The sequence below is a fragment of the Nyctereutes procyonoides genome, unplaced genomic scaffold (assembly GCF_905146905.1).
Source record: "Nyctereutes procyonoides isolate TBG_1078 unplaced genomic scaffold, NYPRO_anot_genome, whole genome shotgun sequence".
Taxonomy (NCBI): Eukaryota; Metazoa; Chordata; class Mammalia; order Carnivora; family Canidae; genus Nyctereutes; species Nyctereutes procyonoides.
This window is the reverse complement of record NW_026575043.1, coordinates 1,782,562-2,062,585: the sequence shown is the minus strand read 5'-3', so window position 1 is coordinate 2,062,585 and position 280,024 is coordinate 1,782,562. Positions and strand designations below refer to the sequence as shown.

The 280,024-nt window shown below is 44.1% G+C and overlaps 24 protein-coding genes, 1 long non-coding RNA gene, 17 other non-coding genes and 2 pseudogenes across 52 annotated transcripts; 28 read left to right on the top strand and 16 right to left on the bottom strand.

Annotated features, from left to right (window-relative positions):
- Nucleotides 1-12,453: 12,453 nt before the first annotated feature.
- Nucleotides 12,454-13,212, top strand: LOC129507582 (histone H1.4). The gene has a single exon (XM_055322092.1). The coding sequence runs from the start codon at nt 12,490-12,492 to the stop codon at nt 13,147-13,149; it is 660 nt and encodes a 219-aa protein (XP_055178067.1). The 5' UTR covers nt 12,454-12,489; the 3' UTR covers nt 13,150-13,212.
- A 680-nt stretch (nt 13,213-13,892) lies between these two features.
- Nucleotides 13,893-20,127, top strand: LOC129507609 (histone H2B type 1-C/E/F/G/I). 2 transcript variants are annotated; one of them, XM_055322126.1, is made up of 2 exons: nt 13,893-14,346; nt 19,708-20,127. In XM_055322126.1, exon 1 carries the CDS (start codon nt 13,957-13,959, stop codon nt 14,335-14,337), a length of 381 nt encoding a protein of 126 aa, XP_055178101.1. In that variant the 5' UTR covers nt 13,893-13,956; the 3' UTR covers nt 14,338-14,346; nt 19,708-20,127. The 2 variants fall into 2 exon arrangements, with proteins under 2 accessions (XP_055178101.1, XP_055178100.1); XM_055322125.1 differs by lacking the exon at nt 19,708-20,127 and adding an exon at nt 15,461-17,002.
- Nucleotides 20,128-35,812: 15,685 nt separating this feature from the next.
- On the top strand, nt 35,813-36,681 carry LOC129507615 (histone H2B type 1-K). The gene has a single exon (XM_055322134.1). It carries the CDS (start codon nt 35,816-35,818, stop codon nt 36,194-36,196), a length of 381 nt encoding a protein of 126 aa, XP_055178109.1. The 5' UTR covers nt 35,813-35,815; the 3' UTR covers nt 36,197-36,681.
- A 4,832-nt stretch (nt 36,682-41,513) lies between these two features.
- On the bottom strand, nt 41,514-42,479 carry LOC129507618 (histone H4). Its single transcript, XM_055322138.1, has one exon. It carries the CDS (start codon nt 42,464-42,466, stop codon nt 42,155-42,157), a length of 312 nt encoding a protein of 103 aa, XP_055178113.1. The 5' UTR covers nt 42,467-42,479; the 3' UTR covers nt 41,514-42,154.
- Nucleotides 42,480-46,365: 3,886 nt separating this feature from the next.
- Nucleotides 46,366-47,074, top strand: LOC129507585 (histone H1.4-like). Its single transcript, XM_055322094.1, has one exon. It carries the CDS (start codon nt 46,378-46,380, stop codon nt 47,017-47,019), a length of 642 nt encoding a protein of 213 aa, XP_055178069.1. The 5' UTR covers nt 46,366-46,377; the 3' UTR covers nt 47,020-47,074.
- A 270-nt stretch (nt 47,075-47,344) lies between these two features.
- Nucleotides 47,345-54,061, top strand: LOC129507610 (histone H2B type 1-M). 2 transcript variants are annotated; one of them, XM_055322128.1, is made up of 2 exons: nt 47,345-48,276; nt 53,642-54,061. In XM_055322128.1, the coding sequence occupies exon 1, from the start codon at nt 47,887-47,889 to the stop codon at nt 48,265-48,267; it is 381 nt and encodes a 126-aa protein (XP_055178103.1). In that variant the 5' UTR covers nt 47,345-47,886; the 3' UTR covers nt 48,268-48,276; nt 53,642-54,061. The 2 variants fall into 2 exon arrangements, with proteins under 2 accessions (XP_055178103.1, XP_055178102.1); XM_055322127.1 differs by lacking the exon at nt 53,642-54,061 and adding an exon at nt 49,391-50,932.
- A 15,668-nt stretch (nt 54,062-69,729) lies between these two features.
- On the top strand, nt 69,730-71,120 carry LOC129507587 (histone H2B type 1-C/E/F/G/I-like). The gene is made up of 2 exons (XM_055322097.1): nt 69,730-70,109; nt 70,932-71,120. The coding sequence occupies exons 1-2, from the start codon at nt 69,733-69,735 to the stop codon at nt 71,047-71,049; spliced, it is 495 nt and encodes a 164-aa protein (XP_055178072.1). The 5' UTR covers nt 69,730-69,732; the 3' UTR covers nt 71,050-71,120.
- A 4,306-nt stretch (nt 71,121-75,426) lies between these two features.
- On the bottom strand, nt 75,427-80,498 carry LOC129507627 (uncharacterized). The gene is made up of 2 exons (XM_055322149.1): nt 79,458-80,498; nt 75,427-76,393 (listed from the first exon to the last, which is right to left on the bottom strand). Exons 1-2 carry the CDS (start codon nt 79,753-79,755, stop codon nt 76,068-76,070), a joined length of 624 nt encoding a protein of 207 aa, XP_055178124.1. The 5' UTR covers nt 79,756-80,498; the 3' UTR covers nt 75,427-76,067.
- Nucleotides 77,465-79,368, top strand: LOC129507584 (histone H1.4-like). Its single transcript, XM_055322093.1, has one exon. The coding sequence runs from the start codon at nt 78,530-78,532 to the stop codon at nt 79,169-79,171; it is 642 nt and encodes a 213-aa protein (XP_055178068.1). The 5' UTR covers nt 77,465-78,529; the 3' UTR covers nt 79,172-79,368.
- Nucleotides 80,499-81,572: 1,074 nt separating the features above from the next.
- LOC129507601 (histone H2A type 1-B) lies at nt 81,573-82,049 on the bottom strand. Its single transcript, XM_055322114.1, has one exon. The coding sequence runs from the start codon at nt 82,047-82,049 to the stop codon at nt 81,657-81,659; it is 393 nt and encodes a 130-aa protein (XP_055178089.1). The 3' UTR covers nt 81,573-81,656.
- Nucleotides 82,050-82,136: 87 nt separating this feature from the next.
- On the top strand, nt 82,137-84,966 carry LOC129507590 (histone H2B type 1-J-like). Its single transcript, XM_055322102.1, has one exon. It carries the CDS (start codon nt 82,362-82,364, stop codon nt 82,785-82,787), a length of 426 nt encoding a protein of 141 aa, XP_055178077.1. The 5' UTR covers nt 82,137-82,361; the 3' UTR covers nt 82,788-84,966.
- A 78-nt stretch (nt 84,967-85,044) lies between these two features.
- On the bottom strand, nt 85,045-86,533 carry LOC129507607 (histone H2B type 1-C/E/F/G/I). The gene is made up of 2 exons (XM_055322119.1): nt 86,097-86,533; nt 85,045-85,416 (listed from the first exon to the last, which is right to left on the bottom strand). Exon 1 carries the CDS (start codon nt 86,484-86,486, stop codon nt 86,106-86,108), a length of 381 nt encoding a protein of 126 aa, XP_055178094.1. The 5' UTR covers nt 86,487-86,533; the 3' UTR covers nt 85,045-85,416; nt 86,097-86,105.
- Nucleotides 86,534-86,697: 164 nt separating this feature from the next.
- LOC129507599 (histone H2A type 1) lies at nt 86,698-87,426 on the top strand. Its single transcript, XM_055322112.1, has one exon. It carries the CDS (start codon nt 86,813-86,815, stop codon nt 87,203-87,205), a length of 393 nt encoding a protein of 130 aa, XP_055178087.1. The 5' UTR covers nt 86,698-86,812; the 3' UTR covers nt 87,206-87,426.
- A 374-nt stretch (nt 87,427-87,800) lies between these two features.
- LOC129507595 (histone H3.1-like) lies at nt 87,801-90,848 on the top strand (annotated as a pseudogene).
- A 6,076-nt stretch (nt 90,849-96,924) lies between these two features.
- On the top strand, nt 96,925-102,903 carry LOC129507857 (uncharacterized). Its single transcript, XM_055322602.1, has 3 exons — nt 96,925-97,241; nt 100,310-100,588; nt 101,913-102,903. Exons 1-3 carry the CDS (start codon nt 96,935-96,937, stop codon nt 102,323-102,325), a joined length of 999 nt encoding a protein of 332 aa, XP_055178577.1. The 5' UTR covers nt 96,925-96,934; the 3' UTR covers nt 102,326-102,903.
- Nucleotides 99,845-100,701, bottom strand: LOC129507589 (late histone H2B.L4-like). The gene has a single exon (XM_055322101.1). The coding sequence runs from the start codon at nt 100,618-100,620 to the stop codon at nt 100,192-100,194; it is 429 nt and encodes a 142-aa protein (XP_055178076.1). The 5' UTR covers nt 100,621-100,701; the 3' UTR covers nt 99,845-100,191.
- An 876-nt stretch (nt 102,904-103,779) lies between the features above and the next one.
- LOC129507597 (histone H2A type 1-E-like) lies at nt 103,780-110,966 on the top strand. Its single transcript, XM_055322109.1, has one exon. It carries the CDS (start codon nt 110,371-110,373, stop codon nt 110,761-110,763), a length of 393 nt encoding a protein of 130 aa, XP_055178084.1. The 5' UTR covers nt 103,780-110,370; the 3' UTR covers nt 110,764-110,966.
- Nucleotides 110,967-110,988: 22 nt separating this feature from the next.
- LOC129507581 (histone H1.3) lies at nt 110,989-111,876 on the bottom strand. Its single transcript, XM_055322091.1, has one exon. It carries the CDS (start codon nt 111,699-111,701, stop codon nt 111,042-111,044), a length of 660 nt encoding a protein of 219 aa, XP_055178066.1. The 5' UTR covers nt 111,702-111,876; the 3' UTR covers nt 110,989-111,041.
- A 4,574-nt stretch (nt 111,877-116,450) lies between these two features.
- Nucleotides 116,451-117,674, top strand: LOC129507856 (histone H4-like). The gene is made up of 4 exons (XM_055322601.1): nt 116,451-116,519; nt 116,577-116,797; nt 117,287-117,321; nt 117,407-117,674. The coding sequence occupies exons 1-3, from the start codon at nt 116,451-116,453 to the stop codon at nt 117,309-117,311; spliced, it is 315 nt and encodes a 104-aa protein (XP_055178576.1). The 3' UTR covers nt 117,312-117,321; nt 117,407-117,674.
- Nucleotides 117,675-131,849: 14,175 nt separating this feature from the next.
- LOC129507626 (uncharacterized) lies at nt 131,850-149,279 on the bottom strand. The gene is made up of 5 exons (XM_055322147.1): nt 148,994-149,279; nt 143,089-143,123; nt 141,698-142,048; nt 140,722-140,725; nt 131,850-132,295 (listed from the first exon to the last, which is right to left on the bottom strand). The coding sequence occupies exons 1-5, from the start codon at nt 149,277-149,279 to the stop codon at nt 131,994-131,996; spliced, it is 978 nt and encodes a 325-aa protein (XP_055178122.1). The 3' UTR covers nt 131,850-131,993.
- On the top strand, nt 134,788-136,787 carry LOC129507606 (histone H2B type 1-C/E/F/G/I-like). The gene is made up of 2 exons (XM_055322118.1): nt 134,788-134,889; nt 136,362-136,787. The coding sequence occupies exon 2, from the start codon at nt 136,374-136,376 to the stop codon at nt 136,755-136,757; it is 384 nt and encodes a 127-aa protein (XP_055178093.1). The 5' UTR covers nt 134,788-134,889; nt 136,362-136,373; the 3' UTR covers nt 136,758-136,787.
- LOC129507591 (histone H2B type 1-C/E/F/G/I-like) lies at nt 142,236-144,842 on the top strand. The gene is made up of 2 exons (XM_055322103.1): nt 142,236-142,488; nt 143,837-144,842. Exons 1-2 carry the CDS (start codon nt 142,422-142,424, stop codon nt 144,190-144,192), a joined length of 423 nt encoding a protein of 140 aa, XP_055178078.1. The 5' UTR covers nt 142,236-142,421; the 3' UTR covers nt 144,193-144,842.
- A 762-nt stretch (nt 149,280-150,041) lies between the features above and the next one.
- TRNAM-CAU (transfer RNA methionine (anticodon CAU)) lies at nt 150,042-150,113 on the top strand. The gene has a single exon. It is a non-coding gene; the product is annotated as a tRNA-Met (tRNA).
- A 3,327-nt stretch (nt 150,114-153,440) lies between these two features.
- On the top strand, nt 153,441-153,513 carry TRNAR-UCG (transfer RNA arginine (anticodon UCG)). Its single transcript has one exon. It is a non-coding gene; the product is annotated as a tRNA-Arg (tRNA).
- Nucleotides 153,514-157,926: 4,413 nt separating this feature from the next.
- On the bottom strand, nt 157,927-158,008 carry TRNAS-GCU (transfer RNA serine (anticodon GCU)). The gene has a single exon. It is a non-coding gene; the product is annotated as a tRNA-Ser (tRNA).
- Nucleotides 158,009-164,384: 6,376 nt separating this feature from the next.
- On the bottom strand, nt 164,385-164,456 carry TRNAQ-UUG (transfer RNA glutamine (anticodon UUG)). Its single transcript has one exon. It is a non-coding gene; the product is annotated as a tRNA-Gln (tRNA).
- A 443-nt stretch (nt 164,457-164,899) lies between these two features.
- On the bottom strand, nt 164,900-164,971 carry TRNAQ-UUG (transfer RNA glutamine (anticodon UUG)). The gene has a single exon. It is a non-coding gene; the product is annotated as a tRNA-Gln (tRNA).
- Nucleotides 164,972-166,010: 1,039 nt separating this feature from the next.
- Nucleotides 166,011-166,092, bottom strand: TRNAS-UGA (transfer RNA serine (anticodon UGA)). The gene has a single exon. It is a non-coding gene; the product is annotated as a tRNA-Ser (tRNA).
- Nucleotides 166,093-166,487: 395 nt separating this feature from the next.
- Nucleotides 166,488-166,559, bottom strand: TRNAM-CAU (transfer RNA methionine (anticodon CAU)). The gene has a single exon. It is a non-coding gene; the product is annotated as a tRNA-Met (tRNA).
- Nucleotides 166,560-172,911: 6,352 nt separating this feature from the next.
- TRNAR-UCG (transfer RNA arginine (anticodon UCG)) lies at nt 172,912-172,984 on the top strand. Its single transcript has one exon. It is a non-coding gene; the product is annotated as a tRNA-Arg (tRNA).
- A 6,942-nt stretch (nt 172,985-179,926) lies between these two features.
- TRNAW-CCA (transfer RNA tryptophan (anticodon CCA)) lies at nt 179,927-179,999 on the bottom strand. The gene has a single exon. It is a non-coding gene; the product is annotated as a tRNA-Trp (tRNA).
- A 22,888-nt stretch (nt 180,000-202,887) lies between these two features.
- On the top strand, nt 202,888-213,635 carry LOC129507855 (butyrophilin subfamily 2 member A2-like). The gene is made up of 7 exons (XM_055322600.1): nt 202,888-202,972; nt 203,901-204,248; nt 209,130-209,411; nt 210,755-210,955; nt 211,356-211,376; nt 211,472-211,498; nt 213,016-213,635. The coding sequence occupies exons 1-7, from the start codon at nt 202,888-202,890 to the stop codon at nt 213,633-213,635; spliced, it is 1,584 nt and encodes a 527-aa protein (XP_055178575.1).
- Nucleotides 213,636-217,672: 4,037 nt separating this feature from the next.
- LOC129507628 (uncharacterized) lies at nt 217,673-224,938 on the bottom strand. Its single transcript, XR_008664040.1, has 3 exons — nt 224,823-224,938; nt 222,112-224,790; nt 217,673-221,866 (listed from the first exon to the last, which is right to left on the bottom strand). It is a non-coding gene; the product is annotated as an uncharacterized LOC129507628 (long non-coding RNA).
- Nucleotides 224,939-225,561: 623 nt separating this feature from the next.
- On the top strand, nt 225,562-242,413 carry BTN1A1 (butyrophilin subfamily 1 member A1). Of its 4 annotated transcripts, none has more exons than XM_055322070.1 (8): nt 225,562-225,637; nt 234,171-234,298; nt 234,442-234,789; nt 236,932-237,213; nt 239,381-239,530; nt 240,044-240,064; nt 240,166-240,192; nt 240,629-242,413. In XM_055322070.1, the coding sequence occupies exons 2-8, from the start codon at nt 234,232-234,234 to the stop codon at nt 241,300-241,302; spliced, it is 1,569 nt and encodes a 522-aa protein (XP_055178045.1). In that variant the 5' UTR covers nt 225,562-225,637; nt 234,171-234,231; the 3' UTR covers nt 241,303-242,413. The 4 variants fall into 4 exon arrangements, with proteins under 4 accessions (XP_055178045.1, XP_055178048.1, XP_055178047.1 ...); XM_055322072.1 differs by lacking the exon at nt 225,562-225,637 and adding an exon at nt 228,200-229,550 and having other exon boundaries at nt 230,854-234,298; XM_055322073.1 differs by lacking the exon at nt 240,044-240,064.
- Nucleotides 242,414-245,484: 3,071 nt separating this feature from the next.
- On the top strand, nt 245,485-245,942 carry LOC129507621 (guanine nucleotide-binding protein G(I)/G(S)/G(O) subunit gamma-5-like; annotated as a pseudogene).
- Nucleotides 245,943-246,965: 1,023 nt separating this feature from the next.
- TRNAL-CAG (transfer RNA leucine (anticodon CAG)) lies at nt 246,966-247,048 on the top strand. The gene has a single exon. It is a non-coding gene; the product is annotated as a tRNA-Leu (tRNA).
- A 3,873-nt stretch (nt 247,049-250,921) lies between these two features.
- Nucleotides 250,922-250,995, bottom strand: TRNAT-AGU (transfer RNA threonine (anticodon AGU)). The gene has a single exon. It is a non-coding gene; the product is annotated as a tRNA-Thr (tRNA).
- A 3,865-nt stretch (nt 250,996-254,860) lies between these two features.
- Nucleotides 254,861-254,933, top strand: TRNAR-ACG (transfer RNA arginine (anticodon ACG)). The gene has a single exon. It is a non-coding gene; the product is annotated as a tRNA-Arg (tRNA).
- Nucleotides 254,934-255,177: 244 nt separating this feature from the next.
- Nucleotides 255,178-263,961, top strand: HMGN4 (high mobility group nucleosomal binding domain 4). 6 transcript variants are annotated; one of them, XR_008664039.1, is made up of 3 exons: nt 255,178-255,882; nt 259,762-259,806; nt 259,959-260,061. XR_008664039.1 is itself a non-coding variant. In XM_055322139.1 (3 exons), exon 3 carries the CDS (start codon nt 262,549-262,551, stop codon nt 262,819-262,821), a length of 273 nt encoding a protein of 90 aa, XP_055178114.1. In that variant the 5' UTR covers nt 255,663-255,882; nt 259,762-260,063; nt 262,464-262,548; the 3' UTR covers nt 262,822-263,961. The 6 variants fall into 6 exon arrangements, 5 of the variants coding, with proteins under 5 accessions (XP_055178114.1, XP_055178118.1, XP_055178115.1 ...); XM_055322139.1 differs by adding an exon at nt 262,464-263,961 and having other exon boundaries at nt 255,663-255,882; nt 259,762-260,063; XM_055322140.1 differs by lacking the exon at nt 259,959-260,061 and adding an exon at nt 262,464-263,961 and having other exon boundaries at nt 255,664-255,882.
- On the top strand, nt 255,405-255,477 carry TRNAV-CAC (transfer RNA valine (anticodon CAC)). Its single transcript has one exon. It is a non-coding gene; the product is annotated as a tRNA-Val (tRNA).
- A 7,694-nt stretch (nt 263,962-271,655) lies between the features above and the next one.
- TRNAK-UUU (transfer RNA lysine (anticodon UUU)) lies at nt 271,656-271,728 on the bottom strand. The gene has a single exon. It is a non-coding gene; the product is annotated as a tRNA-Lys (tRNA).
- Nucleotides 271,729-273,929: 2,201 nt separating this feature from the next.
- TRNAA-CGC (transfer RNA alanine (anticodon CGC)) lies at nt 273,930-274,001 on the top strand. Its single transcript has one exon. It is a non-coding gene; the product is annotated as a tRNA-Ala (tRNA).
- A 523-nt stretch (nt 274,002-274,524) lies between these two features.
- TRNAI-AAU (transfer RNA isoleucine (anticodon AAU)) lies at nt 274,525-274,598 on the top strand. The gene has a single exon. It is a non-coding gene; the product is annotated as a tRNA-Ile (tRNA).
- A 979-nt stretch (nt 274,599-275,577) lies between these two features.
- On the top strand, nt 275,578-275,649 carry TRNAP-AGG (transfer RNA proline (anticodon AGG)). Its single transcript has one exon. It is a non-coding gene; the product is annotated as a tRNA-Pro (tRNA).
- The last annotated feature ends 4,375 nt before the right edge of the window (nt 275,650-280,024 follow it).

The window sequence follows — 280,024 nt, the reverse complement described above, 5'->3', positions numbered from 1 at the left end:
TTATTTTCATACGGAGTTTATGATAGAGGTGCTATCTTTAACCCATTTTGTACGAGACCGAGACACAGAGACATAAATAACTTGCCCAAGTCATATTATTTTATGACACAATGATACCAGTGGTCTAATATTGCAAGGAGCTAAGAACTGTCTGTCTCTTTGGAGGTTTGTTTGATTTCCCTCAGTCATTACACCAATTTCATAATGTCTTCCATGGCTTTGTCTTTAACTAAGGCATGCCAGAAATAAAACTCTACTAATTTTTTTATTTTTTGGTGATTTATGCCATTCTAAGAGAGAGAATTTCTGAGAGAAATGTTCAATTTTAAGAAAGCAAGAAGATATTTGATTTTATTTTTTTAAAGATTTATTTATTCATTCATACAGATACAGAGAGACACAGACAGAGAAAGAGGTAGAGACATAGGCAGAGGGAGAAGCAGGCTCTTCGCAGGAGCCTGATGTGGAACTCGATCCCAGATCCTGAGATCACGACCTGAGATAACCCAGGAGTATGAACCTTCAGGGGCAAGGATCTTTGAGGGTCAACTTAGAGAAGACCTATCACAAGGAATATATCACCACCTGTTTAAAACAAGGGGAAACTGTCTTCGTGGCTCAGCATCTTGAAAAATGGAAGTGCATCTCTGTTTTCAAACACAGGGGACCTGGTTGGGTGCAGATTGGGTCATATGTTCAGGCATCAAAAATTGCAGAACTATTTGTTTGCATTTCTGCCTGTGTACTCTGCTGCAGCTGAGTGTCACTGGAAACTGCATTTCCCAGGTTCCTTTGCTCTCTGGTTTCCAGTAGATTTGAGTAATGGGAGACACTGGTGCTACACAATGATGGGACAGGGCACTTTCCCCCTCCTTCCCTCTTCAATTCCTGGGGTTTCTCCAGCCTCATTGGTACACTGGCTCAGTCTCATCAGATGGCCCTTCTTTTGGTGGTCTCAGCTCCTGCCACCCCAGCCTGTGCTGTTCCAGCCCCAATTCCCACCCAGGTGATAGTTATCCCCTCTTCTTCCTTTTGACCCTGGAAGCCCTTGGAGAGGTGGCAACTTCCTGCCGCTGCTTATCTTTGGGTTACTCCTCACCCTTCTTTTGGTTTCTCGACTCTTTCATCATATGTATATACTTATCTCAAGTAAATCCCTTCTATATGAAATCCCTAGAGTGGTTTTTCTCTTTTTTAACTGAACTGATCAAACACAGCTGATGAACATTGCTCTTTCTTGAACGACCGATGTACAGAGCAGTGTTTACAGCATTTTCTAGTGCTAAATACCTGCCCTGGTCCTCATGCTGCTGGAAGTCCAGAGGATGGATGCTTCTTCAGGATAGAGTTTTACTACTCAGGGCTCATGTTTTCTATTTGAGAACATGGTAGGCTTTGTGACATCTGTGATCTCTTACATCTCTGAATATTGGAGGCTCCAGAATTTCACCATAGAGAAAGCTTAGGAACCATATTCTAATCGGGAAATGAATTGGGAGCACTTTATATGAAACCAAAGTGTGTATTTTGTTGTGGGGGGAGGGAGGAGAAGAAAATAAACAAAATTGAAAACCCTGAGTTGTCCATGTCAGAGAAGGGAATGTTACTGGTGGTGACCATGGGTGAAGCTGACAAGGATTATGCTAGGGCTTCATAAACTAAGTATATAGTCCTACAAATTGCTTTCCATTTCCTACTGCACCCCCTGCTTTCTTCCTTACCCCTAAATCAAAGAAGAAGGCTTAAGAATAAAGTTTAAAAAATATAAAAATAACATTTCACTGTACTAGGAATAATAATAAATTACAAATGGTCAAGGAGCTGATCATTGGAATAATTTTACCAGGAAGAGAGAAAGGACAAGTAACTCTTGTAGCTTAACACCTTGGGTTACTATAAGTTATATAAGTTACTTATGTGATTACTAGAAGTCCAGAAAGTTCATGTGAGAGAAAATATGAGAAAAGGAAAGTTTGTGGTCAGCTAGAAAAAGAAGAGTTCAAGAATGATGAGTTGTTCAACACATCTTTCCCACAAATGAGAACACAGTACAGAAGTGTCCCTGGACTGGAGATGCTGATTGATTAAGAGACCATTGTATGATAAAAACATCCCTTATTATAATTTGATGCTCAAAAAATATCCTCTAATCTGTATCTTGGCCTTCTGACCAGAAAGTAAGCACACGTCTGATATTTATTTTTAATATCAAGTGTATCTCATTATAAATTAATTAATGGCATGATAACCTACAGCCCATAACCCTCAAATACTTGAGAAAGGCAGAGTGTAAGTAAGGACATTTAATCTTATTTACATTTCCTTCTGCCTTTGTTTCCTCAATTATCATGGCTTATAAACTCAGTTCATGTGAATTAAGGATTGTATAATCATAGTCATAAGTAACACCTATGGCTACTTACTATGTGTGAAACAGTGTTAAAGCACTTCAAAAAAAATGACCTCATCTAATCCTAGCATTACTCCTACTGAGTAGATAATAGTTATATCAATTAGATTTTTGCCATATTATACAACAAATAATGAATCTTAGTTCATAACAATAACAAAGGTTATTTCAAACTCACATTGTGTTTCTTTGTGGATCAGTCATGGCTCCATTCCGCGTTTTCTTCATACAGGGACCCAGGTTGAACATGACATAAAGGGATCTTATCACTGTTAATGATTGTGCTGGAAAGTGGGCACATGTCACTTTTCATAGTTTATCAAGCAAAGCAACTCATGTGGTAATGACCGATGTTGATGCGGTGGGGAAGTATACTCTTCACATGGGGAGGTGTATTATAAATCCATATTGATGGGCAGAGATGTATAATTCTCCAAAATGTGCAACAAAAATTTGGGAATAATAGTACAATCTACCATACTACTGTCATCCCAAATTTAAACCTGAGAAAATTGAGAAATAGAGTTTAATAAATTTCTTTAAGTCATAAACCTAGTAAGTGATAGGATTGGGATTTGAAATGGATTCATCTGTCTCCAGAACTATGATAGCCAGATTCTAAGATGGCCCTCATAATCTCACCGTCTGGTTTGCACACACTTGGATAGTTCCCTTCCCAAACTGGAAAGACTGACCTATGTAACTAATATTGTGACTACTAAAGTTAGGTCATAAAAGATATTGTGATTTCAGTTTTTCTCCCTTGGATCACTCATTCTTGGGGAGATCGGAGCAATATAGCCTTACAGAGAGGCCAAGGAACTGAGGACTTTGCACTGACTTGACACCCATGGGAACTATATGAACCATCTGGGAATTGAGTCTTCCAGCCCCAGTCAAGTCTTCAGATGACTCCACTCCCCAGTAATATCTTGACTCCCATCTCACCAGATATCCCAAATCTAAACTATCTAGTTAAGTCACTCCCAAATTCCTGACTCATGGAAACTATGTGAGATAATAAATGCTTATTATTATTTTAAGCCACTAAATGTTGGGGTAATTTGTTATGCAGCAGGAGACAGCTATATAAGATTCTGTTTAACCGTTATGCCAAACTGCTACCATGTAGGAATTAACCATCTGCATAAATGCATAGATCTCACATTTACAAACAGCCAATGCATATAATTCAGGGGGAGTGAAAAAGGGAAGTAAAGGGATGCCGAGAAAATAGTAATCAGAAGTATCATGGATAAAGACTTTAGGGAAAGTGAGGAAATGCAATCTATTCTTGTTCATTGAGCCATCCATTCTGAAGACACCAGTAACATAATGGAATAAAGAGATGCTGAAGAGATTGATTAGGAAAATGATCATGAGTTCAATATCAAGGTTAATGAAGAGGTAGTTAATATTTCTGAAGTCATTGTTTCTCTAGGATCTTTCTTTCCAGACAGAAGAGAGTATTTGCTGGGATCTTGCCAGGATTAAAGAATCTGTGTTTTGCCTCTTAAGAGCATATATATATATATAGATATAGATATATAGATATTTATGTTTTATATTCTTAAGCTCTTCTAGGCCAAGAAAGGACATTTCAATCCTTCATCTTATCCCCAGATCCAAAATGCTCTCTACCTGTACCTTTTACAAGGATCCTTCTCTCACTCAGATACCATAGGTTTTCCTTGCTGGCAACCCAGAGGGCAAATCATTAACCTCTCTCAGGCTTTCATCTTGAAACAAGTGGATTCTTAAAGTCTCAATATGCTTCCAAATCCAAATTAAGTTTAGATTAATTAGATTTACTCTTTCCCTATTTTTTGTTTTTATTTTATTGATTTATTTAGCCTTGAGCCAATGTAGGACAATTTGAGTTTAGAACTTATTAATGTAAATACATAATATAGAGAAATATATACATGATATATAAATACTTTATAAGGTATAAAAATAGTTTAAGGTCACCTCTTAAACTGAAGGCTTCCTTCAGTCTGTTGAATGAGACATATTCATGATAAAATCAGTTCAGCTGGTTGTGGTCAGCCTTGTTGAAATTGAATAGAGAAGATAAAGGAAACGGAAGGGCCTGGAAGGGAAGAAGAGAAGGTAGCAGAGCAAATTTCATCAAAAAGGCATACCTACTACTCTGTTTTGCTTTGCAATTAGGGCATGCATGCATGCAGTTAAGTGAGTGTGAGCATAATGATATAAAATGTATTTCTTAATGCAGATTATGGCCAAAAATAGTTTTTTTTACAAAACCTGATCCACTAATAAACATATGAACATAAACCGAAACCTAATTACTATTTAAGTTATCAAGAACCTCAAACTTACTTTATTTTTATTTTTTAAGATTTTATTTATTTATTTATTCATGAGAGAGAGAGAGGCAGAGACACAGGCAGAAGGATAAGCAGGCTCCGTGCAGGGAGCCTGACATGGGACTCGATCCCAGACCTCCAGATCACACTCTGGGCTGAATGTGGCACTAAACCACTGAGCCACCCGGGCTGCCCAAACTTAATTTGCTAAAAACAACCACCATTGTATTATATCCCCAGATTTTTTGGATCAGGATTTTAGGTAGAGCAGAATGGAGTTGGCCTGTTGCCATGATGTTTGGGACTTCAGCTGAAAAGATTTGACCACTGCCAGTTGAAATCACTGGGACTGGGACTCCTCTCATATTTCTGGCTCTTGAACTAGGATGTTTCCAATATTAGGACAGCAGACCAAAGCACCCAGACACGGTCTCCAACACAACTGGGCTTTCTCATGGCCCGGCAGCTCCAAAATCACCAACATTCTCACGGAGGTAGCTCGAGATGGAAGTCTGAGGGTTCCAGAAAATAAGGCACAACCAGTGTTGCTCAAGAGCAAGGCCTTACTTTCTCCACACTCTCTTGATGCAAGCTGTCACAAGCTCAGATTCAATGGACCAAGAATTAGATTTGATAAGAGCACAAGAGGCAAGACATGCTGGAGAAGGGAATGTGTGGTCAGGAGAAACTGTTGCAATCATCTTTGGAATATTAAATTTGCCTCATCTTACAACCATGAAAATGTTCATGAGCAACAAGCTACATAAGTAAATAGATTGGGCCACATTTATCAATATATATATCAATATATAAAACAGTGCAAATCAACAAACTCAAGCTCTCTGTCCCAATGTAATTCAGATGGATGGTTCCTATCAAGGGGGGAAAAAAGACACAAGAGTAAATACACTATGATTTCACATATATACTTTTCAAAACCAGAACAAACTAAACCATAAAGTTCATGGATACACACACACACACACACACACATATATAATCTATGCATATTATCTATTATCATATGATTAATCTTAGATAAAAAAGAAATAATTTCAATGAAAGTCCAGATAAAGTGTAGAAAGAGGGTACAGACTATATCACTTGGATGTCTGGGAAACTTAGCACACATTAAAAAGAAAAATTTATTATATTTTTGAGAGAAACATGTAGTTTGCTAATAATAAAGTAATCTATGCTTATGGTAGAAACTTTGAAAAAACATAAAATCTTGAGCACAAGAATAAAAATCATCTACATTTCCAATGCTATAGATAATCTCTGTCATATTTAGCCATATTTTCCCTTTCTATGAAAAAAATGTTATATCATGATGAAATGTGAAGAGAAACTTGTTTAGAAAACTTTTTATTTTGAATTTTAGATTTACAAGAAAGTTGCAAAACTAGTACAAAAATTCCCTTATATGCCTCAACTGACTTCCCCTAGGGTTAATAACTTCCATAACCATTGTACAAAAAATTCAGGAAATGCAAGAAAACAAAATAAAACAAAAGAACAGGAAGTAGACATTGGAACAATATTATTTACTAAAATTTAGACTTTTTTTCAAATTGACAAATTTTTCCATCCCAGTCCTTCTTCTGTTCCAGGATCTTATTCAGCATCCTACACTGAATTAAATTACTGCTTTCCTCGGTATTTGCAAACCTAATAACAGTTCTGTAGTCTGTCCTTGTCTTTCATGGCCTTCACACTGGAGGAGGATTTATAGTTATTTTAAAGAATGCCATTCGATTTGAGTTTGTCTGATGTTTTATCACTGGAGTGAGTTTGTGCATTTCTGCCAGGAACTATCACAAAAATGAGGAAGTGTCTTCTCAACGCAAGGATTTCACAATGTCAATATGTCCTAGTACTTGTCGTGTTTACCTGGCTCACTTCGTGAAGGTGATGCCTGCTGAGGTTAGCCACTGTACACTTTCTACCTTTGCTTCGTAGCTGAAAGGTGTCTTAGGGAAGACACTCTTGAGACTGAAGATCCTATTGCTCCTTAAATGCTCACCAAGTGATGTTAGAATCTACTTGCGGACTGTATCTGCAACAGGGCAGAGTTATCCCCTCTCTTTATGTCTGTATTTATTGATGGATATATATTTTATTTGAGGAATTAAAAAGTTCAATATTATCCATTTTTATTTTGTTGCTCAAATGGCACCAGTTTTGGCCATTGATTGCTCCTTAAGAGTGGCTGCCATGACGTTTCCATCTTTTAAAAACATTTCCTTGTCTTCTGGTACCATAAAGATGTTCCAGGCCCATCCTGTATTTTCCCTGCTCCATCCTTGGAATCAGTTATCCAAGAAGCCCTGGTTCTATTGGAGAATAATGCTTAAAAGTCAAAGATTGTGTATCAGGTGTGTTGATTGCTGCAAGGTTGTCACTACTTATGGGCCCTGTCAGCTGAAAGAGCAAGGAAATACATGTGTATATTAATCCAGCACACACACTATGTCTCTGTACCTATATAGCTGTAGATACGCCTCTGGTTCTAATCAAGGCCCATAAGATTCATTTCTACCAAATATTTGTCTTTCCAACAGTAAGAACACTACATGTCATTTTCTACAATATACTTACTTTGTTGGTCAATTCTAGTAGACACATCGGTAGTTTCAGAATGGTTAATCCATATCCCTGAAACACTTTTATTAGATTACACCCTTTCAGTGTTATTATGTTATTGAGTTAATACAGCTTGGCTTATTTGTAAGTGCTTACATTCCGTGTTGGGTTCCTTTCCCAATCCTATCACTTTTAATAGTTTATTTTGCTAGTATGTGAAACCTTACTATAGTTGTAAGAGTCAGAGTCGCACAAACAGACATACTCAATAAACCGTTCTTCCCTCCTCATCCTTGCTACTCTGTTTGCCATTCTCCCTTCTTTTACTCCTTTCTAACTCTCCCCCCATAAATAACCCATCTCCTTTGTTTTTGGTTTATCCTTCCTGTCTATCTTCTGCATAACTAAGCAGAAAATGTGAACTCTTATATCCTCTTCTTTCTCTTATGGAGGGTATCATACTGTGGATACTCGTGCACTTGGCTTCTTCATTTAGTCATACATCCTGGAATTTACTCCTTATTACTTCATAGGGATCTTTCTCACTCATTTTTGTAGCTGCATATTCCTCAATTCTGCAAGTATGCCCTAGTTCATTCAACTGCCCTCTTGTATGTGGATATTAAAGTTCTTCCAAATATTTCATAGTTGCCAAGCTGGCAACCAATAGCATAGGATATGCAACCACACTTTTGATGGCTGAATAAGATAAAAGAATAACAAGTTTTATTTTATTTATTTATTTATTTATTTATTTATTTATTTATTTATTCATGAGAGACACAGAGAAAGAGGCAGAGACATAGAGGGAGAAGCAGGCTCCTCACAGGGAGCCCAATGTGGGATTCAATATCTGGACCTGGGATCATTCCCTGAGCCAAAGGCAGACCACTGAGCCACCCAGGCATCCCAAGAATAACAAGTTTAAAAGTAACATATCACTCCTTTAAAGAAAAATCCTCCAGAAATGTTCTACACCAAAAGCTGAGATAGAGGACTTGTTAAAAGTCCACAAAGGGGAAGTCTGTCCCAACACACAGAGTTCTACAGGTGGTCTTCATATGGTACACATAACACACCTCCTATGAGAAAGCCAGGGAGGGGAGACAACACACTCATTTGTTGTACAAAAAAAAAAAAAAAAAAACTGTTGGGGTACCTTGATGGCTCAGTGGTTGAGCATCTCTGCCTTTGGCTCAGGTCATGATCCCAGGGTTCTGGGATCGAGTGCTGCAGTGGGCTCCCCATGCTGAGCCTGCTTCTCTCTCTGCCTCTGTTTCTGACTCTGTGTGTGTGTGTCTCATGAATAAATAAAATCTTTAAAGAAAAAAAAAAAAACTCTTTCTCAAACTGTCTTCAATAAAGTGATTGTGATAACATTAGAATAGCCAAGTCCAGAATCAAGTGCTTGGAACCCAGAATTGTGGAGTAAAGGGAACTAAGTAGAAGCCTCCCTTTCCTTTCAACTTTTCTGCAAATCATATTGCTGTTCCTCTTAGCACAATTGCTATCGTGTCCAAAATGGAAATGTTCGATGAGTACATCCCACTTTCCCTCACTGAAGGTTTTTCTTAGAGGCTTAAAAAAGTCAATATTAGGAAATTACTTTTTTTTAGCTCATTAGAGATTAATACTTGAGAATATGTCATGAGTTCAAGAAGTTGCATGAGGAAGACTCCTCCCAATCTCATCGTATGGTCATGCACAGAAGAGCCACATTTCACACGGAGGGCGTCACCGCACAAAGAGCTAAGTGGATAACTGAAACCATATGAATGGGGCTCTAGTGTTTGATATCTTATCCTAGCTCATTAAAAAAAGAAACATTTGGCCTGTGCTACTAAATTGATTTCACAACCTCTAATGATTATTCAGATCTGCAGTCTGGAGCACACTTTCAGAACACATACTTTGGAGCCAGAGAGGTGAGAGCTGGAATCCTTGATGTACCTCACAGTCGATTCAGAAGCCCTTAGCCTGTGTAAGCCCATATCTCCCTATCTAAAATAGTGACAATATCCAAACCTAGGGATTTTTGCACTAAGTAAGAATGTAGGTAGCACAGTGTATAATAACCAGTAAACAGAAAAGGGTAGTTTTTATTAAGAATGATAAAATGGAATGAGAAGTGGAGATACTGTACTAGGTGATTCTGCGAGTCCACCCTAGGTGGATGGAAACTCATGAAGCACAGGAGCCTTTGTCATCACTGTCCTTTCTCCTTCTAGAGCCCACTCTAGTGCTCAGTCAGGTGAGAATCCAGGGAAGTCAGGACTGGACTGCTGCTGGTTCCATCCTCTCAACATGGGGTCACATCCAGCATGGACTTGAAGTCCAGAAATCCATAGGAACTCTCGCATGTGGGAAAACACCTTTGTCCTGTGGCTCATGTCCACTAAAAGTGGTAGTTGCCAAACTCAGCTGGGCATCAAAGGGAACAGAGGATTTCTTAAATATTCAGATTTTGAGACTCATTGGAGTTATCAATTCAGAATCATCTGGAGCAAGGCTTTGGAATCTATATTTGAAATACAGGCACACATGCTAACACACTAGGTGGTTGAAATTCAGCCAGTCAAGTGGACAAATCAATAGTAAAGTAGAGCATTTTGGTGTTACTTACTTCTATTTCATTGCAGAAGAGTATCAAATAAATATTTGCTTTAATAGTGGGAGATCCTCTACATATCCTTTGAATCCATCACTTAACTTTATTTATTTATAGGAAAACACACCATACCATAGGACACAAGCATAGGTGAGTTGAAAGATCACCTATGATTTGGAGAGTTTGTGTCCCTCCAAGTCAGAAATAGGAAGGGATACATAGAATCAAGTTAGACATTTAAGAGAAAACTTCAATGAGTTGTGTAAATTTCAGCCATTTACAGGAGATATTGACATTGAAAATGAGTATAACACACTGTTCTGGGACTGAGTCCCTGTGAATCAGTTTCCCTAGTTATTACAACTGGTCTGTTTTGGAACCTTATCCTCTCCCTTTTTATTTTAATATATACCAAAGGGCATTTTTTTTTATTTATGATAGTCACAGAGAGAGAAAGAGAGAGAGGCAGAGACATAGGCAGAGGGAGAAGCAGGCTCCATGCACCGGGAGCCCGATGTGGGATTCGATCCCGGGTCTCCAGGATCGCGCCCTGGGCCAAAGGCAGGCGCCAAACCACTGCGCCACCCAGGGATCCCAGGGCATATTTTTTTACTAACACACACTAATTACATTGAAATGTTTATACATTAAGGCTTTAAATAATGATAATATAAATGTAATAATTTACAAGACCTTTATATCAGCAATAATTTAAATAACACTAATTTGAAACATTTAATTAATGCTGTATCAAAGATATGTATCCTTTTTTACTTCAGTAGCAGGATCTGTTGTGTGTGGAGAAGATTTGCGGCAACAAAACTAAAATTTTTTTTTAATTTTATTTATTTATTCATGATAGTCACAGAGAGAGAGACAGAGAGGCAGAGACACAGATAGAGGGAGAAGCAGGCTCCATGCACCGGGAGCCCGATGTGGGATTCGATCCCGGGTCTCCAGGATCGCGCCCAGGGCCAAAAGCAGGCGCCAAACTGCTGCGCCACCCAGGGATCCCAACAAAACTAAAAATTAATGTGATGTCCAGGGCTGTGTTACAACCAGCTGCACCCAAGGGATAGTGTCACATCACTTTATAGCACTGGCCAAAATTGTACTTTGTCTCTCACGGCTCGCAAATTTTTAAAGACAATTCCATCTAGACCATTTTCTAGGAATAATTCCTTTAATTAGGTGTCCATTGCCAATGTGTACTCTTTGCTGATTGGGCAGCTAACTAAATAAATCATCTTTCAGAGACCTTGCAAAGGAGTCCTCAGAGGGTAATGACATAACTTGCATCATCCCTCAAAGATCTGCCTCCGAGATGGGAATCTAAACTTCTAATTCAATCCTACATGTAACTTGTTTTCTTTGTTATGGAACTCTGGGAAGCACAGGGTTATGATCTTCATGACTAAAGCCATATTTGGTGGGTGGACTAGCCATTCATCAACTATTAAGTAATAACAGGGTCTGCGTTTCTCTAATAATGAGAGTAAATATGTTATAATTTACACTTCTCGTTTCTTTCTCCTTATGATCAAGACTTATATTTCAGTCCTAACCCGTTTATTAGTTTAATCCTGAGGAATGTGCCAAAAGAACTCAACAACACTGCAAATACTTCAAAGTCCCCCTCCATTTCCCATGATTTTAGGGACATCGTCTCTGGGTCATGTGAAAATTAATCCTTTTCCATCTGTATACCCTGTGTTTTGGGATCCCCTTACCCTCTCAAATATCCTGAATTCAAGGTATCTAAACTCATGGAGCAGTTGTCCAGGGAAAAGAGAAGCAACAGCCCCGCCCCCAACCATTGGGAGCAGAAAGGAAAAGAATTATCCTAAAGAATTATTTTAAAACCCAGGTACAGCAGATAGAAATAAAACCATGACTGCATAGATTGATGTACCAAGGGTTCAAAATCTAACCCCAAATGGGTAGCAATTTGTTTGGCATTAAACTAAACCAGGTTGATGAACTCAAATGCCCTCGGCTCAATAGGCAGGACTCTCCTAGGAGCCTGTGTTACTTCCCTCACTTAAGCGCAGATTTATAATAAAAATCTTAGTGCCAGTGGCATAGTTTTTGGACATATAAGAAGCTAACCACTTGGAGAATCCTATTTGAGAGGTCAGAAAACTCCACAGTTAAAGATCGGTTTATAATTTACGAAGAAAATAGAAAGTTTTGTTGCTCTGAGTTGAAATTTGAAGAGCACGGCGGGAAATATGGCAAGTTTTTGGCATAAAGCTTGGTGCTTTCTTCATCATTTGAGACCAGCGTGAAGCCCGAGGCTTCGGGGATCATTTTCGGAGAAAAACCGGTCGATTCGATGCAGAGGATTTTGATATTTTTGGCATTTTTTGAGGTGTAACAAACACAACTCCGGATCCGAGAGGACACTCTGAGGCTGCCAGCGAGGCGGGCTGGACAGCGCACCAATCACGGCGCAGCTCCGCCCTATATAAACGGGAGGGCGCAGCGGCGCGGCCCGAGTCCCGGCCAGTGCCTCCGCTTCCGGCTCGAGTTCTCTCCCCGCGCCCGCTTTCGACATGTCTGAAACCGCGCCCGCCGCGCCCGCCGCCCCGGCCCCCGCGGAGAAGACGCCGGTGAAGAAGAAGGCCCGCAAGTCCGCCGGCGCAGCCAAGCGCAAGGCGTCCGGGCCCCCGGTGTCCGAGCTCATCACCAAGGCGGTGGCCGCGTCCAAGGAGCGCAGCGGCGTGTCCCTGGCCGCGCTCAAGAAGGCGCTGGCGGCCGCCGGCTACGACGTGGAGAAGAACAACAGCCGCATCAAGCTGGGCCTCAAGAGCCTGGTGAGCAAGGGGACCCTGGTGCAGACCAAGGGCACCGGCGCCTCGGGCTCCTTCAAGCTCAACAAGAAGGCGGCCTCCGGGGAGGCCAAGCCCAAGGCCAAGAAGGCGGGCGCGGCCAAGCCCAAGCGGGCGGCGGGGACGGCCAAGAAGCCCAAGAAGGCGGGGGGGGCCGGCACCCCCAAGAAGAGCGCTAAGAAGACCCCGAAGAAGGCCAAAAAGCCCGCCGCGGCCGCAGGAGCCAAAAAGGCCAAAAGCCCCAAGAAGGCGAAAGCGGCCAAGCCCAAGAAGGCGCCTAAGAGCCCTGCGAAGGCCAAAGCTGTGAAACCCAAGGCGGCCAAACCAAAGACCGCCAAGCCCAAGGCAGCCAAGCCAAAGAAGGCAGCCGCTAAGAAGAAATAAGTTTCTTCGGCCAACTACTTAGCTCAACACAACCCAAAGGCTCTTTTCAGAGCCACCCCCAGACCTCAGTAAAAGAGCTGTTGCACTGTGCGTGCGCAGGGGGCGTGACGGGAAGGACGCCGCGACAGCGAATGGGCGGGACTTGGGCGAAAGGACGGGTTTCTCGTGGCGACGCCAGTCACGCACACAATGCTTTAGCAACTTTAGGTTCCGGGGTTTAATGGTGCATAAAACCGAGCAGATAATGTGGTTTCCCCAATCGTCCTCTGCGACACAACATTCCCTTAAAGTGCTTAAGGCTAACAATTACACACGTCCTGCTATTCTACGTCGATTAGGCTACCTGGCAAGGAATATAACGTGAGTATAATTACACTTGCTCCAGAACTCAACATCTAGGACGTCCCCACGGCCACCAGGTGTCCCCCGTGCAAGCCTCAGACTCAACGCAGGAAACTCTACTAGCCAGCAGAGAGCAATCTATATCAAAAATCCCAAAGCTAACCTATTAGCAAAACTTCATTAGCTCTCACTGAAACAAGCGCAATTGCTTTAAAGGCTTATTTATAGTAGCTTTCGGCACCCTACTCTGAACCTTCTGATTGGAAGGAAGCAAAGAAACGAGGCAGCCAATGAAAAGCTAGATTTGCAAGTATCTTTTACAATTCGCATTTGTGACGACACAGTAAAATTAATCCAATCACAAGCGAAATGTTACTAACCACATTTGAATACCGCATCTATAAATAAACGAGGCTTAGGGACTTAACCCAAGTTTAAGTTCGAGTGTTCTAACTAAACGCTACGATGCCAGAACCAGCCAAATCCGCGCCAGCCCCAAAGAAGGGCTCCAAGAAGGCGGTGACCAAGGCGCAGAAGAAGGACGGCAAGAAGCGCAAGCGCAGCCGCAAGGAGAGCTACTCGGTGTACGTGTACAAGGTGCTGAAGCAGGTGCACCCCGACACGGGCATCTCGTCCAAGGCCATGGGCATCATGAACTCGTTCGTCAACGACATCTTCGAGCGCATCGCGGGCGAGGCGTCGCGCCTGGCGCATTACAACAAGCGCTCGACCATCACGTCCAGGGAGATCCAGACGGCCGTGCGCCTGCTGCTGCCCGGGGAGCTGGCCAAGCACGCCGTGTCCGAGGGCACCAAGGCCGTCACCAAGTACACCAGCTCCAAGTAAACGTGCCAAGTAAGCGTCTCCTTCCCTAAACCCAAAGGCTCTTTTCAGAGCCACGCATGCTTTCAACAAATGAGCTATAATGCTTTCTAAAAACTATTCTCAAATGCATCCTAATCAAGTTTACTCTAAGATCGATACATAGCTACGACTCTATGATTTTCTCTTAGGATTGCGTAGCAAGGATGCCACATTTCCCAGTCGATAACCATACCCATCATAAATTGAGTGCTCGCTATGCCCAAAACCGGTTCTGTACAACCATTATCCCTTAGTTTCACAACACTAAACCTCAATTTTAAATGAAAATGCCATTTCAAGTGTACAGCTCTCCTTCTGTGCGCAGGCTCCAAATTCATCGTGACATTCAAGGACTGGGGTAAGAACGGTTTCCCCAGAGCACAAAGCACGCTGTAAAAACTTTGTTTTGCTCAGAGCTTTTCTTTTCAGCATATAGATATGCAATAATGAAAAAAAAGACAACATGAGTTTTCATGGAAATCTTACACAGGCTTTTCTGGCTTGCTAGCTTTGCAATAGCGCCCATTTCTGCTGGTGGGGGAGGTAGGGTGGGGATCAGAGAGGAGTCTGTGCTGTATCCTAAAGGCGCAGACAGACAGGAAAAGGAACCTGTCCTGACTTTGAAGGGCTTTCAGATCCTGTCATCTACTACAGCTTCTCTCCTACAAAGTCCTATTTCATTGCCGGTCTTCTTCCAGCAGCCTTAGCTGGGAAGACCCCAGGGTCACAAGAGAAAAGCCCACTACTCAATCCCATAAAGTGTCTGACTGGATAGGCAATAGTTACCCCGGGACTGAGGCCCCCTTTCCTCCCCTGGCCCCTTGCCCCGTGTCCCTGAGAGGCAAGGACTGAGAGGAGGTAGAAAGGGAAAGAAAGCCCTTCCCGGGAGGATGTGGCTTCTGCTGCACAAGGTCAGATGGCATAAAGGGTTTCTGCTGCTGGTGGGAATGGATTATTGTGGGGAAAAGAAATCTGGGGGAAAAAGCTGGGGAGCTGGGAGGAACTGGCCAGGGGGTAAGCAGTCAACAGCTGAGAGTTCCCCCAAGAAAACGGATGAGATTATCTTTCCGGGTGTAGCTGACACACTCACCGGTTCCATCCTCAGGGTAGAAGGATGAACTAGAAATGAGCACAGGACCAGACAGCACATGGGCACCCCCACACTCCCACTCGCCCAGAAGATGGCAACAGTGTGTGCTCACCCTCCGTGCCGAGCAAGGTAGATTGTGCCACCCACAATTCCCACCACCACTCACTTGCTTCTGGCACTGACATCACAGGGATTCGGAACACCCGGGCTGAGGATTAACTCCGAGATCTCCCAAGCTGGCTTTGTACCCCTGAGCACCTGCTCAAGGCAAATACAAATCCTCTCTGAAGGAATAAGCTTCATTTTTGGTCTCAGCAAATCCTCCACACATAAGATAGCAAAGAAAATGAAAGGGCAGCTTCACAACCAAAATCAACACAGGATTCAACAAGACAATGTAACCAACAAGAAGAGAAGCCCACAGGCACAGTGGAAACAAAAGGAGTAAAAAGAAAATGAACAGATACAAACTTCAAGTTGCTAACTTGAATATCTTTTAAAAGGAAAAGGAAAACACTAAGTGAAATATGCTGAGGGATTAAGAATACAAGGAATTTTCCAAAAAGAGTCGAAAGAACCAAATATGACTTCCAGAAATGAAGGTGTGGATATACACGTTAATATATATATATGAAAATTAAAATTAAAGGCTTGCTAAATGGGCCCAAAAAAATCAATAGGCTCCAGATGAAGAATTTTCATGAATTCTGTAAGCAGACCTTATTTATCCAAAATGCGGGGAGAGAAATGTAAAAGTGAGTTTAAGAGATCTGGAATTAGTAGTGAAATTGTCTGCCATGTGTCTAATCATGGCACCACAAGGACAACCAGAGAGATTGATGCTGGTGTGAGCTTCCAATGATCATGGCTGAGAATTTTTCAGAGTTAATGGATTACTCATGTAACTCAAAATCAATAAAATAGGGTGAAACTCGTACACCAAAACGGGGGTCACTCTGTCACACTGTGAACCAAACCCCATAAATTCTCCCAACAAACGTAAAGCTAGTTTTCTAATCTGTTCTGCTAGATGGCAATAGACTGAAGCACTGTTATAAATTCTTGAGGGTGGGAGGATAATTGACAGATTATTTACATGCACTTGATATCTATCCGATTACCAAATTTTGCAAAACCTAATCAATATTTAATGATTTAATGGACTGTCCTGAGTTCATCACAAATAGTACTATCATTAGCAGACCAGAAACTTTGATATTTTTTCCAATAACTATTTCTGTAACTATTTTTATCATGGTATTGTGTTAGTTAATGTCACACGCTATATGCCATGTTAAGGCATCACCGTCATTTTCTTCCTTTTCACTAAAGTGGTTTTAGTAGTTCCTGACGTGTTAAAAACCTGTTTGCTTGCATGCATGGATATGTATATAATCTGTGTGTGTTGGTTAGTTTCCTTCTAAATATACTTTTAAAGGTTTTATTATGAATGATGTGTGAATTTTCGGTATTTGATGAAATCAAGGGCTTTTCCTCCTCTAGCCTGCTACAATAAATTACGAGTAGATTCCCTAATGCTACCCTATACTTGTATTCCAAGGCCAAATCTTCTTTGGTCATTTTCTATTAGTATCTTAAATACTGGCTGCACACATTTTAGATTTCCGGGGGATTTTTCCTCCGCTCTACACACGTAAAATCATTCTGTGATTTTCCCTTTTCGGTTAACCTGTATCAGATTTGGTCAATAAGACTATGGTAACTTTGAACGCTTAATTGTGAGCCTCTCCTCCATTATCTGCTGCTAGGTAACAAACTACCCCAAAACTCAACAGCTTAAATCAATGAACATTTATTATCTATTTTTTGGCGGGGGGCGGGGAGAGATCAGGAACCTAGAAGTGATTTCCTGGGAGGTTCTGGCCAGGATCTCTCCTGAGGCTGAAGTCAAGATGCAAACACGCACAGCAGTCACCTGAAGCTTAACTGTGGGTTCCCTTCCAAGGTGGCTCACCCTCGTGCCACCCAAGTTCCTGTGGGCTCTCAGCAGGAGGACCTCCGATTCTAGCCGCATAGACCTGTCAGGACGGCCAACTGGCTCTCTTCCACAAAGACAAATCATAGAGAGAAGGGAGGAGGAATTTGTCACAGAGTCTCTACGACCTAGTTCCAAATGTCACACGCTGTGACTTCTGCCACTTTCTATTAATTAGAAACAAGTCACTTAAAAAAATGGCGTACACCCAGAAGGGCAACTAGGCTCCACCTTTCAAGGGAAGGTAGCACATTTGTGAACATAATGCGAAACCAACACATCGTCTTTTTTGTTTAAATACTTGATTGTATAAAAGTATTTGTGCTTTAGACAGTAGACAGAAGTCAGCTGTATAATCACTTGGACCTAATACTTTTCTAAGTGGTAGCTCTTTAAGAATTCCAGGAAATTGGGGGCATCTGGATTGCTCAGTTAAGCGTCTGCCTTCAGCTCATGGAGCCCTACATTGGGCTCCCTGCTCAGTGGGGGAGTCTGCTTCTCCCTCTGCCACTTCCCACTGCTGGTGCTCTCTCTGTCTCTGGTAAATAAATAAGTAAAATCTTAAAAAAAAAAAAAAAAAAGGATTCTAGGAAATTAGACCATAATTGACCGCTATCCATAAACACAAAATCCAATGAAACTCCCACATGATGCCGGTCGACTTTTCCCTAAGATTGTAAGGGACCAAACAGTGGTCTCTGCATTACATATAGCAGCACATTGCAGGTACTTAGAGAAAATATTGAATGAATTCATCTGAAAACTCCTAAACAGCCATCTGTACAACAAGACTCTGGTTCATGAGGGTTATAAGAATGTCCAACAAAACTAATGGGTGTGGAGAAAACAAGTTAAAAGAGAAAACAAAATAAAAAGATAAAACCCCAGAAAATACTTTAACTTATGAAAATATAAGAAATTAACAATATGGAAGGACCAATTAATAAATTTTGCAATTGGACAAGTTAAAGCTACATTAATAGACTTCAAAGGCAAAATTTGAGTTAATGATTGAGTCAGACTTAAAAAATGACCTACAATGCTTCAAGTGTAAAGTAACAGATTAGGAGGTAGCAGAAGGACATGAAAGAAGAAACTAAAAGCATAGTTTCGTCATGAAGGCTTATAAGGAGACCCTTGACATGTGTCAAAATTCCCTACTAAATTGTACCATGGCAGTCATTCCAAGTATTTCTTATAAGTCCAGAGATAGTCATGGAAGATCTTTGGGCACTAGAGATACAAAGAGAGATGAGGTTGTTCTTGTCCTTCTGGAGCGCTCAGGTTTGTAGGCCATCAAGGAAACCCACAGCTCATTGCTTGCTTCTTATTTATTTATTTTAATAATCATTTACTGACACCTAAAATGTTTATCACTCTTTAGAAATCTGCTGGCCGGTTTATGGGAACTACAGAACTCATTAAATTGATGCAAAATATTCATCCAAATACTTTAGTCATATTTAGAATAGAGTAATACTAGTATCTTTGTGCTATAGTCCGAAGTCAAGGTATAGTCCCATAAGATTGCCCTCATGTCTGACATCAGCTGCAAAGTTGATGGGTTTACATAACCATCCTCAGATTTAGTTATTCTTTAGATGATACACAGAATTCACTAAAAGTTATTTTACTCAAAGTTGGGGTTTATTATAACAAAAGAATAGGTTAAGCCAATGTAAGAAGCAGAAGAGCAGGGTCTCTGAGGGTTCCTAACTCGGAGCTTCTGTAGTCCTTGCCCTTTGGGGGAATAGGGAGAGTTATTGCCTCCCTGCAACACAACAATATTTTAACAACACAATACACATTGCCAACCAAGGGGCTTCATCACATACACATGGTTTACTGTCCACGTGGCTGATCTCTTACTCAGCAGTCCCTCTGGAGGTAGTCCAGACACCACACGGCCCAAAGCCCCCAACATAAAGGACATTAGTACAGTGTCCTGAACAGCCCAAAGCCTCTTTGTAAACAAAGGTATTCTTATCCTGCAGGGCATTCCAAGGGCCTACACATCACCTCTCAGCAAAGGGCAAAGGCCACACCTCCCTTCGCATAATATTAGCTCTTTACTATGCACATCGTCTTAAGAAAAACTATGTTTTTACAGTTTTGATCAGATATCTGTCATTGACCAGAACTTGAATTCTCCAACTATTTACCTTTTGAAGGTTCTGTCAAATAGTTTGGATTATTCAGGTCGAGTGTGGACTCAAAAGTTATAAGGAGACTTCTTACTGAAGGCTATTTTTTGTACTTTGTTCAGATGAACAACTTCAGCTGTCTCCCGCCTGATTTATACTCCCAGTGGTCCTCCAAACCCTGGCCCTGGAAGGAAGACTGGGGAGCGGTGGAGATCACCCAGGGGATGCCCACAGTTCTCAAGTTTCATTTTGGTGTCGTGGACATGCAATGCTGCACAGAACAGAAGGCTCCCTTTGCTTTACATGAACAGCAGCATTTGAATGGCTTTTCCTTCCACAACCATGACATTTGCTACCATGGATAGGGACTGGGAATTGTGGAAGAAGTGAAGGACTAAAGTTTTAGAATTGTGTCTAAAAGTTTAACCATGAAGGTTAGGCTGTATTTCATAGTACAATACAATAATGAGTATCACAGCCAAATTATGATGATTTTTTAAGGAGAAACATGGAGCATAGGGAAAGAAGGTGAGAGATATTGAGAGGGACTCAGAAAAAGAATGGAAGCAGCAAATGGCTAAAGAGACTGAAGACCGAAGAGAAGCCACAGAGCACACTAGCCAGAGAGAGCAGAAAGGGAAAGGAGGCGAGATGAGGGGATAGACCTTGTCATCTTTTGGGCACTTCACCTGGGCATAGCACATGTTACATATTGAAATACTCCCCACATTTCGTGGGTCTTGGGGCGAGTGGATGGGTTACAATGTTACCATGTCTGGGAGGTACTCTCTGACCTGCAAAAGTAAAATGGCACCCTTCTATCTCCTTCATAACTTGCTCTGTTTATTCTTCTTCATTACACTTAGCACTAACTGACATGAATCTGTGTATTATTCGTTTCATCTTCCCATTCTCCAGACTGTAAGCTCCACTGGGTTGGGTTAGGTTTCTTTTTGCAGCTGACCTCCAAATGCCCAAAGCTGTTCTACCCATACAGTAGGCTGTCAATGCACATCAATCTATAACAATAAGGAGAGAGGTCAGAGCTGAGTTATTGCAATGGTCCCATTGATTTAGTGACTCAGCGTTTTGATACTTATTTCCACATCTGTACAACAACAATAATAATTCTAGGAAGTAGTGTACTTTGAAGGATTAAATGAGATATATCATGTAAAGGTTTAACAACACTGATGGACATCTAGTAAGCAACAATCGCTAGCAAGTCCATTTTCTTTAGTCACTGAATTAAAAGTCCAATCGGAGTAGCCAATTCTTCTCAGAAGAAAAACTAACAAGAAAATAGGAGCCTTTGGACGACTAGAATCCCACCTCAAGGAGTATATTTGGGGGATTTGGAAGAAAGATAATATTATTCAAGAATATCTCGACTAAGCATGGTCTGACTCATTAACTGTTTGTGCTCACAATGACTAAAACACACGTAACACGGGAGTAAAGATATCTCATAGCACATTATACAAACACATTAAAAGAACTCTCTTCCTTGTATAACAAATATTAGTACTGATGGCAAAATGGGACTGAAGAAGAACCCTTTTTTCTTCTTCAGACATAGGAGGGGTATGAATGCAGAGAAGAAATGAATGCAAACAGTAACTGAAAATGTGGATGACCTCATGGAATTTATGAAGTATGAAAGTCTGATCTGCCTGAGAATAATTAGTGTGTATATCCCGCTCAAATCTAACCTGTCCTGGTTTGCTGTACACTGATTCATTAGAGTGAGAGCATTACCTCAGTAAGAGCCTACATAAAGTGTCTTAGCATTTTCATTGTAGTTTTTGCTCTAATCATAAAGCAGAATTTACTTCTGTTACAGGCCCAGTGACTGGGAATTCATTATTTACCACGGACTACCTTAGCTGGGAAGTCTAAATGACTGCAAAACGTCTGTAAATGAAAAGGGATGATTAATAAAATCTGGAGAAATGGAATTCTGCATTGATTGTAGATAACAATCCTTCTAGATCTCGCCTTTCCAGACATACAATTTGTTTTTCACTTTATAGCCTGGCATGGATGTCTGAGTGGGTAAGACCTAAGCACTGGTTTGGCTTTGGTGATGATCTTGAAGGTCAACAGCTTGGTTCAGCTCAGCTGACATTTGAGGGGTCACCTCCAGCATCTGAATTAAGGGAATCACAATACTTGGAAGCAGTCTCAAACTTCAGCGTGCACCAAAATCACCTGCACTGTTTTTGTAAAACAGATGGCTGGGCCCACCTCACAGATCCTGATTCCCTGGATCTCTAGCAGGATCCCATTATTTGCATTTCCATGTTATCCAAGTGCTGCTGCGATGCTCCTGGTGCAGGACTCACACCACAGGACTGTGCTTTCAACCAGAAGAGGGGATTTCCTCGCAATACTAATACGAAACAGCCACACAACAATCACACTCCCCTTTCAACGGGAACTGGAAAGTCCTAAGAAGTGGCAGCGGCGGTCCTCCGCCCCCTGCGTCCACTCGGGAGCGGAAATGACCACGAGGCCCGACAAGCCCCGCCCCCACGTCCCCGGGCGCCTAGCCACGCCCCCACGCCGGCTCCCTCAGTGGCCCCTCCTTCCACGCCTTCCACGCCGCCCTCTCATTGGTCCGCTTCCGCGCACACGGCCCGCCCAGGCCCCAAGGAGCCTCCAGTTCCGCGTGCGTCACGCTACGTTCTTCCGGGTCTCCCCCTCCCCTGCCCCCGTGGGGTCGCGCGTCGCCTTCGCCTTGGCGGTTTCCCGCGGCGCCCCCTGCTGGACCCGGCCTCGCACAGCTGCCTCTGGACCTTCGCAGCAACGCTGGGCGGTGCGCAGAGAAGGACGCAGAGCCTAGCAGTGTGCAGCCTGAGCAGCCGGACCGCGGTGTCCCTTGGTGGCCTCCTGTGCGGCTGCGTGAGCTGGCCCTGCTCCTCGTCTGCAGTGGCCGAGGGACCCTCACGGAGCTTGCGCAGGACAGCTGGCTTTCACAGCCCCAAGGACTGTCCCAAATTTATAGGACCCTTCCTGCAAATATTCGAATATTAGTTTCTTTCATGATAGTCATTCTCATCCATGTATCTAGAACTGCTTTTACTTGGCAAGCATGTGAGAAGATTTTTTTTCTTTTCTATCCTAGAAAAGTCCTTTCGATTACAGTTTAGTTAAATGATGAAAATGAGTTCAGTATATGTGAAACTGTTTTTTTTTTTGGGGGGGGTATCTATTCTTATTTTTCTGAAGCCGGAGTTGAAGTTTGAAATTATTAAATGTATACCTTGTAGGGATCCCTGGGTGGCGCAGCGGTTTGGCGCCTGCCTTTGGCCCAGGGCGCGATCCTGGAGACCCGGGATCGAATTCCACGTCGGGCTCCCGGTGCATGGAGCCTGCTTCTCCCTGTGCCTGTGTCTCTGCCTCTCTCTCTCTCTCAGTCTGTGACTATCATTAAACAAACAAACTAAAAAAAATAATACTAATAATAATAAATGTATACCTTGTAATAAATCAGATATTTGTATGCGTTAGGTGCAGGAATCACAGATGAAGTATGTTCATTGTTTGTTCAGTCTTCTAGAACCGTAAGCGTTTTCCTTGGTTATATGAGATTCCAAGAGTACCATGCTGAAAACTTGCCCTACAGTTATAAACACGAAGTTCTAATTCTGGCAGTTCCCGCCATACATCGTGGCTGTGTGGTCAGGTGCATCAAGACCCTGAATGTTGCATCTTACCAGGGGATTTTTATTTTGTCATTAGGGAGTATAGTTCTTTCTCATGACCGGAGGTTCTATGTCATTAGTTTTAAAAACGGGCCTTGTTTTGAATGTCCCTTGCTTCTTACCTACATTATTGCATTTGTACTTCGTTAAGCTTTAAGTATAATTTCAATATCTGAAATTATTTGTCTGAGGGAGAGGAAGTGATCTCTTTATTTGGAAGCCTAACTTGTCACAGTGAGGTTTCTTCCTGGATTAGGTCACATTAATTTGAGTTTATATTTGTACACCCCCCAGACTGCTCGGAGAGGGCTTGGTGTTTAACATGCGCTCAGCAAATAATACGTGAATACTTAGATAGATGATTGATAGATAAATAGGTAGGTAGGTGGATGGATGGATAGAGAGACGGATGGATGGATTGAAAGGTAGGTAGATAGATAGGTAGATAGATAGATAGATAGATAGATAGATAGATAGATAGATAGATAGATAGATGATAGATAGATAGATGATAGATAGTAAATAATGCATACCTACCTAGACAACTTGGGTTAAAGATGCTTCCTTCCTGGAAAAGGTTTAAGGTTGAGTCCCTGAGACACTAGAGGGCGCCCACCACTCCTTAATTTCAGGTAACTTTCTCTGAAAGTCTAGACTCTAGGCCTTTGGAGAAATCCTTATGGTAAAATTCCTCCGCCTTTCTCCACAGTGCCACTTCTGAGACAAACAGGTTTCCTTCTTAGAAATCTTTGATAGATATTGTTTCCTCAAGCCTAAGCTTTCTCAAGAGCCGTGGCCACATGCTAGCTGTCTCCAGTTCAGTTGAAACGCCTAGAATCCTCTTTTTCTGAAGAGGCTGGCATTAATTGACAAAGTGCAGAATCTGATCATGGTATTTGCCCCGGGGAACCCAATCAGCTGTGTTTATGAGGCTTCAGCTCCTAGACGTGTATTGTTCTTGGAGATTTGGGGAGTTTTCCTTGGTTTCTTCTTCTCTGGGCCATGATGTGTTACAGTGTTTTTGCAGTTTATCTAGTCCTGCAGGGTGGCTTTCCAGAATATTTTCTTTCCACACTGGAACCAAAAGTCCTTACAGTGTACCTCTCTATCGAATACTTTGAGCCTTCAAATTTGTTTAATATTATTATTGCTGTACTTGCTGTCTCTTGGTAACATTTTCCAGGCATATTTTCCCCCATCCTTATTTTTTCTTTATTAGTATTTTACAAATCCATGCATGATTTGTTTTCAGACTCAAGAGGAGCACGTTTTTATGCATTTTGTATCATACATACTTTCTTGGTTTATAGAAAAATATAAGCAGCATAAAAAGATAAAATATTGTGCACATTCCAGAACTCTAATGTTGGGGAGGAAGAATTTCTCTGCAATTCAACGTCCTTTTAGCTGGACTAAGAATCAAATTGATATGGGAAGATGAAGACTTGAAAATAAAATTTAATACTGTCTGTATGGGGAAGCCACATAGATATGGGAATTTCAAAGACAGGCAAAATAAGGTATATTTGTTGTTCTGAACGAAGGAGACAGGGTGGGGTCTGGGTCTTCATAGAGAGGGAAGGTAATTCACAGAAGGATAAGAAGAGCAGATGTTTGGTAATTAGATGTTTGCCCTACTGTACAAATGGGTCACTCAGAGGAATGCCTGGGTGGCTCAGTGGTTGAGCGTCGGCCTTCAGCTCAGATCCTGATCTCAAGGTCCTGGGATCAAGTCCTTCATCAGTCTCTCCAGAGGGAGCCTGCTTCTGCCTATGTCTCTGCCTCTCTCTCTCTCTCTCTCTCTCTCTCTCTCTGTGTGTGTGTGTCTCTCGTGAATAAATAAATAATCTTTTAAAAAATGAAAAATGAGTCACTCAGATAAAATTTATCTCTGTTAATAACTCTTTTTCTAGGAAAGACCACCAATTTAGAATCTTCTGTTTGGTTAAGAGAGGGACAAAAGTTCTCCTGAGACTGTGGGGTATCAAGTGCCTTTAACTCAAAATAATCGACATGCCAAAGTGGCACATTTGGAGTGGAGTGGTCGTGACTGTTCTTCAGTTTCCCCATCTAAAAATTCCTTGGGAGTTTTACATATTAAAAGTTGAGCTGGTAGGTTGTTTCATCTCATTGATCTAGTCTCCTAGTCCTGACAATGGGGCAGTTTAGTCAAACTCATTTCAGGAGGCAGTGATCCAGTTGTATTCTCCAGTTTAGGCCTAATCAGGCACTAAATAAGAGAAATTTCTATGGAAACAAAAGAGAAGCAATGGTTAATGTTTGGATCAAAAGTTAACCCTGTTTTTTTGTTTTGTTTTTCTTAATTTATGATGGACAGAGAGAGAGAGGTAGAGACACAGGAGGAGGGAGAAGCAGGCTCCATGCCAGGAGCCAGACACGGGACTCGATCCGGGAACTCCAGGATCATGCCCTGGGCCAAAGGCAGGCGCTAAACCGCTGAGCCACCCAGGGTTCCCCTTGACCCAGTTTTTGAGTCTCAGGATAGCCAGTTGAGAAAACTTCTGAAGTCAAACTTGAAGCATCTTCAATTAGAATGAGGTCACGTATTGGCAATCTGACGGATCTTCCTAGATTATACTTCAGATGTCTCTGGGGATCTCTTGAGTGGCCCATAGAGCAACAGGACAAAGACTGTCTATGCATGAGCTATTATGGCACTTTCTTCACATCAAGTCATTTATACTTACTTTGCCAGGGCTCCAGGAGAAAGGGAAGTCTTAGATCTCAAAGGATTTGAAGTCAGAGAGATGGGAGAAGAATCAAATGTTAGTTTGGAGACTTGAAGCCACGCGTTGGAGGACACTAAGAAGAAATTACGATCTAGTTCAGTTTGTAATGGATAGTATTAAAATAGTGTATCTACAAAGCTATGTTATTGAAACATATTTTCTCTCTATACTCCCCCTCATTTTTACCAAAGATAGCCACATTAACAGTATTTTGTTTCCAAAATGAGTCTAGTATCAAAAAACTCTTGGCCTGATTATATAAGTGCAGCAAGAACAGTGGTTCTTTAACCCTATAGACTTTTTAAAATCTGTAATGCTGGAGGTTTCACAAAGAGTCTCCGGATCAAACCTTTTTTAAAATATTCTTTTAGATTTTTAAAATTTAAATTCAGTTAATTAACATATATTATTACTGGTTTCAGGAGTAGTGGTCAGTATTTTATCAATGGCATATAACACCCAGTGCCCATTACATCATGTGTCTTCCCTTTTTTTTAAGATTTTATTTATTTATTTGAGAGAGAGTACAAGGATGAGCAGGGGGAGGGGTAGAGGGACAAGCAGACCCCTGCTGAGCAGGGAGCCTGGGATCACCAGGCTGAGTGGTGAGCCAAAGGGAAACACTTACCCAACTGAACCACCTAGATGCCCCAATCATATGCCCTCCTTAATGGCCATCACCAAGTTAGCCCGTCCCCTCACACCCGTTCCCTCCAGCAACCCTCCGTTTGTTTCCTATGATTAAGTCTCTTACAGTTTGTCTCCCTCCCTGATTTCATCTTATTTTTTTTCCTCTGTTCCCCTATGACCCTCTGTTTTGATTCTTAAATTCCACAATGAGTGAGGTTATATGATATTTGTCTTTCTCTGATTGACTCATTACACTTAGCATAATACCCTCACTTCCATCCATGTCATTGCAAATGGCCCGATTTCATTTTTCAAAGGCTGAGTAATATTCCATTGGAATATTCCATAATATTCCACATCTTCTTTATCCGTTCATCTGTTGATGGACATCTGGGCTCTTTCCATAATTTGGTTATTGTGGACATTGCTGCTATAAGCATTGGGGTACAGGTGCCCCTTTGGATTACTACATTTCTATCTTCGGAGTAAATATCCAAGACTGCAATTGCTAGGTCATAGGGCAGCTCTATTTTCAACTTTTGGGGGAACCTCTAAATCGAACTTTAAATTCTCTTAAGGCCAGAAGCCAAGCCAAATCCTTGCCATCAGACCTAACCTGCAATACCCATATGTTTGGGTGAATTCCACTCTTCTCGAGGTCCCCAATATATCCTGGGGTTCCTGCACATGCCAGGAAGTGACCTCTACTCACCTAGTAAGGTTGTTTGCAATTCGGAAAGCAACGTATCAGGGTGACATTTCCAAGGGTCTTTATTGGCTCCAGAAAATCAGCTTTAGTTCCTTAAAGCTGCCTAATTATATCTGAGTCTATGCCATTCTCTCAAATATGACATCCAGTCAAAGCCTCTGTAATATAACTACTGTTTCCAATTATGTCTTGTCATAAGGAGAACACATGTTTATTGCACTTATGCAAATAAATATATTGCCATAAAAATATAAGAATTCTCACTGAGATTTTCCAGAGCATTCAGGTAAGGCGAGAAGATAAATTTTTCAATTGGTTCACAAAGGCGTATTTTGTCAAATTGTTGTAAGTTAGGTAACCTGAGAGATTCTTAAATCTGGGGTGGGGGTGGGGAAGAGGCATTTTTTTAAAAATCAGTAATGTTTTGAGGCACCTGAGTGGCTCAGTTGTTGAGCATCTGCCTTTGGCTCAGGTCCTGATCCCAGAGTCCCAGGACCTAATCCTGCATGAGGCCCTGGGTGGGGAGCCTGCCTCTCCCTCTGCCTCTGTCTCTGCCTCTCTCCGTGTGTCTCTCATGAATAAATAAAGTCTTAAAAAAAAAAAAAAAGCCAGTAATGTTTGAAACAAAAAGTCATAAAAAGTATAATTATTTTCCTCAAATCATTCAATCCCATGTTATTAATTCTTGTTCTGTTTGAATACAATCTTTCCACTAGTCCTGGAAATCTTTACATAGTTCGGTGTTTTGGTTTTGGTTTGGGTTTTTTAGAGAGAGCGACTAAGGGAGAGGAGCAGAAGAAGAGAGAGAATCTTAAGCAGGCTCCAAGCCCAGTGCAGAGCCCAAAGTGGGGCTCCTCTCATGACCCCAAGATCATGAACCGAAGTCAAGAGTTGGACGCTTAGCCAATTAAGCCACCCTGGCTCCCCAACGTAATTCAGTTTTATGATCTTAAGGTTACCAGACACCTATACGTGGAATTTTTTCCATAACTGTCACTAAAGATGTAGCACGTTTGCAGGAAACTTTTATAGTGGCATCTAAGTAAAAGTATAACTGTCTGTAAATGATAAAGACTTAAAAATGGCCATACTTAAGGATCTGATTAGAGTTCATTACAATGTGATTGACAAGGAAATTTGATTTTTTTTTGTGACATACAATACTTTAAATTAATAACATACCAAGACATCATATTTCTAGGAGTTTCAGATAATTTTAGATAACAGGTCTATATAAATATAACCTAACAGGGTTTAATATCACCTTGTTGGCAATGCTTCTCATTTATTTTCACATACTAAATAAGCCTAATTAGTTTTATTTCTAAAAAAAGAAAAAAAATTTTTTTTTAAATCTACCTGGGGTCTGGTGGGAAATTGCACTTAGATTCTGCTCAAAAGACTTCGTTTTAGAATTTGATTGTGGAAAGTATGTCCAAAAAAAGTAACACAAAGTTTGAGCATTTGATTAAATTGGATCACAATCATTATGAAACAATATGTAATTGTTCCATTTAATGAAACCAACAAGAAAAGGTAGCAGAGGCAAATACAGACGGTTACATAGTTGTGAGTAAAATTTAGTTCTTTCGATATTAAGACTGTTTTCTTAAGTAATAAAAGACCCGATAAGCATAGACATTACTTTGGGAAACTTAGAATCATTGGTTTTTTTAGGCAGATAATTTAAAAAGTAAAGAACATCTATTGTTTACAATTTCTCATAAAGGGCAAAGCAACAGTTTAAGAAAACTTTGTTCTTCCAACAAAGAGAAAACAGAAACTTTGCACCCTTGTACTTTTGATATTAAACTTGTTTACTGGGATGCCTGGGTGGCTCAGCGGTTGAGCACCTGCCCTCGGCCCAGGGTATGATCCTGGAGTCCCACATCTGGCTCCCTGCGAGGAGCCTGCTTCTCCCTCTGCCTATGTCTCTGCCTCTCTCTGTCTCTCTCTGTCTCTCTCTGTCTCTCTCTCTGTCTCTCTCTCTGGGTCTTTCATGAATAAATTCATAAATACATAAATACATAGATAAACCTTATTTACTTATTTAAATTTATCCTAATCTTAGCCACTACTGACCACACATAAAGTTTCTTCCCAAAGAGTTTTTCCCCCTAAATGTACAACTTTCTTTATTTAACACTCAAATTTCGACCTAAATTTTCCCTCTATAATAACCAGTCTTGCTGTAATACTTCCTTTTCAGTCTCAACAATTATGTACTTTTATTTTTCATGCTGCTTCTTAGCAGAAACACTGTCTTACTTTCCTCACATAGAATTGTCATTTCCAGTAGCCTTAATTACATTTCTTAATATTCTTAATGCTTAATGAAACCTTAATTTCTAGTGAAAACTAGTAGTAAGTAGTTGTGAACCGTTATATCAGAACTCTTCAGGTTGCCAAATTTATGAATGTTTCATTATTTTTAGAAACATGTATTTTTTATAATATAATCTTTCAATAAAGCATAAAATGTGTTTATTAACAGACCCAAATTTATCTTTAGTTTCTCTATAATAAGACAGAAGTAGATAGACATGTTCAGTACTTAACGGTTCATTACTTTCTCTTACTCGGAAGAGATCTAGATTACTAAAAAACCTCGCTTTACTCATCATTTAACTTAGCAAAACTTTGAAATTTTTAGCTTTCCAAAGATTTTGGAAGCTAGTTGGAAGTTACCTACAAAGCTTTTTATTTTATTTTTAAAATTAAAATTTATTTTAAAATTAAATTTATTTTATTTCATTTACTTCTTTTAACAATTATGCATAGACTACCTGATGTAGGAAAGAGTGAGGGCTCGAAGCCGATGGCCAAGAAAGAATTCTTGAGACATCTTTGGTGCAAAAAAAGGTGATTTTACTAAAGCCCAGGGACAGTACCCAAGGGCAGGAAGAGCTGCCCTGAGCTCATGAGAAATGGCCTATTACATGCACTCAAGTTGGAAGGGGGTTAGGGAGAGCACAGTCTAAGGAATTTTCAAACAAGGTTGCCAGGACCTTGAGGGGCTAGCTGTTGTTGAGAAAGGTCAAAACCCGAGTCATGAGATGCTTCAGACTTCTATCGGTGGGCCATATGCTTAGAGGATGCTTGCTAATAGATACCTTGGTGGTTAGAGATAAAGGAAATTTCTAAAGAAGTTTTTATATGTTAATGTAGACTTATAGGGCAGCGCCGGTGGCTCAGCGGTTTAGCGCCCCCTTCAGCCCAGGGCCTGATCCTGGACACCCCAAATTGAGTCCCATGTCAGGCTCCCTGCATGGAGCCTGCTTCTCCCTATGCCTGTGTCTCTACCTCCCTCTCTCTGTGTGTCTCTCATGAATAAATAAATAAAATCTTAAAAATAAATAAATAAATAAATAAATAAATAAATAAATAAATAAATAAATAAATTAGACTTACAGGATCCTGGGGTTGGGCTAAGATTGCCTTCTGCCCTTAGCAAAGTATGAACACCAGGCAGCTGAGTCCCTAGAGGAAGGTCACTCTGCCTGCTTCAAGGACGTGTCAGTGGGCTATAAGTTGTAAGGAAATTTAGATATTTTTCTTCTTCCTTTCTTTCCCACATCACTGTCCACAAAAACTTCATGAGGCATTAGACAGACTCAACATTAGTCTAAGCTTTTTCTTTCAGACAAATTTTGCAACAGAAATACCATGAACTTATTTGACTTTTACTAAACACAAGCAGAATAAAAATTTTATATTTAATGGTGATAACTCTAAAAACATAACTATTTTAATTAAGCCAACAAACTTAATTTAGCTTAATACCAAATATTTTCTCAGATTACATGAGTTTAAATTTATTTCTAACTTTCTGAATGTTGGAATGCCCAATCTCTACAAACATGTACCTTCAAACTAAATAGAGTTCTTGTATGTGTTAACTATACCAATACCATCCAGGGATAGAGCAAATATCTCACATTAAAACATACATGGACACACACACACACACACACACACACCACAAAATACAGACAAGATACAAACAAAATTTTGATATTTGTGGAGAGGATATTGTAGGCCCAATTTAAAAAAAAAATCTATTTATTTGAGGAGGGGGGGGAGAGAGAGAGAGAGAGAGAGAGAGAGAAAGAAAGCAGGGGGAGGGGCAGAGGGACAGAGAAGGAGAGAATCTCAGACTCCACACCAAGCACAGAGCCCAAAGCAGGACTTGAATTCACCACTCTGAGATCATGACTTGAGCTGAAATAAAGAGTCAGATATGTAACCAACTGAGCAATCCAGGTGCTACTAGGCCTAATTTTTAAATAGTTCCATCTATCTATCTATCTATCTATCTATCTATCTATCTATCTATCATCTATCTATCTATCTATCTATCTATCTATTTTTATGAAAAACTTCTCCCTAAAGTTTGCATGTCAAAAAGACTGGCTCTGGGTCTTAGAGAAAATGGAGGTAGAAAATGTATATCAAAAGCAGAGAGAGAGTATATAAGTTTTCTTGAAGGTGGATATTTGGAGCATCTCTGCCTGTTATCATAGGTACTGTATACTCTGGCCATAAGAGTGCTTTTCAGAAGTTTGCATTTAATTTTATTTATTTTCTCTTAAAGATTTTATTTATTTATTTCTGTGAGACACACAGAGAGAGAGAGAGAGGCAGAGGGAGAAGCAGGCTCCATGCAGGGAGCCGGATGTGGGACTCGATCCCGGGGTTGTGGGATCAGGACATGAGCTAAAGGCCGGTGCTCAACCGCAGAGCCACTCAGGCATCCCCTGCATTTTAAAAAGGCCTCTTTCCCTCCACCCTACCCTCTCTTCTTTTTAAATTCAGTCTCAAATTAAATAAATAAATAAATAAATAAATAAATAAATAAATAAATAAATAAAAATAAATTCAGTCTCAGGAAATTGTGGAATGTGTTTATATTTCAAAGACATGGTAAGATTTATAATCTCAAGGGACTGAGAATGCAAAAGAAATTTTTGTCTAGAGTTTCAGGGTAATTCCTATTAAAAACTTACTCCTCTTTTTAAAGTACAGAACAATTTTGTTCCAATATGCTGATTTTTAAAATATATCCACAAACATTTTGAAAGGAATATGCAAGGTTTGGAGATTCGTAAAGACAGGTGGGCTTTAACTTGTTTCTAGAGTTGTAGAGATTCTGTAGAGATTTGTAAAATAAGGAGAGTTATTCCTAATTCCCAAAAGACTGGATTATATCGAAGGATTGGCCCATCTTTTTAAATGAATTTACTTCTTCATATTACAGAGAATGTTAACCGAATTAGGAGCCCAAAATGTATGCCTTTGTAAAGTCTATCTAAAGCATTTAAACAACAGCCTTGTTTTTCTGGATACACAATTTAAACTGGGCTTCTATTAGCCCCTGAATATTAGCCTTTTGTAAATCATTTCTGGGAGGGCCTAAGGGATATTTTGGTTTTATATTTCCTCAGAAGCCAAAGTTGTGAATACAGTCAAGTAATCTTTCAAATCACTCCCAAAATGTGGTAGAATCTTTTCAGAGTAGAAGTAAAGGGGCTTTATAATTGAAAAGCTCTGCTGTGATCCAGGGGAACGGGATTTTGCTGTTGTGTAGTTGTGGGGCTGGGTGGAGACAGGAGGGCAGTCAATCTAGCATACTCCTGCAAAGGGCATTGATTGTATAGGCATGCCTTGAGGCTTGCAGAACTTGATTACAGAGCTAAGGCAGGTAGGACCAAAGCAACCTTTATTGCTAATCTCCTGCTGCTTTTGTGAAACTCATTTTCTGGCTTTCAGCATTTACCTGAGCAACATGTATATTTTGAACCTAGAGATTAAGCCAGAGTGATCTCCGTAAATCTGGTAGGAAAGGGGAATTAAAACAGGCACTTGCAGCCAAACTTTAAGAAGGAGAATTTACATTGCCTGTGGACATTTCTTTTTGTCTTGCGTCTGATTTCTGGTCTTTTATCTTGTCAATGGAGTCCCTAAGGTGAGCCACTATAAGACAATTGAGGGCTCCTTAATATATATATTTTAATACAGTCAATTTAAAGGATCCATTGTAAAAATAAATGAATGATACATTGTGTGGCCACTGATGCGTAGGATCTATTAATAGTGACTTCTCTTGCTTTTTTTTTAAGACTTTATTTATTTCTTCATGAAAGACACAGAGAGAGAAGCAGAGACATAGGCAGGGGGAGAAGCAGGCTCCTCTCAGGGAGCCTGATGTGGGACTCGATCCCAGACCCTGGGATCAGGCCCAGAGCCAAAGGCAGATGCTCAACCGCTGAGCCACCCAGGCGTCCCCTGTTAATAGTCACTTAAACCAATGAGCTTTCTAATGGCTTAACCAAAGACACAATAGGTGTCTAGAGAGGATGCAGACGATGCAGCCCCCCTGATCCAAAAGTGTACTTATGAAATTAGTCTAAGACAGCAAAGACCTTCATTGCGCAGGCAGTAAGGATGGTATAATGAATAAGATGTGCCTGGTCTCTCATGACAATGTGATACATCTCCAGTCTCAGATCCACTAATTCATGGTATCAGGTAGGCGCTTCTGGAAAGAGACTTTCCAGCACTAACGAGGAAGGAATGCTGAGATGACAAAGATGCCTATGAACTGGAACCTCTCATGACACAGCTGAACAGAGAAATTCTGATCCCCAGTGGATTCGATTGCCCACCAAGGTGCACCCTGGTAAGTGCACCCTCCCGATGGTGACAGGGGAGACCAAAAGAGAATTTTCGCGCTGGGCAAAAGCCAAGCTCTTAGGACATAGAACAAGACAAAAGGAAAATAGTAACAGATCAAAGCCTTCGGTCTCCTGGAGCCACACTAATACCTGGGAAGTATGTGCTGTGGAGTTGGGACTCCATGTTCTTTTCCAGTGTACTTACTTCACAAAGTTTACTTGAGTTTGGGGGTGACCTAGTGTCAACATAACCCTTTCCAGACCAACTTATCCTATCATGAGTGTCTTCTTCTTGCGCTAGTCAGCATTCAAATAGCTTTAGAGTGGTCAATCCATACCCTTGGCTCCCAAGAAGTCCCTTAGCAAGAGACCACAAACAGCATAAAAGACACAGACAAAAAAAAAAAAAAAAAAAAAAAAAAGCAAAGACCATCTCTGGGAGGAAAAGGATCAGTTAGTTACCAAAGAGTACTCTGTCAAATTAAGCAGAGTCATTTAGTCCAAGACACTAGTTCCACAAATATTCTCTGTTCCTAATCTAAACGTAGAAAGAGAGAAAAAGAATTCTTACCATTCTTGCCCCATCACTACCCTTGCACTCCACAGAGACTAAAAGAGGCAGACATGATAAATCTTACCTGATGCCAGCAATGTGGCAGATCTCCTAAGTTTCTAAGCTGCAGCAGAGTCTGGGGCAAGAAGTATCCAAGGAGTTAAAGTATCCTGGCATTTGGGACAGCTCTAGGGGAGCAAATAATCCTGTCCCTTCAAAGCTCCCTGAGGCTAGACTCAAATTGGTATGAACAGACTTAAAAAGAGAAAACCAACCATACACTGTACATATGGGGAATTCACAAAGACACGGATATTCCAAAAACAGGGAAAATGAAGCAGATATATATAGTATATGTACAGTATATATAGATATATATTTATATGTATATATATATCTCACAGTAAACTAAGGAAACTAGTATATATATATATATATACACCATACACACATATACTATACAGCACGTGAGATACATATATATATTGGAGCCCTTCTTCGGGGCCGGCGCGGACTTGGCTGCCTCGGGCACATCGACCCGGCTTTCTCCTGAGAGAAGAGAAAATGGAGTCCACTTCGCCGAAGGAGTTTGAGAGGACCCAACGCACTTCCTAGAGCAGATGTTTGATAGATGTTTGACCTACCATAGGTGTGTGTCACTGATATAAAATTTATCTCTGTTAATAATACTTATTCGAGAAAGGTACCCTTTATCCAATTTAGAGTCTCCTCTATCGTTAAGAGAAGAAGAAAAATATCTCAAGTATGCGGGGCCTCAAGTGCCTTCAACTCAAAATAACCCACACTCCAAAGACTCACAACTGCAGGGCAGTGGCCTCTCCTGAACAACTACACTATAAAAAATCTGAATATGTTATACACTAGATTGCCTACCTGGCATTCGAAAATACAAGAGTGTGATTTCTAATATTGAATATTAATCCATAAGTTAATCGGCATTCCTATTAATAATCAGATCTTACGATAATAAAACACCTTGAACTAAAGCAGCCAGGCTGACCCGCTGCATCAAGATCTGACCAATGGGAGAGCAGAACTCCAGCCAATCACTAGACGGCAGGCCGTACCACAAGCCGACGAATCAGCGGGGGCAAAGCCTATCCTTCATTTGCATAAGGTTGGCTATAAATACACAGGATCCCGAGGCGGACTCCATTTTCTCTTCTCAGGAGAAAGCCGAGTCGGTATGCCCGAGCCCGCCAAGTCCGCGCCGGCCCCGAAGAAGGGCTCCAAGAAGGCGGTGACCAAGGCGCAGAAGAAGGACGGCAAGAAGCGCAAGCGCAGCCGCAAGGAGAGCTACTCGGTGTACGTGTACAAGGTGCTGAAGCAGGTGCACCCCGACACGGGCATCTCGTCCAAGGCCATGGGCATCATGAACTCGTTCGTCAACGACATCTTCGAGCGCATCGCGGGCGAGGCGTCGCGCCTGGCGCATTACAACAAGCGCTCGACCATCACGTCCAGGGAGATCCAGACGGCCGTGCGCCTGCTGCTGCCCGGGGAGCTGGCCAAGCACGCCGTGTCCGAGGGCACCAAGGCCGTCACCAAGTACACCAGCGCCAAGTGAGCGTTCTCCGAGGCACCATCCAACCCAAAGGCTCTTTTCAGAGCCACACGGTTTCACCAGCAGAGCTGCGCAACTGGCACTCGCTGTACTCGTAGCTTGGCGTTTGGTCAGGTTAGCAGGGACCTCCGGGACGCCACCGCCCATAGCCGGTGTCGGGTGGCGGGCTCCCTGCCCGTGACTCTTGACAGCCGTGGTGTGTACACGCGTCCCCAGCAGTGTGAACGAACGCGCACTGGAATGGTCCCCACTCGCAGCCCTCGCCCTTGGAGCCCCGGATCGCCTTCCTGACAGGTGTTCGGGCGCGGGCAGTGCTGGGGGGGTCTCTAAGCTCCGAGGACTGACCTGGAGGCACCGGGCTCCCTCCTTCGGTTCAGTGTCCCCCCACAGGGTGGGGACGGCCACAGGGACCTTTGAAGAGCGCGCCTTCTACAGGCGAAGTTTCCTCTTTGGTGCCACAGGACTCGCGACCCCGGGTTCTTTGTGTGGCTCGGATTCCTCCCCGCCTCCCCCCTCCCACCCCCGCCTCCCTCTGCCCCACTCGCCTGCTCCGGGCTATCAGGGACCTGGCTGGACACCTGCTGCGGGTCTGTAAGTGTGTTGGGCGGCTGAACGCTCCAGTGAGGACACAGGTCCGTAGAGTTAGCAGGCGTGGCTGTACCCTTTCCTTCCTCAGCTGCTCTGAAAAGGCGTTCGTTACATTTGATGCTTAGGGGTTATGGGGAAGACTGCGTTTCTCTCCCGCTCTCCTCCCTGACTCCCACATGACCTGCGAAGACCTTTCTGGGCCTTCAGCCGCCTCCGTCTCCTCCCTAGCGCAGCCACAGGAGGAGAAGAAGGCTGGCTCAGCACCCCGAGTCCAACCTTCTCTGTCACGGGCGAGTCCCCTCCGAGCCGTCCACCTGTCCTGTCTCCAGCCCCGGCCCCCCAGCTCAGTGATCCCGGAGAGAAGACCCGACACCCGGGCTCAGAGAGCGGAGAAGAGCAGGACGTGCGTTTTAACATTGTGATGCTGGACACCAAGGTCTGGAAGGTTTGTGGTTTGTGAGCACCTGATGCCCAAGAGCCTACACCCCGACAGTTAAAAGTAGAATCTGTCTCCTTGCCTCATTTCTCCGCACGCTGCCATGTGGAGGCTTCCTTTTCGAAGTTAGGTGAGAAAGACTGGGTCCAGAACACCTCACCTGTAAACGGAAAGACCTAATGCACCCAGGAATAGCTAACTCTGTCCTCCTCTATCCCTTATTCTCCCAAAAAGGCAAACAATCACAAGGAAACAAGTATTTTCAGGTTGCCACATTAAAACTGCACTTCAAATTCTGATCCTCTTGTTCCAGTCTGAGATAATACCAAAACTCTCCTGTGCGTGGAGAATCTACTTTCCATACCAGAGGGAGCCCAGTTCTGGAATAAAGCACCTGCTCATGTATTATTCCTCTCAGGGCCTTTCAGGGACCCCTCCCCTACTGCACAAAATCAGAAATCGAGCCCATAGCCTGCCCCTCACCTAAAACTCAAACCAAACCTCAGAGGATTCTTTCCCTCTTGCTATTTCCCTATTTTTTTTATTATTATTATTATCAGTATTCTTTTTTTTCTTGGTTTGCTTTTTTTCACTGTCAGGAATTCCCTGTGACGTCTCCAGCCTCCAGGATTTTAAAATGTTCTCTGCCTGAAATGTCCTTAATTCCACTGCATCCCTAACAAACACACACACGCACAGTTTTTTAATCAACAACTCACCTTTCTGCTCAATCAAAACGCTATTGGAGAAGCTGAGCCACACTAATAAAGTCTCTCACAGCCAGCCACAAAGGACTGGCTGTATTCCCAGCCCCAGACTAATCATTACTAAGTGGCTGGGACCCTCAGGACTACTGCGGTTGAATCAGGACCTGATCCCTGAGACTAGTGAGAAACTCTGCCTTCCTGGAGCACAGGACAACCAGCAAGGGGAGACCCAGACAACACTGAAAAACGTTAGAGAAGGGGGGGGGGGGGTCATGGCACTGCCTGATACAAAGCCTTCTAGGCAGAAAGAAAGAGCATCCATTTGGTCATTCCTACCCAGGTGCCAAGCACTTAATTATGTCCTGAGGATTCAGAGCAGGGCTTCTAACCTTATGAGTGCATCAAAATCACCTGGAGGCTTGCTGGAGGACAGATTACTGGCCCCACTCCCAGAGATTCTGTTCCTTGGCTCTGGGCAAAATCTGGGAACTTGGCTTCCTAACAAGTTTCCACAGATACAAATGTTGCTTGTAGCTACTCTGCTTTGAGAACATCTGATACATGGAGAACAAGCCAAACAAAAGCCCTTCCTGGGGGGGGGGGGGGGGGTTCTGATGGTAAAGTTGAGCTTATGACATATGAGGAAAGGAAAATCAGGATTGCCTGGGTGGCTCTGTCAGTTCAGCATCTGCCTTTACCTCAGGTTATGATCCCAGGGACCTGTGTTCAAGCCCCACATTTGGGCTCCCTGCTCTGAGGGGAATCTGCTTCTCCCTCTACACCCACCCCACTCTTGTGCTCTCGATCTCTCTCAAATAAAATCTTGTTTAAAAATGAGGAAAGAAAAATCAGAGGAGAGTTGAAGCAATTCCTTTATTTGGTCAGATATTGATTTCCTCTGTGTGAGGTATTAAGCTACAGCAGGAAGTGTTGGACAAGAGACCCCTCTCTGGGCCTGAGATCCCGGTGGGAGAGGAGAGATCATCACACTGATGCCTCAGCTCAATCGTTTCAAATAGCAGTTCTCACCGCTATGAAATCATTTGAAATAAAACAGGTGCCCTGATACTGATGAGATGATGCTTCTAATGAGGAAACCAATGACCTAGGGGGTAGTCCAGGGCAAGGGACTGTTGGTACAATAAAGTCCTAGGGCAGGGATGACTTTGTGCTCAGGGGTGGAAGGGATCCAGGGTGGCTCAGAGGCTGGGAGACTTGTAAGCAAAGGTCAGGTGTTAGGACATAAGGCCGAGGGCTAAATGGGTGCCTGAAAATGTTGGGCTTTTTGGGCCAAAGAAGGCACCCAGATAATTATTGTGTCAAGAGAAACTATTAGAATTTGAAAGCACTCAGGGTGCTGTGTGGAAAATGGTACTTGTGGGTTTAGAGGTAGAAACAAGCAGAAGAAAGAATGGAAGAGTTATTGCAATAACCCTGGTGAAATTATTACAGGTGCTATGGACGAGAAAGTCCCAAGAATTCATTGATGAACACAGTTTCATGGGTAAAGAAAAGTGTGCATGACATTGATGGAGCACTTTCCAGGTGTTGAAGACACTGTGCCAGACTCTCTCCTTAAAGGGCAGCTCACATCATCCTTCTCGACATCCACAGTATCCACATACAACCATTCTCTCTGTCTAGTTGACTAGGGATGAGCCAGGTGTGGGGATGGAGTTGGAACCAGATGGTACACCTCCAGGTTGTGCGCTTGCCCACAGCCTACGATGAGGCTGAAGTTCTTGGATGAATGATCACCAACCATGGGACAGGCTGAGGTTTCAGAAACTGGGACAGGACCATTTTTAAATCCCCATCAACATTCCATTGGAGGGTCAAGTAAGTAGCTGTAGATATGAGCCTGATATTCAGAGGCAACTTTGGGACTGTACAAAGAAATGTTTAAATATTTGGAGTGGCAATTTTACTGTGCTTGGCACACATTAACACTGGTATTTACCCATGGAGAAAGAATAAGGAATGACTCAAAGTTCAGAGAAAAAGAAGGGAGCCAAAGATTCTAAATGCCGAGGAAGAGAATGAGGAGAATAGACTCACAAAAGTCAAGAAAAGACTATGTCAGGAAAGAGGACATGGCCAACCTATGGTGATGTGTATGAGATGAGGAAAATGACCTTTGCATATGATAAATGGATCTCACTGGAAATTCGGATTATAGGTAGCAAAGAGTTACCCAGATTTGGGGGGGACAGCTTCAGGAGTATTCCCTCTTACCTAGGCTTTAAGTGTCCGCACTATGTTGTTCCTCTCTGTCTTGGGTGGATCATGGATGACTGATGCTGGCACCTCTCCAGCTGGATCAGTTAGATTTGCTTTCCTAGAAACTAGAAAACAGGACAGAACAGAAAGTCCTGCCTGCTCAGCAAATTTGTCAGGGTGGTAGGAGAACATCTCCTTCAGAAGTTTTTTACATTGCTCAGATAAACTGGAATTGAGTTTTTATGGTTGCATCCACAAATCGTTCATCATTTCACTCACAACTTCTCAGGAAAACATGTAAAGTCAAATATGGTCATGTTAATCATCCTCCACTATCCTGCTCAGTGTCACAGAAGTATTAACTTACCCTCACGTTACCTATGATGGAGAGTGGTTAGTGATTTGCTGCAGACCACAAAGACAGAAAGAGACAGGTCAGGACTTTAAGAGCATGTATTCATAATTTATAGGTCCCCTCTTTTTCTCTGGGCCTAATTTCATGAGCAATAATGATAATAGTAATAGCAATAATAATCAAAGAGAAAACATAGAGCACTTACCGTGCACCATGCACTGGACAAAATGGTTTGGTTTTATTCACCCCAAACCTATAAGGTCGATACTACTGTTTTCCCCATTTTACAGATGGGGCAACAGAGACACAGAGGTTAAGTGACTCAACCAAAGACAACACAAGCACAAATCTCTCTCTGTACAAGGCTTCCAGTTTCATAGATTTTATATATACCTGAGATGATATTGGGAACTTGTAAACTTAACCTATGATTTGCTCAAACATGTAGACTACTACATACTGAGGCCTTGTTAGTGTTATTTACCCAGATGGGTGAATGGAAGACATTTCAGTGGGCCTTAGGAAAAATTCATGACTTCTTCCTGAATCAGGGTGAAAATAAGTTCCTCACTGCTTGTATTTACTCCCAGATCATGTGAGATTCAGTTTGTACTTTCAAGCTTTAACTTTAAGGAGTTATTCATGTCACACAGGACAGATCCACAGTGATCAGTTCACCTCTGAAGGGCAACTCTGCTCCTCCTGATAAATCCAGGATCTTTTCCCTTCAAGTCATTGCTCTGCTATCCCCTGGGACCTGATGTCCCTGCCAAGGGACTGCTGGATCACCTTCTTACCTGGTGGGAAAGGGGAAAGCCCAGACCTGGGAGTGACTTAGCCCAGACCTGGGAGTGACTTCTGACTTTCGGAGCTCTTAGCCACATTCTTACCTGTGTTCCAGGGAAGCGGGGACATGTTGCCTAAGGCTACAAGCCCAGCTATGTAGTTTATTCTGTTCAAGTGAACAACCTTAATGGGGGGGGGGGGGGGGAGCCAGGCTACACAGCAAGGAACCTCTAAGACTCTCCACAAAACCAAACACACTGGGATCACACCAAGGATACAGGGGTAAGGTGGCAGTCTGTGGCATGCTTAAAGAACCTAAGAACAAGAAAGCAAGCGGGAACTCACTAGAAAACCAACGCAATTTTTCCCTAGTCTGCTGATACTACTAGGCAAGGTGGGATTTAAACCCTAAAAACCTGGGCTCGCACAGTCAGGACAGGTTGCATGCAGACCATAGAACCATCACCTGTTAACTGAAGGGACCTCGGAAGTCTAAGATTATGTCCTATAATAAACTAAGGCACTTGATTAAAGCACCTTTTAAGTGGACCTATAGCACGTGTACATTAGGTGGTCTTGGAGGAAGATCAGAACCTCTGGATGGAATTCAGTGGAAGCGAGGCGGACAGGTCCTTCCCCCTCGCCCCCGCCCCCCCAGGATGCCTCACGACTGACAGGCATTAAGGGGTCAAATTTAGAACGGGAGCAGTAGCCTGGGCACATGGAGAGACCCAACTAGGTGTAATCTGCCGAAGTAAGAAATTCACAGCGACAGTACAAAGTGAGCACCTCTTTCTGTAGACTAGATAGGTGGCCCTGAAAAGGGCCTTTGGTTGCAAACTGGGATTTCCTGGTGTTGAGGTCAGAACTCAGCCGCCGAAGCCGTAGAGGGTGCGGCCCTGGCGCTTGAGCGCGTAGACCACGTCCATGGCCGTGACCGTCTTGCGCTTGGCGTGCTCCGTGTAGGTGACGGCGTCCCGGATCACGTTCTCCAGGAACACCTTGAGCACCCCGCGGGTCTCCTCGTAGATGAGGCCCGAGATGCGCTTGACGCCGCCGCGCCGGGCCAGCCGCCGGATGGCGGGTTTGGTGATGCCCTGGATGTTGTCGCGCAGCACCTTGCGGTGGCGCTTGGCGCCGCCCTTGCCCAGCCCCTTCCCGCCCTTGCCGCGACCAGACATGACGAGACCAGAACCTCTGGAGCCTGCACGACACTACCAGCGCCCGCCACGCCGCATTTTTATAACAATGTGACGGACCTGTTTGAAAACCGCAAGCGCAGGGGCGGATCCACACTCCGTTCCCGCCCATCGCCCTTCTAGCCTTTGCTCAGACTGTGCAGACCCGGAAGGCCGGGCGCCCCAAGCAGGAGTCTGTGCCGGGGGAAGGGGATTCCGTAAATCCTCTCGAGTTTCTGATCCGTGCAATGGCCTTGCAGCACTTGCAGCCGCTATGCGGGCACCCGCTATGCCGGGCACCAATGCATACGCTTTCCACAAAGACCTCGTCCTTCACATTTCCCAATCAAGGGCAAAATATGTAGATCCTCCTCGCTGTCGTCCCTCGGAGAGGTTTTCAATAAAATTTGAAGCTAATCCTATCTGTATTGCTAAGATTCTGTTCGTGTTATCGATCGATGGGTGTCCGGTCCCTACGGAGGGCTGGCTGGCTGGCATGCAGGCTGTCCGCTCCCTGCGGAGGGAACAGACAGAGTCGCCTTAAACATTTCAAAGTCAAGTCAGGTTCCACACTGAAGCCTGCGCTGACCATTTGTAAACGCGTGTATGCCAAAGTGAGGAGAGCCTGGTTCTGCTGTGAGTCTCCGCTCTGCGACTTCAGTGTATACTTAGTTACGCACAGCTTAGAGGTAGCGCGGTGTCCGCCTCCACGTTCTGGTGCTCCGGCCTTTGGCATAACCTAGAACGCGGCTCTGGACACAGCCTGCCGCCGTGCTACCTACAGGACCTCGGGCGGGCTATACTCGCTTCTTTTCCTTTCCAAATGTATAAGAAAGTCTAAGTCCTGGAGCATTGAATTTTCAAAGGGAAAACCCACGTAAAGCGTTTACTATCCGCAAATAAGCACTCACAAAATGATTATGATATATTATTGTGGATGTTTCTCTGCTCCTTCACTCACTAATCACTCCTTGGAATAATGAGCCTAACAGAGCATCCTAGTTTCCTACAACTTTCTTTCCAGAACTCCTTAAAAATAATAAGCACCGAAAGATTGAATTCAGCACTAATCCGTTTGTGGAGTTCTAGTTGACTTTGTGGGGATTTGGCTTCTCCCCAAGGGTCTGTGAGGAGGACATAGTTCATTAAAGCTGATTTCTGAGTTTGTGGGCGGTGCATGGGAAAAATGCCAGACTTGTGTTCTTACTCTCTGATACAATGACAGGATTAAAGACATCTAGGAACTTGTATAGAACATAAGTCCATCTTTATCTGTACTATCCCTCAGTTGAAGCTTAGCCCTTCTTCCATTTACGAATACAGGCAGCAAACTGCGATGGGCGGGACCTGTCCTGTGTGCATGTCACCTAAACTGAAGCTCTCAGTGTTTTCAAGACCATTTAGACACTTTATTCCTTCTACACTGTGTTCATTCTTGCTCACAAGAGCTATCTTGTGACTCTAATGGATTAATAAAAAAACACATCTGTTAGGATGCCTAAGTGGTTGAGCATCTGCCTTTGGCTCATGGCGTGATGCCTGGGTCCTGGGATCTAGTCCCACATTGGGTTCCCGACAGGGAGCCTGCTTCTCCCTCTGAATATGTATCTGCCTCTCTCTGTGTGTCTTTCACAAATAAATAAATAAAATCTTTAAAAAGAAACCACACATATCTGTTAACACTTTACAGTTTGGGGATTTGATAAAGGTATTTTAATATTAATTCTTTCCCATTATAATCCAATGTATATTCTCTTAAACTCTTAAAAATATTGTCCTGGGAAGGGGCCCATAAGCCTTATCAGATATATAAAGAAGCCCTTGACATGAACAAAGAAGGGTCAAAGGGATCTTCAGAGCCTTGAAAGACTCTGGGTTTTGAAAATGTGCAGAGAGAAGCATTAGGAAATGACATGAATGTTGGCATGAAATTAATACGTAATAGTAACCTGATGGAGGTGTGTAAGGGTAAATGGCAATAATTTTCTCCTCTTAGCAACAGGAAAGAGATTATAGGGAGAGTGTAGTACAGTGGAGACAGGTGCAAAGGCAAATACCCACCAAGTGCCCAGAAATACAAGTTTGATATTTAGGCAAAAGGACCGATTTGAAGAGACAGACTTAGAAGTTACTCACATTGAGGTGACTCATAAGCCCACCATGAAGGTGATAGGGGTAGTACCTTGGAGAGACTCTCTACACTGACATGTCCAAGAAACAGCTCTTCCTTGGTGGCACTGTGTCTCTTTGGGTAGAATCTTGACTCTCCTATTTCTTGTATGGACTAAATACTGTCACAGCCTTATGACTCAATGTCTCTGCAATTCCTGGAGTATTAATTATCAAAGAATAATTATCAAATTATCAAAGAAGATTATCAAAGAATAATCTTCAAATGAGTTTCAAAACCAACCATAATGAATCAAAACCACTTTTTTTTCAAAACCACTTTAAAAGAATTAAGAATATGTAAGCTCTATAAAAAGTGAATACACAAAGTAAAAATTATTTATACTAAGCTGATATCTCATCTCACCCCTCTTCATCATGTTAATATTTAATATAGTGACATTAATTTTCATGTTTCACTTGGATTGACTGAAAGAAATAATCAGTCATTTCTTGATTTTGAGGGGATAATAAAGGAAATTGAAACCTTCCCCCTCTTGAGCTTTGCTGTGTTTCCTTCTTTCACTGTCATAGTGGAACACAGATTGGTTCATGTTTCAAAATAAATATAATATGTTAAAGAGAAAAAAGGAATTTGTGAAGAAAATCACATTAAATCACTTCCTACCATAAACCTATTTCCCATTCAACAGTAAGCATAAGTTGTAATGTGATGCCTTCCATAAATGAAAAATATACTAGTGAATATAAAACATACTTTTAAAAAAGGTCCCCCTCTCAAGGGAATGCTGTAAGTGTGTGCATGTCTGTGTGTGTTGTGCATGTATATAATCTTTGTTACTTTAATACCTTCCAAATTTCTCTTTCTCAAGAATGGCAGATTTCTATACCCAAACTTGTACACATTGTAGTAACTGATCTCTACCAATAAAATCAATATAAGATAATATTTTCAACTAATAAAGGTACCCAACTGCTCTTATGCCACTTCCAAATCTCCTATCATCATCTAAAACAAACATAAGCCAAACAACCGGGTCAGGAGGATCGCACTTGCTGCATTTCCCATTTTTCTAGACAAATACTGAATGCAGAAACCCCAAACTAACTAACTCTGCAAATCGTTACTAGAAGCCATGATAAAGGTTTTACAGACAAAATAATGACCGTTCTTGTCAAAATTAGCAGTTCTTCCAAGAATCCTTTACTATCATTCTTGTAGAGAAATAGGGAGAGAGCCTGTGTTATTTCCCTTCATATGAAACAGATTTTCTGGCTAAATCTCGATGAGAACTAAGCAGCTGTTGAACATATGAGAAGCCAAGAATGTATAGAATAACCCTAGAAAGCAAGTTATTGAAAGCACAAAGCGAAGAATTTATATTTTAAAGGAAAATCAAGAAGTTGTCTCTCTGACCTGTGAATCTCTCAGGGTGTCAGGGGCTTTTGAAAAGAGCTGAAACCCAGATGATGAAAACTGGAAGAAGAAAACACGAAGATGTCAAAGCATGAGGGGTCTCGCTTCGCTATAGAGTGTAATCAGCGTGATTCCTCCCCAGGAAATTTTAATTTTTTTGCTTTCCCCAACTGTAACAAACACAATTCCGAGACAGAGCTGACACCAGGCTGCTGTCAAGTTGGAGGACTGAGCTCGGAGCCAATCAGCGCGCGGCGTCCTTGTTGTATATATACACACGCACACACGCACGCCGAACCAAGCAGCTCAACTCCGAGACTCGATTAATATTATTTTTTCCTTTCATCTTCAGGAACCAAAACCCACTATGTCCGAGACCGCTCCTGCCGCGCCTCCGGCCCCGGCCCCCGCGGAGAAGACGCCGGTGAAGAAGAAGGCCCGCAAGTCCGCCGGCGCAGCCAAGCGCAAGGCGTCCGGGCCCCCGGTGTCCGAGCTCATCACCAAGGCGGTGGCCGCGTCCAAGGAGCGCAGCGGCGTGTCCCTGGCCGCGCTCAAGAAGGCGCTGGCGGCCGCCGGCTACGACGTGGAGAAGAACAACAGCCGCATCAAGCTGGGCCTCAAGAGCCTGGTGAGCAAGGGGACCCTGGTGCAGACCAAGGGCACCGGCGCCTCGGGCTCCTTCAAGCTCAACAAGAAGGCGGCCTCCGGGGAGGCCAAGGCCAAGAAAGCGGGCGCGGCTAAGCCCAAGCGGGCGGCGGGGACGGCCAAGAAGCCCAAGAAGGCAGCGGGGACCGGCACCCCCAAGAAGAGCACCAAGAAGACCCCGAAGAAGGCCAAGAAGCCCGCCGCGGCCGCAGTCGCCAAGAAGGTGGCCAAGAGCCCCAAGAAGGCGAAGGCGGCCAAGACCAAGAAGGCGGCCAAGAGTCCGGCCAAGACCAAAGCCCCGAAGCCCAAGGCAGCCAAGCCCAAGGCGGCCAAACCCAAGAAAGTGGCCGCCAAGAAGAAATAAGAATACAGAGTAGTTTAGGATCTTTTTAAAGGCTCTTTTCAGAGCCACCCCAAGCTTCCGAAAAGAGCTGCGGCACTCTGCAGGGAAGGGGGCGTGGCGGGAGGGGAGACTGGCGAGCGGGAGCGGCACCTACAGGGGCGCCTGTTAAGTGCGTACGGGCCTGGGGAAATTTCAAATGGGACAATGATTTCTCCTCTAGTCTGGTAAGTGCGCTGGTTCAACCTAAATTGGCCCGTAGTTCACACGGCGCAATAGGGCTAATATACATAGGGGAGAAGTCCTTTGCAAAACGAACTTTGAAACCGATTTGCCACTTAATAGAAAGTACTCCAGTCACCGTGGATCTTTATACTGTATTGGTAGAAAACTATGAAGTATTTCGGTGGTCTTTCCATTATCTTAATCATGGAATTGCGCCATCTCCTAAACAAGCATTTGCCCACCAGCTACAATAACTAGGACGTCAGTTTGGCCACCAGTGACCACCAGGCTTCTGCTGTGCGACACCCATCCTAGTGCAGGAAGTTGTTCTAACCAACAAAAACTGTCCACACACAATTCTCCCTTACACTACCTCAAAGTTAAAATACATATTGGCGTTGAAGAAGACTATTTATAGTAACCTTTGGTAGCGAAGTTTAGACCGACCTTCTGATTGGGTCGAAGCACAGTAACGAGGCAGCCAATGAAACGCTAGAATTGCAAGTACCTTTTACAATTCGCATTTGTGACGACACAGTAAAATTAATCCAATCGTAAATGATCTTACTAACCTCATTCGAATGCCTCCTCTATAAATAAACCGGGTCTTACAGTGGCTGATATTTTTCCTCCGGCTTTACGGAACGTGTGATATTCAAGGTCACTATGCCAGAACCCACCAAGTCCGCGCCAGCCCCAAAGAAGGGCTCCAAGAAGGCGGTGACCAAGGCGCAGAAGAAGGACGGCAAGAAGCGCAAGCGCAGCCGCAAGGAGAGCTACTCGGTGTACGTGTACAAGGTGCTGAAGCAGGTGCACCCCGACACGGGCATCTCGTCCAAGGCCATGGGCATCATGAACTCGTTCGTCAACGACATCTTCGAGCGCATCGCGGGCGAGGCGTCGCGCCTGGCGCATTACAACAAGCGCTCGACCATCACGTCCAGGGAGATCCAGACGGCCGTGCGCCTGCTGCTGCCCGGGGAGCTGGCCAAGCACGCCGTGTCCGAGGGCACCAAGGCCGTCACCAAGTACACCAGCTCCAAGTAAACGTGCCAAGTAAGCGTCTCCTTCCCTAAACCCAAAGGCTCTTTTCAGAGCCACGCATGCTTTCAACAAATGAGCTATAATGCTTTCTAAAAACTATTCTCAAATGCATCCTAATCAAGTTTACTCTAAGATCGATACATAGCTACGACTCTATGATTTTCTCTTAGGATTGCGTAGCAAGGATGCCACATTTCCCAGTCGATAACCATACCCATCATAAATTGAGTGCTCGCTATGCCCAAAACCGGTTCTGTACAACCATTATCCCTTAGTTTCACAACACTAAACCTCAATTTTAAATGAAAATGCCATTTCAAGTGTACAGCTCTCCTTCTGTGCGCAGGCTCCAAATTCATCGTGACATTCAAGGACTGGGGTAAGAACGGTTTCCCCAGAGCACAAAGCACGCTGTAAAAACTTTGTTTTGCTCAGAGCTTTTCTTTTCAGCATATAGATATGCAATAATGAAAAAAAAGACAACATGAGTTTTCATGGAAATCTTACACAGGCTTTTCTGGCTTGCTAGCTTTGCAATAGCGCCCATTTCTGCTGGTGGGGGAGGTAGGGTGGGGATCAGAGAGGAGTCTGTGCTGTATCCTAAAGGCGCAGACAGACAGGAAAAGGAACCTGTCCTGACTTTGAAGGGCTTTCAGATCCTGTCATCTACTACAGCTTCTCTCCTACAAAGTCCTATTTCATTGCCGGTCTTCTTCCAGCAGCCTTAGCTGGGAAGACCCCAGGGTCACAAGAGAAAAGCCCACTACTCAATCCCATAAAGTGTCTGACTGGATAGGCAATAGTTACCCCGGGACTGAGGCCCCCTTTCCTCCCCTGGCCCCTTGCCCCGTGTCCCTGAGAGGCAAGGACTGAGAGGAGGTAGAAAGGGAAAGAAAGCCCTTCCCGGGAGGATGTGGCTTCTGCTGCACAAGGTCAGATGGCATAAAGGGTTTCTGCTGCTGGTGGGAATGGATTATTGTGGGGAAAAGAAATCTGGGGGAAAAAGCTGGGGAGCTGGGAGGAACTGGCCAGGGGGTAAGCAGTCAACAGCTGAGAGTTCCCCCAAGAAAACGGATGAGATTATCTTTCCGGGTGTAGCTGACACACTCACCGGTTCCATCCTCAGGGTAGAAGGATGAACTAGAAATGAGCACAGGACCAGACAGCACATGGGCACCCCCACACTCCCACTCGCCCAGAAGATGGCAACAGTGTGTGCTCACCCTCCGTGCCGAGCAAGGTAGATTGTGCCACCCACAATTCCCACCACCACTCACTTGCTTCTGGCACTGACATCACAGGGATTCGGAACACCCGGGCTGAGGATTAACTCCGAGATCTCCCAAGCTGGCTTTGTACCCCTGAGCACCTGCTCAAGGCAAATACAAATCCTCTCTGAAGGAATAAGCTTCATTTTTGGTCTCAGCAAATCCTCCACACATAAGATAGCAAAGAAAATGAAAGGGCAGCTTCACAACCAAAATCAACACAGGATTCAACAAGACAATGTAACCAACAAGAAGAGAAGCCCACAGGCACAGTGGAAACAAAAGGAGTAAAAAGAAAATGAACAGATACAAACTTCAAGTTGCTAACTTGAATATCTTTTAAAAGGAAAAGGAAAACACTAAGTGAAATATGCTGAGGGATTAAGAATACAAGGAATTTTCCAAAAAGAGTCGAAAGAACCAAATATGACTTCCAGAAATGAAGGTGTGGATATACACGTTAATATATATATATGAAAATTAAAATTAAAGGCTTGCTAAATGGGCCCAAAAAAATCAATAGGCTCCAGATGAAGAATTTTCATGAATTCTGTAAGCAGACCTTATTTATCCAAAATGCGGGGAGAGAAATGTAAAAGTGAGTTTAAGAGATCTGGAATTAGTAGTGAAATTGTCTGCCATGTGTCTAATCATGGCACCACAAGGACAACCAGAGAGATTGATGCTGGTGTGAGCTTCCAATGATCATGGCTGAGAATTTTTCAGAGTTAATGGATTACTCATGTAACTCAAAATCAATAAAATAGGGTGAAACTCGTACACCAAAACGGGGGTCACTCTGTCACACTGTGAACCAAACCCCATAAATTCTCCCAACAAACGTAAAGCTAGTTTTCTAATCTGTTCTGCTAGATGGCAATAGACTGAAGCACTGTTATAAATTCTTGAGGGTGGGAGGATAATTGACAGATTATTTACATGCACTTGATATCTATCCGATTACCAAATTTTGCAAAACCTAATCAATATTTAATGATTTAATGGACTGTCCTGAGTTCATCACAAATAGTACTATCATTAGCAGACCAGAAACTTTGATATTTTTTCCAATAACTATTTCTGTAACTATTTTTATCATGGTATTGTGTTAGTTAATGTCACACGCTATATGCCATGTTAAGGCATCACCGTCATTTTCTTCCTTTTCACTAAAGTGGTTTTAGTAGTTCCTGACGTGTTAAAAACCTGTTTGCTTGCATGCATGGATATGTATATAATCTGTGTGTGTTGGTTAGTTTCCTTCTAAATATACTTTTAAAGGTTTTATTATGAATGATGTGTGAATTTTCGGTATTTGATGAAATCAAGGGCTTTTCCTCCTCTAGCCTGCTACAATAAATTACGAGTAGATTCCCTAATGCTACCCTATACTTGTATTCCAAGGCCAAATCTTCTTTGGTCATTTTCTATTAGTATCTTAAATACTGGCTGCACACATTTTAGATTTCCGGGGGATTTTTCCTCCGCTCTACACACGTAAAATCATTCTGTGATTTTCCCTTTTCGGTTAACCTGTATCAGATTTGGTCAATAAGACTATGGTAACTTTGAACGCTTAATTGTGAGCCTCTCCTCCATTATCTGCTGCTAGGTAACAAACTACCCCAAAACTCAACAGCTTAAATCAATGAACATTTATTATCTATTTTTTGGCGGGGGGCGGGGAGAGATCAGGAACCTAGACGTGATTTCCTGGGAGGTTCTGGCCAGGATCTCTCCTGAGGCTGAAGTCAAGATGCAAACACGCACAGCAGTCACCTGAAGCTTAACTGTGGGTTCCCTTCCAAGGTGGCTCACCCTCGTGCCACCCAAGTTCCTGTGGGCTCTCAGCAGGAGGACCTCCGATTCTAGCCACATAGACCTGTCAGGACGGCCAACTGGCTCTCTTCCACAAAGACAAATCATAGAGAGAAGGGAGGAGGAATTTGTCACAGAGTCTCTACGACCTAGTTCCAAATGTCACACGCTGTGACTTCTGCCACTTTCTATTAATTAGAAACAAGTCACTTAAAAAAATGGCGTACACCCAGAAGGGCAACTAGGCTCCACCTTTCAAGGGAAGGTAGCACATTTGTGAACATAATGCGAAACCAACACATCGTCTTTTTTGTTTAAATACTTGATTGTATAAAAGTATTTGTGCTTTAGACAGTAGACAGAAGTCAGCTGTATAATCACTTGGACCTAATACTTTTCTAAGTGGTAGCTCTTTAAGAATTCCAGGAAATTGGGGGCATCTGGATTGCTCAGTTAAGCGTCTGCCTTCAGCTCATGGAGCCCTACATTGGGCTCCCTGCTCAGTGGGGGAGTCTGCTTCTCCCTCTGCCACTTCCCACTGCTGGTGCTCTCTCTGTCTCTGGTAAATAAATAAGTAAAATCTTAAAAAAAAAAAAAAAAAAAAAAGGATTCTAGGAAATTAGACCATAATTGACCGCTATCCATAAACACAAAATCCAATGAAACTCCCACATGATGCCGGTCGACTTTTCCCTAAGATTGTAAGGGACCAAACAGTGGTCTCTGCATTACATATAGCAGCACATTGCAGGTACTTAGAGAAAATATTGAATGAATTCATCTGAAAACTCCTAAACAGCCATCTGTACAACAAGACTCTGGTTCATGAGGGTTATAAGAATGTCCAACAAAACTAATGGGTGTGGAGAAAACAAGTTAAAAGAGAAAACAAAATAAAAAGATAAAACCCCAGAAAATACTTTAACTTATGAAAATATAAGAAATTAACAATATGGAAGGACCAATTAATAAATTTTGCAATTGGACAAGTTAAAGCTACATTAATAGACTTCAAAGGCAAAATTTGAGTTAATGATTGAGTCAGACTTAAAAAATGACCTACAATGCTTCAAGTGTAAAGTAACAGATTAGGAGGTAGCAGAAGGACATGAAAGAAGAAACTAAAAGCATAGTTACATCATGAAGGCTTATAAGGAGACCCTTGACATGTGTCAAAATTCCCTACTAAATTGTACCATGGCAGTCATTCCAAGTATTTCTTATAAGTCCAGAGATAGTCATGGAAGATCTTTGGGCACTAGAGATACAAAGAGAGATGAGGTTGTTCTTGTCCTTCTGGAGCGCTCAGGTTTGTAGGCCATCAAGGAAACCCACAGCTCATTGCTTGCTTCTTATTTATTTATTTTAATAATCATTTACTGACACCTAAAATGTTTATCACTCTTTAGAAATCTGCTGGCCGGTTTATGGGAACTACAGAACTCATTAAATTGATGCAAAATATTCATCCAAATACTTTAGTCATATTTAGAATAGAGTAATACTAGTATCTTTGTGCTATAGTCCGAAGTCAAGGTATAGTCCCATAAGATTGCCCTCATGTCTGACATCAGCTGCAAAGTTGATGGGTTTACATAACCATCCTCAGATTTAGTTATTCTTTAGATGATACACAGAATTCACTAAAAGTTATTTTACTCAAAGTTGGGGTTTATTATAACAAAAGAATAGGTTAAGCCAATGTAAGAAGCAGAAGAGCAGGGTCTCTGAGGGTTCCTAACTCGGAGCTTCTGTAGTCCTTGCCCTTTGGGGGAATAGGGAGAGTTATTGCCTCCCTGCAACACAACAATATTTTAACAACACAATACACATTGCCAACCAAGGGGCTTCATCACATACACATGGTTTACTGTCCACGTGGCTGATCTCTTACTCAGCAGTCCCTCTGGAGGTAGTCCAGACACCACACGGCCCAAAGCCCCCAACATAAAGGACATTAGTACAGTGTCCTGAACAGCCCAAAGCCTCTTTGTAAACAAAGGTATTCTTATCCTGCAGGGCATTCCAAGGGCCTACACATCACCTCTCAGCAAAGGGCAAAGGCCACACCTCCCTTCGCATAATATTAGCTCTTTACTATGCACATCGTCTTAAGAAAAACTATGTTTTTACAGTTTTGATCAGATATCTGTCATTGACCAGAACTTGAATTCTCCAACTATTTACCTTTTGAAGGTTCTGTCAAATAGTTTGGATTATTCAGGTCGAGTGTGGACTCAAAAGTTATAAGGAGACTTCTTACTGAAGGCTATTTTTTGTACTTTGTTCAGATGAACAACTTCAGCTGTCTCCCGCCTGATTTATACTCCCAGTGGTCCTCCAAACCCTGGCCCTGGAAGGAAGACTGGGGAGCGGTGGAGATCACCCAGGGGATGCCCACAGTTCTCAAGTTTCATTTTGGTGTCGTGGACATGCAATGCTGCACAGAACAGAAGGCTCCCTTTGCTTTACATGAACAGCAGCATTTGAATGGCTTTTCCTTCCACAACCATGACATTTGCTACCATGGATAGGGACTGGGAATTGTGGAAGAAGTGAAGGACTAAAGTTTTAGAATTGTGTCTAAAAGTTTAACCATGAAGGTTAGGCTGTATTTCATAGTACAATACAATAATGAGTATCACAGCCAAATTATGATGATTTTTTAAGGAGAAACATGGAGCATAGGGAAAGAAGGTGAGAGATATTGAGAGGGACTCAGAAAAAGAATGGAAGCAGCAAATGGCTAAAGAGACTGAAGACCGAAGAGAAGCCACAGAGCACACTAGCCAGAGAGAGCAGAAAGGGAAAGGAGGCGAGATGAGGGGATAGACCTTGTCATCTTTTGGGCACTTCACCTGGGCATAGCACATGTTACATATTGAAATACTCCCCACATTTCGTGGGTCTTGGGGCGAGTGGATGGGTTACAATGTTACCATGTCTGGGAGGTACTCTCTGACCTGCAAAAGTAAAATGGCACCCTTCTATCTCCTTCATAACTTGCTCTGTTTATTCTTCTTCATTACACTTAGCACTAACTGACATGAATCTGTGTATTATTCGTTTCATCTTCCCATTCTCCAGACTGTAAGCTCCACTGGGTTGGGTTAGGTTTCTTTTTGCAGCTGACCTCCAAATGCCCAAAGCTGTTCTACCCATACAGTAGGCTGTCAATGCACATCAATCTATAACAATAAGGAGAGAGGTCAGAGCTGAGTTATTGCAATGGTCCCATTGATTTAGTGACTCAGCGTTTTGATACTTATTTCCACATCTGTACAACAACAATAATAATTCTAGGAAGTAGTGTACTTTGAAGGATTAAATGAGATATATCATGTAAAGGTTTAACAACACTGATGGACATCTAGTAAGCAACAATCGCTAGCAAGTCCATTTTCTTTAGTCACTGAATTAAAAGTCCAATCGGAGTAGCCAATTCTTCTCAGAAGAAAAACTAACAAGAAAATAGGAGCCTTTGGACGACTAGAATCCCACCTCAAGGAGTATATTTGGGGGATTTGGAAGAAAGATAATATTATTCAAGAATATCTCGACTAAGCATGGTCTGACTCATTAACTGTTTGTGCTCACAATGACTAAAACACACGTAACACGGGAGTAAAGATATCTCATAGCACATTATACAAACACATTAAAAGAACTCTCTTCCTTGTATAACAAATATTAGTACTGATGGCAAAATGGGACTGAAGAAGAACCCTTTTTTCTTCTTCAGACATAGGAGGGGTATGAATGCAGAGAAGAAATGAATGCAAACAGTAACTGAAAATGTGGATGACCTCATGGAATTTATGAAGTATGAAAGTCTGATCTGCCTGAGAATAATTAGTGTGTATATCCCGCTCAAATCTAACCTGTCCTGGTTTGCTGTACACTGATTCATTAGAGTGAGAGCATTACCTCAGTAAGAGCCTACATAAAGTGTCTTAGCATTTTCATTGTAGTTTTTGCTCTAATCATAAAGCAGAATTTACTTCTGTTACAGGCCCAGTGACTGGGAATTCATTATTTACCACGGACTACCTTAGCTGGGAAGTCTAAATGACTGCAAAACGTCTGTAAATGAAAAGGGATGATTAATAAAATCTGGAGAAATGGAATTCTGCATTGATTGTAGATAACAATCCTTCTAGATCTCGCCTTTCCAGGCATACAATTTGTTTTTCACTTTATAGCCTGGCATGGATGTCTGAGTGGGTAAGACCTAAGCACTGGTTTGGCTTTGGTGATGATCTTGAAGGTCAACAGCTTGGTTCAGCTCAGCTGACATTTGAGGGGTCACCTCCAGCATCTGAATTAAGGGAATCACAATACTTGGAAGCAGTCTCAAACTTCAGCGTGCACCAAAATCACCTGCACTGTTTTTGTAAAACAGATGGCTGGGCCCACCTCACAGATCCTGATTCCCTGGATCTCTAGCAGGATCCCATTATTTGCATTTCCATGTTATCCAAGTGCTGCTGCGATGCTCCTGGTGCAGGACTCACACCACAGAACTGTGCTTTCAACCAGAAGAGGGGATTTCCTCGCAATACTAATACGAAACAGCCACACAACAATCACACTCCCCTTTCAACGGGAACTGGAAAGTCCTAAGAAGTGGCAGCGGCGGTCCTCCGCCCCCTGCGTCCACTCGGGAGCGGAAATGACCACGAGGCCCGACAAGCCCCGCCCCCACGTCCCCGGGCGCCTAGCCACGCCCCCACGCCGGCTCCCTCAGTGGCCCCTCCTTCCACGCCTTCCACGCCGCCCTCTCATTGGTCCGCTTCCGCGCACACGGCCCGCCCAGGCCCCAAGGAGCCTCCAGTTCCGCGTGCGTCACGCTACGTTCTTCCGGGTCTCCCCCTCCCCTGCCCCCGTGGGGTCGCGCGTCGCCTTCGCCTTGGCGGTTTCCCGCGGCGCCCCCTGCTGGACCCGGCCTCGCACAGCTGCCTCTGGACCTTCGCAGCAACGCTGGGCGGTGCGCAGAGAAGGACGCAGAGCCTAGCAGTGTGCAGCCTGAGCAGCCGGACCGCGGTGTCCCTTGGTGGCCTCCTGTGCGGCTGCGTGAGCTGGCCCTGCTCCTCGTCTGCAGTGGCCGAGGGACCCTCACGGAGCTTGCGCAGGACAGCTGGCTTTCACAGCCCCAAGGACTGTCCCAAATTTATAGGACCCTTCCTGCAAATATTCGAATATTAGTTTCTTTCATGATAGTCATTCTCATCCATGTATCTAGAACTGCTTTTACTTGGCAAGCATGTGAGAAGATTTTTTTTCTTTTCTATCCTAGAAAAGTCCTTTCGATTACAGTTTAGTTAAATGATGAAAATGAGTTCAGTATATGTGAAACTGTTTTTTTTTTTGGGGGGGGTATCTATTCTTATTTTTCTGAAGCCGGAGTTGAAGTTTGAAATTATTAAATGTATACCTTGTAGGGATCCCTGGGTGGCGCAGCGGTTTGGCGCCTGCCTTTGGCCCAGGGCGCGATCCTGGAGACCCGGGATCGAATTCCACGTCGGGCTCCCGGTGCATGGAGCCTGCTTCTCCCTGTGCCTGTGTCTCTGCCTCTCTCTCTCTCTTAGTCTGTGACTATCATTAAACAAACAAACTAAAAAAAATAATACTAATAATAATAAATGTATACCTTGTAATAAATCAGATATTTGTATGCGTTAGGTGCAGGAATCACAGATGAAGTATGTTCATTGTTTGTTCAGTCTTCTAGAACCGTAAGCGTTTTCCTTGGTTATATGAGATTCCAAGAGTACCATGCTGAAAACTTGCCCTACAGTTATAAACACGAAGTTCTAATTCTGGCAGTTCCCGCCATACATCGTGGCTGTGTGGTCAGGTGCATCAAGACCCTGAATGTTGCATCTTACCAGGGGATTTTTATTTTGTCATTAGGGAGTATAGTTCTTTCTCATGACCGGAGGTTCTATGTCATTAGTTTTAAAAACGGGCCTTGTTTTGAATGTCCCTTGCTTCTTACCTACATTATTGCATTTGTACTTCGTTAAGCTTTAAGTATAATTTCAATATCTGAAATTATTTGTCTGAGGGAGAGGAAGTGATCTCTTTATTTGGAAGCCTAACTTGTCACAGTGAGGTTTCTTCCTGGATTAGGTCACATTAATTTGAGTTTATATTTGTACACCCCCCAGACTGCTCGGAGAGGGCTTGGTGTTTAACATGCGCTCAGCAAATAATACGTGAATACTTAGATAGATGATTGATAGATAAATAGGTAGGTAGGTGGATGGATGGATAGAGAGACGGATGGATGGATTGATAGGTAGGTAGATAGATAGGTAGATAGATAGATAGATAGATAGATAGATAGATAGATAGATAGATAGATAGACAGACAGATAGATGATAGATAGATAGATGATAGATAGTAAATAATGCATACCTACCTAGACAACTTGGGTTAAAGATGCTTCCTTCCTGGAAAAGGTTTAAGGTTGAGTCCCTGAGACACTAGAGGGCGCCCACCACTCCTTAATTTCAGGTAACTTTCTCTGAAAGTCTAGACTCTAGGCCTTTGGAGACTTATGGTAAAATTCCTCCGCCTTTCTCCACAGTGCCACTTCTGAGACAAACAGGTTTCCTTCTTAGAAATCTTTGATAGATATTGTTTCCTCAAGCCTAAGCTTTCTCAAGAGCCGTGGCCACATGCTAGCTGTCTCCAGTTCAGTTGAAACGCCTAGAATCCTCTTTTTCTGAAGAGGCTGGCATTAATTGACAAAGTGCAGAATCTGATCATGGTATTTGCCCCGGGGAACCCAATCAGCTGTGTTTATGAGGCTTCAGCTCCTAGACGTGTATTGTTCTTGGAGATTTGGGGAGTTTTCCTTGGTTTCTTCTTCTCTGGGCCATGATGTGTTACAGTGTTTTTGCAGTTTATCTAGTCCTGCAGGGTGGCTTTCCAGAATATTTTCTTTCCACACTGGAACCAAAAGTCCTTACAGTGTACCTCTCTATCGAATACTTTGAGCCTTCAAATTTGTTTAATATTATTATTGCTGTACTTGCTGTCTCTTGGTAACATTTTCCAGGCATATTTTCCCCCATCCTTATTTTTTCTTTATTAGTATTTTACAAATCCATGCATGATTTGTTTTCAGACTCAAGAGGAGCACGTTTTTATGCATTTTGTATCATACATACTTTCTTGGTTTATAGAAAAATATAAGCAGCATAAAAAGATAAAATATTGTGCACATTCCAGAACTCTAATGTTGGGGAGGAAGAATTTCTCTGCAATTCAACGTCCTTTTAGCTGGACTAAGAATCAAATTGATATGGGAAGATGAAGACTTGAAAATAAAATTTAATACTGTCTGTATGGGGAAGCCACATAGATATGGGAATTTCAAAGACAGGCAAAATAAGGTATATTTGTTGTTCTGAACGAAGGAGACAGGGTGGGGTCTGGGTCTTCATAGAGAGGGAAGGTAATTCACAGAAGGATAAGAAGAGCAGATGTTTGGTAATTAGATGTTTGCCCTACTGTACAAATGGGTCACTCAGAGGAATGCCTGGGTGGCTCAGTGGTTGAGCGTCGGCCTTCAGCTCAGATCCTGATCTCAAGGTCCTGGGATCAAGTCCTTCATCAGTCTCTCCAGAGGGAGCCTGCTTCTGCCTATGTCTCTGCCTCTCTCTCTCTCTCTCTCTCTCTCTCTCTCTCTGTGTGTGTGTGTCTCTCGTGAATAAATAAATAATCTTTTAAAAAATGAAAAATGAGTCACTCAGATAAAATTTATCTCTGTTAATAACTCTTTTTCTAGGAAAGACCACCAATTTAGAATCTTCTGTTTGGTTAAGAGAGGGACAAAAGTTCTCCTGAGACTGTGGGGTATCAAGTGCCTTTAACTCAAAATAATCGACATGCCAAAGTGGCACATTTGGAGTGGAGTGGTCGTGACTGTTCTTCAGTTTCCCCATCTAAAAATTCCTTGGGAGTTTTACATATTAAAAGTTGAGCTGGTAGGTTGTTTCATCTCATTGATCTAGTCTCCTAGTCCTGACAATGGGGCAGTTTAGTCAAACTCATTTCAGGAGGCAGTGATCCAGTTGTATTCTCCAGTTTAGGCCTAATCAGGCACTAAATAAGAGAAATTTCTATGGAAACAAAAGAGAAGCAATGGTTAATGTTTGGATCAAAAGTTAACCCTGTTTTTTTGTTTTGTTTTTCTTAATTTATGATGGACAGAGAGAGAGAGGTAGAGACACAGGAGGAGGGAGAAGCAGGCTCCATGCCAGGAGCCAGACACGGGACTCGATCCGGGAACTCCAGGATCATGCCCTGGGCCAAAGGCAGGCGCTAAACCGCTGAGCCACCCAGGGTTCCCCTTGACCCAGTTTTTGAGTCTCAGGATAGCCAGTTGAGAAAACTTCTGAAGTCAAACTTGAAGCATCTTCAATTAGAATGAGGTCACGTATTGGCAATCTGACGGATCTTCCTAGATTATACTTCAGATGTCTCTGGGGATCTCTTGAGTGGCCCATAGAGCAACAGGACAAAGACTGTCTATGCATGAGCTATTATGGCACTTTCTTCACATCAAGTCATTTATACTTACTTTGCCAGGGCTCCAGGAGAAAGGGAAGTCTTAGATCTCAAAGGATTTGAAGTCAGAGAGATGGGAGAAGAATCAAATGTTAGTTTGGAGACTTGAAGCCACGCGTTGGAGGACACTAAGAAGAAATTACGATCTAGTTCAGTTTGTAATGGATAGTATTAAAATAGTGTATCTACAAAGCTATGTTATTGAAACATATTTTCTCTCTATACTCCCCCTCATTTTTACCAAAGATAGCCACATTAACAGTATTTTGTTTCCAAAATGAGTCTAGTATCAAAAAACTCTTGGCCTGATTATATAAGTGCAGCAAGAACAGTGGTTCTTTAACCCTATAGACTTTTTAAAATCTGTAATGCTGGAGGTTTCACAAAGAGTCTCCGGATCAAACCTTTTTTAAAATATTCTTTTAGATTTTTAAAATTTAAATTCAGTTAATTAACATATATTATTACTGGTTTCAGGAGTAGTGGTCAGTATTTTATCAATGGCATATAACACCCAGTGCCCATTACATCATGTGTCTTCCCTTTTTTTTAAGATTTTATTTATTTATTTGAGAGAGAGAGTACAAGGATGAGCAGGGGGAGGGGTAGAGGGACAAGCAGACCCCTGCTGAGCAGGGAGCCTGGGATCACCAGGCTGAGTGGTGAGCCAAAGGGAAACACTTACCCAACTGAACCACCTAGATGCCCCAATCATATGCCCTCCTTAATGGCCATCACCAAGTTAGCCCGTCCCCTCACACCCGTTCCCTCCAGCAACCCTCCGTTTGTTTCCTATGATTAAGTCTCTTACAGTTTGTCTCCCTCCCTGATTTCATCTTATTTTTTTTCCTCTGTTCCCCTATGACCCTCTGTTTTGATTCTTAAATTCCACAATGAGTGAGGTTATATGATATTTGTCTTTCTCTGATTGACTCATTACACTTAGCATAATACCCTCACTTCCATCCATGTCATTGCAAATGGCCCGATTTCATTTTTCAAAGGCTGAGTAATATTCCATTGGAATATTCCATAATATTCCACATCTTCTTTATCCGTTCATCTGTTGATGGACATCTGGGCTCTTTCCATAATTTGGTTATTGTGGACATTGCTGCTATAAGCATTGGGGTACAGGTGCCCCTTTGGATTACTACATTTCTATCTTCGGAGTAAATATCCAAGACTGCAATTGCTAGGTCATAGGGCAGCTCTATTTTCAACTTTTGGGGGAACCTCTAAATCGAACTTTAAATTCTCTTAAGGCCAGAAGCCAAGCCAAATCCTTGCCATCAGACCTAACCTGCAATACCCATATGTTTGGGTGAATTCCACTCTTCTCGAGGTCCCCAATATATCCTGGGGTTCCTGCACATGCCAGGAAGTGACCTCTACTCACCTAGTAAGGTTGTTTGCAATTCGGAAAGCAACGTATCAGGGTGACATTTCCAAGGGTCTTTATTGGCTCCAGAAAATCAGCTTTAGTTCCTTAAAGCTGCCTAATTATATCTGAGTCTATGCCATTCTCTCAAATATGACATCCAGTCAAAGCCTCTGTAATATAACTACTGTTTCCAATTATGTCTTGTCATAAGGAGAACACATGTTTATTGCACTTATGCAAATAAATATATTGCCATAAAAATATAAGAATTCTCACTGAGATTTTCCAGAGCATTCAGGTAAGGCGAGAAGATAAATTTTTCAATTGGTTCACAAAGGCGTATTTTGTCAAATTGTTGTAAGTTAGGTAACCTGAGAGATTCTTAAATCTGGGGTGGGGGTGGGGAAGAGGCATTTTTTTAAAAATCAGTAATGTTTTGAGGCACCTGAGTGGCTCAGTTGTTGAGCATCTGCCTTTGGCTCAGGTCCTGATCCCAGAGTCCCAGGACCTAATCCTGCATGAGGCCCTGGGTGGGGAGCCTGCCTCTCCCTCTGCCTCTGTCTCTGCCTCTCTCCGTGTGTCTCTCATGAATAAATAAAGTCTTAAAAAAAAAAAAAAAAGCCAGTAATGTTTGAAACAAAAAGTCATAAAAAGTATAATTATTTTCCTCAAATCATTCAATCCCATGTTATTAATTCTTGTTCTGTTTGAATACAATCTTTCCACTAGTCCTGGAAATCTTTACATAGTTCGGTGTTTTGGTTTTGGTTTGGGTTTTTTAGAGAGAGCGACTAAGGGAGAGGAGCAGAAGAAGAGAGAGAATCTTAAGCAGGCTCCAAGCCCAGTGCAGAGCCCAAAGTGGGGCTCCTCTCATGACCCCAAGATCATGAACCGAAGTCAAGAGTTGGACGCTTAGCCAATTAAGCCACCCTGGCTCCCCAACGTAATTCAGTTTTATGATCTTAAGGTTACCAGACACCTATACGTGGAATTTTTTCCATAACTGTCACTAAAGATGTAGCACGTTTGCAGGAAACTTTTATAGTGGCATCTAAGTAAAAGTATAACTGTCTGTAAATGATAAAGACTTAAAAATGGCCATACTTAAGGATCTGATTAGAGTTCATTACAATGTGATTGACAAGGAAATTTGATTTTTTTTTGTGACATACAATACTTTAAATTAATAACATACCAAGACATCATATTTCTAGGAGTTTCAGATAATTTTAGATAACAGGTCTATATAAATATAACCTAACAGGGTTTAATATCACCTTGTTGGCAATGCTTCTCATTTATTTTCACATACTAAATAAGCCTAATTAGTTTTATTTCTAAAAAAAGAAAAAAAATTTTTTTTTAAATCTACCTGGGGTCTGGTGGGAAATTGCACTTAGATTCTGCTCAAAAGACTTCGTTTTAGAATTTGATTGTGGAAAGTATGTCCAAAAAAAGTAACACAAAGTTTGAGCATTTGATTAAATTGGATCACAATCATTATGAAACAATATGTAATTGTTCCATTTAATGAAACCAACAAGAAAAGGTAGCAGAGGCAAATACAGACGGTTACATAGTTGTGAGTAAAATTTAGTTCTTTCGATATTAAGACTGTTTTCTTAAGTAATAAAAGACCCGATAAGCATAGACATTACTTTGGGAAACTTAGAATCATTGGTTTTTTTAGGCAGATAATTTAAAAAGTAAAGAACATCTATTGTTTACAATTTCTCATAAAGGGCAAAGCAACAGTTTAAGAAAACTTTGTTCTTCCAACAAAGAGAAAACAGAAACTTTGCACCCTTGTACTTTTGATATTAAACTTGTTTACTGGGATGCCTGGGTGGCTCAGCGGTTGAGCACCTGCCCTCGGCCCAGGGTATGATCCTGGAGTCCCACATCTGGCTCCCTGCGAGGAGCCTGCTTCTCCCTCTGCCTATGTCTCTGCCTCTCTCTGTCTCTCTCTGTCTCTCTCTGTCTCTCTCTCTGTCTCTCTCTCTGGGTCTTTCATGAATAAATTCATAAATACATAAATACATAGATAAACCTTATTTACTTATTTAAATTTATCCTAATCTTAGCCACTACTGACCACACATAAAGTTTCTTCCCAAAGAGTTTTTCCCCCTAAATGTACAACTTTCTTTATTTAACACTCAAATTTCGACCTAAATTTTCCCTCTATAATAACCAGTCTTGCTGTAATACTTCCTTTTCAGTCTCAACAATTATGTACTTTTATTTTTCATGCTGCTTCTTAGCAGAAACACTGTCTTACTTTCCTCACATAGAATTGTCATTTCCAGTAGCCTTAATTACATTTCTTAATATTCTTAATGCTTAATGAAACCTTAATTTCTAGTGAAAACTAGTAGTAAGTAGTTGTGAACCGTTATATCAGAACTCTTCAGGTTGCCAAATTTATGAATGTTTCATTATTTTTAGAAACATGTATTTTTTATAATATAATCTTTCAATAAAGCATAAAATGTGTTTATTAACAGACCCAAATTTATCTTTAGTTTCTCTATAATAAGACAGAAGTAGATAGACATGTTCAGTACTTAACGGTTCATTACTTTCTCTTACTCGGAAGAGATCTAGATTACTAAAAAACCTCGCTTTACTCATCATTTAACTTAGCAAAACTTTGAAATTTTTAGCTTTCCAAAGATTTTGGAAGCTAGTTGGAAGTTACCTACAAAGCTTTTTATTTTATTTTTAAAATTAAAATTTATTTTAAAATTAAATTTATTTTATTTCATTTACTTCTTTTAACAATTATGCATAGACTACCTGATGTAGGAAAGAGTGAGGGCTCGAAGCCGATGGCCAAGAAAGAATTCTTGAGACATCTTTGGTGCAAAAAAAGGTGATTTTACTAAAGCCCAGGGACAGTACCCAAGGGCAGGAAGAGCTGCCCTGAGCTCATGAGAAATGGCCTATTACATGCACTCAAGTTGGAAGGGGGTTAGGGAGAGCACAGTCTAAGGAATTTTCAAACAAGGTTGCCAGGACCTTGAGGGGCTAGCTGTTGTTGAGAAAGGTCAAAACCCGAGTCATGAGATGCTTCAGACTTCTATCGGTGGGCCATATGCTTAGAGGATGCTTGCTAATAGATACCTTGGTGGTTAGAGATAAAGGAAATTTCTAAAGAAGTTTTTATATGTTAATGTAGACTTATAGGGCAGCGCCGGTGGCTCAGCGGTTTAGCGCCCCCTTCAGCCCAGGGCCTGATCCTGGACACCCCAAATTGAGTCCCATGTCAGGCTCCCTGCATGGAGCCTGCTTCTCCCTATGCCTGTGTCTCTACCTCCCTCTCTCTGTGTGTCTCTCATGAATAAATAAATAAAATCTTAAAAATAAATAAATAAATAAATAAATAAATAAATAAATAAATAAATAAATAAATTAGACTTACAGGATCCTGGGGTTGGGCTAAGATTGCCTTCTGCCCTTAGCAAAGTATGAACACCAGGCAGCTGAGTCCCTAGAGGAAGGTCACTCTGCCTGCTTCAAGGACGTGTCAGTGGGCTATAAGTTGTAAGGAAATTTAGATATTTTTCTTCTTCCTTTCTTTCCCACATCACTGTCCACAAAAACTTCATGAGGCATTAGACAGACTCAACATTAGTCTAAGCTTTTTCTTTCAGACAAATTTTGCAACAGAAATACCATGAACTTATTTGACTTTTACTAAACACAAGCAGAATAAAAATTTTATATTTAATGGTGATAACTCTAAAAACATAACTATTTTAATTAAGCCAACAAACTTAATTTAGCTTAATACCAAATATTTTCTCAGATTACATGAGTTTAAATTTATTTCTAACTTTCTGAATGTTGGAATGCCCAATCTCTACAAACATGTACCTTCAAACTAAATAGAGTTCTTGTATGTGTTAACTATACCAATACCATCCAGGGATAGAGCAAATATCTCACATTAAAACATACATGGACACACACACACACACACACACACACCACAAAATACAGACAAGATACAAACAAAATTTTGATATTTGTGGAGAGGATATTGTAGGCCCAATTTAAAAAAAAAATCTATTTATTTGAGGAGGGGGGGAGAGAGAGAGAGAGAGAGAGAGAGAAAGAAAGCAGGGGGAGGGGCAGAGGGACAGAGAAGGAGAGAATCTCAGACTCCACACCAAGCACAGAGCCCAAAGCAGGACTTGAATTCACCACTCTGAGATCATGACTTGAGCTGAAATAAAGAGTCAGACATGTAACCAACTGAGCAATCCAGGTGCTACTAGGCCTAATTTTTAAATAGTTCCATCTATCTATCTATCTATCTATCTATCTATCTATCTATCTATCTATCTATTTTTATGAAAAACTTCTCCCTAAAGTTTGCATGTCAAAAAGACTGGCTCTGGGTCTTAGAGAAAATGGAGGTAGAAAATGTATATCAAAAGCAGAGAGAGAGTATATAAGTTTTCTTGAAGGTGGATATTTGGAGCATCTCTGCCTGTTATCATAGGTACTGTATACTCTGGCCATAAGAGTGCTTTTCAGAAGTTTGCATTTAATTTTATTTATTTTCTCTTAAAGATTTTATTTATTTATTTCTGTGAGACACACAGAGAGAGAGAGAGAGGCAGAGGGAGAAGCAGGCTCCATGCAGGGAGCCGGATGTGGGACTCGATCCCGGGGTTGTGGGATCAGGACATGAGCTAAAGGCCGGTGCTCAACCGCAGAGCCACTCAGGCATCCCCTGCATTTTAAAAAGGCCTCTTTCCCTCCACCCTACCCTCTCTTCTTTTTAAATTCAGTCTCAAATTAAATAAATAAATAAATAAATAAATAAATAAATAAATAAATAAAAATAAATTCAGTCTCAGGAAATTGTGGAATGTGTTTATATTTCAAAGACATGGTAAGATTTATAATCTCAAGGGACTGAGAATGCAAAAGAAATTTTTGTCTAGAGTTTCAGGGTAATTCCTATTAAAAACTTACTCCTCTTTTTAAAGTACAGAACAATTTTGTTCCAATATGCTGATTTTTAAAATATATCCACAAACATTTTGAAAGGAATATGCAAGGTTTGGAGATTCGTAAAGACAGGTGGGCTTTAACTTGTTTCTAGAGTTGTAGAGATTCTGTAGAGATTTGTAAAATAAGGAGAGTTATTCCTAATTCCCAAAAGACTGGATTATATCGAAGGATTGGCCCATCTTTTTAAATGAATTTACTTCTTCATATTACAGAGAATGTTAACCGAATTAGGAGCCCAAAATGTATGCCTTTGTAAAGTCTATCTAAAGCATTTAAACAACAGCCTTGTTTTTCTGGATACACAATTTAAACTGGGCTTCTATTAGCCCCTGAATATTAGCCTTTTGTAAATCATTTCTGGGAGGGCCTAAGGGATATTTTGGTTTTATATTTCCTCAGAAGCCAAAGTTGTGAATACAGTCAAGTAATCTTTCAAATCACTCCCAAAATGTGGTAGAATCTTTTCAGAGTAGAAGTAAAGGGGCTTTATAATTGAAAAGCTCTGCTGTGATCCAGGGGAACGGGATTTTGCTGTTGTGTAGTTGTGGGGCTGGGTGGAGACAGGAGGGCAGTCAATCTAGCATACTCCTGCAAAGGGCATTGATTGTATAGGCATGCCTTGAGGCTTGCAGAACTTGATTACAGAGCTAAGGCAGGTAGGACCAAAGCAACCTTTATTGCTAATCTCCTGCTGCTTTTGTGAAACTCATTTTCTGGCTTTCAGCATTTACCTGAGCAACATGTATATTTTGAACCTAGAGATTAAGCCAGAGTGATCTCCGTAAATCTGGTAGGAAAGGGGAATTAAAACAGGCACTTGCAGCCAAACTTTAAGAAGGAGAATTTACATTGCCTGTGGACATTTCTTTTTGTCTTGCGTCTGATTTCTGGTCTTTTATCTTGTCAATGGAGTCCCTAAGGTGAGCCACTATAAGACAATTGAGGGCTCCTTAATATATATATTTTAATACAGTCAATTTAAAGGATCCATTGTAAAAATAAATGAATGATACATTGTGTGGCCACTGATGCGTAGGATCTATTAATAGTGACTTCTCTTGCTTTTTTTTTAAGACTTTATTTATTTCTTCATGAAAGACACAGAGAGAGAAGCAGAGACATAGGCAGGGGGAGAAGCAGGCTCCTCTCAGGGAGCCTGATGTGGGACTCGATCCCAGACCCTGGGATCAGGCCCAGAGCCAAAGGCAGATGCTCAACCGCTGAGCCACCCAGGCGTCCCCTGTTAATAGTCACTTAAACCAATGAGCTTTCTAATGGCTTAACCAAAGACACAATAGGTGTCTAGAGAGGATGCAGACGATGCAGCCCCCCTGATCCAAAAGTGTACTTATGAAATTAGTCTAAGACAGCAAAGACCTTCATTGCGCAGGCAGTAAGGATGGTATAATGAATAAGATGTGCCTGGTCTCTCATGACAATGTGATACATCTCCAGTCTCAGATCCACTAATTCATGGTATCAGGTAGGCGCTTCTGGAAAGAGACTTTCCAGCACTAACGAGGAAGGAATGCTGAGATGACAAAGATGCCTATGAACTGGAACCTCTCATGACACAGCTGAACAGAGAAATTCTGATCCCCAGTGGATTCGATTGCCCACCAAGGTGCACCCTGGTAAGTGCACCCTCCCGATGGTGACAGGGGAGACCAAAAGAGAATTTTCGCGCTGGGCAAAAGCCAAGCTCTTAGGACATAGAACAAGACAAAAGGAAAATAGTAACAGATCAAAGCCTTCGGTCTCCTGGAGCCACACTAATACCTGGGAAGTATGTGCTGTGGAGTTGGGACTCCATGTTCTTTTCCAGTGTACTTACTTCACAAAGTTTACTTGAGTTTGGGGGTGACCTAGTGTCAACATAACCCTTTCCAGACCAACTTATCCTATCATGAGTGTCTTCTTCTTGCGCTAGTCAGCATTCAAATAGCTTTAGAGTGGTCAATCCATACCCTTGGCTCCCAAGAAGTCCCTTAGCAAGAGACCACAAACAGCATAAAAGACACAGACAAAAAAAAAAAAAAAAAAAAAAAAAAGCAAAGACCATCTCTGGGAGGAAAAGGATCAGTTAGTTACCAAAGAGTACTCTGTCAAATTAAGCAGAGTCATTTAGTCCAAGACACTAGTTCCACAAATATTCTCTGTTCCTAATCTAAACGTAGAAAGAGAGAAAAAGAATTCTTACCATTCTTGCCCCATCACTACCCTTGCACTCCACAGAGACTAAAAGAGGCAGACATGATAAATCTTACCTGATGCCAGCAATGTGGCAGATCTCCTAAGTTTCTAAGCTGCAGCAGAGTCTGGGGCAAGAAGTATCCAAGGAGTTAAAGTATCCTGGCATTTGGGACAGCTCTAGGGGAGCAAATAATCCTGTCCCTTCAAAGCTCCCTGAGGCTAGACTCAAATTGGTATGAACAGACTTAAAAAGAGAAAACCAACCATACACTGTACATATGGGGAATTCACAAAGACACGGATATTCCAAAAACAGGGAAAATGAAGCAGATATATATAGTATATGTACAGTATATATAGATATATATTTATATGTATATATATATCTCACAGTAAACTAAGGAAACTAGTATATATATATATATATACACCATACACACATATACTATACAGCACGTGAGATACATATATATATTGGAGCCCTTCTTCGGGGCCGGCGCGGACTTGGCTGCCTCGGGCACATCGACCCGGCTTTCTCCTGAGAGAAGAGAAAATGGAGTCCACTTCGCCGAAGGAGTTTGAGAGGACCCAACGCACTTCCTAGAGCAGATGTTTGATAGATGTTTGACCTACCATAGGTGTGTGTCACTGATATAAAATTTATCTCTGTTAATAATACTTATTCGAGAAAGGTACCCTTTATCCAATTTAGAGTCTCCTCTATCGTTAAGAGAAGAAGAAAAATATCTCAAGTATGCGGGGCCTCAAGTGCCTTCAACTCAAAATAACCCACACTCCAAAGACTCACAACTGCAGGGCAGTGGCCTCTCCTGAACAACTACACTATAAAAAATCTGAATATGTTATACACTAGATTGCCTACCTGGCATTCGAAAATACAAGAGTGTGATTTCTAATATTGAATATTAATCCATAAGTTAATCGGCATTCCTATTAATAATCAGATCTTACGATAATAAAACACCTTGAACTAAAGCAGCCAGGCTGACCCGCTGCATCAAGATCTGACCAATGGGAGAGCAGAACTCCAGCCAATCACTAGACGGCAGGCCGTACCACAAGCCGACGAATCAGCGGGGGCAAAGCCTATCCTTCATTTGCATAAGGTTGGCTATAAATACACAGGATCCCGAGGCGGACTCCATTTTCTCTTCTCAGGAGAAAGCCGAGTCGGTATGCCCGAGCCCGCCAAGTCCGCGCCGGCCCCGAAGAAGGGCTCCAAGAAGGCGGTGACCAAGGCGCAGAAGAAGGACGGCAAGAAGCGCAAGCGCAGCCGCAAGGAGAGCTACTCGGTGTACGTGTACAAGGTGCTGAAGCAGGTGCACCCCGACACGGGCATCTCGTCCAAGGCCATGGGCATCATGAACTCGTTCGTCAACGACATCTTCGAGCGCATCGCGGGCGAGGCGTCGCGCCTGGCGCATTACAACAAGCGCTCGACCATCACGTCCAGGGAGATCCAGACGGCCGTGCGCCTGCTGCTGCCCGGGGAGCTGGCCAAGCACGCCGTGTCCGAGGGCACCAAGGCCGTCACCAAGTACACCAGCTCCAAGTGAGCGTTCTCCGAGGCACCATCCAACCCAAAGGCTCTTTTCAGAGCCACACGGTTTCACCAGCAGAGCTGCGCAACTGGCACTCGCTGTACTCGTAGCTTGGCGTTTGGTCAGGTTAGCAGGGACCTCCGGGACGCCACCGCCCATAGCCGGTGTCGGGTGGCGGGCTCCCTGCCCGTGACTCTTGACAGCCGTGGTGTGTACACGCGTCCCCAGCAGTGTGAACGAACGCGCACTGGAATGGTCCCCACTCGCAGCCCTCGCCCTTGGAGCCCCGGATCGCCTTCCTGACAGGTGTTCGGGCGCGGGCAGTGCTGGGGGGGTCTCTAAGCTCCGAGGACTGACCTGGAGGCACCGGGCTCCCTCCTTCGGTTCAGTGTCCCCCCACAGGGTGGGGACGGCCACAGGGACCTTTGAAGAGCGCGCCTTCTACAGGCGAAGTTTCCTCTTTGGTGCCACAGGACTCGCGACCCCGGGTTCTTTGTGTGGCTCGGATTCCTCCCCGCCTCCCCCCTCCCACCCCCGCCTCCCTCTGCCCCACTCGCCTGCTCCGGGCTATCAGGGACCTGGCTGGACACCTGCTGCGGGTCTGTAAGTGTGTTGGGCGGCTGAACGCTCCAGTGAGGACACAGGTCCGTAGAGTTAGCAGGCGTGGCTGTACCCTTTCCTTCCTCAGCTGCTCTGAAAAGGCGTTCGTTACATTTGATGCTTAGGGGTTATGGGGAAGACTGCGTTTCTCTCCCGCTCTCCTCCCTGACTCCCACATGACCTGCGAAGACCTTTCTGGGCCTTCAGCCGCCTCCGTCTCCTCCCTAGCGCAGCCACAGGAGGAGAAGAAGGCTGGCTCAGCACCCCGAGTCCAACCTTCTCTGTCACGGGCGAGTCCCCTCCGAGCCGTCCACCTGTCCTGTCTCCAGCCCCGGCCCCCCAGCTCAGTGATCCCGGAGAGAAGACCCGACACCCGGGCTCAGAGAGCGGAGAAGAGCAGGACGTGCGTTTTAACATTGTGATGCTGGACACCAAGGTCTGGAAGGTTTGTGGTTTGTGAGCACCTGATGCCCAAGAGCCTACACCCCGACAGTTAAAAGTAGAATCTGTCTCCTTGCCTCATTTCTCCGCACGCTGCCATGTGGAGGCTTCCTTTTCGAAGTTAGGTGAGAAAGACTGGGTCCAGAACACCTCACCTGTAAACGGAAAGACCTAATGCACCCAGGAATAGCTAACTCTGTCCTCCTCTATCCCTTATTCTCCCAAAAAGGCAAACAATCACAAGGAAACAAGTATTTTCAGGTTGCCACATTAAAACTGCACTTCAAATTCTGATCCTCTTGTTCCAGTCTGAGATAATACCAAAACTCTCCTGTGCGTGGAGAATCTACTTTCCATACCAGAGGGAGCCCAGTTCTGGAATAAAGCACCTGCTCATGTATTATTCCTCTCAGGGCCTTTCAGGGACCCCTCCCCTACTGCACAAAATCAGAAATCGAGCCCATAGCCTGCCCCTCACCTAAAACTCAAACCAAACCTCAGAGGATTCTTTCCCTCTTGCTATTTCCCTATTTTTTTTATTATTATTATTATCAGTATTCTTTTTTTTCTTGGTTTGCTTTTTTTCACTGTCAGGAATTCCCTGTGACGTCTCCAGCCTCCAGGATTTTAAAATGTTCTCTGCCTGAAATGTCCTTAATTCCACTGCATCCCTAACAAACACACACACGCACAGTTTTTTAATCAACAACTCACCTTTCTGCTCAATCAAAACGCTATTGGAGAAGCTGAGCCACACTAATAAAGTCTCTCACAGCCAGCCACAAAGGACTGGCTGTATTCCCAGCCCCAGACTAATCATTACTAAGTGGCTGGGACCCTCAGGACTACTGCGGTTGAATCAGGACCTGATCCCTGAGACTAGTGAGAAACTCTGCCTTCCTGGAGCACAGGACAACCAGCAAGGGGAGACCCAGACAACACTGAAAAACGTTAGAGAAGGGGGGGGGGGGGTCATGGCACTGCCTGATACAAAGCCTTCTAGGCAGAAAGAAAGAGCATCCATTTGGTCATTCCTACCCAGGTGCCAAGCACTTAATTATGTCCTGAGGATTCAGAGCAGGGCTTCTAACCTTATGAGTGCATCAAAATCACCTGGAGGCTTGCTGGAGGACAGATTACTGGCCCCACTCCCAGAGATTCTGTTCCTTGGCTCTGGGCAAAATCTGGGAACTTGGCTTCCTAACAAGTTTCCACAGATACAAATGTTGCTTGTAGCTACTCTGCTTTGAGAACATCTGATACATGGAGAACAAGCCAAACAAAAGCCCTTCCTGGGGGGGGGGGGGGTTCTGATGGTAAAGTTGAGCTTATGACATATGAGGAAAGGAAAATCAGGATTGCCTGGGTGGCTCTGTCAGTTCAGCATCTGCCTTTACCTCAGGTTATGATCCCAGGGACCTGTGTTCAAGCCCCACATTTGGGCTCCCTGCTCTGAGGGGAATCTGCTTCTCCCTCTACACCCACCCCACTCTTGTGCTCTCGATCTCTCTCAAATAAAATCTTGTTTAAAAATGAGGAAAGAAAAATCAGAGGAGAGTTGAAGCAATTCCTTTATTTGGTCAGATATTGATTTCCTCTGTGTGAGGTATTAAGCTACAGCAGGAAGTGTTGGACAAGAGACCCCTCTCTGGGCCTGAGATCCCGGTGGGAGAGGAGAGATCATCACACTGATGCCTCAGCTCAATCGTTTCAAATAGCAGTTCTCACCGCTATGAAATCATTTGAAATAAAACAGGTGCCCTGATACTGATGAGATGATGCTTCTAATGAGGAAACCAATGACCTAGGGGGTAGTCCAGGGCAAGGGACTGTTGGTACAATAAAGTCCTAGGGCAGGGATGACTTTGTGCTCAGGGGTGGAAGGGATCCAGGGTGGCTCAGAGGCTGGGAGACTTGTAAGCAAAGGTCAGGTGTTAGGACATAAGGCCGAGGGCTAAATGGGTGCCTGAAAATGTTGGGCTTTTTGGGCCAAAGAAGGCACCCAGATAATTATTGTGTCAAGAGAAACTATTAGAATTTGAAAGCACTCAGGGTGCTGTGTGGAAAATGGTACTTGTGGGTTTAGAGGTAGAAACAAGCAGAAGAAAGAATGGAAGAGTTATTGCAATAACCCTGGTGAAATTATTACAGGTGCTATGGACGAGAAAGTCCCAAGAATTCATTGATGAACACAGTTTCATGGGTAAAGAAAAGTGTGCATGACATTGATGGAGCACTTTCCAGGTGTTGAAGACACTGTGCCAGACTCTCTCCTTAAAGGGCAGCTCACATCATCCTTCTCGACATCCACAGTATCCACATACAACCATTCTCTCTGTCTAGTTGACTAGGGATGAGCCAGGTGTGGGGATGGAGTTGGAACCAGATGGTACACCTCCAGGTTGTGCGCTTGCCCACAGCCTACGATGAGGCTGAAGTTCTTGGATGAATGATCACCAACCATGGGACAGGCTGAGGTTTCAGAAACTGGGACAGGACCATTTTTAAATCCCCATCAACATTCCATTGGAGGGTCAAGTAAGTAGCTGTAGATATGAGCCTGATATTCAGAGGCAACTTTGGGACTGTACAAAGAAATGTTTAAATATTTGGAGTGGCAATTTTACTGTGCTTGGCACACATTAACACTGGTATTTACCCATGGAGAAAGAATAAGGAATGACTCAAAGTTCAGAGAAAAAGAAGGGAGCCAAAGATTCTAAATGCCGAGGAAGAGAATGAGGAGAATAGACTCACAAAAGTCAAGAAAAGACTATGTCAGGAAAGAGGACATGGCCAACCTATGGTGATGTGTATGAGATGAGGAAAATGACCTTTGCATATGATAAATGGATCTCACTGGAAATTCGGATTATAGGTAGCAAAGAGTTACCCAGATTTGGGGGGGACAGCTTCAGGAGTATTCCCTCTTACCTAGGCTTTAAGTGTCCGCACTATGTTGTTCCTCTCTGTCTTGGGTGGATCATGGATGACTGATGCTGGCACCTCTCCAGCTGGATCAGTTAGATTTGCTTTCCTAGAAACTAGAAAACAGGACAGAACAGAAAGTCCTGCCTGCTCAGCAAATTTGTCAGGGTGGTAGGAGAACATCTCCTTCAGAAGTTTTTTACATTGCTCAGATAAACTGGAATTGAGTTTTTATGGTTGCATCCACAAATCGTTCATCATTTCACTCACAACTTCTCAGGAAAACATGTAAAGTCAAATATGGTCATGTTAATCATCCTCCACTATCCTGCTCAGTGTCACAGAAGTATTAACTTACCCTCACGTTACCTATGATGGAGAGTGGTTAGTGATTTGCTGCAGACCACAAAGACAGAAAGAGACAGGTCAGGACTTTAAGAGCATGTATTCATAATTTATAGGTCCCCTCTTTTTCTCTGGGCCTAATTTCATGAGCAATAATGATAATAGTAATAGCAATAATAATCAAAGAGAAAACATAGAGCACTTACCGTGCACCATGCACTGGACAAAATGGTTTGGTTTTATTCACCCCAAACCTATAAGGTCGATACTACTGTTTTCCCCATTTTACAGATGGGGCAACAGAGACACAGAGGTTAAGTGACTCAACCAAAGACAACACAAGCACAAATCTCTCTCTGTACAAGGCTTCCAGTTTCATAGATTTTATATATACCTGAGATGATATTGGGAACTTGTAAACTTAACCTATGATTTGCTCAAACATGTAGACTACTACATACTGAGGCCTTGTTAGTGTTATTTACCCAGATGGGTGAATGGAAGACATTTCAGTGGGCCTTAGGAAAAATTCATGACTTCTTCCTGAATCAGGGTGAAAATAAGTTCCTCACTGCTTGTATTTACTCCCAGATCATGTGAGATTCAGTTTGTACTTTCAAGCTTTAACTTTAAGGAGTTATTCATGTCACACAGGACAGATCCACAGTGATCAGTTCACCTCTGAAGGGCAACTCTGCTCCTCCTGATAAATCCAGGATCTTTTCCCTTCAAGTCATTGCTCTGCTATCCCCTGGGACCTGATGTCCCTGCCAAGGGACTGCTGGATCACCTTCTTACCTGGTGGGAAAGGGGAAAGCCCAGACCTGGGAGTGACTTAGCCCAGACCTGGGAGTGACTTCTGACTTTCGGAGCTCTTAGCCACATTCTTACCTGTGTTCCAGGGAAGCGGGGACATGTTGCCTAAGGCTACAAGCCCAGCTATGTAGTTTATTCTGTTCAAGTGAACAACCTTAATGGGGGGGGGGGGGGGAGCCAGGCTACACAGCAAGGAACCTCTAAGACTCTCCACAAAACCAAACACACTGGGATCACACCAAGGATACAGGGGTAAGGTGGCAGTCTGTGGCATGCTTAAAGAACCTAAGAACAAGAAAGCAAGCGGGAACTCACTAGAAAACCAACGCAATTTTTCCCTAGTCTGCTGATACTACTAGGCAAGGTGGGATTTAAACCCTAAAAACCTGGGCTCGCACAGTCAGGACAGGTTGCATGCAGACCATAGAACCATCACCTGTTAACTGAAGGGACCTCGGAAGTCTAAGATTATGTCCTATAATAAACTAAGGCACTTGATTAAAGCACCTTTTAAGTGGACCTATAGCACGTGTACATTAGGTGGTCTTGGAGGAAGATCAGAACCTCTGGATGGAATTCAGTGGAAGCGAGGCGGACAGGTCCTTCCCCCTCGCCCCCGCCCCCCCAGGATGCCTCACGACTGACAGGCATTAAGGGGTCAAATTTAGAACGGGAGCAGTAGCCTGGGCACATGGAGAGACCCAACTAGGTGTAATCTGCCGAAGTAAGAAATTCACAGCGACAGTACAAAGTGAGCACCTCTTTCTGTAGACTAGATAGGTGGCCCTGAAAAGGGCCTTTGGTTGCAAACTGGGATTTCCTGGTGTTGAGGTCAGAACTCAGCCGCCGAAGCCGTAGAGGGTGCGGCCCTGGCGCTTGAGCGCGTAGACCACGTCCATGGCCGTGACCGTCTTGCGCTTGGCGTGCTCCGTGTAGGTGACGGCGTCCCGGATCACGTTCTCCAGGAACACCTTGAGCACCCCGCGGGTCTCCTCGTAGATGAGGCCCGAGATGCGCTTGACGCCGCCGCGCCGGGCCAGCCGCCGGATGGCGGGTTTGGTGATGCCCTGGATGTTGTCGCGCAGCACCTTGCGGTGGCGCTTGGCGCCGCCCTTGCCCAGCCCCTTCCCGCCCTTGCCGCGACCAGACATGACGAGACCAGAACCTCTGGAGCCTGCACGACACTACCAGCGCCCGCCACGCCGCATTTTTATAACAATGTGACGGACCTGTTTGAAAACCGCAAGCGCAGGGGCGGATCCACACTCCGTTCCCGCCCATCGCCCTTCTAGCCTTTGCTCAGACTGTGCAGACCCGGAAGGCCGGGCGCCCCAAGCAGGAGTCTGTGCCGGGGGAAGGGGATTCCGTAAATCCTCTCGAGTTTCTGATCCGTGCAATGGCCTTGCAGCACTTGCAGCCGCTATGCGGGCACCCGCTATGCCGGGCACCAATGCATACGCTTTCCACAAAGACCTCGTCCTTCACATTTCCCAATCAAGGGCAAAATATGTAGATCCTCCTCGCTGTCGTCCCTCGGAGAGGTTTTCAATAAAATTTGAAGCTAATCCTATCTGTATTGCTAAGATTCTGTTCGTGTTATCGATCGATGGGTGTCCGGTCCCTACGGAGGGCTGGCTGGCTGGCATGCAGGCTGTCCGCTCCCTGCGGAGGGAACAGACAGAGTCGCCTTAAACATTTCAAAGTCAAGTCAGGTTCCACACTGAAGCCTGCGCTGACCATTTGTAAACGCGTGTATGCCAAAGTGAGGAGAGCCTGGTTCTGCTGTGAGTCTCCGCTCTGCGACTTCAGTGTATACTTAGTTACGCACAGCTTAGAGGTAGCGCGGTGTCCGCCTCCACGTTCTGGTGCTCCGGCCTTTGGCATAACCTAGAACGCGGCTCTGGACACAGCCTGCCGCCGTGCTACCTACAGGACCTCGGGCGGGCTATACTCGCTTCTTTTCCTTTCCAAATGTATAAGAAAGTCTAAGTCATGGAGCTTTGAATTTTCTTTTTTTTTTTAATTTTTATTTATTTATGATAGTCACACAGTGAGAGAGAGAGAGGCAGAGACACAAGCAGGCTCCATGCACCGGGAGCCCGACGTGGGATTCGATCCCTGGTCTCCAGGTCGCGCCCTGGGCCAAAGGCAAGCGCCAAACCGCTGCGCCACCCAGGGATCCCTTTTTTTTTTTTTTTTTTTTTTTTTTTTTTTTTTTTTTAGCATTGAATTTTCAAAGGGAAAACCCATGTAAAGCGTTTACTATCCGCAAATAAGCACTCCCAAAATGATTATATTATTGTGGATGTTTCTCTGCTCCTTCACTCACTAATCACTCCTTGGAATAATGAGCCTAACAGAGCATCCTAGTTTCCTACAACTTCCTTTCCAGAACTCCTTAAAAATAATAAGCACTGAAAGATTGAATTCAGCACTAATCCGTTTGTGGAGTTCTAGTTGACTTTGTGGGGATTTGGCTTCTCCTCCAGGGAGAAGCTGAATTACAGGAGTATAAATTTGTTAATGCTTATTTAGTACTCTGTTTAGGTTTTTCTCTCTCCTTCCTAGAGATAGATCATTTTTTTGACTGGGTTCTTTTGCTCACCACCCTTTAAAGGGACCAAAACCCCATAATTTTCACAATAATTTACCATATTAAATAGGAATATGGTTGCTGAAACCTGCATCCTGTGTATTGATATAAGGATCAACTCTCTCTAAGGAGAGACATAGTTGGACTACTCAGAACCCACTGGTGTTCATTGGAGCTGGCTACATTGATAGTTCCTTTGAACCCTTACTAAGCAGCTGTTGAACGTATGAGAAGCCAAGAATGTATAGAATAACTCTAGAGAGCAAGTTATCAAAAGCACAAAGCGAAGAATTTGTCTTTTAAATGAAAATCAAGAAGTTGTCTCTCTAACCTGTGAATCTCTCAGAGTGTCAGGGACTTTTGAAAAAAGCTGAAACCCAGATGATGAAAACCGGAAAATGTCAAAGCTTAAGGGGTCCTGCTTCACTATAGAATGTAATCAGCGTGATTCCTCCCCAGGAAATTTTTGTTATTTTTGCTTTCCCCAACTGTAACAAACAATTCCAGGACAGAGCTGACACCAGGCTGCTGTCATGTTGGAGGACTGAGCTCGAAGCCAATCAGCGCGCAGCGTCTTTGTTGTATATATACTCACACACGTGCACACACGCGCACACGGAAACACGCACGCACACTGGGCCAGGAGCTCAACTCCTAGACTCGATTAATATTATTTTCTCCTTTCAGCTTTAGGTCCCCATACCCACCATGTCCAAGACAGCTCCTGCCGTGCCTCCCCCCTCCAACCCCGCCCAGAAAACGCAGGTGAAGAAGGCCCACAAGTCCGCAGGCGCAGCCAAGCGCAAGGCGTCCGGGCCCCCGGTGTCCGAGCTCATCACCAAGGCGGTGGCCGCGTCCAAGGAGCGCAGCGGCGTGTCCCTGGCCGCGCTCAAGAAGGCGCTGGCGGCCGCCGGCTACGACATGGAGAAGAACAACAGCCGCATCAAGCTGGGCCTCAAGAGCCTGGTGAGCAAGGGGACCCTGGTGCAGACCAAGGGCACCGGCGCCTCAGGCTCCTTCAAGCTCAACAAGAAGGTGGCCTCTGGGGAGGCCAAGCCCAAGGCCAAGAAGGCAGGGGGGACCGGCACCCCCAAGAAAAGCGCCAAGAAGACCCCGAAGAAGGCCAAGATGCCCGCCGCGGCGACCGTCACCAAGAAGGTGACCAAGAGCCCCAAGAAAGTGAAGGCGGCCAAGTCTAAGCGGGCAGCTGAGACATCCAAGAAGAACCCTAAGAAGGCCAAGAAGCCCGCCACAGCCGCCTTCACCAAGAAGGTGGCCAAGAGCCCAAAGAAGGAGAAGGCGGCCAAGGCCAAAGCAGCCAAACCCAATTCGGTGGCCGCCAAGAAGTAAGAATTCAGGCTACAGAAGAATGCTTTAACGACTCTTTTCAGAGCCACACAACTAATCTTATGAAAGAATTGTATCACTTGCTTCCTCCAGCATCTTTCACAATTCAACCAAGTACACAGCAACCTTTCATTAAAAAAGAGATGGACCTTGGCTCTAAAAACAGCCTTTGAGCTTAAGGCTAGCTGCTATCACCGGCTTAAAAGAATTTACGCCCTCTCCCCGCGTATGCGGCGCGCCAGCTGGATGTCCTTGGGCATGATGGTGACGCGCTTGGCGTGGATGGCGCAGAGGTTGGTGTCCTCGAAGAGCCCCACCAGGTAGGCCTCGCACGCCTCCTGCAGCGCCATGACGGCCGAGCTCTGGAAGCGCAGGTCGGTCTTGAAGTCCTGCGCGATCTCGCGCACCAGGCGCTGGAACGGCAGCTTGCGGATCAGCAGCTCCGTGGACTTCTGGTAGCGCCGGATCTCGCGCAGGGCCACCGTGCCGGGCCGGTAGCGGTGCGGCTTCTTGACGCCGCCCGTGGCCGGCGCGCTCTTGCGGGCCGCCTTGGTGGCCAGCTGCTTGCGCGGGGCCTTGCCGCCCATCCACTTCCATGGTGACAGCTGTTTGCGCAAGGCCTGATGGACAAGCAAGCAGTTGCCTTCCTGCAAGGCATCCTAAAATTAACCACAACACTTCAACACTTACATGAAGGAAAGAGGAAACCATACCACACTCTCTCTCTCTGATTGGACATTTAATTCCCTAAGGCTCCAAGGGAATCAAACCAATATTGGTTAGTAACCTTCACTCCCTGAATCACATGACCTCCAGTACATTTAATCCAAAAATTAATGTCATCAAAGAAAAAAATCAACATCTTCCTCCAATCTATTAACCTAACTACTTATGTTTTCAACTTTCTCATCTCTACCTTATTTATAGTGATCTATTATCTACCTTAACTGTTTATTTACAATGTTCTCTGGCTTTTGAAAGCAGAATTTAATGCAAATTATTACAATGATACTTCTTGTGAGCTGAATAAAAATTTAAAGTATGGCCTCTCAAACTGGCTTTCTTTACATAATTTTGAAAAGACACCCTCTAGATGAGATTGTCCACGTAATTTTTTACCTTCAATCGAGTTTAGGAAGGCTAATTTAAGGTCTATTTCTTGATGCCTCTGTTCAAAGTCAGATTTTTTATTTTTATTTTTTTTAAGATTTTATTTATTTATTCATGAGACACACACAGAGATAGAGAGGCAGAGGGAGACGCAGGGGGGAGTCTGACATGGGACTGGATTCCGGGTCTCCAGGATCAGGCCCTGGGCTAAAGGCTGCGCTAAATCACTGAGCCACCAGGGCTGCCCTCAAAGTCAGATTTTTTTTTTAAAGACTTATTTATTTATTATTATTCATGATAGAGAGAGAGAGTCAGAGACACAGAAGGAGGGAAAAGCAGGCTCCATGCCTGGAGCGCGATGTGGGACTTGATCCCATGACTCCAGGATCACAACCTGGGCCAAAGGTAGGCGCCAAACCACCAAGCCACCCTGGGATCCCCCAAAGTCAGATTTTTAAATATATTTTATACAGCTGAATGTACCATGACCCCTGAGTTATTTCATACTTATTACTATAATTTCATAAAACATACTTGCACTAAGCAAAATTTGTGAAAATGTTGTTAAAAGATACCCAAAGTGGTAAATGGTACAGATATCATTGTCTGTCTTTTTAAAGTCATGTTGAACCCAGAGAAGAAGCTCTGTCTAAAGGACAACTGATTCCAGGGCATATAGCATTGTATTCCAGATTACAACAGAATGGCCATAGCCCAGTAAAGTCGGGTTTATTGGTTTACTTATTGGTTTATTGTTTTTTAAAGTCTGAATTGCAGATGCTTTTGCCTACCAAGGTGCAAAACAACAGCTTTCAATAATGTATCAATAAAGGTATAGTTTTGGGACGCCTGCATAGCTCAGTATTTGAGCATGGGCCTTTGGCTCAGGGCATGATCCGAGGGTCTGGGGATCTGCAGAGAACCTGCTTCTCCCTCTGCCTGTCCCTGCCTCTATCATTTTATTTTATAAATAAATAAAATCCTTAATAAAAAATTAAAATGAAGGCATAGTTTTCTCACTGGATTTGAATCTAAACTTTCAACATAAACCAAGCGTTATGCTTCCCATTATCTGATGGCTTACAATGCCGAGACTGCAGTATATAAGCATGTGTAGCACAACCTCTCTATATCATTTTAATTTGCCAGTGACAACTTTTTTTATGGTAACTCTAAACTGATTAGTTTCATCTTTCTGTGTAGTTGGAAGCACAAACATCTACTCCCCGGTGATGAACTACCCTGCAGGGGTTTTTCAACTAGTTACAATTAATTTTAAAAAAAATGCAAGCCCTTTTCAATGAGTATGGGGGTGGCTCTGAAAAGAGCCTTTGGTTAAAAGTAACACCTCGATGAATTAAGATTGTATTTTACCACTTTACTTCCCCTTGGCCTTGTGGTGGCTCTCGGTCTTCTTGGGCAGCAGCACGGCCTGGATGTTGGGCAGGACGCCGCCCTGCGCGATGGTCACGCGGCCCAGCAGCTTGTTGAGCTCCTCGTCGTTGCGGATGGCCAGCTGCAGGTGGCGCGGGATGATGCGCGTCTTCTTGTTGTCGCGGGCCGCGTTGCCCGCCAGCTCCAGGATCTCGGCCGTCAGGTACTCCAGCACGGCCGCCAGGTACACCGGCGCGCCCGCCCCGACCCGCTCCGAGTAGTTGCCCTTGCGGAGCAGGCGGTGGACGCGGCCCACCGGGAACTGGAGCCCGGCGCGCGACGAGCGCGTCTTGGCCTTGGCGCGAGCCTTGCCGCCCTGCTTCCCACGTCCCGACATTTTAACAATCTCTAAACCCTTGGGTTACAAAGGGAAAAAGAAATGGAAGCACGAGTCCTTTCCGCAAATGAGAAACAATTATACTTGCAAGCCGAATTGTAAATTAGGCGGTTTCATTGGCTAAAACAATTTTGACGTCTGCACCAATTACAAATCAGAATTAAAGACACGTAATTTCCGTACTAACTTGCAGTTTATTTATTCAATCAGTCTGACTCTTAAAACTTCACTCCCATAGGAGTCATACAAATATTATGAGCGTTGTAAGGAGGGCACATATCTGTAATCTCCGAAGCATAGTTCTTCTGCGTCATGCCCGAGCCCGCCAAGTCCGCGCCGGCCTCGAAGAAGGGCTCCAAGAAGGCGGTGACCAAGGCGCAGAAGAAGGACGGCAAGAAGCGCAAGCGCAGCCGCAAGGAGAGCTATTCTATCTACATCTATAAGCTATCTATCTACATCTACCTGCTGAAGCAGGTGCACCCCGACACGGGCATCTCGTCCAAGGCCATGGGCATCATGAACTCGTTCGTCAACGACATCTTCGAGCGCATCGCGGGCGAGGCGTCGCGCCTGGCGCATTACAACAAGCGCTCGACCATCACGTCCAGGGAGATCCAGACGGCCGTGCGCCTGCTGTTTCCCTTGGGAGCTGGACCTCCAAATAATCCTGACAAAATGTCTTCATATATGTCCCCTAAGACACTTAAGAGCCAGCCAGCTTTTCGGCGTAAGTTGTAATGGCTTTAAGAGTTAATGTAACAGCTGAAGGTGTTTTGCTTTGCTTTGCTGAAAATGTTAGGCTTGCGGTTGTGTGGTGCTAGCAGTTCAAAACATACTTTTTCACTGGTTGTAAGAGAAAGGTAGGAATACAGTTAATGGCAGGATGGATTTCTCTTGTCTCTACTTCCCATTTTGACTACACGCCTGGCTCCGGTGGTACAGAGATGTTTCACTGAAGCTCCTTCCATGTAGTGTCCTTTACACATTGGTTCTATGAAAAGCCAAGAGGGCTTAAGAAATTTGCAGTGCTGTTTTTGTTACTGGTATGTTAGGTTAAAAAGAAACTCGTTTATTTCCAGATTCATGGACTTCTATGCTTAAGGCAATACAATTTGCAAATACTAATGGGATCAAGGCAATGCATGAAAATTGAAAAACAAATCTCGCTGACTACAAGATGGGCTTATTTAATTGTAATGAGAATTTTCCCAAGACTTGTTTAATGATCAGGGAGACCATTGGCAAAATCCCACATTGCAGTAATGATGCTGGCAGTGTGGGAAAGAAATACCTTTTAGAGATATTTTGGTGCCTCTCCCTTAAAATTATTTTCCTCCAGAGTGGATTTTAAATCAGCTTCTTTCTATCTTGGTCAACAAAAATTCTTTTTAAACTAAAAAAAAAAAACAAACAACAACAAAAAAAAAAAAAAACCTCATGTTATTCTGGTAACCTACCACTGCCCTGGCATATGCAAACATATATAACAATAAGGGAAACTTAAACTTTTTTCCATGTAATTAGAAACCTACTTAAAGTTATAAACTCCCATGAATGGTATCCCTCCCACTTGAATTAAATGCTAAGAATGTACATATAAGAAATTTGTACAGATTCAACCCAAATAGGAAAATTACTCTATTCTTGTATAATTTCCTTCATGAATAACAAACTGTCTACTCCCTACACGACACAAATGTGCATGCGCACACACACACGACACACACAAATGACACACAAAGAATATATGCATCTTGAAACAAAACAAAAGCAACAAGGAGAGAAATGTAAAAGAATGAAAAACAGTCTAATTGGTTTTCAAATACCAGATTGCCGTATATGAGAGCTTTTATTGTTATAGCCAATTTTTGCTTTATGTAGTCCCAGAAGTAAATAAATATCTAAACAAGGTATATATGACCTTTCCCGGAGTCCATAAACACCCTGAAAGTACCTATGGTAGTTTGTCCATATGTCTTCCCCCTCGTAGAGCAGAAAGTATATCCTTTTCTATCAAATTCTAAAAACACTATGACCCATTGTGCTGGGCAGAAAACTGCCATCCCGATTATATTTAACTCCTAATTTATAAGGGTCTGAATATGTTAGGTTCCATAACAGAGGGCAATAAATGTTGCAGATGGCACTAAGATTCCTGATTACCTGATTTTTTTAAAGGGAGATTATCCTGAATTATCCATGTGAGCCCTATGTAATCACGTGGATACTTAAAATTGGAAGAGGTCAACTGAATACAGAACCAGAGAGGTAACAGCCCGAGGATTTGGCCAGAGGTCACTGGCATTGAAAATTGAGAAAGGCAGCCCTGTGCCAAGGAAAGATGATAGCCTCCAGGAGCTGGAAAAGGCAAGCGAACAAATTTTCTTTGAAAGACCCCTGAAAAGGCCAAATTCCTGACCCCTTGATTTTAGCTCAGTGAAATCCATACCCAAATGCTGATCTACAGAACTATGAAATTATAAATTTGTACTGATTTAAGCCACTAAATCTGTGATAATCTGTCAGACCAACAATAAGAAATTAATACACCCACATAATTTAGGAATTAGTGATTCTGTATTCAGTGACATTAAGATTACAACTACATGTATGTGTAAATATAAATGTATAAATAGTAGAATTATTATACATGCAAATTCTTCCTAAATAGTGTAGGCTCCCATGATGCTGAAGTATCTATAATTTCGAGAACAGCATTTTATATTTCCTTTTTTTCCTTGGTGTTTAAAATGTCTGGATTTAAAAGCAGCAACTCTTATTTCATGGAGTAACATTTGCCCCACTCATTGTAGTATTACTTCTAATTATAATTCTACTTCAAAATGCCTCCATTTATTATATATAAAGTATGGGAGAAATGGAAAATTATACTCAATGTTCATAAAAAAAAGTGTCAAATGTAAATCCCTCTAAATTGTATATTTGTATTACAAACTGTTGCATTTGTGCATTTTTTTCACAAAAGTACCCATAGTTTATTTTAGAACTTTATTATTTAGTAATATTTAAGAATAGTCTTATTTTATAAAGTGAGGCACAGTGAGCATGAGAACCAAAATTCATTTACATGGCAGAACATTCCCACCAGTTTTCTTTCAAAGATGTCTGGATAGAATTCAAAGACACTTCACATCAGATAGATTTCTCAACACTTTGGTAAGTACTTTTACATAAATTATCTGCTCTCCAGCACTAGGCTATATATCTCATCTCTTTTCTTGGTGCATTCTTTGTTCACTTTCCTAAAGGGTCTTGAGTCAGCCACAAAGAAAGGCTTGGTAAGGCTAGAAGAAACTCCATATCCCATAGGACTGCTGCTGCCCTCAAATTCAATCACTTCTGTATTCTGGAATAAACACATATTTTATATGGTTATCAAAGTGCCTGATGGAAAGAGGAGGTGCAATAAGCAAATGCTTTCAAATGTAGTCAAGACCCTTTTTAAAATCAGCGGAGGCTTGGAGCAACGCCTTACTCAGGAAAATGGAGAACTAGATTTTTTCAATATAGTTTAACTAAAAACTATACAGGTTTTCAGACACTTCAAAGACAAAACTGATGCATCCCAGAGTGGAACAATTTTTAAAGATGCCAAGTGGAACTCACGCTTGTTGGTGAGGTGGGGGGGGGGAGGAAGGAGTGAAAAACCTGGGACTGTGTATTTCATAAAGGGTGGAGGGGGCGGTGAGATTGATCGCTAGTACCAGGCAGGACACAAGACGAAGTGAAGGAGGAGAAAGCCAGAACACCTAACTCCTTTCAAGCCTCCTTACCATTCCCTGGAGAGCCAAGTGGAAAAGGAGTGCCTCGGGCAAGGTTATCATGGACAATATAGGAACTGCATATACTCCGAAACCGAGGGCATGCTTCACCAAGGACGTGGAGACCGTTTGCTTTAATCGATAGTCTCCCAGCAATTTCAGTGCCAAAATGACGCCTAAATGTGAATACTTGTGTTACAAGTCCTTGGGTGAGAATGGAGTGGCTCTGAAAAGAGCCTTTGGGTTTAGGGAAGGAGACGCTTACTTGGCACGTTTACTTGGAGCTGGTGTACTTGGTGACGGCCTTGGTGCCCTCGGACACGGCGTGCTTGGCCAGCTCCCCGGGCAGCAGCAGGCGCACGGCCGTCTGGATCTCCCTGGACGTGATGGTCGAGCGCTTGTTGTAATGCGCCAGGCGCGACGCCTCGCCCGCGATGCGCTCGAAGATGTCGTTGACGAACGAGTTCATGATGCCCATGGCCTTGGACGAGATGCCCGTGTCGGGGTGCACCTGCTTCAGCACCTTGTACACGTACACCGAGTAGCTCTCCTTGCGGCTGCGCTTGCGCTTCTTGCCGTCCTTCTTCTGCGCCTTGGTCACCGCCTTCTTGGAGCCCTTCTTCGGGGCCGGTGCGGACTTGGCGGGCTCGGGCATCTCGATGACGAAGAAATCTAGCAAGAGACAAGAAAAAGTCCTAAAATGTCCGCCTACAAACACAGTGTCTTCTTTTATAGGCCATCTATGCAAATAAGGTATGCAAGAATAGCCAGATCTGATTTGACAATGAATTAGTGACGGGAAATATGTAAATTTGAGTGCGTCACATCTCCTTCCTTATTGGTTGGACAGCCAACGGGACTTGAACCAATCCAAACGCGAGGTTTACACTTCCATCCAGCACTATAACTGGTGTCTTTTGGTTGTTTTGAAGACATTTCTTTAATCGCTCAGTGAGCTCGTTTTCTCAGGTGCCAGGAGCTATGTCGGGACGCGGGAAGCAGGGCGGCAAGGCTCGCGCCAAGGCCAAGACGCGCTCGTCGCGCGCCGGGCTCCAGTTCCCGGTGGGCCGCGTCCACCGCCTGCTCCGCAAGGGCAACTACGCGGAGCGGGTCGGGGCGGGCGCGCCGGTGTACCTGGCGGCCGTGCTGGAGTACCTGACGGCCGAGATCCTGGAGCTGGCGGGCAACGCGGCCCGCGACAACAAGAAGACGCGCATCATCCCGCGCCACCTGCAGCTGGCCATCCGCAACGACGAGGAGCTCAACAAGCTGCTGGGTAAAGTCACCATCGCGCAGGGCGGCGTCCTGCCCAACATCCAGGCCGTGCTGCTGCCCAAGAAGACCGAGAGCCACCACAAGGCCAAGGGCAAGTGAAACTTTACTAACCCAGCAGCCCCTATCCCGTAAATGAAAGGCTCTTTTCAGAGCCACCCATATTTTGTGGAAAGCGCTGGGATACTTAAAAACCCTAGGTGACGTGATTTTTAAAATTTCTCTGTTTAAGAAATGATTCAGTTCTTGTTATGTTCTTGATTCAGTTCTTGTTACGTAGTGGTCATTTCAAGTGTTGAAGGACCTAGCGTAGTGGTGTAAGGTAGGTAAATGACAAAGATGGCAATCGAAACCACGTTGAAATCGTTTAGCTTACATATAAAAACGTTCGTAATTGTGTATGTGGTATATTCAAGTTACGGTCCGAAAGTCTAAAACGTAACAACTGAGGAGGAAAAGAACCATTACCTTTCCAATCACATATATAAGGGCGGGCTTTTTGAGTTTTACGGCCGACTGTATTCTTACTAGACTTTTTCTTTAATATTTATTTATGATAGTCCCACATAGAGAGAGAGAGAGGGGCAAAGAGAGAAGCAGGCTCCATGCACCGGGAGCCCGACGTGGGATTCGATCCTGGGTCTCCAGGATCGCGCCCTGGACCAAAGGCAGGCGCTAAACCGCTGCGCCACCCAGGGATCCTCTTACTAGATATTTTGTGTTCGTTTTCTGGCTTTTTACAAAAAGAGCAATTAAGTACATTCAAATCAACTCTTAAGTGAAACCTCGCTTTTATGACCTCAATTTCAAGTAAACTAGGAATAAATGTAACGAAATAATGTTTCTATATTCAATCCTTCATGGCAATCCAATCATGTCTCAGGAAAGCAACCTGAGAACCAATTAGATAACAGCGCGGGACCTACGAACCCGACTGATCTATAAATAAGGTCAGAACCAGCAGCTGACTGCTTCCGTCAGTTTACGTTTCTGTATGGTTGTCTTGGCTCGCACAAAGCAGACGGCGCGCAAGTCGACGGGCGGCAAGGCCCCGCGCAAGCAGCTGGCCACCAAGGCGGCCCGCAAGAGCGCGCCGGCCACCGGCGGCGTCAAGAAGCCGCACCGCTACCGGCCCGGCACGGTGGCCCTGCGCGAGATCCGGCGCTACCAGAAGTCCACGGAGCTGCTGATCCGCAAGCTGCCGTTCCAGCGCCTGGTGCGCGAGATCGCGCAGGACTTCAAGACCGACCTGCGCTTCCAGAGCTCGGCCGTCATGGCGCTGCAGGAGGCGTGCGAGGCCTACCTGGTGGGGCTCTTCGAGGACACCAACCTCTGCGCCATCCACGCCAAGCGCGTCACCACATCCAGCTGGCGCGGCGTATCCGCGGGGAGAGGGCGTAAACCCCCGCACTTTGAATAAGGCTCTGTTGTAGTACTTTTCTTAAAGCTTCCTTGGTGAAAGGAGTTTATCTTTCAAAAATACTCCGGAACCGTTATTAGATGCATGCACTGATTTGGTAACAGTCCTACTTGGGTTCATAGTAATTGTGTGTAAGGTTATATAATCCATTGTTTAATTGTAGGAAAACGCTTTACTACTGCCAAGATGTCTTTCAAACTGCTTGATAACCGCACAGAATGGCTTTTAGGTACTAAAGGCCAAAAAGCACTGTTGTGAACTCCCTGTTTACATGCAGCCTTCTATCCTTTTGGAGTGAAAGAAAAAGATAACAATTACAATTACTATTATCAGTGGAGTAAAACTAGGGGTTTTAAGTAAAACTCTCCAAGTCATACTTTTTTAATGGATCTCCAATCCACTAGGTAGGCCTCAGCCTAAAAAAGCAAATACAGATCTGATCATTTTTCACATGGAGAAATTGGTCTTTGTGCCATTATGTTATGCATTATCAAAGTATAAAATTCAAAATAATAAGCTGAGTCTCATATAGTGAGTTTTTCTAATACATAGCTCATTAATAAGGGACTATCAGGAAGATAAACTTCGTTCAAAGGAAGAATAGGACATTAAGACTGGATAGTTCAAGGAAGTGAGGGAAACCAGAATAATTACCCCACAGTATTCCTCTTTCACAAAGATTGGGGGTTAAAGGCAGTTAAGCAACAACCACAAGAAAAGCTCCATTTTACACTTTCCATTTTCTGCCTTAAGGCAGGATATGAGTTCTATAAGGGAGACCTCTAGTATCAACAACCCAGAGAGACACCAGAGGAATCTGCAAACCCTACTCTGTTTCCTCCCACATATTTACCTTCCCAGGGTTTTCATCCTTTAAAGCCTAGACCTGGGGATCCCTGGGTGGCGCAGCGGTTTGGCGCCTGCCTTTGGCCCAGGGCGCGATCCTGGAGACCCGGGATCGAATCCCACGTCGGGCTCCCGGTGCATGGAGCCTGCTTCTCCCTCTGCCTGTGTCTCTGCCTCTCTCTCTGTGTGTGTGACTATCATAAAAAAAAAAGTAAGGCTTAGACCTGCCTTCCTTTGTGCCTGTCACTTTATGTATTTATTGTCATTTTGAAGATATTGTATGACACCTCTTTGCAGTTCTAAGGCACCTCCCAGGGTTTCTCCCATGTATATATGAAATATACATGTTAATAAACTTGATTGCTTTTCTCCTACTAATCTGTATTTTGTAACAGAGGCCCCAGCCAAGAACCAAAAGGGATGGAGGGAAAATTTCCCTCCCCTCCAAAGATTGGAATAAAACAAAAAGAGCAAATTTAGATCAAAAAGTGTTATGGTGCTATGGCATAATTATAATCTCTAGACAATCTTTTCTACTGACAGAATTTCTATCTGCAATGGACAAAAATCACTGGAATTATCAACATGCTACAAATTATCTAAATTCAGATTTTTCAGATACTAGACCCTAATAAACAGTCAAACAGAAGCACATTCTCGTAAAATAAATTCAAAACACTTGGGCAGGCCCTTTAGGCTTTGCTGTATGTGGCGATGTGTGCAGTCTATCCCTTTAATATGGGTATTTCTTAGCAAGTTTCAGAGCTGCCCTAGTCTGGGACCTTGTCCTCAGTGTCTGCATGCCTGATGGAGACTTGGCTTTCCCATCTGCACTTTCAACCTTCCTGCTCACCAATGATTTGCCATGCCACAGTGGGCCTAATGTTGAATTTCCCAGGCCTACAGAAGTAGAGAGGATCAGCAGCTCTATGACACTCTGTTCATGTCCAATCAAGTCAAAGTCCCATAACATCACTAGTTCATCTTTTCTCAAAAAGGTGAAATTACAATTCAGAAAATATAAAATAAACATGTTGACAAAGAGTTTACTTAAACCATCATTGACAGAAAAAGATAAAATACTCTGATAGTTCAAAGAATATTTAAGAAATTAGGGCACTTATAAATAACTTAACACAGAGATATTGGAATAGGATTGTTGAATGAGGTTAAAACAAAATTAGTAATGTCCAAGAGACCATAAACCTTTAGAGATAGAGCTGTTACACCTGACAAAAATTATTTGCATCTCTACCAAATTAACCCCTGCTAAATTTGCTACATTCATTCAATAGCAAACAGTGAGATGATCAAAGTTCATTGTCCTTTGTGTGGTCTTTAACCTTTTATGATATTAAGCATTATGGCCTATTCTTTTTTCCTTACTTCCAAATCTCAGAAACTGTGTCTCATACTGTGAATCCTGCTGGAAAAAAATTAAAATACAGAACCTGCAAGATAAATTGTTATGAAACTTCATGATGTGCTTCCTTGACATTCTTCCTATACTCATTGACCAAATAGTATACACTGTAACTGAATTGACCTGATTTTCTTATCTGTCTCTTTCGGTCTTTACCTGGACGCCAGAAACAGCAAACCATTCCCTTCCTATCCATGAAATGCTTTTGCACTTCATCAGCGATTAACTTTGCTTAAAAAAAAAAAAAAAAAACAGACTATACATTCTCTGGACAAAAGTTCAAGCAATTTTTGACTATTATTGGGTTATAAACATTTTTGGATGCCCTCTCTTAACAAAATATACTTTCAAGAAAAAAAAAAAGGAATGTTAGCCCAGATCTTCAAGATGTCTCCAGCTCCTGATACCCTGCCCTTGAAGAATTCTAAGGACAATTTTTCTAGCTAGCTATCTTTTCTTGCTTTGATGAGTAATGTTTTCTTTGACAAGCCTCCCTTTGTTCCCTAATGTCATTTCATTTTGTTCTTTTTAAAATTTTTTATACAATGTTTCGTTTTAGTTTGGAGCCAGTCTCTGTCACTGGATTTGTTAGAAATATAGATGGTTCTTGAACAAAGGTCAGGGGCGCTGATTCTCTGCACAGTTGAAAATCTGGGTGTAACTTTTGACTTCCCCAAACCTAACTGCTAATACCCTACGATTGAGCAGAATCCTTACAGATGACATAAACACTTGATAAACACATATTTTGTATATGCTATGTATTACATACTGTATTCTTATAATAAAGGAAGCTTGAGACAAAAAATGTTATTGCACATTGCTGTACACTGTTTATTAAAAAACAATCTATATATAAGTGGGTCCACGCAGTTCAAACTCCTGTTGTTCAAAGGTCAACTTTACATTGAAGGTCCACCATATCCCAAAGCCCATGTCAGCAAAGTTTGGGAAAAAATCAAGTAACAGCGAGAGGAAAGGAAGAACCCTGGAGCAGCACCATCTATAAAAAATAATGCAAAACACATACATCATTTAAAAATTTTCAGTAACCACGTTTTAAAAAGTGAAAAGATGCCATTATTTTAATAATATATTTTATATAATCCAAAGAATCCAAAATATCTTTGTTTCAATATGTAATGCAATATTAAATATTAATGCAATATTTACATTCCTTTTTTCATCCTAAATCCTCTAAATGGGGTGTCTATTTCATTCAATCTGATACTAAATTTTTATTGTAGAAAACTTGATTTGCATTTCAATATCATAAAATGTACTGTGGAAAATTTAGGTTCACATGCACAAGCTCTTCAAACACATCCCAATTTTTCCAATAACTGAACAGAGTAATTGCTTTTAAATATAAGTTGTTTTACAAGAAAATTAAAAATGCAGCCCCTCCCAACATCAACCTCTCTCCCAGTGCTCAAAAGTGGGTCCAGATCACTATCAGACACTGCAATTCTTTTTTTTTTTTTTTTTTTTTTTTTTTTGGAGGAAGGCGCTCTCCAGGTTTATTACTGTTGGGTCAGCACCTTAAGAGTCTACATGGGTGCATACATTACAGACTAGAATCTGTTCCCCAAAAAGGCTATTTATATCAATCCCGTTTTTTACTTAAAAAGGAAAAAAAAAAAAAAAAACCCTAGCAACACATACATTCTAGAAATTAAGCAACGGACAATGAGCTAGCTGGACATGAACTGGATGGGGGCCTTCAAGGAGGTCTGTAGAGACAGAGGGGGCACCCCTCGGTCTACAGGTTCAGGGCCCACAGTGGCCACCAAGCCCAGCACTCAGGTTCACACAGGAGACATGTTTCCCCTCCTCTCCAGACAGAGGCCAGGTCTGGAAGGAGGCATGGGACAGGCATAGGAGCTCAGGCAGCTACCCCACAGATATAAGTGGCCCTGTCTCCTAATGTGGAACCTGCTCCAGGACAAAGGCCAGACCCCAGAGAGGAGTCCAATCTTCCCATCTGGGGGCGAGGATAGTGCAACAAGGCCATCCTTTTTTTTTTTTTTTTTTTTTTTTTTTTTAATTTATGATAGTCACAGAGAGAGAGAGAGAGAGGCATAGGCAGAGAGAGAAGCAGGCTCCATACACCGGGAGCCCAATGTGGGATTCGATCCTAGGTCTCCAGGATCGCGCCCTGGGCCAAAGGCAAGCGCCAAACCGCTGCACCACCCAGGGATCCCAACAAGGCCATCCTTGGCCACTCCCTGAGCTGCAGCCATGACACTGACTCAGGACACTAGCCGGCCTGCCCTGAGGAGACACTGACCCAGGGGACAACATGGGAGGAGGCAACAGTGGGCCACCTCCTGGCCTGGGCCTTGTCCAATGGTAAGGGGTGGCATGACCTGAGTCCTAGTTCCATCTGGTCACCCAGTGGGCTGAGAACCCTTGCTCTGAGGGGGCTGCTTCTGCCTGGGACCCACCTAACTCACACCCCCACGCCATCCTCCACACGCTGGCAGCTGCATCGGCTCAGCCACAGATGGTTTTCAGTCTGTATCATCTTCCTTGGAGGAAGTGCTTTTACATGGATCCTCAGAACAGCTCCATGAGGTAGGCAAGGGAAATGTGCCCGTTCTTGGTTAGCCATTGGGGAAACTGAGGCACGGGGATGAGCTCAGACCAGGTGTCTGAGGGAGTCATGGTGGCTGGGGCTATGTGCATGACCTCATGGGCCTAGGGATGGTGTGGCGGGTGAGCCCTTGTGGCTCTTAGGAACAGGACAGACTGCAGCTGGGGTCTCTGCACATTCTCCCCGCGAAGGTATGAGGACATAGCTATGGAAGTGGATGGGAGGGAAGAGGTGGGATGGTCCCAGGAGACGGGGCACCCACAGCCAGGGTAGACTTGACTGTTCCCCCTTTGGTCTCTTCCTAGAAGTCAGTTCTGCAGCTACAAAGCTACTTTAAGAGCCTCCATCCTGCTGAGTATGACTCTGGAAAGAACCTTGTGGAGTAGTGACCAAGGCCCTGAGGCCCAGTAGTGGTCAGACAATGCAATTCCAGAAGGAATTATGTTTGTGACATGAAGGTGGTGATGGAGATTGCTGGTTAAATTGGGAAAGTGTACAAATTTAAATGTAACCAAGTAAATTTAGAATTGACCCCTAAACTCAAAGATTTTCACTTTCAAAGATATAGAGGTCATAAAAAATAATAAAAATTGAATATAAATCCATATTGCAAAATACAACATTGAGAGATTTAAGGAAGGAAGCCAATTCCTGGGCATGAAGACAGAATTTCCACAGGCAAGGTAGTTGTCACACATTACACACCAGACCAAAGAGTTATCTTTTGATTTTCAAACTGCTTTTCTGATGTCGGGATTCACATTTCCATTCTACAGAAGAACAAACTAAAGCATAAATGAGAGATTCTCAAGGCACAATACAGGTCTACAGGTCGTAGCCCCTAGAAGGTGAAGCGTAGGGAGAGTACAGCGCTCAAGCCCCAGGGCCAGTCCTCCGCAGAAACAGCTCCCATCCGGGTGTCCCTGTGCCGCTGGGGATTTGAGTTCTTTTCTCACTCTAGGAGACCATCATGCCAGCAACCCTATCATACTTTGATTTAAAGTGTACAAACAGGGGCTGTCTCAGTTGATGGTCAGGAATTAAGCTACCACTTACCTGGGTCACTCACAATGGAAGAAATGGAGAAGACTGATATCCAGCTACAGAGACCTATAAAGACAGAGTAGAACACCCAGTGTGTCCTGTTCACCTATTTCCAAGGAGACATGGGCAGCGTAGTGGATGAACATTTCTCCAGAGCTCTGAGCAATGTCAAGAGCCCCCAAGGATTGAGTACCTTGAGCCAGGGCACAGACGTTGATCCTGAGTAATGATAGTGACATGCCTCCAAACCAGTGGTGTTTCTCATCTCAGTGGACAAAGCCAGAGCCAGAGCCAGAAGCTTCTTTTGCATATGGTGCCATCAACTGCAGCTTGAGTGGGCCCAGTTCAAGAGGCCATACTGACTATGGATCAGTACCCAGCGTCCCTGACCGGGACCCCCCCCCCCCCATTTGAATCTGACTAGCCATGGCACTACCCCTCCCTAGCCAGCCCCAGCACTTCAAAGCCTGTCTACTCTCAGGTCTACTCCGGTGGGCACGTGATCTCAGAGCCCCAGCCCAATGGGAATGATAAGCCCTTCCTAAGTCTCCTCCAGCAAGAATAACACCTAGCCCATCCTCAGGAGTCTGCAGTGTGGGAGAATTACAACTCTGCCCAGATAGCCAGAAGCACAGGATTGCATCCCAGCTCAGCCCACTATAAGAAAATATATTTTGCCACAGATGGTGGACCTGCCAGTGCCAACCTTGCAAGTGAAAAAAGTCAGTCTCCAGAGAGAAGAGATGTGTTCTTTTATTGAACCTCAGTCCAAAGAAGAGAATTTTTTTTCCAAACCTGCTCATGATTTTCTGTGAATCTAGAGGGTCTAGAGACTGCACCACCTTTTTCTCTTTCTGGTTCTAAAGAGCATTGCGCCAGGAACAAGTTGCTGTTCTCCCTAAAATTCTACACATTTCTTCCCTGGCACCTGTGCCCTGTGGCAGGAGTTTTTCAAACATCAGTGACCCCTCAGCATATGAAATAGTTAAAAGAGCAGTTCAGTGATGGGAACTCTTAGAGGGCCTCCTGCTTGCTTATCCCGCCTTTCCTGTACCGGCTGCCTCCCTACTTATAAATCAGTCCCCTTACCCCCTACCAGCAGAGTCTTTCAGACCGAAACTGATGATGTGGTGTCCTATGGGCTTGTCCCACTTTGCCAACTGAATGGAGGACATACCAGCAACAGCCTGAAGCTTTCTAGCCTGAACCCAGACTGTGGCAGGCTGCACCCCTGCCTCTACCAAAGGCAAAATGAGAATAGAGGTGGACAAGACCCACTGAGGAAATTGAGGCTGGGCATTTCCTTCCAGCATCCTCGGAGTCTGGAAGGAAGCTGAAAAGGTTCTCATGAAGTACTTTCACTAGGAATGTTTGATTCTTCAGTTCTGAAAAAGAGATTCCAAATAGAGTTGCTGAGAAACCTGAAAACTGACACTGGAAGTTAGGGAACACACTGCCCGGTCCCAAGCTGGGCCTAGACAGTTCTGTGCAAAGAGCATCTCTTAGCTGCGGATCCAACTGCTTTCTGCCCTCCCTATGAGGATGAGGACTCTGGCATCTGACCCCCCCACAGGTGTTTATCTGGACCTTGGTGACATGTTACTGGCTTCTACAGACAATGAAGCCTGACCCTTAGCTCTTTCATTGTTAGTGACATCTGGGAGCCATTAGCTCTCTTTTCGGCACAGAGCCATTGGGGCCACCCGAGTGGGTACCCACAGCATCTTAGACAAACTGAAGGTGAAAGAAAGGCTTAGTCCAAGACGTGGTGGCAGGACCTCCCTACAGATTGTTCCAGATCAAATGACAAATTTCTTCAAACTCCCTCATGTAGTCGATAGCCTTGTGGCCAGCGTGAGCTTGGCACTTAGCCTGTGACAACCAAGAAGCCCCTGCCGGCAGTGTTGTCTGTCCACACAGCACCCCCTACTTGCTCCTGTGAAATAGCTCGGAGAGTGAATAAACAATAAAACTACTTTTTTGGATTTAAATAAATAAATAAATAAATAAATAAATAAATAAATAAATAAATAAATAAATAAAATGTACAAACAGGATTCAGGAGGAGGAGAGAAGCCCAACACTCAACTACATTTCAGGCACGCGTTTAGGATTCAAAGCGAGGTAGAATTTGGTACACGCCGAGTCCACCGTCGAGGCCACGGCGCACTAGGATCCTAACAGTTCAAACCTCAGAAGCAGATGCCAGCTTGAGAGGTGCCATTATTTCAGTCCCGTAATAAACTGGATTTTCCTTACACGCCCTTAGAGAGAGCTTGTTTCGGAGAATTCAGGGGAGAAAAAGGGACTCAAGGCAGGATTCCCTCCGCCCAGAAGGGTGGACCGACTCGCGCGCAATGTGGGCGGAACCAACTCCGGGCCCGCGGTCCGGGCCCCGCCTCCTTGGTAGTTCTCAATTAGGTCCGCCACCGGGCTATAAATGAGAAGGTCGTTCGTCCGCCCGCACATTCTCTCCTTTGGTTCCACTTTGACTTGGCCGGGATGTCAGGCAGAGGCAAGGGCGGGAAGGGTTTGGGCAAAGGCGGCGCCAAGCGCCACCGCAAGGTGCTGCGCGACAACATCCAGGGCATCACCAAGCCCGCCATCCGGCGGCTGGCCCGGCGCGGCGGCGTCAAGCGCATCTCGGGCCTCATCTACGAGGAGACCCGCGGGGTGCTCAAGGTGTTCCTGGAGAACGTGATCCGGGACGCCGTCACCTACACGGAGCACGCCAAGCGCAAGACGGTCACGGCCATGGACGTGGTCTACGCGCTCAAGCGCCAGGGCCGCACCCTCTACGGCTTCGGCGGCTAAGACCTTTCCCACAATCTCGACTTCTGCGAAAATTCTAAAGGCCCTTCTCAGGGCCACACAATCTACTCCTTTGAAAGAGCTGGTGACATTGGTGTATTTGTATTCTGCTTCCTTAACGCCCTCTCCAGAAAGGAATGGAAGGTTTTCTGGTTGTATTCAATGTGTTCTTAAAGTTTTATTTGAGGCAGAACCCTGGGAAGACGGAGAAGGTTCCTCCCTAAACGGAGCGTGATGCGCGACTCTGTCCCAGGACCTCGGGATCACAACAACCCTAAGCCAAAGAAAGGCAAGATGCCCAACCGCTGAGCCATCCCGGTGCCCACAGAAAGTTTGTTTTCAATATAATCTGCCTCCTACTACCGGAATGCATTAAATGTTAATGCAGCAATTCAAATGAGTTTCACACCAATGGGGTAGATTTTTTAAATCCGTTCCTGGTTTTGTAATTCTTTACTAGCCTACACAACTCAAAAAATTTGTTAAATTTGAACTGATCAGCCAGTAGTTGTGTGTAACTAGAGAGGGTTCAATGAAAAGCCGATTGAACTCTTAAAAACTGAACGCACCGATAAGCAGGCCTAGGTGGTACATGGGGGACTTCTCTCCCCGATAAAGTATTTGTTTGGATCATGTAAACTGATTACCAATGACGTATTTTTAAGCCACAAAGATTTGGGGGTTTGCTATACCGTGTTACATATTCCCGATATCCTATAATAAAAGCAACAATGTCTCACAAACCCTCTGGTTTCTCAGCTTTAAAGCCAGAGGGGCATACGACGGCTCCAAGCCTTCAACCACACAATGTTTTCTCATGTGTCAGTATTTGCAAATGAAAGGGGGGAGAAGGATCCTCCAAAGTAATAACCAGGCAAATTATTTTCTGCTTCCTGGCTTCACAGGAACGTCACTGGCAGGAGCTTATTTAAAAGCACTTGAACATGTTTGTAGCCTTTCTCCTTACTTCTAAGAAACAGTTCTTGCCTGAAAGCAAATTGAACCAGAGTAATGTAGCCTGGGGAAGGAGGGAACCGTTATTTTAACTTTTTTCGGGTTCTTAGGTGCCTTTTATTTTTCCTGATGGGTCCCTGTGCTTATGGCCTGAGGGTGACCAGCGTTCCCCCTCCTGGTATTCACCCTTCTGTGAAATAGCTCCCTTGAGCGTGGACATGACCTCTGACTTGTTTCTAGTCTGAGAGTACTCCAGAGGCGACAGGATGTAATTTTCTTTTTTTATTATTATTATTTTTAAGATTTTATTTATTTATTCATAGAGATGCAGAGAGAGAGAGAGAGAGAGAGAGAGAGAGAGAGAGGCAGAGACACAGGCAGAGGGAGAAGCAGGCTCCATGCAGAGAGCCTGACGTGGGACTCGATTCCAGGACTCCAGGATCATGCCCTGGGCTGCAGGCGGCGCTAAACCGCTTCGCCACCGGGGCTGCCCAGGATGTAATTTTCTGCATATGATTAGGTTATCTGACCTGTTAAGTCTATTAAGTAACGTGTCTTCCTCAACTCTTGCATGCGAACTTTGATACACCAAATATCCATGCTGGCAGGCCCAAAGGACAAGAAACTGCGGGGGGACTCTTTAGGAAGTGAGGGAGGCCTCCATCTAACTGCCTACAAGCCTTGAAGCCAACAGCCAGCAAGAAAGTGGAAATGGAAGTTCCAAGAACTGTCTGCCTAGATGCTACAGGACTCAAAATGTCTCCCAACCCAGTGCTCCTCATGTATTACTTTTATAACCAGAAAAATAAACACTAGAAAAAACACCGAAAGAAAGAAAAGTGCAACCCTCAGCGCTACAACCACAAGGAAAATTCAACCACCCAGTGGGTTTGTAAGATATTTCCCCAGTCAAGCATCTAAGAAAACTCTATCCTAGCTAACAGCTCAATAACATCCTTATATAGGATTCAGCAAAACCATGCCCAGATCCACAGAAACTGTCACATAACACTTGCGCTGTTTGAGGCTAGTAAATTCAAGGTAATGTATTAGCAGCAATACATAACTAATACACTTAGCCAACACACTCAACTCAGCATTTTCAGCAAAATGTGTCCCATCTAAATGAACAGATGAAATGAACTGAAAATGCCATCTCTTTCTAATGGAAGACATATATTTGAAAAAAGGAAAAAAGGGGTGAGGGAGAAACCCTATAGTGGCAACATTCCCTTTCACCACTATGTAACCCTTCATGCATACCCCAAACACTGAGCTACAAAATTCATGTGTTACAGTCCTCCGTTACCAAGCCTATAAATCCTTACCTGGACTTTCAGCAACACGAAAACAAACGGTCTACTTTTAAATAACTACCACACGAAACCTCTTGATGTCCTTAAGTTGTGGGATTGGTGCATATCAAGATCTTTTCTTACTCTTATATTTTTGGCTTTGTTTTACTTTTCTTTTTTTCTAAGCGAATACAGAAGTAAATACTGAAGGCAAGAAAAAATATAAAAGTAACTCAAATCAGAGTTTAGTTTACATGTTTAGCAAACATGCTATACAGTTGATTACATCAGTAACAGAAAGGCAAAATAAGGATAAAAACATTTTATTGCAAACTTGCAGAATTATCTTTGAAACAGTCTACATCAGTAGCTAACATTAAATTCTGGGGTCCAGTAATTCCCCAGGCTTAGTTCAGTTTCTACAATAAGACTAAAATTGAAACTTGGTGTCCATTGTAACAACAACAAAAAAAAGGCATTGGACGACTTAATCTTTATGAAACCTATATTGTTATCAAGTAGGAATTGTATTTAAAGCAATAATCCAACATGTAGCTTAAGCATAGGCAACTTTAAAATCCAGGCAGCACTCTACAAAACAATTTAAAATCTCGATTAGATGAAAGAGTACAAATTAAAGACTTAATGAACAGACACCAAAACCAGACTTTTACACCTTTAGCGATGCTTCTACTGTAATCATTTCACCAAACTTACGCATAATACTAAAGTGTGCTGTAAACACCTGTTACTAAAACTCTCAATTTGCAAAATGTGAGTAGCTCTTAAAAGAGCCTTTAAGTAAAGCAAAACGTAGGAAAACATATACTTGGCGCTGGTGTACTTGGTGACGGCCTTGGTGCCCTCGGACACGGCGTGCTTGGCCAGCTCCCCGGGCAGCAGCAGGCGCACGGCCGTCTGGATCTCCCTGGACGTGATGGTCGAGCGCTTGTTGTAATGCGCCAGGCGCGACGCCTCGCCCGCGATGCGCTCGAAGATGTCGTTGACGAACGAGTTCATGATGCCCATGGCCTTGGACGAGATGCCCGTGTCGGGGTGCACCTGCTTCAGCACCTTGTACACGTAGATGGAATCGGTTTTTAAGACGTCGTTTGCGCCTCTTGCCATCTTTCTTCTGCGCCTTAGTCACCGCCTTCCTGGAGCCCTTTTTGGGGACCGGCGCGTACTTGGCGGGGTCGGGGATGATAATGACAAGACTACAAAAATTAGGACCCACAGGAAGAACGGGAGAAGGAAAAAATCCAGAGATTTATAGCAAATACATGCAAAAGAAGGCTCAAAAAATCTGAATTCTCATTGGACAAAAACTGACCAATAGATTAATAGTATGTAAATCGCGAGTTCCAAATCTGCGTTTTTATTGGACAAATCAACGAATGCTTTCAGGACTCCAATAGGTTGATTTGCAATACGGCTACATTACTATAAGTACATTCACTTAAAAAAAAAAAAAAACGCACGCAACTCCCAATAAAACCGTATTTTTAACTTAGAGTAGAAACCTTCAGATTTGAACGCGAAAACCAAGGAAGGAAGTCCTATTATCTAGCCCAGTCCAGTGGTGATTTTAGCTTCTTCGGGCTTATGACAAATTGCCCAGGAATCCTCGGGTCTCTTCCGGCAAGAATCCCGAGAGGCTGGACCATTGCTATTTAAAAAAATCAAGACACTCGATCGTCGCCATCTTTCCCAAGATTCCGCCTCGCAAACCTTTTCCCCAGAACTCTCGCCATTACACCCCGGCTGACTTTTTTAATTGATCAAAACCAAACCGCGTAGTCCGAAAACCAACTTGAGTTAAAACCGATACTGAAGAGCCGGGGGCTCCAGGATATTGCAACTTTAAAACGTGAAGCCTAAAATAAATCTTTTGCGTTTTAACATTATGTCCTAGGAGATCATACTACAGTGCACTAGATACTTGCTCTAAACATAACGAAAGAGAACTCATGAGATGCTTAGATAGTGGAATTTGCAAATAGGTAAGGACCGGAAATACCACGCAGATGAAAAGGAGTTAACTTCAGGAAACGGCGTACATGTGTTAAAGAGAAATCCTAAACCACTTTCTCTTCCGAATAGACTGTCTTATCTATCCACACAGGAGAAAACTCCAAAATTCTTATTAGCTATAATTAACGAGTTGTGAAGCATCACAAATGAAACGGATAACAAGTTTTTTTTTCAAGGGGGGGTGGGGTGGGAAAATATCTGCTAATTGAAATCAACCAATCAGAAACGTGCACGGAAGAGCCGCACCCCTGCAGCATCCCTCCACAGGCTCGGAGTCGAGCAACGGTTTGCTAAGTGGAATTGCCTATTATCCAATCAGAGTGGTTCTTTTCCTGTATAAAGAGAGGGATGAGCCCATTCTGCGGTTTCTTTGCGTTGCAGCTAAGCCATGGCTCGCACAAAGCAGACAGCGCGCAAGTCGACGGGCGGCAAGGCCCCGCGCAAGCAGCTGGCCACCAAGGCGGCCCGCAAGAGCGCGCCGGCCACCGGCGGCGTCAAGAAGCCGCACCGCTACCGGCCCGGCACGGTGGCCCTGCGCGAGATCCGGCGCTACCAGAAGTCCACGGAGCTGCTGATCCGCAAGCTGCCGTTCCAGCGCCTGGTGCGCGAGATCGCGCAGGACTTCAAGACCGACCTGCGCTTCCAGAGCTCGGCCGTCATGGCGCTGCAGGAGGCGTGCGAGGCCTACCTGGTGGGGCTCTTCGAGGACACCAACCTCTGCGCCATCCACGCCAAGCGCGTCACCATCATGCCCAAGGACATCCAGCTGGCGCGCCGCATTCGCGGGGAGAGGGCTTAAAGCCTAATTTCCTAATTCGATTCCAGCTTTGAACCCAAAGGCTCTTTTCAGAGCCAACCACCTTATCTTTGATAGAGGCCGTGACACTCCCCGAAGTCCGGTTCTAGTTTATGATGACAAAGTCTTAGTAACTCGGAGAATTAAGCTCTTAAGACCAAGAATGTTCTAACCTGGGTTTTTGAAACCGTATTACCTGCAGTTTTCTTCCTAAACCTAGTTTTTCAACGCAGGTGAGACATTTAGGTTTTGGATTTCTGCTTTACTTTCTTTATTCTTTTGGAATGGCTGGATGCACCTTTTGAGTTGGGTCGTGCAGCCTACGGGCTCTTCGAATTTCACTTAACGCTGCTCCACGGATTGGCCCATTGTGGCTTCTGGAGGCTAGATAGCCTTCGTTTGAGCCGCCTTCAAGGCTGAATTCTTTCCCAGAGTTAAGACTTTTTCAGCTTGCCACTACCCCAAGGGGCCATCGCTTGGTCTGCACTTTTTCAACAATCCGAGAGCCCAACTCCCTAGGAAGCAGCAGAACCTTGAGGGTGATCAAGGGTATGTTCCTAAACCTCTTACAGGGAGCCACGTCTTCGGTTATGAGCTGAAACACTGAAAGTTTCTCTTTTTTTTTTTTAATTTCTTTATTATTATTTATTTATGATAGTCACAGAGACAGAGAGAGAGGCAGAGACACAGGCAGAGGGAGAAGCAGGCTCCATGCACCGGGAGCCTGACGTGGGACTCGATCCCTGGTCTCCAGGATCGCGCCCTGGGCCAAAGGCAGGCGCTAAACCGCTGCACCACCCAGGGATCCCTGAAACACTGAAAGTTTCTAAGACAACAGCTCTTCCTGCGGACTCCTTTGCGTCTCTACAACAGACTAAGCAACCAACATGAGAAAGTTATCTCTGGGAATGCGGAATGCAGGAATTAGGATCCTTTTTTAAGATGTTACTTGTAGTAATCTGTACACCCAAAGTGGGGCTGGAATTTACTACCTGACATCAAGAGTCCCATCCTCTACCAACTGAGCCAGCCAGCTGCCCCTTAATTAACACTCTTTAAAAAGTCTATTTCAGGTTTCCTAAATTCTCTATCTTAATCTAAATTAAATTTCATGAGAGTACCTTCTATTTGTCAATAAAACATGACAATCCTTTGGAAGCTGGATAGTTTTCTAGCAGAAAATATTTTGTTCTCTTCTATCCCTGTAAGAAAACGGTTTTGGGACGCCTGGGTGGCTCAGCGGTTGAGTGCCTGCCTTCAGCCCAGGGTGTGATCCTGTAGTCCCAGAATCTAGTCCCAAAACAGGCTCCCTGCGTGGAGCCTGCTTCTCCTTCTGCCTGTGTCTTCTGCCTCTCTGTCTCTCATGAATAAATAAGTAAAATATTTTTAAAAAAAGAAAAAAAGACTTTATGTTATTACTTATGAAACATATTCCCTTCTGATGGTAATAACAGGTTCCTTAGTTCCTAAACTGGTAGCCCAATGGAAGAGAAACCAGGAATTCTGTTCTGAAACCATTCAGGCAGTTATTTGGAAATGTAGGAGGATGTTTCCTAATTAGGATACTGTATACTATTTGGAAGGATTTCATCTGTTTGAATGCTTCTGCAGATCTGAGTTTGTAGATGGGAGAAGGTATACTTAACTACGGAATTAAGAGGCTTCTATCAAAAAAAAATTTTAATGGGCTGTTTCCCCTCAAAAGATTAAGGAAAAAGATTAGTCAGGTGGTACATTTAAGAGGGACAAAGCTGTAAATAAAGTACACAAGTCATAGTTAGAAGTCCTGGAGATTTTATAGAAAACATTTTTGTTCTTGCAACTCTATCAGGCATTGGAGACTTGGGGAGTTGGGAATAGGGAACCCTGGGTCCATATGGAGAAAAGTTTCACAATCCATAACTAAAATCACTTGAGTGTTGGATATTTGCCATGCTGGATAAAGGCATTCCTATTAGACTGTGATTTTCTATATCCTGTACCTTCTTTGAGTTTCTAGCACAGTAAGTTTTTTAATATGTATTTCTATCTCACCAGATGTTGGTTGTCAAGACATGACATATTGAGCACAGAAAACATTTTGTCTTATTAAATCCATCAGAATATCTAGAATGGTCCTTTGCCTAAAACAAAGGCTCAGAAAATTTTTTAGTTAAATTAGAATCTAAAATAAAAAATTATTGGACAAACATTATTGATTAGTGCACTCCTGACTACAGAAATAAAAGATTGATAGAGTTTGTGTAATTTTAATAGATCTTTCTCCAAAGGAGAAATAAATTTATTGAGTGGGTCACAATGGGCCAGAAGTCAGGTATAAGACTCCAAAATATAAGGAAAGTTCAATCATGATCTACTAGTATTATCCATTATATACAATTATTATTCTATTAGTGCTTTTACAGGTAAGGAAACTAAAAGTAGGAGAGTTTCAGACAATGAAGAGTTGAGCCACAACTTTCCCACTATGCATTACTACGTTAAACAACAGCATTAACATAATACTCATCACTTATCCCTGAGGGCTTTATTCCTAGGAAAAGCTGTCAGAGAAAGACTGGCATGTTTAGTTCTTTCAAATCTGTTGAGAAAATGGAATGGTTTTGAAAATTTACAGGGTCTTATATGATTGTGACGTTCTATTATACTATTATGCTTACAGCCAGTTGCACATAGATATAACCAATTCACAAGAATAAAAACAACATGACTATGGAAAATTGTTAGCCTTTCTGCCCACTATACAAACAGTACTCTTCATATTTAAACACATACACACAAAAAATATTTTATTTTAATTTTTAAAGGTATACATTAAAATGGTAGCATTTGTTATCAAATGTTTTAAAGTATTTTTTTATTTTGTTGGAGAAGGATCACAAATATGACTCAGGTCACATTTAATAGGCACCTACTGGTATGATAGGTTGTATATCCATTTCTGGCTTACATGATTTCCTTTAACTATGTATCATTTTGTTTAAATGTATAATCTCTGAATGACCAGGAACTTTCTCTTATGGCAATGACAACTAAAAATCAACACAATTCAGAAATTCCATTTCATTCTTCATAGCCTTCCTACCCCATCTGCCCACAGATAGATACCAATATTTTATATCAGACTTTTTTTACCATAAAAGTGTTATAAATATTTTGTTTTCTTTTTGCAGTAGCCCTAACAAGTTAGGCAGCATACTTCAAAAAGTATCGGAGATAATGGATAAGTCTAGCCAAGGGGAAGAGGGTCATACAAGGGGCAGAGAGATTTATTACTCTTGGCTTAACACATAGAAAAACAAAATTACCAAATATGATAATATCTAGGGGTAATATCATCCACTGGACAGGATTAAAAACTCAGTCCATTCTAATATCACCTCACACCTGTCAAAACAGCTAAAAACAAAATCACAGGAAACAACAGGCATTGGCAAGGATGTGCAGAAAAAGGAACCCTTGTGTACTGTTGCAGGGAATACAAACTGGTGCAGCCACTGTGGAAAACACTACAGAGGTTCCCTAAAAAATTAAAAATAGAACCACCCAAAGACCCAAAAAATCACATTACCCAGTATTTATCCAAAGAATGCAAAAACAGTAACTCAGAGGGATGCATGCACCCCTATGTTTATTTCAGCATAATTTTTCTTTTTTTTTTTTAAGATTTTATTTATTTCACAGAGAGAGAAAGAGATAGAGCACAAGTAGGCAGAGAGGCAGGCAGAGCAACAGGGAGAAGCAGATTCCACCACTGAGCAGGTAGCCAGATTCAGAACTCAATCCCAGGGTTTTGGGATCATGACCTGAGCAGAAGGCTGTCTCTTAACCGACTGGACCATCCAGGCACCTTTGCAGCATTATTGACAACAGTCAAATTATGGAAGCAGCACAAGTGTCCATCATCAACTGATGAATGCATAAAGAAGAGGTGGTATATATACACAATGGAATATTATTCAGTCATAAAAAAAGAATGAAATCTTGCCATCCGCAACAACTTGGATGGAGCTAGAGAGTATAATGCCCAGCAAAATAAGTCAGACAAAGAAAAAGAAATACCATATGATTTCACTCATATGTGGAATATAAGAAACAAAACAAATGAGCAAAGGGGGAAAAAGAGAGACAAAGGGAGAGAAAGAGAGAGACAATCCAAGAAACAGATTCTTTCTCTAGAGAACTGATGGTTACCAGACGGGAGGTGGGTGGGGCAAGGAGAGAAACAGGGGATGAGGATTAAAAAGTACGTATTGTGATGGGGGGAGGAGCGGGGGTACCCTCAGTCAATTAAAAACACATACTTAAGGTCAGAGAAAACAAGAGAGATGAATAACACCCCAAAGTATAGTTAGTGAGAAAAAAGAATAGGAGCATTATACATTTGCCAGTGATACTAATTGCACCCAGTTAATAAATATCATCAAAGCACAATATGAGAAGATTTTTAAATCAGGGTAATTTATTCATGGGGCTGGAAGTTGAGATGGAACTGGAAAGACTCTCCCAGGGAAGGAATGGCAGGTGAACCAAGTTGCTTAAAAAACAAAAAGGTGTTGAAAAGGAAATGTGAGTTGTTATTAGTGCTAATTACTGCAAGCAGGAAGTATTATGAAAAAAAGACTACAAATTTCTCACTTGAGCCTCAGGTCATGGGGAGCCAGTGACCCTATTCATAGGACACTTAACAGAATGACCAGAATTGAGGAATTAGGGGCTGGAGACATTGGAATAAAGATGCTGGTTAGGAAGCAATGAGATCATCCCCAAGTATAAATGGAGAAGGAGAACATGTAAGAAAGAAACTGTCAGTAGCTAGACTCTTTAAACATCACTGATTTAGTGACTGACAGGAATAATCAACACCTCAACACTATGCGGTGAATACAATGTGCCTCCTCCAGTTGTAAGAAGTCAGACGATTACTAAGCAGAAAGCAAAATGTAGTTACTTCAGCCTGGTCCTAAAAATTACTTTTGGCTCAGATCTATGCAATGTGCATAAAAACCTTCCTGCCATTAAGAAAATTTGAACTTGCTCTTCATGATTTCCATGTTAAGACTGCTGATTGAGGGAAGCCTGGGTGGCTCAGCGGTTTAGTGCCAACTTCAGCCCAGGATGTGATCCTGGGGACCTAGGATCAAGTCTCATGTCCGGCTCCCTGCATAGAGCCTGCTCCTCCCTCTGCCTGTGTGGCCTTTCTCTGTGTCTCTCATGAATAAATAAATAAAATCTTAAAAAAAAAAAAAAAAAAGACGACTGATTGATATTGATTGGTTGGTCGATTGGGCTGTATGGTTGAGAGAGAACTATTCACACAGGATCCTGTCTGATATTTTACCATCCTGAAGTGTCATTCTGTTCTGTTGGGATTTTTCTAAACCTGGGTTTGGCCACTATAATTGACAGACCCTCTTTGTTCAGCAAAAGAGCATCAGAAACCCAAACATGAGCATTCCAAGAGATCCTCACAGGGAGACCATCCTAGGCATGTGGTTATGGTAAAATATAGTGACTGGGAATGAGCTTCCTGCACTATCACTTCCTGGTGCAGAGAGTACACTAAAATGTCTTTAGTCTTCTTTACTTAGGATTTGACTGTATCAAAAATTGGGGGAGATGAAAAAAAGATTGTAATAAGTTCTGATGCCCTTGAAAAAGAAAAATCAAGGCCTGTCCTAGGGAAAGGAATTTGAAAACTAATTTACAGAGAATACAGACTAAAACTAGGTCATTTATTAAATCATGTTTAATTGTGTCTGAAGCATTACAAAGGGCTTGTGAAATAGATAACTCACAAAGGGCCTACAAGGGAATCATATAAATTCTACTATCATGCTGGCTGAGCCTAAAAATGAAACCAAGAACTCCACTCCTTTTGTAGTTTATAGAATAGATGGGGTGCAGTGTAAAGAAACAGGCCCCAGGAACATAGAAACTTGTGAGACCCAGATTCACCCTTTACTGACAAGGCAATTCTGCCCATTTCATCTTTCTAAGCTACAATTTTCTTCACTGTGAAACAAGTATTTTAACTATACCTAATGCAAATGCTTTCTAGGAATGCAATCAGATTGTTCTGTAAATTGTAAGGAACTACAGAGATATTCTGTAGTCATTTGACCACTCATTGAATGTCACATTCTAGCATAATTCTCATATTCCCCATTCCTCTTCATCAGAAGCCCAGCGATCTCATTCTGAGTATTAAAGAGCTCATGGGTCTCTTGTCCCTTACTCCCCTCCACACAACTTTTGTCTTCAAAAAGGTTCTTTTCAGTAAATATTTCATTCTCCTCATTTATCCAGATCTCATTCTCATACAAACCAATGTCATCAAGGTTTTTTAGACTCTTTCTGGAAAGAAGAAGAAAATATGGGGAGTAGCTGTAATTGGGAAAAACCGAACTACTGCTTAGAAGAACGAGAAAGATACTTACAGGCTCCATCACCCCACCTAGTTGTGAAAAAATTTTAATAGTCAATTTCAATAAGCTATTGAACAATAAGCATAGGAAAGGGAGGCTCCAAGAAAGAAAGTGAAAAGTATTTCAAGTATGAGGTATTGTGCCCACTGGAGATAGATAGGCTCAGAAGTTTAGGACTTCTATCCTACTATGGACGCTATGGATAGTCTGGGGGAACCTGTAGACAACACCTTCTCAATACTTAAGGCATACAGAATAAGAAAGCAAAATTAAAATAGTTATCGGGGTGCCTGGATGGCCCAGTGACTTAAGCATCTCCCTTCATTCAGCTCAGGTCATGATTTCGGGTCCTGGGATGGAGCGCCAAGCCAGGCTTCCCTGTTCAGTGGGGAGTTTGCTTCTCTCTCTGTGGTCTCCCTCTCTCAAATAAATAAAATATTTTAAGTTATCAAAGTGTATTTCTTTTAAGTATGTGCAGGAATAATATCTTTCATTAGGAACTCATCAAATAACTAGGAGTAGCATATAGAATAATGAAGGGGTCATGAGCTCACTATGAGTATAAAGGTTATTTCAAGATATCTGCAAGTACTGGGATGCCTGGGTGGATCACAGCTGAACGCCTGCCTTTGGCTCAGGGCCTGATCCCAGGTCTGGGGATCAAGTCCCACATGAGCCTCCCTCCGAGGAGCCTTCTCCCTATGTATCTGCTGGTCTCTCATGAATAAACTTTTTTTAAAAAATTTTTAAAAATTTTTTAAAAAGATATCTGCAGTACTTTAAGTGATAAGAAAACACATTGTGCTTCCAATTTCTGAAAAAACCACAGGAACTTGCAATATCCATTGTCATTAGCTCCCTACACCCATCATGGAAGGAAAAGAGAAGTTGCCTTTACACTTTGTGGAAATAAAGACAATGTTTCCCCACCAAGTTTACAGCCCCATCATGACCTGTAGGACTTCGATTTTTGCCAAGATTTCCCAGTAAAATTAAGTGGGCTTCCCAGAAATAAATAGGAACATTTCTGCCCTGGGAAAAAAAGTGGACCTGGATCAAACCATCTAGAACCCATTTACTTTCCACTGGTCACCTCAACTCCAGGAACTTTCTAGACAACCACGCAGCCTTCCCAGAGATTTTTCTTTTATTGTTTCACCTTTCCAATTCCTGCTGCCTATTCAGCAGAAAAATCGACAGCCAACCATGGCTCCCCGGTACCTCTCAACAAACTAGGGGAAGGAATCTGGTAGGGAGGATAAACTATAAACCACCAGAGGTGACATTTACACTTTTTACTATTGCTTAGCACCAGAGTGGCAAAAAAATTATGCAGCTTTAGCGAAGAATACCCTGAATAGTCCCTCAAAAGACTCCACCTGATCAAGGGTGAAAAAAATCCAAGATTTCCCATTGTTTGGAAATATATAAAATTTTTTATCTCAAACTCTAATTGGTTAAGTATTTGTTTTAACGGAGGTACTGTAAACCCAGACTACCTTCTGATTGGCTAACTCTCAACAGCTCTGCAAACCAATGGGAAAGGAAATTTCTCGTAACAATCGGAGACTATAGTAACAAATCCTAATTAGTTAAGAGAATTACACACTCTTCTCTAACATGTCCGGACTTGGGAAGCAGGGCGGCAAGGCTCGCGCCAAGGCCAAGACGCGCTCGTCGCGCGCCGGGCTCCAGTTCCCGGTGGGCCGCGTCCACCGCCTGCTCCGCAAGGGCAACTACGCGGAGCGGGTCGGGGCGGGCGCGCCGGTGTACCTGGCGGCCGTGCTGGAGTACCTGACGGCCGAGATCCTGGAGCTGGCGGGCAACGCGGCCCGCGACAACAAGAAGACGCGCATCATCCCGCGCCACCTGCAGCTGGCCATCCGCAACGACGAGGAGCTCAACAAGCTGCTGGGCCGCGTGACCATCGCGCAGGGCGGCGTCCTGCCCAACATCCAGGCCGTGCTGCTGCCCAAGAAGACCGAGAGCCACCACAAGGCCAAGGGGAAGTGAAGAGTTTCACAGCTATTATTTCCCCAAAGCCAGAGGCCCTTTTCAGAGCCAAGTCTCTCCTACGGTAACGGTGACCCGGAATGGCGGTTGCAAAACTGCTTTAAGTGCCAGCGAGCCAATCAGACAGCGGCGGCAAACTGAAAACGCACCGCGGGCTGGGAACGCGCAGAGAGCGGAAAATGCGAAATGCACTAGTTACTAAGCTCTTTTGCCGGATATTAGTGGGTGGCTCTGAAAAGAGCCTTTGATATTTGCAAGACATCCAGGAGCTGCAACTTTTACTTCTTCTTAGGCGCAGCTTTCTTTACCTTTGTTGTCGCCTTGGGTTTGGCCGCTTTGGGCTTAGCCGCCTTGGGCTTCGGGGCTTTGGATTTGGCCGCCTTCTTGGGCTTGGCCGCCTTCGCCTTCTTGGGGCTCTTGGCCACCTTCTTGGTGACGGCGGCCGCGGCGGGCTTCTTGGCCTTCTTCGGGGTCTTCTTAGCGCTCTTCTTGGGGGTGCCGGTCCCCGCCGTTTTCTTGGGTTTCTTAGGAGTGGCCCCGGAGGGCTTCTTGGCTCTGGCCGCGCCCGCCTTCTTGGCCTTGGGCTTGGCCTCCCCGGATGCCGCCTTCTTGTTGAGCTTGAAGGAGCCCGAGGCGCCGGTGCCCTTGGTCTGCACCAGGGTCCCCTTGCTCACCAGGCTCTTGAGGCCCAGCTTGATGCGGCTGTTGTTCTTCTCCACGTCGTAGCCGGCGGCCGCCAGCGCCTTCTTGAGCGCGGCCAGGGACACGCCGCTGCGCTCCTTGGACGCGGCCACCGCCTTGGTGATGAGCTCGGACACCGGGGGCCCGGACGCCTTGCGCTTTCCAGCAGCAACGCCCGCCTTTTTCGCCTTCTTCTTAACAGGTGTCTTCTCTGCAGGTGCGGAAGCAGCAGGAGCAACTGGCGCGGTCTCCGACATTTTCCTGCTTAGCCAAAAAACACAAAAAGCCCGCGAAGACTATCAAGACGACGTGGCGCCAGCCCGGCGGCCGCGGGTTTATATAGAGCACGACTGAGTGATGATTGGCTGCCTGCGCGGTACGCCGCGCTGCTCCGTAGGGCTCCTCCGCTCTGCAGCGTGGCTGTGTTTCTTTCCTCTCAAAAAAGAAGAAAAACATCAGAAATCTAGGCATGAAATAATTAGAGATTTGGAGGAAACGGATCCAAGAGTCTTCAGGCTTCGTTCCTGCCTTATTTGCTTTACCTACTTTCGAAACCAGTACTCTGAAACTTTCCTGATTCTCCAAACTCTCTCGAAAACTTCCGTCAACTTGAGACAACTTTCAGATTTTCCTTAAAAATACCATTTCTCTCTGTTTCCTTTGCACGTCTGTCGTCCAGGGTATTATTCTGCACATTCTTTTCTTTGCGAGCTTACATAAATAAGCTCATTTTTACTCAAACCTACAAGGAAAAACGTTTTTTTCGCGAGAGCAATAGCACAGCTCTCCCACAGTTGTTTGCAGTGAGCACTGGGGATGGGCCCTGGGATTGAAAATTTTACGTTCAAAATAGATAACTATTTTTTTAATAGATTCATTTTTAAGTATTTGAGTGACCAGTACGTAAACTGTTTGATCCCCGTGTTTTGGTGATTTAAACATTTTAGGAAGGATGGGGGGCAATGTTGCTCCATTCATTTTCCAGATAAACAGTTCTAAATGGAAACTTCCCTAAAATAGGAGTAGAATAGATTTTTCAGACCCAGAGTGGGCATTAGAAATCAACCACCAAAACTCTAAGGAGGAATAGTGATATTGTCATAGAAGCAATAGAATGGCAGTTCTATGTCATTTTACCAGTCTGGTGTTGAAGACACAAAGTCACGTGTTTATATCCCATCTCCTTAAAACCAAATTACTTAATGACAGACACCCTGTCCATAAGATATTTTCCCTCCAATACTTAATATAGAATTTTGAACATATTTCCTGTATTTCAAAATGATATTTAAAGTACAAATTTCATTTGACTCTTTTCCAACATTGGAAGTAGGGACATAAGATTAGAAAGCAAAAGTTCTCATTTAAATCACTCTGGATTTTCCTAATGCTTCCTGGACTTTTTACTAACAGAATATGAACTAGGCTGTCACAACCTCAATTATTTGGCTAAATATGTCCACCTAAGAAGTTGAACAAACATTTCACAGACAATAGGACCCACTTTACTGTTTTATCTCTTTTAGTTGTCAACACAACAAAGCTAATGAAATTAGGTAAATATTGGGTAAGTAAGCACAAATTTAATATTCTCTACCAACTAATTGGATACTGAAATTAAACTCCATGCTTCTTAAAACAGATAAACAAGAAGAGTATTTTGGTGTTATGTTTCTTCTAACAAATACCCTTACTATCGAAATTTTGTTATTCTAGGTTACATTCAATAATGATTTAAGAATTTTCTCAAATAAATCCAAGATAGGATAATCAGTTTGGAAGATGTCATCTCTCCACACTTAACTAATTCCATAAAGGGCACTTGGCTTGTTTTTAAATAGTCATTTATTGACGGCACTAACTCAAACCAAGCCTCTGGGATTAGGTCCATGTTATATATCAACCACAAATACTGTGAATAAAGAGGTACATTTATAGGATTGGATCTGCAGCATGCAGTTCTCCCCCCAAAGAGGCATTTTATGAATATCTGGAAGAGGCTATTTGTCATCCTCAATAGCATTGTCAATAGCAATAGTCCCAAACATTATATCAGCCCTGTTTCTTTTCAGATCAGAGGTTATTATTATCTGGACCTAAAGATAGGATTAAAATTAAGATTTTTAAAAGTTTACCATTTCGGTCATCATTGTAGTCAAAACATCAGTTGTTGAATACTCCTTTGGAATCATTCCCTAAATTACATACACTCAATTAAGATAGGTGACAAGTTCCCACAGCAGATGTCACCATTCCATTCTTGTACAGTTCTTGCTGGTTCCCAGGGCTATTTAGGTTCCAAATAAATGAGAAGACCCTGGGGCTATTTCCTTAACTGTAGGTAATCTCTGCCCTTCCCGGAGGGCAATAGTTGAGATTTGATTCCGCCTCAAAAATTCTTCCACAGATGTTTATAGAAGGATGGGGCTTGACTGAATATGATCACTGCTACTGCCTAAGACCCAAGTACTTAACCTCTCTGTAAATGTAACATGGACAACATTCTGGAAAGCTGGCTCATCCCAAGGGACTGTAAACTTGAAATGTTTCCCCTATTACCTTGGTAGCCCACACAAAAAAATTGTGTTCATTATTTTCAAGCCTCAGTCTGTGTATATATATTAAGATGATTGATTTTACACTAGACTGAAACTTTACATTTATTTTATAAATGTAAAAAAAAAAAACTGAGAAAGGAGCACCTGGGTGGCTCAACACTTGAGTGTCTGCCTTTGGCTCAGGTCCTAATCCTAGAGTTCCTGGATCAAGTCCCACATCAGGCTCCTCACAGGGAGCCTGCCTCTCCCTCTGCCTGTCTCTGCCTCTCTCTCTCTCTCTGTATCTCTCATGGATAAAATCTTTAAAAACAATAATAATAATAATAACTGAGAAAAAAACACAGCTGGATGAGTGATCGCTCACTTATTTCACGTTCTCCCAATTTTGGAGAAATTTTGGGAGAAAACCCTCTCATCATAGTAAACCACCGTGAAAGATCTAGGTAGCATTCATCAGGTCAGTCCACCATGGCTGTACTTTCATGTTCCAAAATTCAGTGAATCTCAAAGTTTAAGGAGAAATAGGACTATAAGTAAATACTAAATGAATACCAAAAAGAGTGAAGAAAACATAAGGCCTCGATAGCAGATAGAGCATTGTATTTGGGTCAAATGTATTCAGAAGGGCCATAAGATAGCACATCTTTTTAAATTTCCTATCAGATGCTGTCATCTGAGGACATTCTCCCACTTGAAACATCTCTTCAAGGATAACTATATCTCATTTTATTTCCTAAGAAGGGCACTACTGATGTCAAACTTCCAATTTTCTTTTGTATGTCCCCCTCTGTCTGTACTATCTGGTATACCCAGAAGTTGACTATTCTCCATCATATTTCAAAAATACTCTAATCCTCACTTCCTACAGTAAATCTCACTTTCAAACATCCACCACAGTCCCTTCCCAGTCTGGACTAGAAGTTCCTCAGAAGAAATTTACTGTCACAGCACAGCCCAACAGCATATATGCAACGATAGAATTGTTCCCTATCTGCACTGTCAAATGAACAGCCACCACCTACATGTGGCTATTTAGCAGTTAAATATGGCTGTAGTGACTGGAGAAATTCTTAATTTGATTTAATTTTAAGTAATATAAATTTAAATGAGCACGTGGCTAGTGGCTAACATAGGGCAGCACTGCTTTAAAACAACTCTTCTCAAACTTGAGAAAGCGTACCACCCACTTTGAGATCCTGTTATTTTTAATTGCCATGTCAATTCAGTAGACTTTGGGTTGGATCTAAAATCCTGTGTGTCTAATAAGCTTCCAGGTGATGCTGTTGTTGCTGGGATACAGCTTCTCCACCCTTTACTGCTCAGCAGAAACTGCATTCTGGGCTGATGTCTGACCCCTTACCCTGAGTTTACTTTTCTCTTCCCTCTTCTAAGCTTTTTATTCTTTAAAAAAAGAAAAAGAAATAACATGTATGATCCTCTTTGTAAACCTGGTATTTGTGCACTGATCTTGGCATATACTAGACCCAAACTTGTTGAATGAGTGAACGAATCAGTGATTCTTGTTTGGTGCATAGGAGATCACTGTGTCTTAAGTTTTCAGGTAACTGTAACTGAGTTAAATTTCAGATAGTGAAATGAATAATCTGCTGACTGCCTATACCATAGATACCAGCAGAGAAGGAATTTTTCTTAATTAGCTTTTATAGGACACAGAAGGGACGCACTTACTACGAGTGTGCAGAATGAGTAAATATTGGCATTTCTTTATTAGGTATATCAATGTATCATCTGTGTGTAGAACATTAATTCTCTTTTTTACTTGGACAATATTTTAGTTTCTTAGCGTTGATTTTTATTATTACTTCTGTTGATTTACAAACTTTTACACAGCATGATGCACGTATCTTCAATGTTTTACTGACATAGATCAGTGATAGATGGCAACTTCATAAGACCGGAATTAGAAGGCCTCCGGTCTATCCCCAACAGTATCATTTACGGGAACAGAGTGAGGTCTCCGGGATTCTTCATCTCTACGATGCAAATAGTGCTTTATAAATTTGGGAGTAAAGAGTAGAAATCCAATTAAGGTTTGCTCCCCGTCCTACAGCTCCCTCTTTAATCAGGAATGCTGAAAACCACCTAAGTCTACAAGTTCGGCCAAAGGGAATGTTCCCCTTTGATCTGCCAAATTTAAGTAAGTATTATTAAAATTGTAAGCGTTAGTACTTGCATTTTTAAAAGAATCTTCACATTTAAAAATTAATTTTATTGTCATCCCTCCCTTTTATAGACAACCGTAGAGTCACGGCCTCCTTTTTATAAATGATAAAAGAGCTTAGGGGGCTTAAACAAACATCAAGGATCGGAGGGACCCACAGGCAGACCTGGGCAGGGAAACCCGCGATTCCCGCTCTGCGAGGAAACCGAGAGGGAGAGTCCCAGGCTCCGCCCCTTCCAGGCTTCAGCCGCGAGCCCCGGGCGGAGATGGAAGAGGCGGAGTGGGTGCCGGTCCCGCCTCCACCGTTTCAGTTTCCGCAAGGGTCCGCAGGAGTGGTACTTAAAGGGCCGCAGCCAGGATTTCGGCACTACTGTGACTGTCACTCACTGTAGGTCTTGCCTGGTCGCGGCAAGGGCGGGAAGGGGCTGGGCAAGGGCGGCGCCAAGCGCCACCGCAAGGTGCTGCGCGACAACATCCAGGGCATCACCAAGCCCGCCATCCGGCGGCTGGCCCGGCGCGGCGGCGTCAAGCGCATCTCGGGCCTCATCTACGAGGAGACCCGCGGGGTGCTCAAGGTGTTCCTCAGAAGAAGAGCTGTTTTCGCAGGACGAAGGTAACGCCGCTACCTGGTCCTTCCTTCCCGTGGGCTCTAGTTAGCGCGCACTTCGTCCCCTGGCAGGTTCAACGCAGCCGGCTAGGGTGGCCTTCAGACCAGGCCATGCTCACCCTGCTGCTTCTCTTCTATATCTGCTTTCTCTACCTGAAAACGTGCCCTTGCTTCTCTTGGACAGCATTAGTATGTTTTAATGGAGCCCATGACATATTACCAACTTTTTCCCTTAAGTTCTAATATTCCTCTCCTGGTGCCTTACTCTATGTTATACACTTGTGTCTCAGCTTGATCCAGAGCCCTATCAGTTCCTACCTTTTTCTTATGTTAAATTTCCCAAGTAATCTGGAGTACTTCCATGTCTCATTAACCATTCAGGGTTATCTGACTTCTGCACCACTCACTAAAAATACCCTTGCTGTGGTTACCAGTGACCTAATAACATCTTTGCTAAATCTGACACTGTTCATCTCTCCTCCCTTCTCTTCACAGGGTTTTGTGGTACCTTTCTTCCTGATTCATCCTATGTGAGTATGATTCTTCTCCGTTTGCTTTTGGGGTTCCTGCTTGTGATTCTAACCAATTTACAAACTTGCATTCTCTGCACATCAGCCTATAGATCCTCCTTGAGCCATCTCTTCCATAAATGGTGAGACATACACACACCCAGGAAAGACCTGAGCATGAAAGGTGAAAGGTGTGAAAGGTGTCATCTCTATATCCAGAAGAGAAGAATTTATCACCAGAAACAGGGAGTTGCGCTAAGAGAAATCTGTACAGACAGGCCTTGTTAAAATAAGCCTGCATCTCCTTTCCTCCCCTATTTTTGTTGCTATTTCAGGATTACTACACTTTGTTCAACCTCTATGTAAACCCTTAGGCTAACCACTTTTTGGGTCTTCATTTTCCTGTGAAGACTCCTATGAACACATAAAAATACTAAATAACATGTGTATGCTTTTCTCTAGTTAATCTGTTTTTTGTCAATTTAATTCTCAACCAGACACCCTGGAAGAGTAGAGGGAAGTTCTGTCTCTTGTACATAGCCTTCCAGTCCGATTCTCAATGCCTTTCTGTGCCCAGATTCATGTCCAATCTTTCCCTGCATGCTTCATCACCCCACTTCCCCTATAATCCCTCCACCTCACTGTGGTCAGAGACTGAGTGATGTGCACATTTCACTATCTTTTAGGCAAAACAACAAAAATCAAAAGCCTTCATTGGTTCTCCTAAAATCTACAGAATAAAATCCAATTCTTGGGCAGCCCCGGTGGCGCGGCGGTTTAGCACCGCCTGCAGCCCAGGACGTGATCTGGAGACCCTGGATCGAGTCCCACGTCAGGCTCTCTGTATGGAGCCTGCTTCTCCCTCTGCCTGTGTCTCTGCCTGTTTTTCTCTCTCTGCATCTCTGAATAAATAAATAAAATCTTTAAAAATAAAAAAAAATAAAATAAAATCCAATTCTTGTGTTTTTTCTGGCACTTGCTCACCTGCACAATCTCCTCTTCCAGTCTCTGTCCCCATCCAACGCTGACTCCTCCAGCTGAATATACTCAACAACTTGTCATATGTGGAACTTTGTTTTCCTCAACAGTGTCCTTTATATACACCATTTCTTCTTCCACAAAGAACCTGCAACTCCTTTGGAGATTCTACAAAAATCTTTTTCCTCCACTGCTCTGAGGTTCTCTGGCTGGGCCCTGTAAATTACACTGAGAAAAGACAGCCTAACGAGAGGAAAATAAACAGAAGCTTATCGTGTGCATCACATACACACACAAGCACTCAGTGGTAACTCAAAGCGGAAGTTAAGAGTTTGGGATCTATGTATCTCACTTCTTAGGGGAGAGGGAGTGAAGGGCTCTCATGGAAAAGCAAATGACTTTTTGGAAAGATAAATGGACCCTAAAAGAATAGATGGCAGATATGATAGCTGATGACAGTCTGTCTGGAAGTGGTACCAGCTTCTCATTTCCAACAGGAGACTAGTCTTGCTCCTGAGGAGGGGATGTATGATACTGAGTTATTTTTGAGGATCCGCATTTAGGCAAAGAAAGATTTCAGGAACTCCAATGCCTTCAGCACAAAATTAATTCTTACGCTTTGTATAAGTGCTTATATAGGGTGGCATATTTTGGGGTGGCATATCCTGATCCCCTTCATTCCATTAAGAGTTTCCTTCAGGAGAACTTCACCTGATTCTCCCAGGAAAAATCAGTGCCTAGGACTTCCTAACATTCGAAAAAATGTACTTCACACATATGCCTAACACAACTTCAGAGTTCCCTATACGACTTCCGAGCTGCTACACACTTAAACAGCTCCCTAGAGACCTTAAAGACTTGGACAATATCTTCATTTTGATATTCTCAGGACCCAGGTAATTACCAGCACATGTTATTCCCTTAGTAAATATTTGTGCAATGCCTAAATGATTCAATCAATGATTACACTATCAAAGGCCACAAGAAAACTTTTATATGAATTCTTCCCCTTTAATATTAACTGCTCCCCTAGAACTTTTTCCTCTCTTAACATTTTCCTTTAGACAGATGTCAGGCTTGTAGCTACAAAGCCCTATTGCAGACTTTTAAGATACAGACTGTAAACCCTTAATTTGTAATAAATTGTTTAATGGTTCCCAACCTGCATTTGTAAAATAAATATGCCTCGTTTCTTGTTCTTACAGATCTTTATTTTAATGTCCACCTTTCAAAGAGGATAATTTTACCCAAAATTTTCTCACAAAAATGCCACTTTTATAGGCTCGTATGTAATCAAAGTGAGCTAGATTTCTACCACTATTTAATGGAATAGCCATATGTTGCTATGGAATTCCTAAGCTTTATTTTGCTGGCATGAGTTATAAGAGAAAGGAAATAAAAGAGGGATTAGCAGGATTTGGTAGGTCCATATTTGCTTTAAGTGTGTTTCAAAAACACCTATTTTTGGGGTGCCTGCGTGGCTCAGCTGGATGGGCATCCGACTCGATCTCAGGGTCATGGTTTCAAGGCTCCATGTTGGGTGTGAAGCATACTTAAAGAAAAGAACAAAAAACTGTTTCTTTAGTTCTCTAACTTGAGTTGATCTTTTCTATAATGTAAACTTTCCATAAATAATAGTGAAAGGGAATAGAAGGGAAGGGAGAAGAAATGGGTAGGAAATATCAGAAAGGGAGACAGAACATGAAGACTCCTAACTGGGAAACGAACTAGGGGTGGTGGAAGGGGAGGAGGGCGGGAGTGGGGGTGAATGGGTGACGGGCACTGGGGGGGGGGCACTTGACAGGATGAGCACTGGGTGCTATTCTGTATGTTGGCAAATTGAACACCAATAAAAAATAAATTTATTATTAAAAGAAAAAATATATAATGTAAACTTTCCTAGAAATGTGTTATTATGTTTTTAGCATATTCACATATACAGTATGAAAAATAGTTATTGCAACAGATCTTTTATGAAAATATTTAATCATCCAAATTAATTTACTCTGAAAATGGTATGTTTATTCAGAGTTATTGACTGCACTTTTTTTCTTAAAACTTTCTTTCTTTTTTTTTTTTAAGATTTTATTTGTTTATTCATGAGAGACACACAGAGAGAGGCAGAGACCTGGGCAGAGGCAGAAGCAGGCTTCCTGCAAAAGGCCTGATGCGGGACTTGATCCCAGGACCCTGGGATCACAACCTAAGCCAAAGGCAGACACTCAACCACTGAGCCACTCAGGTGTCCCTTGACTGCACTTCTGAATCCAAGATTAAAATTTGGATTTACCTATATCTGATGTGGGAACCAAAGACAAAAGAAAAATAAAATTTCCTTACTTCTTATCACCTACTGACAAAGCCTTTAAAACAGGCAGGCAGAGTGACATTCCTCTAGAAATTGCCTCAATGTTAATACTTTGCTAAGGGCAAAAGGCAGTCATAGCTTACAAGTATCCTAACCTCCAGGATCCTGTAAGTCTACTTTAACATTAAAAAGTCCATTTGGAACTTTCCTTTATCTCTAGCCCCACCCTCCCCATCCCACCCCCCCCACCCCCACCCTTGCCCCTGCCAAGATACTTGTTGGCAATCACCCTCCAAGCATATGACCTGCCGATATACATCTGAAGAGTCTCATGACTTGAGTTTTTACCAAACAGTAATAAATGACCTTTTCCCAACAATAGTTAATCCACTCAGGATCCTGGAAACCTTGCTTCCAAAATACCGGAAAGGCTTACTCTATCTCTAACCTCCTTCCTCCAGGGCAGTTCTTCCTATCCCAGTGCTTTAATAAAATCACCTTTCTGCACCAAAGATATTTCAGGAATTCTTTCTTGGCCATCGGCTTTGAGCCCTAACATCTTTCCTACATTGTATCCATTGATGTGGATTTTATTAGAATAGAATAGATAGAAAATATCAAAGTACCATTTCATGTAATACATGAAAATATCACATCATTAAATTTTGGTTTCAAGCATATATGGTTTTGTTTTGTTTTTTTTTCTGGGGAACTTGGAAGACAAAATGTTTGCAAACTACTGCAAACATTTATTTGCATAAACTACTGGTCCATTTCTTTTTTTTTTTTTTTAAGATTTTATTTATTTTTTCATAAGAGACACAGAGAGAGAGGCAGAAACATAGGCAGAGGGAGAAGCAGGCTCCAAGCAGGGAGCCCGATGTGGGATTCGATCCCAGGACTACAGGATCACACCCTGAGCCAAAGGCAGAGGCTCAACCGCTGAGCCAACCCAGGCGCCCCATTTATTTCTTTCATACATTTGTGCAGTTCCCAGACTAGAGCTTGGCCTCCTGTAACCGGGCTCCTGACCTGCAACCGTCAGCCTCCCTCACAGCTGAAATGGATATTTGTGGCCAGGCGCCACTGATCAGGCTCACCTTCCAAAGACGACTTTTCAGAACTGATGGACGGGACAGCAGAGACTATTTGGAGCTACCCTTCTGCTGGGACAGGAGCTATCAGAACATCCAGACTTTGGTAGTGGCACCAACCATGGCTTCCAGGTGGGTCAAGTACTGATGGCAGCTGTGATGGCAGCTCTAATGGCAGCGCCAGGCTGACCGCATAGCTAGGTTTTGGGTTTTGTACCTGGAAGTGTCTTCAGGCCTGGTTCCACAGCCCTCCCCAGAACGTAGTCATCTATTCCTTTAAACATCACCTTTAAAGTTTGATCAGTCAGAGTCAGCCTTTCTTGTCTGCAACTAAGAACTCTCTCTCTCTTTCTCTCTCTCTCTCTCTCTCTCTCTCTCTATATATATATATATATATATATATATATATAAAATATGTAACAAAACATAAACTCCTATATTCATATGTATATATATAAAGTGGTTTTAAATGCTTTCTGGTATATTTTAGATACTTAAAGCTGCTTCAGGGCACCTGGGTGACTCTGTCAATTGAGCATCTGCCTTTGGCTAAGATCATAATCTCAGAGTCCTGGGATGGAGTCCTATGTTGGGCTCCAGCTCAGCAGGGAATCTGCTTCTCCCTCTGTCTCTGCCCCCAAATGAATATATAAATAAATAATGTTGCTTCACAACAGTGATGTGTAAGGGAGATAAAATGAACAGGATAAAAACACAAATTTTATTTTCCATGTGCGTGGAGTCTTCACAAGAAAACAAAAACCCAGAGAAGTGGCTAGGCCAACGTACTTACATACTTGGTTGAACGAAGGAAATCATGAAAAAAGTAGTTAGAATGATATAGGGAGGCTGAAGGAAGATAAGGGTTATTTTAATAAAGTCCATTTTTACAGATTTCTCTCCATTTCATTTCCTGTCTCTGGTGAGAAGAATGTTTTTTCCTCCTGGGACAGGGAGGGGCAACCTGTCACATGGGAATTTTAGCTCCTGCTTTCAGAAAGTAAAAGGAAGGTCAGAGCACCCTTTTTACATCTACTGTTTTTCAAATGCCTTTAGCTGAAAATACTCAATTTTCTTTTAAATTTATTTATTTGACTGAGAGAGAGAGAGCACAAGCAGGGGGAGTAGCAGAGGGAGAGAGAGAGGCAGGCTCCCTGCCAAACAAGGAGCCCAATGTGGGACTTGACTCCAGGACCCCGGGATCATGACCTGAGCCAAAGGTAAACACGTGACCAACTGAGCCACCCAGGTGCCCCAAAATGCTCAATGTTTTGATTATCAAGTCCAATTGACTTGATCTCTGATATCAAACCAGCATTTACTGAGGTGGCATGCTCTGAACCCCCACAAATGCAGAAAGGCTTCATTCCTTGTTGTGGCCACGGTGGACAGAATACCCAGCCCGGCCCCCCCTGCAAAGATGCCCACTTCCTAGTCCTCAGAGGCTGGGAACACATTAAGTTTCCCGAAAAGGACTTTGCAGACGCAATGAAGTAGAAGGTGTAGAGATGAGGTGATGATTCCAAATTATGCAGTGAGCTCCATGCAATGCCTGAATCCTTATGAAAGGAGACATGAGAGTCAGAAGAGAAGTGACCATGGAAGTGGAGACTGCATCAGAGTGCTTGGCAAACACAGGAATGACCATGAGTCAAAGAATGTGGGTGACTTCTAGAAGCTGAAAAAGGCAAAAAAAAAAAAAAAATTCTCTTCTAGATCTTCGTTGTAATACCTTAGACCCATTTTGAACATCTGACCTCCAGAAGTGGAAAACCCTAATAAATTTCAGGGTTTTTTTCTTTTAAACAACTAAGTTTGTGTTAATTTGATAAAGCAGCCACAGGAAATTAATACAAAACTAATATATCCTAATTGAAGTAACTTTTTTATATATATATTTTTTATTTATTAGAGAGAGCAGAAGCAGGGGAGATGGAGAAGGAGTAGTGGACTCCAGGCTTGATTCCTGGACCCCAGGATCATGACCTGAGCCAAAGGCAGATACTTAACTGACTGCACCACCCAGGCACCCTCCAATTGAAGTAGCCTTAACCTTCTGTCATGCTGTGAAAATTTGACTTCAGATTTTACCTGGGAATTTAACCTACACTTGACATAATAAACTCTAGTTCCCAGAGTAAAAGGCATAATTATTTTATTTCTAAGATGTGCAGTTTGGGTTCTTAATAAAACCAATACTTAATCTCCTATGTGACAAGCAATGAGGTGGACTGTGCTCCCAGATAGTAAAGATCATCAAGACATCAAGGTGGAACTATATATTATATTGATAAAAGTACAGACAAAAAGACCACCGGAATATAGTAGAGAACCCAGGAACTCTCACACCTGGGAGCACTCAGTATGGGGTAGAGAAGGCATAACAGACCTGCAGGGGAAATGTGATGCCTTCTGTAAATGATGCTTGGAAAGCTGTATATCCACATGGAAAAAATGAATGAAATTAAAATTTCACCCCAAGATGACTAAAGAATGAAACATGAAAGGCAAAACATAAACTTCTAAAAAATAGCATAAGTAAGTATCATTGTGATCTTGGATTAGAGAAGAAACTTTGTAAAATAAGACAGGAAAAAGGAAAAAATAAAATAAAAGATGGATAAATGTGATGGTATTAAAAACAAAGAATGCAGTTTGTATGGGCAACCATGTAAAGAGCAAAAATATGTCACAAAACTGAAAAAGATATAAAACTGACAAAATGCTAGGATCTAGAATATATATCAATACCTATTTAAATTAATAACAAAAAGGGGGAAATTATATAGAAATTGGACAAAAGACTAGCTCAGGAACTTCACAAATGAGAAAAGCCGAATGACTGACTAATATGCCAAAAATACATAGAACAGGGGTGCCTGGGTGGCTCAGGTGGTCAAGTGTCTGACATCTGATTGCAGCTCAGATCTTGATCTCACAAGATTGAGCCCCACATTTCGCTCCATGCTCATCAGGGAGTCTGCTTGAGATTCTCTCCCTTTGCCCCTACCCCGCTCCCATGCACAAGCTCTCTATTTCTCTCAAAAAAACAAACAAACAAAAAAAAAAGCAGAACAGAAGAGAAAGTCACAACATAGATCATCCCTGTGTGACTGCACCGTTTTCCAAATGCAGGGATCCTTTCTATCACCCTGCTATGAGGGCAGCCTAACCAGAATCACATGGGGTCAGGGAGTGGCTCATCCCCAAACTGTTGGTAGGACACATGTGCTATTAAGAGAAAAAGGTAAAGCAGGGATAAATGGATAACTATTGAAAATAAAGCAGAATGCTAGAGAAGAAAGACCATGGACTTTTGTTCCTATAGGCCCTAGATTGACTCCTTGTATTTACCTTCCTTGGTATTTAATCTTAAACAGTTGGCTTAACTTCTCAGCCCCACTTTCCCATCTCTAGATTGGGGCATAGGCTCTGGCCAGGCTGTTTTGAAGATACAATGAAATCAGACAGACAGAACAAATATTATACTCCAAGCATAAATGAATCAGGTCATTGCTCAAAGGACTTACAGTCCCCAGTTGGCATAAGTTCAAAATGCCATGTCACACTCAGAAAGTTATATGTAAACAATTAAGAACCAACAATAGTTATTTCTGTAAAATCCTTAGCTTGTTATTAGGTAAATTGGTTCAGATAGTATCAGATAGTAAGGCTTTCGTAGGGGTGGAATGGTTGGTCACAGTAACTCACACTTTTCTTATAAAGTTCATAATGTGTACCCAGAGTGTTTAATTGGGTCCTCACAACAATTTTGGGAGGTAGGTATGGTGATTTATCCTGTTTCTACAGGGGTTCAGACATGAATTGACTTGTAAAAATTCACTCATGTTAAATGTCCTCCGTGGCTCAGATTGCTCCTGAACCTCAGGAACAGACCCAAGATGCCACTCTAAAGAGAAAGTGTTAATCTAAAATGTGGCTGACATAAAAGAATACACAGAATGGAATGCCTGGGTGGCTCAGTGGTTGAGCATCTGCTTTTGGCTCAGGTCGTGATCCCAGGGTCCTGGAATTGAGTCCAGTATCAGGGTCCCCGCAGGGAGCCTGCTTCTCCCTCTTCCTATGTCTCTGCCTCTTGTGTGTCTGTCATGAATAAATAAATAAAATCTTAAAAAAAAAAAAAAAGGAAAAGATACAGAATGAATTAGTGCATCATTCTTGTCCCAACAGTGGGAGGACCAGACCAAGTTTACTGGAAGACTGATACAGCTTATTTTAAAAGGAGACAAAAGAACTTGTCAACGAGTGTGCAGCATTGTTGAGGGGGAAAGGGTGCAGTGGGTGCTAAGGCTTAGTTGGCCCTCCAAGTATAGTAATCCTAGAGTGAAAGTCAGTTTCTCTCTCCACTTCCCCCCGCCTTTCCACCTTCATGTAAGACCTACTCCGCTCTTGCCACGCCATCTGCCATGGCCTCCACATTGCTCTGCACTCTGATCCACTCTGACATCTGCTAAACTACAGAGGTGGCTTCTCCACAGGGAATCTTTTGACACATGAAACCTATACCAGATGTTCCTTCTCTGTGTGAATAAAACCAGAATCCTTGTCAGCATCTGCAAGATCCCTGACCACCTATCCTACTTTGTTCCTAGTAGGTTCTCAGTTGGCTTGGTCACCTCCTTTGGCTATTTTCCCCAACCATACTGGCTGCTCTGTCGTTCCCAGAACACACAAAGCTTGTCTCGCGTTGAGACTTTCCTCTTTGCAGGTCCCCTAGCCTGGAACACCCTCAGCCAAGCTCCCTCTTGAACTCCAGATCTTTTAAGTATGATGCAATCCCTCCAAGAAGCCTTCCCTGGCTGTCCCATCTAAAGTGATAGGCCATTTGCTATGAAATCACCCAGTTTCTTTCTTTTACAACACTGCTCACCATCTGAAATTACCTTCTCTATGCACTTGGGCATTGTCTGCCTCCTCTCACAAGTACCTAGCATAGTACCTGTCACACTGTGGGTGCTCAGGACATCTGGTGTGTGCTGAATATAAGTAGAGGCAATATCTCAAGAGGAAACCTCAGTCCTTTTCCTCTTAATGCCTCCTACCTGCAATGTTGTGATCATGTATAATCAAGTACCTCACCAAGAATATCAGCATCGCATACATAGCAGTGGGGAGGAAAACCATCAGCTTTGGAGAAACACACGTTTTAAATCCTTACTATTAGTTTGATTCAACCACAATCTGTAAACAAACAGTTATCAGCTAAGCAGACATTTAGTAAAAAGACCACAGGCTTCTCTCAGAAAACCTCACGAGGTAACCTCAGACAAGTCACTGAATCTCTCTCAACAGCTCTTGTAAATTCTGAAGTCCTCTGCTCTTCAAGGCCACAACCCTAGATGTAACAGCCATTTTAGTTTTATATATTAGCTTTCTTCTTTACAAATTAATTGGAGTGCTGTTTGAATTGAGCCCATTCCCCCAAGGGCCTAAGCACTTGTTGAGAAACTAAAACAAAATCAATGATGAGGCTGAAAAGCCTAATAATCATTTGGGGCTATGACACAGGTAAGTTCTGTGTCAGAAAGACCTATGTGCATGCCATGGCAAATGTTATTTACCAAACACTTGCTCTTCCCATCTTCCTGTAAGTTATCTTCTTCCCTGTTGGATCCCCACACCCCTGCCCCCTTCTCCTTAGCTCAGGATGATAGAAACCTCAATTACGTGACTGTTGAGGAATCTCCTTTTTATGGGGCCCTCGTATGTATGATATTTGCTGTTCCTCTGTTATTCTGTCTTATGTAAGTTCAAATATTTGACCAGCCAAAAAACTAAGAGAAGGGAAAAATCTGCTCTGTGAAGCCCATAACACAAGCAACCAACCCACTTCGGTCTATAGTGAGGAGCTACAGAAATCTTGGAAGAGAGGATTATGGCTCCCGGGGCTGGAAAAGCCAGGTAGCCATTCCATTGAATGATGTGAGTGCTGCCAAGTTCGCAAAGAATAGGTGGAAAGGCAGAGAACAGAGGGTCCCATGGGTGCTGCCTGTCCTGGAGAGCTAAAGTAACCCTGTGCTTGTCTTCAGAGTGGCCACATGCTCCCAACCACAGTGGGAGCTAAAAGAACCCTATTGTGATTCAAAATTCTCCTTTCCTCTCTTCTCTTGGAGAATTGAAGATGCTTTGGGTTTTAGAAGCAAAATATAAGAGAAAGATTCATTTAAAATTTATTGATGATCATCATCTATCCCTCACATGGGTTAAACTAAGATTTAGAGATAAAAATTCAACTCTCAAACACTGTGTAATACTGCACACCACTTCTTGGAGTGTGAACACTCCAAGTGTTAACACTTTCCAAGATCTCAAACCAGAAAAGAGAGAAGCCAAGATTCAACCATGTCTCTTTGACTTCAAGACCCTCACAACAACCCTGTGGGGAAGGTATCATCCCCATTTTACAGATGAGGTCAGTGAGGCACAGAAAGGTTGTGACTTATCACACAACTAGTAAGTGTTGGAACCACAATACTAAGCCAGTCACTCTACCTCTCGTCTGCTGTTTAAACCCTGTTGTACGGAGATCCCTGGGTGGCGCAGCGGTTTGGCGCCTGCCTTTGGCCCAGGGCGCGATCCTGGAGAGCCGGGATCGAATCCCACATCGGGCTCCTGGTGCATGGAGTCTGCTTCTCCCTCTGCCTGTGTCTCTGCCTCTCTCTCTGTGTGACTATCATAAATAAAAAATAAATAAATAAATAAACCCTGTCATGCAAGGGCCCAAAATATTCCGGTGCCTAAGGGAAAGTTGATTGAAAAGCTTGGCTATGATTGAAAAAAAAAAAAAAGTAACAAAAGAAAGGACTTTATGTCTAAGAAATGGAGCAAAGATTTATAGATATCTGTTTGGAGGTAGCAAAGTACCAAAATCATGCAGTGACCTTGTTATAAGTTGAGCAGCCCTGCTAAAACCTTACCCAAAAATCTGGTATATACTTGTCCAAAATATCATGTTCATATTAAAACACATGCACAGGGGCATCTGGGGAGCTCAGTCGGTTAAGTATCTAACTTTGGCTCGGGTCATGATCCCGGGGTCCTGGGATCAAGCCCAGTGTAGGGCTCCAAATTCAGCTGGGAGTCTGCTTCTCCTTTCCCTCTACTCCTCCCCCCACTTGTTCACACACTCTTTGTCTTACAAATAAATAAAATCTTTTAAAAGAACACATGTACAAACTGGAGGAAGTTACGAAAAATAGCTCACAACGGGAAGGTAAAGGCAGAAGCAAAAAACCAAGTTCTATAATTCACATAGAAGAATCTAAAAATAGCCATTTATCTGTGGTAAACTTTAAAAAAATCTTTTAAAATTTCTAAATGCAACCTTGAATTAACATCTATTTTTTTTAGTTATGTTCTGTTTCATTTTTTGTTTGTTTTTAAATTTAAAACACATGAATTATTTTGTCAGGTTTCAATTTTTCCCATGGAAAACCAAATGCCAATCAATTATACATCATTCTGAACTCAAATTTCATATATTTAGAGAGTAAATATTTAATTCTATGAAATGGGGTATATAGAGTAAGTTTTTTATAATAGTTTATAAAGTCCTATGTGGTCCATGAATGGTTTGAACTGTGACATCATCCCTGCAAGCTACTTCCAGTCACAAGACAAAGACTTTTAAATCTTTCAAAAGATTCATCTGTCATAAGAACAGATAACTTTCTAGATCTTTCACTTTATAAAACATGGAGATGGCCTACTTCAAACATAACTGTACTGGGTGTCTTCCAGTTGGCCTCCAGACTTAGCTCTACCTTCTCCCCCTGACCCTTAACCATGTAGGGCTCCCCTATGTGGATCTCATCAACATGTTACCTGGACCCCCACCTCTGGTTGGGTTCAGCCAGTGAAACCACCTGTAGGAGTTGGGAGGAAAGGAGAGATGGGTTTTGTGAGTATTTATTCCCATTCCAGGGGTCCCACAGACTTCCCCTCTCTCAACACCTCAGCACCTGGTAGGGATCCCTCCCCGTGCAGCTCTCTTAACTGCTTCCCTCGCCCCTTTAGGCTTGTAGGGGATAAGCTGTCCCACTTACCAGGACTGCGGTGAGTTACAATTTCTTGAGGTTTCTGTTCCCTGCACTCAGTTTGCAAATAGCTTCTTTAGGAAAATCTCTTCCTATAGCCCAATGTGAGGGGGCTCTCTGTTGCCTGTTTTGACCTTAACTGAACAGTGACATTAACCAAAACTGGTGACTACACAGCACAAAGTGCATGATCACAATATTCGAAAAAGATGATGCAAGCAGGCAGATTCCCAGTTCTTCAGTTGACAGGAGGGACCATCCTCACTCAGGCAACTGCCGGCCCTCCTTCTTCAGAAATTCTTCCCCGAGCTCCATGGCATTTAATACTCACTGTCCCCTGAATCTTCACTCTGGTGGTTGTCCTACTCTTTGCTAGCATGGCCCGAAGCAACCCATTCCATGTCCTTCACCTCTGGCCAACTTCTGCATGAAGGGAATAATACACATGCCTCTGACACACATCCTGGGATCGAGTGTCCTGCGGCTTCTGTCACCTCTCTGCACGAAGACAGATCTTTACACTCAACCTGTTTAGAGCATCTCTCTCATAATGACACAGATCACTTTCAACACATTTTGTCACCTGTTTTATTTTTCCCCAATTTGTATTATAAAATATTCAAATGAAGAAAAAAGATAAAAGATGTGTTGGTCAATTATCTTTATAACCATCACCTAAATTCAGTAACTGAGCACAATTCACCACTTTTGTGGATATGTCTAGGTGCATGCACAGTTTTTGCTGAGCCTTTTAAAGGTAGATTGCAGGGATCCCTGGGTGGCTCAGTAGTTTAGTGCCTGCCTTTGGCCCAGGATGTGATACTGGAGTCCCAGGATCGAGTCTTGCATCAGGCTCCCTGCATGGAGCCTGTTTCTCCCTCTGCCTGTCTCTCTCTCTCTCTCTCTCTCTCTCTCTCTCATAAATAAATGAAATCTTTAAAATAAAAAAATAAAAATAGATTGCAGACATCATGAGGCCTCTACCCTCAAATATTTCAGTATCTAACTCCTATGAATAAGAGAATTCTCCACATAATCTGAACATTATCAAACCTAAAAAAAAATTAATTCATAAAATGACCTAATAGTCTGAAATCTTCCCCACTTGTCTCCAAAATGGCCTGTATAGCTTTATCTATAGAACTAGGATCCAATCAACACACCTTGTTCAGTGCTATATTACTTGAGTCTCTCTTAATCTTGAACAGTCCTCCACCTGTTGGGAGAAACCAAACCAATTGTGTTATATAATGTCCTACATTCTGATTTGATGTTTTTCCCTTGTCATGGTGTTAAACTGGGTTCTTTATCCCTGTACTGTGTGCAAACAGCAGCATGAGACATGATTAGATTCTTAACACATTTGTCAAAGGTGATGTTCTGATGTTCTGTATTTATAATACACAAGGGAAGGCACATAGGTGGTTGATTACTTCTAGTGGTGCTAAGTAAGAACACTTAGCTAACACGTGGCGGGGGTGGGGGGGGAGCATTGGTCCACTGTAAAGATATTTTTTCCCTTTGCAAATAAGGGTGCTTGAGGATACTTTGACACTGTTTAAATCTTCTGTTCCCCAACTTTTTCCCCAAAAGATTTTAGCATTGATTATCTCTGACCATCTGGTCAAAAATAGGTTTGACAATAGGACAAAATTTGTGTGCAGGAAATAGATTCAATATGGCATATGCTAAGGTTTATGCTCATTTCTGTTTATTCTAGAGCTGGGGATCTGACTCAGCAGCACGTAATATGACTGGGAGATTCCACCACTTCCAGACACACACACACACACACACACACACACACACACACACACACACAAATGTATGTTGAAAAAATAAAAGCTAACACTAGAGAAAACATCCTAGTATATTTTGCTAAACTTTTCTATAGCCGCCTTAAAGAGGCAGTGTAGCAGTTTGACATCTGGGCTGTCTGGAGGCAGTCCAAAAATTCCACATCTATGAACCTGTCTAACCCACCATTTCATTGCCTGCTGTATCTCCAAATTTAACTACTTCCCGCCCGTTGATCCATGGATCCTGAAAGTGTTCTTTCGATACTACATTCGCAGCAGCTGATAACGAACACCAAACAGCATTAGGCGACAATCGTGCTGATGAACTTCCAACGTTTATACCAAGCCACCTCCACAGAGCAGCACCCAGTAGCAGGTGAAAGAGATCCTTAGTAGAAAGAGCATGTGGCCCTGAAAAGGACCTTTGTGTTTAGGGAGGACAACAGGCCCATTGCGTTCAGCCCCCGAAGCCGTAGAGGGTGCGGCCCTGGCGCTTGAGCGCGTAGACCACGTCCATGGCCGTGACCGTCTTGCGCTTGGCGTGCTCCGTGTAGGTGACGGCGTCCCGGATCACGTTCTCCAGGAACACCTTGAGCACCCCGCGGGTCTCCTCGTAGATGAGGCCCGAGATGCGCTTGACGCCGCCGCGCCGGGCCAGCCGCCGGATGGCGGGCTTGGTGATGCCCTGGATGTTGTCGCGCAGCACCTTGCGGTGGCGCTTGGCGCCGCCCTTGCCGCGACCAGACGCAGTAGCAGTCACTGGATGTTACAGACCAAAGAGCTTAAAAGCAGCCCCCAGCTTTTGTAACAATTGTGCAGCCCCCCTTTTATAACAATTGTTCAGAACTTGGTGAAAACTAAAACACCAGACAACGCGAGAAATGGCTCTGAGCCAAAGGCAGGCGTTAAACCACTGAGCCACCCAGGGATCCCTGCAATCTACTTTGAAAAGGCTCAGCAAAAACTGTGCATGCACTTAGACATATCCACAAAAGTGCTGAATTGTGCTCAGTTACTGAATTTAGGTGAGGGCTTACAGATAAATGACCAACCCATCTTTTGTCTTTTTTCTTCGTTTGAATATTTTATAATACAAATTGGGGAAAAATGAAACAGGTGACAAAATGTGTTGAAAAGTGATCTGTGTCATTATGAGAGAGATGCTCTAAACAGGTGAGTGTAAAGATCTGTCTGCGTGTAGGGAGGGGACTGAAGCCGCAGGACACTCGATCCCAGGATGTGTGTCAGAGGCATGTGTATTATTGTATTATTCCCTTCATGCAGAAGTTGGCCAGAGGTGAAGGACATGGAATGGGTTAAGCAGTCAGCCTTCAACTCAGGTACTAATCCTAGGATCCTAGGATCAAGTCCCACATCAATCACCCTGCTTCTGCTCCTCCCCCCAGTTCCTGCGATCACTTTCTGTCTCTCAAATAAGTAAATAAAATCTTAAAAAAATAATATATCTCAAATGACAGCCTTATCCTTTGGTCTCATATTTTTATGGGGCTCCCATACATACATAATTAAATTTTTCTCCTGTTAATCTGTTTTTATATCAACTTACAGCCAAAAACCTACAAGGGTAGAGGAAAATTTTTTCCTCAGCAGTTTTTTTGTTTGTTTGTTTTACTAATCATTATGTTCTTGAGATCCATTCCAGTTGTTGCATCACTAGCCTCCCTTTGTATTACTGAGTATGATTCCATTCATGGATGCAGGAAAACATTTAACCATTCACCCATTGAAAGATATTAAGTTGCAAAAAAGAAAAAAGATATTAAGTTGTTTCTAATTTAGGGCTGTTACAAACTTTCATGTACATTTTTGTTTTGGGCCCCCTCCTACCCACCAGTTTTGTTTAATTTTGTGTTTCCTGCATCCCACCTCAAAATTACATTTTTCAAGATGCAAAAGTACTGCTGTGATGACTGGGAGCCAATAACCCTCTCAATAGTCAAAAAGAAATCATATGGCGTTGCTATTATTTACAAGTTGGCTTCAAGTTTCCAAAATATTGTACTGAGCAATATTTTCAGCTGTTTCCAAAATCCAACATCTAGGTTCTGTAACTGGGGATTTATTCCAAGAGCCTCCAATGTTTGTTGAATAAACTGCTAGTATCCCTATCCTGTGGTTCCTGCCACAGGACTTGTGTTTTCACTGACATGCAGAGCTGTTTACTTAGTTCCTGAAAAGCCTCCAATGTTTAGTAATCCCCACAGCTTGGGAGAAACCCTGTGATTAGGCTAGACATCCCCACGACTAATGTCTGTAAAATCTGACTGTTGTGCAAATCCTGCATGGCTCTGGGGTTCACCATAGGCTTCTGAATTTCTTGGAGGAAACGTTAGAATCTGTAGCCTCCTTGGTTCTTTGAGGATTAATAACATCATGCACCACCACCTGTGCAAGGGCCGAGTTCTGCCTTAATGACTAACTACATGTTTCTCACACAAGGAAGGTGCAGACATGAGCTGTAACAAGTTCTGAATTCCTGGGGTGGATATACTTAGCTGTTACTCCACCCCACCCTACCGGTTAGGTACAGTGGTGGTCTGCCTAGCTGTACCAGATAGGTCACTGCCCACACTGCTACTGGTATTGCTACAAATCGAACTGGAAACTCCACAGATCCCATGTTTGAGGTATTGGGTCTCTATTTCCAGTACGGAAAAGCTACCATTACAATAGGATGTATTGCTCAGTTAAAGAAAAATGGATTGCCAAACTGCTTTCAGGCACCAGCCAGCATAGGTTCTTGATCAGTGTTAGGTCCCACCATTGTAAACCCCTAGGAGGCCTCGCCGGTTGCCTAAGGATCCGTCCTTTCTCAGATTCAGAATGAAATGAGGAAATCCACGCCTGGATTCCTGGCAAGTTGCAGTCGTAGAAGTGCTAGCATGACCACATCTATCAACTGCTGCCCTTGTAGATCGCCCTAGCTAGCTGCAGGTCAGGGTTTGGGCAGCACGCCCTATATATTTCCCAAATAGGCAACTAATTATTTTCAGGAATTGATAAGATTTGCCGGTTCATTTAGTTGAGCTAAAGACCCAAAGCAGTTTTGTGAGCTTCCCTAACTACGCTCAGCCATATCTACAGTAGGAAAAGCTAAGCCCTTCCAAACACCCTCTGCTGGAGAGCCCACTCCAATTGGCCGGAGTACACTGCCCAGCAGAGGAAAGGAGCGCGAGGCTTGGAGTGCTCGCGTGGAGGCCAGGGTAGAGAAAAGGGCAGCCGACAGGTGCGTACTGGCACCGCTCCTGTTAAGTCCCAGCAGCAAATGCTGCTGTCCTAGCTGATCAGTACCCGGAGGGCGTGAGAGGACCGGGAGAGTGCAAACACCCCAGGTACAGCTCGTTCAAGCGAACCTGTAGGTGGCTCTGAAAAGAGCCTTTGGGTTCTAAATTTGCGTTCTTCGTGGCCACTTACGCTCTCTCCCCGCGGATACGGCGCGCCAGCTGGATGTCCTTGGGCATGATGGTGACGCGCTTGGCGTGGATGGCGCAGAGGTTGGTGTCCTCGAAGAGCCCCACCAGGTAGGCCTCGCACGCCTCCTGCAGCGCCATGACGGCCGAGCTCTGGAAGCGCAGGTCGGTCTTGAAGTCCTGCGCGATCTCGCGCACCAGGCGCTGGAACGGCAGCTTGCGGATCAGCAGCTCCGTGGACTTCTGGTAGCGCCGGATCTCGCGCAGGGCCACCGTGCCGGGCCGGTAGCGGTGCGGCTTCTTGACGCCGCCGGTGGCCGGCGCGCTCTTGCGGGCCGCCTTGGTGGCCAGCTGCTTGCGCGGGGCCTTGCCGCCCGTCGACTTGCGCGCTGTCTGCTTTGTGCGAGCCATGACCACCAGTTACAAAGGGGGTTCACAATTGAACATGCCGGCTCTTATTTATAAAGGCAACATCCTCCTGATTGGTCCGAATCTTCAAATTCCGCGCCGTGAATTAACTTGATGGGCTTTGTGATTGGCTCCCAGGTTTCACTTCAGAAAGTCTCATGTTGAAATGTATTTTGTATCCTCTGAGTTCTCTGTCCTTTGTTTAGCCTGTATTTCATGTTTTGCAGCACCTTAATTGGTCTTGTTTTAATCCCTTTGTTTGGGATTAAATTTGGTAAGAGACTAGAATGAAAATTTACAGTTCCTGAGCGGTTTCAGAAGCTCTGCGCCTGGAGGTGTTTGATCCAGTCCAGTCTCGTCCTTTATCATTTCTCAAAGTTTGACTTTGAAGCAGCGTTTTATTTTAGCAGTGGAAACACTCTATCCCAAAACTCCGAACACACTAACACTGGCACGCCTTCCAGACACTCCTCTCCTAGGAAACAGAGATCACACCGCTGTTGAAATGTAACGATCCTCTAATTCTGAAAGCTTAAATTTTGCCGACTTTGATCAAACCAAACTAGAAATGCCATGGCATAATTTTTTAAATGTTTATATAGCTAACTCTTGTATTCTTTTTGCTGTATTTAGTATCTGGGGAACTGCAATTTGGCAGGAAAATGGGGTCATAAATTTATAACAGGCTTCTGTCTCTTTAGGTCAGGACCTAGGGAGACACAAGGTCCATAAATATGTATTATTGACGAAACACGAAGCTTTTGTTTTGAAAACGAAAACTTTTTTCTGATGGAGAAAAGACTGGAGTTGCTTGCACATAAACAGCCAATCAAAAAGTAGATTGGAATTCACCTTATTTGCATAAAAGGTTTCTATTGGTTGATTTGCTCCAATCAGGCATTAAGACCCATTAAGCCGTTATTTGCATACAAGCCATATAAAAGTAGGCCAATGCCGCCTTTTGCTTTCACTTTCTCCGGTTTCAGTGTAGGTCTTGCATGATGCCCGAGCCCGCCAAGTCCGCGCCGGCCCCGAAGAAGGGCTCCAAGAAGGCGGTGACCAAGGCGCAGAAGAAGGACGGCAAGAAGCGCAAGCGCAGCCGCAAGGAGAGCTACTCGGTGTACGTGTACAAGGTGCTGAAGCAGGTGCACCCCGACACGGGCATCTCGTCCAAGGCCATGGGCATCATGAACTCGTTCGTCAACGACATCTTCGAGCGCATCGCGGGCGAGGCGTCGCGCCTGGCGCATTACAACAAGCGCTCGACCATCACGTCCAGGGAGATCCAGACGGCCGTGCGCCTGCTGCTGCCCGGGGAGCTGGCCAAGCACGCCGTGTCCGAGGGCACCAAGGCCGTCACCAAGTACACCAGCTCCAAGTAAACGTGCCAAGTAAGCGTCTCCTTCCCAACCCCAAAGGCTCTTTTCAGAGCCACTCACTCCTTCACGTAAAGAGCTTTAATACTGAAGTGTAAGTAATAAGGAAAATCTGCCGAAGTAAAAATGTTTATCTCCCTCAATTTCATATTCCCGTTGTTTTCTCTGTAGCCTTTTTTTTTTTCCTTTTTTTTTTAAGTTTATTCATGAGAGACAAGCCGAGACCTAGTCTGAAAGAAATAGGCTACCTGAGGGGATCCTAGTGTGGGACTGAGTCCCAGGACCCCGGGATCATTACCCGAACCAAAGCCAAGTGCTCAACCACTTGAGCCACCCAGGTACCCCTCAGTAGTTTATTTTGCTGGAACAGAGATGGTCTCCGCAAGTGCAGAGCAGAAAAACTTCCTTTGCAAACTAAGACAGTTTGAGCTACTGCTCTGGGTTTAGGGTTTCAGAAGATGGAATTAACTCCGGGCAAAGCTTTTGCCAGGGCTTACAGCTGAAAAATTTTTTTGAGTTGTGTGGACGAGTTAAATATATAGGCATCCTTTATAGACGAACCTGTCCAGAGTATATACTGTTTGGTGAGTCTGAGGCTTTGTTTAGCAGAAAATTGGATACTGTATACTTGGTAGGTTGAGAAACTAATTTCATAGTAAATGGAAGAGGTTGAGGAAGACTTCCTGAAAAGAAAGACTATTGAATTACTCAACTGTGGCTATTCTGCAAGTAATAGAAGCATTCAGGCCTCTAGGATTTGTAAGAGGAAGAAGGGAAAGCAGCAAGAGCAAACAGCCTGGGAACAATGCCTCATTGGAGAAATGTCAGGCAGCCAGCAAAGAAGCCAGGTTTGGGTAATCTTCCCTTAGGAGGCTTGATAGGAATCATTAACAGAATACAATTTCAGCTATAGATGTACAAAATACCTTGAGATTAATCTCAACCACAGCACTTCAGTTACTGTCCTCACTTTTGACAAGTCCACCCTTACAGGCATTTCTCTGTTGGATCATGGAGTGTGGGGCAGGCAGGGTGGTAGTTGGTAGTTGGTATTCCAGGATCATAGATCTGAATGTGCCTCAAATTCTTGCCTAAAGGACGTGTTGAGTGAAAGGACTAGAACTTCTGAGTTTATTTGTTCAGGTAGTGAGTGAGAGCCTGTTAAATTTCAGAAAGTGAGATACTTGGGAAAGAGTGAGCAGGATAAAAACAATCCTTGACCTCACAGGGTTCCTACTCTAGAATGGACATTTAAATAGTAATCTTACAGCCTTAACAGAAGGGGTAAGCCTCTGAGGGTCACTTTAGCATTGCCAAAGCTGAATGGATTTATCTTGAAAAGCAATTCTGGAAGGAAGGTGGAGCAAGAGACAATGATAAGGAAAAAGACAATAAGGAAAGGAAAATCCATGTGCAGACAAAGATGCAGAGTTTGTATTTATGGACTATAGTTAACAAGGGCGAGGTATTTATATATTCATCTGGTTCACAGGGATTTTGTAGAAGTCCTAGTGCTGTACCTTACTAAAATGTAAGATCTTACTGAAATGTAGAAAGGAATGCTAGGATAGTAAATCTTGTCCATTGATCCTCTTAAGGACTATTTTTTATGTACACCTAAGAGTTAGTATTAGATACACTTGGAAGTGACCAACAACCTAAAATAGTCACTGGTTAAACTCGATAAAAGTCTAGTTCTCATGCTCAGGCCTGGAATGGGGACCTGCTCTCCTTAGAGAACTCCTCTCCCTCTGTGTGCAACGTGTGTTTTCTCTATTATTTGAGAATATTCTCAAATATATTCTGCTATGAAAATCTACAGAGGATTAAGACGAGACCAACTAATCAGATGAATAAAACATAAGAAATGTTAGGTAGGTAATTCCTAAGTAAGAAACTTCTAAGAAGTGTTGAATAGATAAACAAGGAATTTTATGAGATACAGGCATAATTGAAAAGCTATATTTACCAAAAATCATAAATTAGTGCCTGGAAGACATGTTTCACATAGAGAAAGTAAGTAGAGCTTGTGGGCTTCACAGAGATAGCACAAGACGAAAGAACCAAGAAGCGCCAGATACTTGTGAGACACCAAATATTTGTGAGGTATTCAGTATTTATGTAGTCTTATATTGTCCACCCACTGGTGACTTCTGCTTTAGCCACATTTGCCGCCTGCAGACAACACCGACATAAAAGGCGTGGCTGCTTGGGATGTAACTGTCAGCCTATAGGGGAGGCCTTGTGCATCAGAAATGGCCTGCCTGGTGGTAATCTGGTATCTGAAGACATTAAGGTCATTTCCTACAAGTGAATCTAGCTGTCAGTCATATCATACCCCTTCCACCTTGTAGTCCAAGATGTCCACTCCAGCTACAGCTATCTTGTTCACTTTCCATCCTGAATGAAGGAGAAAAGGATAAGGAAACACCCCCACCATTTACTGAAGTCCTGAGGATGCCATAAATCTGCCTTTGTTGACATACCATCAGCCAAAAATAGTCGATGGCCACACTGGCTACAAAAGAAGCTCAGGGAGTTTAATTAGTGTGTAAGAAAGGAAAACCCATTTCAGGGGACAGCTGTGTGGTAGTCCCTGCCATAGCTACTATGTAGGTAATTCCTACCTAAGTGGGTAATTACAAATATTATCAATAAGACAAGAGGGAAACTGATGAGTTCTTACATCTACAGTAAGACACTGGAGTTTCCTGGTACAATACAAATGAATTGTAAATATTGGCAATACTTGCTTTAGTTGAGAAAACAAAATGATACAAGTCTAGTTAGGAGCACATTTTCCTTTTCAGATGAACGATGCTCAACACAATTGGGAATCCTGATTGAGCTAGGTGGAATCAGTACAAGGCTTGGGAGACCAAGAAGACACGATGGAAAGTGGAGGAAGGCTTCTATATGGTCAGACTTACAGCCTGTGAATAAAGTCAGGCTGAGTTGGGAGTCCAGTGATAGCCAAAGTATTTTAAAGGACATTCCAGCCCAACAATCTAGTAGACAAGTCCCAGTCCTACCTGCCTCAGTTTTGGCTTTTAGGTTCTTTTTTATCTTGGTGGATTTTCTCAATTCATTCAACTCATTGTCTCAACTCATTCTTTATGCACTGAACCTCCTAAAGACCCAGTCTTGCCTTTTGTTCTAAAAAAACTCTGCTCTCATTTCAAAATGCCCAGACGTGTTCCTCAAAGCCTCCCGTGTCAGGAATACCTACATCACTCAACTGTATCTATCATTCTATCAAAGCACAAAGGTGAACCAGGCATGGTCTCTGTTATCCAGGACATGAAATATTGTCTCGTAGAGAAAATAATAATGTACGCAACTACAAAAGAGCAATAAAATATGCTTAAAATTGGAGGGATTTGAGGCCCAGAGCTTGGGCTGAAATTTGTTTCATCGTTTACTAGCTAGGTGACCAGAGGCATGGTGTGGAACTACTCAGTTTGTTTATGTACTTTCTTCTGAAAAATGATGACAGTGATTATTTGGAACCTCAGATCTCTTTGTATCTTAAATTATCACGTAGTTAATACTCTTTCCTTAGCTACTGGTGTCCTTGAAACAGGCTGGCAAACCTCCATGAGATAAACACTTAACCATTCCTGCCCTTGCCTCTTGGATCACCATCTAAATTGGGTGTGCTCAAGAACATGGAGTCATACTTTTAAAAAATATTATAAACATGTGCATCAATACTGAATTTACCTAGAAGCTCCAGCCTGAGAAAACAGAAGACAACCCTGGTTCTATCTAGTTGGTCATCAGACCTGTGGCCATGACCCCGAATTTTCTACCAGCTTAGGATCTGTTTAGTCACAACTGTAGCTTCTCTGTGGAATGATCTTCTCACAGGTGTGTGCACACCTGTCTCCTGTCTCCCTCTTGGCTTCCTGCCTCGGCTCAGTGGCGTCTTAGTGGTGAAATCTTCCCCACTCACCCTGTTTAAACCCACAACCCTCTAATACCCATGCCTCCACTATCTGGCAGTCCTTAATCTTTTGGCCTGTTCTCTCTCTCTCTCTCTCTCTCAAAGATTTTTTTTATTTATTTGAGAAACAGAGAGAGCACATGTAGGCAGAGCAGCAAGCGGAGAGAAAAGCAGGCACCACACTGGGCAGGAAACTGGACACAGGGTGGATCCCAAGACCCTGGGATCACTGCCCAGGCCAAAGGCAGACATTTAACCAACTGAGGCACCCAGATGCCCCAATCCCTTTAATCTTGTTACCTACCAAAATACTATATTTATTTCCTGTCACCCACAAAGAGGGTATCCGTGAGCTCCACACAGGGTACTTTACCCATGTTATTCACTGCTCTGTTTCTGGCACCTAGAACAATGCGGAGCACATAGCAAGCACTCTAGTTTTTGATGGATGGATGAAGTAAAATTAAACTATGCAGAGAACATGCAACAGTCATCCATTCTCTAGTACCAGAGATAAAGTCCACGACTGAATTATTCTACTGTGTGAATAGTTCACCTCAGTTTATTTGGGCTACTACTTTTATCAAGTCATGGGAATTGAGCAAATTAAGGTTTCAGACATGAAGTCAAACATGTCCACATAGCTAGTTTTGCAACAGTCATTGCCCAAACTTGCGAGAACTTACACCTGCACCTTACATCTGCACATAGGGAGAGGCTGAAAGGAGGGGCGGAGGACACAACTGAAAGCCCAGGGAAAGAGCAAATGTCACGTACCAAACCTCCACCTTTTAAGAGCTCACCTTAACACCAAGAACCAACTTCAAACAGGTTTAAAAAAAGACTCGAAATTGAGGGGACACAATTACAGCAATTTTAGAGAAAAAGTGGGTGGCTCTTAAAAGAGCCTTTGAGTTTAATTCAATCAGCGGGGGAAGCTTTACGCTCTCTCCCCGCGGATACGGCGCGCCAGCTGGATGTCCTTGGGCATGATGGTGACGCGCTTGGCGTGGATGGCGCAGAGGTTGGTGTCCTCGAAGAGCCCCACCAGGTAGGCCTCGCACGCCTCCTGCAGCGCCATGACGGCCGAGCTCTGGAAGCGCAGGTCGGTCTTGAAGTCCTGCGCGATCTCGCGCACCAGGCGCTGGAACGGCAGCTTGCGGATCAGCAGCTCCGTGGACTTCTGGTAGCGCCGGATCTCGCGCAGGGCCACCGTGCCGGGCCGGTAGCGGTGCGGCTTCTTGACGCCGCCCGTGGCCGGCGCGCTCTTACGGGCCGCCTTGGTGGCCAGCTGCTTGCGCGGGGCCTTGCCGCCCGTCGACTTGCGCGCCGTCTGCTTCGTGCGAGCCATCTTGAGAAAACTGAGAGAGAAGACTACACTACAAGTCTCGCAGACTACATTGCCCTTATATATACTCAGAACCGTTCCGATTGGTCTTGCATTTTTCAAAACTCCCGCGCGATGAAACCATTGGCTGAAGCGTGAGGACGTGATTGGTGGACACTGGAGGCTCCGATTGGATGAATTATTAAACATTCCAATCCGGGCTTTGTTGTAGTCAGCCAATCCAGAAATTAACCTTATGATGTTCTGCTTCAACTCCTCTCAGATTCCAAATAAGGGATAACAAGGGGGCCGGGAAAGATGCTAACTCTGGCTCAGGAGAATCACGTAATGGAGCCCAAGACGGAGGGTCACGTCTTAAGAACAAATTTGTTTTCTGATGGTTACTTTAACTGAGTTGAATAGCGGGGACAGCCCCTTTCTACAACCACTCTGGGAAATCACAGGTAAGACTCCTGGCCCGGGGACGAAGCGGTCACCACCGTGTGACAAATGTTGGGATTTCCTGTGGTGCCCAAATAGTATTATGCTTCATTCACTTCAGCATAGAAACAGCCTGCGCCGATTTCCGGTCCCACACTTTTTTTGCCTTACGGCACCCCAGGCTACCACCTCTCCGATGGAGGTTCATTGAATTATCCCTTACTTCTGGTTTCCTCACCGTAGGTGTATTACTCGCTAAACATGACTGAACATGGAGGCCCCTGTCCATCTACATAAAGCTAGGGTTTTGTAAACATTACCCATCACTAACTAGCTTCCCCTCACCTATTAGAACCTTGCTTACCATAACTCCGCGGTTTCTGTACAAGTTAAGCAGCCACGATTTATTGCAATGGATACACTGATTTTACTATCCAGAGCCTGTGCCCGTGTAAGGCTTACGTAATAGAAAAGCAACACTTTGTTACAAGCTTCCTAATTTGAAAATGTGGACGGCTCTGAAAAGAGCCTTTGGGTGGGAAAATAAGTTTTAGATGCACAAAGAGGTATTTAGGTAGGTTTACTTCCCCTTGGCCTTGTGGTGGCTCTCGGTCTTCTTGGGCAGCAGCACGGCCTGGATGTTGGGCAGGACGCCGCCCTGCGCGATGGTCACGCGGCCCAGCAGCTTGTTGAGCTCCTCGTCGTTGCGGATGGCCAGCTGCAGGTGGCGCGGGATGATGCGCGTCTTCTTGTTGTCGCGGGCCGCGTTGCCCGCCAGCTCCAGGATCTCGGCCGTCAGGTACTCCAGCACGGCCGCCAGGTACACCGGCGCGCCCGCCCCGACCCGCTCCGCGTAGTTGCCCTTGCGGAGCAGGCGGTGGACGCGGCCCACCGGGAACTGGAGCCCGGCGCGCGACGAGCGCGTCTTGGCCTTGGCGCGAGCCTTGCCGCCCTGCTTCCCGCGACCAGACATGTTAGCACAGCAACAACGCAGTAAAAAACAAGAGTTGAGAACTGCAAAACGCAAAAAGCTAAACTATTATACCCTGAGGCGGTTTCGTAAAGCTGCTTATGCCGTTGGCACAGAAGCAATTCCAGCCAATCAAAAGACACAGCCAGAGCAACAATGCCCCTAATTTGCATAGAACGTTTGTGAGTCGCAAGATCAAATTATTTAAGGTTGAACTACGGGGAAAAACCAATGAGAGTTTAGGATAAAGAAGAAGCCTATCGGAGGTTAGGATACTGTAGAAGCCAATCAGAAACGTAAGTCTGCAATCCCTAATTTGCATACGTACCAAATAAATAGGAGGGCGTTTGGTAGTTGGCGTACTTTTTTGGTTGCGTTTTAGCACTGTTTTCTGATTGTAGAGCCCGAGCCCGCCAAGTCTGCGCCGGCCCCGAAGAAGGGCTCCAAGAAGGCGGTGACCAAGGCGCAGAAGGACGGCAAGAAGCGCCAGCGCAGCCGCAAGGAGAGCTACTCGGTGTACGTGTACAAGGTGCTGAAGCAGGTGCACCCCGACACGGGCATCATGAACTCGTTCGTCAACGACATCTTCGAGCGCATCGCGGGCGAGGCGTCGCGCCTGGCGCATTACAACAAGCGCTCGACCATCACGTCCAGGGAGATCCAGACGGCCGTGCGCCTGCTGCTGCCCGGGGAGCTGGCCAAGCACGCCGTGTCCGAGGGCACCAAGGCCGTCACCAAGTACACCAGCTCCAAGTAAACTCCTGTGAAACTATGACAACGACTTCAGACCCTTTAAAGAGCACCCATGTGCTCATTTAAAGAGCTGTAACTTAAGCTTGAAAATGACCAGTACAGCCATTGTAATACTTTGTCAAGCAGTATTAATCTAGGAGCAAAACGTAATTCCAGCCTGTGAGAATCCCCAAAGGGTAAATCTATGCAACTGGACTATTGTGTTCTCTTAGCTGCTCTGGTAGCTCCTTACTGAGTAATGTGCCTGGAGGCCCACCACACTTGGGGAGGCTTCGTTTCCCCATTTTGTTTCGCTTTGTCATTTCCACTACCCTAGATCAGGGAGTAATAGGGGCAAAGTGGGGCAAAGTGTTGGGTGGCCCTAAATTAAAAGAGGAATATTCTTTTAGAAAATCAACTTGCTGTGTCATCCGAGTGGCTACAGTGGCATCTAATGGAGCCATGTACTATCTGCGACTTGGATTTCTAAATCCCAGCGGATTTCTTGCCAGTCTCAATCCCATGTCCTTCCAATTCCACCAGTTTCTTCATCAAAAATGTTAACGTAATCTAAATACTGCCTCTTGCAAAGGTCAGGAATTCCTCCATTAGTTTTCTACCTGGCTTAAATATACAAGAATGTAAGAGACACTACAACTGGAATACGTGAAGGAAGAGGAAGCAAGTGAAGGTCCATCTGTGATGGGGGCGGGGGTGGGCAGGGCATAAGGATCTGCCTCAGCCTCTTCACTTTCCAGTCCCAAGGAGATCTCCCTAAACCTCTCCATGTCCAGTGACTTATTCATGCCCTGGGATTTTATTTTAAGGGAGAAAAGTCACAAGGCATTAACATTCGTGTGCCTGTCCGCGTGATTTCAGCCTACAATCACCTATGAAATGGAATCTCCCATATTACAAGTGAATGAGGAATTAAGGTTAAATAACTCCTTACTGAAACGTGGGATCTGAATCTCTAAGGATTGTTTTCAAACAATAGAGGCCAGTTGCAATCATAGGAGTAGGGAAACTGGCTCAGAAGGAAAATTAAGCATTAGAATAAAACTAAATTAAAACTGGTCAGGAGATACACTTGTTCTTTGATGCACAACGCAGGCCTTAAACCACCCAAAGTATATAATGATCTATGGAAGCTAAGGATCTCCTTATGGCAAATTTAACTTTTCTGAGTGCTGTGCCATAGAGGGGAAGCCATGAGCATTAGCAGTATAAAACTAAGCTCAAAAACCTCATTTTCTACTTACTAGCCCAACCCCTCAGGATCCTGTAAGTCTGCTTTAACATGTAAAAATTCCCTTGGAAACTTTCTTTATCTCTACCCATCAAGGTATCTATTAGCAATCATCCTCCAAACATATGATCCACTGATATACATCTGAAGAGTCTCGTGACTGAGTTTTTACTAAGTAATAATAATGACCTTTTCCTAACAATAGCTAGGCCTCTTCGGATCCTGGAAACCTTGTTTCCGAAATACCTTGGAGGCTTGTGCTGTCCCTAAGCCCTTCCCAACTGGAAAGTATTTACTGGGCCACTCCTCATGACCCCCCAGCTCTTCCTGCCCATGGGTCCTGTCCCTATTCCTTAATAAAACCACCTTTTTGCACCAAAGATGTCTTAAGAATTCTTTCTTGGCCATTGGCTCCAAACCCCAACTATTTCCTATATAAGTGACTCAATTTTGTAATAGGACTTGTGAAGAAGATACTCTAAGCCCCACATGTAATTAAGGCATTCATTTCTTGCTCTCCAAAGCTAATTTTAAGCACATTTGAAAACAAATATACTACCATGGCTTAAGGAGGAATCCCTTAAAACAAGATATAGTTGTGAAAGACTGTTTCAATGCTAAATTTAGGCCAATTTCTTTTTTTTTAATTATTTATGATAGTCACACAGTGAGAGAGAGAGAGAGAGGCAGAGACATAGGCAGAGGGAGAAGCAGGCTCCATGCACCGGGAGCCCAACGTGGGACTTGATCCCGGGTCTCCAGGATCGTACCCCGGGCCAAAGGCAAGCGCCAAACCGCTGCGCCACCCAGGGATCCCATTTAGGCCAATTTCTTAAACTGTCTGCGAACATTTCCTTACCTCTAAAATGGGAATAACTACCACATGGCATTGCTGGATGATCAGTAAAAGAACACTATAAAGCGTTTAGGACAGTTCTTACGCAGAGGAAAGTCTTCCAAAAGGTTAATGACAGCTAAAGCCTCTGGTTGAAGTGGTAGGGAAGGTGAGTTGGTCCTGCCCATATTGGAATCTTGAGTCCTGAGGCTTTGAACAAGTCAGTAGACTCCAAAGCCTAGCAGCACGTTATTCTAGTTAAGAGTTCCTCAACTGCAAGATGAATGACAATCTAATCCCATTCTAACAGTCTACACCCCTCTTTAGGACCATCTCTTCACCCTGAACTTTTTTTTTTTAAGATTTAATTTATTTATTTATTTGTGAGAGACACACAGAGAGATGCCAAGACACAGCCAGTGAGAGAAGCAGGGAGCCTGATGTGGGACTCCATCCCAGGAGCCAGGGATCAGGACCTGAGCTGAAGGCAGATGCCCAACCATTGAAGCCACCCAGGTGTTCCTACCCTGAACTCTTCTGAAGACAACCTTGGGCCATTGACTGTGAGACTTCTCTGCCCCTGCCCGCCAATTCAAGCAACATGTGACTTATTTTCCAGAGACTTCATGTATCACTAGTATTAGGAGTACCTCATTTAACAGATGTATTGGGTTATGAGGAAAGGACCCTGGAAACTCACAAAAGCTGCTTTAAAAATTTTTTATTCCTATTTTGTTCCCATGCCTCCAGTTCTTTTTGCCTAACCTTACAGCAGTACCTGGCCAGAATGAAGAATCGTCTTCAGAAAAGCAGCTGCACTTTTAAAGCTAGAAGAGAAACATGAAATTGCTGTCCACAATCATTCCCAGACTAGGGAAAGTTAGGGCCACCCTAAAGATTGCTGTGGTGTTGCCAACAACTTAGAAGACTGCTATCAACCTCCCTTCCTAAAAGAACTCTCCTTTTATATGCTCAAAGGAAATTCAGATAACTTCAAAATAAGAAATCTTCATACTCAATAAATGACCCACAGTCAGTAAACATTATGAGCAAAACATAAACCTTTATCATAGTAAGTCAACAGGACTTACTATAATTATGCTGTGAGGACTATCAGCATAATTAGCCAAAATGAATCAAAACAGTATCATATTGCAGCTAGTGTCTGGGAGTGGTTTTATTCAGGGAACAATGAGTTGCCATGTCGACACATGTAGCTAAATCTAGTTTGTTTTAGTAGCAATGTTAGATTGTATGCCTAATTATGTTACAGTACATCTATTGGTTGACATTTGCTTTGTTGGCTACCTTAAAAAAAATTTATAGGATGCTTTGCTGGAATATAAAATATTAAGTAGAAATTTCATTGTGTGGATTACTTCATAATATTCTAGTAATAACATTAATGCATGTGTGTATTACTTATGATAATAGAATATAAGGTTTAAAACAGGTAGTTAGAAGTATATAATTTTAGGGGAAATAGTCAAGAAATCTGCTTTAACTTACTTGCCCCACTCTCTGATTAGCTGAGCTGATTCAGAGATTTTTTTTTTCAATTTTGAAACAAAAGGAACTTGAACACATCACTGGTGTCCAAATGCTCATCTATGGCTAGTATTAATTAGTCTGTGCCAATTTTCTCTATTATTTTTCCTACTCTGTGTAAAAATGAGAAAAATAAGGTCAGTGCAATAAATTTTCCTTAATATTAAAAGTTAATTAACACATCTTTTTAATCCTGTCAACTCCCCCACAAATTTACTGTCTTCAGTCTAAAAGGTATAAAAACTGCCTGCCTGTCATGTTTGTCTCCATTTCATTACTGGGCCTCTGCCCAAAGGTAATAAAACTTTAGGTATTTTTTCCCCTGCCCATACGTCTCCTGTAAATTTTAGTGCAGCTGGAAGACTTTGAAGGAAGAATATATCCTTCCCTACACCTAGTAACCTTGGGTAAAATATCCCGAGGCCTATTTGTACACGTTTTAAAAATGCTATCGTGTCTGCTTAGGTTTTGGTGACATTTTGTTCATTAAGCAACATCCTTAACCTTTTAAGGTTTTCAAACTATCAGGAAATTCCGGGGACGATGCTAAACACTGGCCAGCTCCCCCCGCGAGGGTGTTTCCCCCCAGTGCCTTCCGAACGTAGACGACCGGGAACAGGGAGCCCCGGGTGAGGGCGCGACACGGCGGGCTTAGTCGGAGCGAGGTCGTGGCCGGCCATCCCGCGGTAACTCCTTTGTTCCCCCGCCGCCCAGCAGGGGCCGGGCGCGCTCCCTTTGTCTCCCAGCCGCCCCGCCATGTTGGGCGCGGGGCCCGGCGGGGAAGGCCCACCCGCTGCCTACCGGCCGGGGATCCCCCTTCTAGTGGAGCCAGGCACGCACGACTCCTACCTCGGCCCTCGAAAACAGAGGGAAGCTCCCTGGGAGAGCAAGCGGCGCCACGTGACCTGCTCTCCCACCTTAAAACTGTCAGGAAACTAAGATTTGAACAGACCCGACTGCCAGCAAAGCAACTCCCAGAATCCGGAAATTACCAGTTAAAGGCTCACTCCGAAACCAAAACCGAACCACCCCCGCCCCGCGTCTGAAATCTAAAAGCTCAAACACGGGTTTACTAAAACAGCAAGAAAAGCTGCAGCTCTTTCGGGACACATGTGGGCGGCCCTGAAAAGGGCCTTTGTGTGTTTAGAAAAGGCGAAGGACGCGGAGCTCAGCCGCCGAAGCCGTAGAGGGTGCGGCCCTGGCGCTTGAGCGCGTAGACCACGTCCATGGCCGTGACCGTCTTGCGCTTGGCGTGCTCCGTGTAGGTGACGGCGTCCCGGATCACGTTCTCCAGGAACACCTTGAGCACCCCGCGGGTCTCCTCGTAGATGAGGCCCGAGATGCGCTTGACGCCGCCGCGCCGGGCCAGCCGCCGGATGGCGGGCTTGGTGATGCCCTGGATGTTGTCGCGCAGCACCTTGCGGTGGCGCTTGGCGCCGCCCTTGCCCAGCCCCTTCCCGCCCTTGCCGCGACCAGACATATCTGCAACGTTCCGAACGTTCTCAGAATCAGCGTCAAAACCGTTGGGGTGATATCCTTATATATGCGGATCGCGGACCTAATTGAAAACAGGAAGCGCTCACGCGGGACTGGCCGTTGCCCGAACCCGCCCCTCGCCCGGACCCCCGTGACGTCACGGGAGTTGAGCCGGCGCGCTCCTTCCCCCGCTGCCGCCGTGCCCTCCGCGCCCTCCGCCCTCTGTCCCCAAATGGAAATTTCAGACCTTTTTAACTGCGCTAAAGGAAAGGAGCGTTTGGCACCGTTTTACCCGCGTTAGTCCGCGGAGCCCCCGGCGTTCTGCGGCCGCGGACCAGCCCTTCCCGCCGCTCGCCCGGCCCCGGGCACACGCGTAGAGCCGAAGGCCGCATCACTGGGCCCGGGGGGTGCTCTCCCGCGGGCGGAAGCGAGCCTGGGCCGCGTCTCCGCAGCGGAATCCTCGGCGGCCGCACCGAAGCCCGGGTTCCTTACTCGGTTTCTCTCTCCCCTCCCTGCTGATTAAAGCTTGTAATTCTCATATATCCCACCACTTCTCACTTCCACGTCCGGAACCTCAACCGGGAGTTCTGCGTCTACTTCGCTCTTTCTCTTTGATTCTGGGACCGATATTATTCCGAAGAGAACTGGCAGCTTGTGGTAGCCGAAGGTTGAAGTACATAGGCGTTTTCGTAAGGTGGGGGTAGGGGTTCTGCCTGTACCTCGGAACATAGTTAAAAGTATTATTAGGAGGCCAAATTTGCCGAGGAGCAGAGTGGCGCAGCGGAAGCGTGCTGGGCCCATAACCCAGAGGTCGATGGATCGAAACCATCCTCTGCTAAGAGTTTTTGCTTCAGCACTTTAGTTAAAATTCTGTGGTTTAGTTTCACAACTAAGAAAAAAGGCTGTTTTGTCAAATTCTGAAGTTTCAATGGTTTCGTGAAAGTGTTTACAACTTCTAGACATAAACAGAACGTCAATAAAGGACACTCTATCTATAACTAATATGAGTTTCCACAATAAACCTCATTTCTAGTGGCTGCCAAAGTGACACTGCTAGTATTGCAACCAGTTATCATCTCACTGACGTATGAAAGCGGGTAAACGCTAAAATAAGCTGAATGTAGCAATGAGTTTTATTTCCTTTCACGCATAATTCAAAGAGCTGCTTGTTAGGTAGTTGTGGCCTTGTGGCTAAAGCCATAGACAAGAAATTTACTGGGCCATCCCAGCCCCAAACCTGTGCAGCCATGAGAGTCTTAATCTTCAGAGTAAATAAGTAACAGTTTGAGGCAAAATGCAAAGTCTTGGTGGCCACGATAGAACTCTGACCTGAGAAAACCACTTATGTGGTCGCTGCTGGTAATGTCTCTACCACCTACCTTCTTTACAATCTCTGATAGGACTGTTCTCTAGGCTCATTTTTAAAAGTGTATGTGTTACATATCTCTCAGAAAAGATCTCTATACAGATATTTATGTGTCAGATACTGCACTAAGCACTAAGAAAAGTATTTAAGTAGTCTATGGCCTAGTCATGCTTTTAAACAAGTATGTATAGCAATAAGATATTTTTCAAAGATTATTCACTAAAGCGCAGTGAGAATAAGGAAAAATGATTGTTTCTGGTAGCTCCATCATCGAGTAGTTGGATGATTTTCTAGGACTCACATGACTGAACATGAACATACAAAGATTCATTACAGCAAAGAGAAAAGTGCAGACACAGCAGGAAAAAGAGATATACAACCAAACACAAGAGAAGTCTTTTTTGTCCTCAATCTCCACCCATCTTCAGAGATGATACTCACTCTCTCTCCAGTTCTGAACTGCAGGGACTAGTGAAAGCTGTGGCTGCCAAACAAAGTCCACCTGAGCATTAGAGCCCAAGTTCTGAAAAGGAGCTAATCGGATACCTGACACATGATCAGCCATCCAGACACCAGATACGCATGGAAACTTGAATTTCCAAGTTTACTTTAAATATGCTGACAACCTACTTCATAGTGACCCACTGCTTCAGTACCCAAAATAACATCATTACCCAGTAACTAAGTGAACATTCCAGTATTTCAGTTCAGAGTTTGACAAAGGGTCATCACCATGGATAAAGAGATCTGTGAAAACTTAAACAAAATAGATTTGCTGCAAAAAAAAAAAAAAAAAAGATTTGCTGCATTACCTTTGCCCTGATAATGGCCCAATTTGGGAAAGGTGGCATATTTTGAGTCCAATCTAGAATGAGTAAGAGCTTGGCAGGTAGCCAAGAAGAGGCTACTAGATAGAAAAATAACAAATACAAGGAGGTATAACAGTTAAGGGTTTCTAGAGAACTACAAAACACTCAGTGTGATCAAACATGGAGGTGAGGCAGATTGTAGGAGGAGGATTTGGGGAGAAAAGTAAAGCAGCTGTATTCTGATCACCTCCCATTTACACTATAGGTGAAGGAGGGATCCTCCTCCCTAAACAATACCAGATTGCCTATTACACCACCCTCAACACTGGACAGATGAGACTGGTAGAGGTATACTCACAGCCTAGAAGAGGAGGCCACTGCAAGCTATGCAAGTTTGCTCAGGTTGCACTCCGGAATAGAGTGACCAGCAAGGACTGTGAGAGTTGAACTTTGGAGCAGAGAGAGGAAAGTGTGACCCCTAGTTCTCTCCAAAAAAAAAGATGGAATTGGCTTATTTTAATAGCTTCCAGGACTGACAGGTGAAACCCATTAGGTTGAAGGGCTGGAATGTACCTCGTCTGGTTGATAGGGGAATTGGCCAAGTACGGGGCATATCCTGTGAGAACAGGTGAATTCACAGGACTTCTTGGGGCCCTGTAAGGTTCAGAGATGCCAAAGGAGCCCTTGAAATTTTAGATCTTACAATATAATCCTGAGTTGTGGCAGAAGAGATAGGGAAAGTGCCAGTCGTAAGAAAGTGAGTGTGCAGTACAAACAGGTTTTGATTTTATTTGTCTAGGGGCAGTAAGAAACCATCACTAATTTTGATCAAAGGAGTAATATGAGTAACATTTTCTCATCAGAAAAAAATCTCTGGAGTTTTCAAGTTTGTGATCTGGTCTTTGTGTTTTTGGGGGTTTTTTATCATAAACTATACAACAATGTCTTTTATAATGTATAGGGTTTTTGAAAATTATTTCTTCAACCTCTCCATATACAGGCAAAAATAAGTGTACTGTCTAACATATTGGAACTTGCAAACTTGATCATTGCCAAGAGAAAAGAAAATTATCCCTAAAGTATGCTAAACAAGGAGGCCAATTCATCTTCTCCCCTCCAAAAACATCCAAATGAACATGATAGATGGATTGACCCCCATCCCAACCTTCACTGTCCACCATTCCGTAACCAGGCCCATATCAGCAGCACATTTCTTGTCAACAATTATTAACTGTCCGAGGCTTTCATCATTATCTTCTACTACAGATATCTAGGATAGCTTTTTCTTAGATATCATCAGAAAATATGTTGATGCATGTCATGGATACCAACACACCAGTCATCCTCAAAAATTCTTTTGGTTGGATATCCTTGCCAGTAATCTTCCTGAAGACAGTGTCTCCACCAGGCCAGTGCCTGAGACCACTCTTCTTCTCCAAACAGATAGATACCCTGGGGAAAGTGTAATATTACAATCGGAGAAAAGTCCCAGAGGAGAACAAGAAGGGCAAATGGTGATGCCCAGGGACCCTGCAGGTGTCCAGGAGGGAAAGCGAGAAAGACAACCGTACAGATGCTAAGGCTTTCTTTGGCTGTGGTTTGCATGATAACTGTCCAGAAGGACCTTCCAAGTACCCAGAGTCTGAAAATACTGACTGTGGCTGAGTATGTATAAGGAAGCAGCTCTGAGTTAGTTTATTAAAAAATATATATGTCCTTGGAAGCAGACATATGAATGAAGTATCTTGGCATCTCTCAGGTGCCAGAAAGTTTTTTTGCTCGGGCGTGGTCAGGCGGGTACCCCAGACCGAAATAATGGTCAGTGCCTACCTTCCCGAGTTCCAACTCCGCTGCCCCAAAGAAGCCAAATAACGTCATCTCGAGCCCATATTTTCAAGGACAAGGAGGCCAGGGCGCTGTTGGACGACTGCTGACCGGCCAGAAAGCTCATTGAACGTACTAAGAGCCACGGCTGCCCCACAAGCTCAAAGACCACGTGGCCTAACGGATAAGGCGTCTGACTTCGGATCAGAAGATTGAGGGTTCGAATCCCTTCGTGGTTAGCATAAGTCTTTATGCGTTGCCCCAGATACGCCTTTTTTTTTTTTTTTTTTTTTTACCTGTTCTGTTTTCCACACCCGTGTCTTTTCTCCTACTTTTTTTTTTTTTTTTTTTTTTTTTTTTTCCTTCTCAAAGGCCTGAGAAGGACCAGGGTCAGGACCGAAGACACGTTGAGAGTCCAAACTGGAACAAGCCCGTCCAGTAATCCGGATTTTTGAGCTCACAGTTCCAGGGCTGCTCGCGGCTGTGAAGCGGCGCCTCCCCAAGGAGGACTGAGGGTCAGCAGCTCGCCGGGTGCCCTCGGGAGGCCGGGGGCTCCCGGAGTCCGGGTCACTGGCTTTCACTCTTACCCTCATCTTCCTTCCCCCTTCCCTTCCTTCTTGTCTTTGCTCTTGCTGCCATCAAAAGGACGAGAAGAGCCTAGATTCCGACCTACATTCCAGAACAGGTGCAAGGTGCAGTAAGGCCACGCAAAGAGCCCAGGGGCCGACAGAGGGTGTAGGCAAGCAGGGCACCGAGAAGACAGCTGTGCGAAATGCACAAAAACAAATTTTTGTGCCTAAATACTTGAACTTAATAATTCAGGATAAAGAAAAAGTTAGCAATTCTTGGCTTCATGGTGAAACAGTTCACTCAAATCAAGTGGAGGATACAAGTGCTTTTGCTAGGTCAAAGCAATGAATGTTACAAGGTAATAATTACCTCTTCCTCTCCCCAGCCTCTTTTTTTAGATCTCTTCTATGACTCTGGTTTTCCCTAATCAGCTATAAAGTTGGGGCTTGAACGTAGAGTCCCAGGTGTTGAGATTTCTCAAACTTAAAAAAAAAAAAAAAGCAGTGTTAATGTCATGTGAAGCCACTCATTGCTTCCTTTCTCACAAAACGTAGCATTTACACTAAGCATCCTTTTATAAACCAGAGAAATGACATAATCTCAAAAGAACTGAATAAAGTTATAGTTAAAAGACATTTAAGTGGCTCACATTTTTTTCGTACCCTGAGAACACGCAAAAACTTCCTCCTCCCCACTAGATGGGTATTTAATTAAACCTGTGGACCAGAGGATAAACTGACTTTCTTTACCCATACTCTCCCCAGGACTTTAATGGAAGTGGAAAATCTGACCCAAAAAGATAAAAATGTTCCTGACACAAACTCTTTCCTATTTTCTTCTTTTTCCTTGTCTTTCTCCTGCATTCACAGCAAAGCATATCAAAGGAGCAGACAACCTTTCCAGACCAAGAAGTGCCAAAGAGAAGAAAATTGAAAATGGTAGACCAATCCACAGGCATCCTGAGCTTTAAATTGTCATTGGAGATTAAGGGCTTGCCCCCAAATCGAGAGAATAAGAATATATGCACCCACTAATAAGTGTGTAAAGCTTTCTGCTTTGAGAAGGAGATGCAGAAAAAAAAAGTAACACTCTAGAGATTGATGGAAAAAATGACCAGAAGAAGAGAAATAAAGAAGAAAGATTCCTGGATGTGGATTACATGTGAGCCCTGCTGGACAGGGGAAGAACAGATTCATCAACATAATAAATGCTCTTGGAGCACATTCCATGTTCCAATTTCCCTCCCCAGCCACTATTCCAAGTGCTGGATTCCAGGATCTAGGATCTAACATTCTAGGATCACAGTAAACAAAGTACACAAAAGTCTATGTCCTTAACAGACTTGGGGTGGGGGATAGGGAGAGGTGAAGGGAGCAACAGAAAACCAAAAGGAGACTAAGTAGATTATATAATAAAGTAAATTATATATTAGAGGAGACAGGCTCAAAAATGGAAGGACTTTTGATTATGTCCTGGAAGGAGCAAAGACTATGTGCTTCCATTAGCTTATTGCTCCATAACAAACACACAAAACAAACCACAAATACTTCAAAGCACAGAACAATAAGCATTTATTACTCAAGCATCTGAAGGCAAATGATCTCAGCCAAACTTAACTAAAGGCTGTATTTTAAGTTGTGGGTACAGCTCCACTCGGCTCCTCACTGCAGGCGCTCTGGTCAGTTGGCAGCGTGTTCATTCTGGGACCATGGGTGAAAGCACAGTGCTCCCTGCAGAAGAATGCCTCTCATGAAGATGGCAGAGGGGCAGGAGGCAAGCTCAACCATGCAAACATATCTAAAGGTCCTGGTCCACTCACGTCTACTCATATCCCATTGACCCAAGTCATCCTCCTGCCCCAGCCCATAGACAAGAGGCGACACTGCATCTCTTGAAGAGGAACTAAGAAGTCACTTAGACAAAGGGCTTGGATACTGTAAGGAATATGAAACTGAGGCCAGTACTTGAATCATCTGAGAAATCAATGCAGATTTACGAATTTTAGAAATCATTAATCCTTTCCTATTATCTTAGACCTTACTGCATTTCATCTTTAAAATGAGTTATTGAGTGTATGAATTAGATGCATTTTGAGAAAAGAAGAGCAGTCTCTGACAGCCAGGAGTTGCTCTGACATTCACAGCTCAGCGTGAGCATTGCTAGTAGTTGGCCTGGCACACCCAGCTAAGCCCTGGTCAATTCCTGTTGAACATAAATAATTTCAAAGGAAACCCCAGTCAATGCCACTCTGTGACCATCAGGAAGCAAGATAAAAAATAAAATTAAAAATTAAAAAAAAAACTGTATGTAATCATGTCTGAGCACAGATGAAAAGTAGTAACAGTGCCCATGTAACAAAAATAACCAAACATCCCCTCCTTCCTGCTAATATAAGGGACTGCTGCATTTCTTTAAACCAATTTTAGCCTTTGACCAATTCTTTTTTTTTTTTTTGACCAATTCTTTAAACCAATATAGTCCTACTTTGATCCTCTCACTATCCAAGACAAAAATTATTAAAATAACCACTCAGAGAGTTACTGAGTCACTCAGCATGATATTTTGCCTTCCTCATTGCAACAACACAATAAATCCAACTTTGTTCAACTACAGTGTGTCCCTCATAGTATTTGGGAGGAAATCAATTATCTTGAATTTTGAAGCAAGACATAAAGGCAATTAACTGTTATGTGACATTTTCCCTCCATCCATCACTCAGCCAGGCTAAGGGGACATGGGTTTAAAAGTTGAAGACAATCTCTGCATGTCATAAGAGTGACATTTTCCAGTTTGCTATATTTTAACATGCTATGTTCTTGTTGAGATATGGGGTGCCTTGGGCCATGTGACAGTTTTTAATTTTTATTTAGGAATCCTATCAATGTTTTCCATTGTGATTTTTTTAACATGGTAATAATAATTTTTAATGGTCTTGTGGTCTTTTTTATTTAGAAGTTTGTAACGCATCTCCAAAATACATATACTGTATAAACCAGATATTGTTCAATGAAATTCAAAATCATGCTTTGTAGGCCTCAATCCTCATGAGGCTCTGGCAGATCCGCTGGCTCATAAACAATATACTTCAGAAGGATTTTCTAGCTATCAAAAGTCACAGAGTCGGTCGCAGGATTGAACATGTTGGAAAGATCCCATCACCAGAACCACGTGATCTGAAAGAACTTGGTTTCCATGAAAGGCTCATAATGTGATTTTTTAAAGAACAATCAGTTTGGTCTCTACCTCAGGTTCCTCATCTGTAAAACAGAGACAGTGACAGGGGGAGCCTTTCCAGAGCCATCATCTCTTTGGTCCCTTCGAATTTCGTTATTCCACACTGTGCACCTGACCCTTTGCTATAATGCTGTTATTCTATGCTGGGTAACCAACCCGACCTTTGCTATAATTCACAGTAAAGTGAAAACAGATGGCAGGAGAGAGTTTTGGGGATTATGTGCTAAAATCAAGTTGCAAGTGGCAGAAGACGATCAAGAAGGGAGAAACCATTAGAGGCTGGAGCGCTTGCAAAAGTTCTTGGATTTAAGTTCATTTAACTAAAATACAAAAATGGAGGACTTTCGATGATCGGGCCTTGCAGAGGGATTTTTTGCCAGAAGGAGGCGCTAGCATCACCTGTGCGACGGCCGGGCCTCACCTGGGAGTGCGTAGGTCCCGCGGTGAAGGGGGCAGAGGGGAAGACGTCCGGTAATCGCCGCACCTGCGGACCGTCGTCCGGAACTCAGGCAGGAGCCGCAGAGGGCCGCGGGCTCAAGGCGCTGGCCGGCGTTAGAAGTCCTACGGTCCGGAACCGGAGTCTCTGACCTCCGTGGACACCCTGGGGGCGCAGATTCGGCGCGACACTCGCACCGTAAGGGATAGAGGAACATTTCCTAACCCCAGAAACCTCCGTAAAACGGTTAAAGCGGTATTAATAGTGAAAATACCTCATTACGCCAGTTTTTGTTTTTCTTACACCAACACTTCCACCAACTGCTGGCGAATCTCTCGTTAAGGAGCTAAAACCTCAGAATCTCTCGTTAGGGAGCTAAAACCTCAGCCCGCTGACGTAGTGAGAGAACTGACGACGAGGATGGGATTCGAACCCACGCGTGCAGAGCACAATGGATTAGCAGTCCATCGCCTTAACCACTCGGCCACCTCGTCACCTGGGAAAAGGGCATCACAGAAATATTATGTTGCTATATTGAGCAAGCAGTTCTTGCAATACTGAGCATGGCCAGTTTTCTCTTGCAATCTCCATTATTTGATTATATGTTTTTCTTAATGAAGACCTCTTTACTCTCTGCAAATGGCCCTCTTGCCGTGATAAAGGAAAAAGGGAAAGAAAATAAAAAGGGGAGGGAGGGAGGGGAGGAAGGAAGAAGGGAGGGAGGAAGGACAGCCCGGGGAAAGAGGGGTTCAGGGGGAGGAGTGGACCTGAATAAAAACCAAATACACTTCCTGAGGATACCTGGGAGCCCCTGACATGAAGTTCAGGACTGCTATTATTTTAAAAATCAAATTGGTTTTCGTCATTCCTATAGGCCATGTATACTGAAACCATCATTAAACTAGCTACATGACATATACTATTGCAGGATTCTCAGAAGGATGGCTGCCATATGGAACATTAGGGTCTTCTTAGAAATCGTCGTCACCTCCAGGAAGTGCGAGCAGGTGGTTGGTAAAAAGCTGCAGTGAGGGGTGAAGGTCAGATCAACTGGTACCCAATGTCAGACTAAAGATTTTGAACTTGATTAAAGAATTTTAGGACCATCTGAGGGAGTTTGGTTTTGTTTTCGATTTTTGTGTGTTTTGAGCAGGTAAATTTAACAATTTACTACTGTCATTTATTTTTTTATTTTTTTAATTGCCTATTTCAATGCCCTCTGACCAAAGATCACCAAGAATACACCTGCAGTTGGATAAGTTGCATTGGTTGCTGCCACCACTAGAACCTTGGAGGATCACAGTGAAAGGGGTAGTTGAAAAGACCTTATTAAATACAAACATCCTTTCATATTTCACATGTCTTGCCATATTGTTGACAAAACACAACATTCTTTCATGATTAAAAGAAAAACTCTCAACAAGTTGGGTCTAGAAAGAATGTACCTCAACATAATGAAAGTCATACACAACCTTCATGTTGGATAAAACCCAAATACTGGATTTTTATCGAAACTGGATAACCACATGCAGAAAACAGAAATTGGACCTCTATCTCACACCCTCAAAAATCAACTCGAAATGGATTAAAAACATAAATATAAGACAAGAAACCATAAAGCTAGAAGAAAACATTGAGGGAGAAAGCTCACTGACATTTATTTTGGCAATGATTTTTTTGGATAGGACACCAAAAGCACAAACGACAAAAGAAAAAAATTAACAAGTAGGACTCTATCAAACTAGAAAGCTTCAGTGCAGCAAAAGAAATCAACAAAATGAAAAAGCAAACTATGGGGTGGGAGAAAATATTTGCAAACCATATATTGGATAAGGAGTTAATATCCAAAATATAGATAGAAAGAACTCGTACAACTCAATAACAACAAAAAAGTCCAATTTAAAAATGGTCAGAGAACCATATAGGCATTTGTATGAACTAGACTAACACCATCTTAGATAAAACTGCTATGAAAACCACGGTGGCCTGAAGCCTTCCTGAGCACAGCCCCAAACACACTCCAAACCCCCTCACACACACACACATACATGCAGGGATTCTTTCTGTCTAACCCACCCTTATAAGCACACCCGCAGGGCGCAATGTCCTCAATCTGCTCTGGAGATAAAATCGTGAGTCTCCAACACCTCCCCCGATGGGCCCCCCTGCAGGTGCTCCCAGTCTCTAAGCTTATAAAAGCAGGTCATACAGAAGCTGAAGTCTCCCAAGAAATGCTTCCGTCCCTAAATCCCCTTAGCAAATCATTTCTCCTCAAACTGGACTTGTTGGCCTAGGCTTTCAGTCTTCTGGCTCCTTCGGCCTTTGGAGATCATTTTGTGCAGACTCCCCTTTCATTGAACAACATTCCTCCAAAGGAAACATTTAAATGGCCATCATTAATAATCAGGGAAGTACAAGTCAAAACCACAATAAGCTATCACCTCACATTGTTAGAACGGCTATCACCAAAACGTTAACAGATAAGAAGCATTAGCAACTCTGTGGAGAAAGGGGACCCCTGGTTCACTGTTAGTGGGAATATAAACTGGTTCAGCCACTCTGGAAAACAGTGTGAAGGCTCCTCAAAAAAAATTAAAAATAGAACTACCATGTGACACAGAAATCCCACTTCTGGGTTTTTATCCAGAGGAAATGAAAACGTGTTATCAAAGAGATATCCACACTCCCATTCTCATGGCAGCATTATTTACAATAGCCAAAATACGGAAACAACCGACATGTCAGTGAATGCATGGATAAGGAAAAAGTTGTGTATATATACATTATACATTATGTATATACAAAGATACACACAGAATGGAATCTTACTCCACCATGAGAAAGAAGGTAACTGCCATTTGTGACAACACGGGTAGACCATGAGGCCATTATATTAAGTGGGACAAATCAAACAGAGAAAGACAAATACTGTGTGATCTCACTTCTACATGGACTCTTAAGAAGCTGAATGCTGAACTTTCAGAAATACAGAGTAGAATGGTGGTTGCCAAGGCTGGGCAGGGGGGTGGAATTGGGGAGTTGGAGATCAAAGGGAACAAAACTTGCTGTTAGAAGATGAGTGATTTCTCAAGATCTAATGTACAAGCTCATGATTATAGTCAAGAATACTATATTACATACCTTAAAGTTGCTAAGAGACCATATCTTAAATATTCTCATCACACAAAAAAGAAATGTTAATTATGTGACATGATGAAGGTGTTCCGTAATGCTATATGGTAACAATTTTGCAACATATAAACACATCAACATGTTACACATCTTAAACTTCTGCAATCTTATATGTCAATTATATCTCAAATTTGGAAAAAGGAGAGGAGGGGCTTATTGTAACATTTGTCTTCTGTTGGGTGACTTGAGGGAAGTGACAAAGAAACTGGGCTTTGTTCTGGATTGATTGCTGTCAAGAAGAGAGGGTCTGTGATTTGGTATCTTCATAAATTCTATCTAGAAAAAGCTAAGAATAGAATGAAGCTAAATTTGGAAAACTAGTGGTCCTTATGTTGGCTGGAAGGACATGTTTGGTATTTTTGTGGTAACACACAGTGACCTTCTTTTGCTGTCTATTTTTAGACTAGATTATGGAATGTTCTGTTGCTTTCATTTGTTTCTGTATCACATCATCATGACCAGGGAAAGCCCTTGTCTGATACTCCTGTTTTGTGAAATTGTTTATGTTCCACACACACACAAAAAAAAAATCCCATGGCCTAGAAGTAAGTGCCAGACCAGTTCCTGAGGACACCCAGGCCTAGTGGATAGTCAAGCCAGTTCCTGAATGCCAGGAGCTGATTTTTCTCTTTCTCATCTATATCCAATGTCACTATCAGAAAAATAACTCTGGGTATGTGTGTGTCTGTGTGTGTGCACACGGGCATACACATGCTCTACAACATGATCAGGATTCAAACTGCAGGCTCTAAGGAGGTGTCAAGGAATTATTTAATAAAGAGCAAACATTAATTATCAAATCATATAATAAATACCTATAAAACAGGTAAAGAATACAAAGTTGTAATTGTTGTTAAGCTTAAGTGCATGACAAATTCTAAAATGTTTCTGGAAAGAAAAAAAATGTATTTGGGTTTGGAAGTGTTAGGTCTGGGAATTGTCAAACACGATGACCAAGGCCAAACCGAAGAGTTCATTGATTCTCTCATTTATTCATTTATTCAATGAAAGAGTTCATTTATTTCAACTAAAAGAATCATTTAATCAGTCTTCCCAGGAATATTTATCAAGCATCTCATATGTGCCAGGCACCGTTCTAAGTACTGGAACATACACCATACATAAAATTCCCTGCCCTGGCGAAACTTACTTATGCAGAAATAGGCAATAACCAATTTAAAAATCAAAACATACTATATGTCAGAAAGTAGTAAATGCCTTGGAGTGGCAGCCAGTTGAATAGGATGGTCAGGGGAAAATTAGCTCAGTGGATCCCATTCCTTGCTGCACATTTGAATCCATGGGGCACTTTAGGAAACTACCCAAGTCAGGGCATGATACCATGAGATTCTGATTTACTTGTCAGGAGGGATAGTCTAGCTCTTCAATGCTGGCTGGCTTCATTATAAAGAAAGATAGATAAAGGAAAACCTAGAAAAAAATAGATAAAAGCTAAACCCTGGAAGTTATTTTCCCAGGTGGGAGGTACCAGGAATTATATAGCCTCTCAATATAGCATTTGCTGACAAAGCAAAAAAAAAAAAAAAAAAAAAAAAAGAAAGAAAGAAAGAAAGAAAAAGAAAAAGAAAAAGAAAAAGAAAAAGAAAAGAAAATGCTGCCTGCAAAGTATCAGTCAGTCATAGCAGAAGGCCAGAGCCAGACAGGGCTCATTCTGCATTGGATTCTCTAGGGTCTTTGAAGCCCAGTGTGGTAGACGTACTTTTTGTGAAATTCCTTCCCTTGAGTGTGGGCTGGACCTAGTGACATGCTCCTGACCTTCAGAGCACAGTAAATGTGATAGGATCTCACTTGCATGATTAGATTACAACAGATTGTGATTTCCAATTTACCAAAACATTTGAACTACTGCTTTCTCATCTTATGTGCTTTGACAAAACAAGCTGCCATGCTGGTAAGGTGTTTAGAGCCACTAAATGTGTGGCAATTTGCTACAGCAGCAGTAGGAAACTGATACAGAAGTTCTAAAACATTACTAGGACTAGGGCTTAGTAGATATGAGGAAGTTTGCAGGGCTTTTTCTGGAACCATATTTAGAGGCCAGATGAGTTTATAGAGGCTCTTCTTTTGCTGTCATCGAGAGCCCTAGAGGATATGCTTGAACTAAGGAGAATCAAAAGAGGGAATTTATGGTCCAATGCCTAGAGGTTAACTGTCACACCATGGGGTTTCTGTATAACAAACCTTCAAGGGAAGACATGTACATTCCTGCATCTGGTCAGCTGGTCTTCAAAGTGTGTGGGCAGAAATTCAATCTAAGAAACATTAAGAGGGAGCCTCTTGTATGAAAACAATGGAAACTCTCAAATGACTATGATGGCTTGGGTCTCACTCCATGGTTTGGACGTTTGCAGGTCTATAGAAGATGTGCATGAAGATCATGTTGGGGAAAGAGTCACAGGTGGGGCCTCTTACACATGAACTCTTAATCTCCGGAGCACATAATTAACTTCCGGGGATCTGACTGACTTCAGGCACCAGACAAAGCAAAACGAAGGTCCAAGAGGAGAGATTCTAGGAGGGATGTGAGGATGATGAACAAAGTGCAATTTTCAGTAGCCGGAGGAAAGAGCAAGGAGCTGGTTATTGATGTGGAAGAGGAAGTGCAAGGGTAAGGGAGTGTCATACATACCAAAGTGTACTCCTGGTTTGGGAAACGCAAGGGCAAGGTGACCAAAACTGAGACAGGTCCACTGAGATTTGAAGTCCAAGTGCTATGCGTTACATCAGGAGGCCCTTGAAATTGGGGCCCCCCTGAAAGATGAATGAGTACCAAGAGATCAGTGTATCTGCAAAATAATGGAGGTGACACAGTAGCTTGAGGTGGGCATGGAGCCTCCAATGAATGCAGACAGTAGAGGCTCTAAGGTGTAGTCTGCATCTGTACCAGTGCACAAGAGAACTTTTTCAGGACAGCGTTTAGAAGCTGATGGAACAGTTTAAGTGGCTCCATGAAAGGAAGGACTTAGGTTTGGAACTGTAAAACATAAATTCTTAGGCACCAGGGCCGGCAGTCCAACTCACCAGGAGCCAAGAAGCTCTGGGCAAAAAGGAAAAAAGGGACAAGGAATGTGAGGGGGGTAGGGCTAGGATTCCAGAGATGAGTAGTCAGAGACAATTTTCTCTTGGCCAGGGACTCTTCTATGTTGATTTGGAAGCAACTGGCAGCACCTGCAGCCAGATGTGTACACCTGGAAGGGGATCAAATAAGTTAGGAAAACCATAGAGGGAAAAATCACCAAAATGTTGCTGAGGTCTGGAAGAGATATGGACTCACATTGCTGGATTTAGAGCCCACAGTGCTAACCAAAGAGTCCTTTGCTGAGGACTCTTTCTATTGCAATTGTTATGCATATTCTTGCATGGGGCATGACATCATGAGGAGCTTCAGAGAAGAAAAGAGGGAGGGTCTTCTGACTGTGAACTGTTAGGGCCTAAAGACTAAAGATCAGATGGACTCCCGGACCCCAGGGAGTTAAGAGTGAGTGTTTCACAAGGATACAAAAGTGATGTAAATTGGTCATTTTTCCAGTGTGTGAGAAGCATGTGAGGAATTACCTGATGCTCTTCGGATGAGGAAAGCGAGAGTGGAAAGTTCACGCTCACAGCCAGAACCCTCCAGCAATTTGAAATATGGAGGGTGGTCACCAAAACTAAAGCAGGTCCCACCGAGATTTGAACTCGGATCGCTGGATTCAAAGTCCAGAGTGCTAACCATTACACCATGGGGCCACCCCATAAACATCTTTGTTGGAATACTTATGAATATGCAATGCAGAGTTTGTCCTTGTGCTCAATCTTGTGTAAACTGCAATTTTCATTTCCTAAACATTAATAAGAAAATCCACTGCATCCCAGACAACAAATGCTCCAAAATGAACACAACTGGAACTCAAACGCATTGCCAAGTTCGTGTTAGAAACTGATGCACCCGGAACCCAGAACTGAGATACGGGGTGTGAAACAGGAGTACTTAGGGCGGTTCGGATGAAAACCTGATTTACTCACGGAGGAGGGGCCGAGGAGGACGTACGTAGAATTCTAGAGGTAAGCGCTGGCGACGCTGTTCTGCCAGATCGTGGGATGCGGTGTTGAGGCTCGCAGGTGCTCAGGAGTCTAGCCAAGTGTGGGTGCGGGGTGCTTTAAGAGAAGAGGGAAGATACCAAAAGACAGACAGGTCCCACCGAGATTTGAACTCGGATCGCTGGATTCAAAGTCCAGAGTGCTAACCATTACACCATGGGGCCACAGGTAAGTGAGCTCTCAGACAAGCTTTTGGAAGTTCTTTGCAGTGAGTCGCATGCTTTGGACAGGTTGAAGGTTCTCGTTCTCGGAATCCCAGGAGGCAACAAACTTGTTCTTTGCCTGGATTTTTCCCCAGGGTCCACGGAAAGCTTGAGTACCAGTGTCCCTAGAAAAATCAAAACTGCATTTACTATATTCCTAGCCTGGACAATGAAAGTTTGTCTACCGATGGGTGTCAACACTTAAAAATCTCTTAGGACAAGTACGAATATAGAAAACGCAAGAAGTAAAAAAAAGTTAAATATAACATGGGAATTTACTAGTACTTTCAAGGATTAAGAATTTTACATTTCTAAGTATTTTTACATCTTTCTTTTTGCTTATCTGCATTGTTATGGATTGACTGCAAGTGTAAAGAAAGGTAAATTTTTGTTACAGTTATTCTTATTTGTGTTGCATATACAGTTATTGTGTATGTGTTAGTTTTATGGAGCAAAACAGTTTTGTTTTTCTTCTTTTTTAATAATATTTAGCCAATGTCTGAAAATAGTTTTGAAAATTCTCTATACTATCCTTCCTTTCTGCACTTCTGGCTTCCTAAGTGTAATGATAACAGAAGGAGGAAAGATTTGAAATTTCTGTTTGAGATGTTGTTTCCAAAACACTAAATGTGCTCCTAAATAGGAAAGGGATGCCCTGGATGTGCCTTAATTCCTCAAGAACGACAAGCTGAAGCAAGCGAGGTTTCTTTCGGAAGTCAGGCTCCAGCTGGACGTCCACTAAGGAAATAGCAATTAAAGAAAGAATGAAAGCCCAGGCATTTTTTCAGCATCTTTCTGGAGGTCTCAGAAATCCCTAATATTTTCCCAAAATCATTTTCAAAAGTTTTTTCCACCCAGTGTTACACTTAAAAGACAGGACTACCTACTTACAATCCCATGGAGAAATATAAGAAGACCCAGGAAAACGATGCATCTCGTGCTATTTTGTGTTTTAGTTTCCAAAGCAAAGCTGGTCCACCTAGAAAGAAAAACACCATTCCGTAGTCGGCAGGATTCGAACCTGCGCGGGGAGACCCCAATGGATTTCAAGTCCATCGCCTTAACCACTCGGCCACGACTACACAACGGCTTTATAGCTGTCTGGATATATTCCCATGAGGAATAATATCTTTTCCCTGCATAAACTGACCTTTCGGTTGGTTTCTATGACAACCGCTCCAGCGCAGCTGTTCTCATACTTGAAGGAACAAAATTTTGTATATAGAGATGTGGTGACAGAAGTTACTACAAATTGTGACACTTCCCTGACCTTCGAGGGTCGTATCGGATGGTCCCTAAACCGGGGACCGGATGAAAACAGACCAACCAGATGCAATGGCCAGGCGTGCCTCTGTTACAGACAGGCCACCGTACTTGTAACAAACTACTTTGGGGACTCACACGTCTGGTCATCAACTTCATTCACTCCCTTTTTCTAAAATCTTGAGTTTGAAACAAACAAAAAAGTCTCAATATATAGCAGAGGATGGTTTCGATCCATCGACCTCTGGGTTATGGGCCCAGCACGCTTCCGCTGCGCCACTCTGCTGCTCTTATAGGAGCTTGCTTTTCACCTTTAAATGTCAAGATAATACATTTTAGCACCTTCCTGCATCTGAATTTTCTCATTACTTTTTAATAATCGCTGCCAAGACAGAATGAAAATACCTTGATTTCCGTCCGTGGCTACACTCCGCCCTCGACTACTAGGGGCTCTGAAAAACCCCTCCCTTGAAGTCGGAGTGCCCTCCAGCTCGGACAGGATGACGTTTCAGGGCATTGGAAAACCAAATGCATGCCAACTGGCATAATTTATGAAAGTGAAATGGCATGCAAAAGGAGGGTTAGCTCTTTTCTTATTATATGTTTTTTATAAGATTTTGTTTATTTATTCATGAAACACAGAGCGAGAGAGAGGCAGAGACACAAGCAGGCTCCATGTAATGTAGGGAGCCCGACACGGGACTCGACCCTGTGACTCTAGGATCACACCCTGAGCCGAAGGCAGGCACTAAACCGCTGAGCCACCCAAGGATCCTTGCAGGAGGGCAAGCTTTGATCTTTCCCAGCCATACTCGGGTACGAAGAACACAGCTACTTCAAAGTAATTTTAGTTTGTAGTTTTTCAGTGAAAATACTTTAACCCCAATATGGGCAAGATGCCAAGGATGTATTGGCGGGGAACCAAACCCGGCCCGCCACATGGCAGACAGGAATTCTACCATCGAACCACCAATGACCAACAGCCTATGGTATCTATTTCTCCTCGTAACTAAAGTTTCATTGCCTTAGTAAAATCGACTTTTTTCCCCATAGGATTTCCTTAAATCCAATGAAAAAAAAAAGCTTCACCTAAGCACAAAAACCAATGGCCTAGAAGAAAGGTGAAATGGATGTGTGGGCCCTTAGAGACTTTTGAAGGTGAAAAGCAAACATAAATACCCAACATATAAAAAAAAGTCTCTCCACATCCCCTTTAAATCATTAATAAAAACACATTCTGAAAAATCTCTCGTTTTACTATGCAAGCCAATTTGATTAATTACTAGTTCACAGCACTCAATTCAAGTTTGAAACAAGTTATCTCCTTTTAGAAAAAAGACCTATTGTCATTCCTCTGTGAAGATTCAAGTTTGTACAAGGATGGTATCATCATCAGAAGTGAGAATAGTGAAGAATATGCTGAAAATAGGAATCCCCCTGAATCCTACTCCTTACATTCATCCCTATCACTTGCCACTGGGGAGGATGACCACCAGCTGCTGAGGGTCATGTGTGCTTTGGAACCAAAAGCCAAAGGGGGCCTGGAAACAAATAGGAGTGTGGCCTCTGTTTTTGAGGACTTTTCAGTAGTTTGGAAAAAAAAAAAAAAACCAATACAGAGAAAAAAAAATAGACAATTGATGAAAATTATCTTTACTGAGGTGAGTCTTAAGTTTGGGTTTCAGGGAGGTGATAGACTCTGATAGTCTGGACTATATAAAGAAAGCCAGGAGGTTTTTCACATGTATTTATCTTGCTCTAGTCTCTATTACATCTTTTATTCAGAATAGAGAACTTATGGTATTTACTTGGCCGCTGTGATTAGGATGCTTTGAAGGGGAGGGATGGCAGGAAGCTACTGTAGCAAATCGAAAGGCTATCAATGTTGGTCTTAAAGGAAGATTTGGAGCTGTAAAATGGGTTTCTCCAAATCCTAGCAACAGAAGAAAACAGAACAGGACAGTATGAGACAAATAAATCAATTTGATCAAGTTATGTGATGCGTTAATTCTCATTTATTCATAGATAAATGGAGCCTAGAGTGGTTGCCCTACATTCTTCCAGGGACTTTAAAGGTAAATAAAAATGAAGTCTATTAAAAACACTTGAAAAATTCTATAAAACCACCAGTTAAGTATTAGCTACTGATTTTTACTTCATGCAACTTTTTTTTTTTCATGCAACTTTTAAATGAACTACTGAAAAATTAGAAAGTTTACCTTATTTCTTCAGGGTAACATGAATAGTTGGTGTTCATGTTGGTGGGACTTTTAGAGCAGGCAGTTGGTGAGGCTCTAACGGGATGCCTGGATGCCAGCAAGGAGGAGGCGGTGGCCAGCTGTGGGGAAGGTCCAGGCCTGTCCTGGCTGCACTCCACCATGAGAGGAGCCGGGTGGCGGAGCCACCACAGGAAACCCCTGAGCAGGTTAGGAAGAAAAAGCAGGAAACCCTGCTTCCAGCCTCAAGTAATAAACCTTCCGGCCCCTAGTTCACAACTATCAATAAAAGATAGAAACACAACACCCCAGGGCATGCAGCTCCAGGGTAATCTCTTGCTTGTGTGAGCTCTCTCTGTGTCTCTCTCAAGCTCTTCCATCTTTTTCTCTCCTCCCCTCTCTCCCCCTGCCTCTCATGCTCTCACGTCTCCACAGTGAGTTTTTGCTTTAAAAAACTTGCCCCCTTGTGTTACTCATCACCGTACTACCTGCCTGTCCTTGAATTCATCCTCATGACAAGACCAAGAACCTTTGGCAAAGCCCTTGGATCTGGCTGGAGCAAGGCCCCAGGGCCTGGGGTCTCCCCAGCTCACCTGCAGCAGAATCATGCAGCAAACCAAGGGGAACATTCCTTTCGGAGGAAAGATCACCAAGGCCCCATCCTGGGAAGGAGTAACATGTATTCCAGGAGCTGAAAAAAGGCCTGTGTGACACACAGTTGGCTGTTTTAAGCAGGAGGATATCAGGACAAGATGTGGGTTTCAAAATATGTGTAACAAGGACTCCAGTTTCACTGAACCTCTAACAGGAGATCTGGGAAGAGGAGTTAAGAGGTTCATGTCAAACTCCAGGGCAAGAGATACTGATGGAAGGAAAGAGGTCCTTGTGGTCCTGAAGAGAGGAGGATAGATGGGCTATGACATTTTAGGAAATAAAAAGCAGAATTCGCTGCTCAGACCAGGAAGTGAAGAAGAGGACATGTTTAGGAGGGCTCTAGATTCCTGGCTCAGTGGGGGAATGGGGAGGAGGATGAAGCTGAGAAGAACACAAGCATTGTTACAGGCAGATACAAACAAAGGAACAGTGAGGAATGCAACCAGAGAAGAATGGGGGAAACCAGAAGAGCGTGCATCCCCTGATGCCCAAGAAGAGGGTGTTGACATTAAATCTTTAAAGAAGGTCACAAAGAATGTACTGTCCATGCAGGGGATTCTTCCCCCATTTAGAATTCCGATGGCGAGCTAAGGACAAAAGAGGACTCACAATGCATCCCACACTCTGCTAAGAGCAGATGTTCCGTCCTTTCTGTCAAGCTAAAACCAGGACCACAAGCCCCAAATGGAGTTATGTGTACTAAGCCCAATCACAGGAAGGAGACTGAGACTTAACAGTTACAGTTTCAGCATCGCCCAGAAATGGAATCTTCAACCAGTCATTCAATCAGTAATCGGCTACTCAGCACCATTAGGTAATCTGCCAGATAGATGCCGTCAGCTGGGTAGGGGACCCGGTAACTGGGTGATGGGATGAGCACTGGGTGTCAGACTGAGGAATCATTGAACTCTACCTCTGAAGCCAATAAGACATTGTATGCTAATTAATTGAATTTAAATAACATCTTTTTAAAGAGGGTGACTGTCACCCCCTAAAAGCAAGTGACTTTGCCTGAACTTCTCTGCGTTTTGCTAGTATAACTTCCTTCTTCCCAGTCCCTTCTGCCTATAAAAGTCTCATTTCCTACAACTCCCTGGAGCTCCTTTCTATCTACTAGATGGGATATTGCCCAATTCATGAATCATTCCATAAAGTCAGTAAGATCTTTAAGATTCACTCTGTAAATCTTATTTTTTCACAATCACAACTGCTTGGAAACCTCTCCAAGCCAACTACTATATATATCTCAGAGGGAAAGGGTCTTGTTTTCCATTTCGTCTTCACCCTAAAAAGATACCCTCAACTGACCTCGACATGATTTGAGCGCCCAACCTTCTGATCTGGAGTCAGATATGCTACCTTTGTGCCAGAAGGCCACGAGAAAGATTTGCTTATCTTCTAAATTAGAATTTAAATCCCAATTAATCTTTTCAGGTTCTAAGGGCTTATTTCTTTTTACTAAGTGGATTTGATCATTTTTCTCCCCACTAGCCATAGCTTCACTAATGCTTTGTTTAGCAAAGAAAGGAACTGATCAAATTAAATATTAATGCAAAAACCCAAATGCTCCCTATGGGGAAAACTCTGTGCTTTCTCATGCTCAGTTTTTCTAGTTGTGGAAGTTGTTTGGAGAAAACTCCTCTACCTACTGGGTTTAGACCCACAGTGAAACAAAAGTAATAATGGTTATAAATTTTGAACGACGACTTTTCCTACAACTTATGAGACTTCTCCCTCTTCTGAAAGAGGCCCAGCTGTGCATCACCCTGCAGTGCCTGCCCTCGCCCCACCTCCCTCCTTTCCCAGCGCCCGACAATCCCATCCTCAACTTGCTGAAAAGCTTAATCTCAAAAGCCTAGTTTAAATGATATCTCTTTGCAACTGATGAATCACTAAACTGTCCCTCTGAAACTATAAAACCCTGTATGTTGATTAACTGAATTTAAATTTTTAAAAAAATAAAATAAATGACCTCTCTTCCCAGAATTCTCACTGCTCCTTTCAATCAGAATGTGTGGGCCTTCTGGTGTGTATAAAAGTACACTGCAACAACTCAGAGCAAGTGGGTAATATTTATTGAGCTCTTGCTATTTTCTGCTAGCCCTGTGTGTTATCCTCCTCCAGTCTAGTGAGTCTCAAAAGTGTCCCCTGGAATCAGATAGTGAGTATCAGCTGGGAACTGGCTAGAAATGCACATCCTTGTCCACACCCCAGAACCACTGAATCAAAAACAGAGCAGTCTTTGTTTTAGCAAGTTCTCCAGGTGATTGTGATACAGAGGAAAGTTTGAGAATCAATTGCTCCAGGCTGGAGATCACATATTTCTCTCTCTCAAGAAAATAAACTTTCAGTCTTCCTCCAGGATGAAGGGTGGACAATGGATTAGTCTGCTAGGACCACCACAACATGGTGCCCCAGCCTGGGTGGTTGATTTAAGCCACAGATTTCCTTTCTCACAGTTCTGGAGGGAGGTCAACCCTGTCAGCAGGTTTGCAGAGGGCTCTCTTCTCCCAGTGTCTTCACGTGGGGTGTCTTCCTCCTGTGTGTCTGTGTCCCAATGTCTTATTAGGACACCAGTCGTGATGGACCAGACCCACCCATATGACCTCGCCTCACTTTGTCTATGTCTTTGGAAGCCCTAGCTCCAGATCCAGCTCCACATTCTAGGGTACTGGGGGCGGGGCGGTGGGACACACAATTCCCCGGCTCACAGGCAGTATCCAGATGAAGCCCCCTCTGACAGTCCCTGAGCCTGGCCCTGGGGTATGAGGATTGGAGGGCTTATGGATAAATCTGACTGCTTGCCTTTCCCACACAGACTTGCTTAGGATTCAGCTTTTTGGAGTCTGACAAGTCAACTATCACACCTCCACTGGCTTTCCAGATCACAAAACATTGCTGCTGTGATCTCTCTCCCATGGTTTTTGTCCTATGTGAATTTCTATCTCAGAGTTGTTTTCTGCAGGATTTCTGGAGTGCACAGAAGTGAATTCTTGTGTTTACCCACAATCTCCACCTGCCAAGGCGTTTCTAGGTACAGATAGCAATCCAGTGTCGTCTTTGCCTCCCTCCCATGCCCCACCCCAGCCCTGGGCTCAAGCACCCCCTCCTCACTGTTGCCTTCTCTTCCAGATCCCTGTCCAAACTGTGCCATATCCCTCTCCTTGGTGGTTACCTTGGTTGTAACTTTACTGTGGTTTTCACCATTAGATTCAACTTGTCAGGGATCCCTGGGTGGTGCAGCGGTTTGGCGCCTGCCTTTGGCCCGGGGCGCGATCCTGGAGACCCTGGATCGAATCCCACATCGGGCTCCCGGGGCATGGAGCCTGCTTCTCCTGTGTCTCTGCCTCTCTCTCTCTGTGACTATCATAAATAAATAAAAAATTTAAAAAAAAAAAAAGATTCAACTTGTCTCTCCAACCAGACTTGAGGATTTTCTATTTTTCTTCAAGATCGTACTTAAATTCCAGTTACCATATAGTGTAATATTAGTTTCAGTTGTAGATTTCTGTGATCCTTCACCTTCCATACAACACTCAGTGCTCATCACAACAGGTGTCCTCCTTACTGCCCATCACCTGCCTCCTCCACCACCCCACCACCGACCTCCCGGAACCTTCAGTGCATTCTCTGTGGCTAAGAGTCTAGACCGTAAGACTTTTGAAAATGCCTTGGTTGACAATAATAATTTCACTAGGTTGCAGTTAAAACCTCATGATAATTTTCTTATAACAAATTTTGAAATTACATGCCCCTACATCTCAGGAGGACCACGTGGCCTAATGGATAAGGCGTCTGACTTCGGATCAGAAGATTGAGGGTTCGAATCCCTCCGTGGTTGTTGTGCGGTTCCTTTATTTATTGTCCGCTTAAGACACCAGAATCGGTTCCTGGTGGTCCAATTTTTTACTACTTCTGTTTTCTCGGTGAAAGTCGGTAAGCAGCATCTTCTCCTCCTATTCACGTCACCACAATAGCCTTACACCCCGGGGTATGTCTCTTCCACACCCCTTCCTTCGTGTCCCTTTGTTCCCCAGTGTCTGTCCCACGCCATTAGCACAGTCCCTCCTTCCGGGCCGCAGACCAGCGGTAGCTGGGGAAGTCCCCAGCTAATCCCCCTTTCCGCTCAGCTCTACCCTCGGCCTACAGGTCAGGATCTTTGGGGCGCGGTCCAGCACCCTGAGTTTCAGTCGGCCTGCCAGGGAGCCCTGATGCCCGCGGCTAAGCCCCTGCAGGTTGCCGGACCCTTCCAGGCTCTCCAGTCCTTGGGTGCAAACACCCCCAACAGAGCGCCAACCCACCTGCTGGGGGTGGGGGGATGACCCCAGGAAGGATTGGGGAAGGGGAAAGGCAGGAGAAAGGTCAAGCTTCACTGTACCCTCTAACAAATGTAGGGAAGTGGTGGAATTGGAAGACTCGCCGTCCGCAATCCTCAGAGGAATCACACACTCAGCACAGAGCACCCCTTATTTTCAAACCCTCAGGACAGGGTATCTGGGAGACAGTGTGTGCACGGTGTTAAAGGACCTCCCCAAGATTAGTTGCTAATTGCAAAGGGGAAAAAAAAAAGCCCTGAGGGGACCACTCTACCTTCACCATCTGTGGATTTCCTGACAAATGCCTCCCGATGTGAAGTACTGTGTCAAGTACCCGGTAGTGCCAAGCCCCAATTTTTCACCTGAATCTAATCTAATCAGAATGGATCTAATCAGTAACTTCGACTCAACTTCTCGTTTTAAAGAGGGTCAAGGAAGATATTTAAAGTTGCCTTGAGGAAACAGTGAGACAGATCCAGAATGTGGGACATTCTACAAGACAAATTGGCTTGGATTTTTCAAAAAGTCGATGTCCAAACAGGAACAGCAAGGAGAAGCTGGGATGGATGCTGTTCTAAACTGTAAGGGACTAAGGATACATTACAAACCAAATGCAATGAATGAATGAACTTTGATTGGATCCTGGTTAGAAACACCAGCTCCAAAAAAATATGCTTGGAGAAATTTTTTTTTTTTTTAAAGATTCTATCTATTCATGAGAGACACACACACCGAGAGAGAAAAGAGGCAAGCTCCACTCGTAGGAGTCTAGGAGTCGATCCCTGGTCTCCAGGATCATACCCTGGGCTACAGGTGGCGCTAAACCGCTGCACCCCTGGGGCTGCCCTACCTAGAGGAATTTAAGTAAGGCTGGGATCTTAGATGCTTTTATAAAAAATCACTGGGTTCTTTAGTTATGATAATGGTGGCATGGTTTTACGAGACGTGATACATGTATATGTGTGTAGGTACGATGCATCATGATGTCTACAAAGGAATTTTATATGTTCCAGAAGAAGAAGGCAAATAAGACTAATATGGCAAAATATTAACAGTTGTTGAATCTAGTTGATGGGTATACAGATAATCCCTTACTCTTTCAACTTTTTTATTTAAACAGAAGCCCTAAAGAAGGGACACAGAGCTCCAAGGAAATAAGGCAGAGGGTCAGCATGAAAAAGCCTGCACCATATAAAAAGAGCAGGTCCTTCCTTGTTTCAGGAATCCCAGGCTCCCTTGTCTGAGGGCCCAGAAAGGAAGCCAAGAAGATCACATAGAAGCCCATGATGGCGGCCTCCTATGCCATTTGTGATCTTCCTTCTAGGCCACAAAATATCTTCGAAGACTTTAAAAAGGAGGGAAAGGATGCAGCCAGATTTGCATTCTCAGATGAACACATCAGTTGGTGCCGACATAGCCCTACCTACAAAATCTCCTCTAAAATACATCTCTGCTATTCCCTCTCATTGCTGCCCCTCCCTGGACCTCTCCAAAAAACAATGTTCCAGCAAGACAGAACTTTCTTCAGTTTATCTCATATCCTGTGAGGTTTAGGTCTAGACCACCACACCCCTTTCCAACCTGGCAAACTCCTATTCATCCTTTACATCTGAGCTTAGCTATGATTCATTCTACATCTAGTCATCAAGTACCCATTTATCCATTCCAAGGTAATAAAGGTAGAACTGTACACTTTCTTCATGAAACTTGGAGTCTAATGAATGACTCTCCAGGCAACCATCCAAGATGTTCATGTCTGGGACCTAGCACTACTCCTACAGGCTACTTGGCACACTGGACCTCTCACTTGTCATACTTAACTGTAAATGTCCACTTCTGTAATTGTTTATTCTGGAAATCCCTCAAAGGAGTGGCTTTATTTTTCTTGCTCTCCATTGAATGAGTAGCACTTAGCAAAGTGCTTGGCACGTGATTGGGCTTAAATAATATTTTTGAAAGAATGAAGAAATGAATGAATCAGTTCAAAAATAAGAGCCTGGGAGCCAAATTACTTCTAACAAGTTGTGGTAATAACCCCTGAGATAAACTGTAAGAAGCTGATGGAAGAAAATGGGCCCATGGCTTGGTAGGAAGAGCCAGATTTGAGAACTAATGGGGAGGTTGAATTGAAAGCCTGATTGATGGGTTGAGAGTCAGAGAAAGGAAGAAAGTTAAGGGGACTTATAAGTCTTGGTTTTTGGCTCCTGATGAAATTTGGGTTGTTGAAGGAGATTCAGATTTGCAGGGAAAGGGTAGAGCATTCATTTGGGATGTCTTACTTTTGAGATGTCCATGAACATGCAAAAAGAAATTACTAGGACAGCTCTATATCATGAAGCCCAGAGGAGAGTTCTGGGCTGCAGATAATTTTCAATCCTTCAGTACATGAGCAGTAGTTTATCAGTCAAGTCTTATCCCTCTTCAATTCTATAGAGCGATCAATGAAATATAGAATCATCTACTCACACACTAACACACACGCACTCATAAACATACGGATAAGATTGTGACAATGGTGGTATAGTTTCAGAAATGTGGAGATCCTGGGGATCTCTTCTTGCTTTGAAGTCACCTTTAAACTATTGTCCCCAGAGTATCAGATACAGCTGTTCTTGCCTTGTGAGAGAAGGCTCCACGCAATGAAGTGGCTTTGACTTCCAGAAATATTTTCTACTTCCCTGTTTCATTTAAAAATATTCTGTCAGCTGATTTAAAATATTTTGAGCTTTACCAAGAAACAGGAGATAGGATTCCCTCTGGAACATTTTTTTTTATTTTATAAATTAATTTTTATTGGTGTTCAATTTACCAACATACAGAATAACACCCAGTGCTCATCCCGTCAAGTGTCCCCCTCAGTGTCCGTCACCCATTCACCCCCACCCCCCGCCCTCCTCCCCCTCCACCACCCCTAGTTCATTTCCCTCTGGAACATTTTGATGGGTCTACTTTCTCGAATTTAAAAATGATGCTTACAATAGCAGCTGACTGCATTGAGCCCTTGTTCCAGGCACTGGATTCGGTGCCTGAAGACATAGGGTATCTATGAGAACATCTTTGTCAGATTATTTATTGAGGATAAATTTCCTACTTCAGCAAGAATATGAGGGTTTTTAAAGGATTATTTAAAGGGAATTAAAGAGGATTATTGCAACATATAGCTGATTTGCTATCTAGAAAAGACCCAAAGAGCATTCTGAGTTTATCATCTGCAAGAAGAGAAGTTGGTTGATTCCTCTCCAGTTTCATTCATGGGGATCCTTTGTTTTGCTCTCTTGTATTACTAATCCTGAAGTAGCCTAGAATACATAATATATGGTAACATTAAGGAGATAGAAAACACTTCCTAGCAGCTGTAGTTATGACCGAGTGGTTAAGGAGATGGGCTAGAAATCCACTGGGGTCCTCCTGTGCAGGTTCAAATCTTGCTGACTATGGGGTGGGTAGTGTTTTACATATTTGCATTTTCTCTGTTTAGTGTAATTCATCTTCAATTAAGCGTACTTTTAAAAACATTAACCATTCCTCAGACTTTTTTGATGTTACATCAAAATGGAGTTCTTATTGACCATGAAGGAATCATACTGTATGAGTGAACTAAAGCTAAGGAACCAATAGAACTCTTTTGTTTTGGTGTTGGAGATCCTGGTAAGAGGGACAAAGGAAGTTGAAAGAAAAGACTTCACACATTCATATTTAGAGCAACATAGCAATTTCACCACTTCCTTTTCCTATAAGTGTAAATTATAATATCTGTGTGGGCCAGAGGCGCAATGGATAATACATCTGACTACGATTCAGAAGATTCTAGGTTTGACTCCTGGCTGGCTCATTATTTTGGTTACCCTCTTTGAGGTCCACAATTTCCATCTTTCTTAGACCACTGTGATTATATATATATAATTTTTTTATGTTTAAATTTCTTTTGTAAAATCATTTTACACAAAATGACCAAAAATATTAATAATACAGAGGCCAGCTATATAGTTCACTACTCTTTTCTTACACATGTAAATTTTCCTTAAATCGCATCATTGAATTGATTGTTTTCAAAATTGACTAGTCTTCACATTAGATGATAAAAACTTAATAGAAGGAAAACCTTTTAAATGCATCATCCCTTGAAAGTAAAGATTGGGAGTTTCACAAAGAGTATTTCTAAGTACTAAATCTTTTCTTCTGTCTTTTTTTCAAGATTTAATTTTTCAGAGCAGTTTTAGGTTTCACAGCAAAATTGAGAGGAAGATACCACATGCACAGCTTCCCCCATTATCAACATCCTCCACCAGAGTGGTACATTTGTTATGACTGATGAACCTACTTTGACACATCATAATCACATCACCCAGTTTATAGTGTACATTCCAGTTCACCCATGGTGTTATAGTTCTGTGGGTTTGGACAGAAGTATAATGATATGTATTCATTCTTATAATTTCACACAGTGTATTTTCACTAACCTTCCCACCCCCCATCCTCTGTGCTCTCTATGCTCTGCATATTTATCCTCCCTCCTCCCACCAGTCTCTGGCAATCAATGGTCATATACTGCCTCCATAGTTTTGGTTTTTCAGAATGTCACGTATTTGGAATCATGTAGACTTTCAGCTTGACTTCTTCTACTTAGCAATATGCATTTAAGTTTTTCTCCAAGTCCTCTAATGGCTTGGTAGCTCTTTTTTTTTTTTAATGCTGAATAATATTTCATTATCTGGATGGACCACAATTTATTAATCCACTCACCATCTGAAGGGCATCCTGGTGGCTTCCAAGTTTTGGCAATTACGAATACGCTGCTATAAACCTCAGTGCTCAAGTTTTTGTGTGGACATATATTTCAACTCCTTTGGGCAAATAACAAATAGTGTAACTGCTGTGTTATATGGTAAGACTATGTTTAATTTTGCCTTCCATGGTGGCTGTAACATTTCGCATTCCCACCAGCAATGATGAGAGTTCCTGTGACTCCACGTCCTTGCCAGCATTTGATATAATTGATCTGGATTTTGGACATTCTAAGAGGTACGTAGTGGTAGCTCATTGTTTAAATTTTCATTTCTTTCCTGACCTATGATTTGGAGCACCTTTTCATATGTTTAAAAAAATGGACCAAAGAGCTTATCAGACACCATCAAAGAGATATAGGTGGCAGGTTTGCAAATTTTGTTAGGTTTTTATTTCTAAACTTTTTACATAATTTAAAGAATCAAGCCTTTCACAAGATCTGTAACACAAATTAATCTTTTCTTTCTTGCTCCCTGTGCTAAAATGCAGCTTGCTTTGGGGGAAAGGGACTAAACACAGCAGAGGATGGGTTATGGGCCCAGCACGCTCCTGCTACACCACTCTGCTATGGAAAGTAGCACTCCCATAGGTCATATTTGATTCCCCTCTGGTTTGTCCTTTTTTTCTTTTTTCCCCTTTTCCTTTCAATCTGTAGAAATAAAAAATGAGTTCTCTTTTTTCCCTTCAGGAATGCAATTTATCTTTTTAATGCAATAGCACTGAGCCTGACTTAATTCCTAGGAGAAGGATTAAGAAGAAATGAAAAAAGCTTATTGTGGCTACGCTTCTACAGTGCACAAGGCATTAATCAGATGTGACATCTGTTACTGTGTGCTATGTGAATGTGTACATTATATCTATAGCACAATGTCTGCTGACATCCCAAAGGTCATGTATTCTATGTTTTACAAAATGATAGAATAGATGAAGTAAATGTGCTTTCCCTTTCTTCTATGCTGTAATGGGATCGTTCATAATCTGTTGATGGGGGACGAAAGTCTAGAGCCCCAGGTGAGAGTAAGACACATATTCCTGCACATATTCTTGACATAGAGTTTTAGAGGGTTCACAGAACTTCTAGCCTGGTAAGCTAACTTTCTCTGATGTCGTGGCTCATTCCCTGTAGTCTCAATTGGCAAACAAAACTGTGCTCAGGTTTTCTGTGTTTGGAAAGGGATGGAACTCTTCTTTGATTTGATGTGGTGGAGAATCCCAGAGAGCCAAGGGTGGGCTTGCTATGTGAACTCTCTAGAATGGAAAAGATGAGCCAGATGTGGAGCAGGGGAGCCAAGGTCAACTAGGAGAAGCAGACTAGTTGTCTGAGAGGATCCGCTAAGATCCCAAAGGTTAAAGAGAGACTTCTGGATGAAGAGATGGGTCTGCCAGCACTGAGTGAGCATGGAAAGGAAGCCAGGAGCGTTTGGAATAATAATGGCCAAGTTGGAGAAAAGTGGAATTCAGAACAGTTGCAATAAAAGAGTAAAAATGTTTCTATGAGCCCCCCAAAAAAGCCAAAAACAGAATACTGACATCACACATTCCTGTGTATGCCTGCCTGTTACTTACTTTTTAAAGGCATTTTCATGAGGGAGGCCAAAGCGGGAGAAAGTGTGGCAGGCACCTTCCTCTTCCTCCTCCATTTCACTTCCCAGACCAGAATCTTCCACCGACACTAAAATTACTGACCCCGACGTGATTTGAACACGCAACCTTCTGATCTGGAGTCAGACGCGCTACCATTGCGCCACAGAGGTCTCTGCAGGCATACCTCATTTCTTTACCTGCCAACATGATCCATGAAATTAATTTTCTGCACGTGGTGAAGACCATGCAGGTGAATATGACATATCGTCTGGCTGCCACCTTCTACATCAAAATGCTGTCCATCCGATCACTCCCTGATTCTGCCACCCAATAGTTTCTATTTACAGTCCTTCCTATTCCATTTCATTCCTGGTTTTCTCCATATACATTAATAAAAAATAAAAGTTTGGGGGAGTTTTGTTGTTTTCATCTTTTTAAAAATATAGTGAAGGGTAGTCACTCTGGAGAGAAGTGGAGGTAGGGGAGACAGCAAAGAAAAATTGCATGTCCTCTCTCCCCCCAGTCAGGGTAACCAGGTTTTGGATTTATTTCCCGAGCATAGATTCTAACTAGTGAGTCAGGCAAGCAGGCTGTGTCATACCGGCCTGGAACGACTTGTGGCTCCCGGGCCTCTGCTCAGATGTGGGGTCCCGCGGTTGGTTTCAGCCTGCTAGAGTCCTCCAGGATCTGGTCGCCCAACTACAAACTGCCCCTGAAAAGAGCAAGGGATCTTTTTCTGTGTGAGCAGGTACATAATTCTGGCACAGTGGCTTGGCTGGTGAAAAGGCCAGTTTGGAGACCTGGAGACCAGGAGACTTGAAGACCGGTTTTGGAGACTTGAAGACCGGCTTTTGAATCACAGGGAAATTTTTTTGGAGACCTGAAATCATGCAGACCATCTGTTCAAATGGTGAAAAGTCTCCTTGAATTCCTACTAGAGAAGGAGATTCTGAAAAGTGATCCACTGTTGTAAAACAGACACATCTTTCTCTGGAAATCAGTTTCCCTTTCTTCATCTTGAAAAAAATCGGTCCAGAGCCCCAGGTTTGGCTTGGGAATTGCTACAGGACTATAGATAGTGGATTGAAGGAGTGTGTGTTTGACCTCGCTAGTACTAGACTATCCTTAGTAGGTTCTGTGGCTTGTAGTCACTTTGTCCCGGGGTGGGACGAGGTTAGGGACCTGGGTGAGAGATGTGCTGGAACCAGCAGCGCCGAGAGGTGAGATGAACCCAGCTTTCAGAAAGTAAACCACCAAAAGTTTGGTAGAATCTGAGGCCACTTATAAAAAGGAATGGGATCCCAGGTGTGCTGCTGCCAGAGAATTCAGTGTGATCTTGTTGGCAGAAAGTTGTAATCTATACTTTCCTCACCTTCCTATAAAATGGGGATAATGATAGGAGTGCCTGCCTCCCAGGATGGCATTGATAAATATAATGTGTTCTAATGAGTTTATATTATATTCATTAATATGTGTTCATATGAGTTTATATATGTCTAGAATAATGCTTGCCTGGCACACAATAAGCTCTCAATAAAGGTGAGTAAGTGGGTGGGTGACTGTATGGCTCAGCAGAAAGAGTATGTGATAAATGATCTGTGGGTTGTTGGGTTTAAACCCCATGGTAGGTGCAGAGGTTATTATTATTATTATTATTATTATTATTATTTTTGTGCAGAGGTTATTAAACAAGTAGGTAAACAAGTTAGTATAATTGCTGTCACTATAAAGCTTGCTGAAATTCTTTTGAGTAATTTCTACGTCCAATATGGGGCTCAGACTCACCAACCCAAGACTAAGAGCCACACACTCCACCAACCAAACCAGCCAAATGCCCCTAAGGTTTGCTGAAATTCTTAAAAGCATGTGCACATAATGCCAGCCTAGTTTGGCAGAGACTGTGACAAAATTTACATTTGTCAATTGTTAGTTTCCTCCACAGATTTTGAGTTTGCTGTTATCAAACAGAATTAAATGAACTGCCTTATCTCAAATGTTAGAACTATTGTTTTTTTTCTTAATAACTAAAATTTAAAAAAAAATAGTAAAAATGGCTATCATCCCAGGTTAGAGCTAAAATCAGACAGGCATTGACAAAGCAGGGCTACAGAGGGACACCCAGACCAACGTCACCTCAAAACAGCAACTGAAATTTAAATTAAAGTTCGGTGAAACACTTCAACTCATAGAACTTTCTTTTCTTCATTTGTTTCAGTTGATGTCTAATGAAAATTCACAGCACAGCTGATTTCTGCCCTGTCATTTAAAATCAACTGTGGCTAATATCAGAGCAGTTTGGAATAATACTTTAAAATTCAATGGTCATTCATTCTCACAAGTTCCCAGAGCACCAGGTTACCTCTCTCCCTCCTTGCCTGACATTGCTGCCTGGGGAATCTTTTCTCTCCCAGAGCCAGAGCCCATGATCCCAGGCCTTGCAGACTTGGTTTTACTAGTTACCCTATTCCAATCTGAAGCTCCAGCAAGTGAGTTTTCAGGATCCCTCAGAGCCCACATCTTAGCACCAAATCACCCTGTTTATCTTGATCTTGAACCATGTTTCTGATAGCTGGCTTTGTCTTTGCGTCCATCTTCTGTTTCTTCCTAGTTCCAGAAACTTGGCTCTGGTCCTGGAGAGCTAAAGAAAGGGACTCCAGGAATAAGCCCTTTGGTTTGAGTCAGACCATCCCCTGCCCACTATCACCCACCTGCTGACAGATTCCTACCGTATCAGTAGCTCCTCTGGTCTCCAAATGTCTTTGATCCTGTCCCACATCTCACTACTGAGATCCTCACACCCTCTTTGACAGATACGTTGCTGAAATTTTTGTGGAACCCCCTTCTGACTACTCACCTGAACACAGACCCTGGTCTGCCACCACCTCCTCCAAGAGGTCTTCCATCTTGGCCAGGTTCTCTCTTGATTCCCACAATGGGCCACCCTCAAGCCTCTTCCACTCTGCTAGGTAGGCCAAGGTTCAGACTGCTCCTGCAGTGCTGACATAAATTTGTGTTTGGGGTAGAAAACAGAGGTCAAATGTAATTATGTGTGTCTAAAACCTAATGAAAAGATTTACACTGTTATGGTGGTTATTACCAAAAAAGAAAAAACAAATAACAGGTGTTGGCAAAATATGGACAAATTGGAACTCTAATGCATTGCTGGTAAGAATGTACAATGATGCAACCACTGTGGAAAACAGTATGGTGTTTCCTCAAAAAATTAAGTGTAGAATTTCCATATGATCCAAAAATTTCACTTGTAGGTATATAGTCAAAAGGGTTGAAAGCAAAAAAAAAAAAAAAAAAAAAAAAAAAAAGGGTTGAAAGCAGGGACTCGGACAGAAAGTACTTGTGATATTATATCATATCGTAGGATTCCACTTACCTGGGGGTGCCTAAAATAGTCCAATTCAGAAACAGAAGGTAGACTGGTGGTTGCCAGGCTCTGGGAGGAGGGGGTATGGGGAGTTCTTGTTTAAAGGGGACAGAGTTTCAGTTTAAGGTGATGAAAAAGTTCTGGAGATGGATGGTGGTGATGCTTTCACAACAATGCCACTGCACTTCATACCACTCAATTGACTCTTAAAAATTGTTAAAATGAAAAAAAAATTGTTAAAATGGCAACTTAGGTTATATCTATTTCACCACAACAAAAAAGTAACTACAAAAGTAATTAAAAGAGAAAGGCACAGGGGCAGACATAAGGAGAAACTGGAGGTTAGTAAAGACAGCCGCAGAGGTGCAACATGACTTGTCACTGTCCCCCTTTGGGTGCAGAAAAATGACCACTGGTGTCTGTGTTGTGGGTAAGATTGGTGCCCTGCCGACCCTACCCCCGTTCTCCTCTGTGCTCTGTCCCAGGCACACTGGCCTCCATAAGGGAAAAATCATGAAAGTCGCTTTGAGGAGGGAAGCAGTGTCCTCTTCACCCTCCCTCCTTAAAAACATAGTCTGTTCGCTATGACGTCATACTTCTTGACTTTACAATGCAAGGTCTGGCCCTTGGCTGTAGATACATACCACTGAAATCAACTCAGGAGTCTCTCACCAGGTATACAAAAGATACAAGGTGCATGCTTTGTCTCTCAGGGAAATAGAACTTCCAGCAGATACATTTTACTGGATAAATTACCTTTAACTGTCTAAATTTGTGAGAATTCTTTCCAGACTTCGTAGTCACTGGTGTGCTACCTTATACTCGTGTAAAGGTGATAATGATAATGTTTAAACAAGTCATCAATTGTGTTCCCTCTTCTATTAGTTGGAAGAGGTATCTTTTGTTGGCAGAATCAGTTCATCTCCCCAGGAGTTACCGGATCCTTAAACCACAGGCTGGTCCCACCTCAGGGCCTTTGCACTTGGGCAGCTGTAGCAAAGATGCTACGGACTGGGGGGTTTAAACAATAAACATTTATTTCTCACAGTTTCTGGAGGCTAGTGAGTCCAAGACTGAGGCGCTGGCAGGTTTGGTCTGGCTGTGTCCTCACATAGCAGAGGGGGCCAGGGAGCTCTCTAGGGTCTCTTATAAAGACACTAATTCCGTTCATGAGGTCTCAAACTGTTCACCTTCAAAGTCCTCACCTCCAGATACAATCACACTGAGCATTAGGAATTGAGAGGAACACAAAAATTCAATCTAAATGACATTTGCTAGGCTCCCTTGCAAACTAGGGATGGCCATATGGCTAAGATCTAAACAATGGACAGTGGAAGAATTGTAACACAACAGTTTACAACCTTGAGGCTTGACCCAGGAAAACCTCCCATGAAAGTTTCTCTCTTTTTTTCTCTCAAAATGCCGAGGACCAGCAGAGGACTCCATGACCCCAGACTCGGGAGCCACACGACGGTCCCTTGGCAGCCATGCAAAGACCAATCAGAAAACCTTCACTAGGGCACCCTGGGTAGCTCAGTGGTTTAGCACCACCTTTGGCCCAGGGCATGATCCTTGAGTCCCACGTTGGGCTCCCTGCATGGAGCCTGCTTCTCCCTCTGCCTTTTCTCGTCTCTCATGAGTAAATTAAAAAAAAAAAAAATCTTTAAAAAAGGAAGAAAAAAAAAAAGGAAAGCTGTATTAGATCTTGCCTGAGAGAAAAATATTTATGGAGTTGAAAAACTGAGATTTGTGAGTTTCTGTGTTAACAGCAACCAAACATATCACTAGCAGAACAATGTTTTCTTGTTCCTTTCTTAGTAATCTTATTGATTTCAATGCCCAAACTCTAGCTCTCATAATTACAGCATCTTCATAATCTACCAAGCGATAAGGTTAACAGGGATCAGTTGCACACACATGCTATGTGTATGGCAGAAAATACAGATTTCTTCAACATTATCAACTCATTAATAATGTATAATTATTTCGGGGCACCTGGGTGGCTCAGTGGTTGGGCGGCTGCCTTTGGCTCGGGGAGTGATCCTGGGGTCCCCGGATTGAGTCCCACATCGGGTTCCCCACAGGGAGCCTGCTTCTCCCTCTGCCTATGTCTCTGCCTCTCTCTCTCTCTCTCTGTCTCTCATTAATAAATAAAATCTTTTAAAAATGTATAATTATTTCATAAGCTAATTTAGGATTCCTCCTGCATGCCACTTCCTCACCTTAAAAATCCAAGACGAGGGGATCCCTGGGTGGTGTAGCGGTTTGGCGCCTGCCTTTGGCCCAGGGCGCGATCCTGGAGACCCGGGATCGAGTCCCATGTCGGGCTCCCGGTGCATGGAGCCTGCTTCTCCCTCTGCCTGTGTCTCTGCCTCTCTCTCTGTGTGTGACTATCATAAAAATTTAAAAAAAAAGTTAAAAAAAATCCAAGGCGAGCAAAAATATATAAATGGATAGTACTCTTCTGCAAATGCGATGCTATCCTAAAAATCTCATATTAATGTGGACTTCTTTTGGGTATGATCTTATTTTAAACTCACTTTCCAATTTCCTCTCACTCTGATAAAGGCAAATATTTTTAAGTGCCCCTTCATTATTCACTGGGCTACTTGGGTTCTTGGTCCTTCTCAGACTGTGGTATGCTGGTAAATATTTAATTGTTGGCTCTCCAGGGAAAAACTCTATCCTGGTCTGCAGTGTTTGGCAGCTTCCGTGGTATAAATTCTCCTGCCACAGCTGATTGACGCTGGAGATCTGAAAGCACTGAAGTCATTGAATGTTGAGTTGGTAAGGGAGGGACTGTACGTCCCTCATGTACAAGCTGGTTCCAGACCACCAAGGTCTCATAGAACATTTTCTCAGCATTTCTCAGTAATGACAATAAGAGGATGCTAATATTTCTTGAGCACTCACTGTGGGCCAGCAACATTTCTCTGAGTTTTCCTATGCTGTTATAGAATTATAGTCAATCCTCACAAGTCGGGAAAGAATTGCCCTAGCAGCTAGGAGCTAAATCCTGGGAAGATAGAACATCAAATATTGACAGTCATCAGAAGAGGCCACTCTGTTCCTCACAATAGAACAAGGTGGAGATGAGCACTCCCTAACTGTGTCTGAAACAAGAAAGAGGTAAAGATACTCGGCAATCACCCCTGTTTCCCAGCTTAGCAGAGTGACCATGCCCTCTGATCAAGGACCTTCCTTGGTGAAAATTACCAAGGCACCCAAGCCCTGAACTTCCTGCGACCTGACAACACCCAATCCAGGACTCATGTCAGACTTCCCTCCACTAGCCTTGGAGGCATAAGCTTCTCCCAATCCCCTCTGAGCTAGATGGCCCATGGTCCCTAGGGCAAACACTGTCCCATGCCCAACAGCAAGTTAGATAATCCTAACTCTGGAGGTCTCTGGTCAATGGATTTTAACCACACTAGTGGCTTCATTTGACAGGGGAGAAAATTATAGTTTAAATGTAGGAGTCTGTAGGGAGTCTGTCCTCTGGAGTAGGATTTCTTTTTCTTCTTTTTTTTTGGGGGGGGGTAGGATTTCATACAAGAGGTTGCTGCCAACAAGGAACAGATGACCTGAGCTGCCGGTGAAAGACATTGCCAGAGGGAGGGTGAATGAACAGGCTGCCAGGATGAGCACAGTAGCTCCAATCAGCAACAGAAAGATGCTGGTGTTGCTACTAAAGATGTAGGGACGGTTGGGAGAGGTGGTGTTTAGAGCCCAGGGCAGGAGCGAAGATGAGGACAGAGGATCCCCAGGAAAAGGAGCAGCAGCAGCCAGGAAGCCAGAGGATAGGATCTGGCAGTAGCAACGGCAGAAATGCTGCAGGAAGCAGAGAAGGAGGAGAAATTTCTTGGTTTCTGCCTTCCTCCTGCTGGCCAATCTTTCCTCAGTCCTCTCATTGGCTAGACCTGCGCAGAAGCCAGAGAGCAAGGGAGCCTGGGAGATGTAGTTCCTGTAACACAAGAAGCGCAAGAGAAGGGAAGGGATGAATCTAACATCCCTCCAGCAATGATCACAGTATTCAAATCTACTCCCCAAAACTGTTTTAATCAATATGTAAATGAGCCTTCTCATTAGAATGTGCCCTTTGAACCAAGTCTTTCAAGTATGCAGTCCCAATTATAAAAATTCTATTGTAACACGTTTGCATTTTAGATGTATTTATAGAAGTGCCTAAGGATTACAACATACACGTCACAGGGAAAAATCACAAATATTCCATTCAATTAAAAAGCTTTCCTTTTTAAGATGTAAGCATATAGCATATAAAGCTCAAACCATATCGCAAGTAGAGAGAGACTAATGATTCACTTATATAAGAGTGATATTTTGGCTGGTTCCTTAGTAGGATTTTCAATGCTTTGTTTAAAAATAAAGCACTTTAACGAAGAGTCGGGCCATGATTAAAGGTCAATCCTTTCACTAGCTTTCCCTTTATTTGAGCAACTCACTTGCCAATATTGTTGCAAAACTTGAAAAACAGATCTAAGAAAAGATCTCAACCACCTAAGTCATTAGATAAAAGCAAAGGTCAGCAAATATCATGGGCATGCAATATATTGCCCATCCTGTTTTGTACTGCCCTTAACTTTTTTCTTTTTTATATTTTTCTTTTTTTAATATTTTTTCTTTTTTATATTTTATATTTTTAGACAGTTGAATGTAAGTGAAAGGAAGAATAATATTCTGTGATATGTCAAAATTATATGAAATTCAAATAAAGTTTTTTCAGGACGGCCATGCGCATTCATCTACCGCTGCATCACAGGAGCAGGGAGAGCAGAAGACTGCGTGGCTCCCAAAATTGACGGTACAGAAAAAAGTCCCAGGTCCCTGGGCTAGAGGAGGGCATTTTGGGGAGGACAGAAGTGATTGCTCCTCTCTTGGCATTGGAACTATCTGCAGAATGTTGTTGGGGCAGCGCAGGTTTGGGCAGGCAGACTGACATGTGCAACCTACCAGAGCTACAAGTGTCTAGGGGCTCGCTCTAACTTCCAGGCCACCAGGCCTGCCCACCCCCTGCCTCTGCATGGGTTCCCAGTCCCTCTGGGGGTCCTGTTGGAGCTCTGTTCAAGAGTCCCCAAGTGACCAGTATATTATTACGATGTCCTTATAATGCTATACTACATTCCTTTTTCTTCCCTTCTTAATTGAGTTTGAGTTGCTTTATTCAAAACAAAAGTATTTGGATATAAAAATTCAAACTGGTGGGCAGCCCCCGTGGCTCAGTGGTTTAGCTCCGCCTTCGGCCCAGGGTATGATCCTGGAGACTCAGAATCGAGTCCCACATCGGGCTTCCTGCATGGAGTCTGCTTCTCCCTCTGTCTGTGTCTCTGCCTCTCTGTGTGTCTCTCATGAATAAATAAATAAAATCTTAAAAAAAAAAAAAAAGATTCAAACTGGTGTTTTGCTTTAGAAGAAAATTATTTCTCTTTTAAAGGGAAGATAGGCTACTATATCCTTCTTCCTAGAAAAGTAAAAAGGCCCTTTTGTGGTTCTAGTGACCCATTCATTCATTCATTCATTTGTTAATTCTAAAAATAGTTATTGATCTACTAGTGACAGGCACTTTTCTAGACTCAGGGGATACTTCAGGTAACAAAACAAAACAAACAAAGGAATTCCGCTGAGGGTGTCTGGCTGGCTTCCTAGGTCAATTGTGCCACTCTTGATCTCTGAGTGGTGAACTCAAGCCCCATGTTAGGTGTAAAGGTGACTTAAAAAAATCATAAATAAATAAAAACACTTAATCATAAATAAATAAAAACAATTCCTCTGTTGGACGTTGCTATGCTTGGATGTGATCCCAGGGCAACTGCAGGTACCTGGTGACCATGAGGGGAGCTAAGCCAACTTTCTAAGCCTGCAAAGTAGAAAGTTGGAAAGAATCTGGTCCCTGGTGAAACACCCAGAAATTGTCCCATGAGTTGGTCAGGGTTCAGTTGTAGAGAATAGAATGTACTTTAGCTTGTCTAAAGAGGAAGGGATTTATTACAAAGTTCTGTCTACACTGAAAATCAGAATTGACTCCCCAATGCTATACTGCAAAACTGAGCCCCCAAGGGAGCTGCCGGCCCTTTTAGAACTGGGACTACAGTGCCATTGCCACAGCCAAAGAAATGTGAGCATCAGGAAGCCCTGCGCACTGCCAGCTCCAGGACCATGGGGCTCCTGCTAAGCCTGTGGGAGCAAAACAGGTACTTCTGGCCTGCCTCTCAGTTCCCAGGAAATCAATGATGTGTCATTGGGGACTCAGGCTCACACGACGCAGGAAAATGAACCGTTGGAAACAAGAAATGGCAGCTCCTGCCTCATTTCTATCCTCTAAATCCCACATGAGTGCACCTGTTTTGCCAAAATTAAATCTCTCCCAAATCATAGCTGCATGAGAACCTGAGAAATGCAGTTTTTCGTCTTCCTGCCTCTCTAGTGTTGAAGACCCCAGGGGCAGGGAGGGGAGGCTTGGCTGCGGAAGGATTGATCCCTCCCTATGTCCTAACTCAGAACTTCTTGTTAAATGAGAAAAAATATTATTTAGGCCAATAAAGCAATCTGACACCCCAGAGTATAAAATCAGTTACTGGCAGCTAGAGTACAAGGGCTTAGGTCTTCTGGACCACAACCTTATTCTCCCACACCTATACCCCTTCAATAACTTTGGTATTAATATCTTTTCCTTCACACATGTGGGCTTACAAAAGTAAATAATAGAGCTCAGAGAGGTGATTTTCCAGAGGAGATGGTGTCAGCCAAGTTAAATCAAGAGAGGCCCTTCTAAGAGACAACTGAAATGGAATTTTGGAAATCTATTTTGTTTAGCAAGAAATACAAGACTAACCCAGTTCCTTCTTTACCCCTATAATGACTTTCATAGATGTGTGGTTTGTAGATGTATCGATTGATTGATTGATGTAAATGGGAGGTAGGCAAGACAATATTAAGAAATGCTAACCCATGTTTTATATCCTTTTGCACCAGGAAACTCTCCACTTGGCCTCATCCCTGAACGAAAAGGTTCTTACGACATTGATATGAAGAAAAATAAGGATGCCTGGGTGGCTCAGTGATTCAGCGTCTGCCTTTGGCTCAGGTCATGATCCTGGGGTCCTGGGACCGAGTTTCACATCAGCGTCCCCACAGGGAGTCTGTTCTACCTCTGCCTGTGTCTCTGACTCTGTGTCTCTCATGAATAAATAAAAGCCTTAATAAAAAAAAAAAAGGTAAAATAAGTGCATTTTTAGCTTTCAATATTTTGTTTAAAAACCCCTATCCGGGCAGCCCGATGGCTCAGCAGTTTAGCACTGCTTTCAGCTCAGGGCCTGATCCTGGAGCCCCTAGATCGAGCCCCTAGATCGAGTCCCCAGTTCGAGCCCCCAGATCGAGCCCCCAGATGGAGTCCCATGTTGGGCTCCCTGCATGGAGCCTGCTTCTCCCGCTCTGCCTGTGTCTCTGCCTCTCCCTCTCTCTGTGTCTCTCATGAATAAATAAATAAAATCTTTTTTTTCTTTTTTTTTAAATAAATAAAATCTTAAAAAAATAAATAAAATGTATCAGAAATGATACAGAAACTGTATCAGAAATGATCATTTGAAGGAAAAATTCTTGAGTCTCAAAATTCTGTCTTCGAAAAACAGAAACCTGCAGGACCTGGGCCATAATGTTTATGCCCTAAGATAATGATAACAGAACAAGGCTTTCAGCCTGCAGGTCCTGGGCTATTCGCAGGTTGTGAAATCAATATATTGAGCATATATCAAGTGACCAAGATTTTTTTTAAGCAAATGAACAGAGTGGAATTTAAAGAGTTATGGGAGACAAAGAAACCAAGGCCAGACTTTGCCTCGGCTTGAAGTCTCCAGGTAGAATTCCTGAGGCTGGCAGATGGTAACAGGGACAGCACCCTCCTGGACTTCCTTTAGTGCTTTACCACCATAGCTTTGCTCTCATTACTGTCACTTTCTCTGATGGCTGTAAACACTCCCCAAGACATATTTACAATAGCCTCCTGAGCACATGGCTCACTGCTAGACATCTGAAGAGTCTCAAGACTGATGTTCTAATAGGCAGTAGTGATGTTGTTTTTGCAATATAGGTGAGGTTTGGTGCAGACCAGAGCTGATGGCCAAGAAAGAATTCTTGAGACATCTTTGGTGCAAAATGGTTCTATTAAAGTACGAGGACAGAACCCGTGGGCAGGAAGAGCTGCTGTCCCCAGATTATGAGGAGCAAATGATTAAATATGTTGGAGTTGGGAGAAGTAAAGATAGGGCAGTTCCAAATGGACTTGCATATGTAAAAGAAGACTCAGGATCCTGGAGGAATGTTATACTCTATTTCAAATATTCGTCAATGGGTGACAGGTTATAAGAAGGTTCGATTTTATCTACATTTCCTTCTGCCTTTGCTTCCCACATCAGTAGTAAAAAACTTGAACTGAGCAGCAACTAGCCTCCTCAAGGTCCCAAAAGTTTTACTTCCAAATTCTTTAAAGGCTTAGGCCACCCTAGAAACACCCCCCACCCCCAATTCCCCTCCCCCCACCCCACCCCCACAAACCAGAAGGTATGTGATCAGTGACTCATCACAAGCACAGTGCAGCTCTGTCTGCTCACAGGTCCTGTCCCATATCACATCAAGGATATACAGCTCATACAGATTAGAATGTGGGCCGTGAGTCACAACATGAAATGAATTTCTTACTGCGGCCCACAGTGAAAAAACAAACCAGTGTGAGGTTGTGTTAGAACAAAGACATAGGAACCACAGGTCTTGGAACCAGAGGAGGGAAAGAAAGCCGCTCCCCCAGATGTGCAGGTGTCTGACAGGCCCAGAGGCCCACCTCGCCCGGATGCCAGAGAAGAGCGAATTTTCGCCGTTGCCCGCTGAGAAACCGGGCCACAGGGATGTGCAGGAAGACGCGCAGATGGCAGTCCAGAGCCAGCGCCTCTTCACCTCCCCCGACAAGTCAGATCTCTTCATCCCCACTTTGGGAGGCAGGGAGCCCCCACATTAAATCCTGAGTTTGCGGCCCACAACATTCAAACCTATTCACGGGATCTTCTGATTCTATTACAGCGTTCTTGCCGGAAAACCCCACATCTCTCAGCTCTTAGGATCCCACTGTGCGCAGCCCTCGGCGGGTCCGTTTACCCGACACTCCTCCATCAGGGTGGACAAGGTGGCTCGTTCCCCGGCCCTGGGCGCGGGCCGCCACGCGGCGGCCACTAGGGGGCAGAGAAGGCTAAAGACAAGCTTCTGGGAAGCGAAGCGAGAAGAGGCGTTGGGAGGAGGGAAGGGGAGGGGCGGAGGAGGGGAGGAAGGGACGGAGGGAGAGGGGAGGAGAGGGGAGGGGAGGGGGAGGGGAGGAAGGGAGGGAGGGAGAGAGGAGGGGAGAGGGAGGAGAAGGAGAGGGGAGGGAAAGGGAAGGGAGCGGGGAGGAGAGAGGAGGGGAGGGACTAGGGCCTTGCAGGGCGAGGAGGAAGGGGCAGGGGGGAAAGAGAGCGGGGAGGTCGTCCGAAGAAGCAACAAGAGGTGGAAGAAGGGGAGGAGAGAAAGCAAGTTATTGGAGGGAAAACATAACTTTCTGGATGGTAGTTAGGATACTTCACATCAGTTGAACAATACAAATTCAACTAAGTAAATTTGAAGATCTAATTGGTTCTTTTAAGAGACTTGTGAACGGGGCAGCATCCCATCCAGCTCGGAAGGGCCGTGTAGGAAGGAGGGTGGGGCAAAGAGAATTAGCAAAAGAAAAGGAAAGATCTTTACTGGCAAAGTCACCTTTCTCTAGGAGTGGGGTGGGGTGGGGTGGGGGGTGGGAGGGGGCCCAGGTGGCAGAGCACCTCCCTGGTGCGGACCAGAAAGCTCCTAACTGACCTGTAAAGACTGCATTTCTGGGAGATTGACAGAGCAGTTGGGTGAGGTAAAAAGCCCTGGTTTGATGACTTGGCCTAAATGTGTTCATTTGGGGTCCGTGGTTTTCTTGTTGATACGTTTTACAATGTTTATCAATGCTGTCTCATTTTCTCCTAACAACAACCCGGCTGGATAATAATTCCTACTTTTATTTCAACCTGAAATACTATGGATTAAAACGGAGCATACGTTGTACGTAACAAAATGAAGAGAAACATTTGGGCTGGGGATGTCAAGACTGCTGGAGCTTTACTCTATTTTAGTTTCATTAAATCCGTTCCTGTAGTTATTCTGAGTAACAGGCCAAGAGTGCAATCCTGTCAGAGCTCAGACACAGAGACAAAAGGACAGAGCAGTACTCCAAACTTGACAGACATCTGCCCTCATGGAGTTGGCATTCTAGTGACAGGGAGAGAAAAAATAAACAAGTAGTAAACATCATAGCATACCCGAAGGTGACCTATAAGTTATGGAGAAAAATTAAGCATGAAGGAAAGATAAAGGGCAGAGGAGGAGGGAGTGGTTGGGGAGGTTTTGAGTTGTCTCCCCATCTGCAAGCCTGGGACAGTAGCCCAGAACTCATAAGATTCTGATGAGGAGGAACAAGTGAGTTAGTATAAGCCTTAAGCGCGTGCTCCATAAATGTGAGTAACAGGAGAAAATGAGAGAGTTTATTACTGTAATCAACATTGGGAGCTGTACTGTTTGAGGGATCGGATTAATTTTGTTTAGCTCCACAGAACAGAGCTATAACTAAAAGGTGAAAGAAAGGTATGAGGAGGAAACATCTGGTGGCTCAGTGGTTGAGTGTGTCTGCCTTTGGCTCAGGGCATGATCCTGGGGGTCCAGGATTGAGCCTTGCATTGGGCTCCTTTGAGAGCCTGCTTCTCCGTCTGCCTGTGTCTCTACTTTTCTGTGTCTGTCATGAATAAATTGATGGAATCTTTAAAGGAAAAAAAAAGGTACGAGGAGGCAGATTTTGTACTGTGTGAGAAAAGCTTTCTCACAATTAGCCCTGTTCATTTTGTAAGGTAGTGAGCTGCTCATTTGGGAAATGTTTAAGCAGAGATCTGATGGCTGCCACTGAAGGATGTAGTTGAAAGGCTTTCTGCACTGTGTGGGCAACTAACACAGCCAAGTTTTATCATTCTTTTCAAATATCAAACTTTAGGATTCAATGAAAATTTACCCATAAATTAATCTTTTTTTTTTTTTTTTAGATTTTTATTTATTTATTTATTTATGAGATACACAGAGAGAGAGAAAGAGAGGCAGAGACACAGGCAGAGGGAGAAGCAGGCTTCATGCAGGGAGCCCGACGTGGGACTCAATTCCGGGTCTCCAAGATCAGGCCCTGGGCTGAAGGTGGTGCTAAATCCCTGAGCCACCCAGGCTGCCCCCCATAAATTAATCTGACCTGTACTGAATGATACACATTCACTGGACATATGGTTTTTTAATTCTTCTGCTGGTCATTTTTGGAGATTAAACATAGAATTTATTTTTATTTTTAAGATTTTGTTTATTAGAGAGTGTGTGTGTGCACAAGCAGGGGGAGGGACAGAGAGAGATGGAGAAGCAGCCACCCACCCACCCCAGCTGAGCAGAGGGCCCGGTGCTCAATCCAAGGACCCGGGGATCATGACCTGAGCTGAGGGCAGATGCTTAACCAATAGAACAACCCAGGTGCCCAAGCACAGAGTTTATAGGATAGTGGAAATACACTTACATCATGTACATCATGATCAACAAATAACAGGTGGCATAATGCATTTCTGCATTACTTTCATAAAGTCAAAATGTTTCCTTCAAAATGTTTTCCTCTATTTGTGTTATTATATCTACAACAACCTAAGTGATTGTCTACTATTTTCTCTATTATGTAGATTCAAAACAGCATGCGAGTTGATGTGGGAAACAAAGGCAAAAGAAAAAATTTTATTTCCTTACTACTTACAACCCATTGACAAGTCCTTAAAATAAGCTGAGTGACCTTCCCCTAGGGACTCAATTGCCTTGGTGCTAATACTTTGCTGAGGGCCAAAGGCAATGATAGCTTAATATTATCCCAACCTCCAGGATCCTGTAAGTCTTCTTTAATATCTAAAAATTCCTCTATATTTCCTTTATTGCTAACCCCCCCCAAGATATATGTTGGCAATCATCCTCCAAGCATGACTCATTGATCCACATTTCAAGGGTCTCATGGCTGAATTTTTACTAAAGGGTAATAAATGACTTTTTCCTAACAATAGCCAGCCCCTTAATGACTTACACTGTCTCTAACCCCTTCCCAATTTGAAAGTAATCAGTCAACTGTCACAATCCCACGGCACCTCTTCCTGCCCACAGGTCCTGTCCCCATGCTTTATAAAACTACCTTTTTATTTTTACACTGAAGACGTCTCAAGAATTCTTTCTGGACCATTTGCTCCAAATCCCAACATTCCCACATCACCAGTTATAAGTAGAAACTCTGGGATAAGACATTTGGCTTTATATCTAAGCAGTCTCTCCATCTGTCAGTGACCTGGGCCATCTTACTTGTCTCTGAGCCTCAGATGTCTCTTTGGAGTAGAATGAGCTCACCTTTTACTATTTAAAAGTGGTGATCTGAGGATTACGTGAAATAGTGCATTTACAAGACATTAGCAGAGTGCCTGTAAAAGAGCAAGGCAGTAATTAGCAGTAAAGCCAAGTTCATCCCCAGTCCCACACACCATTGGATGTGATGCACATTTAATGGCAATGATCTGACCTTGTTTGGACCCCAATCTGAAGAAACCAACTGTAAAAATATATTTTTGAGACGTTTGCCGAAAGTTACATATGACTGGATTCAGATGACTCAAAGAAATTACAGTAGTCTTAGCTTTTCTTAGGCATGAAAAAGGCATTGTGGTTATGTAAAAAAAAAAAAGTCCTTAAGAGTCCTTAAGTATTAAAGATTTAACCTTATAGATAAAATTGAATAGTGTGTGGGGAGAAAAGTAAGAGAAGAGGGATGTACTATTTTCTATCCAGCAAAACATTGGAGTTGCTGAAGCGGAGGATGGACACTTGAGGAATTCTTTATACAATTTTCTCTGTTTCTATGTATGCTTGAAATTTTCCTTAATAAAAATGTTTTAAATGTGCTGAAAAATGGCATGAGAATCTTCCTAGTACACTGTTTATAATTCAGTGGCACAAAACTTAAGAATTTATTTGAGGTGAAGGAAAAATCCATTCATTCCTTGGTCCATTCCTCAAATATTTACGAGACACCTGCAATCAGGTATCTGTTCAAAGCACCAGGGAAAGAGGTGATAGAGACACATACAGAGCTCACACTCTACAGAGAAAATAAACAAATAAACAAGATGTCTGGAGGGAATAAAATCGTGGTAAGACAGAGCAGGGGCTCTCAACTGGGGATTGAGGATGATTTGCATCCCTCAGGGAACATTTGGCAACCTATGGAGACCTTATTGATTCTTACTCTCAAGCAAGAAACTCTCAAGCAAGAAACTCTCAAGCCAGATGAGGAGGTGAGGAGCCTGTTTGAGGAAGTGATGGCTGATCTGAGCTGAGACTGGAGTGATGAGAAGGGGTGAGCCAGGTGCAGAGCTGAGAGGAGAGCCTGCAGGCAGAGGGGGGAGTCCTTGGAGCAGGAGGGCTTTGGCGAGGGGAACGAATTGACAGAAGGCCTTTGGAGGGATGTGGCTGTAGAGGAAGTGGTGGTGGGGGGGAGGTGCAGATCACAGAGGGTGTTCCACTGGGAACAAAGCGCCAAGCTAATTAAAATTGCCAAGTCTCAAGATTTACCCAGCCCGGGTAAAGTTTAGTAAGATGCCACGCCCCAGGGGCATTGAGATCCACACTTCAGTGGGGGAAGCATGCTCTGAAAAATGGTAAGGAATTTGGATCTGATTTAAGCTGCAAGTGTTGCCTGGCGAGCTGAGGAGACCCCAGGGCCCTGGTGCCTAGACCCAGCCAGACCTGAAGGAATCACCACAGGTTCTTGTGCTTGTCATGAGAAGGAACTCCAGGACAGATGCACAGCACAGAGAACAAGTGGGAAAGTTTTTTGAAGCAAAAATAAAGTACAATCTCCAGACGTGGGAGCAGGCAGAGAGAGAGAGAGAGAGAGAGAGAGAGAGAGAGAGAGAGCTGCTGCCCCGGGTTTGTGGTTTCTATTACTGACAGTTGTTAACTAGGGGGCAGAATATTTATTACTTGAGGCTGGAAGCAGGGTTTCCGACTTTTTCTTCCTAACCTGCTCAGGGATTTCCTGTGGTGGCTCTGCCACCTGGGTCCAGTCTGCTGTGATCCGGCTCCTCTCGTGGTGGAGTGCTGCCAGGACAGGCCTGGACCTTCCCCGCGGCTGGCCACCACCTCCTCTTTGCTGGCCTCCAGGCATCCTGTTAGAGCCTCTCTGCCTGCTCCGACAGGAGGACCACTGGCGGGTACAGGGGGAGCCTGCCACGGTGACCTTCCCTCCCTGTGAGGCGCAGAGCCATGGGGCAGGGTTAACTGTGGAGGAGAGAGACTATTCGGGAGACAGTTGCAGCCGGCTATGCCAGAGATGATGGTGCAGGCTTGGGCCGTAGTGGGAACCATGGAGTTCCAGAATGTAAATATAGGTTTTCTTTGGAAGTAGAGCTGATAGGACTTGCTGGTGGGTTAGATGCTGGGGAGTTAGACGCTGGTAGTGAGGGGAGGAGAGAAGCAGGGATGACTTTCCAGTTTGAGCTTGAGCAGATGTGTGGACGGCAGCCACTAGGAGAAGAATAATTCAACTGAGTTTCTTTTGGTGGGATTGGGATTCCATGTGCGCGTTCTGTGTTTGGTACATGCTACTTCTGTGGTCAGAGCTCTCTCCTGTGGTGGATAGGATCACTGCTCCTAATTCTCCTGTTGTCAACCATGTGTCTCTGCAGTGCCACACCTCCCTAACTTGGGGCTTGGCCAGTGGAATATCAGTGAAATGGACCAGGACTCTAAATGTGCTTTCATAGTTTGGCTTGGCCCCTTAGCCTCTGCCACCTGCCAGGAGTGGGAGTTGCACATGCCTTGTGGGTCTGGTCTCAGACAAAAGAGACTTCTCAGCTGACCGGAACTCTACCTCCAGCGTGGAGTCCAACCTAGTCAGTGAATCTCAAGTAAGTGCACCCCAGACCAGCTTTACCGCAGTCACCTGCTCACCATGAAGGAGAAAATAAACGTTGATATAATCTCCTAAGATGTTTGGTTTTTGTTTGGAGGCATGATTACAATAGAAAACAGTCTAATACGCATACATCCAGTGTGGAGTTGGTGTTTAATAACACCATTATTATTTTTTTAGATATAAGAATGGTAAATTTTTTAAAAATGGTAAATCCTTGCCACTGATCAGTTGGGGATCTATTTTGGCTATGTCTGAGGTTCCTATTTTGTGAATCAGAGCAGCTTAATCATCTTGCTGAGCATGATGATGGGGTGGAACCCAAAGACCCAGGGCCCTGGCCCTCCCCACACAGGGAAAACAGGCTTAACTCCAGGGCAGGATCTGGTTATGAAGGATAACCCCAGGGGTGAGAAGACTCCCTTGCACCTGGAAATCTGTTCCTAACCTGCCCACTATTTCCTGAAGTCTATTTATTTTTTATTTATTTATTTTTAAAGATTCATTTATTTTAGAGAGAGTAAGCACACTAGCTGGGGAATGGGCATGGGGGAGATGAAGAGGGAGCAAGAAGCAGACTCCCCACTGAGCAGGGATCCCAATGTGAGACTTGATCCCACGACTCTGTCATGACCTGAGCCATGACCCGAGCTGAAATCAAGGGTTGGACACTTAACTGACTGAGCCACCCAGGTGCCCCTCCTGAAGTCTTTTTAATAAGAGACATAGCCTTTTATCCAATGATTAGAAATCACAGATTTCAAAGGCAATATAAAAAAAATAGAGCAGGGACACCTGGGTGGCTCAGCCATTGAATGTCTGCCTTCAGCTCAGGGCCCGATCCCAGGATTTGGGATCGAGTCCCACATCGGGCTCCTTACAGGGAACCAGCTTCTCCCTCAGCCTATGTCTCTGCCTCTCTCTCTCTCTCTCTCTCTCTCTCTCTCTCTCTCTCTGTCTCTCTCTCTCTGTGTGTGTCTCTTATGGATAAATAAATAAAATCTTTAAAAAAAAGTAAAGCAAATGAGTTTTTAAGGAAAGTAATGATGATCTCTTCTCTCTCTCCTTTTCTTTCTTTCTTTTCTTTCTTTCTTTCTTTCTTTCTTTCTTTCTTCTTTCTTTCTTTCTTTCTTCTTTCTTTCTTTCTCTTTTTTTTCAATCAGTGGCTTGGGCATCTACCACTGTCTTTCAGGCACTGACTCCAGTTCCCTTCAAGTATGGAAATGTGAAATACTAGAGGCTTCATCTTACAGATAAGCATAGGGTTAAAAAGTCAGCAGGCCCTGGGCATCTGAAACTGAGTACACTGAGGAGACTGGATATCCTGAAGTCAAACTTCTCGGATTCCACAAATTGGCCTCACATACAGTCTATTTTTAAAACAAACAGAAATAGGGTCTAAAGGTATGTGCTTCGTTCAGTGCAGGGATGAGTCTGTGCAAGTTCTCTGATTCTTGATGTCAGTTAGAAATTGCCATCCCTGGAGCGGAGACCAATGTTTCTGAACAGTACCTCTCTCTTAGCTGACAATAGCCCACAAACAAACAGACAAACACAAAAACAAGGCAGAAGAGACTGGGGGCACCTGGGTGGCTCAGTGGTTGAGCGTCTGCCTGTCTGCCTTTTTTTTTTTTTTTTTTTTTTTTTTTTGAGCGTCTGCCTTTGACTCAGGAAGTGATCCTGGGGTCCCGGGATAGAGTCCACACTGGGCTTTCTGCAGGGAGCCTGCTTCTCCCTCTGCCTATGTCTGCCTTTCTCTCTCTGTGTCTCTCATGAAGAAATAAGTAAAATCTTTTTAAAAAGAGAGACAAAGAAGAGATTTCTGCAAGGTTCATTTGTGTTCCCCATTGTAGTTAATCTAGAAAGTGGGGCTTGTTTCTTAGGTGTGCTTTGAATAACAACAGCTTTCCTCACTGAGGCCAAGGAACCCATCCACCTGTCCACCTTCCAGAGTGTAGCATTATCACTAGTAATGAGCGGTCCAGTGTGGGAATACATTTCCCAGTATCTCTTGCATGGGCGGGAGGGGGATGGACTGATTCTCAGCAATAGAACATGGTAGCAATAAAGCCTGTCACTTCTGAGCCAAAGCCTTTAGGAGATGACCACTTTCTCTTTCTTCTTTCTAGCCACAGGTGGAGGACTCTGCTGTCAGGGATGGGATCTCACAGATGAAAGGGGTCACACCGATAAAACCTACCTGCCAACTAGGAGCAACTGCATTGACAATTATGTGAGCGCAACATTATTAATTACTGTTGAATTGAGCCCCTGGCATGTTGGAATATATTTGTTGCAGCCACTCATAAGAGTCTAAGCAAGTATATGCCTTCCGTGTCCTAGAATATATAGAAATAGCAACAGTCCTTCAGGGAGGCAGTGTTTGCAAAAGTTTCCTCACTTTCTCCAGCCTTGGAGCCACTCCTTAAATACCCCGAATGCAAATGACAGCAGAGGAATTTGGTGACGTTCACCTTGTCATCAAGGTTCCCCAGGGCCAAGAACACCTTGAGCTTATCAACAAGCCTGGGACTCTGGTGTGTATATGATGCAGCATGGGGTGGTGGGGGAGTGGTGGACATGCCTCCTGGAGCCCTTGCCTGAACTTTAGCATGGAGTTTGGAAATCAGGCTGCTACCTCCTGTCAAACTAATGTGGATCCTCCAGGCAAGGATGGAATGTTTCATTTTTATTTATTTATTTTAAAATATTTTATTATTTATTTACTCATGAAAGACACAGAGAGAGATAGAGAGGCAGAGACACAGGCAGAGGGAGAAGCAGGCTCCACGCAGTGAGCCTGATGTGGGACTCTATCCCGGGTCTCCAGGATCAGGCCCTGGGCTGAAGGCGGCGCTAAACTGCTGAGCCACCCGGGCTGCCCGTGTTTCATTTTTATTGATATGATTTCAGGCACGAAGCTTTTTGGTAGACTGTTAATATTACAGACCAAGTTTCCCAGTGAGTAAGAAAGCACGAAGCACTCAGAGAAGGGGCTTGTTGGTGTCTTTGTGACTGCAGCATGATATTGGGAGAAATAGTAGTTCCCAGTCACTACGTAGTTGGCTTTAGCAAACACCTCTGCTATCCCAGCCTGCTGACCGGTAGGGCAGATGTTTACATTCTGAGCTAGCCTGTACTTCCTCAGTCCTCCGTAATGCAATGCCCATTCTTCTATTTTATTGTGTCTCTGGACTCAACCCTATGCCTGTCTTCAGTCCTTTGCAATCTTATGATTTTATGCCAATCCCTCTTCCATTGGCTTGTGCCCTCCCCCCGCCCCCCTATCCTACAGGTAGGTCCTCAAGAACATCCATTCCCTTCCTGTGGAACACTTCTCCCAGCAGGTGCCAGAGAATGAACAGAAAGTAGCACAAGCAGGGCTTGTCCTGCCTCAGGCTGTCCTGCAAGGCAGTTCCAGAGAACTCCTGCTTTCATGAGCCCTATTGGAGGCAGCCCTGATTCTAACTAGGAGTGGTCAGGTACCCAGAGCCAGACTGTCAATAGTGTTAGGAATGGCCAAGAATTTAGGAACTATGGATACCCAGATAAAAATAAGCCACTGATTATTTTTTAAACATTTTATTTATTTATTTATTTATTTATTTATTTATTTGACAGAGAGAGAGCGAGCAAGTGAACATAAGCAGGAGGAACTGGGATTCTGACTCAGGGCTCAATCCCAGGACCCCGGGATCATGAGCTGAAGGCAGACACTTAATCACCTGAGCCACCCAGGCACCCCTACACTAATCATTTTAGAGCATACAACTGAACGTTACTCCTACACATATTTCAAATACTGTATTGGTGCCTTGAGCATTTCACTGTTGTGTATTCCGCCTGGTGACTGGTGAGAAGATACCTTTAGGGATACCATTGGCTGGTTGGCCCGCAGCCGGCCAGTCCTGGGCTCTAGACCCTTCATTGACCTCTTGGGACTCTGCGGTCAGAATTGAGTGGAGCTTGTCCCAGGTCCCGCCGCGCCTCGTGGGAAGCGAATAAAGGTTTTTTTTTTCTCCGCTTTCAGGATGTATCGTTCTCCGATTATGACTATGAGATTAGAAAGAAGGACGACAGAAAATCATTTGAGCGTCAGAGGATAAATAACGCAGAAGTTATTTCGAGATGGTCGGAAAGGGAGGGTCGCGCTCGCCCCTCGGGGGCAGGGGTGGGGCGGTGGGTGGGAAGTGACTTGGGGGAAGGCAGGGACCCCGGGAGAGGGGTCTGGCTTTCCTTGCCATCACTCTGAGCGATCCCCGGGGAGGGGTGGAAGGTGGGGGGAGGCGATGGAAAAGTATCAAGTGACACCTGAAGAAACTCAACTCTGGCCAGAGGAGTGAGCCGGGGAGGGCGGAAAACCGCCTCCCGGATGGTCGCGTGGTTGGCTTATTCCTTGGGATGTCTGACGGGTCCATCAGCAGACTACCGAGCCGGGAGAGGAGGGGCGCTGAGCATCGCGGGGCGGGTCACAGGAAGGTCTGATATCCATCAGACGGGGTGCCCAGGCTCCGTGGCTGATTCCTCTGCGTCTGCACCCCGCACCGCCCCCTCGCCCCGGCCTCGGGTCGCAGACGCCCCCGGGTGACCCTCCGGGTTCGCCGATGGAGCGGGCGGCTGCTCTGCGCTTCACAGAGCCCGGCTCCCTTCTGCTCTTCGTGATGCTCGGCGGCTCTGCACTGCTCTCAGGTAAGGGCGCCTGCCTCTGGCTCCCGTCGGCTTTCCCAGGCGGGAGTGGGAGGTGGGGGATCAACACTTCAGTCTGCCGAGAGGTAAAATGCATCAGTACTGCGGTAGGGGTTCAAGCAACTTTCACTCACCTCGTGTACACCGAATTTACATCATCGCCATCAGATAGAAATACAGGCAGGGCCCAAAGGCCAGCTGCACGTACAATTTTTTTTTAATTTTTATTTACTTATGATAGTCACAGAGAGAGAGGCAGAGACACAGGCAGAGGGAGAAGCAGGCTCCATGCACCGGGAGCCCGACGTGGGATTCGATCCAGGGTCTCCAGGATCGCGCCCTGGGCCAAAGGCAGGCGCCAAACCCTGCGCCACCCAGGGATCCCTGCACATACAATTTTAAGTGCTTGGGTAGCTACATTACAATAGTAAAAAGGGACAGATGAAATAAGTTTTAATAATGCATGTTTTGAAACCCCAAATAACCAGAATATTGGTATGTAAACTTTTAATTAATGTAAGATATTATTAACAGTGAGATATTTCACATTTTTTATTCTAACATTGTAAAATGTGTGTGTGTGTACTTTTCATTTAAAGTACGTTCCAGTGGGGACTTAGTGGCTACCACAATGGACAGATCAAGTGTATCCTAGACTCCAGGCATTGTGTTACATTGGGGAATAGGGGAAAAATCTCTGTAAGCACAGGGTCTGCAGGCGCAGTGCCAGTGTGTGCTTCTTAATAAGTATTCACAACCTCGGTGGATCCCCCACCAGGCATCTGTCACTGCCAACCAACCACACTGACTGGCTCAGCTCAGGAAGCCCCTGTGGCTCTAGAAAGAATACATCTGTCCCCTGGAATAACCACTGCCTTTCCTGCCTTTGATATCTGATGGCCATGCCCTGTTCTGCTCCTTTGTTGAACAGCCCAGTTTTCTGTTGTGGGGCCGACAGATGCAGTCCTGGCCATGGCGGGAGAAAACACCATGTTTCACTGCCACCTGTCACCCGAGAAGGATGCAGAGTACATGGAGGTGCGCTGGTTCCGAGCTCAGTTCTCCCTGGCGGTGCTCGTGTATAAGGCTGGACGGGAGAGAACAGAGGAGCAGATGGAGGAGTATCAAGGAAGAACCACCTTTGTGAGCGAACATATCAACAAGGGGAGCGTGGCACTCATCATACACAATGTCACAACCCATGACAACGGCATCTACCACTGTTACTTCCAAGAAGGCAGATCCTATGATGAGGCTGTTATGCACCTGATGGTGGCAAGTGCGTCATTTCCTTTTGCTCAGTTTTTTTCAGTGTGACCCTTAGGAAGAGTTTCTCTCCCAACCTCAGGACCATTGCAGCCCAGCAGATTTTTGCCTAGCATCCCCTTTAAACAGGAAGGTAGCTTCTTCTGGCCCAAGAACCAAATGAGTGGGTTTGCCTTGCTTCAGTGTGGGCGTCAGTTCCTGAGAAGCATATGCAGAACTCCACTGTAGCCTTGAGCCAGAGTGAAGGTTTAACTCCCACAGATAATTCTTATGCCTACTAAGAGATCTCTAAGGGTCTTTCCCAGCAACTCGTTTTATAATTAATTGGATATTTTTATTGTGATATATAATACACATCCAGAAAAACTTATAAAACATTAATATAGGGACACCTGGGTGGCTCAGCGGTTGAGCGTCTGCCTTTGGCTCAGGGCCTGGGATCAAGTCCCACATTGGGCTCCTTGCATGGAGCCTGCTTCTCCCTCTGCCTGTGTTTCTGTCTCTCTGTGTCTCTCATGAATAAACAAATAAAATCCTTATTAAAAAAGTTAATATACAGATTCCGGAACTATGAACAATAACCCATGTGACCATGATAGGCTGCCCACCGGTTTGGCTTCTGAGGCCTCTCTCCGTGGCTTGCAGATGGTCACCTTCTGGCTGTGTCCTCACATGGCCTTTCCTCTGTGTGGACACAAGCCTGGTATCTTTCTCTGTACCTACTGATCTCTTCTTCACATCCAAAGGTATTGGAGGTTAGAACTCCAACATGTGAATGCGGGTGGGGGGGTATAATTCATAACATGCCCCCTCTCAAAATCCCCAACTGAAGCATGTTCCTAGAAGTGTTGTATGATGAGAAGTATTTCTCTTCTTCCTCTGTAATAGATACTACAAATTTATTTTCCAAAATGTTCATGCCAATATACACTCTTACCAATAGCATATGATGCTCCATATGTTTTTCATTAAGTTCAAAGACCAGTGTTTCTCATTTGATTTTCAATCGATTTCTTCTTTTTAAAAAATTTTTCCTAAAGTTTTTATTTGAGAGAGTGGCAGAACACGAGTAATGGGTGGGGGAGGGGCAGAGAGAGAAGCAGACTCCCCAGTGAGCAGGGAGCCCAATGTGGAGTTCCATCCCAGCACCCCTGGATCAGGGCCTGAGCCCAGGACAGATACTCACTCAACCAACTGAGCCACCCAGGTGCCCCTTTGGACTTCTTTTTTTCCTTAAGCTTTATTGTCCTAATCATAACCAGAACCAATCAGGATCTAACAATAGCAGTTATTCACCACTTTATCTCTAGCATCTAGCAAGTTGCTTGACACCTAGTAGATACTTAATAAATAGTTGTAAAATGAATGAGTGAAAAACAAATACATTGCTGATATCAAACTTTCAGAGTCAGTTTAAACCATCAAGACTTTGGAGGCAATCAGAATGATGCATGGTGGTTCATCTAAAGCAACACAATTCACTAGCAATAAAATATATGCCACAAATGTGAGCCACATATATATATTTTTTAAATTTTCAATAAACACATTTTAAAAAGGCAAAACAAAAAAAGGCAGAGTGGGAAAATTTATCTTTGGGCTCCCTCACATCACAGACATTCATAAGTTCATTGAACAAATCCGTTATTAACAAGCCCCTATATTCAAGTCACTGTTCCAAGTAACTGAAGACAAAGTAGTGAACAAAATACAGGAAGGTTCCTGACTTCATGGAGCCCAAGTTCTAGAGAGTACAGAGAGCCCATCAATAAACTACTGAATTAAACTGTATCTTAGATGGTGGTGATTACTGTGGAAAAAAGCAGAGAAGGGGTTGAGAGTCCAAGGGGGAGTGAGAGGAATATCTTCACTGAAAGGATGGCAAATGACCACAATTGGAGCAAAGTGAGGGAGAGATTTGTACCTCTCTGGGGGCTCCCTCAGAGGAACCAATGGGAAGTCTCATCTGGCCCAGTGCCGGGAGTCTGGGGGCCAGATAGTGGACCATATACTTCGTCATTTGAACCCTCTGACATTGAGAGTGAGAAGAGCCCCTGTCAGTAACCACATGGGGGAGGGCATATGGACATCCCTTGTCTCAATAGATATTAATTTTGTTTTCTCTCCCCTTTCCCCAAATCCTAATCATATGAGAATGACTGACATGTCCAGATGATTTTATTAAAGCATGTTCCAGTGCCAAGCCTGCTGGCCCCCTAGGAGAACTAGTGACAATGTAATCAGGAGGAGTTTGGCAAGGCTGTAGGGGAGAAGTGGCATGTCCCAGAGTTTATTAATAATGGTTTTAAGGCATGACCTCGCTCTCGGGGCCAGTGTATTATACTTTAAAAGGAACATTTGAAGGCTGGAAGAGCCTTTAAGATACACATAAATCAATGGCATTTCAGTCGATTAGACCAATGAAGGGAAGGCTTAGGGGACAGTGTGGCCTCCCCAGGAGACCCCATCTTTGTCACTTAGAAGGGAACCTTGTATGGGATGAATAGAAAATGTTGTGGCAGGAGGATTTCTCAACCCTGGTGGCCTGATTCTTCACAGCAACACTGCACAGCTGAGTAGGATGATTTGTATGTAACAGGAAGCCTCTATTCTTTCCCTGTGAGCACGACTCAGGTCTGGCCTGGCCCACTCTGAGCTGAGTTGTAGAATTGTTTATTGGTTTTTTGTTTGGTCGGTTGACTGGCTGGCTGATTTTGTCCTTATGTCTACTGTCTCAATCTTGCCCTGGCTGAACCCCATGGAACCTCATTTTGTAGAACTTATTTCCAGCTTGCCAAATTCTTTTAAATCCTCTCACACTTTAGAGTTTCTGTGCCAGTCTTTCAGGTTTTTTTATTTTTGGTTTATTTCTTCTTGGCAAAAATCAGATGGAGCAGGTAGCTGAGACTTACATGATTGCTTTAATTTTGTCTTTTAATTTTTTGAATTGCCTTAACAAAGGAATTACTTTTTATAATAATTTTTTTATTGGTGTTCAATTTGCCAACATACAGAATAACAGCCAGTGCTCATCCCATCAAGTGCCCCACTCAGTGCCCGTCACCCATTCACCCCCACCCCCCGCCCTCCTCCCCTTCCACCACCCCTAGTTTGTTTCCCAGAGCTAGGAGTCTTTATGTTCTGTCTCCCTTTCTGATATTTCCTACCCATTTCTTCTCCAACAAAGAAATTACTTAAAAGACATTTGAATATAAGGTGCCTATGGTCAGTCTGTCAAGCATCTGCCTTCGGCTCAGGTCATCTCAGGGTCCTGCGATTGAGCATCTAGTGGGGTGGGGGGCAGCGCAGGGATCTCTGCTCAGCAGGAAGTCAGCTTTTCCCTCACCCTTTCACCCTCCCTCCCACTTGTGCTTGCTCTGCCTGTCTCTCTCAAATAAATAAAGAAAATCTTTATTTTTTAAAAGATTATGTATTTATTCAAGAGAGAGCAAGAAAGAGTGAAAGAGTATGGGGATAGCAGTAGAGGGAGAGAGGCAAGAAGATTCCATGCTACGTGTAGAGCTGAGCCCAAAGTAGAGGCAGATAAGGGTTCCATCTCAGCACCCTGAGATCATGATCTGAGCCAAAACCAAGAGTCGGTCACTTTACTGACTGTACCACACAGGAGCCCCAATAAACAAAATCTTAAAAAAAAAGTTTGGATGAAACAATATTGTCCAACAATAAACAGGAATTTTATTTTGCTGAGCTGTTCTAAAATTTAATTTAATTTAATTTAATTAAGACTTTGGTGACTACAAGACCCCTGGCTAAAGGAGCAGAAGTTTCTTAGGACTGTGCACTTGCAGGTCTTGTACCAGTATTCTCTTTTATTAGAGACTCTTATTTTTTTAAACATTTTGCTTTTATTATTTTTAAGATCTTACTTATTTATTGACAAAGAGCACAAACAGGCAAAGCCAGACTCTGGTGAGCAGAGAGCCTGACATGGGGCTTAATCCTAGAAGCCTGAGATTATGTCATGACTCAAGCCAAAGGCAGATGCTAAACCAACTAAGCCGCCCTGGTGCCCCTTTTTAGAGATTCTTTTAAAGACAATAAGTTGGGAAGAGCTCAGAGTCAGAATTTTTTGTGATGTTCTGCTGACGTCGAGGAGATGATACTGTTAGCTTGAGGATCCCAGGAGCACCCAGATCTTTCTAATACGTAGATGTTGTAGAAGAAATCCCCTGGCTGACAGGGCCCCCCAGAGGTAATCATCTCTGAATTGGGGTAAGGGTTGGTTCAGCTTTCTAGTTCTGTCCATTCTCCTAAAAACCTGCCACTCCTGATGACCTGTGGCCTGGGAAGCCCTGAGCCAGGAGAGAAGGGACAATCTCTTGAGGTCAGAAAGTTTCCTAAGATTCTGCTGGCCTGACAGGCTTCTATCCTTCTCCTGTGACTCCAGAGCCTCAGGAGACCACCAAGACTGAGCAGTCCTCCCAGGACAGAAAGAGAAATCCTCAACCGGCCTGTTTCAGGTCAGAACGGACACACTCACCCAGAAGGGAGAAAACTAAATTCTCTGACTGAATGAAGCAATCGACAAACAATTAGTATGAGACAGATGGAGGTGTGCCACTGTGATGGGGTCAGAGCCCAAAGCGAAGTGCCATGTCATCCTGTCCTCAGAGATCTCGTGATTTATTGGCACATTGGTCTCCTGATGTTATCCCCGATCAGGGTCTTTTTCCTTCCTTCCTCTCCTCTATCTCTCCCCGCCTCACAGAATGGCTACTGTGGGAATGTGTAGAATACCCATAACCAGCTTTGGTGGCCACTGGTGACTTGCTGTCTTCCTCTTCCCCTTAGCATTCCCTGTTGAGAGTTGATCTAAGACACTCAGGCTAAGACACCATTGCCTTTTTAGCTGTTCCCTGGTCTCTGTCCCCAGGTCTGGGCTCTAAGCCCCTCATTGAAATGAAGGGCCACGAGGATGGAGGCATCCGGCTGGAGTGCACATCCATAGGGTGGTACCCAGAGCCCCATGCCACGTGGAGGGACCCTTATGGGGAGATCATGCCAGCCCTGGAGGAGGCTCACACTGTGGATGCGGATGGCCTCTTCATGGTCAGCATGGCTGTGATCATCATGGACTTCTCTGTGAGGAACGCATCCTGCTCTGTCAACAACACCCTGCTTGGCCAGGAGAGGGAAACTGTGATTTTCATCCCAGGTTAGTTCCCTGCCCTCTGGAGGCTCATCACATGGAGGTAGGATCTTCAGACATATTAGAGCCTGGAGGAGGGATGGGTAGGTAGAGGCATGGGGTGGAAGGGTCCTAAGCCCTGAATAGCTGGCAGCTGCAGCTGAGGCGAGACCTTTCCCCTTGTCTTTTCTCAAGGGCAAAATCAAAGTCTTCTCTGATTGTCTTTTCTCTGTCATGGTTCTTATCCTGTAGCAATTTTTTTTAATTTTATTTATTTATTTAAGTAATCTCTACACCCAGCGTGGGGCTCAAACTTATAACACCCCCAGATCAAGAGTCACACACTCTTCTTCCTGAGCCAGCCAGGTGCCCCGTTGCAGCAATTTTTAAATATTTAGGACAATTGTAAATGTAGAGTGGCCTGAGCAAGTGGCTACACCCAGAGGTGCTGCCTGCTGAGTCTCTCCCTTCCCGCCCATGGAATTTCTTAAGGTAGGGGTTGGTGGGTGGGATTCTCTAACTACAGACATGCACGAATCCATTCAACAAATACATAACAAGTATCACCTATGTTTAAGGCACTGTTCTAAAGACCAAAGATAAATCAATGAACAAAATGCATAAAGATCCCTACCATCATGGAGCTAACATTCTAGAGTGGCAGAGAGCAATAGGTGAAATAATGAAACTGCAGACTATATCAGATGGTGATAAGTACTACAGAAGAAATTAATTGGGGGAGGGGACAGGGCATGCTGGGGGAATGAGGGAGTTGTCATTATAAATAGGATGGTCAGTGAAGTCTTCACTGAAAAGATGCCATTTGGGCAAGTGAGGCATGAGCTGTGCAGATATTTGAACCAAGCAATGCCGTTAGCAGAAACAGCACATGAAAAGGGCCTGAGGCAGGAGTATGGAGCTTAGAGCCTGGAGCTTAGAGCCTGGAGGAGGGATGGGTAGGTAGGAGCTCCTCTGGCAGCTTCAAGGAACCCCAAGAGGCAGGTGTGGCTGGTGGACAGGCAGTGAGTTAGTCTGAGCGTGATAGGGAAACACTACAAGGCTTGGAGCAGAGAAGTAACATGATGGCACTTAGGCTGATAGCTGAGGACAGAAGCAGGGGTAGGGATGATATTGCCTGCAATATTTCAGGCAAGGAGGGATGGCAGCTTGTGCCAGGTGACGGCTGTGGTGGTTCAATGGGACCATGGGATCATGACTTGAACCAAAGACAGACACTTAACCAACTGAGCCCCCCAGGCACCTCCTCTGTGGGGTTTCTGGCAGAGCAGGGACCCCAGGAAGCTCTTTCCATGTGCATCTTGTCCTGGGTCTCCTTCTTCTAAGTGGGACTTTTCTGGCTCCCTGTTCAGAGTCCTTTGTTCCCAGCACATTCCCCTGGATGGTGAGCCTAGCTGCTGTCTTGCCTTCTCTGCTCCTCTTCTCCGCTGGAAGCATCTGTCTCGTCAGGAAACTCCACAGGGGAAAAGAGATTGAAAATGAAGTGAAAGAAGTTGCATGTGAGGAACCGGAGAAAGAACAAGTGGAAAAAGAGAAAGAACGTCAAATCCGAGGTAAAAGATGGGAGGACAGGTTATGGCCACACAGGGACACAGCTCTGACAGCTGGAAGCCTGGGGGTGGGGGTGGGGGTGCAGAGTTGGGAGTGAATAGAGGCCATAGCCAGGGACTGGGGACAGTGGCATCTGGGGACTGACCCTACTGGCTTGCCTGCTGCCTCCTGCAGACACTGGGCCTTCACCTGTGTGCAGCCCTAGAGCATCTAACAAAAGCAAACCTAAAAAGTACTGATAATACTGCCACTGGCTCACAGATAGTTTCTGGAATCTTGACAGCTCCGTAGAGAAAGGCAGGGGAGGAGGGGTGCTCACAAAGGGCCCATTGTTTACTGCAAACCCCAATTCTCTTATTTCTTCTGTCGAGGACATTAGTTGGCTTCTGTTTCTTTTTTCAGAGCAACTTCAAGAAGAATTGCGTAAGTGTGGCATGTCCGGGGGTAGCCCATGCTATTCTGTACTCTGCTGGGCTAGTCACTGGCTCCTGCAGCTCACATCTCTGTTCCCCTTGCAGACTGGAGACGATCCCTGCTACATGCTGGTGAGCACCCTGGACATGCCCTCAGGCTTCAAGCCCTGCCCCCAGGCCAGCCAACAGGGCACATTAGAGGTCACAAACAGGGGGCTTGGGTCCCTTCACCAGCTGGTCCGCTCTGCCATTAGGGAATTCCCACAGCTCCTGAAGGATGCTGTGGCTTACTTCCCACTGTCCTCTTGTTTAGAATAATTTGATCTATGCTTACCAGACATTTACCATACATAATGGACCACCCCATAGATTACATTTTACTAGTTGTTACTCTTTGAATCCTGGATTACTTTGGAAGATGGTATAGATTCCGCAGGATTGGAGAACCATGTGTTGGAAAAGCAATAAGCTTCCTCACGCCCCCTGTAAGGGTGGCTGCTTGGGGAACCAGAATGCCTTCCTGCTCCATGGGAACACTGATGCTCTGTGTATGGCCTGTGATGGAAGCAAGGATTGAGCACAGTGGAGAGCATAGGATCCAAAGGCCCCATCCTAGAGAGTGCTCTGCATCTTATGATTTCTCCCCTTCTGCTCAAAAGCACCAGGAATCCTGGTTCTACTAGATACCATCGTACTTGCACCTTTCCTTTGTAGGTGAATTTCAAAACTGCCAGAGTCAGACATATCAACAAATCACGTTAACACAATAAGAATGTAGATCAGCTGAGAAATACTTATAGGGGCGGAATCTGCAGAATGTCAGGGGTATGCAGCCTTTCCCACATCCAGAGAAGTCAGAGGCAGAGGCTGCAGACCCATGTTGCTAAAGCAGAAGCAGGTTGGCTTGTGGAGACGTCACCCTCCCTTTGTCCCCTCTGTGGGGTGCTCTTGTGAGTCATTGAACTGGTTAAACTGGTGCCGTACAGAGAATCAATGAAAGGACTTTTCACTACCTGGGAATCTGCAGGGAAAAAATGGCATTCACTGCTTCACTGGGAGAGGGGGCAGGATGGGCCTCTTTTCTGGTTTAAGCCAGATTGTAAAATTCATTCACTCAGGAGAGTCCCTGCCCCACCCGTGTCTTGAATAGAAAAGGGGGCTGACCTAAGAATGTGGAGAAAAAGTGGGAGCCATTAATTTCCATTCATTAAACTTCCTGCATTTTTTTTTAAGATTTTATCTATTTATTCATGAAAGACACAGAGAAGCAGAGATACAGGCAGAGGGAGAAGCAGGCTCCCTGTGGGGAGCCACATTCAGAGCTCAATCAGATCTGAGGACCTGGGACCCCAGGATCACAACCTAAGCCAAAGGCAGATGCTTAACTACTGAACCACCAGGTGTTCCCTTCCCATATTTTTTTAGAGCCCTGATTGTCCTCTCCCTGGGGCCAGGCCCCTGTCACACAGGAGGGAGAAGTGTCACCTCCCGGATTCTGTGAGCTAGCTGCCTGGGAATTGGGACCTAGGGGCCTCCATGGAAAAGGTGGCCACACAGGGATCTCCCACCACCTTCCTGGGACCTCTCTGGAGCACAGGGATAGCCCATCTCTTGAGACCCCAGGCCTCACACTGACACTTCCTCTGCAGCTGATGTGGTGCTTGACCCCGACACTGCTCATCCTGAGCTCTTCCTAACAGAGGACAGAAGAGGAGTGAGACGAGGCCCCTCCAGGCAGAGTGTCCCTGACAACCTGGAGAGATTTGACTGCCGGCCTTGTGTCCTAGGCCTGGACAGCTTCTCCTCGGGGAGGCATTACTGGGAGGTGGAGGTGGAAAATGTGATGGTGTGGGCCGTGGGGGTTTGTAGAGACAGCGTTGAGCGGAAAGGGGAGGCCCTGTTGGTTCCTCAGAATGGCTTCTGGACCCTGGAGATGTTTGGAAACCAGTACCGGGCCCTGTCTTCCCCCGAGAAGATTCTCCCTGTGAAAGAGCGTCTTCGCCGAGTGGGCATCTTTCTCGACTATGAAGCTGGAGATATTTCCTTCTACAACATGAGGGACAGATCACATATCTACACATGTCCCCGGTCACCCTTTTCTGGGCCCCTGAAGCCTTTCTTCAGGCTGGGGTCTGATGATAGCCTGCTCCTCATCTGCCCAGCCTTCACTGGGGCCCGGGGGGTCACAGTGCCTGAGGGCGGCCTGATCCTCCACAGGACGGGGCCCCATCGCAGCCACCATCAGTTCCCTGGCCTCAGACCCAAGTAGAGAAGCCCTGGCCCTCCTGCCACCATAGCACAGCACCCCTGGAAGGAAATGGGCCCTTCTTCCCTCTGGGCACCTGAGAGAACCTCCTCCAAAGGCTCCTTTCACACTCTTTTCAGGCCCAGCCCCTCATTAGGCTGCTGCTTTAGGAACTCATTTGCTGGTATCGTGGGGTATGGGCCAGTTCCATGAAGGGCCACCACATGGCTCACACCCAAGAGGAACATGTGAAAAAGTGACAGGTTTTCAGATCAGAGTGACTCAGGGTGAAGGCAGCTGAACACACCAGGCTGCCAGGGGAGGGAAGCCACATGTTGAGGTCAGGCATAGAGGAAGCCAGCCAGGGGGTACATAGGGACCTAGGGTGTGGGTGCTCTGAGCCTTGCCATGACAGCTGAGGGAGCTCTGGAGCTGGTGGTCCATTCCCACCCCTCCCCTGGCATCTCCAGACCACACAGCACAACTCTCCTGGCCTCCAAGCTAAAGGAGGATGAGGATAAAGACACATCTCAGCCTGGCTCAGGTCTCCCCTCAATAGCCTAGAAGTCAATACTCAGTTCCTGAGTATGGCCTAAGGTTTATGGTCCCACCTGAGCAGGTGAGTACCCCCAACCTGGCAGGTCCCCAGGTTCAGGTTCAGTGGGGAAAGCAGCTGACCTCAGGCTGCCTTTAAACATTAACAGTTATGGAGAGGGTCTCTTGAGTGGTGCAGTCGGTTGAAGGTGCGACACTTGATTTCAACCCAGGTTATGATCTCAGGGCCCTGAGATCCAGCCCCTTGTCTCTGTGCTTAGTGAGAAGTCTGCTTGAGATTCCCTCTCTCCCTCTCCTTCTGCCCTTCCCCCACTCTCTCACTAAATAAATAAAACCTTAAAAATAAACAAAAATTTAAAAAATTATTGAGGGCCTCAAAGAGCTTTTGCTCAGCTGGGTTATATCTGCCAATATTTATGGCATTGAAGATGGAAACTGAGACATTTAAAAAATGTATTTGCAATTTATATTAAAATAGCAATAATAAACCCATTATAAGTTAATATAAAAATGTGTTATGAAAAATAACTTGTTTCTAAAGTAAAATAGATTTTATTGAGAAATGTAGCATTCTTTAAGGTTTTCACAAATCTAATATCTGGCTTTCACTAAAAGATGGGCTAGACCCTCACAGGTACGTCTGTACTTAGTGTTGAGGTATCACAGGCCATGTCATCTCTAGAAGCTTCACTGTACACTAGTGAGTATTAACCTTACAGACTCCTTGAAAGTATAACAGGGGATCCCCCAACCTTGCCAGAAATCTTCAAATCATATGTTGAGAACCAGGATGGAGGATCCTGGAACCAAGTCAGGTATCTAAAGTGATGGCTTAAATAGTAGTAATCCAGTTGTAGAAAGTGGGCTAGGGGTTCCTGGGTGGCTTAGTTGGTTAAGCTTCTACCTTCAGCTCAGGTCATGATCTCAGGGTCCTGGGATCAAGCTCCATGTGGGGCCCCATGCTCAGTGGGGAGTCTGCTTCCTCCCTCCCCCTGCTTGTGCTCACTCTCTCTCTCTCTCAAATAAATAAAATCTTAAAAAAAAAAAAAAAAAGTAGAGTCAGAGAAGCAGTAGGTAGGGCAGGCCCGAAGACCCAGCGGGGTTTCTGCAGGACTCACCAAGAGGGTCCTGGGCTTTGAGTGGGATAGAAATCAAATGTGAGCCAGGAAAAAGCAAGAGCAGAGTTTATTGACTAGGATTAGTGATAGAGTATAGCAGATGGGAGTGTCTTGGAGACTCAGAGAAGTGAGTTTCCTCCTCACTTGGAGTTAGGGGTTTATACTGGAAAGGGGCATATGTTCCTTAAGGAATGCAAGGTAGGGTTCAATCAAAGGTGTCAAGCTTAATTCCATAAATCATGGAGGTAGGGGGTTGGCACCAGTGAAAACCGAGGTTTGTTGGAAGCTAATATTCTGGAACATGCTCGGGATCTGGTTCCTCTTACATGTTACCAGGTGTATGGGGGCCTAGGAGGAAACTCAGAATGATGAACTTTCATGTCTCCCTCTTGGAGTGGGAACAGAGCTTCTTCGGTTTACTCAGGTGCAAGGGGAAATACAGAACATGAGTAAATTGGGCCTTGCCGAGAGAAGGGAAATGGAGCCTTCCTAACAATGGAGTCCCTCCCCTTCCCTGCGTCACTAACTGGCTATGCTGATTTTAAGCAAATTACAGCTTTCCAGTGTTTCAGCATTCCGGACAATAAAGCTTTGAGCAGGTTTGTATTTCTTTTAAACGCTTTCACTTGTGCCGAACTCAATCCTGACCTTCTCAGAAAGGTTTTGACTCTGAGAAAGGCGGGGTGAGGGGTGGGATGTGGACTGTGGGGTACCTTGTGGGAAATCGCTTGTATAATAAAGAATAACATCAAACACTTGGTTTAGGCATTTAAATTCTTCCAAACTAACGCGAGGCAGGAAATGAAAAGGGGGATGACTGGGGTTAAGAGGAGGTGAGTCACGCAGCAGACAAGTCTCCCCAGAACCATCACTTCCTCCAGGAGACCCTCCTAACTTTGCCCTCAAAGGTGGTCTCAAGATCGAATAGGGGCTGTGTTTGGACACAAACCCCCCCGCCCCCGCCCCCCGGCTCCCCGCGTGTCACCTTGGAAGACAAGGCGGAGCAAGTGGTTCTAGACAGCTCCTAGGAATGCGGAAGTAGGACGTCTGCCAGAAAGAACTCCGCGGAAGAAACCGGACTAAACCGGCTTGTTGCCCCGGTGGACCCCAGCGCCGACCGTTCACCTACTTTTCCCCTTATTATAATATTCACAGTCAGGGCCAGGGGTGTTGACTTAAGATGCTAATAAGGCGCGCGAGGCAGGTGGTAGCAGGTGCCGCCCCCGCGCCTGCGCGCAGCTTCCCGGCTCCGCGCCTTTCCCGCCTCAGCCTGTTCGGGAGTCGCCGGCGTCTGTCCCGGGAGCCCGCCGGGACTTCTGCTCGCGAGGACGCCCGGTGCTCGAGTGTCGGCCCTGGCGGACCGCGGATGGTGCCCGCCCGCCCTCCGGAGTGGCTGAGCGGCCTGGAGCTTGAGTCCCGCGTCTCCGCGGCGGTGAGTCGGCCCCCTGCCTCCGCTCAGGCTCAGAGGCTTCGCGGATTCCTGCCCGCGGATTCCTGCCCGTCTGTCGCTTCGCTGCGCGTTTCCCCGGCGGAGGGAGGCCTCTGGTCGAGCGTTCCGGGGCCGAGTGTCCCCTGTGCCCACACTCTCTTCTCCCCGGTATTGATCCCCTGCGGGGTCACTGGAGGTCCTCTGGTGGGCCGAGCCCGACCTAAGTGTTCCCTCCCCCCGTGACTCGTGGCTTATGGCTCGTGGCCCCTCCCCTGGCTTTTCTTCTAGCTGGTCTCTGTTTCCTGGGTTTATTTAAAACCCAGAATTATTTCCAGACTCTGTTATTTTCTTTGGGGTTCAGATCAGCTGTCGCCCTGAGAAATCTCATTGTCTTTGTGAAAGTGGCGTGTTAACCTCCTACCATGTCTTGTCTTGCCGCTGATCATCCTGTCTTTTCCCTTTTTGTTTGTCTTGTGAAACATTTGGTAATTTATTCTATTTAGAGGGAAGGAAAATTCTTGGTGAGCCAGACTTGGTTCTGGTGTAAGATGGAAGAAATCCAGACGTTGATTTGGATTCGGGGGCCTCAAGGGACTAATCGTTTTCTGTACTGGAAGCTGCCTTTTTTTAAGAAATCAAGATTGCCTCATCATACTGGTCGGCCTCTACCAAAAACCCAAGTGGGACGAGAACAGGTCCATTATTCACACAGACACAAAGTCCCAGGGATGACACCTGCTAGTCAGCTTTCACCTTTTTTTTTTAATTAAGTCACCAGCTTTGTCTAACCACCCAACCTGGTCAGCACCTTAGATGTGACAAAGGATTCCCTTCTAGGATATTCTTAATCATTGGGATCAATTTAAATGGGATGGTTTGAAGAAAAGGAAATAGGTAAAGGAAAGGAAAAAGGAAAAAGGTAATATATATATATATATTACCACACTGTTTGGCTCCAACATAACTTAGGAGACCAGGAACTGTGGCCCCAAAATGGATCATTAAGTTTTAATACAATCTTGCAATTGGACTTGTTTTGCAAAAGATCTCAGAAGTGGGGAGAAATACCAAGACCCCAAATTAAGGGACTCTTGTGCCATCCCCGAGGGAGGAGTGACCAGAGTTCCCATTCCTTTCTCCCTCACAGACCTGGGGCTGTGGAAAGAAAAGTTTGGTCATTTTTCCAGAAAACCCTCTAAATTTAGAGATGCATTTATTAAATTAACTAACCTCCTTTCTCACCTGACAAGGTGTCATCATAGTCCTTACTGTTGCACCCTAGATGAGAAAGACAGGATCTTTAGGAGGCTAGTGAGTATGCTGTCAGTCTGTTACCTGCCAGCCCAGGGGACAGAGTGCTTTGGGTAGAAGGAAATGCTGTCACTGACGAGGACCCACAATGGGATTATGAGGGCAGAACGGACAAGGTGCAGATGAGGCACTTTGTTACCTGCCTTTCTGAAGGGATGAAGTGCATTGTGAAACCAGTTAATTACGACAAAGTGAGGGAAACGACTCAGGAAGAGGATGAGAATCCAGCTGTCTTTCTAAACCAGTGATAGTGGGGATCCCTGGGTGGCGCAGCGGTTTGGCGCCTGCCTTTGGCTCAGGGCGCGATCCTGGAGACCCGGGATCGAGTCCCGTATCGGGCTCCCGGTGCATGGAGCCTGCTTCTCTCTCTGCCTCTCTCTCTCTCTCTCTGTGTGACTATCATAAATAAATAAATTAAAAAAAAATAAACCAGTGATAGAGAGCTTCTGATAATATGCCAGTGGAGACCAGAGTCAGCAGCGGGGAAGTCTCTATTGGCCATGCATTTTATCACCCCATCTGCCTCGGATATTAGGATTCTATGAAAGTTAGAGTCAGGCTCTCAGACCCTGCTGTCACCCTTGGTGGAGGAGGCTTTCAAGGTTTTGAACAATTGAGACAGGGCAGAGGAGGCCAATAAAGACAAAAGGTTAGTCAAAAAGGTGCAGATTTGGCTGCCCTGGTACAGCCCGCCACCTCAGGGTGATCCCAGGAGGCCTGGAAGACTCTAGCCTGAGCCATCTGATCAGAGCAGAGGCCACCTGGATGGAACAAATGTGCATCCTGCAGACAGAAAGGTCAGTGGAAGGGACAGCTGGCTGCCCTAGCTGACTGGCTTCCTCCTGGCCAGCCTCTTGGAAGCAGGGCCACACAACTGTAGAGAAGAGGCCTGAGCGCCCACTAGGCCCATCACCATCATGCCAGTGGAGCCTGGGGTCACCCTTGACATGGTGGATAGAAAAACTAAATTCCCTGTGGATACTGGAGCCGCCTCCTCTGTCCCGCCTCACCCTGTTGATGATCAGCCCCTCTCTAACCATGACTGTGCGGTAACTGGGATAGATGGACAGTCAAAGGTAAGACAGCTTACTCTTCCCCTGGCTTGTGAAGCCAGATCAAATGTTATTACTCATTCTTTTCTGATGACCCTACTGGTGGGGAGAGGTCTGCTAAATGATTCTGGAGCCATGTTTTACCTTGAAAAGGGTTGGTACTAAGATGAAAATTGAACAGAAACCCAAATTCATCCACAGGCACTGCTGGATGGTCCCAGATTTGAGCCCTCAAATATTGCTCAGAACACAAAACCGAGTAGCTCCACCTGTGTGGGACACTCATGTCCTGGGTGAGGCAAAAAATGTCTACCCCATTCAGATAAAGTTAAAACCCAGAGCAGGCTGTCCTTGGGAATAATAGGATCCCATACAGAGTAAATCTTTAAGAGGAACACAGTCATTAATTTCACAATTTCTCAAGTATGGGCTGATTGAACCTTGTCAATCCCCATGTGATACCCCAGATCCCGCAGTGAGGCAGCCCAGTGGGGAATATTCTTTGTACTGGATTTGAGGGCTGTGAATAAAATAATTGTTCCCCTGCACCAAAGAGTACCCAGCCTGAATCATCTGCTTAGCCAGGTCCCAGGCGATGCTCAGTTTTCCACTGTGCCAGACCTGAAGGATGCCTTTTTCTGCATATTCCTTCACGAGGAGGGTCAAGATTTACTTGCCTTTGAATGAAAAACTCCTGGTACTTAAGGGGCTACTTAGTACACCTGGACGGTGCTTCCCTAGGGCTTTGGAGACAGCCCCCATCTATTTGGAAATGTACTATGCAAGACAGTTAAATGGGAATTAAAAGTGAGAGATGGGATCCTCTTATAGTATGTTGAGAATTTGCTAATAGCCAATTTGGCTAAGCAGGCCTCAGATCATAAGACTATAAAAACCTGAAATTTTCTAGTTAAGAGAGGATATAGGGTTCCCCCATCAAAAGCCCACATATCACAACAATAGGGCCAATATATGGACTTGATCCTCACACCAGACTGGGGATCCCAAGAGGACCACCAGCACTGTGCCCGTTTCCCAAACCAGAAAGCAACTCTCTGTGGCTTTCAGGTTATGGCAGAGCTCAGTTGCATCTGGTTCCCTAATTATGGTCTGATGCTAACTCCCCTTATAGGCCTTGAGTGGGGAGAAAGGGACCCCAACAACACGGATGTCACTGGGCCTTTTTAAAGCCTTGAAAACTGGATTGGGTGGGGCCCCTGCCCAAGTTTGTATAAGCCTTTTACTTAGATGTCCCTGAGAGGCAGGGAATTGCTTTGGGGGTTCTGACTTAAAAGCTGGACCCTGATCAGAGACTGGTAGCCTGTTTTTCGAAATAACTAGACCCAGTTGCACAGGCATGGCCCAGCTGCTTGTGAGCAGTGGCAGCCCAGCTCTCTTAGTGAGCGAGACCCCTAAGCTGACCTGGGTCAACTGCTGACTACCCATCAGGTTCAGACAGTACTAGAAATTAAAGAGTACCACTGGCTGACCAGAGAAAGGTTAACTAAGGATCAGGTCCTCTTGCTAGATTCCCCAGATGTTATTTTAAACGTATGCCAAACTAAACCCTGCTCCCCTGCTCCCGTCTGTAGAAGAGGAAGGTTCCCAGCATCAGTGTGTGGAGACAATGGAACAGACATATTCTAGTAGACCTGACCTTCAAGAAAAACCCCTTGACCATCCAAATATGGTGTCGGTTATGGACAGGAGCAGTTTTGCGGAAGGAGGCATCTGGAAGCCAGGCTACATAATGAGCCTAAGTAGAGTCATAGAGGCTTGAGCTTTTCCACCTCAATGCTCTGCCCACCCAAAAGACTAAACTGATAGCCCAAATTAGGGCCTTACAGTTGGGAGAAGGGAAAAGATGAAGTCTCTATACTGATTCGTAATAATAAGTCTTTCTTCTGGAAAGTAAGGGGAATGTTAACAGTTACAAATTTATCAATAAAACATAAAGCCCTAATTTTCACCCTCCTGGAGATAGCGCAACTTCTCAATCAGGTAGCTGGAGTCTATTGTAAAAGTTGTCAGAAAGATGAGACCTCTGTAATTGAAGAAAGTATTAAGGCTGACCAATCAACTGTTTAAATAGGCCACCTGAGCACAAGAGCCAGCTCAGATTATTACCAGTTTCCCAGCTGCCCTCAATACCTGCTGCTGGAACATGAAGATCTGAGACATGGGGATATACAGAACAAAGCTGGGTGGCTTAGGAGAGAGAACAAAATTCTCATTCTAGAAGCCCAACATTTCCATGATGCCACCCATTATGGAAGAGACATCCTTTGGGACTTGGTGCAAAGGGTCTTTTCAGGATAGGGACTTAGACAATAAAGTAAAACAAGTTACCCTCGCCTATAATTTATGCATCTCAAACCCATCCATTTGATTCCCACTTCTTACACCAGTCCAACACCAGGGGAACATATCCTGGAGAAGACAAGTGAGTAGACTTTACCCAGCTTCCACCATGAGTGGGCTACAGATACCACCTCATGTTTGTTGATAATTTTACTGAATGGGTAGAAGCCTTCCCCACTTAGTCTGGGAAGGCAACCAAGGTCAAGAACTCCTTCCTAAAAGAGAATTCCCCTGGTTAGGGCTCTCAAGTCTCTCCAAAGCGATAACAGCCTCTGTTTACAGCTAAAATCACCCAGAGCCTTTCGGCAGCTGTGGGAATAAATTATAAATTGTATGCTCCCTGGCACCTCCATTCTTCAGAGAAGGATGAAAAGATGAATCCTACCCTGAAAGGGACTTTAGCAAAACTTTGTCAACAAACTTAAGAACCTTGGGTCCGGATCCCTGGGTGGCGCAGCGGTTTGGCGCCTGCCTTTGGCCCAGGGCACGATCCTGGAGACCCGGGATCGAGTCCCACGTCGGGCTCCCGGTGCATGGAGCCTGCTTCTCCCTCTGCCTGTGTCTCTGCCTCTCTCTCTCTCTCTCTGTGACTATCATAAATAAATAAAGAAAAAAATATTAAAAAATAAAAAATAAAACCACCATTTAAAAAAAAAAAAAGAAAAAAAAAGAACCTTGGGTCCAATTGCTTCCTATGGCACTACTCAGGATTGCCACTGCCCCTAAGACTAACCTAAGACTCAACCCATTTGAAATGACATGGGAGACCCCTGCTCAACTCTGGTATTTTACTAGATGGGAAAATAAGCCAGAGTTTGCAGCATTTTATTTGGGCTAGGTGCAAAAAGCTTTAGGGATTATGCTAATCACATACCACCAGCACCCCCCTAGAGGCAATTTAGAAGAGAACCCCTCCAACCACCACCACTGCAGTTAATCCAGGGGATCTGATCCTCCTTAAAACCCTGGAAGGAGGACTCCCCGGAAGATCAGTTGCCACCCAAGTGAAAAGGCCTTTATTGGGTGATTTTAGCCACCCCAATAGCAGTTAAGCTGCGAGGAATTCCTAGCTGCGTATATCTTTCCAGGCTGATACCTTTTTCTCCTGGACAGCCTCAGAAATTCCTGAAAGGCCTGGACCATCTTACTCATGTGAGCCTGTTGAAGATCTCAAGTACTTATTTGAAAAGCGACCCTCATAATCAGATAAGTGATAATACCTTGGTGCTTTGGTTTGCCAACTTTGCTTTTTGTTGCCTTTGTTTTACTTTTCCTTCTCTGTGAGTACTGTTTCCGGTCACCTCCCCTCCCTGGGAAAGACCCATTCTGCCCTTACGGGGTCTAGAAGATCAAAACCAATCCCATCATTATGGGATGGATGAAGTGGACCCTCCTCTTGGCCCTTCTCCTGGGAATGAGTTGGGAAGAAAATAGCAAAGTGGGGGCAACCTGGAGAGAAAACTCAATTGTCAATTTTTCTAGCATCGTGGCCTCTGGAAATAATCTCTCCAATTGTTGGATCTGTCATCCACGCCCACAAGATGGGATTCCTAAGCTCCAGTTTGTACCTATAAATGAGGATATTACTCTCACCTTGACTTCTGGGTCTGTTAGGAGCATACCACTTCTAGTGGTAGAACTCGATGATCGTGATGCTATGCCATGTGTCAGGCTTACAGACTCTTGGAATCAAACTGGTCTCCAGGTTAAGCGGCCTCTTCTCTGTAAAAAACAGGGACAGCCCTGTTGTCCCTGCCGGACAAACGCCTGCCTCACCAATGTGGGCAGCTTGCCCTCCATTTATCCTATGTCATTCTCCTCTGCAAGCTCTACATGTACCCCCAACAAGACCCACTGGTGTGTAGACTCGTCTCTACTCTCTCCAGACGACCAACCTAACTTCTCCTGTACATACTGGAAAGGAACAGCAACCCCTTCCTGGAGGCTCACCTACCAAACCCCATCTGCTTTTGATAGCCAGGAGGGAATAGAAGAGGACTCAGAACTAGGTGGGGGGCCACTGGATGGAGGGCCCCTGTCGCCCAGATGCAAAACTGCACCTAATTGGGGTCCCCATTTACGAAGCTGGTTTAATTCCTCTTCACCCCACCAAGCATGTGCTCCCCCTGGGTATCTGTTTCTCTGCGGTCCACCACAAAATAAACTACCCTATGAAGGGAGCCCCAATTCCTCTTTCTCTTGGCCTCCTCAGGCAGTGGCCTATTCGTGTTTAGATAATGTTCACTTCCGGGGAGAATGCACTTTGGGACGATTGGGCCCTAAAGGATTAGGCGCCACTATATATAATGTCACTTCTCAAACCAGACATACGAGAGCACTCAGATTAATCTTGGGAGCAACTGAAGAAGCCATGGGATTGGCTGCCCCTTGGGGAGAGTTTGCCTATCATGAAACAACCTTAAAAAACCTTACCCAGGTCATTGAAAACCTGGCCTCAAACGCTAGTGATGCCTTAGAGGGCCTCCAGGAGTCCCTGGATTCCTTGGCTAATGACATACTTGACAATCGGTTAGCTCTAGATTATCTTCGGGCTGAACAAGGGGGTGTCTGTGCAGTGGTCAACAACACCTGCTGTACATACATCAGCATCTCTGGAGAAGTTGAACTAAATATTCAGGAGATTTACAGACAAACCAGATGGTTGCATGGGTTCCATAATCACAATCCCTAAACTCTTCAGGACTCCTAACATCACAGGATACCTTCCTTTCCTAGGTTGGCTTGTGCCAATAATTCTTTTGTTAATATTCAGACCTTGCCTCTTTAATCTGGTTAAGTTTGTGTCTTCTAGACAGCAGTTTCCTGTCAGACTGATGGTGGCACAAGGGACCCACCTATCCAGTCCCAAGAAGAACAAGGACCCTATAGATCAGTAGAGCAGTCATCGAGATTTTTACTCCTCCAGGCAGGACAGGGACAACGCCCCGGCTCCGCAGGAAGCAGTTTCAGAAGAGGAGACCTTCAGCCCCTCCTCCTCAGAAATAAGGAGAGTAAAATCTCTCAGGGGAATTGAGCTAGCAAGCACAGGGGCTGTGTCTGGTACCCCACCCCTGCCCTCACCGCCAAGCCCGGTGCTCCCAGCGGGTCACCCAGAAGACAAGGCGGAGCTACCCGTTTGTGAGCACGTCTCCAGGGATGCTGAAGCAGGATGTCTGCCAGAAGAAACCGGGCGAAACCAGATTGTGCCCTGGTGGACCTTGGCGCCGACCGTTCACCTACTTTTTTCCTCATTGTAACGCTCACCGTCGGGGCCTGGGGTGGAGGCTTAAGATGCTAATGAGGCGTGGGAGGCTGGTGCCGCCTCGCGCCTGCGCACCTGCGCACCTGCGCACCTGGGCACCTGCGCACCTGCGCACCTGCGCACAGCCTCCCGAATCTCCACCCCTCGGTTCTAGGACATCTATCCTTCCCTCCTCAGCCTATTAACAGGCTTTCTGGGGTTTTTGTCAGCGAGCGGGCTGAGACCTTAGCTCCCTGGGCCGCCTCCCTGGTCTTGGAGCATAAACCCCCAATAAACACGGCCTGATCTTTCCTTGGCCTCGCGTCAATTACTGCTTTTGCTAAGACAGCCAAAGAGCCCTGGGGTTGGGAGCAGTCCCCCCTCCAGTATCTCCTTGGCTTTCTCCAGCCTCTGTCCTCTGGAGATGCGGATGCTTTTTTACTTAATAAAGGGAGGGTATGTTTCGTATGGGAGATATGCTTCCTGCTTTCAGTGGGACGGGGGAGGACGTGAGCGTCCTTGAACCCACTGTTCCTGGAGTAACTTCATTGGGATAACCCCTATGCCAGAGGCTCACCTAGTGGGGCACCTGCCCTTTCTCCCTATAGCCTTGTAGCTAGCGGAGGCAAAACTCCACCCCTCCCCATTTTAGGATGCAGCCGGGACTCTAACAAGATCAAAAGGAGAAAAACAATGTCTGCGGTGTACATCACAAGAGGGAAACGTCAATGAGAAGGAACTCAGAATAGCAGTTTAGAATTCCAATTTATCTACTATCTTCAATAAAGAACAGACCAAGGAAAACAATTTTAGGCCCCAAGGGAAGGTAAAAAGAAGAGAGGGAAGTAATGGAGAAAGATTTCTTTGCAGATTCTTCTGGTTCCTCTCTGGGCTAGTAAATCAGTCTCCAGTAAAAGGAGAATTTATATCCAGCCTTTGGACAGAAAAGGGGGGTGAAGGTAAGGAGCTTTTCCTGTGTGGGTTGCTTCCTTTTTTTCTAACTTGAAAACCTTTAATTTATACAAATAACTACTAACTACAAAAAGTAGATTAAAAAAATATTTTTTTCCTGGCAGAGTTTAAATGCACATAATGCATAATTCCAAAGAAAATACATTTTCCATGCAGCATCCAGAAAAAAATTCTGAAATCTTTGCTTCTGTGTCGGCTGCTTCTAAATTACCTTTAGCTCAAAATAATGTCTATGACAAGGTGGCATATTTGGGGTGGCCTATTCTGCTGTCTTTCATCATCAAAATTTCAAGGGCTTTTCTTTCTTCCTGTACATCTAAGGCTAATTCTCTGCTAGTGGTCATCACATGCCTGAGGTGTCTCATTTGGACAGGATTTTTATTTTGGAAGTGAATTGGGGTGGGGAGCACATGGGAAGGATGAGTTTGATTCCTGTTACACCATATCAGGCTGCTTGTCAGGGGTGTTTGTGCCTTGTAAACATTTACACCGTAGATGTGCTTGGATTCCATATCCTTTAAGATGACTTTCAGTCAAAAGTCATACCAATCTAGGATCTAGATATAGGATTCTAGGATTTTTCAAAAATTGAAGGGGAAAATTCAGGGTGCCCAGCTGGCTCAATCAGAGGAACGTATGACTCTTGAACTTAGGGTTGAGTTCTAGCCCCAAGTTGGGTGAAGAGATTACATTAATAAATAACCTTTTTTAAAAAAATAGAAGGGATGGGACACCTGGGTGGCTCAATGGTTGAGCGTCTGCTTTCGGCTCAGGGCAAAGGGTCAAAAGGTCCTGGGATGAGTCCCCCATCAGGGTCCCCACAGAGAGCCTGCTTCTCCCTCTGCCTGTATCTCTGCCTCTCTCTCTGTGTCTCATGGATAAATAAATAAAATCTTTAGAAATATATATAAAGATTTTATTTATTCATGAGAGAGGCAGAGGGAAAAGCAGGGAGCCCAACGTGGGACTCAATCGTGACTTCAGGATCATGCCCTGGGCCAAAGGCAGGTGCCAAACCGCCAAGCCACCCAGGGATCCCTATAGAAGGGATTTTTTTTTTTTAAGATTTTATTTTATTTACTCATGAGACACCAAGAGAGGCAGAGACAGAGACACAGGCAGAGGGAGAAGCAGGCTCCATGCAGGGAGCCTGATGTGGGACTCCACCCCAGGTCTCCAGGATCACGCCCTGGGCTGAAGGTGGTGCTAAACAGCAGGCTGCCCTAGAAGGTATTTTAAAGGTTATAAAACCCCAAATACTTTTAGATCTGAGAAAGAATATGGCCTGTAATTGAGAAAGCAAAAAGCAGGTATGACAGTTGTGGTCAGCATCAGACAAGACCATTCTGTGATTGTAATGGAGTGAGACAAAATAGATAGGTCCCCTGTGTAATCATGTTACAGCACAGACAAAAATACAAGACCCACATGCAAACCACAAAAATGACTATACATCCCTGTCTCGGCTAACTGCTTCTTGACCAATTAAAATTTTAACCCACTTTGTTCTGCTTCCTAATAAAAATTGGAATATCTGATTCTACAACAGTCGCCTGATTTCCAACAGCATTCATCCAGAGCAACCTTTCTTTCTTTGACCCTCTCTGAAAGCACCAACACAAACTGAAATCCTATAAATTCCTCCCATATCCTCTCACTGAGACACCCCACCTCCCAGCCTCCCCATGGCATGTGGAGTCCATACTGCTGTAACAAGTGCCATCAAATTCAGTTTATTTTGGCCACAGGTCAGCTTTGGCTGGTGGGCTCCAGCATGGCCATCAGGAAGTCAGAACCCCTGTCAGCCTCCCAGCCCTCATACCCATCCCTCCCAAACTTGGCTTTAGACTTCAAGTTAACTTCCCCAGATACAGCAACATCTCTTAGCATCTACGGCCAAAAGGAACTTCCTACAGATTTCTAAGAACTTAAACTGAAACACATGCATTCCTGTTCATGATTTATTGACAGGTGTTTGATAATCAGGTATTCACAGAAGGGAACAGAGACTCCATTGTGTGATTCATAAGCACATTCCATCCTCCTCATATCTTAGCTCAAATCATTAAGATTGCTTTTGTTCGGTTTATTTTTCAAAGAAACACCTAAAACAGGTTGGAAGAATTCTGGGTTTCTCCCACTTTTTTCTATAAACAAGGCTTTTCATCTCGTATAAAATGTCTCTGTTACTGCAGAATGTGAAAACCACAATTGTATGCACATCGGTGGCTCTTCATTATTTCTGGGACTCTGAACTCCTACCAACCATGGATTCGAAGCCTCAGGATGCACAGAAGTGAAAAATACTGACAGCATTGTAGTAATGAGGGCAGAGAGAAGAGAGAGTGTAAACTGCCTCAACTTTGTCCTTAGACAGACATACAGGCCTCTCTAAATATGATCGTAAGATTAGTGCATGCATTTCTTTCCCTGAGTAACTTGAAGGTACACTCATCTGTAACTGATAATAGGAAAGAAGTTGTGGGGTGGGGGGTGCAGGCAGGCTGGGTGGGGGCCAGGGGCTGGGAGTGGAAGCCACTGAACAGGTTGGGAAAGGTCTTCTCCTGAGGATAACTGACAATTCTTAGCATGGTGTATCAATTCTTTGAAGAAAAAAAGAGATGCCTTCTGAATCTCTCACATTCACTGACTCTTTCCCCTTCTTTCTCTTCCTTCCCCTCCTCTTCTCCCCCTCCCTCCTCTCCCCTCCCTCTCCTCTTAACTTGTCTGTGTCTCTCTTTCTGTCTCTCTCTGTGTCTGTCTCTCTCAGTAATCACCTGCGTACACTTTCTGTGATATTCACCCTAAAAGATCCTCAGCCAAAGAAGAGCTAAACTCTGTATTTTCATATTTTTAGAGCCTCCTCGCAGAAGGTGAATGCATGTAGCTTTGGAGGGTTTGCTTCCCAGGTAACAGGAAAAGAGGCTGCAGGGGAGAGATTCTGGAAAGAACTCAAAAGTGGTCTGCACCACCCTGACCCCGTCACAGGATCTTCCAATTTACGCCTGTCCAGTCCAACCTCACTCTGTTGGCTCCCATGAGTTCCCTGTCTGCTCCTTCTGTGTTCCAGGAACTTTCCTTTTCAGGTTTCCAGGAACCTGACTCAGAGATGTCCCCACTCAACCAGACCTCAGTGTCTTGCTCCCAGGGCACACTTATCCTCCCTCCAACTCCAGGAGTCCCTCTTCTACACAGAAATCTATCCCTGTATTTTCTCCAGGCCTTTTTGTTTCCTTTCTAGCCACCCTTCCCAAATGCAAACCCTGGTACGGCCACACACACCTGAATTTTTTTTTTTAAGATTTTATTTTTTATTTATCCATGAGAGACACAGAGAGGCAGAGACATAGGCAGAGGGAGAAGCAGCCTCCCCACAAGGAACCTGATGTGGGACTCAATCCCAGGATCCCAGGATCATGTCCTGAGCTGAAGGCAGATGCTCAACAACTGAGCCACCCAGGTGTCCCCACACCTGAATTTAACACAGGCTTGGTAAATAGGGGAATGAGGTTAGTGTTACAATGTGGATATATCATTAGATCACTTCTAGTTATTATCTGCATGTCAACGGTGTGTGCCCCAAGAAAGAGCAGTTGACCATGAAGCTCCCTCGGAAACCACTGAATTCAGTACTATACCCGGTGCCCGTTGGCCCTCACCCTTTGTTATAGCTTGGTTTAGCAACATAAATTAGCCCAAGACCCTGAGCCAGAGCCACCCCTCAGGGGCAGCTCCACAATTCATATAAAGCTGCCAGCTGCCTCCTCACTTGTGACTTCTGAATAATGATCAGGGTAAACTCCTGTGGACCAGCAGCTCAGTTAGGACCACTCTGATCCTGTCCAGATCTATCGAATCAGAATCTGTTATTTAGAAAACCCTCCAGTGAAACAGGCTCAGGTAAGTTAAACATCGCTCTGGGAGGGACCCTGGGGGCAGGGGGACACGTCCTAACACTAATAAACCATCTGATGTATTTCACTGTGGAAACTATACCTAGAGGCTATTGGAGGGGTGGGAAAAAACCTGTGATGGGAACACAGAAATGTAAACAAACAAACAAAAAAAAGATGAACCATTTAATTCCTTCCCTCTTCCATCCCCGAAAAACCCAAGAAATTGTATAGGAAAAGAAATTAATCAGATGTGATACTTGGATCCATAAAATTATAGCTACAGAACCATAGCATTGGAAACATGGAACAAAAGGGATCTATTTCTAATGGTGATTAAAGAGCTGTATCCATCAGGGTTCTCTAGAGAAACAGAACCAACAGGATCTATACAGATGTATAGAAAAAGATGTGTTAGGAGGGCTGATTTGTGGGATTATGGAGGCAGACGAGCCCCATGATCTGTGCCCTGCAGGCTGGATGCCCAGGAAAAGTGATGGCCTACCAGTCCAAACTCCAAGGCCTGAGAACCAGGGGAGCCAATGTCTGAGGGATGGAGAAGATGGATGTCCCAGCTCAAGCAGAGAGCAGATTTGCCCTTCCTGTTTTTTCCATTCGGGCCCTGCATGGATTGGATGGTGCCCGTCCACATTGTTGAGGGAGATCTACTTTAACCTGTCTACAGATTCAAATGCTAATCTCTTCCAGAAACATTCCCACAGACATTCAGAAATAATGTTTTATCAGCTATCTGGGCATTGCTTAGGTCCAGTCAATTGACAAAGGAAATTAACTGTCACAAGAACTAAATCATCATCAACTTAATTGCTAGGGCTTTGAAAAGTGAGATCTAAAAATGATTATGTCAAGAAATAGCAACAGAAATAGGTTATAGTTTCAGGGCGCCTGGGTGGCTCAGTCAGTTGAGGGATGGACTCTTGGTTTTGGCTCAAGTCGTGATCTCATGGGTGGGGTAGGGAGGTCTGCTTGAAGATTCCCTCCTTCTGCCCTCCACCCCCCCCCACACACACGTGTATGCTCACACGCTCTCTCTCTCAAGTAAATAAATCTTAAAAAAAAAAAAAGAAGGTAATATATTATAGTCTTGAGAAATACCTAGATAAATGCCAGATAATACAAGCAGGTGAAGAAGCTGTTTCTGGGGAATGAGATGTAGAAGTGAGATAGATGCTTTTCCTAAAAGCTCTTTAACTGTTTGGATTTTTAAAAATCTGTATGGATTATTTTAGCAAGATAAACTAATTTTTTTAACTAATTTTTTTTAAAGATCTTATTTATTTATTTGACAGAGAGAGAGAGAAGCAGGAGGAGCGGCAGGCAGAGGGAAAAGGAGAAGCAGGATCCATCAATGTGGGGCTGGATCGATCCCAGGACCCTGGGATTAGGGCCTGAGCTGAAGGCAGACACTTCACCAACTGGACCCCCCAGGTGCCCCTAAAAAAACTAATTTTAAAAAGAGAAGGAACAGCAGGACTGACTGGCTCAGTGGGAAAAGCTGTGACTGGATCTTGGGGTTCTAGGTTCAAGCCCCGCACCTGGTGCAGAGATTACTTAAGTAAAGAAATAAATAAACTTAAAAACGAGAGAGAGAGAGAGAGAGAGAAGCAGCAAGCAGTTGCCTCAATAAAGAGCAGATGAAGATCCCGTAGGACAAGGATGAGCGTAATCCCTGGATTCAACTGATCTACAGCACTGGGAAATTAGAGCCATACTGGAAAAGAGCAAGGGGAGGCAAGTCCTGACATTTTTGCTGTTAGATTTGTTCGTGCGGAGCCCATCACATTCCTCAACTCAAATGATTTTCATGTCTCTAAGGGAGAAGTTTGTGTTTCCAGTCTCCAGGGGGCTGGGCAGTAGCAGGACCTTTCCCATAGCAGCCCCACACCATACAGGACTTCACACACAGCGTGAGCCTAGAGGGATAGGGGCTCGTAGACTTTTTCCCTGAGTGAGCCTGGATTCAGAGATCCTGCCTTTGGGGGTCTAGGGCTGTTAGTTTATGGAGAGATGACTCAGAGGTCACCCAATTGACACTGTGGCTGCCACGTAGCATGAGTTCTGGATACCATTGCTTTCTATTCCCCTGGCCTCTTCCTTGTCAGTCTAGCTCCCTTGAGACAAGTAAAAGCTCTTTTTTTTTTTTACCCCTGCCCCCCAATTTTTTTGACAATGTAGAGCAGAGGTCAGAAGTCTAGTCAGAGTGGGTTAAGGAAAAGAAACTGGTTATAGGTAATATTTCCAAAAGCCAGGATGAGAACAAGACAGAAGCACTTCAAACTAGGAAGGGCAAAGACCAGCTGGTTTGATTTGAGCTGCAAATTCTATTTTGGTTTATATGCTGATGAAAAGCCTGAGAATAGGAACTTCAAGAGTTTAGGTTAGGAGAGGAAGATAGACTTGCAAACAAAAGACAGAAGTAAATATATGAGCTTGTCAAAGCAAGACTCAGGTCAGGTGTGCACTAGCAGAGAAAGGGGCCAGGAAGTTGTCTGTCACAGAATAAACCCAACCATCATCCTGGAGACTTGGTTTCACTTGGAGGGGGCATAAGCTATCCAGAGTCATATATAAACAAACCTCATATAGAATGAAGTACAATGCTATAATTTACTTTAAATTTATGGATAAGACCCAAGATAACACCTGAGGTGTTTCTCACCTGAGCTGGGCAATGCTTGGGAGCTTCTTCCTAAAACCCCTCTAGTTATCGTGCTCAGATGGGACCACAGCAAGATACAAGTGAAGAAACGAGAAATTCTAGAAGAGTGGTTGCACATGCTTACTTTTGGAAGAGATTGACCTTAAATGAGCTTTTGTTTTAAAGATTTTATTTATTTATATATTTATTTGAGACCGAGAGAGAGAGAGAGAGAGAGAGAGAGAGAGAGAGAGAGCACAAATGGGGAGGAGGGTCAGAGGGAGGGAGAGGGAGAAGCAGGCTCCCCGCTGAGCAAGGGCCCCCCCCCCCCCAGTGTGGATGTGGGGCTTGACCTGGGATCATGAACCAAGCTGAAAGCAGGTGCTTAACCAACTGAGCACCCAGGTGCCCCAGTGATCTACTTTTTAAAAATGTTTTTCCAGGGGTGGCTGGCTGGCTTAGTCAGTGGAGCAAGCAAATCTTGATCTTAGAGTTGTCAGTTTGAGCTGCACAGTGGGTGTAGAGATTACTTAAAAATAAAGTCTTAAAGGGACCCCTTGGGGGCTCAGTCAGTTCAGCATCAGACTCTTGATTTTGGCTCAGGTCCTGATCTAAGGGTTGTGAGATAGAGCCCTGCCGTGGGCTCCTGTTTAATATTCTTTCTCCCCTCTCCCACCCCACCCCCCAGTTCATGCTCTCTTTCTCTCTCAATAATAATAATAATAATAATATCCTAAAAAATAAAAATGTTTATCCATATTTAAAATCTTTTTCATAACAATAAGAGGTTTAGTTCAAAATAGGGAGATGCAGATTGAGTTGCTTGCAGGGAGGTCACTTTGAGGTCTTGCATCACATACATGCATTCCCAGCCTACCTTTAAATTTTCAACCCACATAAACAACAAACAGGATAACAACTTACCATCTTCTAAATCCCTACAGTTCTCTAAGCACTTTACTTGCTTCATCTCATTTAATCCAGTGCCTTTCCAAAGAAGGTATTATCAACAATATTCCTAATTTAGAGGTAAAAGGAGATAGATTTGAAGAGGTGAATGAACAGGCTTAAGGCCTTACATCTCATTTTAGTGTTCTCTTGATCCTCTTTTTTGTCCAGTCACCTTTGATTGAGTCCAGCTCATCAGTGTATATTCTGGTCTTTGAGCTGAAGACCAGAAATAGACTCACCATCTCTCTGGAAAACTTCCCCCCCACTCCCAAAGTAAAGGCATGTGGGACCTGGGGGCAGGCTTTCCTGAGAGCATTTCCCCCTTCCTTCTTCCGCTGTCTTTAACTTTTGCTCCTGGGGCCACAGCCAGCTCTACCGATTGCTCGCTGGACCCCCTGGTGCATCTTCCTGCCAGATCAGAGATCAGTACGGTGACCGCTCCCGCTCCTCCAGAGAACCCGAGAGCCCGCAGCCAGCAGCGCATTTGCTCTTCCTCTGGCTCCATCTTCCCCATTTCTTTCCCAGTCCCTCTATCCCTCTACCCTCTACTCTTTGCTCTCTCGGGGTTCCCATTCTTGTGCCTTCTCCCCTCATCTTTTCTCTGTTCTCTTCCATTTCAACCCCCGGTTTCTGTCTCAGCCTGCATTGCTCAAAGCGAATACCAAACTACTATATTTGGGGGGAAAAGAGGTTTTTGAAAAGCCGTGGTCCCAAGCCTTGTTCGTTGATACGAAGCGCATTCATGGTTACTAGGCCTCACCATTCTCTTCTAAGATTCTCTTGGGGTTTTAGGGTCTCTTTCGCGGCGGCATGCGCGGCCGACCAAAGGGGCAGTGGGTGCGCGGGTGCCGTGGCTGCGGGACCAAGGGTCTGTAGTGGGAGGGGGCGAGCGGAGGGCTTCAGGTGCAAAGGTCCGGGGCGTTCCAAGCTGGAAGGAGCCGCGGGGAGGACGCAGGGAAGGGTGTCGAAAGAAACGTCGCGATCTCCCGTGCATTCATTCGTTCCTTCCTCACCCAGGCGGGAGTTCTGACGACCACCGGTAGGCCACCAGTAGCTTCTGCCCCAGGAAGGCTTGGAGATGGCAGTTTCCCCAAGGTCGTGTCTACTCTTCCTCACTCTCTTCCAGCTGTCCAAGCCAGATTCGGGTAGGCCCCCCCCTTCCCCCGCCCGGGCCTCCCTCTCGCGGCCCCAGCGACTCCGCCGGGCACTCCCGCTGCCGACACCGACTTGGGTCTGCGCGGCCGCGGGGCTCCCGCGTCCACGCTGTCTGCCTGCCCGCTTTTCGCAGCCCGCTTTGACGTGATTGGACCCGCGGAGCCGGTCGTGGCGGCGGTGGGGGAAGACGTGGAGCTGCCCTGCCACCTGTCCCCGAACGTGAGCGCCGAGCGCATGGAGCTGCGCTGGTTCCGCGGGAAGGCGGCGGCCGTGGTGCTGGTGCGCAGGGACGGGCGCGAGCAAGAGGCCGAGCAGGTGGCCGAGTACCGCGGCCGCGCCTCGCTCGTGGACGCCGACATCGCTGCCGGGCGCGTCGCCGTGAGGATACACCGGGTGAGGGCCTCGGACGACGGCGAGTACCGCTGCTTCTTCCGGCAGGACGCAAGCTACGAGGAGGCCAGCGTGCACCTGAAGGTGGCCGGTAAGTACGCCTGCTTTGACCCGGGCGGGGTGGGCTATCCTGTGGCCCTGGTACTTTGGAAACCACCAGATGCAGTGCCCAGATCCCTTTTAGGATGGACAAGGGGGCAGGCCCAGAGTGGGAGGGGGCGGGAGGGGCGTTTGGGAGTGGGGTCAGAGCATTTCCCCGTATTATTAATCCAATAAATGTAAGATGTAATGAATGGCTCTATAATACTCTTTTCCATGGGCACACCGTAGTCTCCGTGATTCAGGCTCAGCCCTGAACATTTGATCTACTTTTCACTACGTACTTTTCACCCACTACGATGAGGCTGTGATGCACATCCTCTGAGGCTGCTTTATGGATTAGCACCCAATGACTGATTTCCTAAGATCCTAGAGCCTGGCTGCTCCTTAACATTCTTGATCCACCTAGACAAGTTTTTGGTTTTTGATTCCTTTTATTTTGCTTCAAGCCAAAATTCAGGGCGAAACAATAAAGAAAATGGTAAGCATTCAGGAGGAAAGCATGCACTGTCTCTGGTTTTCCCACTTACTAGTGAATGGCAGCAAACAAATCTCTTTCTGAGCCTTATTCCTTGCTGTAAAACTGTCAAAAGGAGATTTTTCAAGAATGAAATAAAATCAGACAATACCTAAGAAACTGCATTATCAATGCTTGTAGAAGTATTGTATACTTGTGAATATTATTACTATGCCTCAGACTGCCCTATAATTTCCAGTATATGAATATATTACCTTTTATGTTTATACTAAAATAAAGTTTAAAAAATACTTGGGTGTAATTTGGGTCCCTGCCTCAGAACAGGGACATAATGCATTATGTACAACTCACGTTTCCTTCTTCGGGAAGTATCTTAAACATTGATTATAAAATCCTAGAGATCTGATAGCATAAAACTGCCATTGTTACCTTTTATGAGTGATAGACATCTTTGAGAATCTGCTGTAGATGGCAGATTTTTCATGAAAAGTATCCACATTTTCACACAAATTGGAACATGGATTTAAACCAACAGTTGTGGACACATGTTTGAGGATTCTTCTCTGCAGCTTGTTTTTTGTTTTGTTTTGTTTTGTTTTTTGTACTCTGTAGAAGTGTAAGAAAATAATCAGGCTGAAGACAGAAAGGAAAAACAGCTTTATGTTGAAATATATTAGGACATAACTGTGTGTAGGGAAGATGAGGTTGAAACCCATTTAAGAAAATCCCTGAATCAGTAACACAGATAAAGGAAACTTAAATTGTCAGCTACAATCTCAATGCAAAGAACCTCCAACCTCCTTCTCTTCAAGGATACTCCTTCTCTGATCATCCTCAAATACCCACTCCTAGTACTCCTACCCGCCCCCCACCCCCCAAGGTTTTCATAATACTTCTGACCAAAGCCCTCTCCCATCTCTGGAGCTCCCTTACTTGTGTCTATGCCATTGGTCTTGCTCTTCCTGCAGATTAGAAAAGCTCCCTTTGTTGGCCCATCAAACTCCTGCCCACATCTCAAGCACTAAGTCCCGATATGGCATCCCTCTCCAATAAGGCAGGAAATTTCTTTTTTTTTTTAATTTTTTTTTTTATTTATGATAGTCACAGAGAGAGAGAGAGAGAGAGAGAGAGAGAGAGAGAGAGACAGGCAGAGGGAGAAGCAGGCTCCATGCACCGGGAGCCCGATGTGGGACTCGATCCCGGGTCTCCAGGATCGCGCCCTGGGCCAAAGGCAGGCGCCAAACCGCTGCGCCATCCAGGGATCCCAGGAAATTTCTTTTATTGATAGCACAGCTTTCTTGTGTAATGAAATAGGAGATGAAGATGGATCCTTCACTCCCAGTCCCTGCGTGCTTCTGTTTCTAAAACTGTGTAACCCTATGGTTATAAGACTCCCAGGATGGGCAGCCCCAGTGGCTCAGCGGTTTGGTGCCGCCTTCGGCTCAGGGCGTGATCCTGGAGACCCAGGATCGAGTCCCACGTCGGGCTCCCTGCATGGAGCCTGCTTCTCCCTCTGCCTGTGTCTCTGCCATTCTCCCTCTCTCTCTCTCTCTCTCTGTCTCTCATGAATAAATAAATAAAATCTTTAAAAAAAAAAAAAAAAGACTCCCAGGAGAACGTCCACTAAAGAAGTAAGGCCAGTTTCTCTCTCCATAGCTCTGGGCTCCGATCCTTACATCCGTATGGAAGTTCAAGAAAGTGGAGAAGTCCGGCTGGAGTGTACCTCAGTAGGATGGTACCCAGAACCCCAGATACAGTGGAGAACTTCCGAGGGAGAAAAGTTTTCATCCACATCAGAGTCTAGGAATCCTGATGAAGAAGGCCTGTTCAGTGTGGCTGCTTCAGTGGTCATCAGAGACCCCTCCATGAAGAATGTAACCTGCTGTATCCAGAACCTCCTTCTTGGCCAGCAGAAGGAAGTAGACATTTCGATACCAGGTCAGTGAAATCAAGGCTGAGTTCCTATTCGATGCCATTTCAAGGCCATATTGCCTGGGACACCTGCCCAAGCCATGCCTTCATGGTACAATTGTCTACTTTCCCCACCTAAGCATAAAGGACCACTGGCATAAAGGTCTCAATTTCATTAGAAGAGAAAAGATTCTTTAAAAAAATATTTATTTATTCATGAGAGGTACATAGAGAGAGAGGCAGAGACATAGGCAGAGGGAGAAGCAGGCTTCCTGGGGGGGATCCTGATGCAGGACTCGAATCCAGGACCCCGGGATCACAAACCAAGCCAAAGGCAGACGCTCAATCACTGAGCCACACAGTGCCCGGAAAAGAAAAGATTCTAAATACATAAAATCAGGGGGCCCTGGGTGGCTCAGTCCGTTAAACAGCTGTCTTCAGCTCAGGTCATGATCCCAGGGTCCTGGGATTAAGCCCCACCTTGGGCTCCCTGCTCAGCCAGGAGTCTGCTTCTCCCTCTGCCTCTCCCCACTGCTTGTTCTCTCTCTCTCTCTGTCCAATAAATAGAATATTTTTTTAAAAGATTTTATTTATTTATTCATGAGAGACACACACACACAGAGAGAGAGAGAGAGAGAGAGAGAGAGAGGCAGAGACACAGGCAGAGGGAGAAGCAGGCTCCATGCAGGGAGCCCGACGTCAGACTCAATCCTGGGACTCTGGGATCATGCCCTGAGCTGAAGGCAGACACTGAACCATTCAACCACTGAGCCACCCAGGTGTCCCAAAAAATAGAATCTTTAGGGGCTTCTGGGTGGCTTGGCAGTTTGGCGCCTGCCTTTAGATCCTGGAGTCCCAGGATCAAGTCCCACATTGGGCTCCCTGCATGGAGCCTGCTTCTCCCTCTGCCTGTGTCTCTGCCTCTCTCTGTGTCTCTCATGAATAAATAAATAAAATAAAAAAAAAATAAATAGAATCTTAAAAAAAATTTTTTTAAATCCTAAATCCATAAAATCTGCCTTGATCTCATAGAAAGTCCAGATTTTCCATTTTGGGATATAGATCTTAGATACAGAAACTTTGTCTCTGGGGGTGGGCCTCCTCTCCTGAAGTAACAAGAAAACCCATTTCCACCCTTGCCCCTCCGTCTTTCTCATCCCATGCTAGAGCTCTGTCTAGGTTTCCAGGGTCCTCAGGAAAGCAGGTATTCTCATTATTCCCCCAAACTATCTCTGGCTTAGGCAGGAACATTTCCTTATTCTTTGGTCATTGAGTCCCATTCTGTGGCACACAGTCCCATTCTGTGACAATTCCCTTCCTGATTTACTTCCTCTACTCACTTGGCTCCCATCCTGTATTGACAGTTAAGAAAGAATTTTCACAATAACCTGAATTGATCCATTATTTTCTTTATTTCTCAGGTCCTGTCCCGAAATGACTTTTTTTTTCTTGCCCAGAATTCAAACTTTCTTGAAAAACTGACACCAAAGTAGATCACTGTTGTATACCTTGCAAAATTAAACATAATTACATCATCTTGGTTATATTAACTGGAATTACTAAACCATTAAGGCTTTCTGCAATATAACAGAAATTCAAGAGGTTGTGTGGACCATACATGTTGTTTTCTTCTAAACAAATACACTTGTGTGAGTGGCCTTTTGTCCTGTTGGCTGTCATAGCACTGTTAAATAGCCTGCACAAGGAACCACCATCTGAGCATGGTTGAAAAACAGGGTAATCTTGTAGCAACCTTGACATCCATAAACTAGGAATTTGGGCTCTGAGCTAGCTATTTCTTTTTACATTTTTTTCTTATCCCTTCCAAGGGCAGGTGTAGTAAATCCTTAGCCAAAGGCATGAAAAACAAACAAACAAACAAAAAAACAAAGGCATTTTGATCCTTTCACAGGCAGCCAGTCCCAATCTCGAAGGTGACACCCCTAGTGAGCAGCATGTCATCAGGCCCAAAATGACTCCTGTTCATTTCATTCCTCTCTTTCTCTGCCCTCACCTACTTAAGATTGAAACTTTTCTGAAAAGCTTAAAGCAGCATTGGAAGGACTATTTTTTGCCAGGGGAGGAGTGGGAGAGGTCCAAATCATCCTCTCTTCCAACCCTTTGGAATCAGAAAACAGAGCTGGATTTATTCAGAGTTGTACAACAACTTGTCCTTCTTGGGATTTTGTTTCAGCTCCCTTCTTCCCAAGATTGACTCCCTGGATGGTGGCAGTGGCTGTCATCCTGATGGTCCTGGGACTTCTCACAATTGGGTCCATAGTTTGTACTTGGAGACTATACAAGGAAAGATCTAGACACAGAAAGGATGAATTCAGCTCTAAGGGTAAGTCGTGGGCTGCTTGTCAGGCGTGCTTCCAAATGGGGTTAGATCCAAGTCCTTTCAGATGGCTGCCAATGGGAAGACATTTGATTCCAGAATTCTGAAAGTCAAGAGGGGGGGATTATAAGGCACCTGAATCCACCGATACCCAATATGAAGGTCTGGGGTGTAGAAGGAGTCAAAACCAATGCTAACTGAGAAATTAGACCTGATATTCACTCACTATCGCCACTCCCCAGCCCCCAGACTCTCTTCTCACTTCTAACTCAGTTTCCCAGTAAAGATTGAAGATCTAATCCCAAACCAGTAGGAACTTCCTGCTGGCACATTTCTTAGGAAAAAAACAAAAAACAAAAAAAACACCACCATAATCCTTGTTCCTTATTATTGACAAAGTTTCTGTAATCAGGTAGTCATGAATTAACAATTTACTCCTTTATGTGTTCCTCACACCAGTTTTTTACCCTCCCTCATGCCCACTATAAAAGGTCATTAAGGTATTTGTTTGTTTTCCAGAGAAACTCCTGGAAGAGCTCAGTAAGTTCTCTCTTCTTGTCATTATTTCACCAACAAGATGTTCTCTCTTGTTAGAAAACCTGTCACTGACTCTCTCTCTCTCTCTCTCTCTCTCATTGCAGAATGGAAAAAGGCTACACTGCACAGAGGTCAGTGGCTCTGAACTTCTCAGGAGCTCTGAGGCTCAATCCCCCGGGGATTCAAAGTCCTATCATACTTGGAAATAAAAAACACTAACCCATTTTCCTGGTAAGGATAGATAGGGGAAAGATGATGGCAAATGGCCTCCACATTTTCCTTGAAGCACATAGAGGGCCCTTGGGAGATGATGAGAAGACAAGCCCCTCTGACAGGGACCATTGAGCATTGGCAGACAGTTGGCTCACACTTCACCCCAAGACTTTTGATGGAAGAGGAAAATAGAGACAGCTGCACAGGCCAAACAGTTCTCCTCCTAAGAGGACCTGCCAACATCTAGAACAGTGCTTATTTACTTACTTACTTACTTATTTATTGGAAAAGAAAGAATAGGTCTTGTAACCCCTAATGGTCACTGATGCTCAGACTTGCACTCTCTGTCTCTAGTTGATGTGACTCTGGATCCAGACACTGCCCACCCCCACCTCTTTTTGTCTGAGGATTCAAAGTCTGTCCGACTGGAAGATTCACGTCAAGAACTGCCTGAGAAACCAGAGAGATTTGACTCCTGGCCTTGTGTGTTGGGTTGTGAAACCTTCACGTCAGGGCGACATTTCTGGGAGGTAGAGGTGGGAGACAGGGCTGACTGGGCAGTCGGCGTATGTAGGGAGAATGTGGTGAAGAAAGGGTTTGACCCCATGACTCCTGAGAATGGGTTCTGGGCTGTGGAGTTGTATGGGAATGGGTACTGGGCCCTCACCCCACTGCGGACCCCTCTCCCATTGGTAGGACCCCCCCGTCGGGTGGGGATTTTCCTGGACTATGAATCAGGAGACATCTCCTTCTACAATATGACTGATGGGTCCCCTATTTATGCTTTCTCCAATGCCTCCTTCTCTGGTCCCCTCCAGCCTTTCTTCTGCCTGTGGTCCTGTGGTAAAAAGCCCCTGACCATCTGCCCAATCACTGATGGGCCTGAGAGAGTCACAGTGGTTGCTGATGCCAAGGACTTCACTAAGGAGATCCCGCTGTCCCCCATGGGGCAGGACTCTGCCTCTGGGGATACAGACACCCTCCATTCTAAGCTAATCCCCACCCAGCCCAGCCAAAGGGCACTTTAAGGAATATCCCAGCCAGACTGCTTTCCTTTGCCCTAAGGCCTTCCCTCCATGCCTCTGAAGCACCACCTGCCAGTTCCTCCATTTCTCCCTGTTGGGTAGGGATCAGTTGGTCTTGGGGAGGTTGTGCTGCTGCTTGCTGCTGCTGCTGCTGCTGCTGCTAGAGAGTGTGGGGTGTGGGACCTTCCTCATCTGTTTCTGTACTGATGCTCAGGGGGCAGGGAGGTGACTCTGAAGCTCCTTCCAGTGTTCTCCTATCCCCAGAGGCCAAATCCTAAAGGGAGGGATAGCTCGGCAATAAGATGGGGGTTGGTTTGGCATGGGGTTATGACAGAAACATCTGGGTGTCCAGAATAGGGATGTGTAGAGGAACATGCTTTAGGCAAGCAGGAAACCCAAAAGGTTCTGGGAAGAGAAGATCCAAGGTTGAAATCCCATAAAGTAACTTGTGTGTGTGTGGGGGGGACATCCCAAAGGAGGACAGTGAGGGGAACCCAGGCCAAGGATGAACACGTGGCCCACGTCTAGAGTTTCTGGGCTTGTATCTCCAGTTCCCTAAGACACACCCTCCAGAGTGGAGACCACTGGCACTACTTCTGTGGGATCTGAGCAGTTGGCCTGGGGGCCTAGAGAAGGGATGAAATGAGCAGGGCTGGGGGCCAGACTGAACATTTGATCCAGGAGAAAACTTCAGACAAAAGCCAGGCTGCAAGCATTGCCATACCCCAGATCCTGCTTTCCTCTCTGCTGTCTCCTGTTTGCCTCTCACCCATGGGTCATTCCAGTCTCACTTTGTGGACTCCACACACATTTTCAGCTCTCTCCTTCCTTTTGATTTAGAATCTGTCCATCTCAGAGGCTTTACAGGAATCCACCTGAGTGACTGCACCCCTTTATCAGCCAGGGTCAGCCTCAGGGCCCCTCGGCCCTCATCCCAACATCTGGTTTAAACCCCTCAGACTCGGAACCTGCGTGGCTCAGTTGGTTTGGTGTTGGCCTTTGGCTCAGCTCCTGGTTCTGGGGTCCTGGGATGGAGTCCCACATGGGGCCCCCTGCTCGGTGGGAGCCTGCTTGCCCCTCCCCCCTGCTCGTGCTCTCTATCTCAGTCAATTAAATAAACACATAAATCTTAAAAAAAAAAAAAGGCCCCAAATGTACCTTCAATTTGCTCCCCCTGCAGTCCATGGCCACCCCAGGCCAGCATTCAGTCTCCCCACCCAGCATCCCTGTGCACTGTCCCCTGGGTCCCCAGATGCCATGTCCCTGTGCTCAGCACAGCTAGGCTGACCATGCCTGTTCATGTCTGCATTTTCCTGTAGACATGTAGCTTATCATGCCAATGGACTGCTTACACCTTCCATTTCCATTGTGTTTTTCCAGTTTCCAGAAGAGAGGTCACCCATGGTTTTAGCCTAATAAGTCTGTTGATTGCAGAAAGTGGCATCTGCACATTTTCTTTACCCCAATGAGTGGAACTGAAACAAAAACAGGAAAGAAACTGCATGCGTAGAAAGAAAGAAAGAAAGAAAGAAAGAAAGAAAGAAAGAAAGAAAGAAAGAAAGAAAGAAAAACTGCATGCGAATGCAGCTGACTGGACAGAGCAGCGTGTGTTTCTGTTTCCAAGACTCCTCTGCAGGCCTGATGGCAGTGGGCTGGCAGGGGCAGGCAGGCACTAGGGGCTGCTCTCCCCTTAGCATCTAGCTGCTTACAGAAAGGCCGGAGTACCCGTGGCTGCTGACTTGTAGCCTCTGTTTGGGAGGTGACTCCATGTCTACTACTAAAAAGGTAATTGACTCCTGGTATAGGTGAGTGAGGCCACCTCTTCAGATGTAAACAGTACTCCTCCAGGAGGAGGAAAGATTTGGGAAATTTTTAATGGTAATGCCTTGTAATTGGAAAACCAGAAACACTTGGGTGATCTTTAGAAACCACTCTTCCAGAGGGGAAGCCCTATGGTTTCCTATTTCAAGACCCTTGTCGTTCAGTAAGATGCCCACTTTCCCCTGTGTGGTCCCAAGGATTGAAAATGGTCTCCTTCACAGAAGGCCTTGACCTTAATGCAATTCAAGCATCTCCACAGCCCAAAGGGGCAGACTGTGAGTCTCCAAAGGTCCACCAAATGGTGGGAGACCATATCACCTGATATGTGTGTCGCCTGCCAAGAAATCATCAAAATCAGATCTATTACAGATCCAACAACAAGAAAGCCAGCTTCCAGATTATGTTCACACTGGACATATTATTTCCATCATTGTACCACATGACATATCTCATGAGTAAGCTAAGATCCAATTTTTCTAATTTTCAGTCTACTAACTACCCTCACAGAGGACTGTGACAAAGTAAAGCCCAACATTGTCTCTTAGGGGGCGATTCTGAACACCAGACAGGCCTATTATCATCACATTCACTGTGTATCGTGACATACGACATTGTCAACAACTCTCTATTACTCATCTTTGTTACTATCAGCCCGGAGACCCCAACACCTTTATGAATACGCATAAAGGCTTGTACATCAGGAGCCCCACACAGGTGTTATTTGGGGATTTCAGAGATAAGAAACTGAAGCCAGGAGTCATAAAGATATCTAATTAAAGCATATAGTCTGTGTCCAAGTAAGGATCTGAAAGCGAGTGTCCTTGTTCTCTCTCTGTTTAGGACATATTCCACAGAACAAACCACGATTGAGTAGCAAGACTAGAGACTTAGAGAGATTACTAAGGTGGGATCCATTGATTGGGTGAGTCTTAGGCATGAAGAGGGTCAGGAGAAGAAAAAAAGCAATGAAATGTGCCACCTTTTACTCGGACCAAGAGCAGGGACCTGGTGAACCAGATAGAAAGGGCCCCTTCATCATTTCATGGATCCTCAACACCCAGTGTCTTCCTTTCCATTGGAGCCCCTGCCTCAAACACTTCTCACCACATTGTCCACCTCATGCCATGCCCCACACCCCAATACCCTTGGGAGAAGAACATTATTTATCACGGCTTTAAGTATTCATTTGTGTTCAAATTATACTTCTAGAAAGTCAAAGAAAAACAAAATCCAAAGTTCTTTAAAAATATTTGGGAACCTTAGGTAGTTGCTCTGCTGGTTTAATGTATAACGTGTATCCTGAAATGTTTATGTGAAATCTCACTCAGAATACACAGGGCTGCCACAAGAACCCCTCTCTGAGAATAGAAAGACATCATAGGTTTTAATCAGCTCTGTGACTCCTCTCCCCTTCCTTGACCTCCCCATGATCCATGATTTCCCTGACCACTCAAGGAAAATGGTCACCAGGTACAGTACTGAGCTGACAGTAGATTCTTAGGAAACATTTGTGTCCTTCCTTTCCACTCACCCACTCCACCCCCAGCTCTCACCTCTTTGCATGAGACACCTCTAAGGAAGAACTTATCTGATGAACCTCCAGGCTCTCTCCAACTGGCACCAGCTACCAAGTGCCTAGAGGAAACAATCAATCTTGGTAGTCCTGGCTTTATTTCTGAATTTTCTAAAAGAGATGACATCGGGTATTGCTAGACCTCTAAAACCCAAAAAGTTTATCTGTATCCTTGAGAGATTATATTTGTCTTCACAAAACGCTTACATACAACCTCCTCCTGCACAACCACTCCAATAATCGAATTTTAATATTCTGTACAGATTATTTCCGTCTTTTCTCCTGGACAGGTGGGCTCTGGCATTTCAGGTACCAGGGGACACCTTCCTTTGGTCATAGTCATCCCTGGCTATCTCCAATGATTCATATCCAGACATCCCAGTGCACGTGGGTACACATATACGGAGCCTATGAACATCCATCGTAAATTGTGCTTTGGACTCTGGCACTCTAGGATTCACAAATATTTTGGGCCAGAGGCCTGTACCACAGAGGTCTGAACATTCTTTTGAATGTGGCTCCTCCACTTTACCCTTAAAAGAAAGATTCAGCCTTTTTCTAAAGCTTCTAAAATAATGACTCAAACATGGGTTCACAGGAGAATCACCCAGGGGTGGAGGGGAATTCTTAACAAATACAATTCCCAGGTGGAACTCTCAGGTCTGAGGTGGGGAGGATGTTGGCAATAGCTACATGCTTTCACATGTCACCTCCTGCTACCGGCGGAGCAGTGGATCTGTTAAGAATTACAGGTTGCGCCCCTCGGACCCACTGCGCGACGGATCCACCCGCGGACGAGCCGGCCCAGCACCTGCGAGCGCCATGTCTGGTTCCTCCAGCGTCGCTGCCATGAAGAAAGTGGTTCAGCAGCTCCGGCTGGAAGCGGGGCTCAACCGCGTGAAAGTCTCCCAGGCAGCTGCAGATTTGAAACATTTCTGTGCAGAATGCCCAACACGACCCCCTGCAAACTGGTGTATCTTCAAGTACGAATCCCTTCAGACCCCAGAAAGTCTGTTCCTTTTTGTAGTAAAACGAATCTTTTGATGGTTTTCTAAACCACTTTACACGAACCAGGGAATATTCAAAGGAGAACTAAATTTGAAGCCTGTACAAAAGCTTATCCCTATAACACGTGCCATACTATATAAACTTCTATCTTTGTCAGTCCTTAACATCTACCTCTCTGAATTTTCATAAATTTCTATTTCACAAGGGCAATTATTTTATATACACTGGCAGCAGCATATAATAAAATACTTAAGTGTAAAAGTTAAAAAAAAAAAAGAATTACAGGTTGCTAGGCTTTAAGCGGGTGACTCTCACACTTGGGCCTGCCTTGGAATTGCATGGAGCAGTTATTAGACACAGATTACTGGACTTTGTCCCCACAATGTCTGATTCAGTAGGTCTGGCTGAGACTAAGAATTTGCCTCTAACTGGTTCCCCAGAGAGGAGGATTTGATGCATCATTTATGAGATGAAGCACTGTATTTCCTTAACTGAATTTAGATGAAACTGTAAAGCACCTAGGAAAGCAGTTTCTCAGATGGACAGAGACAAAATGTCTTGTCTGAAATACTGCGGGCAGTTAATACACTAGTCCTAGCTTTGTTTGAAAGTCGCAGTCAGGTTCCCGGACTTGCAGTGAATGCTTTTCTGACCACAGGATCCTGATTGTAACACTTGGCGAGAAAAGGTCATATATGATGTTAGGTATGTTTAGAAAGGTGGCTGCATGGTATCAAGGGCCCCCTGTGCCAGGTTTACTAGATACAGAAACTACTCCCCCCACTGCCCCCCCCCCTTTTTCAAACTACCTCTTGCAGTAAAATATCCTTAGAGTAACACCGTAAGTCCTCAGTGCATAGAGCAAAATGAACTCAGAACCCGGAGCCAGACCAGCCGGCCTCCTAACCTGGCTCCCAGAGTGAGCAACTGCGGGCTGGGCTTCAGCCCGCACTCACCTGCCGCGGCCTAAGACCTGGGAGAACGCGGTGGCTTTCTGCAGGACTCCCCGAGAGTGGAGGGAGGGTGCCCTTCTTCTCCCGCATCCCGCCCCGCCCTCCGCGGGACCTGGAATCTAGGTCGCAGAGCAGGTGCTCCTTGGCCGCCCCGGGAACCCGGCCGCGTGCGGCGCTTCCCAGGCGGGCATGCCGGCGGATTACTCCGGCGCACTTTAACTCTTTCTCCGGAGAAGTCCCTTATCTTGAATAAATTAATAGTGTTTCCGGAGACCCAGAAATATATTCAGAGCAAGCCAAACCTTCAGCGAGTCAGGATGGCCGAGCGGTCTAAGGCGCTGCGTTCAGGTCGCAGTCTCCCCTGGAGGCGTGGGTTCGAATCCCACTCCTGACAAGTCGTTTTTAGCAATTGGATGTATCCTGCCTCCTTTTCCTATATTCTCCTTCGTGTGGAATGATCAATATTTTAAAATTTCTTATCAACGCTCTAAAATTAAGCACTCTATCTAGAAGACATAAGATCTAGTAGTTTTACCTTCATCTCCTATCTTTCTCACATTCAAGGAATGAAAGGCATGTCAACTCCTAAATCACAAACACTGATGTTCCCCAGGGCCCCTCTTTTGTTCTGTTTACTTATAGATTTCTTTCTAATATTCACCTTCAAGCTTATTTCCCATCCCTCACCCCCGTAAGAAATTACTGGAGAGAGGTCATCTTTTCCTTTCTAAATGTTTTTTTTGTAGAACATTTGTTTTTGGTTTCAGTGCTTCCCTCTTATTTTACATAAATGACGCTGCCTCCTATATCTCATTCTATTTTTACCATATTCCGTCCTACCATGGCTTTCAGGTTTATTTATGCTGCTGTATGTACATCTAGGCCTGGAAAAAAAAGACCAATTTCTTTCAATTGCCACAAGTGTGTGTTTGCCTACTCACCCAGGGATGACTCCCAGTTTTGGTCCCATGCCTCCCCACCACAGAAAAGGTGCTCTCAATGAACATCCTCCCATCTATTCCATTATGAAGCTTTCCCTGTCATAACAGCATGAGAGTCTGACGGTTTGCAAACTTTGAGCTTCAGAAAAGGATTCAGGACCCAGGGAATGTGATTTAGAAACACAGAAATTCATGTGTAGTGACATCTTCAGAAATATTCCCCAAATTCAAGGTTCCTGATGTCCAGCCTGCTTATCTTAAGCATTAATAGCTAATTACAAATATTAGCATACGGTGTTTCTATTTTGAACTCAAAACTTGGACAGTGAATATTATTATTCTTACACAATTTATTGCAAAGCCCCAAATAATAAAAAATCTCAGATAACTGGAATTTTCTCCCCACTGTTCCTTTTTAAAAAAGAAATCTAATCAAATACTCACTTAGAAAGACAGCAAATGGGGCAAATCTGTTTTGTGATCATTGACATTCAGAATCATTCTGCCCTCTCCCAAACTCCTTGAAATTCACAGGAAGGTTCATACATATAGTGAAAGAAAAATGAATTGGTATTTCTTAGAAAGATGGTCATCAATAAGGTGGTTAGTAAAGAACAACTAAAGTAGGTTTCTCCTTATTGTCCAGGTGGCCATATATTCAGTCCATTTCTGCCCGTTTTGAGTCCCCACTTGGGTCTCAGCAGCACATGACAAAGGAGGGAACAGCAAATAGGTGCAAAGAGGAGAAGCATTCGGAGATACTTGGGGGGCCAACAGGTTGATTTAATGCTATTCTGGTTACATGAGCTCACCCCTGACTCTGCCACTTATGAACTCTATGACTTTCCAGGCAAGTGACTTTGTATCCCTCTGCCTTGGTGCCCTCCTCTTTAAAATATGGGAAATAATTGAACAATCCTTTGTAAGTATGCTGTGAGAATTGCATAACTTAGTATGTATTAAATACTTGGCAAATAATAAATGCCTGGTAAATAACCAACACCAGATAAATGATATTTTTTTGTTCCAATAGAGCACCTGCTGTTTGCTGGGGCCTATGTTGAACTCTGGAGATCCAGAGATATAGCCCTTGCCCCAAGAAGTAGACAGGATGGCAACAAAGATAAAAAGCAAGTAGATGAGTATTGCTATCCAGGGTGAAATGGGAATTCCAGCTCCACCTCCTCACAGAAAAATCTCAGCAGTCCAGCTGTAGACTCTAGTTACTCACAACTGGTAAATTCCAAATGCCACCCTTTCTGCTTTGGTAACACATGGTCTTTTTGAAAAACACAAACATAAACACAAACAAAACCATAAAGCAAAAACAAAACAAAACAAATGAACATGAAGCACTTGATAACTGTCAATTATCAGGTCATGTCCATCTGTGATCTTCATGAGGCCACAAATGATGAGGATGCCCAAAGGCCTTTGGTCATCTCCAGACACAGAAAAGTTTCAGATGCAGACATACCTCCCCCGCTCATTGCTTCCACTTACCTGCACTGGGCATCCCCTTTCACACCTCTGGTCACACAGTTTCCCCTTTGCCCTGAGCACTTTTTCCACTCCTTCTCCTCAATCCATTCTCATGTCTGCAAGAAGTCTCCTACATTTCCTTCATGCTCAGTCTGGATGTCACTTCTTTCATGAAGTCTTCCCCCACTTCCTTCTACCTCCGCCAGTCTGGGTTAAATAGCAAACCATGGCCCACAGTGTCCCCACTCCCAGTATTATTACATGCTACCATCCTGGAACTGCCATTGAATTGTTTACCACACCGTCCCCTAGTCTTTTTAGAACAGAATTCAGGACCCATGTGTGATTAGCATGGTGCTTGCCCTATAGTTGGCTCTGGACAAATAGGCACCGCTTGAATAAACAAACATTTGATTAAGTCATTTCCACCGGTACGTATAAATCACTTTCATGATTGAAAATATGGAGAGTTAGAAAGGCTTTTAAGCTTTTGGGAGAGATGGTTAGATTCATCACCTGGAACATTCTATACATTTTAGTAGCCAGTACTATTACCTCATGCAATCAATTGAGGGCCTCTTGGCTGGAAGCATCCCAGTAAAGGTGTTCCTGGACCCCTATGGAGCAGGGGGGGTGAAGATTAAGTCAATTTCAGTAACGGGATGAAGTAGTGGTTTAGTATTGACTTCTATACAGTCACTCAGCTGTCCTCTGCATTTGATAGAATTCTGTACTCTAGGCCTGGAAAAAAAGGCTTTCATGAGCAGAGGATGGGAGGGTGTAGTGAAAAAGAATCTGCCTTTTCATTACTGCTGATGCCTCTAAAGAAAAGTGGGCAGTTAAGCTGCAGAGTGAGCGGAGAAATTCTCCACAAGAATAGAGTTGGTGTCTGAACTTTTCCTCAAAGCATTGTGACATTTTGTTTCCATAGATAGAACAAGAGATCATATTTCAACCCTTGACCACCTACATAAAATAATGTGCTCTGAAGGTAAAAGCAGGCTGGTGGAAATTTTTGTGCCAGGTGGTGGGGAGCTTGGCGGTGGGAGATGATTAAGAGGGCTGGTAACAGCTACAGTGAGCTTCCATCTCTCTGGTCTTAGTTTCTGGAGGGGCCTGGCTGCAAGTAGAACTCCAGACTTCTTTCCCTCTTTCCATTTTTTCTTCCCTCTTGGAAAGTTTGGGAGTAGGTGCCTCAGCTCTTCTGAGCTTCTTCAAGTCAGCCTGCCTTTTTCAAGTCTGCCTGTTCTAGTGGGCCACCCACTCTGATGGACAATCACATAGATGCTTCTCCCTGACACGCTCTTTTCTGAAATCACGGTAACAAATATTTGTTTCTGTTTGATTTTCCCTTCCAAAAAAATTCTGGGCACAAAATCACCTTTTAAAATATTCATTTACAGCTTGTGTTATATGGTTGGGTTTTGGTGGCTTTCAACAACACATTTATCAATCATGCCAGAGGTTGACCCTTCTAAAAATACTGCCTGCAGATTGTGAGAGTGCATCCCTTTGGAATTCCCCCAGGTGAAAGAGAATAGAATGACCAGAGATGATGATGTAGTTTGTAGTTTAAACTTGGTGATTTTGCCTTCAGCTTTCCCTGGTTCCTTTAGCAAGTGCTAAAAATATATTACATGGGCAATAAAGATGTTGACATAAGGTAGAAATTCTTTCTCCCTAAAGAAATGTAAGTTCATCTTTACATTTCTTCTATGCAGAGAGGCCACCCTCAGACCCATATAAAACAGTAGAGTTAAATTCCAAACTCTGCAGAGTAATCTATCCCAAATATTACACTTTGATCACTCATCCTCTTTATTGAGGGTGGGAAAAATCACAAAAGGCCCCGCTGGGATTCGAACCCAGGATCTCCTGTTTACTAGACAGGCGCTTTAACCAGCTAAGCCACGGAGCCAACACGTTTACCAGTTCTTAAATCGACTGTGAAAGGGAATGATCCTTGCCTTTGTTGTGTGCATCTGGATTTTCTCCCCATGAAGGGTCAGGAGCAGCACAAATGCTTCATCTCCACGACGACCCCAGACCCTAACGACGAGTCAATCCCCGCTCCACCACCACGAAGACCTAAGGAACCGCGCGGCTACAGGAAAACGTGAATCCCTTCCCGCGGGAGCCCGAGGCGTCCTGTCCCAGAAACTGCGAGCAGGGCAGTTCTCCTTCCTCCGCGGGGAGTGGGAGTGGGACCCGGGGCCCAAGGGAGGGAACACACCACACTGACACCAGAATACTCCCAGCACCCAGAACTGGTCCCCGAAGGGAGCGAGCTCTCAGTCCTGTTTCAGTCTTTAATTAAAAATTCAGTCATTCCTTAACCCCATTTCTTTCCAGAAAATTGGCTTCCACCTGCCTGCTTCTTGCTTATAATGTTAGCTAGTGGAATTCCAGAGTCACACCTTAAAAATACAAGACTTCATAATTAAACCTAGTCTTAGAGAGAAAGGAGAGAGCAGTCCCTTCTCCTCTGCAACTACAGAGAGAGAGAAGCTTTCTTGTCCCAAAACTTGTCCAAAGGATCTGTTTGGTAAGATGTCAAATTGAGACATTCATAAGAATTTCTAGATTGTCATGAGGTCTCGTGTGAGTACTTGTAAGTGTTCCCAATTTATTCTATTCTCTGTAAAATAAATCTGTCCTTGGGAATAAAATTTGAACAGTAAGCACCAATGAAACTCCCAATTGTTGCCGTAAACTGTGAAAGTAACTTCCCCTATGAAATGATGATTGGTTGTGTTGCTTGAAATCTATTATCATGGTGATAATGTTGAAATCACTATTTTAGTTTTTCTAAACTCTATCAATATTTGAAGTTCTCTGTCACACTATAAGAGGCCTTTACCTCCACCTACATATATGATGGGAGGTGGGGAGTGAGGTGTAAAAGCCCATGACTCTACTAGATTTCTCATTTCAGTAAAACATAGAAAGTCTATACAATTAGTTTGAGACTCTAAGGAATAATCACCTATTTTCCTTCATATGGTAAGAATAGCCATTATATTATTAGTGCACTTGGAGCTAATATAGTCATAAGCAGCACAGTCACACCTCATATGGCTTTGACCAAACTGTGGCAGTCAGAAAGACAGCAGAGCCAATAGTATTTTGTTTGGCTTTTCCCTTTGGTTAGCAGCTGTCTACATTTGCACTGAAATTCTGGGAAGGCAGTTGTTTAACAAGCTAGAGGGAAAAAATTGAGACTTAGAGCAATTGTTTCCAGAAATGGTGTGAATTCTCTCTTCTACTCAATTCCAAGTGTGACCAGCAAAGACCATGGAAAGGCCTCTTACATTAGTTCTGTCCCACAAATCTGAAATTGGAGAAGGTGGGGATCTCTGTGTCACAGCCTGCTGACATTAATGTAAACAAGAGTGGGAGGGGCAGACAGTGCCATTTTCCATATGCTTGAGAGAGAAACCAGAAGAACAAGTATACTGGGACACAGAAAAGGAGAGGAGTCTACCACGGTGACAGTTAGTGTGGTGTATTAACTCAACTAGGCTATGCTATCCAGTTATTCAACTGATTCAACTGAACAGTAATCTACATGTTACTGTGAAGATATTTTGTAAATATGGTTAAATCTACAATTACTCGACCCTAAGTATCCACAGTAATATGGATAAGCTAGCCAGTTGAACCAATTATTATTTCTAACCAATTAATATTTCCAACCAGTTGAAAGGCTTTAAAAGCAAAATGGAGGTTTTCCTGAGGAAGAATAAATTTGGTTTCAAGACTGTAGCCTCGGCTTCTGCCTGAGATTTTATTAAAGTACAGGCCTGCCCTGCGGATTTCATACGTGCCAGTCCTAGAAACATTCATTCACTCATTCATTCACTCATTTATATTCTCCTACTGGTTCTATTTTTTCTGGACTCTGTTTCTCTGACTGATACAACCACTAAAGAAAAGACTGGAAACTAGAAACTGGAACTCTCAGAAAAGAAGGCGCAGTATAAAGATCTCCAAAAACAAAGTGAAAGCCTGCCCCAGCTCATGTCCATTTGTGAACATGGCTAAGAAATTTGAAGCAGCAGGAGAAGCTTTCAAAACCTGCAAAACAAAGGGAGGTCTTTGTTGGTGAGCGGATGAGCAGAGCAAATGTGGACAGGGCCTCCAGCTATCTGAGTGGAAGCCCATTTTAGAGGTGCAGGATGGGACCCGTGGCTCCAGGGACACCGTGGGATCTGGCTTGCCTATCCTGAGTATGTGATGAGGATAAAACAGAACCAAGAAGTACTCCAGTTTGCTTTATTTCTGAAAACTCAGGCAAATTGTTCATGTTTCCAAACTTCTCTTTAGAAGTCTTTTGCTTCCTTGAGGGACCGGATAGTCTGTGAACTTGGATGGGAAAATACATTTTTATTTTGACTAACTTGTTACTGAAATTTTGGGGTTTCTTCCATTATGAATGCAGGCAACAAATCACACTTGTATTTCAGTCCTTTTTACTTTATCGCTTTTGGAAATCATGAATATTTCATATAAAAGAACAGATGTTACAAATTTCTTTAAATACCATTTATGCTCACAAGTGCTTTGAAATTACAGTACTTATTAGACCTCCTGCTGTATATTGTCGTTTAGTGCATTAATAAAGGAGCACAAATATTACCATATATTCCATTTTAATACTTTGACAACATATTTCAATATAATTGATTTCCCCTTGAAATCTTACGTTATTTTTTCTTTATATTTAAAAGTATTATTCTGTGAAGCAATCAATAACCACCAAAGTGCCCTAGGGGTACAAGGACAAAACCCCGTCAGAAGTCCCCTGTTCTACCATGGGCGTGTGTGTGTATGTGGAATTCCTAACGAGGTGTACTTTGACTTATGCAGAAAAGAGTAGCAAGATGCATATTCTTCTTAAGGGCTGCTGCAATCTTACGAGCTGAAAGCAAGTATTTTCTAAACTCAGCGCGTATGTTCTCCACGTCAGGCAGTTTTACTCTCTCTGTGAACAGCCCTAAACTTTACAACGCTCAACCCAGGCATGGAGATAACGCTGACTCCTCAGGAATACAGAGGCTGAACCGCACACGTAAGAGAATAGAGATGCTTATTTGAGAAGGCAAACCCGTGAGCGTTCCTGTGTGTCCGGGCTGATGATGCTCCATTTGCAGGTGTCAGATGCTGTGCTGTGGGGCCCAGCGGTAGAAGCACAGGCAGAGCAGGTGCTTAGCACCGAGTCTTGCTTAGTAAATACTGAGATGGAAATTTTTTAACGACTGGAGGAGAGACAAGAAAGCATGTCCGATCACGCCATCCCCCAACGACTTCCAATTTCCTGCAGGTCACACGCAGAGCCCTCGCGGGGGTCGCCTGCGCGCACGGGTACGTCCTGGCTTCCGCCCTGATCTCCAGCGTTCCAATGGCTCCTTCCTCCGGTGGCCGCGTTTCTCTATCGTTGATCCCCGACTCCGCTGGGCTTTCCTAGACTTCCCGGTTTATTTTCCTCCAAGTGCTTATCATAATTATTTTACTTATTTAGTGACTCACGGTTGTAATCTCCTCGATGGGCAGGGATCACACCTGTTTTCTTCCAGGCTCCGCTTCCAGAGCCTTGAACGGTGGGTGACACAGGTTGGGGCGCGAACGCGTGGATGAAGAGGGATTGCGGGCGGCGAGCAGGTGGCTGCCCCGGACCGACCTCGCGGCGGCTGGAGCGCGACCAGAGCGCGAACGCCTGGCATCGGGACCCGCCGGAACCGAGTCCTCACGAAGACCTGCAGGCGCCCCCTCTTTCCCATGCGGGGCCAGTGGCGCAATGGATAACGCGTCTGACTACGGATCAGAAGATTCCAGGTTCGACTCCTGGCTGGCTCGGAGTGCGCACTTTCGTTTTACTCTTCCCTCCACGCCTCGTCGACGAGCAACGCAGGGTTCCAGACCTCGGGCAGAGGGAGTCTCCTGCAAGTTCTCCGCAGCGAGAAAGCCTCCGCTTTTGCCACAGCGGGGATCACCACGCCACTGCAGAGCTGATGCCGCGGCTCGGCCGCTGAGTGTGCGCCGTCCCGGGGCATGCCCATTCCGGTCGAAACTCGTGAAGATCGTAGTCTCTCTAGTTTCCCTCCGTCTGGCCATTTTGAGAGTGAATTGTTAAGGCTCTGGCCTCAGGTATGTACTCTGGAAGGACTCGATCTGCGCGTCTTACCGCCTTGTCAGGTGCGAGCGCTCAAGGTCCGAGCACCGACGCACCCGCGAACGAAGCTCGGCTGCAGGGGGGAACGGAGGAGAGCGAGCGCGGGGCGTGTTCCGCAGGGAGAACTACCTTCGAGGGAAGGTCTCTCGCGGCTGGTTTCCGTAGTGTAGTGGTTATCACGTTCGCCTCACACGCGAAAGGTCCCCGGTTCGAAACCGGGCGGAAACAGGTGTGCTCCGTTTTGCAGTTCATTCTTCAAAATTTTGTTTTTTGTAATTTCTAAAAATACCACGTCTTCAGAAATACGCTCCCCAGCCTTTGGTGGTCCTGTCGCCGGGCCATAGTACTGAGGCGGCGCCGCCCCAGGCGGGTCGGGGTCCCGCGGCCCGGGCGGCGGCCTGACGTCTCGCGAGGGGAGAGACGGCTCTCCCCTGCCCCGACGCGAGGTAGCTGGCTGCCCGCAGTCCCGGAAGCGGTTCCTCGCCGCCGGTCACCTTCCTGTCCCCGGCGGGGCCCGCCGCACGCGTCTCGCCTCCGCCCCACGGCCCGTGCCCGCCCTGCCCCAGCCGAGGGCACCCGCGCGGCCCGGGCCGCAGCTGGGCGCCCTCGCCTCCCGGAGGGTCGCGGACTCGGGTAAGCGGCGGAGGCCTCGGGGCGCGCCTGGGTGCGTGGGGAGGTCCCCCAACTCTCGGGTGCTGGGGCCTCCGCAGTCGAGCCGGGTCGCCGTGAGGGCCCGCCTGGCCCGCCTCTCCAGAGTAACGGCACCGCCGCTGGCCCGGGGGGGCGGGGTGCCGGCGCTGGGTCCCCGAGCCCACAGCCCCGCGGGGACGCTGGGGCACGACCGGGGGTGGGGGGAGACCAGGGCACGACAGGGGGGGCGGGGTGCCGGCGCTGGCTTCCTGAGCTTACAGCCCGGTGGGGACGCCGGGGCAGCACCGGGGGCGGGGGAGCACTTGGAAGGACGTGAGCGGCAGGGCCGCGGCGGGCAGGTCCTCTCCCCGCCTTCTCCCTCGCTGCGCCTCGGGCTACCTTCATCGTGGCCTTCTGCTTTCCCCGCCAAAAGAAAGAAAACCATCCCAAAGTTAAGAAACGGACCAGCTGGATTCCGCATATTGCCCTGAAGCTTGAGAAAAGTACCTGGTAGCCCCCGTTTAAAATCAGGTCTTGAGCCCCAGTGTTTTGGCCTCTACCTCTGTTTTGCCATACATGGCCTGCTTCCGTGTTAATGGGATCCGTCAAAGGCTTTTCTGGTGCAGAAGTATTAACATTCCACTGGACAGCTTCAGGTATATCCTCGGGATTTCCCTCCTAGATGAATTATTACTACAATTAATACTTGTATTATTTTTATTACCGCTGCTACTACTACTGCTATTTTTAGGGGTTAGCCAAGCCTGGTCTCTCAGATCCCATTGCTCTAGGTTCCCTGAAATGATTGCTATGAATGCGGTGTTTTTACGGCCATAATATAAAAAAGAAAGGGCAATCTTTATCGAATGAGCTGTTTCTTTCTTTCACTCTTTTTTTCTTTCTCCCTCCCCAGGTCCCTCTTCTTCCTCCATTTTCATACCTATTCCAAAAACCCTTGCTTTTTTTTTTTTTTTTGAAGTTTTTATTTATTTATTCACGCGAGACACAGAAAGAGAAAGAGGCAGAGACACAGGCAGAGAGAGAAGCGGGCTCCATGCAGGGACCCCGATGTGGGACTCTGTACTGGGACACCAGGATCTTGCCCTGGATGGAAGGCAGGCACTCAACTGCTGAGCCACCCAGGCATCCCAAAACCTTTGCTTTTGTCATCTTTTTAATTTCCTTGTTAGCAAGATAATAAGCTTTGGCATGTGCTCAATAGAAATGTACCCAAGACATTTTCATTTGAAATCTCTCCTGTATCACTCAGAAATACAAGTGAGTGAACGAGGTGCCCTGAAAGGAGGCACGGGTCTCAGGAATGTGGGAGATGTTGGCCGATTTGTCCTCTCCCGTCCTTCTGGGATGCCAGTGGGCAGGAGTACCTTACCTGGGAGACCATGTGTGCCCCAAGCCAACTAGTTGCAGACGGGGGACAGTTTCACTGGAAGCCTGTGGCTCTCTGCTTTTCTTCAAACCAGGTGTATTCTGGCAAGATGCAGAAGCAGCCCTACCCTTTGAGACACCCTGCTTGTTCTTACCTTCTCCTACTACCCTTCCCTCCCTGCCTCCCTCACTCAATGCCAAATGGAAGCTAAGGCTGCCCACCTTGGCTGATAATTCATTTGGAAGGTGGAGAACAAAAAGGCTCTAGGTAATGGCTGACACCATGTGAGCTCTTGCTCCTGTGGCACACCACACCCTGCATGTACAATTTTTTATTTAATTGTGCTATGTCCTTTATTCTCTCTTTCCTAACCTTGGTGTTAGCAGTCTTCTTCCAGGTTTTCCCTCCGACCCCAAGGTGCAGAGAGAAGAAGGTGGCCTTCTGACTTTGGGGTGGGATTGAGACTAGAACCCAAGTTAGAACTATCTCCCTGAGATCCAGGTCAGTAACAGTCAAGGGAGCAGAAGAATGCTGCTTAAATGTGCCTTGTACATGGTTGCTGGAAATGGAGGGGTGTGTGTGTATTGGATGAGGTAGGATTTGCTCCAGGGATACTGGAGACAAGCTTACAGTGAAAGAGAAAAAAAAAAAAAAAACAGGAAAAGGATTTTGAGAGCTATGCAAAACCTCAGAATGAACCTAATCCAAGATGTGTCGCAGGCCACTAAGGTCTTTACGCTCTATTCTCCTGTGTTGGTCGGTGCCAGGACTGCTGTAACAAAAGTGCTACTGACCGCGTATGACAAGCAATGGAAGTTTATTTTCTCATAGTCCTAAAGTCTGGAAGTCAGTCATCAAGATGGTGGCAGCTTTTGTCCATAAAGGCCTTCTGAGGCCTTTCTCTCCTTAGCTTGCACATGGTCACCCTCTTGCTACCTCTACACACGGTCACCCCTCTGTGTTGTCTGTGTTCTAATCTACTATTATTAGGGCCCACCCTTATGACCTCATTTTTCCTTAACTATCTTTCTAAAGGCCCTATCTCCAAATATAGGCACAGTCTGAGGTCCTAGGGGTTAGAACTTCAACCGATGAATTTGGGTGGGGGCTGGGTGGGGACAAATTCAGCTCACTTTTGGGGACTGAGATTGACGATATATATAATATATATATATATATATATATATTATATTTTTTTGCCACAGTTTGGAAAATTTCCACCAGTTAACCTCACAGAAAACTGTAGTACCCTGCATCTCCTCATTTTACTCCTCATTTGCATATTTCTGTTGCAGATGAAATAGATTATTTGCTTCTTATTTGACTTTTAGGTCTTTGAAGCTACTTCTGCCGGTTAATTTAAACTTCATGGGTCTGTTTCTAATGAAAAATACAAGTCTTCATAGCTAACAAAAATATTTTTAAAAAAGTACGGGGCAGATGTTCCCTCTCCCTTGAGGCTGCTGAGGGAAAGATACCTTTCCACATTATAGAACAAGCAGTCTGGTTAAATGAAGAGTTGAATTGTGAGCTTTCTTAAGAATTTCAGTCTGATTCTTTACAACGTGAAAATGAATGATTCAACACTTTCATGAACTATTTTGTTTGTTCTGTTCTCTGTTAATATAATTCTGTCCTTGGATGTGTTATTTTAACAAAGGGGAATTGTTAAGTTCCTAAAACTTTAAAAATTGTTGCCATGTCTTGATAATTTCTTGCCCTGGTGATAGTATTGAAAGTCCTATCTCTGTATTCCCAAAGTTATAAAATTACTTATGTGATTTGTCTGCCAGTTTATAATATTTATTTTCTCTCACATGTATGATGGAATATTTGTAATCCTATGACTTCTATATTTTATTGCCTAACAAATTGTCACTTCTTTTTTTTAATTCTTAAAATAGTTTTTTTTAAATTAGTAGACTTTATATATATATATTTTTTTTTATGATAGGCACACAGTGAGAGAGAGAGGCAGAGACACAGGCAGAGGGAGAAGCAGGCTCCATGCACCAGGAGCCCGATGTGGGATTCAATCCTGGGTCTCCAGGATCACGCCCTGGGCCAAAGGCAGGCGCCAAACCGCTGCGCCACCCAGGGATCCCTAGACTTTATTTTTTAAGAGCAGTTTTAGCTTTTTGACAAATTGAGCAGGACGTAGGTTCTATTATTAGTCTCTTATTAATAACAGCTTGCACTCATGGGATACATCTGTTACAATTGATGGAAGTCCATTATTTATTTAGGCTTCACTGTATACAGTTGAGTTTTGTTAACTGCACAATGTCATCTATCTACAATTATAGTTCATACAAATTAGTCTCATTATCCTAAAAAATCCCTGGCCCTCCACCACCAATAATTTCTATGCAGTTAACACCACTGGGTGGTGAGAACCCTCCCTACTCATCTATCTTTGGCCTTCATGGAAATGAAATCACTTTATTCCACTGGCCCTTTTTCCTTATTTGTGTATCTGTCTCCTGATTTGCAAGGTCTCTGGAGAGTCAGCCTGTGGTCTCCTGATAAGCTTCTGCAAGGTGAGTTTCAAGGAACTAATCCATTTCATATACTCAGATACAGCATCTAGCTGGTGGCCTGTTTTCCTTGAATTTATCTTTATTGTTACCTGCTGTGTTTCGGCCTTTGACATGTGGCGATCACGGCCCCCCTGCTTGGGACGGACTGCAAGGGATCTAACATGAAGAAGACTGAGCCCACGAAACAGACTGTGAGCGTTCCCACACCAGGACATGGGCTAAGACACACAGTTTTGGAGTGAGATGGAAGGAGAATGGTATGAAGTGTCCATTCTTTAGGGAAGTGTGTCCTAGAAGAAAAGCTCACCCTTTGGTCTCCTCTCTCATCCTCTGGTAATGAAAAGGCCTCTAAAAATATATGCAGAATGTTTACAGTGACATTATCATTTTTTATTCACATTGGCACACTTTTGAGAGTGAATGGGGACATTATTAATAATCGCACCAGGGCAGTGGATGTAAACCAAGTTACCCTAATAGGAGACCAAATGATTTTCATGCCATAAAATATCTTGCAACGTTGGTTCCTTCCTCATAAGAACAGCTGTCTTTTCCTACCTGTTCCTTTCTGGGCACACCTTTACCATACCCAGAGTTGACCTATGTGATTTCTGGCATCCTTCTCAATTACTTTCTTTATAAAGTATTTTCTTTTTTGTGTCAGAATTTGGATTAAAAAAAAACAAAACTTTTGTTCTCTAAGAATCGCTTACACATTTCTTTAGTGGTACATTTGGGAGAGAGAAAAAAAGGGAATAAATCAGGCATAAATTCACAAAATGTCTAGGGAAGCATGTCCTCAGGAGAGAGCAGGTTGAGTCTACTGGGTCAGTTGAACTGCAGTGTGTATCTGTGGCAACAGGGACTTTTCGGCCCTCAGTAATTTTGATTATTTAGAGGCAAAGGAAGAACACAGTAAGGGATTAGAAGGGTCCAGCTAATTTCACATTAGCTTTTCAGTGAATTGCTGTTCAGCATGAGCATAGAACTGTTTCTCCTCTCAGTTTCAATCTCAGTTCCCAAAGTTTCTTATAAGGTACCGAGGGAAGTACTGACTGATTCAAGGCACTTTGCTTCTTCTTTTCGTCTTTATACTAATACACTTCTCCCTCTATTGCACAAGAAGGAAGGAAAAATGCAACATTTCCAGTAATTCTAGTCATGGTGAAAAACTGAGGAGAAAAATAGATAGTTTGATGTTTTCGCACCATTTGTAGGTGATCATTTTTGTTAGCCAAGGAACATAAATATCAAAACCAAGTTTGCTCAAGGATCATGTTTGCCCTTTATGTATTTAGATACTGAGGTCCAGCAAAAACAAAACAACAAAACAATACTCTGGAGCAGTTTAGGGACAAGATAATTTTTTTTTCTTAAAATAAAACATGGTGGAATGGGACAGGGCATAGGTTACAGAATTCCCCAGGAAATGTTTTCAAGGGTGGGACAGAAGTGTGAGTAGCTAGTCCTAGCGTAAAGCTTTAAAAAAGTTCACACAGTGCTTGTGAATGCCAGCCATAGGCCTAGGCCCTAATTACCTAAACTCAAATCACTTTCCATTCTGTATATCCTTGAACCTGTGCTTTGGGCTATGTACTTTTTTAAAGTAATTTTTATTAATTCTTGAGCAGATACATAAAATGACTCTGTGTAGAATCTAGAGAATAGTACACCAGCCATGTCACTCCTCCTCCACCCCACCCTCAATTCAAGGGAGAGAATGCTACCCCCACCCCTTTCTCTGGACCTTTTTACACTCCAACTGCCATCCCTTTCTCAATTCCTTTTGCTGTGACTGTTTCGATTTTTATCTTTATCCCATGTTTTTCTTTTTAGTTTTACTATTTGCTTGTAGCCTAAACATGTCATTTACTTTTGTACTTGTAAATGGACCTATACTGTACATATTTTGCAACCTGTCATTTTTGCTCAACATTATGTTCTTGAGATTCATCTCTGTTTTTGCGTGTCACTGTAATCTACTCATTTCTGCTGCTGAATAGCATTCCCTTGCATAGATGCAACTAAACATATTTACCTATTCTATCATTGAAGGCTGATGGGTGGTGGTGTGTTTTGAAATTACAGATTTGCCATAAACATTCTTGTAGGGTTTTCTTTCCTGTGCACATTTCTAAGAATTCCTCTAGGAAATACCCAGAAGTGAAATTGCTTTTCAGTATGTTTTCAAATTTAATACACTAATTTGTATACACATAAACACACATCCAAGCAGTATTTGGTGTTTTCATTGTTACACATCTACTGAGCCCTTGATTTTGTCAATTTAGTTTCCGCTAGTTTAATGGGTGTGAAATGTTAGTATGCATTTTAAGAGTACTTTTTTGTGTTTATTCACCATTCGTGCTTCTTCTAAAAAGTACTTGTTAACACTTCTGCTCACTGTTTAAAATTTTCCTTTTGTCCTTTTGTCATGGATCTGTAGAAATTCATTATATATTCTGGATTCAAATCCCTCGTCAGTCATATATGTTACGAATATCTTTGTCCAGCTTGCAACTTACCTTTTTTACTTTTTTATAGTATCTTTGATTTACACAAATTATTCATTTTAACATAGTCAAATTTGAATCTTAATGTAGTTAAATTTGTCAGTCTTTCCCATCATGGTTTATACTTTTCTGTGTTTGTGAAAGAAATCTTTCTAGGAGCAGTGGGAAGGAGACAGAAACCACCCCTTCCCTGGACTGACAGAGCTACCTGCCGAGCGCTGCTGCCACCATGCCCAAGAGAAAGGCAAAAGGAGATGCTAAAGGTGACAAAGGGAAGGTGAAGGATGAGCCACAGAGGAGATCAGCACGGTTGTCTGCTAAACCGGCTCCTCCAAAACCAGAACCCAGGCCTAAAAAGACCCCTGCCAAGAAAGGAGAGAAGCTGCCCAGAAGGAGAAAGGGCAAAGCAGAGGGTGGCAAGGATGGCAACAACGCTGCGAAGAACTTAGATGCTTCTGCAGCCCAGTCACAGAAAGCAGAAGGTGGTGGGGATGCCAAGTAAAGGGTACTTTTTTGATAGCGCTGTCCTTCTAGTGACTATACTGTTTGAAATACTATTTTTCTTTAATCAAGTTTTATAAAAATGTAGAATTTTTTTTTTCAAATTTCTGTTGTTAGCCTACAAGACACATTGTTGTTGTCTTTTCTTTCATGCAAAGTGCAAATACCACTAACAGAATGTCTCAGAAGCTGGATTGAAATGGGGGAAGATGAAATCTTCTATCCTTGTGTTTGAAGATTATTCTTGGTTCCCAGGAGGGATTCTCTGACATTCACATAATTTAGCCACTTTGGCTTAGAAGCCTTACATCGTGGAGAAGCAAAACTTTGTCTTCTTTCCTGATGCCATCAGCATATACCTGACTTCCTGAAATAGTTTTGATGTGGCCTTGGGCCTCCTAAAATACTCAGGCTTTCTGGTGATGACATCAACATGGTGTTGCTCAAAAGAGCCAAGGTTCCTGCTCCTAGTTTGCAGATCATCCCTTTTGTAATCTGAGAGTTTTAGCGTCTTTCTAACATGCTGGAGTTGACCTGCAAAAAGATCTTACACATCTCTTGTGAAACATCCACCCCTACTGAGAACTCTGCCTTTTTAAAACAGCAACCGAAGACTGTTGACTTTTGGGGGAGGGGAGTTTGAAACTTGTAAAATGTTGTGGATTATCAACTCTCTCCTGGAAGAAACTGGTTTTAAAAAATATCTTATTAAGCTGAATACAAATTAGCTTGGTGGTAGGGGATTTCCTACCCAAAGTTATAGAGCTATTCTTTACTGCATTGTAGACATTTTATAGTCTTGCTTTTCACATTTGGTTTTAGTCTGCTCTGAACTGATTTTTGTGAAAAGTATGAGATAGTTCAGTTGAATGTTTTTTTTTTTTTTCCATATGGATAAGTGGTGGTTGTCCCAGCACCACTCTATGAATGACTTAATTCTTTCCCACTGATCTATAACACCAGCTCTTTCATAAATGAAGTCTACACATGTGGGTGACTCACTGGCCAATTTGTCTAGCCTTGTGGCAATACTATACAAGCCTGGGTACTACAACTTAAGAAAAGATCTTGCTATCTCAGGACAAATCCCACCTCCAAAAAAAAAAAAAAAAAAAAATCACCACCAAGTTTTTCTTCCTTGGGAATATCTTGGCTATTCTTAGCCATTTGCTCTCCTGTACAACTTTTAGAATTAGATGGACAAGTTCTAAAACAAAATTAAAATGTTGGAATTTTTATTGGATTTGTATTGAATTTGTAGACTAATTACAATGTTGAGTCTTCCAATCCATGAACATGATATAGTTCTCCATTTATTTAGCCTTTTTAAATGTCTTTCAATAAAGTTTTATAATTTTCTCCATAAATGTCTTTTATTAATATTTCCTAGGGACTTCAGATGTTTTTATGCTATTTTCATGGTATTTTTTTTTTAATTACTGCAGTTTCTGTTTTTAGCTAAACTTGATGTTTAGATCCAGCAACCTTGCTAAGCTCTCATTAATTCATGTAATATGGCTCTATTTTTTGGGTTTTCTACATAGGCAAACCATACACAGACAATTTTGTTTCTACACAGTTTTATTCCCATTTTTACTCTTTCTAATGCTGAGCATTGTCCAATTGCTTAGCGCACAGGAGCAAACAAATTTTTTTTTTTTTTTTTTACAAAGTTTTTACTGTCACCAACTTGATATTATGGTTGGGTCAGGGTGGGGGGGAGAAGTAGAAAATACACAGATTTATGTGAGGAGGGGCCTTAAGTTAACAAGTAAAAGTGGGTGCCATTTAGATAGGCTGGTGAGGGAAATCCTTCATGATGAGATGGCATCTGAGCAGAGCACTTAATGAAATAAAGGAACAAGAGATGTCAATATGCAAGGAAAGCACTCCAGCAGACAGGAGGTGAAAATGTGTTTGGCTCGCTGAGGAAGAATAGGGAATAAGGCCGCAGAAGTGGCTAAACTGGTGAAGAAACTTCCCCCCTTGTAAGTAGGGCCAGCCCTAATCCAGAGGCAGCCCATCCAGGCGTCTTCCTGAAACTTTAGCAACTAAAAGCATTCTGTTCTCAATAAGAAAACCATTTCCCCCCACACACCCTGATTGGAATGTCCCTGAATATCAAGTTCATGTTGACCCTCCCCGAAATCAACCTGGATGCCATGCGACTCCCACGGTTCTTTTGTCTTTAGGCAGTTTCTTTCCTTTTGCCTTTTAAAAGATCCCTGTAATTGCTAATCGGGGCTCTTTTCCTCCTCGGAGGCGGAGAGCCCGTTTGCGCAAACGTTCAATAAACCCTCTTGCTAATTGCATCTGCCTGTCTGGGGTCTGGGTCTCTGGGGCGACCACCGGGACACGCTGGCACCCGTGAGCCAGGGTCCAACACTGGAAAGAAGATGGATAAGAGTGACAGCGATAGGATTGCAGAGAAAGCCAAGGGCCAGGAAATGGAAGACCCTCCAAGCTGTAATTTTTCTCTGAAAGTGATGGGATACCATTAGCGTTCCAACAGAGAACACATTCTAAGTGGGGGTAGGGGGGCAAGCAATCAGCCATCTGGGGAGGGCAAGAGTTGAAGAAGGAAGACAAATTAGATGGCTGTCACACTGAATTGCATGAAATTCTATGTTACCATGCTGTATTGCTGTCTTTCCCTCTGCTCAACTATTCCTGCCCCGTTTTATTTGGTTAACAGCAAATAAAAAAAAAAAAAAAACTGTATCTGTGCTTTCTCTTTGCCAAGCAAGAACAGGTCAGGACCAAAGAGAAGCATTCTCTGTCATCAGAAGCCAAAGTGAAATGCAAAAAGTCACCACACAGTACTGTGCTTAGTGTTGCGGTGGTACTGCCACGGAAGCCCTGAGCCTGATGCCAGAGCGTATAAAGGGGTTTCAGGGAGAACTTCCTGGGTAATTTTGACACCTAGGCAGCAAAATGAAAACAGGAGTGGTCAAGCAAGGAAGGAGTGGAGGAAAGCCTTCTGTAAGAGTAATAACATTTGCAAAGATGTTAAGAGAATATGGTGCATAGTAGATGTTCAATAAATTGTTGAATTAAAAAAAATTAATGCATAGCCAAATTGTAGTAGGTTTTTTTTAACAATAAGGTATTTCTTGAGTGCTTATTGTTTGCCAAACACTATATCTGTCCAGTGATTTCCATGACCCTTTGAGCTGAATATTAGTATCCCCATTTTGCTTTACATTTAGTGAAACTGATGCAAATAGAAATGAAATAATTTCCCTTGAGATAATACAGTGAGTAGAAAAACCCAAATTAAGAGCCAGTTCTACAACTGCAGGGCCTGGAAGCTTTCCATTGTTGAAAAGATCAGTGGTTTAAATTTCAAATGTGATCTGTCCAGTTCCTGTGTAAATTAAGGCATTTCCCAAGACACCACCAGGAAACAATCAAGTGCAAGAAATAATATTCTGCATGTTAAACGGTTGTAATTTCCACTAAAGAAAGATAGTAATGAGGGGTACCTGGGTGGCTCAGTGGTTGAGCATTTGCCTTTGGCTCAGGACCTGATTCTGGGGTCCTGGGATTGAATTCCCCATCGGGCTCCCTGCAGGGACCCTGTTTCTGCCTCTCTGTGTCTCTCATAAGTAAAAAAAAAAAAAAAAAATATATATATATATATATATATATATATATATACACACACACACACACATACACATATATTAAGAAGGGTAGTAATAAAAGAATAAAAGGACTCTAAATTCAATGGGGAAGTGGTCATATGGAATTTAGGATTTCAGTGTTTCTCTAGCAACATAAAACTAGAAAGGCCTATTTTTTTCTATACAAAGATGGTAGTTTTTTAGACAAATATTTCTAAATGGGGAAGAGCAAATTAGGAAATAGTGGTTACACTTTAAACCTCCTTGCCCCCTTATCTGACCCACTTGGTACTTACATTCCTATCTGTAAATTAATAAATTGACATCCTGGTTTATGAATATTTTGAGAATTTGGGTGTCTGACACCAAACAGCTTGAGTGATCCAGAGTTTTCCATAATAAAATTTGTGACTCTCAAAATGGAGGCCCTGGTCCTGGAAGAGCTGGAAAGAGAGAGGGAAACTTACTTTCCTGTATCCACTTCTGTACCTCTTAGTTTTATTGCCTGGTGAACTGGGGGTACTCCGGGGCCCTGGAGCCTTGGCTCAGCCAGACCTGAAGGCATCACCACAGGCTCTTGGTCACGAGAAGGAACTCCAGGACAGACACACAGCACAGCAGTGACACAAGTGGGGCAGTTTATTAAAGCAAAAAGTACAATCTCCCGACATGAGAGCAGGCACCTTGAGAGAGAAGAGAAAGCGCTGCCACCCCCGGGTTAGGGTTTCCTTTATTGATTGTTGTTAACTAGGAGGCATGATATTTATTAGTTGGGGCAGGGAGCAGGGTACCCAGTTTTTCTCCTTAACCATCTGGGGCCTGTCTGGGGCGCTGCCAGGCTGGCCTCCGGCTATCAGGTTGGAGCCTCACTGCCGGCTCTGAAAGCCCTCTTCTCAGCAGTGGACACAGTCATCTTCGTAAAACCGGCGCCAAATGCCCTCAACCCTCTCCAGCGCTCCCCACGTGGGGCACAACCCGGAAGTACGAGCGCGCACCCGCATGCGCGCCCAGAGTCTTAACCGCCCGACCAAGCACTTCCAGCCTCTCTAGGGCTTCGGGAGGCCTCTGCTTCCGGTGTCGCGGCCTGGCTCCAGCCGGCTGAGGGAGGCCGGCCCCGTGAAGCTCCTTCCCCGGATTGCTCCTTGGACCCCTCACAACCGTGCGGAGGCCTGGGGTTCAGGGCGCCGACCCTCAGTACCCTCACCGAAGGGGCTTGTCAGAGCCGGAAGCCACTTGGGGCCTGTGCACCCGTTAGGGGCTTCAGTGCCCTCTGGCCTCGCGATACTGCCCGTGGAGCCCTCCTCAAAATTATATTCTAAGAAAGCAGTAACAAATAGAGAAAGGGCAATCATACGACAAAAACAGTTACCGAGCATGTAAAATAACACTGTGTTGACGTATTGAATGTTCTACATCAAGCCCTGTCTTATGGCCACTGTCACGTCGGAATAGTAAGTATGAGCCATTTACAACGTATCTCCTCGTCCAGGTCTGCGATGCTGCTGTCATCGGATGTGGGTCCCGGTGACAGGGGCCCGGGACCGGTGCAGCAGGTGTTTCCATGGTAGCTGGGGCAGGACCCGCGGGCAGGAGAAGGGGTGATCCTGAGGAGTGGATGATGGGGACACACTTTTTAGTTTGTGCAGGAGGGAAGGTGGAGGAAACCTCCGTTTCTAGGGAATCTGTCAGCTGGAAGCAGGCTCCATAAGACCTGGATGGTCTGGCTGCTGTTAAGGGAAGATAGCTTTAGGGTTTTGGTAAAACATCAACAGTAAGGCAGACCTGAGTTCCTTGAGGAGCATCACTCTTCCCGACTCGGGGATTTATCAGTGGGCTGCAGGCTGTAACCTGTGATTGTTCTTGGCGATGAAACCACAGGGACTTCTGACTGTCCTTTGCTCTCTACATTCATATGTGAAGGGCATGCCAGATTTTAGTTCAACGTCAGAGATGTTAAAGATGTCAATATTTATTCCTTCCAGGTTGACCGACCAGGCCCCAGGTTAAGAAACCTTGCAGAGGTACCTCCTACAGCACCTGGCACTGAGGAGCCATCTCCCCCTGGAGATGTAGATATTAGTAATTTAAGTATTACTTTTCTTGCACCTGGTCACAGTTCTTTTAGGTGACCATGATGACATGAATCACATGAGGTTTTGAGGGAGCACAAAAATAAGTCAGAATCCAGCCCATTAATTCCGTCATTTTTTTTAATTATTTTTTTTTCTGAGGTACAGTTGACATATAATGTACTAGTTCCAATTATATGACATAACAATCTGGTATTTTTGTACATTGTGAAATGATCACCACAATGTCTGGTAAGCATCTGTCATTTTACATAGTGGCAAAAAAATTGTGTGTGTGATGAGAAGGTTCCAGATTTACTCTCTTAGCAACTTTCAAATATGTAACACAGTATTGTTAACTATATTAATTTTAGTTACATATATATGTAACTAAATGTGTAATATAATATGTACTAAATATATAACATATCTAAATTTACTTATATGTATGACTTCATTTAGATATGCATGCTAAAGAATGCTGTCCACATCCTGAGGAAAGAGAAAAAAAACAAAAGTGGAAAGCTCCAAGATTTGGCTCCACAGTTTCTAAACCATACATCCTTACAAAGAAAGACTTGCAAAAAAAAAAAAAAAAAAAGAAAGAAAGAAAGAAAGAAAGAAAGAAAGAAAGAAAGAAAGAAAGACTTGTAAAGGAGACTTTGCATAAAGGATTTAGCTCTAAGCACCACTTTTGGTTGTGCTGCCCTGGGAGCCATAGGTTAACATACGGTTAGATGAAACACAAGAGAAAAGAAGGATGTCATGGATAGAAGTACCGTAGAGGCAAAGCAGTTCAGGAAGAGTCTTTCTCTTGCAAAGGATTTCAGATTTTATCCTGTTTGACTTAAAAGTTTTAACCCTGGGGAAAAGCCTGTGCAAACTTGTATTTCACAAAAACCTCTGCCAGTTGGCCTTTGTGTGGTGGAATTAGAGGGAGGTTATTGGAAGTGAAGATTTCCTGACTATGAAATATACTGCTTTATTCAGACCTAGAAATGAAGACTTTCAAGAGGATGTGGCAAAAACAGCTGTCCCCTATACTAAAAAAGATAGTAATAAAATTATTGCCATAATCCTCAGAAAGATGGCAAGAGCCTGAATTTGCATGATAGGATGGGAGCAGAAAAGGAAATGAACTCTTCACAGAATTCCCTGCACCCCTTCCTCTTAAGTACTTAATGGGTAGACTTGGTAATGGGTTGGATCCAGAGGAGGAGGAATAGGGATGAAGAAAGGGAAGGAGTCTGAGACAGGACTTAGTTTCTAGCTTTGGATTTATGTGGGTGGTTGTATAACTAGCCAAGATAAGGAATACACCGAAGGAAGAGGAGAGCGTCGGGTTGATGAGTGCCAAGAAATGGGCAAGGTCTGAAATTTTACCCAGCGTGAAAGCTAAACTTGCTACACAGGGTTCCGTGGATGCTGGTATAATTCACAAGACTCCTGGGTTAGAGACAATGGAAAGTCCATTACTCTAGTAATAGCAATAGCCAGATTATGAGCATTTTTTTCTCTGGTTCCCTGGCTCTAGTTCTCAGAGGGCAAAACCATGAATGACATCTGTACATGCAGTGGATTCTAAGAAAGAAACCCTAAATCATGGATCTCTATTCTTTTATAATGAGCAGTAAGCATGCCTTCCCATTGCTCTGGAGAGACATTTCTGTCTTCACTTCTACAGTGTTTGCTGTATAAGCATATTTGAAAAGAAAATCCAGAACAAAGAGCAGTCAGTGCCTTGCTAGCAATACATGTAGAAATGTGAGAGATTCATGAAGGATTATGTCCCAACAAAGAGTTACTTTCACTCATTGAGCTTTTCTTTTCTCTTTTTTCTTTTCTTTTTCTCTTCTCTTCTTTTCTTCTTTCTTCTTCTTCTTCTTCTTCTTCTTCTTCTTCTTCTTCTTCTTCTTCTTCTTCTTCTTCTTCTTCTTCTTCTTCTTCTAGAAGCATGGCTTGGAAAATTCAAATCTGGATGTTTTCCTCAACTCATCTGCCCAATAGAAGGGTAAATGACCCATGGAAACTTCTAGTAGCTATTTCCTCCGGACACCAACCTCAAAGTAGCTGAGTTTCTTGAGTGGAAGGTGCCTGCCACATTTGGCTTTTTCTGGTAAAACAAATGATTAGAACTAGTTGACTTGTAGGTTTGAAGATTAATGGAGACAGGTTTAGGGATCGGGACAATAATGGAGAATGGAAATACAACATATCCATTACCTTAATCCAGTGCCATGTTATAATGATCTAATATACGAGTTGCTTGTAGCAACTTTGATGATTTTTCATAGCAATGTAAAATCCACTTTCTCTATTATCTTCTGGATCCTCTAGGATGAAAATCCTGCTTTGGGCAATGACCAAATGAAATCTCAAGCAAGGGCTGCCAGATTCTGTTTCTTCAGAGACTCCAAGCAGGGCAGAGATGATGTTGCTGCCAGTGTGCTCAGGTCACTTGAGGTTTTTGGGGCCTGGGATTTCCGGGAAGGGGCAGAGCAGGCAGGTTACTTGGCACAGGATGCATCACCCTGTAATTCCATCTTTGTGATTACTCTAAGCCCAATGTTTCCCACTGAGGGGGATGTGGAATCAATTTACTGGTGGCTAGTTCCCAGCATTGTAAATAGGAGGGAATCTGAAATATCAGAATGCAGTGCATATGTGAGGGTCAGTGGTTAGTCAGTTTTGTTCCTGCTACATTTGTGTGTCTGGGTCCAGATGTAAACTCAAGTTCAAACTGGAAATGGCCAAAAAGTTTGGAAGCTGCTGCAACTGGGACCTGAATTCTAAGGGCTGATGTGGGCATCCCCAGAGCTGAGCAAAGTAGAGGATTGGAAAGGAGCATTCCAGTGTAGGGCAGAGGAAGCAGTTCTGTTTTGACTTTTGATAACTTGTGACCGTTGTTAATGAAACTTTTACTTATGCTCTGGATGAAATGTTTAGCATGCTGCAGCTTCCAGCCACCTTACTAAAAGGCCCTTCTATATTCTGGACAAATCCTAGGTTATGATATCTGTGTTGTGCTCAGGATCCCCTCTCATTTTTTAGTGAAATCAGCCTGTGATTTGAGATTATCTTCTTTCCAGTTACAAAGTTGCTGGGTTAAAAATGCAAGAGCAGGGGAGAAAAACACAAACCGCCCGAACAGGGACTTGAACCCTGGACCCTCAGATTAAAAGTCTGATGCTCTACCGACTGAGCTATCCGGGCTCACATAGAGCTCTTATCCACCTCAACTGGCTCACATGAAATGCTTCTGACACATCAACTGTAGTCCATCTATCCCTAAACTTGAAGGAAGAAATTATTTTAGAAGTTTCACCTGTGATTCTGGTTCAGCATTGCTCGTTTAGAAAATGCTTGGAAATATACTAATTAGCATAGAAAGTCACAAGGAGGGTCTTCTTTAATACCAAGGTCTAACCATATTATATTAATTATAATGTTGCCCCAAATTCTTTCTCCCTATAAAGTATAGAGATACATATATGTGTATATATATATATACACACACAGTATATGTTTATGTATATATATGTATATATGCATGTATATATATATACACTATATGTGTATATATATATACACACACACTATCTGTGTAGGTCAATACTATATAGAGATATATACTATACTATATAGAATTCAGTGCAGTCAAGAACTATGGAATGCTGGCCTTCATTTCCTCAGTTTCCCAGAGAAACATCTCAAATATTCTACATTTGGCCTCAAACAGAGCACTTTTGGGATCCCTGGGTGGCGCAGCGGTTTGGCGCCTGCCTTTGGCTCAGGGCGCGATCCTGGAGACCTGAGATCGAATCCCACGTCGGGCTCCCGGTGCATGGAGCTTGCCTGTGTGTGTCTCTGTCTCTCTCTCTGTATGACTATCGTAAATTAAAAAAAAAACAAAAACAGAGCACTTTCAAAATGAAGCTGATTCATTGCTGGTGCTTTTAAGGTTTTAGGTGGCACTTTGGACACCTGAATATGGGTCGAGAAACAGAGGGAGTGGTTTGATTTTGTGCTGGGTGTCAGCTGTCTTCATTTATTTATTACTTTTTAATTTAAATAAACTCTTAATTTTTGAGTAGTTTTATATTTACCAAAAAGTTGCAAAAATATAAAGTTCCCATATACCCACTGTCCTTGGTTGTCCACATCCTACATTGTATATGGGTTTTAAGAAAACTAATTAGAATACTGTGTACATGTGCATTTCTCAGTTTAGACAATTACCAATATTCATTTGTCCCTCTGGGGTCCTATCTCTTCACCCTCCCAGGTAAACACTGTCTTAAATTTGGGGTTTATTCTCTCTCTTTTGTTCTTTATAATTTGGCGTCTATTACAGTGTTTCTAAGTTTGTGAACAATATACTATGGAAATTTCCATAATAAAATCCAAACTTATGTATCTATAAACAAACAAACCAATCTCAGGTTTACTTAGTCATCTCTGTTTACTTAATCATCTTCTCTGTCGGTGTCCTTGAGTACCAGCACAATTTGGGCATGAGATTCTATTGATCCCTGAACACATGCCGTGCAAGCACTAGGTCACCCTAACATTTCCAGGGCTGGGAAGAAGGGTCCAGAAGAAAACAAGAGGCCTGCTGTTGACCCACTCCTCCCTCCTCTTCCCAGCCTTGTGCTCCAGAGACTCATAGAGGAGATCCATCCTTCTAGAAGCCCGCTTAGGGTTTTGGCCTGGAAATTCTGGATTCTGGGACTGGACCCAAGCGCAGTGGGGTGACTAACTTCTCAGTTTTAGCACTGGATGTCTTGAGTCCAAAGGCCAACTGTGACTCTAGAAGACCTTCTGCTCTGTATGGGTGAGAGCCCCTTATAGTATTTGGATCCGTTTTATCCAGGTGGAAGACTTGCCTTAGGTCGTTATTTCTTCAGCCAATTTATCTTCAAGTAAATAAATATCCCCTGTTCTGAGACACTCTTCCACTTTCTCAATTCAGCTTCAAGTTGTCAGGGATCTTATTAGCCTGTAGATCACTGCAGTACCTCTCACGTGTCTTTAAAATAAAAGAGGGGGGAAAAAAAGGAAAGAAAGAAAAAAAGGAAAGAAAGAAAGAAGCTTTTTATTTTCAAATTTTTATTTAAATTCGAGTTAGATAACATGAGAAAGAAGCTTTTAGAGTCTCTCTGTCCTTTTTCTCATCAGATTTTTAGGTATTTGGTTCCATCCCTTAGTCTCTAGGTTAAGTGTTTGACAAACGTCCCATAGCTGGAAGACTCCTCTACTTTGAATACGGATGTTGCTTTTTTAACTGTGTTACGATTTTGCTGAGCAGATAAAGGAAAATTTAATCTCAGCGTTTGAAATATCTTCTGGTTCCTGGGGAGAAAAATAGGAGTCAAAGAATTGGGAAGAGTCAGAAAGACACAGTTTGCAGGGCTGGGGATGTAGCTCAGTGGTAGAGCGCATGCTTCGCATGTATGAGGCCCCGGGTTCGATCCCCGGCATCTCCAAGATGTTTTACCTACACAATCAGAAACCATGTTTTTAAAATGTTGAATCACTAGAATTGATATCCTCTTCATCGATTTCCACAGTGTCCTTGTAGCCGCTGCTTTTAGAATTGTGTATGTAGGGAGGAAAACAGGAATACTCTAAGGTATTTGGGTTCATCTTTACCTGAAACCAGTAGCCCTTGGAAACGTAGAAAAAAACACCGGAAGGAGAGATGGCGGAAGCAGAGCAGCCTGGAAATTAGCCCAGGACCCATTAATGAAAGGCAATTTGTAGTATCCGGCTGGTCTTCAGAGGCAGAGATAATCTTGGCCTCAAAATACAGAGAGAGAGTAGGGGGGTATTGCTAGCACCTCGTTGCTGCGTCAGGGCACGAAAAACATAGGACAAGTATTGGGAAAGGGACGAAGCCTAGCTCGGTGCGGGCAAAATCAGCAGCGCAGATACACCATGCTATTTGCAGCGTAAAAAGCTACAACAATACCTTCTTGTTAAGACTTTGAATGCGCTTCTTGCGTGGTTGGCCGGTTAGCTCAGTTGGTTAGAGCGTGGTGCTAATAACGCCAAGGTCGCGGGTTCGATCCCCGTACGGGCCATTACTACGTTTTCTTTGCCCTTGCCTTGAGTTAAATACTCTTGTTGACTCTCCGGTGGAAAAGGAGGCTCGCGTTCTAAGTTAAGACTGCGTCCCCATAAGAAACGTTTTGCCACGAGTCCACTCCATCGTAGGAGAGGCCTGGGAACCCCTCTTGGCAAGCCCTCGTGCTCAGAAAGTTTGCTCCGAGAAGCAGAAAAGCAGCCGGACACCGTAGGAATTGTTAAATTCATTAGAAGGAAAACGGTGTCGGATTGCGGTTTGGGTCCATCATCGCGCGGGACAGGGGAGGAATCCGTCTAAGAGACGAGCAGGTTCTCACTACTTTGACCTATAGGCTCTCCGGCACGGTCTCCTCGCCTTGCGTCACTTACCATCCCGTGCGGCCGGGTGGCGACGGCCGCAGCCCCTTTGCTTTGGCCAGTTCTTGTCCTTACGCTCTGTGTCAGCCTACTTTTCCACCGAAGCCGGCTCCGGCTCCCTGTGTCTCCCAGTGTTCCTAGGGCCGCTGATTTCCTGTATTCAACCACGACCTCACAGCGGTAGGAGGTCCCACGCGTCCGCTATGGGCGTGGGGGACATCGGGACCAGGCCGAGTCCCCCGAGGGTCGGGGACGTGCGAGCGGCGGCGGGCCTGGTCCCCCTGCGGAGGTAGGGGGCTGCTTGGGCCTCGACCCCGCATGCTGGCCCGGTGCAGGTGAGGCGGAGCTCAGGCTGCTGCACTGTCGGAGCAGCCGCCGTAGCTGTTGCTTACACGGGATGGGTCAGCGGCCTCTGCGAAGCACTAAGGCTTGATGCGCTCCTTGCGAGGACTGGGGAAGTGCTGAAAGCCACGTCTACCCGGTTTTGAAAATAGGAAAGGAGGGAGAGTCCACATAAAGGTCGGTTATAGTTACATACACCCAGATATGAATGGAGTACCAAAAAAAAATTGTTTTTACTAAATATTTAATATACTCAGAGAGAGCCTCAGTATATGTGGCTCGTTGGTCTAGGGGTATGATTCTCGCTTAGGGTGCGAGAGGTCCCGGGTTCAAATCCCGGACGAGCCCAGTTTTTGTGACTTCCCATGATTCCACTTTTTCTAACTCGGCCTTCAAATTCTCACACAACGCAAACGGATACAGAGGCCATTCAGTAAACTGCTATAACTTCTGGTAGAAGTGTGTAGGCTGCATATTCCCTCAATCCGAGTAACACGGGAACTCTTACTTGAAAGAGACAACCACTTTTCAGTTTTGCCTTTTATTCCGTGTTCCACCAACTCTAAAGGGATTCTTGCAAAGGCTGATGTTTCTGGTTCCTCTAGAGTTCCAACCCAGGGATGTGATCATAGGAAAGTATAGGAAGACGACGCACATCTCAATTCAGTATCATCCACCATTCATGCATCGCTCTTTTATGGAAAAATAAAACACCGAACTACAGAGTTGGAGTTTTGGCAAACTTTGTACAAGATATCTTGGCTTTCCTCGTTAGCATAGCGTTGCCTATTCCCCCATCTTTCAGGAGGTCCGGGTTCTGGTTCCTTATTGGAAGGGCGCTTTCTCTTGCCTCCTGGAGATACTGTTGGTACACTCAGATATTTGGTACACAGCAATTTGTTTAGCATCTGTTATATTCGATGAACTTCTGTAGTCAGTGATAAATGAGACATTAAAAAAAATCACTGGATCACATATTCTAGTGGTTGTCAAATAATTTATATTAAAATGAATTTGCATCTCCTCTCTTGAAGTGTCAGCCTTGATGGTGAAGAAGTACAAAAAATGAGCAAGCGTGGGGGCCTGAAAGGGAGGGAAAAAACCGCATAGATTTTCTTCAGGGCTGCATCCACAGAGCACCGTGGAGGCTGGCAGGTGCCAGGCAGGGGCCACAGAGAGGGCCCAGGAGGGCCTGGACTCCTCACCTCCATGCCTGGAAGAGCATAGGCAACCAGTCCGGGGCTCTGGGAATGCCAGAGTTGGGTTAAGTGTTACAGCGCCCAGAGATGCCGACCTTTGGATCCCAGAAACCTTCTGGGGTCTATCGCAGCAGGTGGTGAGAATGGAGGTGGGCCGAGATGTAGTGAAAGTGGGTGGGATGTGCACAGTAATTTAGGATAATGCTTATACATCTTGGCTTTCATGCCATCTTTATAAAACAAAAATAATCAAGCAAAATCTGGAATCCTGCATTCCTAGCAGGCCCAAGAAGAATTTATATGTCCTCATAATAAATCGGGGAAAGAGCTCCCTAGGTTCCCTGACTAGCTCAATCGATAGAGGTATAGAGCCCTTAATCTAAGGGCTGTGAGTTTGAGCCCCGCATTGGGTGACTGCTTTACTTTCTCAGTGTTTTTTCTTAATTGAATTTCTGCACATTGAGAAACTTAAGTCCCACACCGCTGTCGAACAAGAGGAATTTTGGAGGTCAACACTTTTAAGGAGTGGAATTCTGGAATCACAGCAAGTGGCCACGGTTCACCAGCTCTCTGCTAAGCTGCTCTGACTTGCTCTATTCATCTTGCAGTGTAGGCGCAGCGCCCCCTGACGGGAATGCATTTTTCTGGCCTAGCTGAGGTAGGGCTTGGGCTCTGTGTATTTAAACTACACGGATGATTCAGAAGTACTACCCCCACGAAAAAAAAGGTTTAGGATACAGGGAAAAGGATGCAGAAATGTTGGAAAAGGTATAATCTGAAGGTGGAAAAAATAATCCAAACACAGGGCAGAGGTGAGATGTCCACGCAGAGTTTTGAGACTCCACTTTCTGGCCCAAGCAAGTGTCATTAGGGAATAATGGGAGATGAACGATCTTTCGTTCTTTCTCTTTTTTCTTTCTTTCTTTCTTTCTTTCTTTCTTTCTTTCTTTCTTTCTTTCTTTCTTTCTTTCTTTCTTTCTTTCTTTCTTTTTTCTTTCTTTCTTTTTCTTTCTTTCTTTCTTTCTTCTCTTTTTTCTTTCTTTCTTTCTTTTTTCTTTCTTTTTTTCTTTCTCTCTCTTTCTCCCTTCCGTTTCAAAGGCGGAGGTCAGTGACTCATCAGTCTTATATCTTATAAGTCTTATAAGTCTTATATCACTCATTGCTCATCACATCACGTGCCCTCTTTCATGCCCATCACCCAGTGACCCCAGCCTCACCCACCTCCTCCCCTTCAGCAACCCTCAGTTTGTTTCCTAGAGGTAAGAGTCTCTTATGGTTTGTCTCCCTCTCTAACTTCATCTTATTTTCTGGGAGATGAATTTCTCATTACCAGTACCTCACCCACCTGTTCGGTTCCTGCTTACCCACACCTGGATAGCACAACGTACCTCCTGATAGGTAATGCTGTTTCCAACCTTTCTTCCCTTCATATATGACAAATGGAAGAACCAAACAACCCACAACAGATTGTAGTTACCTTCACAATAAAATCCAAAGATTTAAGCTTGTTTTTCAGAATCCAAATTGCATTTCTACCTCCAACTTCTCTGAACTCTCCACCCTCTAGGAAAAACCTGCCCTGTCCAACCAGTTATGTTCGTTCATTTCATTCCTACTGTGTATCCTTTTTACTCCTTTTTTTTTTAAGATCTTTTATTTATTCATAGAGACAGAGAGAGGCAGAGACACGGGCAGAGGAAGAAGCAGGCATCATACAGAGAACCTGACATGGGACTCGATTCTCCAGGGTCTCCAGGATCATGCCCTGGGCTGCAGGCGGCGCTAAACCGCTGCGCCACCGGTGCTGCCCACTCCTTTTTTCTTAACCGAGTTTCTGCACATTGAGAAATGAGGTCCAAAATGAAGTCTAATTCCATTCTGGTTATGGACTAGGTTAACTCAGTTCTGTGCCTGGGCAATATGATCCCTGATAGGAATGGTTTGTGCTATTCCGAAGTGGCTTGAAAATCATTCCCATGGTGAAATTGACCCTTTCTGTGAGATTTCCTTGTTCCTCTGAAAATTTCATCATGCCTGTCCTCCTTTATCATTCCTTTGAAGCTTCCGTAGGTTTACTAGCACTTACTGACAAAATGCCCATGGCCATAATAGAGAAAACACACACATACATACCTCCTTGTTTATTCTAAAAGCACAATTAGCCATTTATGTTCCTCTCTCTTCACTAACATTGTCCTAATGTTCTCTTCAGGCCTCAGGACAATTCAGTGGGCATGCTCTAACTTGGGTATCCAAATATGGCGGCTGTACATGTGAATCACCTGGTGAGCTTCAAAAACTTGATTTCTGGGCCCCATCTCAGTCTTAGTGAGGCTGAATCTCTGATGGCTTAGAAACGAGCACTTTTAAGGTTGTTCTTTCTATTTTAACATGATAGATGTGGCAAGTTGGCTGCCTACTCAGGCTAGAATTCCACAAGGAGCCAATATCTGATGGAAAACACTGATTCTAGGTGTTTATCATTAGCTTTGGGTTCAGAAGCTTGATGTTATATGCTTTTCTGCCTCTGTCTCTTCCTCTTGCCAGTTCATGTAGACTCTGGAGGGATGAGGTCCTGATAACCCAAATAAAACATGCTCATCCATTTATTCATTCTAGACATTTCTTGACCACTCCTGTGTGTCAGGCATTGTTTTGGGTGTTTGGGATTTATCAGTGAACAAACCAAAGATACCTGCCACTTACGTTCTATGGAAGGAGGCAGACAATAACAAACAAAGATACAAGTAAACTAAAATTGATGTTAGAATGTGATCAGAGTGCTGGGAATAGGTGGGAGTCTCATCATAGCATTAAACAGGATTATTGGGTTAGCCTTACTGAAGGTAACATTTGAACACAGAGGGGCCACAGAGTTACTTTCAAGAGTTTCTAAGTAGAGGAATCAGGCAGAGCCGAAGGCAAAAGCATGTTTGCAGTAGTGTGGCTGGAGCAGAACATTTAAGGAGAAAGGAGTCGCGGGAGGAGGTCAAAAAATGTGAGGCCTTACAGTCTTTGTAAGGACTTTGAACTGGGTGAGACAGGAAGTCTCTGAAGTTTCTGTGTAGAAGAGTAACAGGAACTAACCTAGCTTTTAAAAGAATAACTCTGGCTGCTGTGTTGAGAACAGATCTGAAGGAGATATGATAGAAACAAAGACACCTGTTAGAAGGCTCCTGGTGGCCGAAAGGGTCAAGTCACACCTGAGTGGTCACAGGGCAGGTGTGAAGAAGTGACCTGATTCCTGGGTATGTCTGGCAGGCTGGCCAAGGGATTTTAATGGGGACTTGAAGGATGGTCAAGGATAACTTTGAAGATAGAGTGCCTGATTTATGAATGAACTTATGCCAAGAAACAAACTGTTAGGTGGCCGAGTACATGTGTGTGTCTGTGTATGTGTTGTAATTGTCCTCAAATTTAGGAAGACAAAATTCATATAAAAGCTTGGCTAGTGTCTAATCAGAGCAGAAGGAGTTAGATGATAACATTATTTGTGTTGTTGTGAACACCTGATGCTGCCTGCT

Bases quoted from the DNA above. Each gene is read 5' to 3' on its own strand.
- HMGN4 (XM_055322143.1), top strand. From the start codon at position 262,549: ATGCCCAAGAGAAAGGCAAAAGGAGATGCTAAAGGTGACAAAGGGAAG.
- LOC129507599 (XM_055322112.1), top strand. From the start codon at position 86,813: ATGTCGGGACGCGGGAAGCAGGGCGGCAAGGCTCGCGCCAAGGCCAAG.
- LOC129507607 (XM_055322119.1), bottom strand. From the start codon at position 86,486: ATGCCCGAGCCCGCCAAGTCCGCACCGGCCCCGAAGAAGGGCTCCAAG.
- LOC129507584 (XM_055322093.1), top strand. From the start codon at position 78,530: ATGTCCAAGACAGCTCCTGCCGTGCCTCCCCCCTCCAACCCCGCCCAG.
- LOC129507610 (XM_055322128.1), top strand. From the start codon at position 47,887: ATGCCAGAACCCACCAAGTCCGCGCCAGCCCCAAAGAAGGGCTCCAAG.
- LOC129507597 (XM_055322109.1), top strand. From the start codon at position 110,371: ATGTCCGGACTTGGGAAGCAGGGCGGCAAGGCTCGCGCCAAGGCCAAG.
- LOC129507587 (XM_055322097.1), top strand. From the start codon at position 69,733: ATGCCCGAGCCCGCCAAGTCCGCGCCGGCCCCGAAGAAGGGCTCCAAG. The intron at 70,110-70,931 runs GTGAGCGTTCTC...TCCCTAGCGCAG, and splicing joins ACCAAGTACACCAGCTCCAA to CCACAGGAGGAGAAGAAGGC.
- LOC129507626 (XM_055322147.1), bottom strand. From the start codon at position 149,279: ATGTCTGGTCGCGGCAAGGGCGGGAAGGGGCTGGGCAAGGGCGGCGCC. The intron at 143,124-148,993 runs GCACCCTCTACG...ACCATCGCGCAG, and splicing joins CGCGCTCAAGCGCCAGGGCC to GGCGGCGTCCTGCCCAACAT. The intron at 142,049-143,088 runs GCCCAAGAAGAC...AGTTTTCTCAAG, and splicing joins AACATCCAGGCCGTGCTGCT to ATGGCTCGCACGAAGCAGAC.
- LOC129507627 (XM_055322149.1), bottom strand. From the start codon at position 79,755: ATGGGCGGCAAGGCCCCGCGCAAGCAGCTGGCCACCAAGGCGGCCCGC. The intron at 76,394-79,457 runs GCGCCATCCACG...CAGGCTCCAGAG, and splicing joins CTTCGAGGACACCAACCTCT to GTTCTGGTCTCGTCATGTCT.
- LOC129507585 (XM_055322094.1), top strand. From the start codon at position 46,378: ATGTCCGAGACCGCTCCTGCCGCGCCTCCGGCCCCGGCCCCCGCGGAG.
- LOC129507618 (XM_055322138.1), bottom strand. From the start codon at position 42,466: ATGTCTGGTCGCGGCAAGGGCGGGAAGGGGCTGGGCAAGGGCGGCGCC.
- LOC129507601 (XM_055322114.1), bottom strand. From the start codon at position 82,049: ATGTCGGGACGTGGGAAGCAGGGCGGCAAGGCTCGCGCCAAGGCCAAG.
- LOC129507590 (XM_055322102.1), top strand. From the start codon at position 82,362: ATGCCCGAGCCCGCCAAGTCCGCGCCGGCCTCGAAGAAGGGCTCCAAG.
- LOC129507857 (XM_055322602.1), top strand. From the start codon at position 96,935: ATGTCAGGCAGAGGCAAGGGCGGGAAGGGTTTGGGCAAAGGCGGCGCC. The intron at 97,242-100,309 runs GCTAAGACCTTT...AGCAAAACGTAG, and splicing joins CACCCTCTACGGCTTCGGCG to GAAAACATATACTTGGCGCT. The intron at 100,589-101,912 runs GTTTTTAAGACG...GTTGCAGCTAAG, and splicing joins TGTACACGTAGATGGAATCG to CCATGGCTCGCACAAAGCAG.
- LOC129507591 (XM_055322103.1), top strand. From the start codon at position 142,422: ATGGTTACTTTAACTGAGTTGAATAGCGGGGACAGCCCCTTTCTACAA. The intron at 142,489-143,836 runs GTAAGACTCCTG...TTCTGATTGTAG, and splicing joins ACCACTCTGGGAAATCACAG to AGCCCGAGCCCGCCAAGTCT.
- LOC129507589 (XM_055322101.1), bottom strand. From the start codon at position 100,620: ATGGCAAGAGGCGCAAACGACGTCTTAAAAACCGATTCCATCTACGTG.
- BTN1A1 (XM_055322070.1), top strand. From the start codon at position 234,232: ATGGCAGTTTCCCCAAGGTCGTGTCTACTCTTCCTCACTCTCTTCCAG. The intron at 234,790-236,931 runs GTAAGTACGCCT...CTCTCTCCATAG, and splicing joins CGTGCACCTGAAGGTGGCCG to CTCTGGGCTCCGATCCTTAC. The intron at 239,531-240,043 runs GTAAGTCGTGGG...TTTGTTTTCCAG, and splicing joins GGATGAATTCAGCTCTAAGG to AGAAACTCCTGGAAGAGCTC.
- LOC129507609 (XM_055322126.1), top strand. From the start codon at position 13,957: ATGCCAGAACCAGCCAAATCCGCGCCAGCCCCAAAGAAGGGCTCCAAG.
- LOC129507615 (XM_055322134.1), top strand. From the start codon at position 35,816: ATGCCCGAGCCCGCCAAGTCCGCGCCGGCCCCGAAGAAGGGCTCCAAG.
- LOC129507581 (XM_055322091.1), bottom strand. From the start codon at position 111,701: ATGTCGGAGACCGCGCCAGTTGCTCCTGCTGCTTCCGCACCTGCAGAG.
- LOC129507582 (XM_055322092.1), top strand. From the start codon at position 12,490: ATGTCTGAAACCGCGCCCGCCGCGCCCGCCGCCCCGGCCCCCGCGGAG.
- LOC129507606 (XM_055322118.1), top strand. From the start codon at position 136,374: ATGATGCCCGAGCCCGCCAAGTCCGCGCCGGCCCCGAAGAAGGGCTCC.
- LOC129507856 (XM_055322601.1), top strand. From the start codon at position 116,451: ATGGAAGAGGCGGAGTGGGTGCCGGTCCCGCCTCCACCGTTTCAGTTT. The intron at 116,520-116,576 runs GTACTTAAAGGG...CACTCACTGTAG, and splicing joins CGCAAGGGTCCGCAGGAGTG to GTCTTGCCTGGTCGCGGCAA. The intron at 116,798-117,286 runs GTAACGCCGCTA...TTCTCTTCACAG, and splicing joins GCTGTTTTCGCAGGACGAAG to GGTTTTGTGGTACCTTTCTT.
- LOC129507855 (XM_055322600.1), top strand. From the start codon at position 202,888: ATGGAGCGGGCGGCTGCTCTGCGCTTCACAGAGCCCGGCTCCCTTCTG. The intron at 202,973-203,900 runs GTAAGGGCGCCT...TTTGTTGAACAG, and splicing joins CGGCTCTGCACTGCTCTCAG to CCCAGTTTTCTGTTGTGGGG. The intron at 211,499-213,015 runs GTGAGCACCCTG...CTTCCTCTGCAG, and splicing joins ACGATCCCTGCTACATGCTG to CTGATGTGGTGCTTGACCCC.